This window comes from Anastrepha ludens, chromosome 5 (assembly GCF_028408465.1).
Source record: "Anastrepha ludens isolate Willacy chromosome 5, idAnaLude1.1, whole genome shotgun sequence".
Taxonomy (NCBI): Eukaryota; Metazoa; Arthropoda; class Insecta; order Diptera; family Tephritidae; genus Anastrepha; species Anastrepha ludens.
In genome coordinates, this window is record NC_071501.1 from 16,818,063 (window position 1) to 17,104,997 (window position 286,935).

At 35.8% G+C, this 286,935-nt stretch overlaps 24 protein-coding genes, 2 long non-coding RNA genes and 1 other non-coding gene across 45 annotated transcripts; 15 read left to right on the plus strand and 12 right to left on the minus strand.

Annotated features, from left to right (window-relative positions):
• Window positions 1-207: 207 nt before the first annotated feature.
• Window positions 208-10,445, plus strand: LOC128864157 (protein yellow). Its single transcript, XM_054103679.1, has 3 exons — window positions 208-570; window positions 9,006-9,411; window positions 9,476-10,445. The coding sequence occupies exons 1-3, from the start codon at window positions 350-352 to the stop codon at window positions 10,175-10,177; spliced, it is 1,329 nt and encodes a 442-aa protein (XP_053959654.1). The 5' UTR covers window positions 208-349; the 3' UTR covers window positions 10,178-10,445.
• Window positions 10,446-12,853: 2,408 nt separating this feature from the next.
• LOC128863011 (anamorsin homolog) lies at window positions 12,854-14,356 on the minus strand. The gene is made up of 4 exons (XM_054101891.1): window positions 14,090-14,356; window positions 13,635-14,015; window positions 13,376-13,503; window positions 12,854-13,312 (listed from the first exon to the last, which is right to left on the minus strand). Exons 1-4 carry the CDS (start codon window positions 14,223-14,225, stop codon window positions 13,199-13,201), a joined length of 759 nt encoding a protein of 252 aa, XP_053957866.1. The 5' UTR covers window positions 14,226-14,356; the 3' UTR covers window positions 12,854-13,198.
• A 4,285-nt stretch (window positions 14,357-18,641) lies between these two features.
• Window positions 18,642-19,438, plus strand: LOC128862967 (60S ribosomal protein L21). Its single transcript, XM_054101822.1, has 2 exons — window positions 18,642-18,736; window positions 18,855-19,438. The coding sequence occupies exon 2, from the start codon at window positions 18,876-18,878 to the stop codon at window positions 19,353-19,355; it is 480 nt and encodes a 159-aa protein (XP_053957797.1). The 5' UTR covers window positions 18,642-18,736; window positions 18,855-18,875; the 3' UTR covers window positions 19,356-19,438.
• A 2,574-nt stretch (window positions 19,439-22,012) lies between these two features.
• Window positions 22,013-25,211, plus strand: LOC128863249 (RNA polymerase I-specific transcription initiation factor RRN3). Its single transcript, XM_054102329.1, has 8 exons — window positions 22,013-22,640; window positions 22,711-23,192; window positions 23,281-23,399; window positions 23,471-23,706; window positions 23,779-23,912; window positions 23,977-24,152; window positions 24,211-24,460; window positions 24,537-25,211. Exons 1-8 carry the CDS (start codon window positions 22,425-22,427, stop codon window positions 24,775-24,777), a joined length of 1,854 nt encoding a protein of 617 aa, XP_053958304.1. The 5' UTR covers window positions 22,013-22,424; the 3' UTR covers window positions 24,778-25,211.
• Window positions 25,078-28,204, minus strand: LOC128863248 (zinc finger protein 91-like). 2 transcript variants are annotated; one of them, XM_054102326.1, is made up of 8 exons: window positions 28,148-28,204; window positions 27,897-27,945; window positions 27,687-27,833; window positions 27,511-27,620; window positions 26,907-27,449; window positions 26,644-26,841; window positions 26,312-26,581; window positions 25,078-25,987 (listed from the first exon to the last, which is right to left on the minus strand). In XM_054102326.1, the coding sequence occupies exons 2-8, from the start codon at window positions 27,909-27,911 to the stop codon at window positions 25,219-25,221; spliced, it is 2,052 nt and encodes a 683-aa protein (XP_053958301.1). In that variant the 5' UTR covers window positions 27,912-27,945; window positions 28,148-28,204; the 3' UTR covers window positions 25,078-25,218. The 2 variants fall into 2 exon arrangements, with proteins under 2 accessions (XP_053958301.1, XP_053958302.1); XM_054102327.1 differs by lacking the exon at window positions 28,148-28,204 and adding an exon at window positions 28,096-28,147.
• Window positions 28,205-29,342: 1,138 nt separating this feature from the next.
• On the plus strand, window positions 29,343-31,025 carry LOC128864072 (deoxynucleotidyltransferase terminal-interacting protein 2). Its single transcript, XM_054103560.1, has 4 exons — window positions 29,343-29,655; window positions 29,711-30,051; window positions 30,543-30,707; window positions 30,769-31,025. Exons 1-4 carry the CDS (start codon window positions 29,460-29,462, stop codon window positions 30,976-30,978), a joined length of 912 nt encoding a protein of 303 aa, XP_053959535.1. The 5' UTR covers window positions 29,343-29,459; the 3' UTR covers window positions 30,979-31,025.
• LOC128865510 (small nucleolar RNA U85) lies at window positions 30,157-30,477 on the plus strand. The gene has a single exon (XR_008454838.1). It is a non-coding gene; the product is annotated as a small nucleolar RNA U85 (small nucleolar RNA).
• Window positions 30,978-32,158, minus strand: LOC128864071 (iron-sulfur protein NUBPL). Its single transcript, XM_054103559.1, has 3 exons — window positions 32,002-32,158; window positions 31,802-31,943; window positions 30,978-31,747 (listed from the first exon to the last, which is right to left on the minus strand). The coding sequence occupies exons 1-3, from the start codon at window positions 32,071-32,073 to the stop codon at window positions 31,035-31,037; spliced, it is 927 nt and encodes a 308-aa protein (XP_053959534.1). The 5' UTR covers window positions 32,074-32,158; the 3' UTR covers window positions 30,978-31,034.
• Window positions 32,159-32,955: 797 nt separating this feature from the next.
• On the plus strand, window positions 32,956-47,964 carry LOC128865402 (sarcolemmal membrane-associated protein). Of its 7 annotated transcripts, none has more exons than XM_054105743.1 (4): window positions 32,956-33,147; window positions 38,339-40,008; window positions 41,860-42,525; window positions 44,341-47,964. In XM_054105743.1, exons 2-4 carry the CDS (start codon window positions 38,341-38,343, stop codon window positions 45,826-45,828), a joined length of 3,822 nt encoding a protein of 1,273 aa, XP_053961718.1. In that variant the 5' UTR covers window positions 32,956-33,147; window positions 38,339-38,340; the 3' UTR covers window positions 45,829-47,964. The 7 variants fall into 7 exon arrangements, with proteins under 7 accessions (XP_053961718.1, XP_053961723.1, XP_053961717.1 ...); XM_054105748.1 differs by lacking the exon at window positions 32,956-33,147 and adding an exon at window positions 33,286-33,371; XM_054105742.1 differs by lacking the exon at window positions 32,956-33,147 and adding an exon at window positions 33,393-33,646.
• On the minus strand, window positions 40,420-51,185 carry LOC128865403 (uncharacterized). 2 transcript variants are annotated; one of them, XR_008454796.1, is made up of 3 exons: window positions 50,999-51,185; window positions 50,526-50,908; window positions 40,420-40,487 (listed from the first exon to the last, which is right to left on the minus strand). It is a non-coding gene; the product is annotated as an uncharacterized LOC128865403 (long non-coding RNA). The 2 variants fall into 2 exon arrangements; XR_008454795.1 differs by lacking the exon at window positions 40,420-40,487 and adding an exon at window positions 47,806-47,891.
• A 3,241-nt stretch (window positions 51,186-54,426) lies between these two features.
• On the plus strand, window positions 54,427-153,052 carry LOC128865271 (serine/threonine-protein kinase GL21140). Of its 3 annotated transcripts, XM_054105429.1 has the most exons (10): window positions 54,427-54,650; window positions 55,271-55,559; window positions 58,459-58,506; window positions 142,871-143,425; window positions 145,861-145,960; window positions 146,043-146,390; window positions 146,532-147,222; window positions 147,305-147,450; window positions 147,511-147,660; window positions 150,457-153,052. In XM_054105429.1, exons 4-10 carry the CDS (start codon window positions 142,872-142,874, stop codon window positions 150,724-150,726), a joined length of 2,259 nt encoding a protein of 752 aa, XP_053961404.1. In that variant the 5' UTR covers window positions 54,427-54,650; window positions 55,271-55,559; window positions 58,459-58,506; window position 142,871; the 3' UTR covers window positions 150,727-153,052. The 3 variants fall into 3 exon arrangements, with proteins under 3 accessions (XP_053961404.1, XP_053961401.1, XP_053961402.1); XM_054105426.1 differs by lacking the exon at window positions 58,459-58,506 and having other exon boundaries at window positions 54,428-54,650; XM_054105427.1 differs by lacking the exon at window positions 58,459-58,506 and having other exon boundaries at window positions 54,428-54,611.
• Window positions 153,053-157,646: 4,594 nt separating this feature from the next.
• Window positions 157,647-167,862, plus strand: LOC128865110 (vacuolar protein sorting-associated protein 41 homolog). 2 transcript variants are annotated; one of them, XM_054105089.1, is made up of 15 exons: window positions 157,647-157,823; window positions 157,894-158,019; window positions 158,076-158,249; window positions 158,311-158,431; window positions 158,529-158,727; window positions 158,791-158,945; window positions 159,010-159,196; window positions 159,276-159,416; window positions 162,724-162,792; window positions 162,867-163,268; window positions 163,336-163,522; window positions 163,595-163,828; window positions 164,572-164,698; window positions 164,917-165,020; window positions 166,651-167,862. In XM_054105089.1, the coding sequence occupies exons 1-15, from the start codon at window positions 157,794-157,796 to the stop codon at window positions 166,963-166,965; spliced, it is 2,571 nt and encodes an 856-aa protein (XP_053961064.1). In that variant the 5' UTR covers window positions 157,647-157,793; the 3' UTR covers window positions 166,966-167,862. The 2 variants fall into 2 exon arrangements, with proteins under 2 accessions (XP_053961064.1, XP_053961066.1); XM_054105091.1 differs by having other exon boundaries at window positions 157,897-158,019.
• LOC128865113 (beta-1,3-galactosyltransferase 6) lies at window positions 160,793-162,516 on the minus strand. Of its 2 annotated transcripts, none has more exons than XM_054105093.1 (2): window positions 162,423-162,516; window positions 160,793-162,363 (listed from the first exon to the last, which is right to left on the minus strand). In XM_054105093.1, the coding sequence occupies exon 2, from the start codon at window positions 162,142-162,144 to the stop codon at window positions 160,975-160,977; it is 1,170 nt and encodes a 389-aa protein (XP_053961068.1). In that variant the 5' UTR covers window positions 162,145-162,363; window positions 162,423-162,516; the 3' UTR covers window positions 160,793-160,974. The 2 variants fall into 2 exon arrangements, with proteins under 2 accessions (XP_053961068.1, XP_053961069.1); XM_054105094.1 differs by having other exon boundaries at window positions 160,793-162,377.
• Window positions 167,863-168,246: 384 nt separating the features above from the next.
• Window positions 168,247-169,866, minus strand: LOC128865114 (60S ribosomal protein L5). The gene is made up of 4 exons (XM_054105095.1): window positions 169,756-169,866; window positions 169,316-169,579; window positions 168,795-169,232; window positions 168,247-168,542 (listed from the first exon to the last, which is right to left on the minus strand). Exons 1-4 carry the CDS (start codon window positions 169,756-169,758, stop codon window positions 168,351-168,353), a joined length of 897 nt encoding a protein of 298 aa, XP_053961070.1. The 5' UTR covers window positions 169,759-169,866; the 3' UTR covers window positions 168,247-168,350.
• Window positions 169,867-170,729: 863 nt separating this feature from the next.
• LOC128865112 (protein-associating with the carboxyl-terminal domain of ezrin) lies at window positions 170,730-173,943 on the plus strand. Its single transcript, XM_054105092.1, has 4 exons — window positions 170,730-171,144; window positions 171,205-171,390; window positions 171,486-173,078; window positions 173,137-173,943. The coding sequence occupies exons 1-4, from the start codon at window positions 170,941-170,943 to the stop codon at window positions 173,509-173,511; spliced, it is 2,358 nt and encodes a 785-aa protein (XP_053961067.1). The 5' UTR covers window positions 170,730-170,940; the 3' UTR covers window positions 173,512-173,943.
• Window positions 173,944-188,491: 14,548 nt separating this feature from the next.
• Window positions 188,492-198,659, minus strand: LOC128862818 (CCR4-NOT transcription complex subunit 3). 2 transcript variants are annotated; one of them, XM_054101575.1, is made up of 12 exons: window positions 197,681-198,659; window positions 195,348-195,445; window positions 194,135-194,269; window positions 193,681-194,016; window positions 193,315-193,438; window positions 192,244-192,593; window positions 192,103-192,175; window positions 191,631-192,041; window positions 190,917-191,084; window positions 189,939-190,834; window positions 189,653-189,862; window positions 188,492-189,437 (listed from the first exon to the last, which is right to left on the minus strand). In XM_054101575.1, the coding sequence occupies exons 1-12, from the start codon at window positions 197,703-197,705 to the stop codon at window positions 189,339-189,341; spliced, it is 2,925 nt and encodes a 974-aa protein (XP_053957550.1). In that variant the 5' UTR covers window positions 197,706-198,659; the 3' UTR covers window positions 188,492-189,338. The 2 variants fall into 2 exon arrangements, with proteins under 2 accessions (XP_053957550.1, XP_053957549.1); XM_054101574.1 differs by having other exon boundaries at window positions 192,244-192,620.
• A 604-nt stretch (window positions 198,660-199,263) lies between these two features.
• LOC128863341 (splicing factor 45) lies at window positions 199,264-201,192 on the plus strand. The gene is made up of 4 exons (XM_054102460.1): window positions 199,264-199,506; window positions 199,581-200,414; window positions 200,474-200,648; window positions 200,730-201,192. The coding sequence occupies exons 1-4, from the start codon at window positions 199,372-199,374 to the stop codon at window positions 200,822-200,824; spliced, it is 1,239 nt and encodes a 412-aa protein (XP_053958435.1). The 5' UTR covers window positions 199,264-199,371; the 3' UTR covers window positions 200,825-201,192.
• On the minus strand, window positions 201,045-202,433 carry LOC128863342 (2-oxoglutarate and iron-dependent oxygenase domain-containing protein 3-like). The gene is made up of 5 exons (XM_054102461.1): window positions 202,275-202,433; window positions 201,749-202,208; window positions 201,535-201,687; window positions 201,243-201,448; window positions 201,045-201,133 (listed from the first exon to the last, which is right to left on the minus strand). Exons 1-5 carry the CDS (start codon window positions 202,382-202,384, stop codon window positions 201,055-201,057), a joined length of 1,008 nt encoding a protein of 335 aa, XP_053958436.1. The 5' UTR covers window positions 202,385-202,433; the 3' UTR covers window positions 201,045-201,054.
• A 211-nt stretch (window positions 202,434-202,644) lies between these two features.
• LOC128863340 (probable cytosolic Fe-S cluster assembly factor GJ13047) lies at window positions 202,645-204,793 on the plus strand. The gene is made up of 6 exons (XM_054102459.1): window positions 202,645-202,893; window positions 202,950-203,042; window positions 203,106-203,787; window positions 203,869-204,082; window positions 204,144-204,301; window positions 204,366-204,793. Exons 1-6 carry the CDS (start codon window positions 202,831-202,833, stop codon window positions 204,602-204,604), a joined length of 1,449 nt encoding a protein of 482 aa, XP_053958434.1. The 5' UTR covers window positions 202,645-202,830; the 3' UTR covers window positions 204,605-204,793.
• A 5,112-nt stretch (window positions 204,794-209,905) lies between these two features.
• On the plus strand, window positions 209,906-219,318 carry LOC128863072 (transmembrane protein 53). 6 transcript variants are annotated; one of them, XM_054101984.1, is made up of 5 exons: window positions 209,906-209,963; window positions 210,771-211,410; window positions 217,391-217,754; window positions 218,241-218,381; window positions 218,460-219,318. In XM_054101984.1, the coding sequence occupies exons 2-5, from the start codon at window positions 210,923-210,925 to the stop codon at window positions 218,712-218,714; spliced, it is 1,248 nt and encodes a 415-aa protein (XP_053957959.1). In that variant the 5' UTR covers window positions 209,906-209,963; window positions 210,771-210,922; the 3' UTR covers window positions 218,715-219,318. The 6 variants fall into 6 exon arrangements, with proteins under 6 accessions (XP_053957959.1, XP_053957956.1, XP_053957957.1 ...); XM_054101981.1 differs by having other exon boundaries at window positions 209,913-210,074; XM_054101982.1 differs by having other exon boundaries at window positions 209,913-210,074; window positions 210,774-211,410.
• A 4,920-nt stretch (window positions 219,319-224,238) lies between these two features.
• Window positions 224,239-224,986, plus strand: LOC128864155 (PHD finger-like domain-containing protein 5A). Its single transcript, XM_054103676.1, has 4 exons — window positions 224,239-224,374; window positions 224,435-224,625; window positions 224,687-224,772; window positions 224,832-224,986. Exons 1-4 carry the CDS (start codon window positions 224,323-224,325, stop codon window positions 224,836-224,838), a joined length of 336 nt encoding a protein of 111 aa, XP_053959651.1. The 5' UTR covers window positions 224,239-224,322; the 3' UTR covers window positions 224,839-224,986.
• Window positions 224,948-226,046, minus strand: LOC128864154 (coatomer subunit epsilon). Its single transcript, XM_054103675.1, has one exon. It carries the CDS (start codon window positions 225,945-225,947, stop codon window positions 225,027-225,029), a length of 921 nt encoding a protein of 306 aa, XP_053959650.1. The 5' UTR covers window positions 225,948-226,046; the 3' UTR covers window positions 224,948-225,026.
• Window positions 226,047-228,188: 2,142 nt separating this feature from the next.
• LOC128863797 (kynurenine formamidase) lies at window positions 228,189-230,131 on the minus strand. The gene is made up of 4 exons (XM_054103147.1): window positions 229,890-230,131; window positions 229,703-229,828; window positions 228,728-228,941; window positions 228,189-228,651 (listed from the first exon to the last, which is right to left on the minus strand). The coding sequence occupies exons 1-4, from the start codon at window positions 230,032-230,034 to the stop codon at window positions 228,189-228,191; spliced, it is 948 nt and encodes a 315-aa protein (XP_053959122.1). The 5' UTR covers window positions 230,035-230,131.
• Window positions 230,132-234,233: 4,102 nt separating this feature from the next.
• On the minus strand, window positions 234,234-247,918 carry LOC128862910 (daxx-like protein). The gene is made up of 5 exons (XM_054101735.1): window positions 247,452-247,918; window positions 239,640-242,147; window positions 237,358-237,586; window positions 237,033-237,213; window positions 234,234-236,970 (listed from the first exon to the last, which is right to left on the minus strand). Exons 1-5 carry the CDS (start codon window positions 247,491-247,493, stop codon window positions 235,941-235,943), a joined length of 3,990 nt encoding a protein of 1,329 aa, XP_053957710.1. The 5' UTR covers window positions 247,494-247,918; the 3' UTR covers window positions 234,234-235,940.
• A 516-nt stretch (window positions 247,919-248,434) lies between these two features.
• On the plus strand, window positions 248,435-249,466 carry LOC128864561 (uncharacterized). The gene is made up of 2 exons (XM_054104284.1): window positions 248,435-249,099; window positions 249,378-249,466. The coding sequence occupies exons 1-2, from the start codon at window positions 248,522-248,524 to the stop codon at window positions 249,385-249,387; spliced, it is 588 nt and encodes a 195-aa protein (XP_053960259.1). The 5' UTR covers window positions 248,435-248,521; the 3' UTR covers window positions 249,388-249,466.
• A 212-nt stretch (window positions 249,467-249,678) lies between these two features.
• On the plus strand, window positions 249,679-251,117 carry LOC128864496 (uncharacterized). The gene has a single exon (XM_054104188.1). The coding sequence runs from the start codon at window positions 250,248-250,250 to the stop codon at window positions 251,100-251,102; it is 855 nt and encodes a 284-aa protein (XP_053960163.1). The 5' UTR covers window positions 249,679-250,247; the 3' UTR covers window positions 251,103-251,117.
• Window positions 251,118-251,329: 212 nt separating this feature from the next.
• On the minus strand, window positions 251,330-273,465 carry LOC128864497 (uncharacterized). Its single transcript, XR_008454698.1, has 3 exons — window positions 273,218-273,465; window positions 251,644-251,753; window positions 251,330-251,556 (listed from the first exon to the last, which is right to left on the minus strand). It is a non-coding gene; the product is annotated as an uncharacterized LOC128864497 (long non-coding RNA).
• Between the last annotated feature and the right edge of the window lie 13,470 nt (window positions 273,466-286,935).

Genomic DNA, 286,935 nt, shown 5'->3' on the forward strand with positions numbered 1-286,935 from the left:
CAGCCAAGCGAAGCCAAGCAACATGTTTACAGACTCATGCGACATTGTTGCAGAGGCAAACAAGCAACACAACACAAGTACTCGTACATTGCCAAAGCACCAGCAGACAAACTGTTTTGTGTTACTAACAAGTTCAACTTCGTTTGGATTCTTTTGCAATAGCCGCCTGCCTGCTGCCAGAGCCAACATCAAACGGATCAATTAAAAAGCTAAAGTCAAGCTTAAACTGAGCGCAGTGTTAACGCAGCGCGAGTGAAGGCAACAACGTAAACGTTTCAAACGATTGAATTAATTTAGCGAGTATTTTGTACACTCCGCGGAAATATAAACTGAAACGCTACTTTCAAAAATGAAGTGTCTCGTTTTTTCAATCCTGCTCTGTGCGGGCACGATTTTCTGCAGTGCTGTAGCCAAGCTAGAAGAAAGATTTTCATGGAAGCAATTGGAGTTTGAATGGCCAAGTGAGCAAGCTGAAAAAGAAGCCATAAGTACCGGTCACTATGTGCCCGAGAATAATTTGCCGTTGGGTTTAGAGCGTTGGAATAACAAATTATTTGTCACTGTGCCAAGGTAAAGTGCTGAACAGTGAAACTGCATTAAAGAATAAAAAAAAAATTACAAATAAATGTGAAATTAATGACGCATTGAGTGGTGGCGGAAAAGTAAATGCGCTTTAGAGTGAATAATGGAAAAAAAGTTTGAATTCGAAGGAATGAAATTAATGAATTAGAATGAATTTCGGCAAACACCACAAACAAAAACCAGTTTTAGTTATTCTTACAAAACAAATTTGAAGTGATATTTCGTTGATAGCATTTAAATAAATTTTGTTTTCGATTTTGTGGGTGACTTGTGGGTGCATTTGAAAAGTTAATAAAAATAATAATCTAAAATTTTTCTTAAACACACGCAGCTTTCACATTTTTCAAAAGTTTACGCATTTTAGAGGCATCCCCCAGACTCATTTTATTACGCGTAATTATTCATAATTATTCCATTAGAGTCAAAACATTGGAGTCACACATCACTAATAGGAGGAGAAGCTTTGCTAAATACCCAAAAATGGTGTAAACGCCAATTACACTCATTTTTATATATAATTATTCATATGCAAGTATGGGCAATTCACTATTTAAAATATGTATTTATTTAATTAATTCAGAAAAAGTGAGCTCAACCAGAAATATATGTAAGCCAAACTAGTTTCTTTACTACCGGTTTTTGCTATAGGTTTATTTTGTCAAGTTCATGATAAGTTCAGCAGTGAGAACTACACTGAATAAATAAGTATGTATACACGCATATACATACCTACATATGCATAGGTATTTATGGAAGTATTGTGCAAGTATTTACAAATGTCAACGGTTTGGTGCTGCACCCAAATGTTAAAAAAATTGTGTTGGAGTGAAGGAAATTTTAATATTTTCGGGCACAAAAATTCATTTAAAGTAGACTTAAAATTAAATAGGAAAATTTGCGCGCTCCAATTTACTTTAGTTTATGCATCAACATCTTCCTATAACTGGATATTGATTTCAACTTGCGCAAGTTAAGCCGCCCTGTACAGCAGAGTTCCATTTAATTGCATTTCACGCACTTTTTCTAAGCATTGGCACTTATTAAAAACCACTAAAACAACGCTGCAGTAGCTGGCATAGGCTGCTAGTTCTTTTGTGTTTAACTATAGGACTGCCAATACACAGCCGGTTACAGGCTACGGTAAAATATAGGGTCAGGAGGAACACACCCACCGGCTGGCCTTTCGAAATTTCACTCTTGATTTCTTTTTTTATTTTTATACACTTTTTAACAGTTTCATAGTTTTAAATAATGACTAATACTAGAAATCTTGTAATATTTTTATGAAAAATAATAGGTGATTGCATATTTTATGCGAAATATAAGTGTAAGCCAAATAGTAAAACAAAAAGCTGGGTTGGTGTACATCGTACAAAAAATCTTTGGTAATCCTAAAGTTAATGTTCATTGCCCTGCCGAGATAGACACACACTTTTTGTGACCCAGTTTTTCTATTACTTCACGCATTCACTTACGAAAGTTAATTTTCAAAAAGCCTACAACTTCAACTGCTGTCAAAGCAGCAAGCCAGGGTGAAGATCAGCTACAAAATATTACTAAAAATTCATTAAGGTGAAATGGTTAAAGTACCACTCTGGCACTCCCCAAGTAGCACTAAAGCGCCGTTTTGATACGCTTATGAGACCTTTAACAGGCAGATATCTACAACCAGCCAAAGCTGTTGATGTAATGGAGAAGATTAATGAGATTTAAGTTGGCGCACTTCATTGCTTTGTGTGAAAGAGCAGCCTCTTGCTGAAAGATGTATGGGTTCAAACCGAGTACACTATCAATCCAGGGTTTCACTACTGTCTCTAAAGCCTCGATATATGCAATAGAATTCACTGGAAATTCTTGAGGCAAAGAAATGTAGTGGCTCGAAGATTCCAGCTATATTAGTGGCTGGCAGCTTCGCGTGCATGGTAGCAGGAACCTCTATAGGATAGGAATATAGCCATCTGTTATTCTGATCATTTCTGCGGTTGGTCTTTTGGTCTTGGACAAATTTTTTTTCGTCAGGCGCATCAGGCTGTTTAGTTTTGTTTAGAAGGTGCTTTCATCGTATAACTCCCTGTTCTCTCGTTTGCTTCAACAAAAAGTGATCTTCATGGACAACCCTCAGTAACATAAAGCTCCCTCGCAAGGGCCCTCTTTGAATTTGAAAGGTTCTCGTCAATGAGCGCTTGCATTTGTTGCATAAATTCCGCAGATCGGGCAGTGTCAGAATTTTCCTAGTGTTCCTTACGTTTTGCAACAGATTCTACAACACCGCCTAATGCTTCTAATACACTACGCACCTTCTGTCCGAATGTTCGGGTGTACTTAAGAAAATTAAAGATTTCTAAATCGATGCTAATTGCACATAGAGTGACGATAACTGCATGCCTTTTCATTTCTTGAGTTAAGTTGTAGTTCTTCATGTCTTGTATGAAAAAGAGCTAAAAGAAAAAATAAATTATAGCTACATACATATATGCATGTCCTCCACTACCGTGTGCACCCTGTAATTATATATATTATATATATCGATTAGATCGCGAAAACTAAAAATCAAAGAGCAGATCAAAATCATTATATTGCTGAAATATATTCTCAGCCTTACAGAAATACATACAGCAATGGTAATATAAATAGCACATTTAGACTTTGAAAGCAAAGAGTCGAATATGTTTTTAAATAATTTTTTTTTACTGGGAAAAAAGCAACATAAAAAATAAAAAACTTATTTACTTCCACTTTAAAACAAAAAAAAAGGTCAAAACAAATTTCAGTTCTGATTTAATTTACGAGAACGTTGATAACTCACAAAACCTCGTGGACACTTAAATAGCACATCCTAAAAAATTCCAAATAAAAGCAAAAATAGTAAACAAATCAGATAGTTAAGAAATAATATTGTTTTTTTTTCAGATTAGTATTTTGTACTTTATCCACCGTTTTTGATTACTTCTTCAAGCCGTCGCTCCATGCTTTCTACGAGCTTGTGGCATCTTTCCTTTGGAATCGAGTACCAAACCTCCTCAACTGCGGCCCACAAATCATTAAAATTTTAAAAAATTTTTTTAGCGATTTTGACCTTAACGTCGTTCCGCAAATTTTCTATTGGATTGAGATCAGGGCTCTGCGCCGGCCCATCCAGTACTATAATTTTTTCTCTTCTGAGTCATTGCTTCACTATCTTTGCAGTATGCTTTGGATCATTGTCCTGCTTTCCATGTCCCATTTTTAGTAATTACTGAAACAATATTAAAGTTTTACTCTCCGCTGCACAAATTAAAATGTGCTATTTTTGTGTCCACTTCAAAACAGCAATAAGCATAAATAAAATACGACGCAAAAAATTACATCGAAAAAAACGGTAAACTCCTCGCGCAAATGTAAGCTTAATAACGGTAACAAATGTAAACAAACAAATTTATTTGATCAAAGCAGAGTTCGTACTAAAAACTTAACTTAACATACATATATAAGGTTCACATTTGTGCTATTTATCTGTCCATGGCTGTACATACAAGTGTGTCACTTAATTCTAAAACTATTATACCATTTACTCACTCTTTTAATTGTCAATTAAGAAATAATCGTTTTTCCCTCTAACAATAAAGGTATAATAGTGAATACTCAAAGTGGAGTAAGCACTGAAGGTCTCAATCGACATAATAAATCGATTAGTCAAATTATTTGTTTTTTTTATAGCTCTACGTTGTTAATTAATAAATTATGTACCTTAAGCTTGAGTTGAAGCAATAAATTGTAGTAATGCGTTAAATATTTCAGAGAAAGCAACAACTTTAACAACAACAGCTTACAAATTTATTTTTATAAAACATTAACATCGAAAATTTCGTTTAAATAGGCATCTATCACTCAGACGCCACTATTTATTACATGTTGCCAATAACAACGTTCGTATTTCCCCTCAAATTTGCACCAAACACCGTTTATTGCAATATTTGTTGCTTGACTATGTATGTATTTCAAGTGCTTACACTAGTAAATAATAGCCAAACGCTTACGCAGGCATTACACACCTCGTTAGTAAGCCTGAGCGACTCAGACACCCTTTTGCTCAATGCTGCTCATTTCTGTCAATTCATTGTTGCTTTGTTATTTGTTGCTCAATCCGTGTCTGTCATGGCTGCTGATTTTATGCATCACACACACACACCTAAGCGCATATGTGTGTTTGTGTGAACTACAGTAAATTTCAATGCTGAGCCGATGAACAAATACGATTAAACCGCTTTATTCTGTTTTCTTAAAATTATGTCAACGTCATTGTTACTACCGCATTGATAATTTCTAATTTTCATGAAAAAACAGAAAATTTATTGTACTTGTGACCCACTTCACCTTTGTCGCTATTTGGCCAACTTTCCTTTTCTTGTATTTGTGTTAAAGGAACGATTACAACATTCCCCTGCCAACTTATTGTCTAACTTGATTTTCGTGGTTTTGTTGTGCGCATCGTGCAATTTAATTGCAACAGTCCAGCTGTAATTATGCAAAGTAGGTATTGCCAATGCTTTCGCAAACGATTCTTTCAATCAATGGCATATTGAAGCAGCCTTTATATTTTCTATTTTTTAGCTGTTCTTCTTGCTTGCAAATAAAATTGTTAATTATTCGATTGGCAGCTCTCAATTTGAAAGACAACTCAATTGCCGCGATTGGCAAGAACAGCCGATTTGTGGTTAATTTGTAGTGACTTTGAGTTTTTTGTGCACAGTTGCCCAAGTACTGATTGGAAACGTGATTTATTTGCGTAAAAAAGTGTACACATATATTTCGTTTGATTTTTTTTGTGTGTGCTAAATGAAGATAGATTTAACTAACCGCAAATAAAAACGTGTGTTAATTTTTTGTTGAACGACAGTAATTGATTTGTGTAGAAAAAATGTATCTGTGTAAAATGTTTCTCGATATTATTATTTTTTTTCAATACTTAAAACCGCGGTGTTATTAACAATTCAGTTCAATTAAGGGAATATAATGTCAAAAAATATAAAACTTCAATCGAATGCAGGTTTATGCGCCCACTTGACTGGAATAGCACCACTTGCAAAATGACTAGTTAGAGATGTATGCAGAACAAAATTCTTCCTTTACTATAAAAGTATAATACAAACACCGAGGATGCACGCAATGAGAATAAGTCGAATATCGATTCAATCAACCATTGGCATAGAGAATCTTAAAAATCCAGCATCCTCAGCATTACTTCAAAGTTTGCTCGTGAAATCAATCGAAAGGCAAACTATATTCAAAATAACAAAGTAATTAAATAGTAAGTTATTGAATAACTGGATTTAAATCTGAATTTGAATCAGAAAAAAAAATACGTTATAAACATTAAACAGGTGGCAGCAATAGGGTTGATTTTTTTCTAATTATTTGTTCTCTAAATTACCAAGCTTTGTTTAAGTTACTCCAAATTGTCAATATTTGTTGATTTTGATATTCTAGAGACCAAAACTAAATGCAAAATGCACTGCTTTTGTTGTTTTTGCTCTACTGCTGCTGCCTGTTTAAGTGTCTGTGTGCCTTGATGTGTTCGCTAATCAACGTTCGGTTAACCATTTTTATCTACCTTATCTACCCTTTGAACTCATTCATTCAGATGTATGTGAATATACACACAGATGTGGCTGAGGGTACAGAAAAATTTGAAGATTCGCTCAAGCAATCCAGTTCAAATTTCATAGGTGCAGAAGCAGCAGCAGCATGCGTAGCGCGATGGCCGCTTTGCCCCAAGCATTCTAAAATGTTCTTTAATACAACAACAAACTATTTCACGCACACGCTTTTTCTCAAAGCAAATCGCGTTCATTCGTAAAACAAGCCCAACCACATCTTCCGTCACGCACCTTAGCCGTACATAAACCTATTTTTCTGGGTAGTGACAAAAATATTTGGTGAATCGTGCATTTTTGTCGTAACGGGTGCCCGCAGGTTCATATTTATATAATACCCATATAAGTATGTAAATATGTATTCTAAGTGCGGTACAGTCGTTGCGAATGGTCATTTGTTTTACATGCTGGGAGCCAAGATAAAAAAACCGCAATTCGCTTACAAAAGTTCGCCCCTTCGACATTTTGTGCTATTGACCATTTGAATCTACTTATATTTCTATTTGTTCTCTTTTAGTAGATAAATATTTAATTAAAATATATCTTTTCATATGAGATTAACGAATTAATAAAAAATGCACGAAATAAATAATGTAACCGTGAAGTCAGAAATTTACTTTGAAACAAGAGTGGTTCGGTTTTTTTCTTTTTTCATGTTGGTATCTATTTTTACATACAAGTATAAGAAAAATATTTTGCTTATGACAACGAATGCGAACTCTTACGCATTTTTAGCGAATCGTGACATTTTTTTCTATGTCCAGCACAGCTTCGCTGTGTCACTCAATACATTCTGAGCACATGAAAATAAAAAAATTTTGCTATGTAAATATTTGGTATTTTTGAGATGCTTCAGAAAGAAATTTTTAAATCTTACTCTTAGTTTTACATTCATAAAATATATAAAAGCTATAAAGAAACAAATTTGTTTTTCGGGCTCAGCGTTCCACTAAGGAACAAACTTTTAGCAAAAACAATGCATTTTCCTATTTCTAACCACTTCTTATATGGAGCTGTATCACTGTGCATCGTTTACTCTTTGTGTATACGAGCAAAAACTTTGGTGCTCGTCTCTATAACGCGTCGCAATGATTTGCCTCTCCTCTTCTCTTTGTACTTTTTACTTCAGAATTTACTCGATTCGTTGTGAACCGAGGATGATAGATTACCATTGGCCAATCTGCTATGGTGAAAAATATCTTCTGAATTCTTTTCACCATGACTGTGAACATGAGGTGAATTACAACTTGTGAAAAATATATCCTAAATATATCCACGACAAGAAGACTTCATACATTTTTTTTATCACATGAAATATGTAAGTATCCCTTACTAGCGGGGTGAAAAGACGAAATCCATTAAAAGCGGATTGAAATTTGAATTAAGTACTCGAAAAAATGTTATTTAACATTTTATTAACATTCTCTGTTCTCATTTCATTAACATTCTGTGACGCTATGTTAAAAAAATCGCCACAATTTTCGGTCTCCTTAGTCACTCTGTGCTTGGCGTAAATACAAAGATTTAACAAATTTCAAATCGTGATAGTTTTCAATTAAAGAAAACGTTACGTTGGTACAAGTAAATCATCTTCACTTTATTAGGAAATGATTTAGGCTGAGATTCGCAATAACGTCTATTGGGCAATTGTGGCAATGTCTTTGTTAATGAAACTTGGTGGAGATGTTAGGGAGGTGTTAAGTAACAATCTTTATAGTTTCAAATTATTCGGGAAATAATAATTTCGTTATTATTTGCCTTCAAAGTGCCCTCGGGAGCTTCACTATAATTTGGCACATTACACTATATATTTTTTAGCACTTCACTAAAATTCACTAAGTATACACTCACACGCGTGTTTTTACATATTTTTATCCTTATATTCGAATTATTTTCATTAAAATTAAATGCAAATGCATTTGTCCATACAATCACTTTCCAATTTTAAACGCGAATAAGAAGAAGATTGGAATGACAACAGTATGGTGTTGCCGGATGCCTGCAAATGAAAACAAAAATATAAACAAAAATTAAGGATTTCAGTTTAGTGTTAATGATGGGGATGGGGGTTATTGTGCCTCTTTATTACACACACGCATATGACGTTTTAATTTTGGGTTCAATGGTTTTAACACGGAAAGGAGTTCTACGCAAAAATACTGTGGATTACGTAGCCGGAGTTGGACTGATAAGGGTTATTTTTTTGAAGCTCAGCCGAAGGCCGCCCATGTGGAAAAAATTCTATGCAAAAATTCTACAAATTTACTAAAATATTTCTCAATTTTAAATTACAGCAAAAAATACTGCAATTTTACAATCAACCCTCCACTGAACATCTCTGCATACGAACTTCGTTTTTATTTCAGGTGTATGGCAACACCAACTTTTCGATAAATTATAGAACTTTAACATTAAATTACTTAAAAACTGTAAGCTTCCGGCTGGTGCGGTTTTCAGTTTTAAGATGGGGATACACCCCCCCCCCCCCCCCCCCCTTCCTCCCTTTCAACCTTTTTTCAAAGCAATAGACATTATACTAAATATTTCCCTCGATTTACTCTAAATTTAAATCAAATTAAGTTAGAACTGATATTAAAACTAAACTTCTTCTTTTGAAGCATCGTCCGGTGTAACTTAAGCTTATAAGCTGCTACAATAATAACCACAGCATTTCTCTATTTATTTTTATTATTATTTATTTTTCGTTTTTTTTTTAACTACTTACCTTCGACTTTAATTAAAATAGAAAGCCTACATACAAAAATTAACACGGTTTTCCTATCTTTCCAGATGGAAGGCCGGTGTTGCTGCCTCCCTCAATTATATAGATCTTAACTCAGCCGATAAATCTCCGAAACTACGCCCTTACCCCAGCTGGGCCACTAATACACTACCCATCGATGTTCAGCCACAAGAAGGTAAAACACCAGCTGGTGGTCGTTTGGATGCAGACAAGGCGTTACCAACCGAAACCGAATTAAAGGATAATGCTACCATTATTTCCACTTTCCGCATACAAGTTGACGTCTGCGATCGCCTATGGGTGTTGGATACCGGACTTGCAGATATTTTGGGTAGTCCCAAGCAAATCACACCGAATGCTATCGTTATATTCGACTTGAAAACCGATCAGCTAGTGCGACGTTTCGCCATTCCAAAAGAGCAAACAAAAGAGGATACTTTCTTCGCCAATATTGTAAGCTCACATTTTCAAAATCAAGTCTAAATAAACATCCAACTCTGCTATTTTTCTCTTTTAGGTGATTGATTCTGATCGTAACGATTGCAATAATGCCTACGCATATATACCCGACTTGGGTGCTTATGGTCTCATAGTTTATTCATTACGCGACAATCACTCGTACCGCGTCAAACACAATTTCTTCCATTTCGATCCATTGCAAGGTGATTTCAATGTTGGTGGCGTCAATTTCCAATGGACCGATGGCATATTCGGTCTCGCTATTGGTCCTACGAACCCTGACCAGACTAAAGATATATATTTCCATGCTTTGGCCAGCACCAAGGAGTTTAAGGTTTCAAATCGTGTATTACAAAATGAAACTCATGTAACAAGTCCTGCAGCTTATTACGATTTCAAATTTGTTGGCGATCGTGGCATGAATGGACAATCAACTGCGGAAGTGTACGACAAAGAGACTGGTGTTCTATTCTATACTCAAGTAAATAAGGACGCTATTGCCTGTTGGAATGTGAATCGTCCATATGATTCGGAATCGCAGGGCCTTATCGATTCCGATTCACATACGCTTGTGTTCCCCAACGATATGAAAATCGACAATGATGGTACAATATGGGTGCTCTCAGACAAGATGCCTTTATATTTATACAAAGAATTGGATCCAGCAGCAGTAAACTATCGCATTCTAAGCGGCAACAATCGTGAGCTGATCAAGGGCACGCCATGTGAAGTGCCAGAGGAGTCAAAGCGATATCTCTGAATATCCATTCGTTGGAAAGAAGTAATGCAGGAAAAACTATCCATCGTCGTATGGATGATACTTTCACTGTTGCAGCTGAACACATTAACATTTAAGTACACATTTGTGTAATACAAACATTAAAATGCACATTTCAATGCACAATAGATTTTAAGTTATTTTTATATGCAAATACTTTTGCATCTACTATTTTTCATTTTAAAAATGTTTATATACACGAATTAAGATTTCATGCAGCAATAAAAATTTATTATATTTTAAAAAGGAAGTTTGATTGCAAGTTTTTGTTGTTGTAGTAGATATATTGCCTAAAACAGTGACACTCCTCATTACGGACACCTTTTATAACCGGACAACTTCAACGGTCAGACAATTAGGAACATATGGGTTGAGCACCTGAAGACCTGCAACTTCACCACTGGTGTGAGTAAGCTCTGGTCCACCGTAAGGTCTCTGTCGAAACCCGACGAAGCAAAACGACAGGGTGGCCATCACATTTAACGGTCGCAATTTCGACTGTTAACAATCCTAAAATTTTGGGTATAACCTTTGACAGTTTGCCCTCCTTCTCTGCGCACACAACCGCAATTGCCACTAAAGTCCAAAATCTCAACAAGGTCCTCAAATCGCTTGCCGGCAGCACTTGGGGCAAAGACAAAGAATTGTTGCTGTCGACATTTAAGGCAATTGGCCGGCCGGTTCTAAACTATGCTCCGCCTATCTGGTCGCCGGGAACCAGTGATACGCATTGGATAAAGCTCCAGACATGCCCAAACACTGCCATGCGGACAGCGACGGGTTGCCTCCTGATGTCCTCTTCTCAACACCTTCACTACGAGGCACAGATGCTCCCTGTAATGGAGCACAATAAACTGCAATTCTTACGGTGCTACCGCAGGTTTCACCCTTGCAGACACCTGCCAGAGCCGCCTCTCAGGCACGCCAGGAGACAACTCCTCAATTACCCCAACGAAATCCAGGACAAAACTAACAGACATTTACTGGACCATACAGTGTTTAGACAGACAATAAACGACATTCATCGGGAGACCGTCACCACCTTCCTAAGCTCCCGACCACCGAATACCGTAAACGGAATCCAACCACCACCTACAGCAGATGAAGAGCTCCAGCTTCCTCGTGAGACACGTGTAACACTGGCACAATTACGTGCTGGATATTGTAGCAGGTTAAGCTCCTCCATACTAAACATATGTCCAGCACGTAAAGGCACCCCGCACAACACGTTTCCACGACAGTCGGTTCTACGTTACCGAAACGACCCGGATTTATATCTGGCCAAGGACTGTCACTCCAGCAGCATTCCCCGTGTGTAAATATGGGGAATGTTTATGCTGCTACAACAACAATAACAACACTAATCACCTTTTTACGTGCCCCTTAAAACCCACTCATCTAACACCCCTCTTCCTCTGGATCCAACCTGTCGAGACAGCAAGTTTCCTGGGCCTCCCGTTAGATGAGTTGGACGAAAACTACCGGTGATTTACACTACACTGACAGGGCTTGTATTACTGCTACAACAACAACAACGTTCAGATAAGTTTCATGCACACAGATTATTCAAAAATTTGTCCATACAAATATTATCCCAACATCCCGGACACTCTCATAACTGGACTCGCGCACTATATTTCAAACCATTTTGGTCAAAAGCGAAAAATTAAAAAAAATCCCAAGCAAGCAGAAGATATTCTTGATTTTGAATAACGCAGTTTCTCATCCAAGGGAACTAAACTTAATTAATAGAATGTTTGTTTTTTGTTTTATCCAAACAAAACGGCCATAAGGCAAGGTTAGGTTAGGTTGAAGCGGTTGATCGGTGGGGCACACTCAGGCTCATAGCCCATTGTGATGTCGCGCGACTTGTCCCTATTTCTCCTAAAACCAGTGTGTGCTTTTTTGACTTTTTTTAAAGGAGGTTAATTTTAAAATACTTCTATTTAAAATTGGCACTTAAAATTCAACCTCAGAGCTGTCAAAATCTATTAATGTAAAGTGTTTTTCAATAAGGGCGGGTAGATGTTGAAATGGAATAAAATGGCGTTTGCTGTGTGGCACGTAGCGCCATCCTGCTGGAACCACATGTCGTCTAGGTCCATATGGTTCAATATGGGCCATAAGAAATTGGAAGGGCCACCACGTCTACCGAAAAAGGGGCGCAATGCGCCCAACGTTTGCGTTAATTAACACTCATTTTGATAATAAAGTTTTATCATTTGAACGTGCTGTTTCCATCGTGTAACTTGCCATGATGATTTGGCATAAACAACTGAATAACAAACAAAAGATTTGACAGATGTCACCAAAACAAAATGGCTGCCATAGGGCGCCAAAATCGACCCGCGCCAATCGAAAAACCCTTTACTTAAAGCTGTGTATTTCTTCAAAACCTCTCGGGGTAAAGTGGAACCAACAACAATCCAAAAGCAAGGTTTTCGGAAATCGATGAGAGTCGTCCAGATTTTAATCCCGTAGTTGGCATTCCACTAACAATATTCGCAATATTTCAGAAAGTATTCGATTTGGCGACGGTCGTCGAACGGTTTTCTCCTTATTAATAAAAATGTCTGCACTGACAATAAAGAAATTCAATTTAAACAGCCAAGCGATAGTCTAGACATCCATACATAAATGAAGAATACGAAACTGATATTTATGTTAAAAATTCTGTCTCAATAATGAAGAAACAGAAAGTCATTTATTTTATGCAATCACAGTATATGCCCACTAAGGATCATAATATCCTCTAATACCAATGCGACAATAATATAAAGCGTTACTATTGCAATACTAGCGCATGCATTTATTAAAAACACAGATCTATGTATATGAACAAGAAGGCATCATTTTTGACCGAATTCATTTTCTCAACTTATTTCCTTATTTCTCAGCATACAAATATCGTAGTATGTAAATTTAGAAATTTGGAGTCTGCCATACGATTATAAATACTTTTTAATTTAAGTTTATTGCAGTATAAAGCGTGTGATGGGCACTTTATATATCATCGTTAAGTAAATTGCCAGCCAATTCAACTTTCTCGCCAGGTTTAAAGGCAGGCATACCCAAATAAGGGCATGTTGAGCAGCGAAACGCATCTCCCAAATAGCACTAAAAATATTTTTATTATTTCAAGTTGAATAACACAATTTATGAAAATAACTATTAACTTACACTACCGCAACTAGATTTTGCATTGGCAGTATCTGCCTTAGCCTTCTGCTCTGCTTCGGATTCCAGTTCCTCAGCCAAACCGCAAGAGCAATTTTTGCAAGCCTTTCGCTTACCGGTTGTGCCGCAAACTTTAGACAGAAAAAAGAAACATTTATGTATTTATGTAATTGGAAAAACCATTCATGCTTCAAGTTTAAATTTGTTGTTGTTGTAGCAGCTATAATTACTATATTTGTTTGTATAATCCATCTATACACACCTCTCAAGCTTTCCGGATCTGGCTTCTTCTTGTCTTCTTCATCCAGTAGATCATCTTCATCAATCAGCTCCTCATCACCATCACCATTTACTTTCCATACGGATGCCGTTTGACCATCTTTCTTGGCGAATGACAGTTTTATCGCCGAACCAGTTTCGTAATTCGGTTTCTGACATGTCAAAGTGCCACCTTCCTTATTGATGGTAACGTTAATGAAACCAGATAGTTTTAGCTCTTGTTGAAATATTTCTGGTGTACCGAAAATACTGGCCAAATGCAGCTTTCCGTTGGGCTTCAAAAGACGCAAGAGTTTATCAAACGCATCTGTCAACTGTGCGTTTTCAACCACAATTAGATCAAATGTAGATTCGCCGTAAGTGGCTAAGTATATAAGATTTCATAAGAGATGATTTGCAAAAAAAAACCGAGTCATTTGCCGGAACGAAAGTACTTACCAAAAGTCAAGCGATTGATATTCTCCAAAACAACCTCCCCTCCAGTTGCTTCCTTCAACTTCTCTGTACTAGCTTGAACGAGCGCTGATTGTGCCCATATATAAAGAGTTTTCGCTGCACCTTTGAATTCTGCCATTATTGATGTTTTCAAGTCTAATTTAATTTCTTATTGCCAATAGTAACAATATGCTACCAAAATTTGTACGTCCTCTCAAGATTTTTGTCTCACAAACAGTTTGCTGTCTTATATGATCAGCTGCAGAATATGACAGCTCAGACAGCAAATATTGAGCTGTTAGGAGATGCCACTATTTCGCAAAGTTCTCGAATATCATTTCGAACTTCCGGTTTGGTTTGACTTGAAGTTCTTTTTCACTAGAGCCAGTTTTTAAGCAAGGATGAATACAAGTTCTGACGTTTGAGATTTCCACGACAGTCGGTTCTACGTAACCGAAACGACCCGGATTTATATCCGGCCAAGGACTGTTACTCCAGCAGTATTCCCCGTATGTATGGGGAATGTTTATGCTGTTACAACAACAACAACAAGTTCTGACACCCGAAACAAATTGTGAGAGTAACTTTTGCAGCTAGGACATAGAAGACTAGGCAACACAATTGCACGCGCTAATTTCACACGTATTCTTACACGCATACAATGAGTTTTTCAGATATGACCAACAGAATCTCAGTTTTTGCCGGCTTCAATTTGATGGGCACGCTTAAACTCAGCTTCAAAATTTATTGCACTTAAATTAGCACTGGAGAAACCGGGTCATATTAGGTTTGTCTTATATAAGTTGATTTAAAAAACAAAATATTTTACTTTTACAGTCGAACTTCCATATAGTGAATTCGCACGGGACCTGAAAATCACTTCACTATATAGAAACTTCATTATAAAGAAACATTGATTTTTTATGTAATTTTATTTAAAATAATCAGTGAGTTTGGTTTGAATTACAGCCTTCCATTTTTCATTTTCAATAAAAGCTTCCAAATCATGTAGAGAGTTGAAAACATTAATCGGCACGTCACTCCTCATTTCCACAAAGGTTCTAATTACGCTAATGGATGAAGCAGCTTGTATCAACGTAGGTAATGCCTCCTCAGTTTCTGCCAATTTTTCAACGGTCAAATCGTGTTCATCGTTATCTGAAATAATATTTACATATTAAATTTTTGTTTGACTATAAAAAGATAAATGCTTACCAGGTTCAGCTGGAGCTCCGCGACTTTCAAAAATGCTGTTGAGAATATCTTCTTCGGATGGGTTGTCCGAAGTCTGCACACCATTATCAACATTTACGTAGTCATCAAACGAAGCTTCGATATTTGCTACTTTTTTAAATGAAGACTGTAAAGAAGCCAAATCTGATATTGAAAGAAGGTCCTCTTCAGCCCAATGCTCAAATGGAATCTGCATAGCATCTTTTGAAAATCCAGCCTTTTTAAAACAGTTGGCAATTGTTTCTGGTTTAACATAGACATTCCATACATTGCTAAGATTTCGAACTGCTTGCAGCAAGTCTATGACCATAACAGAATTTCCCTCATCCACTTGAGTCAATATATTCGTTAAAATTCGTTTTCTGTAATGTTGTTTCATATTGGAGAGAATGCCTTGATCCATTGGTTGCAGTAACGAAGTCATGTTGGGAGGAAAATAAGCGAGATGAATGTTTCTCAACTTGTCTCTTACATCTTTAGGGTGGGCAGTGCAGTTATCAACAAAAAACAACACCTTTCTGTTTTGATCACAAAATTTTTTGTCGAGTTTTACAATCCATTTCGTAAAAATCTCACTGGTCATCCATGCTTTTTTGTTAAACTCATAATCGACACCTAAAGATTTTATTCCCTTGAAGCACCTCGGATTTTTGGCCTTTCCGATTACCAGCAATTTTAGCTTTTCTGATCCAGTCATATTGCTTCCCACCAGGACAGTTATTCTCTCCTTGCTTTGCTTCCCACCAAAGCATTTTTCATTTTTGAATGCCAGTGTTTTAGTTGGCAAGCATTTGAAAAACAAAGCAGTCTCGTCGGCATTAAAAATGTCGTTAATGTTGTAATTTTCAATTAATTTCGGTAAGACGTTCGTTACCCATTCATCACGGTTCTCTATGTTGGCGTCAGCACTTTCCCCACATAATGTCTTTTGAATAACGCCATGCCGACTTTTGAACTTGTCTAACCAACCTGTACTTGCCTCAAATTCGTGGTGTCCTAGTGCTTCCGCAAAATCTTTGGCCTTTTGCTTCAATAATGGTCCACATAAAGGGAGATTCTTACCACGTGCAACGAGTAACCATTTCAGCATTGCTTCGTCAATATCCTCAAAATGACAAGGTCGAAGTCTTTTGCGTTTGGTATTTACTGCCAAATCCTCCGCATTTTTTAAAATCACTTTCTTATTTTTTAAAATATTTGATAAAGTGCTGGGAAGAGCTCCGAATTCATTGGCAATATCTTCTTTTTTTTCTTTCCTTCATTAACTTTGTTAATCATTAATAACTTTTTTTCAAGCGAAATGCTGCTTCGATGCGTCATGAATAAAACTGTAATAGCTCAGCTTTTTCTGTTTTAATTTTGGGATTCCCCTCATTACAGTTTGTCCACATCTAACTGTAATTTTTTGCAACAGAAAACTTTTGAAAAAATTCACTATTCGCTTGAATTTCCAGCTGTAAAATTTGTTCATTATATAGAAAACTTCACTATATAGAAATTCATTATAAGGAGACAAAAATACACCGAAAGTAGAACGAAAAAGCAGTGTCTTCGAAACCAGTTCATTATAAGGAGAGCTTCATTATATGGAAGTTCACTGTAGAGAAGTTCGACTGTACTACTAATATTTTTATCAGACCTAATGGATTTATACCTACATGGCTGTAATTATTTTTTAAAACCGCACATAATGGAAGTTAGGAGGATGGTTCTATATCTAGAAGTCCACGCAAGTGGGAAAAGTTACTGATCGCCATTCACTTGGGAGTGGCCAGGACGAGTCTTTTATATACATATGGTTCAAGCAGCTCTCAACTTCCGTGACTAGCCCAAGTATCCTCTTGGGAGCTTCCGAACACCCGTTCGGGAGTGAGCCAACATGAGAAGGTGAAGTATCCCAGGATAGCTGGTTGTGCGCTGGGCTTGGACCCGCCACAAAAAAAAAAAATTAAAAAGCTATTTTATAACCTTAAAAGTCCATCCATTGAAGAAGTAAGTTCACTAACTAAGAAGTAAAAGCAAGTTCCTTATTTTAGAAAACTAAGAATCTTCTCCGAATAACAGTACTTGGTCAAATATAAATATAGAACCAGCTTTCATAGGAGTTTTTTCTCTGCCAAAAAATTGTGGTTGTTTTTTAAATATTTTGAAAGTGGAAGTTCATAAACGGAAACGGGAAGTTAATCTTTTTCCGGTGCCGGAAAGAGAAAGGAGAAGTTACACTCTCAATATTCATCAGGAATACATCGAAAGGTAGGATTTGAAATACTCGAATGGTAGTCGCTGCACATCGCAGTAACACAGCATAGTCGAAAACAACAACCACGCTAAAATCACTTTGATTTGATGGCTAAAAGTGCCATCTTTTACTTTCAGATAATTTGTAGAGCCTAAACACCAAATAAAAGCTTTTCTCTTATGTTTTTATCAGTGTTGCCTCCAAATTTTTGATTATAAGCAAATCTTTAGTGCAAAAGAATTCAATTTTACGGTTATTTGTAACAACTATTACATCAGGACGCACGCCACAAATAGGAGGAGCTCGGTCATACACCTAACAGAAGTGTACGCGTCAATTATTTATTTATTCTCAGTCTGCATTTCCCACCTTCCTCTGAATTATCCTATAATAAATACGTTTAACTTTTAAAATATATGATTTCACATGTTTTATTCCAAATTCACATTGTTTCCAATGATAGGGAATATGTCAAAGTATTTAAAAAATGTAGTTGATCCAAAAGCAACACCTGAAGATGTTGTAAAACTGCAGAGGATAGAATGCCTCCTCTTTAAAAAAATAAATAATTGGCGCGTACACTTCTGTTAGGTGTTTGGCCGAGCTCCTTCTCCTATTTGTGGTGTGCGTGTCCTGATGTTGTTCCACAAATGGAGGGACCTACAGTTTCAAGCCGACTCCGAACGGTAGATATTTTTATGAGGAGCTTTTTCATGGCAGAAATACACTCGGAGGTTTGCCATTGCCTGTCGAGGGGCGACCGCTATTAGAAAAATGTTTTTTATTAATTTTGCTTTCACCGAGATTCGAACCAACGACCTCTCTGTGAATTCCGAATGGTAATCACGCACCAACCCATTCGGCTACGGCGGCCGCCTCCTCTTTATTATTATTTTTTTCTGGTGTGGCCAACAACCTTCTTTGAATAATTTCTTTATTCGCATATTTACTTTTTGTTTCGATTTGATAGTTTTTTCGACTACTTTTTACATACAATTTTGATAATAAAGAAATATTGCCACCTTTTATCAATCATCAGGACCACTGCATCGAACACACTCATATTTAATCGACTGCTTGTCAAAAATTCGAGCTGTCAAAATTGACATGTCGCTAGCCTGACAGCTCCCTTTCTTTCTCGACTCCATCTTGGACCGCGTGGACATATTTTCCAATAGGTTAGTGAATTTTAGTGAAAAAGTGCTCAAATAATACAAATTTTGTACTAAAAAAGTGCGAAAGCACCTATACTAAAAGTCAAAAAAGAATGTGTACTAAGATTTATGAATTTTTCAGGCAACCAAGACAAGCTTAAATATGACTAACTCAAAGGGTTATCGCCGCGGCACTCGGGACATGTTCTCGCGTCCCTTCCGCAAGCATGGTACCATTCCCCTATCCACATACATGCGTGTCTTCAAAATCGGCGATATTGTTGACATCAAAGGTCATGGTGCAGTGCAAAAGGGTATGCCATACAAAGCTTACCACGGCAAAACTGGCCGCATTTTCAATGTTACTCCACACGCCGTTGGTGTCATTGTAAACAAACGTGTGCGCGGTAAGATCCTACCCAAGCGTATCAATGTACGCATTGAACATGTGCATCACTCAAAGTGCCGTGAGGATTTCCTGCGTCGCGTTAAGGAGAACGAACTTAAACTGAAGGAGGCCAAGGCTAAGGGTGTATATGTAAACCTGAAACGTCAACCTGCGCCGCCAAAGAAGGCGCACTTCGTCAAGCAAATTGAAGAGCCTATTCAATTGGCACCAATTCCATACGAATTCATTGCCTAAGCGAAGTTATTTTGATGTATTTAAACGCTGTTTTTTAGAAAGTATGTGAAAAAAATAAATAGAAAAATCTAATTCTATGTAAATTACAGTTTGTTGCGTTAATGCGAATGTGTAGGGATATAAATTTATTTGAAGGTCGGAGTGCCCAGCAGAATGCATTTTTACAAAATTGAATTTATCATGATTTAACAAAAAAAAGTTATGTATATGTAGTATGGACGGATATTAGCGGAACATTTCTATACTTTTTTCAAGTAACCCCAGGATTCACTTTGGACATAACTTTTTTAGCATGAGTAAAAATTCAATCACTAAAACATGCCATGGAATTTAACAATTTAAATATTTTTTACTAATGAAGCCAAATGATTCACAAACTTTTTATAGAGTAATTTTGAAACCAAAATTAAATTTTTTTAGCTTTATTTGAAAACAAAATTGTTAAACGAGAAAAGCTGAGCAAATTGATCGAGTTGATTTATTTTTAAATACTAATGATACAGTTTTCAATTGAAGTCAATTTACACCATATTTTAGAAGTAAATTTAAACAAGTTTCTTGAAAATTTAAATACTTTAATGGCATTAAAATTTAGTAATACCAAGTTTTTACTTTCAATTCGATATTTAAACATTTTCAGGAACCCGGGATTTGCTAGTATAAATCCGGCACCTGAAATCCACAGGGATCTCGGGTTGGCGTCCTTAGTATAGACAAGGTAGACGAGTTCCTAGTATGAAAAAGGGGGTATAATAGCATTAGAGATCCAACGGATATCCGGTTTGCCAAAATTTACAATTCTACCGGATAATAACACACTATACGTAGTTTCTCAAACTGTTTTAAGTAAAAAAAATCTTAGTAGATGTCTAGGATAATCTTTTTAGCTGTTAGATAGCAGTTACATCTTGAATGTATGTCTAAGGGTACTTTGTTGTTGTTGTTGTTGTTGTTGTAACAGCACAAACATCCCCATACATATATGGGGAATGATGCTGAAGTGATAGCCCTTGGCCGGATATAAATCCGGCTCGCTCCGGTAAAGTAGAACCGTTTAAAATGATTTCTCATTGCAGTCGCGCTTGAGGAGGACAAAAAATTATTACATATATGATTCAAAATTCATTAATTCAGATAGAAACAAAACATTACCCATTACTTGCCTTTTTCTCTCTCCAATTTTTAAATCTAATTTCAATTATATTTCGGAATTGGCGATTTGATTCTCATTGACGGCATGACTAAGAGCTGTGTTAGCCAAGACTTTGACTTAACTTAGCTTTCGTAGAATCTTGGTGAATGTTATCATAGATAATATTGTTATGCTTTCTTTCAACGGCCCGTAATTCTCTCTCCAATTCGCAATTTGCTCTCTCACTTGTGATTCTCTCAAATTAAATAATTCACTATACAAAACTTTTAGAACGAATTACTTCATTTGTAATTAATTCAGTCTCAATTACCTTGCGAACTTAGAACAAATCCTTGTCTTCCGAAATTTGTATCAGAAACAAGTCGAAATTTGCTATCAAAGTGAAAAGACGAGAAAGCAAATTGAACAACCGTTCAATAATAACCAAACAAATTAAATATTAATAATGGAAGCAGAAACAGAATTTATGAAAACATTTATTATGTTGTTGTTGTTGTTGTAGCAGCATAAACATTCCCCATACTTACATACGGAGAATGCTGCTGGAGTGACAGTCCTTGGCCGGATATAAATCCCGGTCGTTTCGGTAACGCAAAACTGACTGTCGTGGAAACGAAAATTTATTATGTCGAGGCGGTTGCTAACACTTCAAGAATTGTGAAGGAGCTCAAGTGCCTTCTAAGGAACTGTTCCACCTCCATGAAGAAGTGACAACTTATTGAGACAACTCTGAAATATGCATTTTGAGCCTCTCAGTTCATCAGCCTCTCTTTCTGGCGTCGAAAACTGTTCATCTCGTCATTTGGAAAATCATTGAGTGCCGAATTAGAACTGTTCGGTGGATGACCCACTAATTCGATGTTTTGGTTAGTTAAAAAACCTTTTGTTTTGTCAGAACCTACAATTTTGCTCTTTTTTGTCACCAATTGCACTAAAGAGTAAACTTTCACCTATTTCCAAAAAACAAACTTCGCCATTACTTCACTCATGGATGTTGTTGTTGTTGTTGTATCAGCTTATTAAACCCTATTAGTGCAAGGTAGTCACCGGTCATCTTCGTCTAGCTCATCTAACGGTAGGCCCAGGAAACGTGTTATTTCGAAAGATTGGGTCCAGAGGGAAAGAGTTGTTAGATGAGTAGGTTCGATGGGGCATGTGGTAAGTATCGTGCGGAGTACCTTCACATACTGGACATATGTATGCCGAATAGGTAGGAAATCAGTCTGCTACAGTATCCAGAATGTAATTTAGCCTTGTCAAGTGCACCGTACCTTACCCTTCTTTATTTATGGTAAAATGTTCCAACTGTATTCTCAAAAAAAAAATTCGGAAATATTGGCACTTAGTTAAATATATTGGTAGTAATTTTTGTAAAATTTTACTATTCACACTACTTAGTAGATAATTACCGAAAATTCGGGTACTCAGTGGTGAAACAAATACGCGTAACTAATAACTTTGACTTCACTAATGCTGTCAAGAGTCCTATAATCAAAGTTAAGCAACACTGTTTTTGACATTTACACAATACGGTGAAATTTTAGCAACGTGCTTTTTAATTTTTCTCGCACACGTCTGCAGATTATTTAAATTACGGCTTAAACGTCGGAAAGCCAATTAATTTGGTTTTGATTTACTTTTGAGACATGTTAGAAAACTTTAAAACAAAAATAACGAAGTTTAGTGAAGGCGAATTAATACAAGTGAAACGAGGAAGTAAAAACATTGCGAACGCTGGCATTACAACAAAGTGCGCACCTACCTGTGAAGGTTAATTACTTTTTGGCGATCCCTTCATAAGTTTAATACCCTTATAGGATCATCATACAACCATATCCTATACTAAATACTACAGTGATTGCCTGTTGTTGTGAAAACATATTTTTCATTTATAAACAACATTAAATTGTGCAATAATGTCGGTGTACAGCATGAAAACGGGACTGTCGTCCATTCTCAAGGCGTATTCGCCAACGGAACGAGAAAAGGCTAAAAATATTGCCATCAATAAAGTGCGTTTCGAGATGCCTAAGTTAAAGGGAATTTTGGATGCGGTAGAAGCAGTCAATGAGCACAATAACTTTCAGCCGTTAAACGAATTCGTGGCATATTTAAGAGAAGCTGAATTAAGTGTAAGATTTGTTAAAAATAAATATTACATAAAACAAATATGATTTTACTAATAGTGTGATACCATTACAGGATAACGATTTTTTGCGTTTGATGTCAGATGCACACAAACTAATAAATGATCTCAGTCCAAAATTTACAAATTTAGTTGAGGCGCTCATCTCGCTTCCATGGACTAAAAGACAGCCACCTGCATTACAAGCTTATGCGGAATTTTACATTGATATTATGGTTGCACACAATAAATATGTGCAATTCGGCATACCCAAATTGATTTCGCTCTGGATACCAGCTGATGGAGATGCTGCGCTCTGGCCGAATGGTTCGCCTATTGAAGATCTAAACACCGAATTAGAGGCTGTGCATAGATTGTTAGATCGAATTTTAACTGCAATACCAATGAGCTTTGAAATTGTGCTAGAAGCTATCGAAAGTAAGTTTCCATATTTCAAGAAAGCAACGCATGTGATCGCTGGCTACATACATAGTGTGCTCTGGCTAATTGAATATAAGCCTATTTTCACGGAATTCGTGGTGCAGTTGGTATTACAAAAGTAGGTTTCATATTTCATTAATGGAATTTCCCATTGAGGGAAATATCTATATGTACATATGCACGTTAAGATAATTTTCTTTTGGCAGGTTGGTTTTGCTGGATGTGAATGCACCACGTAGTGAAATTGAAGAAACCGACTACGATGATGAAGAGTTGGAAGAAAATGAAAATGCAGAAATTTTCGAAATGGACGACTGTCCAAAAGGTTAGGAAAAATTAATTAAATAAATATTAGAATGCAAAGTTTTTTTTTTTTATTTTCGTTAACCACAAAAGATGATGACGTGCAGCCCATGAAGCATCCAATCGCGCATACCATCGATATTTGTATGGAGAAAATGTTTAACTTTTTAAATACAAAAAATCCAAATTTACTCAATGCAAGCGCTGAACAAAAACTACAACTGAACAAATTTTGGAAAATACTTCTTTCGGCATTTGACAATGTGATATTACCCTCGCACAACACACATCATGTGCAGTTTCTCTTATTTTACTATTGTAGCTTTAAGGTGAGCTTTGTTATCACAAAAATTAATTACCTAGAATAAAAATGCTAACGTTCATTTGTTTCTTTACTACAGAATACCATCGCAGAAGCTTTTCTCACCTCTCTATGGGACAAAATTAAAAATCCAAATATTTCTGCAGTTATACGACAGGCTGCTGTGGGATACATAGCGAGCTTTTTGGCGCGCGCAAAATTTGTGCATCTCCCGTAAGAAATTTAATATATTTTATAAAATTTAAATTTCTACATATTATATTTTAAAAATTTGCAGCATTCTTAAACACTACTTGAAAGAGCTCTGCAATTGGGCGCATCAATATATACAAAGCTGTGATCAATATCGTCAGAATGGTTCACTGAAAGCAAATATCGTATTCTTCTCGTTGTGCCAAGCCGTGTTCTATGTAATTGCTTTTCGTAGTCGTGATCTAACGGTTGATAGAAAAAGTATGCTGACTTGAAAATAAATTGTCAATATTATTCACTTATCTTTGGTGCATTTCAGGCTTACTTTTCTTACAATCTCTACAATTGTCAGCTATAGTCACATGTAACTTTAATCCGTTGCGCGTTTGCTTGCCTCCCGTGGCTACTGCATTCGCAGGTGTCACGCGTGCCTATCAGCTAGCCTATTGCCATGCGATTTTGGAGCGAAATGCAAGGCGTAAATTAGCGACAGTATATGCAAACGACGTGGCGACGCCAGAAGAAACACTCGACACTTTCTTTCCCTTCGATCCGTATTTGTTGAAATTGTGAGTTGAATTGTGGGCTGGTCTTAAATGAGACGATATCATCTAATTCTATCTAAATTTAATTTTTACTGCTTAGGTCCGAGAAGCGCATAACACTGCATTATCTACAATATCAGGCTAGTGAAGCTGAGGAAGCGTCAGTTGTGGCGGGGCATAGATCACCGCGTCGTCAACGCAAACGTGGCGACTCTGAGATGCTTGATGATGTCGATGATTTCATAGTAGCCGATAAACGGCAAAGAAATATAGAATTAGCACGCAGTCAAGAGCGAGAAGCTCAATTCACCTACGGACTGTCGCCAGGATTTCATATGTAAATAGAGCTGAATTAACTGTATTCAAAGTTATAAGTTGCAACTTATTTTAAGCGTTTAATTAATATTTTATGATTCGAAATGTCACTCATTTGTATAAATTATTTTTACACATAAAAAGTGTATATATGTAGGGTAGTATTTGAGTATGAAATGTGTCAAGTTAGTTGTTTTAATTAATACAGCCGCTTAAAATTTAATTTTAGTTGCAATATACAAAAATGTTACGTTAATTACAGTTAATACATACCTATATACATATAAGATTATATATTTAAATATATTAAATATATCGGAACGAAATAAGTTCGTTGAGGAAATATATTTTATTTTCCCTTTGATGTAATGTATGAAAATTAAATTATTTGTGTAATTAAATTAGCTGTATGAGTATTACAATGAAATCAAAATATAACTCGCACTGAAGAAGAAACATGCTTTGTTTTAGCCGGTTATTTCCTTTTTATTTGTAGCTACATATTTTTGCAGCCCATGCACAACTTTTAAGTGCGCAATTCTTTGGCCTGAAGTACGAAATTTCAACTCGCAGTATTCACAGTGAAACGGTTGAATACCAGTATGCAGTCTTAAATGCAGGTTTAGTGTCTTCTTAGCCAAATAAGTTTTCCCACAAACGATGCAGACGTGTTTTTGGCGTTCCGCTGCATGCACTAATTGGTGCTCCTTAAGCGTACTACTCAAACTGAAGCACTTACCGCATGTGGGGCATTCATGCAGCCGCTCCCCGGTATGTACCAGTAAGTGACGCTTTAAATCGCACAATTTACTAAACTGACTCAAACAGATGTGGCATTTATGCCGGGGTTTGCCAAGTATTTTCCTAGTTGATTGCAATTTGGGAACGTCTTTCTGTGCGCCCTTGTGACGATTGGACGATATTACATTGCAGCGGACCACTTTAATGGCTACTTTTGACGCCAGCTCTGTGACAATCACTAATGCATTTATTACCCTTGGGCTGCATGTTGTCTGCTCCTCCTTCACTCGGTGCTCTTTGGTGCCAGTGTTCAATAAACGTTTGAAGTGGGCAAGCATGTGAGCATTACAATGCGACTGCTGTTTGAAAAATCGTGCACAATATGCACACTTGTAGCAGCGGATCACCGCTGAGGTGGCGCCAAGACGCGTACGCCTATAAACTGCGTGGTAGATGCGACGATGGTTGCCCAGCACGGAAGAATTCGAAAAAAGTCTGCACGAAAGTAATATTTAAATAGGAAATTAGAAATAGAATTCGCCATTCCCATGGCAGCCGGGTGGTTCTGCGTTACCGGAATTACTCGTCTATTTCCCGACCAAGGGCTACCGCCCCAGTAAACTAACCCTGTCTAGTGTACCGTATCCCACCAGAATTCGTTGTTGTTGTTGTTGCAGCATAAACATTCCCCATACTTACATACATACGGGGAATGCTGCTAGAGTGACAGTCCTTGGCCGGATATAAATTCGGGTCGTTTCGGTAACGTAGAACCGACTGTCGTGGAAACAACCAAAAATCCTCAAAATTTTGCTTTACCTGCCACACGTGAAGCATTTCCATTTAGCAGAGATACGCCGAGCTTTTACATCCCCTTCGAAATTTATTACAATCGAGGTATTTTCGGTGTTATTCATCAATTCCTTCGATTTTGTATAAACTTCGATTGGGGCTGGTAGTAGTTGTTGCACAAAATGCAGGTCTTCATCCGCGCTCGCATGCTTGTGTGACGAAAGCGCTGTGCTAGAGTTGAACGTAGCTCCACAGATTTCGCATTTATATTTAATTATATAGGCATTAGCGTGTGTTCTATAAGAAAAGTACTTATAATTATAGCTGTAGCTGTCATTGAACGATTTTCAGCAAAATACCTCGTATGTTTATCCAACAACCGCAACGAACTAAACGCTTGACAACAAACTGCGCAGGGATAATGTTTGGAGAATATGCCTATCTGCTCGTCTAAACGATGTATTTTCACATGATCGTGCAGCTTTGATTTGGTGCTAAAGGCGCTTTGGCAAAATGCACACTTGTAAGGTTTTTCTCGTGTGTGCACTCGGTGGTGTCTTATAAAAAATAATACATAATTACTAAACGAAAATCATATAATAATTTTAAGTTAAGAGCAAACCTAATGAAATCGTAAGTTTTTCGAAATTTTTTCGAGCAAAACCCGCACACATATAGAGCACATCCATTAGACTGTACAATACACTGCGCGCGTAAGTAGCGCTCTGTTTCCTGCGTGCTCAAACGATCTCTTAGTTGAACGACATTCATGCAAGGTTCGTCGACGTTCTGATGCAAACGCACTTCAGCCAAGTTAGTGGAGTTGGTTGTTGCAGCTTCTGTGTTTGGGGATGCTGCATTTTCTGTAGGTTCCCCAATAGGCGCTTCTAATGCTTGCATTTCATTTTGAAATGCTTTCAACTGCTCCAAAACATTTTGCGTCAGCGTCAAATCATCTTCCACTTCTGCATGGCAGGCATTAAAACTGTTTTTAGTTTTAACGTCGTCTCCGTGTACAGTATTTATATGTCTACTAAGTTTTTGTTTACTCCTATATGTAGATGTACACCGCTCGCAGGCATAAGCATTGTTCTCTGTTTTTCCTGCAACTTTTGGCGAATGCTGCTTTTTATCATGCGAACGCAAATTACCTTTTTGGCTAAAACTTTTTGGAGAAAATCTATGAACGTATTTGCTTTAAATGATTAATTAGCAATTTAATTTACCTGAGCGGACATTTAGCACATTTATAACTTTTGCCATTGATCTTATGTTGTTCCGTATAATGGCGTTGTAGTGAAGAGTTCTGCGTAAATCGTTTGAGGCATTCCGAGCACTGAGTATTCGAAGGAAATTCATTTACTAATTATTACTTCTTGAATAAACAAAACTTAGTACATACCTTAAAGGGCTTCTCAGACAAATGCACTACTTCATGACGAAGAAGTAGGCAGGGCTTTTTAAATCTTTTACCACATTTAACGCAAACATAACGACCAGCCTTTTTGTTGGACGAGCATTCAAAGGTACCAACAACTGTTTTGCTTTCCTATGGAAAATAAGTTTTAAGTTCAGCCAGTGTGCAATGAAAGACTTCAAAATTCAAACTTACAGTCCCAGAATCCATTTGTTCCGTTATCTTCTACATTTAAGTATGTAATCTACGTAAAATAAAAATTTGCTGATTATCAATGGGTTCTATACATAAAATATTGCGCCAAATATTCGAGAGTGCACGCAATGTTCGGACAAGTTAAAATGAACATATTTTGAGAATATTTAAATTCGATAAATTTATGAAATTTACAAACCAAATTCGTTTTGTAAACACAGAATTCATTATAAAATACTAGAAAATATTACCTTACACAAAAATATAATCAGTTTGCGTTGCCAATGATGCTCACATTTGAAATTATCGATAATTAAACGACTCGTTTTTGTAATACGTTCACTTTAAGTAGATGATCTATAAATCCACCAAATTAATCTACCCGTTCACATATGGCAAATTACCTGCAAAATTGACAATCAGCTGTCAATACTGCTTTGAGAGGTTTTTCTTCATAGAAATTATTTTGATTTATTTTATTATCTGTTTATTATTATCAGCCAATCGCGCAATCAAATTAGCTATCCTCCTTGTATTTTCTGTATATTGTTAATAATAATTAAAGAAACCAAAAACACCGAAATATTCCACCAAAATAATTTCTATGAAGAAAAATCTTTTATAGCAGTACTGACAGCTGATTGCCAATTTTGCAGGTAATCTGCCATATGTGAACTGGTAGATTACTTTGGTGGATTTATAGGTGATTGATGCATATAGGAACGTATTATTAAGAACGAAAAAGTAGATCATCTATTTATATGTGAACGTATGATTATTTTTGAATTTTCAAGGTTCGAAGGTATAAAGAAAACTAAAACAAACTTTAAAATCTGTACAAATTTCACATTTCTCTGATACACAGCTATTTTTAATTTTTTTTTTATTTTTGTACTTTATAAGTTAAATATTGGGATATCTTATTCGTTCCCAGCAAAAACCTTTGAATCTGAATTTTAAATTTTTAAGGTTCCAAAGTATAAAGATTAAAAAAAATAGTCAAAACGTAGTTTTATTGGAAAAAATTGTCAAAAATTGGGCTGACCAAATGCACCATGTAACTCGTAGCATGGCGGACATATGTATGCCGAATATCATATTCAAAAAATGGAATGAGATTTTATAAATAAAAATTAAATAAATTAAAAAATATCGATGGTTACGATAACATAATCGGTAGTTTTAAATCTCTATTAGTGCTACCAGATGAGAGAGACACCCCTAGATTTTGAGGTTTTTAAATACCTAGGCTATATGTATATAGGAGGCAAATATTAAGGGAAAAGTTTTAGAGGAAAAACGCACTGGATGAAATTCAAAAAGAATTTTTGGGTCAAATTCGTCAAATGATTTATTAGGAGCAGCTTTTTAATGTCAAAAATACGCTCGCAAAGTGTGCAAAAGGGGGAAACGGCATGTCCTTGGGGTAAACTGCTGTAATAACCTGGCAACACTGATGCCTATTGCAAAATGAAGAAAAAGTTCTGAAGAAGTACACGCGTGTTTTGAGTTGACGTTCCAACTGATTTTTTAATGTAGCAAATTTAGCGAAAAAATACAAAAATGTCTTTATTTGTTTTGGACATTGCGGGTGACACAGATTTACTAGAGCGTGAGTCTCACGGCATAGCAACTGTAGAGAGCAAATCACAATGGCGTACTTTGGAAGAAAACGTCAAGCAAGTATACCCTGATGGTATAGAAGCCTCCGCAAATTTAGAAGAAAACGACGAGAATGAAGAAAACGAGGATTACTTTGGTGAGCAAATTGTTACATTTCATTTAAGTACATTTAATACCCAAGTGCTTTATAGGTTTGCCACCACCTAACGTGGACATCTCGCAAATTATTCGGGAGGAACTGCCGAAATTAATAACACCAAAAACCAAACTGGAAGAAGAACTAGATAAACTAACAGAAAAGATAAATGCAACCATTTTGCAAATGAAGGAGCATCCCATAAAAATCCCTGAAAGAGGTTGTTCTACAATGGATTTTTCAGACTATAATCCAGCAACTGGCAAATTTGATGTCGAACATCAAGTGAAAATCGATGTTGAGAAGGAAATGGCAAAATCACAATTGGCGAATGGTTTTGGTAGACTTAAGGAGCATCCATTCCTCACTAAAAAGAAACAACGCGCAATCCACCGGGTAACACATAATTAAGCCTTTTGTTTAAATTAGCTTAAATCTAATATGATGACATATTCGACATCTTAAGTCGCAACAATACGGTTGCGATCGTTACCATTAGTCGTTGCTTGAAGAAGATTGCATGACGAAAGACTCGAGCATAATTGCATTGCAAGACAACAGTTTCGCCCGTTGTAATCTTAGCAGTTGTGTCAGAGCTTGTGGCAACTGCTGTAAGGCCAGCGGGACAGTAATGTTCACAATATAGACTGTCAACGTCAATTTAGTTCAATGACGGAGATTTAATTTGGAACGCACAGTTTTATCTTATTTTTTTATTTTTATTTATTATCTTTGAAACGTAATGTCTTGCTGATAAAGAATGAAATCTTCCTAGATGACTAGTCGTACATATTGAAGACCTCTTTAGTAACCTGAATCATTGAAATATTTGTATTAGGTTAAGTAAAATTAGAATTATTCAAGAAATATTTTTTATTTCCTCTAAGGTTGAATGTTCGAAAACAAAAGGTCCAGGATGGTATAACTTGCCTGCTACAGAGAAAACAGAGGACGTTGAAAATGAACTTAAAATTTTACAAATGCGCTCTGTGCTAGATCCTAAACACTTTTACAAGAAGAACGATCTGAAAGTTCTGCCCAAATACTTCCAAGTAGATCACATTGTCATAATGTCTTAAAAACAAATAATAATTGAGTCATTGACTATTTCAGATTGGTACTGTGCAACATTCGCCTTTAGATTACTATAGCGAGCGCGGTACGCGTCACAAAAAGCGTTCACTGGTTGATGATTTAATGGAGGATGAGGTTACGCAAAATTATACAAAACGAAAGTTCAAAGAGGTGATTGCACGACGAGAGAAGTATGCGCATCGCAAAGCTATGCAAAAAATGAAGAAACAAAAGAAACACAAATCTTAATATATGTACATAATTTTTTAGTTTAATAAATAACGTAACCAAAAATATTAAGTACTTTATTTCGTTCCCTGCTCTGACGCTCCATTTAATTCTAATGATCTTGCTACAAATTTCGCTAATTGCCGATAGCTTTTACCATATTCGGTTTCGGCATATTTAACTACTGAAGGAACTCCTTCATCACAGCATTCGTTAATATTTCCATCCAATGGGATGGACACCAATATTTTCGTATCCATTTGTTTTGCAAAGGTATCAGTTGCATTTTTGAAAATCTTTAGTCGCGTTTGGCAATTTTCGCAAAAAGCGTGACCCATGTTTTCCACTAAACCAATTGTCGATACCCCCAACTTCCGATACATTTGAGCTCCACGTAGCGTTACTTCAAGCGCTGCCTTTTGTGGCGTACTAACCAATAAAACACCTGCAATCGGTACATTTTGGGCAAGCGAAAGATGTACATCTCCAGTACCAGGCGGCGTATCAACAATAAGGATATCAATTGGTGCCCACACAGCACCTTTTAATAGCCGTTGTATTGCAGACATGACTAGAGGCCCGCGCCATATTATTGCATCCGTATGTTTGGCAAGCAATCCCATTGACAGGCATTTCACACCGTAATTAACTGGTGGTATCATTAAGTTTTGTTCATCAATTAGCGGCTCTTCGTGTATATTCATCATTAAAGGAATAGATGGCCCGAATATATCTGCATCCAATAAACCAACTCGCTTACCCATATTTGCAAGGCTAACGGCAAGGTTTACTTAAAATATAATCATATATGAACGAATGAATTACTTTCTTAGGTGTTACATACCTGCTACTGTGGATTTACCTACACCACCTTTGCCAGAGGCTACCATCACAATGTTCGTTACCCCAGGTAGAGGCGCTCGTTTAGGCAGTCCACGCGCCATCAACTCCTTCTGCTTTGGAGTCAGCTCTGTGGCTAATGAACGCTAAAGATTATATGCCATGTAACAACTTCAATATTACATTTAATTAGTATTTTTATACCTTACAAAAATGTAGCAACTGTGTCCTGAGCATTTTCCGGAGGATACGATTTGAACCGAAAGATGTAAACATTAATCAGCTGATGGCAAACCCGCGTTTGACTCGATATGGAACAAGCAACACAGACATTGCATACATATCTTTAACCATGAATAATTGCAACATATTTACATGTATAAATGCCACATAAGATGGAAAAATTTAAAAATTTTAAATTAAATAAAATATAAAACACTCATTATCGCCTGGTCGGACTAAGAAAATGTTATAATTATTATTATTTCTCCGCGAACGAAAGCTCGCCGCAAATGTCTAACTCGCTCCTCATGGTATGCTATGGGTATTCAATCGAAATCGAATTTACAAAAAAAAAAAAAAAACATTTACTAATTCAGAGGTTTGTCTTTGTCAGAGAATTGCCCTTGCCCGAAAAGTTGCAATTTAACCCACATCTTTGTTAACTGTTTAACTGTTACACATGTCAAATGTTGTTGGTTATGGTAGATGTCGTTGTATTTTTTTTTTTCTGTTTAAAATCGTTGAATATACAACACCGTTCGACAAAAGTTAATTTTTCGTTGCCGACAGGAGCTAGGCCTGAATGAAAATAATTTGGAAATATATTTGCATACAAAGTTTTTGTAAATAATTTCGCAATTTCAATACATTCAACGTCCTACATATCCCAAAAAATTCAATAGCAATTTGAATAAAATATAACATAAAAATATGTTATTGGTTTTTTTTCAATTATCCAGAGCTCAGAATTTATAGGGTCAAACTCTATTTCTTCATACCTTTTAATACAGCTGAAATGCATTTTAAATAAAGTTGTAAATTGACCTGTAACTTTTGAGTATACACTGGTATCGCACTTGAAATCGTAATATTTTAATAGCTGGCATAAAATTTCTGTTTTCTGTATGTAGACAGTGTGGCAGCACTTTGTTACGAATATCAATCAATTTCTTCTCTTCTGCACGAAACGACTGAAAAATTCCTGTGAATATTATAAGAATTAAAAAATACGAATAAATAGGATAATTTTGCGTTTTAAATGCGAAACATTCAATAAACGTTATTCAGTTACAAAATTTAATTTGTTTCTAATTAATTGCGAACAAAGATTTGCAAACGAATTGTGAGGTGAGTGTGTGTTCGTGTAGTATATGTTCGTTGGTGTTGTAGCAGTGGCAGTAGCAGCCAGCAGTGGCTATGTAGCCGAGGCAGGCACAAAAAACAGGCATATAGAAATCGACGGGTGTGAGAAGCAAGAAACGGGTGCGTAGAGTAAAATAATAAGCACAAGGAATGGACGAATATAAAGTGAAATACGAGATTATCAAGTTTAAAAAGCGAGCGGGAATAAAGTAAGAGAAATACAATCGATCAAACGAATAGGAAAAAACATAGGCAAATGAAAATATCTTTGAAACCAGGAAGACAATTTTAAACAGTAAATATAGCAGTAAAGTGGCAAGTGTTTGTGCGCAAGTTGGTTAAGAAAGGCAACCAAGGATCAAATTTAAGCCCTGACAAAACAGTTAGTGAGAAAACAGTGACAACTGAAATAGTTATCCATAACAACGTTTGTGTCACAAGTGCAATTAAATTCAATTAAGCAATTTAAAATTAAATTAATCTGGTATGCAGTGAATTTTTGTATATTTGAGTTGATATGAGAGTACATAAAGTTACATGCCTTGTCAAGACGAAGAGTGAGTCTTATTGCCCTCTAAGCTACCACCCAGTTTATTGGTTATTACACTTCAGTATATGTGTTTCCATCGACATATAACTTCTGCCTCTTGTACGTAATAAGGAATTTCTACATTGTCATTCTGTGTAGCAGACAAAAAGACACTACGCGTCAATCAGCCAGTCAACGACAACGTAGTGATTACTCGGTCACATTGGCTTGTGGAGCCATTAATAATTATAGCCAGCAATCGCATTGTGTCAGTGTAATCGACTCTAACGAAAGACACGGGTGGAGTGTAACAACGAACACAACAACCTTATTGACAGTGCAACAGAAGCGCAAGTGGCTGCATAAAAGCGACTATGTAGCTGTTTTGCGGGTATGGAACTGGTCAGTGTATGAGCATAGCTTGTTTGTCGCTTCAGAATGTATAATACATTGCACGCTGTATGAGGGTATAACTAACTCGCTCATTATTTCTTGCACAAAGCATGGTTATAGTGTAATGTGGAGGAGCTACAATTATGTAAAGAAAAACTTCTTTGGTATTTTATAAACCTATTTACAATCTTGTTACTATGAATTTGACCAGCGATCCCACCTATCCCATTGGTATTAATGTAACTTTCTTTCTGTATACAATGGAAGTTAGCAACTTATTGATACTGCATATTAATGTCTTTAATTTGTTGTTCCTTTTTTGGTGCCTACGTTGCTGCTATTTGTTTTCTGGTTTTTAAAATGCACAGTTATGGGCGATTTGACACACATTAAGGTGGAGTGCCAATTATAGAGTGTGTGTCTGGTTTCTATTATTATTTGATTTTTCGTTTATTTTTCTACGGGCTTTCTCTATTTTTATACACAATCATATCTTTTTTTTTTAACCTGCCTATATAAATTTAAATGAATGCATTAAATAAGAAGTTGTTTACACATGATTCTATTGTATCGAAAACCCATGTATCGATTTAATTTTTTATATGCTACATGGCTGCTCGGTTTGTATGAATAACTTAGCAACCTTTCAAAAATTATAAAAATAACCCGCACTTTTTAAGTGTTTGGCATATGCTAACACTCCAATATTCTTGCATACGTACACCGTACATATTCTTCTATTTTTAAAGAGAAATATTTCCCAATTTACATGTTGCAATGGTCTGGGTGGAAAATTGAATTAGAAGAAAGTGCATATTTTGTGTTGAAAGTGAGATTATTCTGGTCCTCCCAAAATTTTTGGTAATTGCTTTTATAATTCTGTACTTGGATATTTACATACGCACTGCTTTGTTTACATTACGCGGCCATACAGCAAATTTGAGTTTGTGCGTGTTTATCATGTACATACATACATATTTACACAATTATAAAGACCGCGTTCATACAGGGCAACTTTTGTTGCTCCAACTTTATGAATTCTCTTTTGGTGTTGCCCGTCGTGTTCACATACCGCAACTCCTTTGCTTACAAGTAGTTGTTAGTCTACAGCCAACAACAACATTGAGAAGAACGAGAACACGAAGTGCGTTGACAGAGCACGGCAAGTGGGTGTCCCTCTCCTTTTTTCGTTACCCCTCTTCCATAAAAGTTGCCATGTTTGAACGCGGTTTTCGATTTGGGTATACACCCATTTTCAAAATATAGGGTGGGCCATGTAAAATTTGCTTTTTGAATCCGCTATAAAAAAAACTAATTAATATTTTTTCTAACTTTTTTTTTTTATTTTGAAGATTGAACATTGTCATTTATGAATGAAAAATAATATCTTCAAATGACTGCCACGACGGGCTTTACAGCAGGCCATTCGATCAACCCAATTTTTAAGTACATTTTCGATTGTTTGGGCTCCAATTTCATGAACGGCAACTTCGATTTCGTGTTTTAAAGCATCAATCATCTCTGCATGGACTATTTTTTGTGGGGAGCATTTGTCCTTAACGGCTCCCCACAAAAAATAGTCCAACGGGCTTAAATCACAGCTCCGAGGCGGCCAATGGATATCGGAATTTCGGCTAATTAATCGGTTTTCAAAAACGGTAGCCAAAAGTTCGAGTGTAACTTTGGCAGTGTGACATGTTGCACCGTCCAGTTGAAACCAAATGTCGTCCATGTCATCCTCTTCTATTTTTGGGTACAAAAACTCGTTGAGCATGTCACGGCAACGCTAGTCATTTACTGTAACCGCGGAAGAAGAAGAAGACTCACCACTTTGGAAATAGGTTTTCAATATTTTCCAATTATGTTCAAGCGTATAGCGTCCAATTTCGTAAATGTCAAACCTTTAAGTAAATTATGAACACATTTGACATGTCATTTGTGTTACCATTCTCAAAACAATAGGTGGTTCAAAAAGCAAACGCTATATGGCCCACGCTGAGAAGGAGCGTGATGATTTATTAAGTTTTACCAATTTTGTGGTATTTAATTTTTTTTATATTTTTAAAAGTTCTAAATTGTATACAAAAATCTAGCAAACTTCAAAAAAATACATCAAAATAACTAATATGGAATATATAGCAAAATTCTGGGTAAGCAGTTAGCCTATTCAATTAAAGCTAGTATAACAAATTGCAACTTTCAAGTAGCGAGTTTGAAATCACTCGTGTCGATTTTTATATCGATTGCCACAAAAAAAAAAATTGAAGCTTTGAAATTTTTTAAAGATTCTGAAGAAAATTTTGATGAAGATTTTTTTTTCTACTTTATTTGCTTATTCTATTTCGAATGTTAGCGAATTGCACTACAATTTTATAATATAAACATAGAAAAAAATTAATTACAAAAAAAGGTTAGAATTGGTTGTCGTTGTTGTAACAGCTTACTTAGAATTGGTAATCCGTCGCGCTCCTATTATTTTGTAAAAGGTGTAGTTTCCGGGCATATGTAATGTGAAACTATTTTATACCACGAAAAAACAATTGATAGAAAGAGCTTTTTCTAATAGCGGTCGCTCTTCGACAAGCAATAATAAACCTTCTAGTGTATTTCTGCCATGAAAACGCTCCAAAATATATATTAGGGCGGGTCGATTTAAAAATCACTCATTGCTCTGTGAAAATCGTATTCTAGGGATCAAAATAAGAAACTTTGCCGAAGGAACCATACCTCTAAAACGAGTTCTGATGTCCTCCAATTTAAAAATATCACCATTTTTAGCCTTTACATGAAAAAATCAGCTAAATGTCTATGTTTTTTCTTTATTTTTATTTATTTATAATAATATTTATTATTTATTTATAATAGTATCTATTTTTTCTCTTAAGAAATTTATTTAGTCAGAACATGCATACATATGTAAATGAAAAAATTAATTTAAGTGAGCTATAGAAAAGAAACTAAAAAGTTCGACCCAAATTGGGGGACATCAGAATTCGTTTTAGAGGTATTGTTCCTTCAGCAAAGTTTCTTATTTTGATCCCTAGAATATAATTTTCACAGAGCAATGGGCGATTTTTTTGCCTCCCCACAAATTAACCCGGCCTACTGTATATACATTTTATTCCATATAATGGCACTCTTTGTCAGGTTGATGGGCTCGATGGATTTAAAATAACCTCAATATCAGATGAGCACAGTACAATCGTCCATATAAACATAATTTGCTTCAAGGGTGTGCTACAGTTATTCGGTCGTGGGTTTTTGATTGTAATTATACACATATTTTGTAAATTTGCAGGCATTCTAAAACCAGTAAAGTAAATAATAAATTTCTAATTTCTGATACAAGGTGGCACTGAGTATGGGTAATTTTAATTGTATGAGTACATAAATGCATTCATTTTCATGCATTTAAGCATACATTTTTACTTGAGTTAAGAACTCTGATTACGTACAAGCCTTGTTACGCCATTTAACTGTTTTATCAAGTAGGTAACGTAGGTACTACTTCTATTAACCTTTTGGGGACGAGTGTCGGCATATAGCCGCCCAAGCCGTTTTACCGTTGCCTACGCGTGTCGGCATTTAGTCGCCCAAATTAGTTCGTAGCTGTAAGGCTGGCGACGTTTGTCGTTCTGAGCGATAAGATATGCATAGATATACTAAAGGAGTAATGTTTTCATTCAAAGACATTAGAGGCCATTAGCGATGAAGTCTTATCTTCCTTATAATGTAAACTTACCATGTGAGACGACGGTAGACTCAGAACGAATTTCAGTTCTTCGATTTAGTCTCTCAGGATCTCGGCCAGAGACCAATCAAACTTCGTTTTGTTGTTTTTTTTTTCAATTTGTTTGTTTATAATTATTTTTTGATTTTATGAAACATTTTTCTTGTGTTAAATAAAACCTTAGCTTTTCAACGTATTTATTTTCTTTACTGCGCACGTCCTCAGCGACGCTCGCCCGTCGAGCGGCTCCGTTCCCAAATAAGCTTTTCGATAATTTAAGAATATTATATTATAAATAATTGAATGTGTGCTTTTGGGAATATACATACGTAAGAAATATTTTCTGCACTGCATAATTCCTTATCACATCGATTCATGCAAACCAGCACGCACTGCTATCAAACTTTTTTTTTTGTTTTTTTTTTTTTGCAGAAAGTATTAATTTATACAAAAATATATAAACATTAACATAAACAACTTGCTGAGTATCTTTTTTTTCCTCTCATTTTATAATTTCTCTGCAGGTATGGTTTTAGCCAGCAACGAATGGCTTAACAGTTGCGAAGATGAGCAAAAGACGACGTCAGGTAATTCACAACCAGCGACAAGTACAACTGCTACAACACCCGCAACAGAAATTCACGAGGGTGCCGGCCCAACGACAGAGGTCACCAGCACGACTAACACCACAACTACAGCGAATCCAAATACACCACCAACATTAACAACGGCGCTCATTGCCAGCGCATATAACGAAATTATGTCTGAAAATAGGGAAACACATCATCCACAGCAGCAGCAGCAGCAGCAACAACAACAGCCATCGCAAAATAAAAAAAACAGTATCAACGACGCCTTAGTAGCGCCAGTTAGTCTGAACGATGTAAATACACCGACCGCTCAAGAAATTGTTAATAATAATAGCGAAGTGTTGAACTGTGATACTTCAAATGTAACTTCAAATTCTAATGCAAATAACACGAATGCCAATAGCAATATTAATGACAGCATTAGTGATAATAGTGGAGGTGTTGGCGATGCTGGTATGAATGCAAATATCGGCATCAGTAACAATGCTAATAATACCAATTTGTACTCCAATCCGAATTCAAACGCGAGCACACTACAGTCCGCCATTGTACGCCAATCGAAAGGGTCCACTGTCACCATCGGCACAGCACAGCCGGGCGGACTCATGCCACTCAGAGGCCCCATAACGGCGCAAGCTCTGAGCACCGCACTGCAGTCGGCTATGAATCTTAGCAATAATACCAAAGCCACAAGTGGACCAGTGGTGGGCAATCTGCAAAATAATTTTCTCGGCACGCTGGACCTGGATATGGGTGCAGCAAATATTGTTTCACTGCAACATACCGTAAAAGAGATAAGTTCGTCTATATGCAGTGCGTTTGTTGAGGCACAATCAAATATAACCAATAACGCCAGCAATCCGGTGCAGAATGTAGGTACCAGCGGCAACATTAGTATGAACATGGAAGCTACGGAAAATAATGGTCAGGCGAAAATTGTACTGCTCTGCGAAGCAAACTCACATCCGTTCCAGACACGCACCATATTTCTAATGCCGAATATCGAATGCAAAGTTGGACGTTTGATTGCGAAGAGTAAAGCCTCTGAATCGAATGCGATATTCGATTGTAAGGTATTATCACGCAATCACGCAGTACTGTGGTACACAGATGATGGAAAATTCTGGGTGAAAGATACAAAATCATCAAATGGTACTTTCATTAATGAAAATAAACTGGGCACTGAAGCTGCAGAGCTCCATTTCGGTGATATTGTTAAATTTGGTGTCGATGTGCTGGAGAATTCGCGCAAAGAAGTTCACGGCTGTATTATAGCTTTCGTAAAGCTGTACTTGCCCGATGGTCGTGAGGCCATATCAATCGATACGACCACCCAACGCTCACAGTACTCAGGCGAAGGTCGTATCAGCTACGAGGAGATGCATCGCTTGAACTTGTACATGCAAGAGGTGTCACAGAGAGAGAAAGCGCTTAAGTCGAAACTTTTTAATATACAAAATGTTTTGGATGCAACGCGCAAAAATTCAGCGCTTTGCTGGCAATCCTTAATTGCCGAGGATCAGTTGCTGCATCGCATCAATTCATTGGAGAAAAAATTGCAGATAATGGAGAAGAATGTGCCAGAGAGCGTACTGCGAAATGAGGTAAATAAATATTGATGGGGATTTTAGAGAGTTATGCTAGGATTGCTAGGGTTGATAGAAAAGATTTTTTTTAATAGCGTTCGCCCCACGACAGGCAAAGGTAAGCCTCCAAGTGTATTTTTGGCATGAGAAAGCTCCGCCGTTTGGAGAAGGTAGTAAACTGTAGGCCCCTCTATTTGTGGGAAAACATCAAGCTGCAAACCACAAATAGCAGGAGGAGCTCAGCCAAACACCCAGTGATGGGTGTAAGCACCAATGGTGGTCTTTAGGGTATTTTCAGGAATTCTTTTTTCCAATAAAAAAATGAAAAACGATATTTAAATTTCTTAGGCTTTTTATTTAACTTCTTTTAGATAAAAAAATAAAACAAAAATGTTTTTTTTTTTTTTAATTTTAAGAATTTTAAAAATTACGCTGAAATTGACATTCATGAAAAATTAGACCTGGATGGTGTTGTCCATTTTTGCTCTTCTATTTATCTGAAACAAACAAAAACCAAAATAATTATTAATCAGTATGACTGCAGCTATGTCCCTATGTACTAGAATAAAAAATAATACAAATTACAAAATGGCGCGGTTTTTTTGAATTTGACACTCTAAAATCGGGGTTTTCTTAGTTTTTAATTAAAAGAAAATTGAAATAATAATATGATTCTAGTACAGGCGATAGCCATTGATATTGTGAACAAGATAACAAAAACAAATTTCAGATGCTTCGGTTCAATAGTTTTTTTTTTTGTTTTTTGACAACACCAGGCCGAAAAAGGTAGTTTTGAGGTAATTGAGTTTAGAGTTTTGAGAGTGGCCGCGTGACGAATCTGACTCTACCTGCTAAAACGGCTGTGGAATCGAAAATACTGGGAATATTCTTCCAAAAATTTTACAGTATATTCTTAAAAGCCTATACTTTCAAAATATAAAAAATCTATTTTTCGAAAATTCTAGACCACCGGAACCCACTTAGTCGAATTAAGGGCGAAATGAGCTATAATTTTTAGCTTAAGTCTTGTAAAAAAAGCTTTTGATTTACATTTTTCAATCTTTAAACCATCCTTTAACTTAAAAAGTTTGAATAAAATTAAAAAAAAAGAAGTGCAATAAAACAACTAAACTAACTTAACAACTTAACTCTACGTTAGGCACCCGGGTCTGGCTAGAAGCCTTTTTCGACTTTGGATATGAATTTAACATGTTTCTCTTGTAGCTGAAGACTTGAGCTTCCACTTAGCTTCCTAAAATTTAATTTTCTCACGATTTATGGATATAACCATTTAAAAAGGATTCTTGAACAAGACGGGAAAAAGGCCAGACCCGGGTGACCAACCGAAGGTTTTAAAAAAGATGTCCAACGAAGGGTTAACGAGGTCTTGTTCATAGCATTTATTTTTATATAATAAATTAAGTTACTCAAGGAGAAGACAAGTTTTTAAAAGCGCTTAAGTAGAAAAGAAATTAGATGGCGCTGTTTATTCATACAAAATATTTCTAGAGGTGTGAAGGCAAAAGGATAAAAAGTTATTTGTTTTTTAAGTAAATATGAAAAAAAAGTGAAATAAGAAATTTATTTGATTGTGTATGTCGCTACCAATTGACTCAGCGTCATTAACAAGCGGTGCACCCAAATAGGCGCGGCCACCTCTGATTGCCCCGAAATAGGGAAATTTCAAATTATAATAGTATATCAGGAACTTGCAAATCAGTACTGATTGATAACGGCTTTGATATATATGGATTCAGTTAACATTTAATTAGTTACCAACAAATTGATTGAAAACGTTTTGTAATTGTGTTCACTACAAATTTAACTGCTGAATAAAATCCCTAATTGAATTATTTCTTCTTTTCAAAGGTATTAAAATTGCTCGAAGATAAAAACTCATATCAACTTACAGCCAAAGAAGCCTTACGCAAAGTCTACCAGGAGCGCTGCGACGCACTGCAAATGCTCTCGAAAATGGAATTGGCCTATGCCAATTCGGATGGTGAATGCAAGATATTGCGTGATCAAATAATGAATACGAAACAGTCACTACAGGATGTGAATACACGTTTGCAGCGGCTCGAAACAGATTACAATGAATATAAAGAGGAAGCCGAACGTAAGCAACAGGAGATAAAAGAACAAGAAGAACTGCGGATTGCAGAAATGATGGAGAAATTGCAACTGCGTGAATTGGAATGCGACGATTTGCGTCGTCGTGTATCCGAATTCATGCTGCAGCGTGCTGAACTGGTGGATGAAGAGGAAAAACAGCTGCAGTTGCAGGCCATTGAGAAGCTAGACGCAGTTATAGGCGATATGGATTTGGGAGAGGATGACGACGATGACGACGACGACGATGACGAAGATGATAATAGTGATGTGAAAGGTGATGAAGGTGACGGCGAACATAAGGAGGATGGAAACGAGAAGGATGGTGGTAAAAAAGCATTGCGAAAGTCAGCGGTGGCGAAAGGTCTCGAGGCAATGAATGGCGTGGAAGCGAAAATCATGAATAGCAGCAACGAAAAAGAGGTAAATTCAACAGAAGTAACTTAGAATAGAAACTTAGTAAAGCTACCAATTATTATTAGATAAAATACTTTACGTATATATGATAGGTACCAGTTCCACTAAGAGCTTGAATGCAATATTTGCACATAACCTTGTCCTAAAACGTTGCTACGTTGCTCTCCGCTACCAACCGCCATAATTAAGTGGATTGTACGTGACTACTATTCGGTTGGTCCCTGAAAAAAAAAGCATTTCTTTGTAATAGCGGTTAACACCGAGTGCATTTCTGTTATAGAAAGGGGTTATAAAATTTTGTACCGCTTGAAATCGGTGCATATCTGAAGATCCTTCTTTGGGTAGGAAAACACTAACACGCATACCATAAACTGGAAAAGCGCACCTAAACCCTCACAAAAGAAATAAGCATATCTTTTAAAAGAGCAATATGTGATATGTACATATATGTAACACATGGGCTAAAAAGTCCCGGCCTTAGTAAAGAAAACACATTTTTTTGTTGTTCAAAATCAGCTTTACTCATCAACGTAATTTCCATCAATAACAGCACAGTTATTCCAGCGCTGCTCTAACATTTCAATACCACTTTTGTAGAACGATTTATCTTTTGCCTCAAAAAGGCCTCAGTTTCAGCGATAACCGCTTCATTCGAGCGAAATTTCTTACCGGCGAGCATTTTTCTTTAGGTCTGCGGAAAGCCAGTAGTCGCTGAAAGCCAAATCTGGCGAGTACGGTGGGAGCATTGGAAGTTCAATTCATGTAGTTTTGCCATAGTTTTGAATCATCAGCACGTTCTTGTCTTTGGACAACAGTGGACAAACGCGGCACCCACTTTGAACAGAGCTTTCTCATAGTCAAATGCTCATGCCATATTAAGCCCTATAATTCTTTTAATATCTTTATGATGTCAGCTAATACCCGCAACTTCACTTTTCGATCATTCAAAACGGTTTTGTGGATTTTTTTGATGTTTTCTGGTGTTACCACCTCAATTTCACCTCCACTGGTCCACTGCGTTGTGCATCATCGGTGTCTCTACGCACATGTTTGAAACCAGCAAACCATCGTTTGTTTCTGAGGGAGCGGAGTTCCCATAACACTTCAAGCCATTATTTCGCTTGGTTTTTTTTCCACCAAGAAGCAGTGAAAAATTAAGCACGAAATTCTTTTTGATCCATTGTTTTTTAAATAACAAAAGTAGATTCGCTCTTATCCCAATAACTCACGAACTAATGAATAGAATATCATGAAGCTTTAACAGCTGGCTTTTTAAGGTTAGTACTAACTGAAAAAGAGGTGAATGCAATAAAATTAGTTGGGTGGCCGCCGTAGCCGAGTGGGTTGGTGCGTGACTACCATTCGGAATTCAGGGTGAATGCAGGTTCAAATCTCGGTGAAAGAACAAAAAAAAAAACTAATAGCGGTCGCCCCTTGGCAGACAATGGCAAACCTCCAAGTGTATTTCTGCCATGGAAAAGCTCCTCATAAAAAATATCTGCCGTTCGGATTCGGCTTGAAACTGTAGGTCCTTCCATTTGTGGAACAACTTCAAGACGCACACCACAAATAGGAGGAGCAGCACGGCCAAACACCAAATTATATATATATATGTATAATCTTTGTGTTAGGAGCGGGACTTTTCTGCCCATGTATTAAGAGTGCACGTGCGAAAGATCCAATTAGTAAAAAAGTCACAAATAGTTTATAAGCGACTCCATGTAATCCACAGTCAGGCTAGTTCTCGTAGATTATTTTCGTAATAGTATTACAAATTCTATACATTTATGTAAATGAATGCTTTCTTTAACTGTATTTTAGGTGTTAAACATTTCATCCAAATCGGAGGTTGCGCAAAAGAAGTGCAAGCAAAAAGGCAGCGCCAAAGAATCGACAATTCTCAAATGGCTGCAAAATTCCGATCTGAATCAAAAGGAAGGTTCCATCGATATTTTCAAAGCCATTTGTAATGAGTCCGATTCGAGTGATGAACCAGATCTTCCAGCGATTGAAAACGATGCTGTGAACGTGGACAGTGAAAGTGGTATTGACACCAATACAACTTCAGCCGAGGAGATCAAATTGAAATGCAAGAAATCGAAGAACAAATTACAAAGCGTACAGGCCATACTATGTCAATTAGTAGAGACAGAAATGGCAAAAGAGTGCTATAAATCATCTGTTGCTGTTGAGCACAACGATGAAGAAAATGAGGCTTTAAAGTTGTCCGGAAATGAAGAGGGGCATGCTTCGACGAATGACGATCAAAGGTTGGTTCTACTCAAGCGCAGTGTAGCCATGCTGAGTGAAGCATACAAAGAGCTCTGCGATAGTTTGAATGAGAAAGAGTTACATAAGTCATTTACGGCGGACGTGAAAGAGAAGTCGCCGCAACTCACATCAACTGCTCAGACGCAATTCGAAAACTATGCACCACTCAATACTAGCGGCGGCAGTGCAGTAAAAAGGCTGAGCACACAGGATACACTGAAGCCGCTTGCAGAGGCTGTTGAAGATGAGGTGCCTGAATTCGACTTGCGTGAGAGTAATCTGCAACCGCAGCACAAAATTGACGAAGAATGCACCACTGCAGTGACTACGCCATCCACAATCGTTTCGCCCGGCGACATAGTAGACAAAGCAATGAGCATCAGCGAAGAAGTGTTCGCATATCAGCAACAGATAAAAGAGCTGAACCAGAAGCTTGAACAAGTGGAGTGTGATGCGCAAAATACACTCGAAATCATGCAAATTGAATGCGACACTTTCAAAGAGAAAGTGACGCAACTAACCAAAGTAGTTCAAAAAGAGTGCGAGGAGAAACAAGAGCTTGAGAAACTGCTCGAAGCGCGTTCCAGTATGGAGAAAGTACATATGCCGATAGAACAAAGCACGGAACAACGGTTGGATGCGGCAACGGCAATCAAAATGCCACTAAGTGGAGCCGCAGTACCTGAGGCTAGCGCTAACGACAAGGCGTCGGAATTGCATGATTGCAGCGGCGATGAGTTGCGGGCCGCTGATAAGGAAAATTCTACTAGCGGCAAATTGGATGCAGATTTCGAAGCGCAATTGCATGACGACTTGGTGGCCATAAATAGTAATGCACTGGAGCGCGAGGAGGAGCTGATCGTGTACAAAGAACGATTGGAGAAGACGCAAAACGACAATCTGCAGTTGCGCAACGAGATAGCGACTTTGCTACTGAAATCGGGCACACAGGCTCAAACGCATATGGTCAAGCAATTGCTAGCATATGGCACAGTAGTGGTGGCCATTATTGTTTACTTTATCACAATGTATTTCTAAGTGCTGCTGTTTGCCGTTGTTATGTATGTGAAGCGAAAGTAAGCGAATTCGAACGCGGAACGGATAGATAAACATATAAAATACATCCAAATAAAGTGGGAGCATGTTAAAGCTAAATTAGGGAATTAGAACAAAGCGAACGAATACAAAGTAGGAAAATGCTGTGAGCACTTGCAGCAATTTTGCGATTAAAAGAGCAGCAGCACAGTATACATAAGATGGTTACAGAAAAAATTTACGTCCAATGCTGGTGCATTTTTGTGCGGGTAATCGCAACGAGATCAGCAGACTGTCGTAGCAAATGCGGTCAAGCATTAAAGGCATTTCACCACATTGAGCCAACAATGAGCTGTGTCGTCCATTATGCTTCGAAATGTTGAATTTTCCCAAGCGGTAACATTTCTCGATAGCCAAGTTCAAGGCAGCTTCAAGGTTCTCTAAATTCTTTCTTGCCAAGTATTCGTTCGACCTATACTACGCCACACACACACACACCTACACGAAAAATCAACAATACATACGTGGAAGAAATTAGTTTCATTACGAAAAAATGTAGATATTAGCAAACTCTTAGTTTGTACAAATATTTAAATTGCCACGAGAAATACTTATTACTAAGATAAACGAAAAAAGCATATACGCATATACAAACAAAACACCAATTCAAACTACAAGCTAATTAAAAAAATAAATTATAAATAATCTGAAAAATGTATAGCTTTAATGATAACTGAGAAGCAAACAAAAAGCATAGCTAAACGCCAAGAAATTATATGTACGTATGTATATTTACATGCATCTGTGTGTAATTCTGTGAAAAAAGAAAATATGTGTGCTAAAACAAAAAAATTGTATCAAATTGTGTGCATGTGTGCATTTACATAAATTAAGTGTGGCGATAATTTCCAAAAACAAAAAACAAAAACACATCTAATTGAAACATACAAATCTAAGCCTCACACACTCATCTTTGCTGCTTGCTGGGCTGTTACCTAATTGCTATTGCATTCATCGTGCGTTGCAATTAAGCGAATGTTGCATTTTTTTAAACTTAATTTAAATTATTGCATACTTAGACTCACAAAAACAAAATATACATATATACAAATAAAAATAGCAAACACGCGTACACTTTATAGGAACACGTATTATAAAAGCTATTATGAAATCGTAACACAATCACAAACTATATATATATATTCTTATTCTATACCTTTATGGCGCTTGTTCAACATTTACATTCAAACTTACGTAATCTTACAAAACAAAACAAAACAAACTTATTATTACTGTCGTGGCCGGCAAAGTAAACTCCCGTACGAAGGGGAAGTGTGCGCAAATTATGACAATGTTTGATACATTTGTGTGCGTATATTATTTCAAAGTTGTTGCTACAATCGGCCACCCCTATAACTACGCATAATACCTATGATTACACTTAATTTTATTTTCGACAAAGCGTGGATTGAAATACAAAAATAATAACTGAAATGTATTTCTATTTTTGTTCTGCTTTTCTTTATTTGCTAATTTAATCTGAATCGAAAATGAATTAAAATTGTTAGAAATAATTTTCGAAGTCGAACGCCCGCCCGTGCAGTACAATTATAATTCCTTGCGCATTAAAATTCATATTTTCAAAACAGAAGTTATTTTTGTAATTTGCTATATTTTCTGTTGAGATAATACACATAAAACATGATCTGTTCTTATTTAAAAATTTTAGACTGTCCCACATGCATCCGCAAGGTGTGCATGTGCAGCAGTGCAGTTGTTTTTTTTTTCTTGTTTTCAAAATCACAACTTGTGTGCTCTACATTAATGATGATTATTATTATATACTGCTATTATCATTACTATTATTTAAATTGTTAGTTTTTAGTTGAAATTATTATTATCATAATTTGTAACATCATAATTTTATAAAAAAAAAATTTATGAAATATATATGAAAAACAAGCGAAATATAATATTTATGTAAAATTATTTGAAATTTGTTGTGCAAATTATCTAGTATATTTATATATGTATGCTATTTAATGCGAACACAGCCAACCACGCATCTGAAATAAAACGAAATACGAACCATAGAAGTTAAAGAAATCACGAATAAAAAATTATGAAAATTCTTGTATATCAAGAACGTGTTCTTTATGCTAAATTATACCACATATTATTAGGTCTGTTCATGAAGCAAATAATGTGTAACAGTTTTGGTGTTCATGTACGCAAAAATCTTGCAAAGGAGGGGAAAGTGAGAGAGCAAAATAACAACAATTAATTCTGAGGGGAAGTTGCAAATTTTTACTGGATACATTTTTGTTTGTAAGAATTTGCAAGTGAAAAAAACGGCTGATCGCAAAGTAAAAATAAAGACAAATTAAAAAAAAAAAATTTGCAATTTTCCCCGCCAACAATTTGATCAGCTGTTCGTAAAACTTGCACATTGTTACTGGTTTTTCGTTCATGCACTTTTTTTTTGATACTTTTCTCGATGAGAGCAAATTTTCTAAAATTACGTTACTGGATAATTTTTATATGAACAGACCTAAAGGGTTTTCCAATAAGAGGTGTTATTTTGATATTCAAAGAAGAATGCTATTTTTTATAATAATATAAATGATCGGATGTTTATTTCATTATAAAGAGGAAGGTATGCCGTTAATAGTGGAAAATAACATCAGGCAAATGACCACCACGACCACGCTTACAGGACAATATCCTTTTCAAGAAATTTCCCATAACCGAATTGCAAAGTGGCTGCCCTATGTCCTCGATAGCCTCACAAATTCCATCTCTGAGGTCTTGATTTAACCCTGGGCTGTTGGCGTAGACCTTCTCTTTCACATTGCCTCAAATAAAAAAGTCACAAGGTGTTAAATCTCAAGATCTCGGTGGCCAATTGTGATCACCTCTTCGAGAGATAATACGATCCGGAAACTTTTCCCGTAAAAGATCAATGGTTTCGTTGCTTGTGTGGCACATAGCGCCGTCTCTTGCTCAGGGTGTGGCCAATCTTTTCCAATTGGCTACAGGGAAGTTCCAATAATTATTCCGGTTAACTGCAGATTTGACTGCGGACCTAATTCCTCAGGTTGACAGCCATCATAGAGGTTCTAGAATAACACCGTTTTCGACTGAAAAACAGGTAAATCTTGCAATCTTCAAGCTAATTTAATTCTAAATTCTGCCTTTATATTACAAGGCTCTAGCCGCACTGCGATTTTTTAGCAATTGATGTTATCAACGACCCGCAGGTGAGCAATGGGGAATGGTCATGAGCCAGTCGTCCGTAGGCCGAAGCATACATACATAGTGTAATAGATGTAATTAACCGTTCCATGTTTTGCGCAAGGGTGACGCAAGTGGAGCGGCAAGCGTCAAAAGAAATTTTTGATTGAGTTGCATGGCGGTGGCGCGGCTCCTAAAGCAATATATGTTCATACATGTGTACAAAGAATTTACTAACTTTTAACGATTCGGCAATTGTTATTTTTGTCTACAGTATTTGCCATTTGCACTAGCGATTTTGCTATTCACAAACTTGTGTTAACTCGAAAAGCATTTGTTTTATTCACTTCAAACTTTCATTAAGATATTTAAGATAAATTTTCATATTAAGATATTATACTTTAAGAAAACGCAAAAAAAATCGATTTTTTTTTAATTCTGACTACCCCTAACCCCTTAATACTCTACGTACACATGCACACATGCACATATTTTGCTTTAAGATACCAAAAAACCTGCTCCACTTCAGTATTTAGATGGTATTACATAAATACAGTTGGCCCGCGTAACCTTTGCTCAGTTACGTTCTAGATATTGTAGCAGATTAAACGCCTACCTATGCAGCCAGGGAGAGCTGTTGATGTAATGGGATTTAGGTTTGCGCACTACCCCAGGCTGTCGAAGAAACGAGTAACCAGTGCCAAAGCTGGACTTTTACAGAGAAAGTGCTCAATAGCCTCCTTCTTGAAAAGTTCTCACAGCTTCTGCAGAGGGGGTTAAATGATAAACCTACCTTCTCCGCATGTGTGCCAATAGTCCTATGACCCGTAAACAGAACTATGAACGAACTAATACAGCGATACTAATCACCTATTCACATGCCCTCTTAAGCCCGCTCATCTAACACAGCTCTCACTCTGGACCCAAACCACTAAAAGAGCATATTTCCTGGGTCTACCGTTAGGTGAGATAGACGATGATGATTGGTGGCTAAATCGTACCGGAAGGGCTTGATGAACTGCAACAACAATGAATTGGAGTAGATGGATCATTTGAAACACCTCCTAAAATGATAATGTGACTGCAAAAGAGTTCTAACAAAAACAATATAAAAGCTCATATTTAGTAGCATGAACGTAGTGAAAGGTTACTCCTTTTCATGTTCATGACAGGCGGATATGTCTCGGATCTATTATATTCGGCCAAGGACCATCACTTCACATACATATTTCTTTAAATTGTTATGAGTGATGTTACAAATAAAAAAAAGGTGGGAATTATTAATTATTTGAAAAATATATGTAACTGTAATTACTAATAGTCTATCGTTACGCTCACCAGTTCAAGGGCCCGCTATAAAACGATTTAGCTCAAAAATGCCACACCAGTTCAACAGGCGTGGGAGGTAGACGTCTGTGTCGATATTTATATGGAATGTGCGCATAATTGCATTTTAAGTAGCTTACCATTCGCTAAATTTGCTAGACATCATGACGTTTTCCGCAACCTCGCTGCACTTGCTCCTCACACTGTTATTTTTAATACCGTTTTTTGCCGTTACGGTGTCAGACAAATTGGCAGCCTTTCAAACGGCATGTCCCATGCAACTGGCATACATTCTTTTTTTTTTTGTATTTCATGCCTTTACACGATTTCTCTATCAATTTCTATTTGATTTGTCTCTGTTTTCTTTGAGTAAACACAGGAAATGCTATAAATGATTATGGCGATTCGAGTGGACGGACACAGCTTCTGGCCATTGTGATAACTCAAATATGTACATTCATACATACGTACATACATATAAAAATTCACAGTACAACAGAAATTTAGCGGGCATTGCAATAATCTATGAATAAAATATTAAGTGTATATAAAAAATGCACTCGAAAACTAAAATACTTTATAAGTAATTCATATTTGAATGCATAACACGTACAATTGGATTTTAGTAGTCTCCTCATTGTATTGCTGCGGTTGTTCAAAGTCTATCCTTGATCAGTATTTTTTTTTTTTTTTTGTTACAATAAATACAATAAAGTAGCAGAAATCACTATGAAAGCAGCAATCACCTTTTAAAGTGAAAATATTATTATGGTGTGGCCAATATCAGCCCATTAGCCAGCTCTCAGCGAATTTGATAGAAGTGACCGTTGGGCTCGGTTTGTTTACGAAAAAACTAAGAATGTGCTTGTGATATACAAAAAAAAAAAAAAAATGAAGGGGTTAGGGTAGTCAGAATCTTCAAATTTTTTGTTTTGGATTTTCTTGAAGTATAATATTATATCTTAAAAATAATGTGTAAAAATTTGAAGTGAATCCGACAAATACTTTTCGAGTTATTCAACAATTAACAAAGGGCGCTCGGGCAAAATTAAACAAAAACAAAAACTTTACATAAGTTTTTCTCAAAACTATGTTTTTTGAACTTGTGATCATTGTAACTTAAAAACCAATATTTTAATAAAATTTACACTGCTTTTGAAAAAGGATTTTGAAGGATTTTTTTTTCAAAATTTCGATTTTTTTGCCGGTTTTTTTCTCGAAAATCTGAAAAATATTTCCTGAGGCCGCCATAATGTTAATTTTGTAAAAAAGCTTCGACAAGGCACAAAATTATCTATTAATAAAACTAATTTTTCTTGTCCAATTGATTTTAAATGAATCCCCAAGGACTTGTGATGATCACCGCAAGGGACTTCTGGAGAAACCGGCTCCACACAAACTGCGATAACTTTTACAATTATTAATTTTTTTTTGAAATTTTACTAAAGTCAAGTCGAAATATGATGTATTAATGCTGTTTTTATTTATGTAAAATAAAGCAATTGATCATAATTTTTTCGGGCCTCTGACTACCCTTACCCCTTAACACAATGTCACTTCGTTGCCGTCGGTACAACTACTAATTGGACTGTTGTTGTGTGAATGCGTATGAAATTCCCGTGACATGACAACCGAAGTACCCCTCACAATTTCGTTTTCCACCATAGCTATTGGTCAAACCTAGTAATCTATCATCCTTGGCTGTGCATATGTATTTGAGTCTGCGTCTGATCTTGCACACTGCTTTTAAACTCCAAAATATATATGTAAGTTACCCACTCATCTACCATCCCTTTCCCACTGGGCAAACCCTGTCGAAACGTTATGTATGGTTGAAATCGCCTGTTTCCTGAGATAGACGACGACTGAGATTTCACTGTCCTTTCAGAATTTTGTGAACTTTTACAACAACAATGAAAATAAGTTTTTGGCTTTAGGCTGAGACCTGCAAGTAGTTTTAAGCCGGTTTAATTAAATTTACCTACAATATTGGAATTACGCAAATTAAATATACAGTGAAACCTCCCACAAACCCCACTCACGGTTCCACAATTTTCGTCCGCTTATGGGGAGTGTCCGCTTATGGGGGTTGAAAAAAACTCTAAGTTAAAATTACTATCCCACCTCTTTAAACAATTTTTTATGTTTTTTTATGGTACGTTCAGTTTTTTTCATATTTATTGAAAAATATATATGTATGTATGTACATTTTTATATTGGGAACAATGAATATATTTACACATTTGAATATACATACATATTTCATTGAACATGTTTATATTTTAGGCTTCAAAAATTCATATACCGTAGTCTGTCGTAGATTTTCCTGTTTATGTTTCAGAAAAAGGTTTTCAAGATGACATTCTAAAGTCTTGGCGTATCAATTTTTGAGCCATCCGCGTTTAAGAACTTTTTCTTTTCGTTGACGTTATCACCGCCCATCCATATTCTTTTAATATCTTCCTTTTGTATCACGAGAGTGCCAGCTTGGGTTTTTCCAATATTGAACCTTTAAAAGCAAAACAAAAGGAAACCTGTTGAAAAGATATTAAAAAAAACAATTTTGTGTAGTACTAACCTCTTTTCTAGAGCACAAACAGATAAATTTTCCTTATACACAATTAAAACGTCCATTTTTTTCCTTAATGGAAAGCATTTTCTTTTTCTGTGACATTTTCACTATTGAAACAATTAACACAATATAAAAGTTTTGCAAAATACAAATCAAATTATTCAAAAATTTCTGTTCTTTTCATGCTAAAAGCTACACATTGTTATACATAGATCCCGTTACACGTTCACATGTTTCAGCATGTAGATTCGTGTGTTTAGTTTAGTTATGTATTCTTTTTTTATTTCAACTATTGTCTATCTACTATCTTTGTTGTCCGCGGATTAGAGTATCGCGTCCGCTTATGAGAGGTCTTTATTGTTTTCTTTACACATTTGTTCAGTGATATATTTTGCTTGTCCGTTACCGAGAGGTCCGCGTCCGCTTTCGAGAGGTGATTAGAACAAAAAAAATGAGAAAAAGTGTCCACGTCCGGTTATTAGAGTGTCCGGTTATTAGAGTGGAATTCGTTCTATAAACACAACATAAAGCTTGGTCCCTCAGTTTTTGTCCGGTTATGGGGAGTGTCCGCTTATTGGAGGTGTCCGCAAGGGGAGGTTTCACTGTATATGGTTTAGTACTATCACTCCAATAAGATTTACCAATAATTATGGGGAAAGCGATTATGCTATTTTGATAACAAAAACAATTTCCTAAAATTGCGGGAGGAAAATTTAAAAAATTCTACATTTCAATTATTTTCACAGGTGTCACCCTGTCACCCTGCTGGCAATACAAATTTTATTTTTAAATCACCTTGTTGCTAGAAATTATAGCAGAAATCATTTTGAATTGGAAATTATTGTGCGATCACAATAACAGATGCATTCTAAGGCTACGAAAAATGTTAAATTTAATGTTCGTCAATAGAAAAATATATAATTAAACGTATTATCGCGCAAACATTTTTAGAAGCATGCGTGGCAATATATGAAAACGAAAACTATATTTCTTTGTAAATATATCAAAAACTGATAGTATTTAAGTATTTCATATAGTTTACTTTATTTTATTTTTATAAGTATTTTTGAAAACGTTATTAAGGACATAATGGTATTCAAAGGGGTTAGGGTACGTAAATTGTAAATTTAGTTTTTGGTAAAAAACTCGTTCTTAGGACAATGCATTACTTTGATAAAAAAGTTTGACAGCTAATATAAAATAGTTGTTCACAATAGAAGAATGGGTTATTGTTTTAAGTTGATTTTGTGCAAGATTAAATTTGGATATAACTGACCGGTACGGAGTTATCGCAAGATTAAAGTTTCTTTCAACGTTACTTTTTACTTGAAGTAATTTGGAAAAAAAAACAAAGATATTCTGTAGCAACCCTGTTTTGCTAGGGTATGTGAATATAATCCACAAATGTATTCAATTTTTCTTTTATTGATCTCTTCTTCTTTTCCAACGGCAAATACTTTCTACGTAGCTCTGTCATTAGTTCGATTGTGAGCTGTCAGTTTAGTTTTTTCTCTGATGTATATGAGTGCTTTTTACGGCTGATTAGAAAATTAATTCTTAAATTTGTGAATTTTATGTTACAATAACCAAGGAGTGCAATAAATCATTATGCGGTGTATTCTGGTTGTTGACTAAAATTTAGAAAAAAATCAACGTAAATATACCAACTTTATACAGTGGGTTTATCAATAGCGTACGTATATGGGCGTGTGAACAGCCAACCTGCCTTCGGTTTTGTGGGGTGCATGTGTGTGTGTTAAGCTCTACTAACTTTTGTTAAAGCAGTAAATTTAATGCAATGCAGTAATTTCGGATGTGTTGCAATATATTTGAAAAGTAAAAATTCAAAGCCAATGAATTGTGTGCTGTGTTAAAAGACCAATAAAAAGCTGTTCCAATACAGATGCGAAAATTCGCATATGCAATAGGAATGTATAGATGGGGGGATAGGAAGAACAGAAAAACCGACAAAAGGTTTGAACGAAAAAAGTTATAAGACAAATGAGGGGGTAAATAGTGGTAGTAACTGACGAATAAATACTTCTCTTGTTGAAGGGTTGCCAAGTCAACGTGGCTGGAATGAATATAATCGACTGCTATTATCTTTAATTTAATTAAAATTTTTTATGTGTTCGTTTCCTTAAAGAATAACAAGTTCACGCCTCACTGCGGAGAAGTGAATTAATGGACTTTCTTCTATCTTTACACATCACACATCAAATATTTTAATTTTTCTGATACATTACATTTCCTCTTTGCGAAAAGTTTAAAATCCTTTTTATACTCATATTCATAATTATTTTGTGTATTTAGTGATTTCAAGTGTGGAAATGTAAAGATACATCGATATCCTTATTGGCCTATAAAAAAAAAAACAAAAAAAAAATAAATAAATTCAACGGAAAAAAATTGTTGCTCTTTTAGCTGAGCATAGAAAACTATTGTCATTAACATTCGTTGAATTGGCGATAAAATAGAAAAAATATAAAAACAAAGGGTTAGCAACGACAGCAAAAACAACGACAACGGCGACAACTACCATCTTTCTGCTTCCGAACGATATCAATTTCCGCTGACGTCGGTGAAAAGAATAATCAATGAGGTGAGTAAAAATTTTTAAGTTTGGTGGTTCAAAAACACACTTGCAAGTTCAAAGGCATAAGTAAATAATAACGTCCCCTAGCAAATTAGAAAACTGAAGTATAGTTTCGATAGAGTTTTTAGCCTGATAGGCATAAGGCGCTTTATTTCACGCAGGTGTATAAACAGTTTTTTTTGTTTGGTTGTACAAATATAAATAACATAAATATGTTTTAAACTGATAAAAAGTTGGATTGGAGGAGTTTACAATTTGGAGAGTTTTAATTTTTTAGTGTTTTTCTTTTTTGCGCTCCTGCAACCATCAAACTCCTCTCTCGTAAAAATATACCGATAAGCAACGCCTAGTCTCTACTTAAGGGGTTATACGCAGTTATGAAGCAAATAAAAGACGGGTTGTCAAGGATTTATCCTGAAGAAACTTCAGAATATTTTAATTTGAAAATTTTTGGCGGTTATAAAAGCATCCTTCAAGAACGTAACAAAATTTTTTATTTATGAAAATGTTGATTATAGAGCGCGCTGCAGGCGATTTCTGGAACCTCCTTTAAAAAAAGACGATTTACGGTGTACATCGTAACTCAGGATTGGATTATCTGAAATCAAAAAACCAAACAAATTTTGTTAATATATTAGATTATCTAGTAATTAATCGTTCGGCTAATCAAAATAGTGAATTTTCACAAAATGGCAGCTTTTAAAAGAAATGATTTCGATTTTTACGTTAAAATTTGGCCGTAAATTGATTATAAAATAGAAAATAAGTATCAGATTTACAAAAGGATCGATTAATTACTAGAAAATGTATCTTTAAAGATTGAGTTAAAACGGTTGACCAATCAAACAAGCCGTTTTCGAGATATCGTGTACACCGACTTGAAAAATGCCGTTTTGAAAAAAACACGTTTAAAGTTTCAATACCTACCTTAAAACGTGCCGAGGCATCTCTACATATTTAGGTATAACTCCGAAAGTATTGCTTAGATCTACTTCAAATTTCGTGCGTATACTTTTGAATATATGTACATTACAAAAATGCAATAAAAAAAATCGATTCTTTTGAAAGTCATAACTGCGTATAACCCCTTAATAGATTTTGAATTATATATTAAATTAATAATAATAGAAGGAGGAGCTCGGCCAAACACCCAAAACGGGTGTACGCGCCAATTATATAATAAAAATGTATAGGTTTTCCAACAAAATGTATAATATGAACAATTCTTATTTAATGAAAATAAAGGGGAATGATGGAGAACGAGAAATATGTAGGTGTAAAGTTAAAACGCAAATCATTGCCACGCAAAACAACAGATTGCTAGGAATAACATTCCGTTAAATTCATGTTCCATTGGAGCAGGTGGGGAAGTAAGGCATTCATGCAAAGAAAAAGGAAAATGCTCCTAAGTTGGAGTGAGCTGTCTATAGAGATAAAGGAATGTTAAATCGATCAACCGATCTTTAATAGGCTTTGAATCGACGAAATATAAAAAAAGAAATTTTATTATCCTATGCAGATTTCATACGGAAGAGCTATACGATGAGAGTTGAGTATGTTGAACTGTTAAGACTATTTAACATCTTGAAAACCTCCTACGATAAAATATAAAAAAAAAATTTTATGTAACAAAGCATTGTTTTAACACATTCCCGCCGGCGACCGAATTTGTTGTTCTCGGCATCTGGCGGCTCTGTAACTCCAAGATTGTTTCATTGGACGGCGCTTTTGTAACCGTAATTGCATATCGCTCAGTGAGAGCTGTCGACTATGCCTGCGTTAGATTAAACTATTTCTCTCCTTTCTGCTGAGAAAACCGTTACCAGAAAATCGCCCGATGAGATAATTGCGTCTTTACCACCACAAGCCGTCCAATGGGGCAGGCCTCAATGTACCACTTAAAAATAAATCTATAAATGTCATATAAAACGACACACAATATTGTGCGCGAGGATATACACTAAGGATTTTTTAAATAAAACCAGCTTTCCTTATTATATCTTTATAAATTCAACTTCGGTATTATATTTAGCAAACGTTTCCTGTTAAACCAAAAAGCTAACCGCATCCCTCACTTTGTGTTCTAGTTTGGTTGTTCTTAATATAAAAATCTACTTGTATTTGCTTAACCCAAATAAAGCCAACAAATACATTTATTTTAAGCATTCTCTGGCTTTAATTAAGTAAAAATTTCAAACGCTGTTGGCGGTTAACGCCGTCGCTTATTGGCTATTTTTTTTTTTTTTTTTGTTTTTTCTTTTGTGTGTGTTTTTTTTTATCATTTAACAGAAAAACCGGAATTTTTATAATGCAACATTAAATTTCAAAATTTGTGTATTCTTCACACATATACATACATACATGCATATGTATATGCATACAGACACATAGACTATATAAATTTTAACTGACTTTTTAAGTAGCACATACGCGTAAAGAATTAAGATTTTGCAATGCTCGTAAAATAATGATGATACGCCGGACAAAAGTATCTTTATGGTTACTTCGTTTCGAAGCCTTTCACTTCGTATGACCAAATAAAAAATAAGTTAAGAAAATTTACTTACCTGTGAACATTAACAAACTTGTACCCTTCACTTCCTTCCCCATTAGCATTCAAATTTAAATTCCCATTTTCTTGTTATACAAATGTAAGTATGTTTGTGTGTGTGCTTGGTATCAGTCTCATAGCATTAATGAATATATTAATTGTTGTTGTACGTAGAAAGTCATATTCGCCTTTGCATTCTTTGCTGTTTTTAACACATTTCTGCCGAAGCCATGCGTCGAGTTTATAAGCGTGTGATGATTAGTGTTGCCAGAATTTCTTATGGCAACCGGCTAAGCGGCAAAACAAATGAGCGGGTAACATATTTTTATAAAAATGTAAATATTTTCTTTTCAGGAATCATCAAAAATAGCATAACCTAACTAAGGATGACAGATTTACCAGGTTTGGCCAATAACTATGGGGAACAACAAAATTTTGAGGGGAACCTCGGCGCTCACGTCAGGGGGAAATCATGTACTCCATAGATGCCTACTTAATTTATATCGCATATACATATGTACAATCAAATGAATCGCTATACTCAACATGGCTGTGGTCATTAGCACATCTGTGTTATTCTACCAACAATTATAGAATACAAGTTTACACTGATTAAAGTTAACAAATGAGCGTAACTTTGCCGGGATGTAGTTCTTGTTGGGGTGTGTGAGAGCGCTCAGGAGAGAGTGTCGAAGTAGCGAAGACCTTTTTAAACAAATATAAAAAGTTAGGTTAGGTTAATACAATATAAACAACGGCAAATATAGACTATAGAAGTCATGGATTATTAGAAGCGTAGAAGCGAAATTAAAAGCATTTTACATACTTTTGGGTTTTGTTTTTAGAAATTGTATATTTGTATAATATGTGGGGATAGTGCAAGAGCGAATTAGTTGTTTTTTTCACTACAGCTAACAAATCGACTGCCCGCTAAAGCCAATTTTTTCCGACTAAACGAAATTGCAACTGGCTAGATCCAGCCAGAAAGCGGCTAAATCGGCAACACTGGTGATGACTCACAGCAAGCTCGTGTAAGAATACAATCGCGTTTAAATTGATATATTAAATTGTATGTGCAAGCAAACTGATACTCGCCAATAAATATGTGCGCAAGTATATGAGTAAGTGAACGCTTGTGTGGGTTGTGCCATGCACGAGTATCAGTTTCCATTTATCTATTCCTATTGAATTCACATTTCGCAAAATTTATTTTTATATTTTTTTTTTGGTTACGTTGGTGTCATAATTTTACCGATTATGAAGTAGTTTTTGTTTTTTAATCGTAAAAATAGTTCTTTATTATTTTATCTACATCCATATTTACGAAGATTATTTCTGCAAAATTCGATAATGCTGCCGTATGCAAATATTGTTTCTGAATGGGAAAACCTTAGTAAATTTTCGCGCATTTCTGATTTGCGCACTATCTTTGGGTTGATAAGAAATTTCATTGATAAAATTTTATTTTGCATGTATTTGGTTTTTATTACGAAGCTTTGTCTATAAGCAAGCAAGAAAGTGTTTTTCAAAGAAGCGGCCGCATTTTTTTTTTTCAATTTATATTTTACTGTTGAAATTCAATAGTTTTTTGAAACCAAAATTGCGTTTAAATGCTTTAAAGCCCACAAACAACTTAATTGAATTCTCTTGAATAAAACTCTAAAAATTGTTTGTTAACGTTAAATAAATTCTTTCAGTGGTCACCCTATACTCGATGACATAACGTAATGCATAACTGCTCTCAATAATAATATTCTCTCCTCCCGCGTAAGTTTATAATTATAATTTTATTCGCGCCACTGAACTTTTTAATAAACTTTCTCCTTGAACACTGGCATCTCTCTATAAGTTTAAAGACTCAGAGATACATATGTATTGAAAAAAATGGCCTACAAACTTACGCATGAATTCAATGCGTAAGCAACAGCTTCATAATTGGCAGCTTTTAATAGGCAATTTAAACGTATAATAAATGAGTAGAATATACCACCGGGTGTGTATGCATACACAAACACTAATAGCGTCTACAAGAAAAAAAATTCAAAAACTCGAGAAGCCAAATAATTATAGATATAAAGATAAATCATCAAAAATGAAAACGAAAGTTCAATCGAAATCACAAAAAATACGAAAATAAATATAACTATCAGCGCGGGTGGGGATGAGTGACCACATGCCAAATACACAGTGAAATACGTAATTTGAAGAAAAAAAATAACAACAACAAATACATGTAAACTCGTGCAGCGAAATTCGTATCACGCCAGCATCGCCAGACTCAACACAACCGCCCACCAATCGACGCCATCGTCGCAATCGCCGCCACCGGCCTTTCTCATCAGGGCAGTGCCACACGTAGATTTGGCAATTTGCCGGCAAATAAACACTAAGGCGAACACTGGCTAGCTGACTAGAGCGATGTGGGCTTTTTGAGGCGCGCGCGAGACGCAGCGTACTATCTATATATGCATGTATACACTCTATTAAAAAAAAACGGAACTTTTTATAAATGAAAATAACCATAAAATATTTTTTCCCCCGGTAGTCTGGAGCTCGAAAATTTATGGTATTTTCAGTCATTTTTTTTTTTTTTTCAATAACAAAACTTCTTTTACTTACAAGAAAAATTTTTTTTTTTTAATTTTAAAAATTAAAAAAATGGCGCAAAAGTTAACCTCCCGAAAAATTATTTTATTTAACTTCTTTTACATACAAAAATAAAAAAAAAAATTCTTTTTAAGTTTTAAAATTTTGAAAATGGCGTAAAAGTTGAACCTCCCGAAAAATTGGACCTGGACGGTGTTGTCCATTTTGGCTCTTCTATTAATTTGAAACACAAAAACCCAAAAATGTATTAATCAGCATGACTACAGCTATGCCCCTATGTACTAGAATAAAAAAAAAATTAACAAAATGGCGCGTTTTTGAGTTTGACACTCTAAAAATCGTTTTTTTTTTCGGTTGTTTAATCAAAAAAATACGAAATAATTGAAATAATAATATGATTCTAGTACGGGCGATAGCTATTGAAATTGTGAACAACATATTAAAATTTCAGACGCTTCGGTTGAATAGTTTTTTTTTGTTTTGACAACACCAGACCCAAAAAAAGTAGTTTCGAGATAAATAAGTTTAAAGTTTGAGGTACTGGAGCGCGCGGACCGCTCTCTACCTAGATAATGGGCTGTAGAAGCTATAATATTGGGCATTTCCGCATGAAAATTTCACAGTATATTTTTAAGATACTTTCGAAATATCGAAAAAACAAAAAATCGATTTTTTGAAATTTCTAGACCACCGGGTCCCAAGCAAGAAATGTACATATTCGTGTCTACCTCGATTTTTCGAATTTTGCACGCTTTTCTAGTTATTAAATATACTACATAAATGTCCTTTCTAGGAATCTCGTTGGTGAGTCAACTTAAGTTGGCGGTCACAGTGGCTTGAATCGTTTGCATAGATTCAAGATTCATGGTGCTTCCCTTTCATTGCCAAATGCAGTTTCAGGCAAAAATAATAGTCGCATCGTGTCAAATGTGTTGAATGCGGCGAATAATAATTTGTCTTTCTGTCAAGAATGCACTTTTGACGGATGAGAAACTGCTTTATAGTGCAATAGTAGCAGGTGGCAATTTCGCATGAGTTGATCTTACGAGCACCTAAAGACTCGGAGAAAATGTCTCACAGAGTTTTTTGATGAATCTCAAATTCCATTGGTTCAATGGTTTTCACAGACGATTTCTTATTATTTTTAATGAAATCGCATAAATTTCCGATTTTCTCTGGAGCTAATCCACTCTATAGATTATCTGGTTTTTAATAGAGTATCTGCACTTCTTTTGAAATCGTTTGTGACACTGGGAAATATTAAATTTGGGAACATTTGATGCGTTTCTTTAGAAGATTGGTTCGTTTTTTTGAAATTTCTTTTCCAAGCGCATTTCAAAACATACTAAAAAAGATGACTTAATAACTAAAGTCATTTACTTATGCATCTAAATATCATACCGGTTTCACAATGCGGCAATGCTGGACCAGTGTATCGAGAATACAAACAACAAACACATCTCTTGAACTTACTACCAACTAAAACGCCATCATTACCGAAGATGTGCATGAGTTCTGCTACCTCGGTAGCCAAATCACGACAGATGGTGGCAGCTCGTATTTGCAAAGCACGAACTGTGTTTTATAAGCTTAGCAGACTGTCACTAAGCATGTCACTAAAAAACAAAACTTAAAATCTTCAGTACCAGCGTAAAATCGATCCACCTATGTATATGGTTCTGAGATTTGGCTTGTGTGTGGCCGTCTTCAAACGTTTGTCAAGAAATGTCTCAGAATTATAAGCCGTATCTTTTGGCCCAGAACAATTTTCAAACGGACCTTCTGCTTACTAAAAGCTGTCAAATAAATTCCGCAATAAAAAGACGAAAATGGCATTGAATTGGACATATCTCCCGTAGATATACGAAAATGTTGCCAAAATGGCTTTTCAATGGAATCCGCAAGGAAGCCGGCGCAGAGGTAGGCACGTCAAATTTGGGTGCCCACAATCCACCATCACCTGGAATCGAACAGACACAGATTGGAGAACATTTGTTTCCACTCTATGTTCCGGCGTAATATGCATTATGATGTTTTTCTTGAGGGGTTAGGGGTAGTCAGAGGCTCGAAAAAATTATGATTTCTAATAATTTTTTTTTGCTAGTCAATTGCTTTATTTTACAAAAATAAAAACATAGCATTAATACATCATATTTCGACTTGACTTTAGCAAATTTTCAAAAAAAAAAAAATTAATGATTGTAAAAGTTATTGCTGTTTGCGTGGAGCCGGTTTCCCTTGAGGTGATCATCACAAGTCCTTGGAGATTCATCTAAAACCAATCGGACAAGAGAAATTAGTTTTATTAGTAGATAATCTTGTGCCTAATCGAAGCTTTGTTCTTTTTTTTTTCAAAATTAACAATGGGCGGCCTCAGAAAATATTTTTCAGATTTTCGAGAAAAAAACCTCAATTAACTGTTTAAAAAAATCCAAATTTTTGAAAAAAAAATCCTTCGATCAGCACGAGCTTTTCGTGTTTTTCAAATAAAATTTATATTGAAATCTACGAAGCGGTTTTTAAGTTACAGTGATAACCAGTTCAAAAAACTCAGTTTTGAGAAAAACGTATTCAAAGTTTTGCTATCGATTTATGTAGAGTTATACGCCCTTTGTTAATTGTTGGATAACTCGAAAAGTATTTGTCGGACTCACTTCAAATTTTCACACAATATTTTTAAAGATACTTTAAGAAAATGCAAAAAAAATCCAATTTTTTGAAATTTCTGACTACCCCTAACCCATTAAATAGTTAGTTTATTTTCAATTGAGAATATCTTCTAAATGTATGATTTATCAAGGAATAAAAAAAAAAACAAAAAAAAAATAATAATATCGAATTCAAACATTTATCTCATAACTTTTGTTTTTGATTTTATGAAAATTTCGTTGGTTTTTTTGTGGAATAGGGTGTGTACATGCCTATCTCACATATTTATTGCATACATGCACATACATCCATATATACTTAAGTATGTATGTACATACGAGTATATATTTCCTTTTGTGAGTTAAATCATCCTAAGCGTAATGACACAAACGCTGAGAAATGCGCATGTAGCAACAACAAAACGTATCGTACACAGCATTAAGACGATCACTATTATCAGCCAGATACGGATCAGATGGCTTGGCTGGCAGATGAGCAGTTGGATGTTTGAGTGTGCGCTGCCGGTTCACTGGCTTGGTTTTTGCCTTATTAGTTTTTTCGTCAGTGTTGGCGTGTCTGCCTGACCGCCTACACACTTTTTAAATACAAATGTATGTATGAATGTATACATATACATATAAATACAGGCTTATTTTCACATGCACACAAGCCTGCTTGTAATTAATCATTAAAACGCTGTGCTGTAATATAATTTAAATGAATACTCGCTTCATTCATAGTTGTGAGTTCAAGCTTACTAGTAGTTCATAGTATTATAAACTTTGCAAAGTGTTGAATTTCTCGTGTGTGCCGCTTTATTTTTTTCGTACATACTTTTTCCATTACGTATACGCCACACTGTCCTAATTTGTATATCGCGTGCCTTTTATGCCCAATGTATGAAGTTAAAAAACATATTTGCATATTTATGAATTCGTTTGTTTTTTGTTTTTGATTTTTGGTCGCACCGTTTGCTATGGTAAAGCCATTTTTTATTTGCCCTCATGGTTGTTCTCTTAATTGCCTAATATTTTCCAGTGCCCAATATTAGTTTTATTTCGGTCTTACGTTGGTTTTGTGGTTACATAAAAATCGGCATGTATGGGGAAAATATAATAGAGTAACTTTCAAAAAATGTGTAGTTATTTCAATTGAATGGTGGCTTTCTTTATAAATTGCGCAATCTTAAGACAAACTCATTTCATTCCGTTCATAGTGGTTCACCGCAGAAAAAAGTATTATACCGCATTTCTTCTAATTCTCGAAATAGTTCATTCATCAAATTCATGCAGCGATTTAAGTTAAATCTCTTCTCTAGTCTTTTAAATGGTGTACCCGGAGTTGTCTTCTTAGCTGAATTGAATGACCAAAAGTCAAATGTGACTAAATTAGGTGCATCCGATTTCTTTAGAACCAGCATTAGCGTTGGGCGACTAAAGCTTTTGTGATTCCGAGTCAATTCCCTGACTCTAATTTTTTAGAAACTACCATAATCTCATCCTTTTTTTTAATTTTATCGCTTTTGTCCCTTTTGCTATTCAACATTTTAGATTTATATGAATGAATATGCACAGACTGCCTAAAACAAACTGGTGCCAATGGAATTTGCAGGTTCTCTAGTTAAAAAAATAAAACCGCCAATCAAGTGCTGGCATCGTGCTCAGCACTGATACATAAGCGGTATAAACACCTTCCATGGTGAGAAGATTTTAGAGGTATGACCAATATCAGACCGTTAACCGGCTCTCAGTGAATTTGAAAGCATCAGCTGATTGGCTGACGCAACATGGGCCATGATAGCGATTTCTTTACGCAAAAACTGAGATTGTGTTGGTGATAAACGAAAAATATCAACACAGTCCCCGCTCATGTTGCTTCGTTGTTATTGAACAACGACTGATTGGACGAGTGTCTGAATACATGTATGTGAAATGATCGTGCGGAATTCGGCTGGCGAATCATCCCCTTGACATGGCAGCCGAAGTTCCCCTAAAAATTTTGTCTTTCAACATAGTTATTGGTCAAACCTAGTAATCTATCATCCTTGCCGTGACATGCATCCGAAGTTGCTCGCATAATTTTTGTTTTTCACAATAGCTGATGGTGAAACCTGGTACTCAGTCATCCTTGTACACCCGCCTAAACATATTTTAGCAGACGAGGCAATAAGTCTCTATAAAATAAGACAAATATTAAAATTTATTGACGAAGTTGGGCTCGGAGAACTATTCTAAATCTATGATGTACCCCTTCAAATCTTTCAGGTCGCAATGCTAAATCCCCTCAACAAGAATAATAATAACGCCGATAACCTAGCGGACAATTTTTTGAGCAAAAGGGGAAGACTTCTTTATTGAAATCGTATGTTTGAATTTTTTAAAACGAAAAAAAGAAATATTTCGCTTCAAATAAATTCTTATTATAAAATTGTATGAAAGCTGAATCGAGTTTTCTAAGTCGAAAAGTAGTCGATGTCGAAGCGACCTCATGATACTCTGCTGCGATAAAATTTTATTCAGCAAATCGGTGTTTTCTTTCAAATAATCAATTTTTATTTCAATTTTAATCAGCTTTATTTCAAATTATGGTTAGTGAACAAGACGGACTTGAGCGTTTTGACTTGTAAGGGGGAGGTTTTTCGGTCGTCCAGACACTTTTAAATGCATCGTTTGAAGCGCGGATGTCTCTGGTAGAGCAGAAGCATATTCAATGAGAACCCCGAATTCTGTGAAGCGTACGCCATTTTCAAAAAGATATTTGCAACACTGAACCCAACGTTAGTCAGGTAACTTGCCTTCTCTGCTGCATACCAAAATTCTTTCATCTTCGGAAGTGCAAAGTGGGTTATGGAGGTTAGGATTTGTCCCATTGAACGATGGAGGTCTACAATACCCCTAGTAGAGAGTGCTTACATACTAATTTTTAATTACAATTCATAGAACAATAATAATTTTCTTTTAATGAATAAACCAAAATTAAGAGGTTCAGCGTCGTCAAATTGTGGCTAATTCAGAATAGCTGTAGCAAAAGAACCGGTATCTTCTTATCTTTGCTATTAACGATAAAATTCACGTCGAATATAAATTTATATAAAAGTTAAATATTATTTTTTAATTAACTTTTCACTTGTGTAAAGCAAATTATTTTACACTAGTGGCGCTAACCTCCTCATTTGCTGTTAAAAATCGCCGAGGCCAGTTGCGAGTATAATATATAATATTGCATTTTAAATCTTTAAAATCTTTAATGCAATTTTTCCCTTAAATTATAAACAAATAATTTTAGGTTTTATTTATTGCTTTAATTTCTGCTTTTGTTTATTTTGTCCGTTTTTTTCTTTGCAACGAGTTTGTCATTATACTCTCTTCTCTTGTCATTATACTGCCATGCACTTAATGTGACGGTATGTCAAGCGTGTAGCTCATCAACTTCAGCTTCAACGCCCTCGCAGCCGCAACGACCATATATTGAGATCAGATTTCAAATGCCAGTCTTGTGGCTGGAGCTGTCGCCAACGTCATTTGCTGTTTTCAAAAGCTTTGTTGCAATATGGTTTATAATTAGCAGCAACTGTTATTTTGCCGTTATATTGTCATTGTCGGTGGGCTGTGGTGACCCTGTTGTGCAAATGAGTTATTTCGCCTATGACAGTCACATCATCACATAAGCTCGCCATCACCATGATCTCCATGCTAACGACTCTCAACTTTCATCCTCGTCGTTGTGGGAGGCGTTTCAGTTGAAAAGGAAAAATCAGAAAATAAAATCATAATAAATATGCAATGTCAGTGTTTTTAATGTAGCAGCTGCTTCTTATGTCGTTGCCTTCACGATTCTCACGATGGGCGGGCAACGTTGGTGCTTCATAAGAATATATGAATGTTTTTTTTTCTAATCCATCGACAAAACGCTGACAGCTTTTAAAATGAAGCTAACACATTCATGCAAACTTCAAAATGATCTTGGATGCTGAACGACTTGAGTACAAGCCTACCTACCTACTTCTTCCATTATAATACCCACCTTAAAATGTAATGAGTGAAATGAAGAGTTTTGGCATCGATCTTTTTTCGTCGTATTTCTTGAAGAAAAATAACTTCCGCTGTGAAATAAATGAACGGTTGTTAATATTTGGCTACTGATTTGAAGGTAATTTCGCTCATCTGACAACATTCTCTTTCACTCGCCTTTTTAATCATTACTTTTATTATTACTTTTATTGGTGAATTGCGGTCACCTTAACCATATAAAAAAAAAACATATGCTTCCAATTTAATTTGCTTTCCTTCGTTTTACACTCTTTGCCAAAACGACTAAAATGCAAAAGGTAGAAGTGAAGCAAAGCGGTTAACCTTCGAAGTAGAAGAGTAGAAAGTTAAATCATACTTTGCAAATTTTCCATTGTCATAAAATAGTTTTTTAGTTCCATTGTCGATTTCATAATTTGCTATTAATGTAGCCAAGGGATCAGTGTACCAAAAATGAAGAGTGTTCGGTCAATCTTTGTGACTTCCGACAGAGGTTATTAATAGAAAGTTTTCTATCCAATTGATTAATAAAATTGGGGCAAATTGTAAGACCAGGGACATAAAAGGCGCCCTTTTCGGATAGTCGAATTAGTATATACAATGTTGATACTTAAATAAATATATAAAGCGAGTTTAAGTAAATTTGATTTTCAAAATATATCTGGACAAGGTTGCCATCTAATATTTTAATTGAAACAAACTGATAAATAAGGTATTGGATATCGTAAAATACTACCATATGACGGTTTAGGTTAGGCTAGTAAGCAACCTTAACTAAGACATGACATTCGATGAGTCTAAGGCCCATTGTGATACCTGCATTTGAATTCCATCTTCTAACTAAGTTGCTTCAACCACTTGGATCTTTTTAAAAAGGTAACTAGTCCCTCCAGTGAGACATTTTGCAAATTTCCCAGGTCTTCAAAGAAATAATCACCGATATATTTCGTACGGCTTCTTTGAATTGCAAAACATTCACGCGAGAGGTGTTGTACCGACTCAATTTTTTCTTCATCTCCACAACTGCTGCAGAAGCATTGTGAGGTTTGTACGATTATGTAAAACACTTTTTGGTATTTCTTCGATTTAATAACATTGGCCGCCAAAAAACCTTTTTTTCCTATTTTTCTCTTTTTAATACATTAATTCTGAGGTTAGGCATCTAGGAGTACCAAATTATCCACATTTAGCTTTAAGAGTTTGTTTTTGTCTGTTTTACGTCGATACGCTTAGTACGAGAAAGTCCATTCAAACATAAAATTAATAAAGAATAAAATATAATATAAATTAATAAAGATAAATTACTAAAAAAATAATTTTTTTTATTACTTTATGTTTTTATGATATTTTTAATCATTATTTTTAAATTAAGAAAACTTTCATTGAAATTTATATTAATATTATGAAAAAATCGGTAATTTTTTTCTTTTAAATTATTTAATTTTTTTCCTTCTCTTAAAGGGTGGTTCAGTTTCAAGGGCCGGTGTTGATTTGGAATAAAATACAATTTTTTTAGGAAATTATTGTCATTTCTCTGGTCCAAATTTTCGATGGCACTGAGGCATAATTGAGGTTCTATGACGTTAATGTGCCGATTTATCTCCTCCTTTAGCTCTTGAATTGTTGCTGGCTTTTCGACGTAAACATTTTCTTTCAAATAACCCCAAAGAAGGAAGTCCAACGGTATCGTTGACGTTTAGGTGTGGTTCACATTCAACATGGGCCCTTGAAATTTAACCACTCTTTAGATAAACCATAATTTGACATTCAAAAGCCAGATCTAAAAATCGTGTCGACCCAAGGCCTTTAAATTGTCAAATTTAAATAAAATTTCAAACAAATACATTCAGTGTTTATATAATCTACCTGCCTAACTTTGAAAAAGTGGTTTGGATAAAACGCATTTAAAGTTTTACGATCAGCTCCTTTCAGATCAGTAAGATATCTGCGCAGATATGGAATTGCAAAATAATGACGAAGCTGTCGCGGGCTGGGTAAGCAGCCTTTTTCTCTTTCCGCTCACCATTATCATTTTATTAGCTTTAAATTTCAACAGAATGCAATTGTATGCAATTGCTTTGACGTAAACAACAATAACATTTGATAGCGATCCGCCATTGGTAGGTATAATAGAAATACCATGGCAATACTAATGAAGGAGAAAACGAATGCAAAAAGAATCGCTATACAGAGTGCAGAATATACATATAACTATAACAAGCAAATTGTTAGTAAAGCATAGAAAGGGGAGTTAATTGAAAGGTAGGAACGCTCGCCAGTCGACGAGCAATAGGTGCATATACATATATATTTATCAGAAGCAGGCCATTTCGATAGTGAAAAGTGAAAGTGTGATGGAATTTAATACGTAGAAAAAAACACGAAACAGAGCAGCAGTGCAAAAGGCTTGCAATTTGTTGCTATTAAAATTAGTGAATATTCATAATGGAACATAATACAAAATCATAATAATAACAACAACACACATTAGCAAATAAGTTGCGTGTGCACACGTATTTGCGCAAACTCGTCCATTTCAGGTGTCATGCGCATTCATATATGTACATACATACACACATCCACATGTACCCAAGCAGAGTCTGCGTGTATTGTAGATATTACTCGTACACTCGCTCATACGGACATCGCTTTACTGCTGCGCCGGCACTCGTCAGTCAATGCGCAACGAACAGCTTGTAAAAGGTAAACACAAACAGCTGTTTGGCAAGCTCAAACCGTTAGCAATTTAAGCAGTATACATATATACATATTTTCACATTCATACATACTTACATATGTATATGTAAATATCTGCGCATCATGTTGCAAATTAGTGAAATACACGAACAATGTTGCCTGCCGCCATGCCAACGCCGCCAATACAGATCAGTGCACTGCAATGGAATGCAGTCTGTGAGCGAAGCGGCAAGGCACACAAAAAAAAAATCCAATAAAAAAATAATGACTTGAAAACACGTCACGCAATGTATACGAGAATAGCCACGAATAAGTAAAAATAACACACAATATGTATTAAAAGTGACGTGAAGTCATTTCTGTTGTTTTTGCTTTGTGTGTTTTTGTATGCTAAAGCTACGTGATGCTTGCAACAACAACGCTGATGATTTCGTCGCACAATTATTGCCACTTGCTTGAGCAGGCCGGCTAGCCCGAAAATCACCATACGCGGCGTAGCAATTGCACTCACTGCCCATCCCCTATATTGCGCTGGCTGTTATGCATGCACAAACATATGCATATACACATGTATATGTGAATGCATGGATAGGTAAATATGTGGATATACATGCGTATAAATGCACGTATGTATATGCATGCAGGCGTGTACAATTCACTTTGACTGTTGTGCGATACATAAACAACAAAAAAAAGCAAAAATAAAAGCAAAGAAATGACGACGCATTCGATCCGAACAGCCCACGTCTGTTTTCTTATATGTTTGTTTTTGTATTTTCGTGAGTTGTTGACTCTTTGGAACACCTTTTCAGGTTTCGTCATACAAACGATTTTCAGATTTTTTATTTTGAGTTCCTTGATGAGTGCATGCGTTTAATTCATTTCTTGCTTTATTTTCCTTGTACCACGCCACGGGCAAAGTATTACTCATCCATCCACATCTACAAGTATGTACAAGACAAAACAGTAGTTGGCACGCAAACATAATCAAAGGCAATGGCAATTCAATTGCATGAAATGGCAAAAACAAAAAACAACAACTTTAATGTACGAATTGTAAAGCGCATGTGTTTGACAAGTGGTTTGACTTGCAAGCTATTACATAAATGTCATTCTATGACACATTGATTGTGCTTTTTTCATTTAAGTATACATATGTACGCACACATCTATAATGTCCAAAAATACTTAAAATTATTTCGTGCGATTTGGTTTATTGTTTATTACTTAGAATGCGCCAAAAAAGGAATAATTCAAGTAAAATTTGTAATATCGGAATGAAACCGAAACGCTTATTTGAAGTTGAAATGTGAGCTGTGTAATATGAAGTGCATATTCAGGGAATTTTTGATCAAGAACGAAACTAATACAATCCCAACAGCCATCGAATTCACCTGATATAGCTCCCTGTGATTTGTTTTTTGTTTATATATATTTTTTGTTTGATCGAGTCAAAAAACCACAATATTGGAAAAATTGAGGACGGCTCTGTTGGCTATACCGAAAGTAGATTTTCCAGTAATGTTTCGAGTGTTGGGGAAAAGCTGAGTGCTGGAAAAAGCGCGTTGCAGTTGACGGGGAGTACTTTGAAGACGATAATATCAGTTTTGTTGAATAAACTTCTATTTTGAATTTTCTGAATTTATATTCCGGGAACTTTTTGATCAAGGCGGTATACCCCAAAGTTAAAGTTTCTTCTAATCAGTTACTGCTCATAGATACAGGTATGCATTTTCTACATAATATACAGGAATGGCGTTATTTCTGTTTATGAAGGACTCAGAAAGTCCTTTGGACTCCTCGCCATTCAATTCCCAAACTCATCACTGGTCACTGGACGATCGGCATACATGCGGAAAAGCTAGGGTTACCATTTAACCCCCATTGCAGAAGCTGTGGGGACCTTTCAGAGAAGGAGACTGTAGAGCAGTTTCTCTGTAAATGTCCGGGTTTGGCAGCTAGATTGTGAACCGTGAAAATGATTTCAAAGGCATAACGTAATCATTTTCACTGCTCACTTCACCCTAGATGTCTTCAAATAATTGTATCGGCATAGAAAAAAATTGGAAATTGGTACATTATCTGCATGTGGCGGGTGCCCTCTAGCCTATTTCAAGTCTAATAATTTTTTACTGTAACGCCAGCCAATCAAACAGCAGATGTATCAGTTATCAAGCGTCTTCGTAGATCACTGTCTCAAATTTCCATAGCCCATTTTACAAACAATATGACGTGCACACGGTTTGTATTCGTCCACAATTTTTGATTTAAAATAAGATGAATAAGCTCTTTTTATATGCGTAACTCAGTTCACAGCAGCCATGGCATGAAAGAAAAAATAAAAAATGTTGCATACCTTCAGGAGAACTGGGGAATTATTTGCTAATTTATAAGTAGTTTCTGTAGATGTTTTACGTTCTTGTTATTGTAGATTTTGTCTGAGAAGACCTCTCGTGAAATTTGCCGGGAAATCATTTTCTAGCACATTTTAACCCTTTAGCGACCTCACAAATGCATTGGTTTTCAAACGTCTTCAAAAAAATGACCAAAAATACCTTATTTTGAGGAAGGTAATGCGCTAAATTTTTCCCACTTTTTTTGAAAAGCATACCATAAAGTAAAAATTAACCTTAAAAGAGTTGTAAAATAAATTTGATCTGGAAATGCAAAAGGCTTCAGGGGTTTTATTACTTTGATCCTAAATTGGTTTCATTCCGCCCCAGACAATGATCCCAAAATATTTGCAAAGCAGTCAGTATTAGATTGGCAGCCGACGTAGCCGAATGGGTTGGTGCGTGACTACCATTCGAATTTCGGGGAAACACCAAAATTAAGAAAAAGTTTTTTCTAATAGCGGTTGCACCTCGGCAGGCAATAGCAAACCTCCGAATGTATTTCTGCCATGAAAAAGGTCGTTATAAAAAAATATCTGCTCTGATGTTCGGAGTCAGCATGATACTGTAGGCCTCTCCATTTGTGGGACAACATTAAGATGCACACCACAAAGAGGAGGAGGAGCTCGGCCAACACCTAAAACGGGTGTACCCGCCAATTAAAAAAAAAAAAATTCAGTAATAGACTAGCTAGACTTCTTAACGAGGTACATATGCATCACAAAACATCAAAATACATTTAGGTCATTTAAACAGCTTCGGCGCAATGAGAAATAGCGAAATGCATCGATGAAACGACAAACGTACTATATAAATTTGGTATAAATGATGAATGCAACTAAACAATACAAAGCAAGTACTATTTTGAAAATGAGCAGTGCCACGCCCACTTTTTTAAATGTGTGTATCTCGATAAAGAATTAATAAAAGGCGCTCAAACGGCTTAAATATTATGCTACTAAGATTAAGTCTATATTCAAAAGTCAGGGTATAACAAAAACTATAAGTAGAGAAAGAACAAAAAAATATTTGAAGTGTTGCAGATGCATGCTTATTAGTACTAATGCTCTTACGATATCTCAGCGCAAAATAAATTTTTGTTGTTGGCTTTATAAATAAATTTTTGATTTCTTTTTTGTTTTCATTCTCCTTTCTTAAATTTTTTGAAATGATATTGTTAATAAATATAAATAAAAAATAATAAATAGTAAGTAATAAATAATAATAAATAATAATATTAAATAATAATAATATTATATTTATTTATTATAACAATTTATTTTATTTTTGTTTTATTTTTTATTTTCATTTATTTTTAATACGTGTTTTCCTTTATTGCTCAATTCTTTTTTTTTGTATCTTAATTGTACTTTATTTTGTGTTGTATTATATTCTGTTTTTCTGTAATTCGTATGCATATATATTAATATGTGTTCATGTGCATATATCATATATATATACATACATACATACTCGTTATAAGTATTCAAGAGCTTTCTCAGGCTTTTGAACAAAACTGTTTAATGCCCATTTTTTCATATACACAAACACACGTAGTAACTGCTGTTGCTATGCTTTAACTCTCACGATGACTAGAACTACTACCGTTATAGTCATTGTCTTTTCTTCACTAAAGAAACAAAAAATTAATAAACGAGTACGAGCATGAGTATAATGAATAACAATACGAGTATAAGTATGTCAAATGAGAGATTTTTACGAACACTAGTATTTTTATTACTACGTTTACATCAGTTAGCGACTTAAAACTTTCACACTTAAATAGCTTCATACTTATTATGTCATATGTTACGCTGTTAAGCTATGGAGTTAAAACACAATACAATAATTGAATCAACTGACATGCAATGAGCCTTATAATTGGTGTGGGAACAGGGTTGTAATCGAAACATGCAAAAACAACTTTCGCATTTTTTGATCATTTCTCCTACCGCGGCTAGATTCCTCTCTCTCAAATATTCGCATCAATTACGGTGCTTTGAAATATTTAGCGAAAACTTGATTTTATGCATTCTAATTATGCTAACTGTGACATAAATGTTCTTATGTGTTCAATCGACGAAGTTTGGCCTTAAGCTTACAAAAAAAGAAATGCTATCTAGGCTTAAAAAATAATGCGAAATCTGCATCTAAAATTCATATGATTTCAGGTTGATATCGAATTTGACATGACACGCTGTTCCCAATTTTTGTGGCAAGCGGTCCCCCATTCTCTATTATTTATAATCTTTTCACCCTTTCGATTGGCTTAAAAAATGACCGAAAATCACCCAAATACAGAGTCTCAAAAATATTCGAACCAATATTGAACAAGCAATCTAATCTGTTGAGATGCGAAGAAAGCTTACTGGGACAACGAGTGCTTGGTGAAAAACTAATATATTAGCGGGAGAAAATTTGATAGTGGATTGCAAAAATGAGATTTTTTGACGAAGTTTGCAAACTCCATAGCATGTTGCTATCCACATTTCCCCTACTTAAATTCATTTCATAAATATAAATCACAAGAAATATAAATGATGCACAAGTATAACATTTGCGTGCCTGCCAGCTATGTGTGAGTTCAATGCTTTTTGAAGCAGTTACCTGACCAAAGTAAGTAAGTACTCACCTCTTAAGTACTCTTCCATACATTTGCTTATGCAGCATAAAGCATAACAGTGCCGGAACTTAAAAAGACAGCAGAAAATAGCACAACAAAATAACATTCAACTTAGCAGCGAAATGGTCAAATAGAAAAGAATACAACAACAACATTAGATGTGCAATCAGTAGAAAGTGCACTCGTCGACTTTCTTAACACATTCACATACTTGTATGTACGTACAAGTATGTATGTAGAAGTGTATATGAGCTACCTTTACTTAACGCCTATTTCTTTTGCCGGCTTCTTTTCACCAAGTAAATGTAAGCCAAGTATTGGCAGCGCCAAATCGACTAAAAATCTTAGCGTCACAATCGTGCACTCGAAACTAGACTCAGAGTACAAAAGAAATAAATGCGACTAAAAAATCATTACACTCTGAAAACGACGTATAGAAGAAGTATAGAGTCAATCATTCATGCTCTTCCCCTTTCGGTTAATATAGACGAAACTCAATGTATGAATGAATGAGAGTGCAAATTACTCTAGGGAACAGCTTAAAATTTCAATGAACTTTGACGCTAAAATCATGTTAACAATCCAACCATCCAGCAGCAGTGAAGAAATATTTGCTAAGTTATAAGCAAAAAAGCTAAAATAAAGAATACGAGTATTGTAAAAGCAACGCACAAAAACCGGTCACTGACTGTTGTATTTGCGAAAAGGGCGTTTCCCGCAGGGGTAGCGCATTGGTTGTGCTTGGCAAAGCAAAATTAAAGACAAAAGCAAAATCAATAAATTGCAGTCGGTAATGGGTAATATTTAGTCGTTGCTGAAATTATAAATCAAGGCAAGCTAAAAAAGTTACATTTATGAACCTTTGGCAGTAAAAAGCGGAAATAGATGAAATGCAAAATTGCCAACTCTGATAAGTTAAATGATTGTAAAGAAATTAATGTCAGCAAAATTCTAAGTAATTTTCGCCGCGTCTGTGAATATTGTAAACTAATAAAATGTACAAATATTGAAAATTATTTTTTTAATACCAAGGCACGTGCTAGGTACAGCCTGCGACATGGGAAAGCACGTCAATATTCTCACCAGCTAACTATTTTTTTTTTGTGCTTGTTTTCAATGTTCATTCGTTTTTTTTTGTTTATAAAAGTGCTACTTGTCTCACAAAAACCATATATAAATTCAAGTTTCAAACTTTAAATAAAACTTAGAAAATTTTCACAAACGCAAACGTTTATCGCAATTACAATTTTTTTAATTAGATTTAAGGAAAAAATTCTGTTATGGAGTTTTAAAGTTGTTTAAATTATGTTATAATAAAGTGCAATTTTGAAGTCGCTAAAAAGTCCCGTTATTTTTATACTTTTTCCCTTGACGATGTTGTGCATTTCCCCATGTAACAAATGCTCGACATTTGGAAAGCAAAACAATTTCATAATTCCGTGATTGAAAACAGCACTACCCCCTAGTGGTAAAAAAACTGGAACAGCTTATATCAATAATTTTCTTTTAAGGCCAGTTTTTACCATGAAGAAAATGTTCAAAGCGCTTGAAAAAATCAAAGTTGGTAATTAATGCCTGGTCTGAACTTTACTGCGAAGGCGATAAAACCGCCCATCCAAACTACATATCTTAGCTTCTCGCCAGTCGCTTAAGTTGTGTGGGGCCCGTCGTTGTCTTGATCGAATTAGCGATCGATTCCATTCGCTAATTCAACCACTTCTGCTAGATCGTTTGCTTCAATCTGGTCAGTTGGTGTTTTTTTTAGCTACATGAGAATTCTCGACATCTATAGCTATTGTTTACCAGCTGAGAATGGCAAACTGTGTTGACATTTCTGTTCAGTAATGCTTGGCGAGTAATCTTGAATCGTTTAACGCGGGATCAACGCTTCCAAATTGTGGAAATTTACTTTGAAAAAAATAAATCTGTTCGCGAAGTTCATAGAGCTCTGGCGGCATCATCGGTCCTTATATCTCTCGAAATGAGGAAGGAACTGATGTTACCATGAATGGCTAGCGCTAGTGAGCCATGCTGACTGAATTTTTTTTCCAAAAATTAATCAGCGAAACATCGACGACATTCGGTTCCAACAAGACGGACCAACTTTCCACACAGCGCGTTTAACATTCGATTTATTGCAATATTCAAGCCACCATTGACGCCATACGGCCGGATTTATTGGAAAAAGTAGTCGAAAATTGGACCTATCGAATGGAAATATGCCGGATATCATATTCGAAAAATAAATTCGATCAAATTATCTACCAGATTATAAGAAAAAAAAATCGATCCAAAAAGAGGTTGTCTGTAAAGTCGGTTTACTGACGATAGTTTAACGTGATAACGTCATAAGAAAATACTGATTGAATGGTTGCATTTTTCAAAAGAAAACATAACATAACATAACATAACATAACATGTAATAACATAACACAACATAACATAACATAACAACATAACATAACATAACATAACATAACATAACATAACATTACATAACATAACATAACTTAACAAATTACCCCGTATTAAAGCACTTATCAACAGCTTTCATTTGATACCCATCTTGTACATACACAACCAAAGGTTACCCGTGTCCACGTTTTGACCTATATCTCGAGACCCCAGTCACGGAGCGGCATGAAAAATACTCTGTACTAAAGCATTCACCAACAGCTTTCATTTGATACCCATATTGTACATACACGTCCGAAGGTTACCCGGGTCCACGTTTTGACCTATATCTTGAGACCCTATCTACCAATAGGTATTCAAACTATACGGAAATCATCTTCAATACCTACTTAACAATGTGTGTAAGTTTGGTTTAATTCGGTTCAAAGACACGGCGGGTCCACGTTTTGGCATATATTTCGAGACCCTAGTCATCAATAGGTATGAAAATTACCCCGTATTAAAGCACTTATCAACAGCTTTTATTTGATATCCATATTGAACAAACACATTCTAGGGTCCACGTTTTGGTCTCTATCTCGAGACCCTAGTCACGGAGCGGATGGAAATACTCTGAACTAAAGCATTCACCAACAGCTTCCATTAGATACCCATATTGTACATACACATCCGAAGGTTACCCGGGTCCACGTTTTGACCTATATCTCGAGACCCTGTCTACCAATAGGTATCCAAACTATACGGAAACCATCTTCAATACCTCCTTAACAATGTGTGTAAGTTTGGTTTAATTCGGTTCAAAGACACGGCGGGTCCACGTTTTGGCATATATTTCCAGACCCTAGTCATCAATAGGTATGAAAATTACCCCGTATTAAAGCACTTATCAACAGCTTTCATTTGATACCCATATTGTACATACACAACCAAAGGTTACCCGGGTCCACGTTTTGACCTATATCTCGAGACCCCAGTCACGGAGCGGCATGAAAAATAGTCTGTACTAAAGCATTCACCAACAGCTTCAATTTGATATCCATATTGTACAAACACATTCTAGGGTCCACGTTTTGGTCTCTATCTCGAGACCCTAGTCACGGAGCGGCATGAAAAATACTCTGGACTAAAGCATTCACCAACAGCTTCCATTTGATACCCATATTGTACATACACATCCGAAGGTTAGCCGGGTCCACGTTTTGACCTATATCTCGAGCCCTATTTCCAAAATAAAATATAATCCATGTTACTCGTGGAGGATGTAGCTTTCGAATGGTGAAAGAATTTTTAAAATCGGTCCAGTAGTTTTTGAGCCTCTTCATTACAAACAAACAAAGTTTTCCTCTTTATAATATTAGTATAGACAACATATCTTATAAGGTATATGGTAAATATTACCATAAATTTTTTCCTTCATATATACAATAATAAAAAAATTAATAATAATAACATTAAAACAACAGGTATTATTAACAAACTTGGTTTTATTTTAAATTCTTCAAGTGAATCAAATTAATAATAATCAATAAGAAGGCATATGCAAATACAAATACGTGAATTTATATATGTACATATGCGCATATACATACATATATACGCTCACTTAAGTAGGAGATAGCAAGATGTCGAACGTTGCCGTTCGTTTGCTTTGTTTGCTTTGTCGTTCGTTCCGTGCTTTCGCTTGCAGTTCATTCAATGCAATGAGCAAGGTAACGACAAATGAGCAAGGTAACGGCAATGAGCAAGGTAACTACATATGAGCAAGGTAACACTAATGAGCAAGGTAACGACACATTTTTTCGTGCGTGCAGCCTGTTAAATCGAATTATAAGACGTTATCACGTCAAAATGTTTCTGTTTTGCATTATCATTTTAAGTTATCAAAATCTTAAAAAAACACCCGATATAATAAAGCTCCAAATTAAGTATATGGTTCAATGGGAAGAAGTTATAGTAGAAGATTACCTTACAATCCCACCAAACACTTAGAAAAACCTTTATGGGCATCGATTCGGGTGTGGTGTAAGCCCGTCCAGCGCAATTTCGGTCAAATTCGATATGTTTTAGCAAATAATCGCGGTAGTCAATTCGGTCCAAAGCGTTCTTTGGAGACAATGGGGGCAAGACCCACTGATCCTGCTTTTTTGGGTAAAATAAAAAGAGCTCTCATATCAGTTCGAGTCGACAATTCAATGATTTTATTAATATTTTCGGTGATTCGGCCTATGATGTCTCAGCTTCGGCATTCATATTACTAGGGTGGATGGCCAAGGCGAAAACTTAGCGCCCTTTGAAGGTTAGTGACCACTGCAATTCAGGCTCCACCTGATGGATTTGAATGAAATGTATAAGGCAAAAAAAAACTAGCACCTATCGAAGGATTTTTGTTTTGTTGAAAACATCGTCTTTTTTTTAATAATTTGGTTTGATTATGAGTTTTCGTTTCAAAAGTCAGGTGTAAACTTTTAGAAATCGTCATTCTGTAAATTTCAGTTAATTTTAATTAAATAGTCAAAAAAGGGTTAATTGTCAAAAAAAAAAGAAAAAAGGTAAACTAGTTTTCCTAGTTTCATTGATTTTAGATGAAGCAGTGCTACTTGAGGAGTGCCAGACTGGCATTTCAATTATTTTACCTACCTACAGAGTTTCGAAGTATTATTTTTTTTTAAATTTATTCTAGTCAAGCTAAAACTTTATACAAACTCAGTTTTATTAACTTATAAAATGAATTCAGTTGCTATCCAAACAAACAAAAAATATATAAACTACTATTTCTTCATAGCTCTGACGTCGCCTTACATGCAGATTAATTCAAACTCAGAGAGTATTCACTCTGAGAGAGCTGTCAGTCATTTTCGAATTTTTTAAAATATAGGCATAGATATCTACATACACACATATTTAGAGGTTGCTGTAAGTACTGGCGCTTTAGGCAAGACGTCCAGCTGTGTACATCAAAAGTAGCTATTTTTTGGAAGTAAGTAAGCAAATAAGTACCTATAAAGAAGTATGTGTACAAAATTATCTACGCAAGTGCATACACACAAGCACACACACAGTTGTCGCCACTGATAAACTTTGCCACTGAGCCGATTATTATTTTTGGAAGTCTGATATTAAATGCACTTGTTTACAAATATTTTTTACGCGTCGGAAATTCGTTAAGCAGTACTTATCGTTTTGGTAGGAATTTTCCTAATAACTCTATCAATTAGTTTTACTAAGTGTGATAAGCTCCCTTCTATTATAATAAAAAACTACTAATTGAGTAAGATTATGATTTTTATCTACATTATTGCATTTTTTCTTCCATTTTAGTCACATGCAGCAGTAATAAATAGATGAGATTTATCAATTTTCCCATTACACCAACAATCGAATAGTTTCGAAGAGCACACACGACAGCATAAAACACCTGTGCATCTGTGTATGTCTGCTAGGCAAAAACCAATTTGAACACATTGTTTACCACCCCTCATGTCTTGGCTACCGTTTCTGTGTTGACTTACCGCAAATAATACTCTCTTTGGGTTGTAAAGAAAAATATAAAAAAAAAGTTTTTGTTTTTCCCGGTTGCAAGAAAAAATTTCGAGTGCTAAACGTTTTCATTTTCTTTGTTTGTGTTGACATTTAACCAAAAAATGTTGGCAGATGTTTAAGTGGGGAAAACTCACCACATCACACTCCACCGGTACAGCAGCAGCTTCTGTGACAGTGTCTACACCCACAGACTTACAGCTGCAGTCAAAATAATAGTAGTATACCAGAAAGAAGAATAAAACAACAAATAAAAGTAAATTCAATTTGTTTAAGATTTTGTTTCATAATTAGAAAAATTTTTTATCTAACTTATAAAGCGTGCCAGCTCTTGACCATTGCTTCTTGTAAGGGATGAGGACACCCGACAACATGAAAGTGTGACGATTACAAATAATTTGTTTGGCGAATCTTTTAGGCGTAGTACTTTTTCACATTCATTCACAGGTAATGAACTTCAAAACATGTTTTAAAAATATAAAGAAAAATTAAATCATGCCCCATGGGACATTTTTTTCACGATATTCCTTTTGTCCTATCATAAAAGGCCCCTCAATTTTATTCTGAAATAAGTAAAAAAATACCTTTTTTTCTAAAATTTGATAAATTATTTACGAAGTGTTTTTCAAAAAAAAAGAAGAAAAAAATACACAAATAGAAGTTCGTACAAATTGTTTTGCTAAAAAGTTGTGCAGCTTGTGAAGATGTGCAGCAATTTTTAAGACAATCGGTTGAAAGCTGTGGTTTCGACAAAAAAAAGCAAAATAAGATAAAAAGCTTTTGCACTTTCCTGTTGCGTTGTCTCCAACTAGTTATAATTTTTCTAATTATTTAGATATTTTTATCGGAAGCATCTGAAGATATTCTTATGCCAATGTAGCTTAAAATTAAATAGAAACAAATCTGGTATTTTTGAAAATTTCAGGGTGACTTTTTTCTTTAAATGCATCTAAATCTGACGAATGCCTCGAAGTGTATTAAAAACTAATTTCACTTTTTTGTTTTGAATTTTTGTCTATGAAAGTAAGTTGTTATTTTGACATATTTGTTTTTAAATACAGAAAATAATACGATAAGAAACTTAAAAATTAATGTTTTCTAAATCTGACGGATGGCCAAGTGTACGAAAAATTAATTTCAAAATTAAAATTTGTTTATTTCATGAAAGTTTGTGAAAATGATTTCATTTTAATAGTCGTAAATCAATTGAAAATCCGTTAAATATCTATTCAAATGTTAAAGAAATATTTTTTATTAAAAAAAAAAAAAACATGAATACCTAAAAACTTAACCCCTTGTACGGTTCCGAATTTTGTGAAGTTTTGTAAAACTAGTAGCCCCAAAAATTTGTTGTTTGTTTTTGCGCAAATTTTTTTGAACATTTTTCAACCAATTTTACTTTTAAAAAGTCGTAAATCTTCTGTAAATCATTTAAGTAAGTCCATTCAATTGTCTCGGAAATATTTTATAAAATTGTATTATATAATATGTAAATCATTAAATCAAAATTTTACGACCTGTACCGTTTAGAAATTTGAAAAATTTTAGAAAAATGTTTAACCCTGAAATAGAAGAAGCTGTAGAAGACTTGAGGTGAATGGAGGAAGATTGTTGTGGCCTTTTGCTCCCTCGCGAAAGCATAAGAAATTTTATATAGTCAGCCTTAAATTTCCGAGAAATTTTGTCACATATCTAGAAAAAAAAATAGTGGCATTAATTCCTTGAAAGAAAAAATAATAATTAAAATAAGAAAATTATATTTTTATAGTTACTTCGTTCTATTCGAACATTTTTTCCGCGTTAGTATTTAACAGCATCAGGGTTATTAGAAATTACCCCAACACAACGCTTGTGAGTGAGGTTATGTAAGTGAGGTTATTAATTTTTCTAATAGTACGGCGGTGAATCAAGCACCCTGTACTGCCTGTTAAATTTGAATATTATTTGTTCATTTAAACCTTGTCACCATGCGGGCAGTGGCGAAACCCTAATTCCATTAATCTCAATTCGCTCCTGAACTTTCCGCATATGCTTCCGCTCATCGCCTGTAAAATTGGCGTTTAGTGTCCATATTACACCAAAAACAATCGAAAAAACCGATAGAAAGCGACACCTTCATTGCTGTCATTACTATTTTTTTCCCGCAACTGTACTTACATTTGTACCAAGGCCAAAATCTACGGGAATGTCTGTATGCATTATAATCTACAAATTGTTCACAATCGTGCAGATGCGCTAACCAGACAGTTACACAGTGCAGGCAGTCCCACAGCCAGACGGGATCAAGAAATTGTCATACCTATTCGCTTATCTCCTAGAGGATTACTTGATAGATACTCACTTGGACCCATTGCTTTGTCTTCATGCGGCTTTTGTTTGGCAGAGGAAGTATCAGCAAGCGCGCTACAATGTAATAAATATGTATGTATTAAATGAAAAGCTCCACTAGACAGGCGATAGATGGGGGAGTATGTATTAGCACCATAGCTGTCATGTGGAAACGAAATAAAAATATAAAGAGGCAGAAAAAAATGCATAGTCAGTCAACGGCAGACATTCAGTGTTGTCAGTGAAAATATTACCAATGCCGTTGTGTAGTTGTCGCATGGAATGCCGCATTCGCTGCACTCTCAGCATCATTTGATGATTGTGCGTACAACGGGAGCGCGCATCGGCAGGGACCGGTAGCTTCTTCAAAGCAATTCATTTTCGGTAAATGCTGAGCTTTTCTGTGTGAAACCTATATGTAAGTGGCATGCCGGCTACATGAGATGTCTGAATGTAATGTTGATAGCATGTAACACACACACGCACACTTAAGCTTACATACATTGAATACCCTGCGAGGAAATTAATTAGTACCGTACTGGTGTCTAGTGAATGTAGAACTTTTACTAGCTAACGTTTTTTTCTATTACATTTAAGCCACTGATAAATTACGGTGCCCTAAGAGTTTCAATTGTTTCCCGCCGCTGTATTGCCTTTTCGGTGCCTATCTACTTAACTGAGGCGGATGCCACTATACTCGTAAGGCTTTTAGGGTATTAAAATTACTCTTATATTTTGAAACAAAAAAATAAAAACAAAGTTGGTCGAAGTTTCCAACATTTATTTTTGAAGTGTTGATTTAGTATCAAAAAAAAAAATATTTTTTTTATCAAATAGATACATTTTTTTCATGATTTTTTACATGATCATTTTTCAAATGATTTTTTTTAAATGTAGGAAATTTTCTAGACAAATCGCAATATTTAATATTTTTTGTAAATTTTTTTATTTTTATTTCTTTAATATTTTTAAACGTTCTTTGGCACTTCAAAAAATTCCAATTTTAATTTTTATTATTCTTAAGAAGCCCTTAGATTAGATTTCTAATTCTTCTATTAAAATAAAAAAGCCAACTGGATTTCTAATACATCACATAAAACAAATATTGTGTGTAACCTGCCTAGTACGTGTACAATTACCCAAAATTTTAATGACTATGAGCGCGTTCACTTTTTTCCTTTCCGATTATCGTAAAATAGCCGTCTTGGCAGATGTCGCACATTTTAGCTTCAATTCAGGCGGGAAAAAATTCATTGTAAAATTTTAAGAAAATTCAATATGTTTTAAGTTAACAGATGTCCACTAACCTCAAAAATTCGCACATTTTATTTTTTAGCTTTAATTTAGAGTTTTTGTTTTAAGTGCAGAAGTGTGATAATTAAAAAGTTATATTTACGAATAAATTTACGAATTTTTGATAAAAGCTACTAAAAACGTATTTTTTAACTTTTTTGAAGTATACATTTAATAAAAAAGAATACAAAATTTAAATATTTTTCGATAATAGGTACTACATCAACGATTGCGTATAGGAATAGGTTTTTATTTGACAATAAATGTTACAACTTCTATAAAAAGTAGAGCTCCAGATATGGGTATTCAGCATTACAAGTTGCTCAACATTCGCTCAAAACTCGTTCATTACTCAACTGCTTGAATGTTTGTTCGAAATTTTCGAGCTTCTGAACAATTTGAGCAGCTAAACAAGAAATTGTCAATTTTATTAATTAGCATTTCTTTAGTTTTCCAACGGCTGTATATAAATAATTTATAAAACTTTAAAAAGTGATGGCAAAAAGTCAAAGTAATCAAAAGAATCGCTAGAATTAACTTAAAAAATTGCTGGCAAAAAGTAAAAATAATCAAATAAATAGGGGGAATACCCCCGAATTACTCGAAAATGCTGGATATACTCGAGCTCATGCCTGAAAGTTTTCGAAGTAATGAGCAATCGAACAGTGTCGTTTGCCCGGGCTGTTCGAATATGTGCGAACAAAATCGAGTGGACATTCTAAACGGTTACAACGACGTGACATCGCTCTTTATTTTTATATTATTTCCCTCAAATACATACAGTGGTGGTCACGATTTTAGCACACTATAATGCACTAACATTCATTTTGCGTTTATTGCTTATATTCAAATAATCAAGCGGCAATATTTATCCCTGGCGGGTCTTTGTAGAAAGGAGAAAGAGAGGCCTTATAATCAGAACCTTGATTTTTTCTCCTTACTTATTAAAACTGGTTTAAATACAAGCAACCTATAATAATGGAGGACACGAATTTAGCACACATATGGATACTTCGCATTTATTTTCAAAAAAAGACACATTAGTGAAAGAAAAACTTAATATTTAGTTGGATATCCACCACTCTTGAGAACAGCATCGCATTGGCGTGGTAGACTTTCCACTAGGGCAGCACATCTCGTCTGGGGTATTCCATACCAAGCAGTCTTAATCTCCGACCACAAATCGTTCAAATTCCTCGGTTTCACGGCTCGAATATGCTTCTCGACATCATTCCATAAATTCTCAATCGGATTGAGATCCGGTGATTGAGCTGGCCACTTCAAAACACTAATTTTGTGATCCTCCAAGCAACTCTTCACCAATCGTTAAGAGTGCTTAGGATCATTGTCATGCATGAAACGCCATATTAAGGGCACATTTTCCACCGCATAAGGAATCATGACATCAGTTAGTATGTTTTTGTAAACATATTGATCCATAAGCGAATCTAATTTGTGTATGGGTCCAACACCTCGCCAGGAAAATGATGCCCAAACCATGACGCTTCCACCACCATGCTTCACCGTTTTTAATGTGTAGCGAGGATCATGTTCCATATTTTACGGTCTCCAAATATATTGTTTCCCGTCAGATCCGAGACGACAGAACTTCGATTCATCGCTCCATAAAATATTTTTCCAGAAATTTATTGGTTTATGGATATATTCCCTTGCAAAGTTCAGCCGGGCCTACAAATTTTTTTTTTGACACCAAAGGTTTTTGTTGAGCTATGCACCCACGCAACCCGTTTTCATTTAAACGCCTTCTAATGGTTTTGGAAGAAACATTTATTCCATATTCCGATAAAAATTGCGATTTTATGGCATTAGAACTCTTAAAAGGGTCTGTTCGCGAGGCTTTGCATATTAGTAAACCCTCCCTAGCTGTTGTCTTTCGGCGTCGTGGGCGTTGTTTTACCTTCTAAAATGTCTTATGGCGCTTAATATGAGCAAGAGCATTATAAATCATTTTGCGTGAACACCTTAGCCCGACTTCAGACACAGAGCTCCCAGAAGAATTCATACGTTGAATTACTTCCCGCTGCGCTTCGGAGCACCAAGAACCTTTCGCCATGTCTAACATATTTTTTTTTCACATTAATTACAATGAACATAATAGCTAAAATATAAAAACTTGCCATAAAGTTCAAATACTTAGAAAAAATTGAGTGGGGCGAATTATTTATTGATATGTGCTAACTTCGTGTCCAGCTCAAACAAGCAGCTCTTGCACTCAACTGAATTTTAAGAAAAAAATTGCAAAACAAATGCTACGGATTATAACGGTTCTTGTTATTTTAATTGTAAACAACACCCAGAGAAAAATATTCGTAGTGAATTGTCGAAAAGCAAAGAGGAAAGTGGGACAGTGTCAAGGTTGTGTATAGTGTGCTAAAATCGTGACCACCACTGTATCTCATTTTACATATCCGAATAGCTCAGACCTTCCACGATTTCGCATCAAAGCATTTTGCAGACCATTGTATTAATCAAGTTCGTTGCTTAAGTCTTTGCGGAAAGTATACGTAATGATGGTTTTACATACTATGTATATATGTATGTGCATGTGCATAGAAAATAATAACAATTGAGAGCACTTTTTGCTAACAGAGAGCTCATACAGCTGTGATAAAGATTTAACAATAACAATAATGTTGAGCGGGTCGTACCGTTAGCAGAAAATGTGAGTGTAAAGTTTTTTATGTTGTTTTTTTCTATGAATAGTGTTCGTACCATCATCAGTGATTTCGTAAAAGTGCAAGAAAATTGAGTTCATACTATCATTGATCTCTTATAGTTGCAGGAAAATTGAGTTAATTATTGAACGTATTGGCGAATTTCAATAATTTTTAGTGATAAACAATATTTTATAACAATAAAGTGCACCAATTTATTTTGTAAATCTCATGAAAGTAAATGAAAATTGCAAATAATCCGACAATTTTTTTAGTAGAAGGAAATCTAAAATTATTTCAGAATCCCGCAAAGAGCAAACCATTGATTGTAATCATTAATATTGCATTAATTTGACCTACAACATGCAGATTTATATTACAATATAATTTCCCATATGTTTAAGAAACGAAATATCAGATGAATTTTGTCTATTAACCAAAAAACTGGTTGAAAGTTCTTCTGTAAAATAAACTCCAAATGTATGTACATGTCAAAGCCAAAGCTTTCCAAAATGTATTTACAAAATTAAATGTATTTGTTAGATTTGTTTAGCTAGGTCAGATTATTCCTGCAGGGTATTCAACTCAACTCTGGTCTGCTTCAGCAACTGGCTGCATTTTATTTCCTTCTTATATTCTGTTTCATTTGAACTTTTTTAATATTTTTTTCTTTTTATTTAATTCTTTCCTTGTGAGTAGCAATGACGGACTTTATTTGTCAGTTATGGTTGCTGCTGTGACATGCTTATCGTCATCTTTCTTATTTATACTTTTTTCACTACATACATATTTTCCTTGGCATTCTTTTTTCCCCATAAAATACCAGCTATTATGTGTATGCATGTATGTGTGTATACATTTTTTTAATGCAAGACACACTTCAAAAGTTAGAATGCGCTTGGAATTTGAAATTAACTCTCTTTCACATGCACTGGTACTTCTGGTACAATTGTCTGGATCCCGTTCCCTTTCTAACCTACATATGTATGTATAATACATAAATATATACGAATATATGAACTGCATGCGCTGGCTTACCATATTCCCTGCGGACTTACCTGAGGGTGCAGCGTTCAGTTCAGTTATGCTATGCAAATGAAATGTCATTCCATCTGACACTCTTATGTCACATACGCACATGCATACACTCGTATGTGTGAATATATTTTAAAATTCTAATGGGCATGTTTCCAGCATATTCTTCTGCTTTTTTTTTACTTCAAACCACCTTGGCTATCTAAGCCAATTTAAATAAATACACCTGTCGTTTTTGCTTGTTTTTAGCAAGCCAGTGGAATTTGAAGTTTCTGTGTGAATCCGAATCCCTCTCTATTTGGCAAATGACCTTTTTGAACAGATTTTCTGGCTTATTTGTCAAAGCCGGTGTCATTTAATCATCTGCGGTACTCGTGCAGTATTCTAGGAAGACTTTCTATCGAACCGATATTTTTTTTCGATTTCAAAATTAACATTGCTTGCCTTTACGGCGAGATTTTCTTGAAGTTGACCGAATCGTTCAACAGTAATTTAATACTCTTTTAGAATGCAGTACAATTTTAATTAGGTCGAAGTAGGTTATCTTTTCTAAGATTTCTTCGTTTATTAATTTTTATTTTCTTTTCAACTCTGTTTCCTTGCTGTTTTATAAATGCCTAAAAAAATAGTTAAACTTACTTTCTATGCACAATAAATTGCATGCAATGGATAATAAAGGGGCTTTCAAAAGTACGCGTAGATGACAGTAGTGAATAATCCCTAGATGGCGCCTTTTTCATGTCATCTTTGATATTTGTCAAGTAGACAGTTGTATAATTTTACAGGATACAATTTTACAACGCGTTAAAATTATTGAAACTTTATTATGAAAATGGTCGATCTTTAAAAACAACACATCACCAAACTCAAAAATTTTTTGTGGATATAATCGTTCGAAAAGTTGACAATTCAAAGGTTGGTGAAAAAATTTTAAGAAACTGATTCTGTCTATGATAGAAAAACCACTGGCAGATCAAAAACTGGATGTTCTGTTGAGAATATTGTTGCTGTAGCGCAAATGATTGCTGAATAACCTTAAAAATCGATATCTCGATGTTCACAACAATTAGACATTCATGAAACGGCTTGAAAATTTTAATTATGGTAAGACAGTCTGTAGACATACTCATCGTAGATATTTTAGTGATGCCATTTTTCACATATAATGGTAATATAAATTTTTACTCATTTTATTGTACAATAAAACAACATCTAGGCGCGTCTTTTGAAAGACCCTTTATAAAAAATTGCTATTTGTCCTGGCGAAAAGTAAACAATTTTTTTTATGGCTGGATATACCTCTTTCGTTAGATATCTATGTTAATATTATAGAGGGATTATAAGTATTTAAATTCATTTTTTTGAAAACTGTTTTCTTTGATCAGCAGTTTCAAGAATTTTTCCATATTTTATATTCGAAAAAATTCATAGTTCAAATTCCAAACGTTAGATAGGCCACACTCTAATATATATAATTATATATATGATTTTAGACTATGAGCGCAAGCAAAGAGCGGGATGGACCAAACTGCGATAGTGTACACTCGTATATTGAAAGCGCGCCATTGATCGCAGTAGATACATATATATATTTGCACAATTTTATTTTTGCATTAATCAAATGCAGCTCCCATGCATGTATGGGGTGCAGCATTGGAAATTTGCCTACTTAATCTCGAAGCTCCGACACAAACTGCGAATTTAGTGCAAAATCATGCGCTGCATTCATTCGAGAAATAGAACTTCAATACAGAGTTTAAAATCGCTTCGAAATAACATTTAACGCATTTGCACTACAGGAAGGTCTATTAATTTCTTTACAATTTCCATATATCCTGTGAAATTTTCTATCTTTTGAGATGATATGTTCCACAAAAAGCTGTAATTTTCTTAAAGGTCTTCTCAATTTGATGGTCCTTAGGATTTGTTTTCGTTTGAGGAACACATATTCCTTTTGGTTTGGTTTCTGACTCTTTTTGCGCTACTTAATCCAGCTTTCACTCAACCTTGATACAAATTTATAAAAAATATAAAAATTTGTAAAAAAAAAATTAAAAAATATGAAATATAAAAAATTGTTATTTTTTTAATATATAAATTCTCGCTTTCTTAATTTAACCCTTAAAAACATAAATTTATTTATATTTGGATAAATATAAAAATTATACGAATTTAAAAAATTTATACAAACTCCACGGATTTATAAAAATATATTAAAATTTGTGAAGAAAAAACATTTTAAGAACATAAGCATTTTTTTGACGCATGAATTTTCGCTATTTTTAGTTTAACCCTTAGGATCATAAATTTATTTATATTTAGGTTAGGCTAGGTTATGGTGGTAGTCGGTCCGTATGACCAACTCACTTAGACCTTACAGGTCCGTTGTGATACCACTGTGCGACACGGGAACCTTGATTCTTTATTTTCATGAAACCGTTTTGAGGCTCTTATGAAGCGCAGGATTGGTCTAGTCCCCGCGCCAGATAGTTCTGCAAGAGAATTGAAAAAGTATTTACCTAGACAACCTGCTCTGGTTTTAGCTAAAGCTGGACAATTGAAAAGGCAGTGCTCAACTGTTTCTTGCTCTTACTCATCTCTACAACTTCCACAATATTCATGGCTAGTCTCAAGGAATGCCTGCCAAATAGGCAGTGGCCAGTGACACAAGCCACGACCTATATAAAAATTTGTAACACGTAAGAATTCTCGCTATTTTTAGTTTAAGAATTTAATAGAATAAATTTATTTGCTTCATCTATTTGCTGAACAACACTAATCTCAACTGTAAATACCGTGAAAAAATTTGCCCAAATCACATTCACATTCACTGTCACTGTCGCAAGAAATTCTAGCAAAATGTGAATGCCTTTATGAGTTTGATACTAAACGATTTTCAATAGAAATTAACTCTATTTAAAGCAATGACATTTTTTACCGCCTGCTATGCATCATCACAAATCAGCATAAAAAGCAGAAAAGCAGAGCACTTACGAGTACTTTACCCAGTCAATGCGTTGACAAAAGGCGACCGCCGCAGTTAGCGACGAATGCTCTCGTACTTACAATATTTGTATTATAATGTATGGAAGTATGACAATAATGGGTGTTAACGAACTCAAGTTCAATTACCATCAGACAAGGCAATGCCACCGCTGACTAACTACCCTCCGTAGACGTTGACTAAAAGTCAGATATTGAGCTGAGTTAGGTATCCTTTACACAAAAAAAAAAAAACAAATTGTTGATACAGTTGTGCGATTGTACTAAAAGTACTAGTAAGTAGTAGTCTCTCCAATAATGTCATTATGTTGATATGTGAAGTGTGTGTGAATTTTGTTGAAATGTGAAAATTACTCAAGTATAAATTTGAAAGCTTCTCAGCATTAATTCGATTTGGTCAAGCATGCAGTGCATTTCTGCGAATAATAACTAACATATGTATGTAAATTTTTATGCAAATTTATTTGCAGGTTTATTTTTGAATGGATCGATTTTGGTGCAGTTCAATTCATTTTGCCCAAAACACTAACCTAATTCGGAAAAACAACATTAATTCGTTTGCCTACATTTTTAGAATCTACAATGAATGGCTTAAAATGGACATATTTAGTGTAGCGCCATCGATTCTCGTTCACAGGCCAAAGCAAATGATATGCAAATACTCGCATAGAGTTGTATCAATTTTTAGTAAGTCGTTATTTCAATATACCCTGAAGTGTATCAGAAACATCAAGACTAGCGCTGAACTAGTCCATTTTGGACCGGTACTGCACCGCGCTCGATACACATCGATTACTTTCCACTGTTGGTCGGCCGTAGTATTTCCCACATTTTGTATAAAATTTAGATATATTTCCAATAAGTCGCCTGCATGAAAATCCACCATTGGATTAGTGAACTCTGCTTAAATTTAGAGCCACAACAAGTTCGCGTTTTCTTCTCTATTTTATAAGAGAAACTGATACATTTTACACATCAATGTTGTTGAAATGAAATTTTGAATGCTCTGTTCAATTTTTCGGTACTTCTAAATTTGAAAAAATTATGTCTAGAAAAAACAAAGCTTAAGTTAAGTTGCGAATATGCCATTGCGGAAATAGTCGATAAGATGGTGCATTTCCGAGGAAAGCTAGTTTTTATTTTTATTATATTTTTTATGACGAAAAACTACATGATTATTGTATTCTTAATCGTCGATTATGAGGGGGAATGCGGCCTTGGTAGTCTAGCGTTAGTGCACTAACCTGCCATCCCAGAGGTTGTGGGTTCGAATCCCAAAAAAAAAAACACATTGCATCAGTAGCGCCAGCAAGAGGAAGCGGTAATAGCGCAGACACACCAAATTTAGCGAAGTCCTCAACCATCTGTACAATCCTTCTGGCAGAAAAATGTAAAACATAGATGGCGCTCCAAGCAGTAAGGCGTTGTCCTTAAACAACGACAGGTGGGCATTCCCACTAACTAGGCTAATCACCTACCCTGTCGGAAATCAAATAGATTAACGAAACCAACGCAAAACAAGTCTTGTCGAGGCCCTATGCTTCCGAGAGGAATGAACAAGGAAAAAAAGTGCTAAAGTCAATGTTATCCACTTTATTCTATCGTTGGCTGCTTATTTACCCTACGTCCAGGTAAGATTGTTGCTGAATAATTCCTCGTGAAGGCTGCGTCTCCAGGATCTTTGGGGTTGTCCTCTGTGCTTGTAACCTTAAGGGATCCACTCTAAGGCTATCGCTGGTATTTTTTAAGTGGAGTTGGTGTGGTTTTCTAAGAGTATGTCCGATCAAGGCCCACTTCCTCTTACGGATTTCAATATTGATTACAATCTAATTGCTTTCTGATTGCATCGTCTGTGAAAATCAATGTTTGATATGCAGTTTTCCAGCCACCAAGCGCGTATTATTGTACGGAGACATCGATTTACAAAAGTTTGCAGTTTGGATGCTATTTCCTGTGATGTTAGCCAGAACTCACAGCAGTACAATGAAACATATTTCACATTTGAGTTAAGACATAAACTCAACAACAGCCACATAAAGTTCAACTATTCGAGTCAAACCAGCAACTTAATTTACTAAAACCAAAAGTCGTAAACTCTCGAAGCCACGCTTATAAGAGCGATTTCTTCCCACTACTTTTTAGCTCTCACACTGCTATACTCTGTAAAATTATTAAAAACAAAACAAAGAAATAATAAGTCAAACATCTGTTAGATGTTTGACCGAGCTCCTCCTCGTATTTGTGGTGTGCGTCTTAATACTGTTCCACAAATTTAGGGATCTACAGTTTCAAGCCGATCCCGAACGGCAAATGTTCTTTTATGACCACTGGAGAACGACCGAACATCGATTTTTAAGACATAGTCGAACATTACTAAGGACACAAAATCTTGTCGGCATTTTCACCCCGCTGGCGGCATCATCTATAGTTGTCGGGCAAAGTTCAGCCTTTTTTTTTACCGAAACCGACCTGAACTTCTATGGCCGAGGCCGAAGTTAGGCCGTTTTATACTCATCTATGATGAAAAGATTTTTAAAATTGGTCTATAGAGCTGACCGTTATTCGGCTCTAAGCAAATTTGACAGAATCGGCTGATGGGCTGACGTCACCTGGGATGTGTTTAAGAAAATTTAGCTTCTGTTAGTAATATACGAATGCCATGTAATGTGCATTGGCTGTGTTGATTTTTTGTGACGGGCAAAATTCCCCTCAACTCTTTTTTTTCACCATAGCTATCAAGCAAACCTTGATCCACATCACCTTCTTCTTCTTATTCTCCTAGGGATAAATGGGGTAGGGGGATGCTCTTAGCTAAGCAGCTACAGTTGCCCGACTGTGCTGAAGTCCACCTAATATGTCCACATTCGTGCAGTCTGAGCAACGTGTGGAGCCTTAGGTTATAGCTGGAAGAGAAAATGCTTTAGAGGGACCACTCCGACAAAGTCGATTTAAGACGTCACTAAAGTCCATAGCCCGTCTAGTAAAAACAGACTTGCCAATGAAATGTGGCACTGCTCCACACCTCCACCTCTTCCTCGGTAATTTATGCAATTAGAAAGAATTCACAAAACGTTTACTTTGGTCTAATCATTTTATGGCTCTGTGTCGAGTTTTAATACAGGGTGTACATAGGTACATATACGCCTACGTGTATGTGTGCAACCGTTATTTTGTTAGCTACACAATGATTACTTAGTACAAAAATAGAAATGCGAACTATGCAAATGTTTGTGCGACTCGTGGATATTTAGCGCTATTTTATTGACGTAGTCACAGTGTCAGCGGAATTTTTCACCTATTTGCTAATTTTTGGAAAACTACACGAATAATTAGATATAGCACAGACAGTATATAAATACATACATACAAACGTCAATATTTACGTCAATTACACAGTGTGATATGTCTGTGAGAACAATGAAACAACTTTTGCACCAGTGGCAATTTGGTCATAGAAGACTTTAAGAAATATATCATAATTTGACAGAGAAAAATATGTATGTTTTGCCTAAGTTGATAGACTTCCGTAAAAACGAACCTGTCGCTACTGCAGAGTTAACGGAGCGAATTCTATCGCCCACATTGCTGAAGGGCCTAAGATGAATACGAAGAAATGTCTAATTTAGTAAGCAAGTGAGAATTTATTGGTGGCTCAGTAAAGCCGACATTCCACATCCTACATTCCACTAGTCTGGATTCCAGGTCAATAAAAACACTCTGTAGTCTCCACGAGATGATCAAAGGAGAGTTTTATGTACAGTTATTATACCGACCGCAGCCGAATGGTTAGTGCGTGACTACCACTCGGTAATGGCCGGCTGTGAAACCCGTGAATGAAACACCAAAATTATGGAGAAAAGTTTTTTCTAAAAACCTTGGATATGGTGGGCCAGAAAATTTCAGTTCGATTTCGGCAAAACAACCGACATTTGTTAAAATTACACCGTCTTGAGTAGTTCTAGCTCTGCACGTGTTTTCGATTTTTTACAGTTTTAAAAATGGATTTGAATTTTCAACGAGTTTGTATTAAATTTTGCGTTAAAAATAGATTAATGGCGCGAAAACCATTACAAGTTGCATTAATGTTTCAGAAGAGATGGTGAGATCGAGGATGACGAACGTAGTGGCAAGCCCGACATCGAAAACTGATGAAAGCATCAATAAAATAAAAGAAAAGTTGATCTTCTTCTACTTAATTGGCCGAGTTTAAAAAAGCGCGCCAGTCGTTTCTTTCTCATGCTAGCCGGCGCCAATTGGACACACCAAGTGAATCCAAGAACTTCTCCACCTTATCCTTCCAACGCAGAGGAGGCCTTCCTCTCCTCTGCTACCACCAGGTGGTACCGCATCGAATACTTTCAGAGTCGGAACGTTTGTATCCATTCGGACGACATGACCCAACCAACGTAGCCGCTGGAATTTTATTCGTTGAGCTATGTCTATGTCGTGATAAAGCTCAAACAGCTCTGGCATGATGAAAACCTTGTATTGTGACCCTTGTTCGTCGAGAGAGGAATTGCCAATCAATTGCCTACTTAGTCCAAAGTAGCACTTGTTGGCAAGAGAGATTCTACGTTGGATTTCCAGGCTGGCATTATTGTCGGTGTTAATGCTGGCTCCCATATATCAGAGAGCAAGCAAAGGACTTGAATATTGCTTATGGATCCGTTCAGGACATTTTAGTTAATGATTTGGGTTTGTGCCGTATTGCTGCAAAGTTGGTCCCGAAGGACCTGAATTTCATGCAAAATAGAAACCGCGTTGATATCGTCAAATAAATGATTTTCTAGTTTGAGTCCGCTCCAATATTCGTCAAACGTTTCATTACTGGAGACGAGACGTTATTTTGTGAGTACGGCAGGCAATCCAGACATCAGTTGAGTGATTGGAGAGCTTCGAATAAACCAAGGTAAAAAAAGCTTCGTTTTCAGTCATAGAAGAAAGGATTACTCACGGCTTTTATGCACAACCGATTGTACACCATGAATTTTTTCCATAAGGCCAGACAGCTAAAAAGAACTATTATTTGGGTATTCTGAGACGTTTCCGTGAAACAATTCGGCAAAAAGAGAGGATTTGTGGAAAAACAACTCAAATTTGCACCATTTTAACGCATCGTTGCAAGGTGTCATTATTATCCCTACATTTTTAACCAAGAACGTAACGAATGCCATCCAACAGCCATCGAATTCACAAGTCCCTGCGATGTTTTCTTGTTTCATCGAGTCAAAGGTAGAATTTTTGAAGATTTTAAATAGTTGCAATAAACTATTTTTCTTCTTGGAAAAATTTACGCTGTTTTTCTACTTGGTAAGCCTTAAAAAAACGAACACTGGTGTCCGGTTAGGCGTTTAAACTACAGTATATTTCATAAGGCCGTCGTAGCCAAATGGGTTGGTGCGCGACTACCATTCGGAATTCACAGAGAGAACGCCGGTTCGAATCTTAGGGAAAACACCAAAATTAAGAAAAACATTTTCTAATAGCAGTCGCCCCTCGGCAGGTAAGGGCAAACCTCCGAGTGTATTTCTGCCATGAAAAATATCTGCCGTTCTGAGTCGGCTTAAAACTGTAGGTCGCTCCATTTGTGGAACAACATCAAGGCGCACACCACAAATAGGAGGAGGAGCTCGGACAAACACCCAAAAAGGGTGTACGCGCCAATTATATATATATATATATTTCATAAGGCAAATTTAATAACTAAATCAATTACAATTTGGAAATGTGAATACATGCAAACAGGTCACTATTGATTAGTAAATAATCAACGAAAATTGGATTGAAAAAAATACCAGACATACATATTACACATTATACATTACTATACATCATACATATATAAGTACATCTGTAATTATAATTAGGCAAGGTCGAATCAATAATAACACAGACGCACTAAAGCGTAAAATTGAACGCGACCTTAATTTTCGACAGAAATTTTCGCCTGCAAGGACGCGTGTTTGTATCACTTTCACGACCTTCTCATGCTGACGCGGCATTACGACAGTAATTGTGGGTTTTCTTTTTTGTCCTTTTCATGTCCTTAATTAATTATTAAATCACCTACGTTTAGTTTGGAATATTATAACTATTTACATTTCGTTCTCACATAAAGTGATTTATTACTTAGCCTTTTCCTCTTTTTTTTTTGTATGAGTGCGTATAATTAAATGTGGAAAAAGTAGATTAGGTCAACTTTGTATATGTGTGCGTGTGTGTTTTTTTACCTAAAGTAGATTAGAACAAACACATAAATTATTTCGCTGATTGGATTTTATTTTTGTTTGCCATCGCTTTGTTATTATTCGTCTGTTATTACTCGGCTGCGATACGTGATCGCATTACGGAGCATAGCAATTGGTAAAAGTGAGTGAGTTAATGTTAAATGGAAGAATAATTGGCAGCAACTCATTTCATGAATTTTAGTTACCATCTCACGGTGCGCTGTTTTATGTAAATCACAAAGTTTGTTTTGGTATTTTGTTGGAGAAAGTTTGAGACTTAATAAACGCTTTATTCAAATTACAATGCGGGTATTTTCAAGTGGTGCTTGCTTAAGAGCTCGAGAGCTTAAAATGATAATGCAAAATAAAAACATTGTTAGAATAATTTTATTTTATTATAATCTGGTAAATCATTTTTTGGCATTTATTTTTTGGATATGATATCCGGCAGCCAAAAAAGCATATAATGCTAATCTAAAATTGCTCAGATCTAAAATATTATCGTATGAGCAAAAATTAAGAATATATAAAACGCTGATACGACCTGTGCTTACATATGGCTGTGAACTATGGACGCTGAAAGCTAACGAGACAAAACAGCTACGAGACAAAACTGCTTTGAAAATAGAGTGCTCCGAAAGATCTATGATCCGCTTAGACTGGCAGTTGGCACTTATCGCATTAGGCACAATGCCGAACTGGAAGACATAGTTAAGAAGGGAAACCGGCTTAGGAGGCCGAAATTTTTGTGTTTTTCGTGAATTTTTTTAACAAGGAAGGAATAATCAGAAATTGTTTAAACTAGGAGGGCATTTTATTAATATTTTTAAGTAGACTTTTAAATTTTTTTCAAGCTATTTCCGCTGGAAATAGTGGCGTTAGAGCGTGCTGTTCATGAACGATCGCCATCCGAGTATCTGGCTGATGGGCATTTCTGAAGTTGTAATTTTTATCTGTAATCAACAACAATTTTTTTTTTATTCGCAACATGTTTTCTAAGAATATGAACCTAATTTGGATAAAATATTATTGGAAATTTCTTGTTTTTGAGGCGCTTGAACACAATGTCATTTTTTCATACCATATCTTATTTTCATCTATTTTGCTTAAAAAAATATTTTGTATGATAATATAATCCAATAATTAGCTTCATATAAATTAATAATTGAATAAAGAACACTCCCCAAAAAGTTCATAATGATTGGTCAATAACTTTTTGAGCTAGACTGCCCACCAGTTGAAAAAAGTCGTTTCAAGAAAAACGCCGTTCTAATTACCGCGCGCTACGGGCGCCCGAACCGACGGGCGGTCACTTAAGTGCTCATAGAATCGGGAATAATGCGAATTTCCTTTTAAAATTTTTACCACATATTCTTGAATAGTTATACTAACAATTTATGCAATAAAAAAATTTCGATTTTTTGATCAGTCTAAACTGGTTTCCCCCCTTAAGAAAGAAACTATAATAAGATTTATTAAGTCTCAACGACTTAAATGGCCGGGATATGTGACTAGAATGCCAAGGGAGCGATCAACAAGAAAGGCACTAGATCTTCGCCCAATTGGAGAAAGAAAAAGGGGACGCCCGAGGAAAAGGTGGTTAGAAGATGTGGAAGCTGAGATCGAGATGGCTGGCAAGAAGCTGTGAAGGATGGTTCACCAAGGACTGTGACGCTAAGAAGAAGAAGAATATCCGGCATATGTCCACCGCAGGTACGACCAATTTTTGATTATTTTTCCAATAAATCTGGCCGTATGGCGTCAATGATGCATTGAATATTGCATTCATCGAAAAATAAACAACAAAAATTTAGCTTTAAAGAGCTAATCTTTACAAAATAAGTTATTTTTCGCCTAAATAAAGTTGGTAAATATTCAAAAAACAATTCGATCTTTTGTGTAAGGTCAATTAAACGCTTGGTGGCTGGAGTTGGATTCCTTTTATGGCTCAAACTTTTGAAGTTATCAGTATTTGAGCGTCCGTTGCTCCAGGCCGGGTTTCCACACCTTCTCGACAGCTAGGCGTTTTTCTGTAAGCTATAATTTTTTAAATTATAAATTTGTATATCTTTTTACGTGATTACTTAAAATCTACTGGACCAATGGTTTCGAAATTTTGCACTGTTTTTTGAACCTTTACATATTGAACCTTTACGTATCGCAGGCGATGGAACAATGAGCTTTACGTCGAATGTAAACAAACGCTCCGACTTTGAAAGTATTCGACGTGGCACCAGCTGACGGTAGCAGAGGAAGAGGTAGGTCTCATCTGCATTAGAAAGATTAGGCGGAGAAGGACTTGGGCTCACTTGGTGGGTCCAACTGGCAGCGATTAGCACGTGAAAGAAACGACTGGCGCGCTTTGTTAAACTCGATTATCACGCCAATCAAGAAGAAGAAGAAAGTTAGGTTAGGTTGTCCTGGTTGACTTGCAGTCAAGCGTAGACCGGTTCGGTCCATAGCCATGCCAAATGGAGTTCATTAGTTATGCGTTTTGAAATAGTCCACCCTCATGGTGCTTGTTTCTATCCCACATTTAAAAAGAAGAAGAAGAACGGAAATAAATACAAACAACAAATTTTCACATTTGGCGAAATGTAACCATAAAAAAATTAAAAGAAATATGTAGATAAATAAACAAAAATTATAAAAGTATATTAAAAAAGCAAAAAAAAAATAATTCCATTATAACACATATAAATTGTGGAACAAAAAATAATTCATTCCCTTCAAAATTCCAAAATATTTACCCGTCTTCGATTGGAATCTGAAGCAAATAAATTAAAATCCAATTGCTAAATGGAGCACCCTGTATGGATTTGTACTGAAGATAGTTTTTGTTCTTAAAATAAAATATCTGTGCACTCATAAGAATGCAAAAAACGCAATCAAAAACGAAAATAATAATAATGCCAGCACTTGTTTGCCAACGCACATTGCCAAGCACTAAAAAATGTAGTACAATCAAGCCATGTAGCAATGCATAGTTGCGCTCAAGTAACAATGGATGCTGGCCGGCTGGCTGCTTCCTCTCGTTCGCATCTTTGCATTCTTTGCGCACTAAATGCTTCCTTACTTATGTGTGTGTGCATATGCATTTACAAACAAATGCATTTTTGTGCATACATGCACATATATATGTAGTGGTATGCTTTGATATTTGATGTGCACTTATACTTACATTTGTACATTTGAAAATGGCGTTAAAAATATCGAAAATATGCGAAAAGTTCAAGGATTTTCCCTCTCCACACATTTCTAATGCAGACATTTGTCACGCGATAGTTGGGGGGAAAAAGTGCAGTAAGTGGTAATTAAATATAAAACAAAGTAATTACAGTATTTGCTTGAAAAATTATATATGCGTTGCAAATTGTTAGAAATTTTCAACCTTTTTTGTGAAGTGTTAAGGTCATAAACAGAGAGATGTAATGTGGAGGGTGGGCACGTTGGACAACCTTGCATGCAAGCTTGATGTGGTTGTTGTGGTGGTATTTCCTAGCACTTTTTTGCAAATTCGTCTATTGCAACGTTTTTTTGCTCTAAACTTTTTCTTCACTTTTTATGGTTTCATATCAACACACGCAATAGTTTTTAGTATAAGCTTTTACCTTATTCATAAATTTAATGGTATTTTATTTATTCCATTGACTGCACTTTTTCTAATACTTACTTTTTCTTCAGTCATGCGTGTCATTAACGGCATTGAAGTCAACTGCCGGCCAAAGGTTTTTATTTCTAACGCGTCTCTATATATGAATGTACGCACCTCCTCCCCTTACGTTGGTGAAATGTAATTACTTATTTACGGCCTATGCTTGGCAATAACTTTTTGCTGCAATCGGAGTGATTAAGATTTAACAATCTGCGCATCTGAGCAAGTGCTTACTTTTTTTATAAAGCAATTGCAACTTCGGCTAATGGCATAAAAATTCCATCAGTAGATGATCGATTGTTGATTACTCATATTTATTGTCTACTTACACACGTGTTGTTTACATATACATATGCAGCCCGCGAAAAAAATATAGCACCTCATTCTGAATAGTTTTAACTATAATATTTTTATTATTTTAATTATATTCGTATTTTTTAATTTTCATTATTTTTTTTATAAAAGTATAACTCATTGCCCACCAAAAAACTACATAAATCCGAATTTCAAAAATTGGAAAAAGGGCAAAAATTCCTATCAAAATTTCAAACCAAAAACTTGGGTCCGCAGTTTCGTAGCCCATTAAATTTTAGAGTACAAATTATAATTTTGAGGTTTTGAGAACATCCCATTGATTTTTTATAATTTTTTTCTCGAGAATTTTGAGCCACTTGAAGCTGCACTTTATTGAATTAAAATTTAATATGCTATCAAATTGCTTACACGAATTTTTTTTAATTCGAATTAAAAATTTTGAAATCTTAATGAAAATTTGTCGAATTTTTATAAATCCTGCATAATGTTTGAAACATTCTCATGGAAGTGAAGAAGAGATTAAGCAACACGGACTGAAACGAACTAACCTCACAGCTCCACCTTTTACAGATTATTTTAAAAGCTTCTGTTAAAAGAGAAATGTTAGGAAGAGAAACACGATTTTCACTGTTAGAACAAATCTGTCTTACCGAATTTCTTACACTAACTGTTTTAACATTTCTCATTTCATAGTTTGACAACTCAGTTTTTATTGTGCCGGGCCATTTGTCAGGAAGGGAACGCGATTTTCACTGTTAGAACAATTATGTCTTACAGAACTTCATGCCCTCACTGTTTTAATACCAACTCTCATTTCATAGTTTGGCAACTTAGTTTTTATTGTACCGCTCTATTTGCATGCGCAAATACAACGAACCGATTTGCTTGACGCCATTTTGAAAATGAAATATTAAGAGAGTAAGGTGCGTACATAAGAAAACGGGCGGGTGCAAAAGAGAAATGCAACAGCTGTTAAGACACATTTAGTAGAAGGTGTAGATGAGCGGTCACAGAAAAAGATATAACGCCATATAACACGATACAACAACGGAAGGTTCAGACTGTAACTGTTCGAACATACCATGTCGTTTGCTACAAGAACGTCATTACTCCAAAAATTAAGAATTCGATAAAAACGGCTTCAGAGTTTTCAATTTACTGTGACTCCTAAATAAAAGTAAAGAACATATTTTCGGCTAATGAAATACTATTAACAGATGTCGCTTTGAATTTTTTTATGCAGTATAAAAAAAGAGCTGACGGATTTTTTGCATTTTTAAATTTTCTTAATTTATTTTATTTTTTGTTTCTTTATTTTGTATTTCATTAATTTTTTTTTTTTTGGATTATGACTCTTTTGCAGCAAATAGACGATATATATGTATATATTTATATATAATTAAAAAATAAAATAAAATATGCATCAACAGAGATTATTATCGATGTCGCCAATTAAATTGCACACCAGACTGTTGCTGAAGTGAATAAGAATTTACAACACAACGACGAAACCATTAAAAACGTCAATTGTTTTGTTTTTTTATTTTCTGCTTTGAATATATGCGATTTACTTTTTATGTTCGAAGAAATCAACGAAAAAGCGAAAATGCATATCGTCAACTAATTTATTGGTAAAATACAAGGAAAAAGCATATCCAGGACTGGAGTGAATCGAAAGCCTAAAGCAAGTTTCCAAGTTTTTTTTCTTTTGGTCTGAAGCATGTTTTTGCATAAATGCATTTAAATGCGAGTCTCGTTTGGGACAAACCCTAAAGTAAAACAAAAAAAAAAACTAATTGTGCCACTGTCTGTGGTGTCAAGAGTGCATGAGTATATTAATGCTAGCGGCTAAAATAACCACCACAATCAACGCTGCCGGCAATGCAGCCACTCAAATTACTTGTTTAAGAAAAGAAGGCTTATTCTACTGCTTCGAATAAAAGCACTTACTTGTCTTGTCGTATGCCCAGCGACAACGGATTGAGCACAATTTATATAGGAAATAAATGTCTTGCCACCCATCACCGTTTGTCACGGTACGTGAAGAACAATAACAACAACTAAACAATAAGCAGTTGTGATCATCGGTCGCCTTCTGCACTTGAAAGTCGTACTCATATTGCGGTGCTGTCTTGTAGAGGGAGTTTGTCTGGTGGGGTGATCAAAAATTTAACGGTTTTTAAAACATTGGTTTTTGGTTTTTTTAATAATAATAAAGATGGGCAAGAGAGAAAGCCAGTGCTACTGACACCAAACATGAGTTATGCTTGGTACGCGGTGCACTAGCTCAGAGAGATTACACGATTTTTGGGTCTTAACTTCTTACGTTTCTGAAAGAGGAAAAAATCATGTTTTCAAATAAAGTTTGCTTTTGTAGAACAATTTTTCGAATTTTTAGTTAAGATTTTTTCATAATTCTATTATAAATTACATTGAAAAAAATTTTTACTGATCATTATAGTCGTTTTAATTCAAGAATAATGTTTAATATTAGCATACAAACGTAAAATAAAAAAAAAAATCTAGTACAAAAGTGAATATTTTTAATAATTTTATGTTTTTTGTTTATGTTTGTATGGGCTTTCTTATATAAAGCACCTAAGCTAAGAATGAATAATTGAATGATTTTTGATGCCTAGCATCTGAATTAATACATTTAAATAGAGAATCGGAGAAAATAGATTGTTTTTGTCGCTCTACGTTACCACTCAGTAGATGGGGGAGCACAACTAAAAAGCGTAGAATAATATATTGGGTGGTACATATGTATATGGGAAGTAGTACAGCTAAATAACGAGATTGCCCCTGTAAAACATTTTATATTAATTTCTTAAAGTTCATACAATACAATACACAACCCTCCTCTATCCCTACAACGTTGCATGCTAATCTTAACTTGTTTGAAACAATATTGAAAATCTTCTGCTGCTTCAGGACGCCAACCGCTTTCTCTTTGACAACTTCAACAAGAAAAAAAAAATCTAAAAAAACTCAACAGTTCAAATGTAACATTTAATCAACAACTTGTGAAAGAAGTGTAGATAAAACGGTTAAAAAAAATCCGACCGATCACCTTAATGTGTAAGCATCTTCGTGTGTAGAAAGGTGCACAGCTAATGCGAAAGCCTAATCATGACTTTTGTGTTGTGGTATTGAAATTGTCTTCCGTGCATTGCTGCAGACTGCTGCGACAATCAGCGGCGAGTCAGCCAAGCGAAGTAAAGCATTTCGATATAACCTGCATATGCTTCGGGGCATCACCCACACTGCGAAAGTTCACATACTTACACACTCACGGGTAGCATTCAGCTGCTGGCGGCATATCGTACCATATGCATATATCTGTGTGTCTATAACATTTTTCTGTACATTCGTAATGCACTTACAGCCGTACATTCTCGCTTATGTTTTAGATAAAATGTATGTATGTAATATGTATGTTCGTATGTACATAAGTTTGCCTACACTTGAATGATTTTGCCTCACAAGAATATCTATGTTCGCTATGCTTACTATGCACTCATGTGTGTGTTTTGTGTTTTATACATACTTTTACATACACATATGCATATCTAAACATTCGCTGAGTTATTTCTCCCCCAATCGAAAATTAATCAGCTCTATGTTGTTTACTGCCGCATTGCGGTTTAGAAGTTAAATCGTATGCGAAACCTGTGGGCTCTTTCTTCTTACGTTTGCTTACCAACTATCACTTTTGCAGTTTTGCCGGTTTCGTCTATTTACCTTTATTTGTTGTTGTTGGCACTGACTGTTATTTGTTATTTATTTTCGCTTCTTCACCTTGATTTTGAGGCTCATTTTCTAAGGTAATTTTCTACAGCTACATTTTCATTGCCGGCAAGCGTTGTGATTGTGCGCTCAACGGAACAATGAATTTTATTTGTCACAAGTTCAAGAAAAAAAAAAAGAAGCATAAATAAAAACAAAAAATCAGTAGCTAATCAGTTAAGCACGAAAGGTTTTGTTGCAGTAAAAGTACTCGTGCCAATCTTGGAGTTTTTTGTATCGCTTTTTCTTGTTTTTTGTTGCCAATTAAAATATTGATTAATCAATTCAAGTCGAAATTCATTTCTGAACTTCATGAGGAATGAGTTAACTTTACACTTCATTGGTGAGAAGTGACAAACCGCTTTGTTATCACATTAAAATAAAGGTATAAAGGTATATATATATTTTATTTATTTATTTTGTAATTTAAATTATTTTTTCATACTACACCAACTAACATATAAAGCAATGTTTCGAACTTTGTATTAAATTTATAAAAACTCAGTAAATTTGCATGAAGATTTCAAACTTTTGACTCAGAATTTTTAGAAAAATTTCAAGTATGCAATTTTATAGCTGATTTAATTTTGGTATAATAAATTGCAAGTTTCAAGTAGATAAGAAATCACACTGATTTTTGGGAACTTTCGGGAACTCGGATGCATTCTTAAGGATTTTCTGGATTTAACGCCTACTCCACATATTTTTTATATGGAAGAAAACTCTAACCCTGCGAGCAGTTTAACTATAAATATTATATATATATATAATTGGCGCGTACACCCTTTTTGGGTGTTTGGACGAGCTCCTCCTCCAATTTGTGGTTTGCGTCTTGATATCGCCCCACAAATAGAGTTACCAACAGTTTTATGACACCACCAAATGCCCGATGGTTTTTACAAGAAGAAAGAAAATACACTCGAAAGTCACCATTATCTGACGAGGAACGAGCGCTATTAAAAAAATCGTTTATATCATGTTCACAGCGGCTTTCAAACCCCTGATCGAAAGTGAGTCACGCATAAAGCTATTCGGATCTGATGGCCCATATAATAGCCACAGAAAAATGTTAGAAGCAATAATTATTGGCGGCCGCCGTAGCCGAATGGGTTGGTGCGTGATTTCCATTCGGAATTCACAGAGAGAACGTAGGTTCGAGTCTCGGTGAAAGCAGAACTAATAAAAACATTTTTCTAAAAGCGGTCGCCCCTCGGCAGGCAATGGCAAACCTCCGAGTGTATTTCTGCTATGAAGAAGCTTCTCATAAAAATATCTGCCGTTCGGAGTCGGCTTGAAACTGTAGGTCCCTCCATTTGTGGAACAACATCAAGACGCACACCACAAATAGGAGGAGGAGCTCGGCCAAACACCCAAAAAGGGTGTACGCGCCAATTATATACAATATATATATAATATTTATAGTTAAACTGCTCGCAGGGTCGATTTCTAACCCATTTCTGCTGGTGGAAGTTAAACTTAATACTCTCTCTAAAGTAGCAAAACACTTTAAGCCGCTTTTTTTTAATATCGTGTAAAGTAAATCTAATCATTTCGATCTTTCTGCCTAGAGTCTAATTTTCATTCCAGAATTTTTATATGAACTCTCTTTTCACTGTTTAGAAATTGATAAAATCCTCTCTCTCAATAAATGTTTGACGATGGTAAGACTTTAAATTTTTTTACTTTAATCCTCAGAAGGATTCATTTAAACTCCAAAAAGGACTTGATAATTTAACTCAATGGTTAAAAGATTGGAGAATAAAATCCAATGAGACAAAATCAGTTCAAGTAACTTTACACTCAATCGAAGCATTTGCTCTCCCGTGAAGCTCAATAATGTAATCATACCCGAAAATAATGTTACGAAATATCTTGATGGAAAACACATATTTTCACTAAACGTAGAGCACTTGTAATCGAACTCCGAAATCTATACTCGTTACATAATCGAAATTCTCATATTTCTCTCAAGCTCTTACTCTACTCAGCCATCTTAAAACCAATATAGGCCTATGGCTTACAACTCTGGGACACTGCAGCTAACTCAATCATCGAAATACGCCAAAGAGTCTACTCAAAACCCCTAAGAATGACTACAAACGCATCAAATACATCGTGATCCCAAATTTCTCACAATAGCTGAATAAATAAAAAAGTTTGTCACGTCATACAGTATGCGACTCTAATCGCACCCAAACCCTTTAATTGCAGGAATTACTTTTATTCTGATCTCCTTTAACAGACTGAAGAGGAAGTCAACAACGGATTTATTGTGCTAATAAGCAAAAATCTTGAAATGGTTGCTCCACTGGGTGCTTTCCATAATTTCCATGTGTAGTATGATGTCCCAGTTTTAAGTATAAATATTGCTGAATGTAAAAAACAAAAAATTGCATAAATAAATGGACTCAAAAAACAAAAGAATCTATTAAATTGTTTCGGTATCTGAACAGTTTTGATTTGAGTCTCTAAGTTTTACAAGCTCCTTCTTCAATAAACATGTATGTACATATGTATATATATATATAACTGTATTCTGTATAATAACAGTTATTCTGTATAATAACAGTTATTCTGTATAATATCAGTTATTCAACGATTTTTTTTACCTTGCCTGAAATGGTTTCTAAAACTAATTTTAGTTGATATATATTTGTTTACGTCCTGTTATATTAAAAACTGCAAACAAATCGTTCTTATATAGCAAATATCGGTTTTTCTAATATAAACCACATTTGAAATATGTGCTAAACTATGCGAAATACCACGGGAGACTATATTATAACAGACAAAGAAAGATCATACGGGGCAAATGAGAATTCAAGTGAGAGAGTTCTTGAGCAATTTGAGAGTTATGAGAAATTTGAGATCAGACGAGATTATTTAACTTTACAGCTGAAATCAATTTGAAATTAACCATTACCTCGCTCATTATCTTATAAAGGCGTTTTTTCTCTTATTTTATAAAGCCGTTTGAGTTCAAATTCAAAGCACAAATATGTGCACACGGAATTTTCGTGCAGTTCAATGAAAAGCACAAATGTGTGCACACGGGAAGTAATGTGTTAATATTAGAAACCCTTTGATTAAAACCATTTCGCATACGAGTCTTGCTAAAATTTTAATTAATGTACAAATTTTCTGCGCTAAAACGAAAACTCCAAACAGTTCAATACTTTTACAAAATTACAAATGAAAACTGGATTTGTTTGTGCTCGCAGTTTTAATGAATTTTATTTGAGTGAACATTAAAAATTGCAACATTTTCTTTTAAAGTATGCATTTATTACCATCGTAAGCATTTATATATGTATGTATGTAATAGTCTAAGTGTATTGGTTCAGTCGATTTTTGCCGAGTTGAGCTGAGCTCATCACGAACTTTGGCATTTCACAGAATGAACGAACGAACGAACATCAAACAAAGTTGCAGTAGCAACAAACAGCAGTAGCGACATCATTTGCTTTTTGGATTTTGTCATGCGTTTTTATGTATGTTTCTTGTATATTTTCTTAAGAATATACATTTGTGTGTGCAGTTTATATTCAGCAGACATACAGACATACTGACAGTTTCCCACATTTTTATACTGCTGAAGGTTGTTTGCTGCATATCACTTGTCGTTTCCGTCAATCGTTGGCTGCAAGCGTGCCGCCCACTCTAACAGGTTTGTCATCTTGCAGTGTGTGTTTTTGCATCGGTTGTGTGGATATTTGGGTGCGGTATTGGCAAAAATTGCTAAATTCAACTTGCATAACCATTTTAATGACTTCCGCAGATTTTTAGTAATAATAAAATATAATTTAATATTTGTTATGTTTATAGCTGTCATTTTAATATTAAAAAAAAATGTTGAAACATTAGAAAAATATATTTTTTTACTATTAAATAGGGCCTGAAACCGGTTCCCCCGATTGCTCTTCTTGAACTTCGCCAATAATCTTTAATTGTCATGAAGAAGTCATCGTTGCGATTTAAAATACGTATTTCTTTTAAAGATATTTATAGTATTTTCACAGCTTCAATTAAGTGAAAAAATTAATGTTAAGGATTTATTGCTTGGTTCATAAGTTACTGTACGGGAAGAAATTTCTATCTAGAAAATTTTCGAGCAAAATTATTTATTTAAAGAGATATAATAAGGAAAATTAATCAAAACGGATTGCGAAATCAGTTTTAGGAACATCTGAGCTAAAACAGCGTCTTATCCAGTAAATTTTGAGGGGACAGATACCTGTAAAATTTCGAAAAAATATTGTTTGTTTTTTCATAAAATGTTAATATAATCCTTTAAGAATATGTCAAAAAAATTTAGAACGTAAATTTAAGTATTTCTTATAAATATTATAGATCGTCAACCGTGACGACTATATTCTTTGCGTTCGAGCGCTGGGAGAGGTATAGTTATGTATTCAAACTTTAGACGCGTTTTTCCCAAAACTATATTTTTCGACGTTCTCGATAACTCGAAAAGTTATTGACCGTTCTCCCTGAAATTTCGCACACATCTTTTTTATGATATTACTTTCTATGTGAATTTACAATTCGAAAATTTTTCGAAAAAATAATTTTTTCGATGCAAAAATAGTAGGAAAATTCGCCTCAAAATTCATTTTTTTAAGCATTTTATTCCGCGAATTTTTTTCCATTTTTGTTTAATTCATATAGAAATTATGACATTAATAAACAAAAAAATTGTTTGGTTTGTTGTATTCAGTTCACTCACGCCGATGGTACAATGCCCGCCGATTGAATAAAAAAGAGTTTATATTATTTTAATGTATAAATAAACTGTATGCCAATTTTGAAAAAAATATATTGACTTCTTCATTTTAATTAATTTTAATGAAAATCAGGGAAAATATGGCCGTTTGCAGGTACCTGTTCCCTTAAACCAGAACATTTATTTTCGTGTAATAAATTCGCATTCTGAAAACTAATCAAATTAGAAAAAATTCAAAAATCAGAAACATCTTTGTCACCCAGTGCCAGTGCCACCAGAGAACGTAAATACGTGAATTTATATATTTACGTTCTCTGGTGCCACCTATCTGAAAACTTCAAACTACGTGCAGCAATAATCATCCAATATTGTTTTTTAATAACCTTTTTACTAAATATAAAAATTGCTTTTAAGTGCTAGAAATCTTTATTTTCAGCTATTCTTTATATACACGGTGGCACAATATTAATCATCCAATTTTATTTTCATTACCTTTTTTACTAATATAAATAAAAAGAAATTATTTTGGTTGTTTAGTTTGCAAGTGCCAAATATGATTGATGTACGATACCATTTGCAAAAATTATAAATCTTCCGATAGAGTGACTAGTTTTGCGCCACCTTATATATACTCCCGTACTGTCTACTGCAGTAGTAGGGACACATAAACCGATATATAGCATTTTGATTTTTATATAACATAAATTTATTTACACAATATATAAAATATTTAATTGTCTTTTTTTTCATTGCAGGTAAATTGGATAACAAAACTTTAACACATAATATTGAAGTCGGTGTTACGGTAACGTATCTTGATTTTTAATGGGTCATAATGAGTGTTTATCTCGTACTTATCTCATTTCGAGTAGCTTGAACGATTTAAAGAAGGTCGGGAAGTTTTAAAAATTATGGTCATGCTATGACGGTCTTTCAAGATAAGTTGTGAACAAAGAAAACGATTAAGAGAGCCAACATATTTTAATTGTGTATCATGGAAATGGACCAAAAGGTAGATAGGTAGAAGTGACTGTCGATCTCTAAACCAACACACTTAGACCGCTGCCGATCCTTTGTGATGCCACATTAGCAGTTTATCTGCTTCTCCTCGTTAAACCATTTTGTTTTAAGTGCAAACCCACTGATCTGGCTGACACTTATATCCCTAAGGTCATCAGTATAATTGAAGAACAATGAGCCAAGGTATTTAAGCCTAGTCGCATGTCACGCGAGACATTGAGAAAGTAGATGTCTGACAGACTCTTTCTCATTCTCATTCTTGCAGCTTCTGGAATAGTCAACATGAGGTTCGTTCAATCTTTGAGCATGTCGACCTAGAAAACAGTGGCGTGTGTTCAAAGCAAATAATATAGAGACGTTTTTCTTGGACAGAAATTTGAGCCTGAAATACGCTACAATGATTTGGAAGACGACCCCAAACGCTTACTTTTTGCTTCTTACAGTAGACACCAAAGTCAACTCCTATCGTCAAACCTTGAGCCATCAGTAAAGGAACGTGGACAGAAAGGCAGAAAGGGCCGAAAACTTTATACTGTTTTCTATTGTGTTTTTATGAAACGCTTTTTCTTGCGAGTTCGTTGTGTTTGTTGAGAATGTAGTAAAGATGGAAGGTGGCGCTTGTAGCACGACAATGAATCGACTCATCGTTCAACTTAACTTTGGTCGTTTTGATCGAAATTGGCATTCCATCTATCCGTATTTTTCTTTTTGTACTTTTTCTATTTGGAAAATTACATGTGGCATTGATGACATTCGAAGCCGTTCGCGTTATACTGGCATAGAAGACATTCAAAGGTCGACGACCACCGTGACTCCTTGAAAAAGAGTTAAATAAGCCGTTTGATATTCTTATCGACAGTGCATCCGAAGGGAACTACAAGTACAGCTTCGCCAAATTCTATTTAAGTTTCCTTAATTTTCAAGCGGTCCGGCAACTTTTACGACATACCTTTTAAAGAGGTTTGTTTTTTACGTTTTCATAGTTTCTAGAAGTTCTGCGGCAGATAACAAACATTTTATAATAAAAAAATGTGTTTGAGGATTCTTCCGAATTAAAAAAAAAATAATTTTATTTAAACTTGTAGATGCTAGTAAATGTGTAAAATTAACTTGCATAATCCATTAAGACTTTTAAATTTTAAGTTCAGCTCCGCCTAACATAAACCTTTCTACATCATTTCCACATGGGCTTCATTTCAAATCAATTGGCAAAAATTCCTACCGTTTTTCGTGCTACTTTCACATTTCTTAAAGACATATCTACATGCAATAAGTACATATACACATACATATATACTTACTTAGCTAAATTTGTATGTACATAGTTGAAAAAGTATACTGGCATTCTTGCATTCCATTTAAAAGCATAAGCAGCAAATTGTTGCTGTGCCCTTACCAAGCAAAAGCTCAACTAAGTATGACGATGCCAAATTTCTTTGCACTTTCTTCGTATTCACTTCACTTTTTCCTTTCGTCTTTCCAAACAAAAAGTATTGCATATCCATTAAACGTTGTAGAATAAGATTCTTCTTTGTTTTACTCATATCGATTTGCTGCAAGCAACAAATTTTTAAGCAGAAACTTTCATGCAAATGACTGCCCTCGAAGACCTTGTGGCAAGGCAAGAACATACTTATATTAGTTAGATTTTATCATTGCCGCCACTTTATGTTTTCATATAATTTCGTACAAAATCCCATTGTTTATTAGCTCGGTTCTATCGACAATTTTACTATAAATTGCCATATGCATTAAGCTATGCACGAACTCGAAGAAATCGTGATTTTGTATCGTTAAGATCTAAGTGGCATGTAATTTATGTGAGCCGCTGTGTTGTGTAGTGAAATATTATAATATGTAGTAATGTGAGCGCTGTAGCAAATATTTTCCACAAATAAGCATAAGAGCAGTTAACCAATCAATTCATGAAAAGAACGGACGCTAGTTTTCCTAGCTCACTCACTTCAAAACAGCTCTGCTGACTGATATCACAAAGTTTTACACTTCTTTAACTTATAATTTCTTATAAAAGATTGGCACAGTTTTTGTTTTATCTTCTGTGAAATCGTGACGTTCGCCGAAATATCTATAATAAAATCTACTTTTCAAGAGCTAGGAAGGTCGTAAAAAAGTAGTGTAACGACTTTTTCTTTAAATTCTTTAATGCCACATAAACGCACGTCAACATTTCACCTTGTAATTGATTCATAATTTGAAGCCGTTGCAGGATTTGAGAAGGCCGCAAAGAAGGGTCACTACAGAAAAAAATCCTTTATCCAATTCTTCAACGCTACGTGGGCACATGCCATTATTTTACCTCACGATATTTATTGCTTTTAATAATGAAAACCAATTTTCTTAATTGAGCCATAATTTATCGCCGTTTGAAGAGGTTGAAAAGAGGGTATCTAGAGAAATAATTTATAACCGGTGAAAAATTAAAAAAAAGACTGCAAAAAACAGGGGCACTTTGATGGATTTGAGGAGGTTGAAAAAAGGTATCTAGAGAAATACTTTATAACCGGTGAAAAATTAAAAAAAAGACTGCAAAAAACAGGGGCACTGCAGAAAAAAAGTCACTATCCAATACTATAACGCCACGTGTGCACATAGCATTTTTTACCTTGTGATATTATTTGATTTTGATAACGAAAACAAATTCTGTTAATTGATCCATAATTTATAGCCGTGGAAGAATTTAAGAAGGTTTTACAAAAAGAGTCTCTAGAGAAAAAAACGTCACTATCCAATTAACACCACATGCACACTCGACATTATTTCACTTTGTAATTGATCCATATTTTGCAACCGATGAAAGATTTGAGAAAGTCGCTAAAAACAGAACTATGGCATGACATTATTTTGCCTCATATTTTTTTATTGCTTTTAATGATGAAAACAATTCTGTTGATTGATCCATAATTTATAGGCATTGAAGGACTTGAAATGGTTGCAGAAAAGGGTCACTAAAGGAAAAAGGCCACTCACTATCCAATTCTTTAACGATACGTGTGCACATGGTATTATTTGACCTTGCAATTGATCCATAATTTATAGAGAGTGGAAAACAAAGGTCACAAAACACAGGGTCACGATAGTAAAAATGCCACTATCCAATTCTTTAATGGCAGCTATACACATGGCATTATTTTATCTCACGATATTGATTGATATTTAATAATAATAACAAATTCTCTTAATTGAGCCATAATTTATAGCCGTTGAAGGATTTGAAAAGGTCGTAAAAAGAGGGTTCAAGTAACACGATATGTACACATGGCATTATTTCACCTCAGTTTTAGAAACATGACCATTATATCAAAAAACAAAAAGAGTGTCAAAAGTGTATCGTTTAAGGTTGCAAATGTTCCCAATAAAAAAATACTAAGAGCAAGGCTTATTTCAAAAACTTTCAAACTGAAAAAATATACTCCCACATTGCAAAAATATAAAAACAATATTTTGAAAATCAAAAGTGGCAAAAGTCGCATGAATTTCGAAAAAATATCAATTGTGGTAACTTATAAAAAAAAAAATTTATCAAGTGGACTTTTATCCTACAATGATAACAGTATCCTCTAACATATCTGTCTTGTTAACGTAGACTTCATAAAAATGTTTGACTTGATGTAAGTAAAAACCTCCCAAAGGCTCACATCACATAAACGAAGCGGCTGATTGGTAGAACTTTCTTACCAGCCTAGACGACAATATCCCTGAGTACTACGTTTGGATGTAGTTAAAACAAACGTTAGCAAAAAGCTTTAAAGGTCGCTCTAAAACCACCATTCCACCATCATGATGACCATAATGGACATAGAAGAGTTGACTTGTGCATGTAGGCGCTGAGTAATCACGGTTGAAATGTAATAATTTTCGATTATGACGTATGAGATCTGGGTTCCAGGACATTGGAACATAGAGAGAAATGTGATTACTAATTAGCTACCAAGAAGGGGACTGAATTGGGCTCAGAGAACTCCTATCCGGTCATCGGCATCCTCCTGACTGTTATTAAAAGGAAATTATACAACTTATTTCTCACGAAAGCCCAGAAAAGATGGAGCTCCATTTCTTCATGTGCTATTTCGAAAATCCTGTGACCCCAGTACAATAGACGGTAGACTCCGAAATCCAATGACTCGTAGCGTTCATTCACTAGATTTACCATTTAACCCCCATTGCAGAAGCTGTGAGGACCTTTCAAAGAAGAAGACTATATAGCACTTTCTCTGTAAATGTCTGGGCTTGGCAGCTTGACGATTGAGGTCACTGGGTGCTTCTTTCTTCGACAGCCTGGGGCAGTGCGCCAACCTAAATCCCATTAATCTTCTCCATTACATCAACAACTCTGGCTGGCTGTAAATATCTGCCTGTTGGAGGGTCTCATAATGGTGTTATAACGGTGTTTTAGTGCTACTTGGGGAGTGCCAGAGTGGTACTCCAATCATTTCATCTACCTATCTACCTACATATGTATACTCTCACTGTACTAAGATTCCATCAAATATATCTAGTAATTGAATAAATTTTTATTATCTCTATTTTTAAGTTCAATATTGCGGATTTACTTCGATGATCCTGCACAGCATTTCAGTTTTTATGATGTTTTGTACTACGAGATTCTCACCTAAAATGACCCAATTATAAAATTCTCAATTGTCACTAACCACTCCAAGATATCGTTGGATTTCATTACTGGTAGAATCCCTGTTAGTGAATCTGATTTTATTGTGTATGTATAAGTAGTATATTGTCAACTCATTCTAACTATTGTAAATTAAGCGTAATCTTCGCTGAAGTCTCAAACCAACGGCAGATTTATTATTATTTCATCACTAAGTGTTTTCTCCAGAACATAGTCGTCGACTAATTACCCGCAATAAATTTTGCGTAAAATTGAAGCAGCTCATTTTATCTGTATTTCGTATACTATTTTTGAAAATACAAACCGCAATGAGTTTTTTCATGTACCAAATATAAATTCTGTTTTAAATTTAAGAGGCGAATAAGGCTTTAGAAGAGTTGTGAGCATCTGTGGGAAGGTTTATGAGTCTGCTTCGGCAGGGTAGAGCTGAGGTCAGCATATACCGCGAAAACGCAATTATGCTCAAGTTTGGTTCATTTATTCATCATTTTATTGGTGCAAAAATTATAAGTCCGTTTTTGGAAGTTGTTTTGTTACTAATGCAATTTAAATTTAATAAATATTCAGTTGACCCAAAGTAAAACCGCGATTCCTATTTAATAAGTATCAGAATTTGATTTAGCAATGATTTCAGGGAGGGGAGGGGGGCGATTGATTCCATGTTGAAAAACTCCACTTGAATGAAATTGAAAAAAAAAAACGAACTACCCGCAAACTTTTTTTTAAATTTTCATACATGCAGAAGACACATTTGATATTCAACACCACAGCACAGAAATTCATTCCCCATGTCTGCATTCTGTATTAAGCATTCTACTCAATTTTCCAGCGCCAGTCCCACAATCATTTTTACTTCACTTTCAATCACGAATCATGAATATATAACTTGATGAAGAAATCAATATTGAAATTCACATGTGCACGCATATAAATAAAAGTCAAACTGACACTGAAATGTCACAAGTTCAAGTCGCTTCCAACAATACTCGTAAATGTGTGTATACCCTGTCTTGAGTGAAGATGGTCAATTGAGTAGAGAAATAAGGGCACGCAAGCCTAAGGAATCCAAAGAAGTAACAGAGTATAAAAGAACAATACAAAAATCAAAGTCTACCATATTTTTACCGCGTACGTAAAGTGGCCAGCTGTGTTGCAACGGATATACAAATGTGCATATGTATGGTACATACCTTCAGACATTCTAAAACAAAAGGAAATACGCAAACCCTTTGCGATTATCTCTGTTAAATAAATAGTTTACCAAGTGGCCATACAACTTGACTTGGTTGGTAATCAGTGTAATAGACTTGTACAGGCCGACAAGTATCACTGCCCTTGAAATATATAAATAATACATACAAGCTAGTGGCGAATTTGTCTTGAGGCCATCAATCAATTTTCGCTTCAAGTAACTTTTCAGTTAACGAGGGCAAGAAAATGCGATATCGCAAATACAGAAAATGTAGTTGGAGCGCTGATGATCAAATCGTACGGTTGACAAGGTAATTTCAGTAAATTTGATTGTGTTGTTATTGCGAGTAGAAATTTAAATATTCTATGTTGCGTCATTTGATGTTTTTTATTTTTGTTTTCAATTAAATTTCATATAATACATTTTTACTTTATATCATTTAAGGGAGTTTAATTAACAAATTTTAACAATGTTTGGTGTTTTCGTTTTTGTTTTTTTTTTTCCTTTTTTTCTTGCTTTTTTTGCTTTTGATTTGTTTTTTACTGAAAAGTTGACGTCACATCTGAGAAACTTAAACTAACGATTAAAGTGGGCGACGTAAATTTTGAACCAAGAGCCTGACTTGCTCCTTTTCGAAGGTTTTCGACATACTGCACGAGAATGTGATTTCAGAATAGCCCCACTACGTCAGGCTAATCAAGATATTCTGACTAGGAAGTGCAAAAATTACTATATTTGAATATATTTGAGGTTATATCACTCATTTGCAGCAGGCGTTTCATAACTTTTTTAGATAATCATGCAGAAATCGCCACCAGTTGTTTTTTATGCCAATTCCTGGAGGTATCTGTTAACACAGTTTCATTAGACAAAAATGTTAGTTGGAAATTTTTAGCGGCGTTTTTCTCGAGTTTTTAATTTTTTGTATTATATTATGGCGTTATTTCATTAAACCTGCTGATGGCTTCTTCTTGATTGGCGCGTTAACCGCTTACGCAATTTTGGCCGAGCTCAACAAAGCGTGCCAGTCGTTTCTTTCTTGTGCCGACTGGCGCCAGTTTGGCACACCAAGTGAAGCCAAGTCCTTCTTCGCCTGATTTTTCTAACGCAGAGGAGGCTTTTCTCTTCCTCTGCTACCACCAGTTGGTACCGCATAGAATACGTTCAGAGCCGGAACGTTTGCATACATTCGGCCGGCACTTTATTCGCTGAGCTGTGTCTATGTCGCCGTAAAGCTCAAGCACTCATTGTTCCTGTGTGATTTATCAAACCAAAATTAAAGGAAAAGAGTTGTCAAAAATTATATTCTTTTGGAAGCACTTAATGAAACATTTCTTGCCTCAGTTCATAATAGAATACTCGCTACGGTGTTGAAAATAATAGCACATCGATTGCGAAAGCTTTGACTATTTATTTATTTTTTATTTTATTATTATTTTTTGAGCTATGTTGTGTTAAAAATAATAGCAATGCAACATATTGCGATGTTTTGACTATTTTTTTTTTATTTATTTATTTTATTTTTTTTTTGAGCTATGTACTATATGTATGCTTGTGTTGAAAATAATAACTTTTTTGTATATTTTTTTTTTATACCTTGTATATTATTACAACAGAAACTATATACGCAACTCTAAAGTTTCAAACTTTGTACAAAACTTTAAAAAATTCGGGAAATTTTCGTCAAAATTTCAGACTTTTTAGCCAAGACTTTTAGAAAAAAAATTTTTTTTTGTGTAAAAACCGCAGTGGGACAAGTTGGGACAAGTTGATTTTTCCATATTGAATTATTACGAAGTGTGATTTTCTAGTAATTTTTTTAAGCAAAAAAAGCAATTTTCAATTTTGAAAAATAGCATGAAAAGCATGAAAATGGATCATACGGTGACTTCATGTCGCTTAAGTTCCCTATTCATGGCGTTCCAACAACATTTACCCTTACTTTTACTTCTAATACTCAGTGGAGATACCGAAATCATCGGACTATCGAAATAAAAATTGTTTAAGAAATTTGAGGTTGTTTCAGAGTTGACGATTTCTATCATCTGGATTACAGCTATCCTGCGGTAATTTATTTTCAAATTACTCCATCTCTCCTAATGAAAAAAGTTTTTGCGAATGATTTCGGAAAAAAAAACAATGATTGGTTCGGCGTCTAACTGACTTTAATTACTTTATTTTAACTAATTTCTGTGTGCAGGTTTTAAAACACCGTTGAATTAAAAATAAGAAAAGTTACACAAGAGATAATTATACGCATACGTGCCATACGTTGTATTAACTTTTCATAAAAAACAAGCAAACCACAGCAACTCAGATAATTGAAAAAAGTTTTCACTGAGAGAAGGAGAGAGAGATCATAGAATGCAAAAGCCGCATGTTTCGAAGGCGTACCTAATCATTTAGTTTTTAGCTTTCGTTTTCTTGTGTTTCTGCTTTGTTTTGCTATTCTTTGAGTATTTTAATTTTCTAGTGATTTTTGTAAATAGTAATTTATTCTTCAAAACACACACAACTTTTAATGAAAAATCTGAATACAATTATCTCCAAACTACAGTGTGTCCAAACTGAATTTCATAGATCGACCAAAAATCATGAGTTAACAAGCGCAAATTCATAGGTGCTACAGCTCTGAGTGTTATACTAAAGTTAAAATCATGGCGATTGCTTAGTTTCCGTCAGATATGTGGGTTTGAATAGAAGGGAGAACTTAATCTGCGTGAAATTATAATAGATGTCGGTATCCACATACAGCCAGCCACTTCAACCTAACCTAACACATTTTCATCGAACAAGTGAATATCATATTTCACTAAATGTCTACGCATTAGATGATATCAGTACTCTTGTATAACTCGACAAGCTGATGATTTGCGCTTTTGCGATACACCTCGCTCCTACGAACTGGGTTGAAATAGTTCAAATACTCCAAAGGCAGCCCAATTAGTATTTTCATAGTGCAAAGCATCCAAATGGGCTGTCTTACCAATTTAATGAGGGGTTAACTGCGTAATTGCATGCTGTATCCAAATCAAAATCTTCGAATACTACTACACGTAGAACTTTCTACGACTTGCTCGAATAAATCACTTCTCTAGTCATAAGCCCTTAAATTCGTTGCACTGCATAGCCACACCCAAACAAACACCTGGCGGTACCCCATTCTAACGTGGCACATAGTTTTTGTACCAATTTGCATTAAATGTGCCACCGCCATTCATGCCACATGCCATGTGTATGCCACACGCGCCATATGTATGCACGCATACGAATGTAAATAGAGGGCCGGAAAAGAAATAGGTCAAATAAAACTATTTTAATATATGGAAGAAAAGAAATGAAACTAAACAAAAATGCTGGAAGGAAGAGTGCAGGTTGGTAGCGGTAGCGGCAGCTTTCCTACGAAACGCAAAGGTATCCAGAATAGAAGAGAATATCAATGAATTCTAGAGAAAAACTTTAGCCTAAATAATTTGATCGGCATCGTGCTGATATGAAACAACTGTGCATTGAAGTCTACAGGGCGTAAATTTAATTTTTGGAATGTTGTACAAATTCTGATTTTTTATGTAGAACTGGCTGGTGTCTGCGGCTTCGCTGGCGTATAAAATGAAATACATTTAAAGGGTTAGCGCTAGTCAGAGGCCCGAAAAAATTATGATTTTCAATAATTTTTTTTGTTAGTCAGTGGCTTTATTTAACAAAAATAAAAACATAACATTAATACATCATATTTCCACTTGACTTTAGCAAAATGTAAAAAAAAAAAAAATAATAATAATAATTGTAAAAGTTATCGCTGTTTGTGTGGATCCTGTTTCTCCAGACGTCCCTTGCGGTGATCATCACAAGTCCTGGGAGATTCATCTCAAATCAATCGAAGAAGATAAATTAGTTTTATTAATAGATAAACTTGTGCCTTATAGAAGCTTTTTTTTTCAAAATTTTCAACAATATGGCGCCCTAAGGAAATATTTTTCAGATTTTCGAGAAAAAAAACCGACAACTAATTGTTTAAAAAAATCGAAATTTTCGGAAAAAAAATCCTTCGATCAGGCACGAGTTTTTTATGTTTTTCAAAAGCAGTATACATTTTATTTAAATCTACTAAGCTGTTTTTAAGTTACAAAAAAAGGTAAAAAAACATAGCTTTGAGAAAAACGCATTTAAAGTTTTGCTATCGATTTATGTACGAATTATTTAATTACTTACACTGTGTCATCTATTGGGCCATATAATAGTTCATCAGCCGTCGAAGCAGCTTCCAAAATATCGATTTGCTGTTGTCTACGTAGCATGCTACCTTCTCGAATTTTTTGAAAATTCTGACTACCCCTTACTAAAACCATTACCAACATTAAAGTTTTGCAACAGAGAAATGCACAATGTTTGTTTTCAGTTTTTTTATTCTAAAGAATGCATGTCCATGTAATTTTTAAAGTGCTTACTTGTACGCAATATTTTTAGTTTGGAAACAAAGAACGTTTTATTCTCCGTGGGAAAAGCAGTCAGTGTCCAGATCAATCAGAGAATTGGAAAAAATATTTACCTAGAAAACCTGCTCTGATTTTAGCTAAGGCCGGCCAGTTGCAAAGGAAGTGCTCAACTCTTTCTTCTTCCTCCTCATCTCTACATCATCATCATCATAACATCACATTTCGGGGTGAAACATTGCTTCCGTTACAATTCGCCTCCACGTCTCTCGGGCATCAACTTTTCGTTTGACATTAGATATGCCCATAGCTCCAAAGTCGCCTTCAATGTAATCGCTCCATCGCTTTCTCAGCCGGCCTCTTCTTCTGTCGCCTTGTGTTTAATTCATCAGCACTGCCAGTCAGATGTTTAGGAATAAGACGATCAGATTTCTCATAAGGCATTCCGCAATAGCCGAAGACTTAGTGCGTGACTACCATTCGGGAGTGCGTAGGTGCGAATATCCGTGCATGAAACAATAAAATGATAGACAATGTTTTTCCTCACCCCTCGGCAGGGGGTGTGTATTTCTGCCATGAAAAAGTTCCTTATAAAAAACATTTTCCGCTCGGAGTTAGATTAAAACTGTAGGTCCCTCTATTTGTGGAACAACATCAATACGCATGCCACAAATAGGAGGCGTAGCTCGGCCAAACATCTAACAGAAGTGCGCGCGCCACTTATTTGTTTATTTTATTTTTAATTGATTTTTTTTTTGTTTTTTTTTTTTTTAAGATACGACTAAGCATTGTAGTTTTTGTTTTAATGGCATAAAATAAAACATACACCATGATTTTTGCGGTTTCTTGCTGGACAGTCGGAGGATCAACTGTCGCGGGAACGTCGCATCTGCCTTAGCATTGCAGTTTTCTTGTTGGGAAGCATATTTACACACACACACACATACCTAAAATGTCAACGAGCATGTGAAATTCCATTTAAAGGCATCACTTATTCATCGACCAAAATTTGCATAAAAAATTAAAAAACCAAAAAACTAAAAACGTGCACACCCATATCAAATATTTTGAATTTATTGCGTTAATAAATCAATTACATACGGCGAATGCAAAAGTGCGCACTTACTCATACGCTTACAAACACAAACACAAAACGTATGTACTTTCAAATATTTTGGCGGTTATTTTGGGTACCCTCCAGGTCCACGGTCAGTAATGTGGCGCTGCCACAACAGTGCTTTGACTTCGGCCAATAGAGTCTTGCGTATTCGCCAAGCATAGTAAGTTTCAATGAAAACGTGCGAAACGTGATTTTAAGGCAGGAAAAGAAAACAATAAAAACAATCATACAAAAAAGGAGCTAAGTAAATATGTATGCAGTGTTCGACAGTTTTTGTGCTAGTTAGGCAAGCACTGCGGCAGCCAAATATATGCGGCATCCTGCCTTTAACTAAGAGGAGCGAAAAATGTGGAGTTTGATTAAAATGCCATAGGAAAGTTTAAGTAATTCTGAGTTGAAATGTGTGAATGTGCAATGCACGTATGCGCGTGTTTTTTTTTATTCGCATAATCTATTGCAAGTGCATTGACGCTGCTATAGAAGTGTGTGCTAAAATATTAATACGGGGGTCGTTTCAAAAGTCCGTGCAATAATAAAAACTACTTAAACCATCTTAATTTTTCGACATAGTCTCCTTTTTGGCTTATACACTTCTTCCAACGCTCTTCTAGTTTGTTTATCCCTTCCGAATGATAGGATTTGTTCAATTCTGGAAAATAGCCATTCGTTTCTGCAATCACCTCCTCGTTTGAATAAAATCTTTTTCCCGCCAGCCATTTCTTCAAATTGGGGAGCAAATAATAGTCCGAGAGAGGCAAGAGATCCGAGAGAGCCAAGTGTGCAGAACAGGGGAGATGTGAAATAAATTGGAACCCTATATTCATAATTTTTGTGACCACAACTGCTGAGGCGTGAGTTGGTGCATTGTCGTAATGGAAAAGGAAAATCTTTCGACTTCCTCGATTCAAACGATTGTCAAACACAATGAAATAGACTGATCTGGCTGAAACCAAATGTGTGTTCTTCCGAGGGATGCTACTAACTTAACATAACCTCGATACGTGCCAGTAGTGCCATCTCTCTGACTTTGCACGGACTTTTCCAACGAGCCTCCTATCAATGTAGAAATGCAAGAAAGCGCAACGTGGATGAAATGTGTTTTTTTTCCTTTCTTTTTTTTTTTGATAAAAGTAAGCAAAAGCTGCTTCAGCTTGTTAGCGTAACTGCACTAAAGCATTATTCATGAGTCATAAACCACGCCAAAATTTAAACCTGATTTCTGACCATGCAAACAGTTAATTTATAGCGTGAAAATTGTGGGAGGTTGTGATGATGTGAAGCTTGGTTAATAAAATTTCGAGTAGAAAAGTACAGTAAATGAAACTGTTATAAAGCGCATACCCATGAAGCAAGAATTAAAGGTGATGCAAGATGTCTAACCTGTGTCGGTCATCTTGAGCTACTTAAGAAATCCGCGATGTTCTCTTGGAAAAGCTACTTTTTATTTCAGAGCAAATTCTAAAAAAAAGTGCTCAAAAGCATAAAAATTAAAACCTTTGCTAGAAAAGTTAGCAGGCAATATATATACAATATAATATGGTTTTTGTTATGTTATGAACTACAGGGTCCGGCTCTCAAAGTTTAACCAGTTAAAAAGGCCAAACGTTTAGTTTGAAAAATTACTGTTATTCAATTCAAAGTAAAAAATGTGTGAAAATAATACAAAATTAAGAATCAATTTACCTTTTGTTCGATGTGTCCACCTTTTTTTGCCTATATGGCCTTGAGACGGTCCAGAAACGAATCGCAAGCAGCCCGAATGTGACTTGAAGGTGTTTTGTCCCACTCGCGTACAATGGCTTTTTTCAGCACCTCGAGACTGGTGAATCTTTTAGATCGGACCTTGCTCTCCAAAATGGCCCAAAGAGAATAATCCAACGGATTCGCGTCTGGTGAATTTGAGAGCCATTGCGTGGACGTTATTAAGTTCAAAACGTTGTTTTTTTATTCTCGGTGCACTCGAGCTTTATGAGACGGTGCCGGTACCTGTTGAAACGTCCATGGTCTGCCACCAAAATGTTTGTCTGGCCACGGCCTCAAAGCAACCTCCAGAATCCTTTGCCGATAATATTTCGAATTTGTCTTGACGCCAGGCTCGCCCATCTACGGTTAGAGCGGCCCAAACCATTACCTGAGGCGGTTGCTGCCTCCTGGTGACCAATCGATGACTCAAACTCTCGTATGACGGTTGGTCAAATAAACTCTATCGTTTTGGGAGTTTACGAATCGCTCAATTTGAAACATTTTCTCGTCAGAAAACACAATGTTCGGAAATTTACCGCTTTCGGCCAAGCGAAGCTACCCCTTCGCTCTCTCAAGTCTGACTTGTTCCTGCTTTGGTGTGAGATCATGCTCCTTTTGGAACTTGTAAGGCTTGATTTTGAGATAATTTTTCAGTATGCGGCGGATGCTGCGGTCAGATAATTTCAGTTCTTTCGCCATTTGATTGGCACTTCGTCAGGGATTTCGCTTTTTGAACCATTTCACGTGACGTTGCAGTCTTTTGATGACCACCTCCATGGCGTTTCGCGATGCTACCAGAATCATTGTAACGAGTAATGGTGCGATAAACAAGAACTGTATTTACTTTAAGGGGCTCGAGCTCACGAACAATCGCTGGTTGTGATTTTCCAGTCAAATATAATGCAATCACACTATTACGTTTGAAATCCATTACTGATTTTCTTTTTTCGCGTTTACTCTCGCCAAAATGCTTCCGCGCGCTTGTAAACAATACTCTGGACTGTCATTTAGCCAAGTAACAGACAGCTGATGCCCGTGCAACAGCTGCGCGAGCAGTCTGGCGTTGGTTACACTTCGAGTGCCAGACCGTGTATATTTTTATAAGAAAGAACTGCTATGAACTATATTTTTCCAAATAAAAAAAATTAATTAATAGTTGAAACTTTGCAATATGTCGCGCTCCTATTATTTTGGCCGTAACTGTACATTGGAGAACGCATTTCAAAATGTTCCTTTATTTATTTATTTTAGTTATTTATTTATTTAATTATTATTTATTTATTATAAAATAATTAATTTATTTATTATTTGTTTATTTATTTATTATTTATTTATTTATTTATTATTTATTTATTTATTATTTATTGATTTATTTATTATTTATTTTTTATTTATTTTTTATTTATTTATTAATAAATCAAAAATAATGGTCTATTTATAAGTTCGTGCGGTTTTACAACAGATGGCGTAACTTGATTATTATTCCATCGATCCACATTTCCAAACATTCATTGGAGAGCTACTGTCGTAAGGCACAAACGTCAGTATAAGTTTTTTATTTGAAGCGTAAACAACAATATTTTTACCACACTTGAAAATGTCGAATTTCGTGCCAAATAATGTGTTTTTGCGGGGAATTCTTCTTCATTATTTTAATATGAAGAAAAAAGCAGCCGAAAGTCATCGTATCTTGGTGGAAGTTTATGGTGAGCATGCTCTATCTGAGCGAACGTGCCAGAAGTGGTTTGCACGCTTTAAAAGTGGTGATTTTGGCTTGGAAGACGAAGAACGCGAGGGTGCGCCGCCAAAGTTCATGGATACCGAATTGGAGGAATTGCTCGATCAAGATCCGGCTCAAACGCAAGAAGAGGTTGCAAAAACTTTGGGAGTTGATCAATCAACCATTTCCAAACGTTTAAAAGCCATGGGAATGATCCGAAAGGTAGGCCATTGGGTGCCGTATGAATTGAAGCCAAGAGACGTTGAACGCCGTTTTATGGCATGCGAACAACTGCTTCAACGGCACAAAAGAAAAGGTTTTTTGCATCGAATTGTGACTGGCGATGAAAAGTGGGTCCATTACGACAATCCAAAACGTCGGGCAACGTATGGATACCCTGGCCATGCTTCAACATCGACGTCGGCGCAGAATATTCATGGCCTGAAGGTTATGCTGTGTATCTGGTGGGACCAGCTGGGTGTTGTGTATTATGAGCTACTGAAACCGAATGAAACGATTACGGGGGATGTCTACCGACGACAATTGATGCGTTTTAGCCGAGCACTGCGAGAAAAACGGCCGCAATACGCCGATAGACACGACAAAGTTATTTTGCAACATGACAATGCTCGGCCACATGTTGCACAAGTGGTCAAAACATACTTAGAAACGCTCAAATGGGATGTCCTACCCCACCCGCTGTATAGTCCAGACCTTGCGCCATCCGATTACTATCTCTTCCGATCGATGCAACATGGCCTGGCTGACCAGCACTTCCGTAATTACGATGAAGTCAAAAAATGGATCGATTCGTGGATTGCGGCAAAACCGACCGAATTTTTCACAAAGGGAATCCGTGAATTGCCAGAAAGATGGGAAAAAGTAGTAGTAAGCGATGGACAATATTTTGAATATTAAATTTGTAACCATTTTACGTCAATAAAGTTTCAAATTTCGAAAAAACCCTATTAATTGAAAAATTATACAAGTTTTCTATCACATTTTTTAAAATAAACCAGCTAAATAGCCCACCCTTTATATGCATTTAACCAGTTAGTTTCCCTCCACAAAGCTTTCAATTTTCTAAATGGCTTAAATTCGCCACCTTTTGGCGGAAACGTCCATAATACCATTATTCCAATCCATTTTTCGCTTGCTAAAATTAAATTTTCGCTTCAAGCCTAAAAAATTGTGTGCATCAACTTAATGCCTGGCTCATATATACTCGTACATATACTGTGTGTATATTTATAGTGAAGGAAAAAAAATCATTCGCTAGCCTCAAAAACTCTTCCCCACTGCTTTCATACCCACTTGCGGTTAGTAGCCAAGCGCTAACTAAAGTGTGAAAAAATCACCGTTGCTTAAAGAAAATTCTCACCTATCTCCCTTCGCTTACGGTTGGTGAACAAGCCCTGGGTGCGTCTTTTCCACTAAAAAATTGGGTGAAATTTCTAAGTTGCCACAAACCTGGAGGGCTGATTATCCGGAGCATCGTGACTTTCCGAGAGGTACCCCCGTTTGCTGGAATGAATGTGGTCGGATGTGGTGGTGGTGATGGCGGCTACTACTATTTGCTATATACTTTGTGTTTATTTTCTTTTACTTTAGTTTTCATTCTTAACTCATCCTCTTGCTGCATTTTTTCGAATCCGCCATTTTAAGGTGCGACCACCGAACAGAAAGCCATTGGTTGGCTAGTAAATGTTATTAAAGTGCAAATTAGCACACTATGGCAAACTCATGCAATGCGTTTAGAGAGTGAGAGGCACTTCGAAAAGTGTGTGTAAGGATGTATGTATTCTTTGGGTGCGCAAGCCATTTAATGCTGGTTTTTTTATTTTCGTTCAGTTCGTTGGTCTAATTTTGTAGCAGTGCCACCAAAGTCACCCAGCAGACTTATACGCCTAAAAAGGTGTGTCGTTCGCAAAATCATTTGTGAACATTAACATGTCAGAGTAGGCTAAGGATGCCCCGGAGTCTAGTAACTAGTGCGAAAATGGCGTCATGTAATTTCGCGTTTATTAAAGTAACAACCGGCACTCAAACCGGCTCAAACTGTGCATGTACATAATATACTATAGGCGTATATGTGTTAGTGTGGTTCATTTTAGAAGTCGAGTATTTTTTTAGAATAATTGTCTGGGACAGATAGTCTTTATAAAAAGCTTTTTTTTTTTTAGAGAACTACTACCCCATCGGAAGATTTGTACTTTTTGCAAATAACCTCGTACGTCAATCATATTTGACACTTGTGAACCACGCAGCTGCGGTATACAAACAGAAAGCAACAGAGCGCTTGAGGGTTAAAGATTTGCAGAAATCAAAATCATTTTTTTTATTTAGTAAAAAATTTATTCAAAAACAAAATTTGATAATTAATTTTAACTTTAATAACTAATTTTTTGGTATAATTACGTGCTTTTAACGGAAAATAGAGAAAATGAAATGAATGAATTAGTTGAAGAATCAGATCTAAAACTGGTAGAGGAAAAATTTCGAGACTTAGTTTTATACAATACAAAAGTCATAACATGCAGTCATATGAATTCGTTAGTATTTTTAATATTTTATCATTATTATTATTATTTTTTTGTTTTTTAATATTTATGCCATTTTTTTTTTAATATTCATGCCTTTAGTTTGAAGTTTGAGTTATGCAGTTTTTTAAATGTGTTTCGAGGCAAAACATCATGAACTTCTCCTAATTATAATCCCTTCTATTTACAAAAACAAAAAAAAAAGTCGTAACCCTCAGATGTTTATCTGTTTCTCGATATAGAAACCGTAAAAAAATTGAGCCAAGTCAAAAATATGTCGCTCAGAAAGGACATCGGTGTGTATTTCTCATATAAGTGAAAAATTTACCTAAAAAAATATATGTAAAAAATAATTTTAGAAAATGGAGAGCAAAAATGTATTAAATTTGATGTGATGATATAATTCCACAAAATAGCCATACGAGGTGTGTTCAAAAAATATCATGAATTTTGTGTTTTTTTCAAAAATTATTTGTTTATTCATTAATATCTATTTTGTCTCCTTCAAAGTAATCTCCATGAGATATTATGCTCTTGTACCAACGTTTTTTCCAATCTTCGAAGCACTTCAAAAAATCATTTTTTTATCTGGTTCAGCTCCTCCTTCGATGCCGTCTTTATCTCGTCTATCGTAGCGTAGCGTCGTCCTTTCATGAGCCTCTTCAGTTTCGGGAACAAGTAAAAAGTCACAGGGGGCCAGATCTGCGGAACACGGTGGCTGTGGCATTATTAGTGTGTTGTTTTTGGCCAAAAAGTCACGCACAAGCAACGATGTATGAGCAGGGGCGTTATCGTGATGCAAAAGCCTATTTTTGTTCTTCCACAAAGCCGGGCGTTTCTGGCGGATTGCTTCACGCAAATTGCGTATAAGTTGTAGGTAATATTCCTTGTTGACCGTTTTACCCTGTGTCAAGAACGCATGATGCACAACGCCCCTGAAATCGAAGAAAACGGTAAGCAAAACTTTTGATTGAGCTTTGGTTTCCACGTCATAACCATAAACTCGCGATTCGTCACCAGTTATGACCCCCTGGAGCAAATTTGGGTCGTCGCGGACAGAGTCCAATATCTCATTAGCAATGTTCATGCGATACTACAATACTTTTGGTCGAAATTGAGCAGATTTGGGACGAATTTCGCGGAATTTCGCCAATCGATATGTCTACCAATACCATTTTTTTCACTTCATCAATTTTTTCGTTGAAGTGTTCGGGCGTCCGGCACGCTTTTCATCGTTCACATCTTCTCGGCTGTCTGAGAATATTTTGTACCACCGATAAACGTTGCTTTGGTCCAAAGTGGCTTCTCCGTATGACACAGTCAACATTTGGAATGCATCCGCGCACTTAATTTCGTTTTTCACACAAAATTTTAATACAGGTTCTTTGAGACATCTTTTTGAATAGATAAAAATCGAAGACGAGCCTAAACACGTGCAAGCAAAGTAGCTGTCAACAATTAACTTAACATTCAAAATGGCCGAACTCGTCGGCATGGTTGAGAGACATGAGTACCAACATATCGCCACAAAAAAACCGAAATTCGAATATACGTAGCCTGCGAAAATTCAAAATTCGCGATACTTTTTGAACACACTTCGTATACCAACCCAATAAAATTGTTTGCGAGGTTTATAGAGCACTGGCGGGGCATAATCGGTCCTTATTTCTTTCGAAGGAGCTGCCGTTGCGGTAAATGGCGAGTGCTATCGAGCCATGCTGACTGAATTTTTGTCTCCATTACATTTTACATTAAGGGGTTGGGGGGAGGGAGTCAGAGGCACGAAAAAATTATGATTTTCAATAATGTTTTTTTTTGCTAGTCAGTTGTTTTATTTTACAAAAATAAAAGCATAGCATTAATAAACCATGTTTCGACTTGACTTTAGCAAAATTGCAGTTGAGAAAAACCTATTTTTGTCATCTCGTACGTGTTTAATGGTCTAGTTAAAGATGATGAAGCAAAATTTCTGCTACCACAAAATGTGGAGCACCCTAATGCACATGCGCACATGCATATGTATGTAGATGCTTATTAACAAACATATGTATGTACATATTTCCTAAAGCAAACACTCATCAACGCTTTTCTCTTCGCCAGTCTTATGTAAGGCAATCTAAAGGTACCTCTTTCTAGCCGTAGTTACATGTTCTTTTTTCCTGCACAAAGCCACCATACACGTATACTCGTAAAACTAGGAGTGCGTTAATATTCCATTAGGCTGATTATCATCGGCGTGGAATACTGACACATTACACCAAAATTGTTGCCTTTGAATGTCCTTAGAGAGTTTGTTGAACTTAAATGAGGTCAGTTAAAATTTCATACTATGGACTTGAATTAAAAATTGCGTTGGGAAATGTGAAAATAGCTAATTTTGTATGCAAAATGGATACTCAGCATGTAAATTTTGCAAAAACTTTAATTTGCGTAACGCGACGGCTGTACATACATACATTTGACGCCCTGTGCTGCTTCTCAAAACTTACTTCTCGTAGAAACTTTAATAAACTAAACGCAAACTTATGGGAGTCTATTGAGGCTATAGAAATAATATTTGTAACAAACATAGTGCATAGTGCTTCGAAGTTTCTACTGCCATATTGCGCTATTTGTGCTCTTTCTGCAAGCACCTCTAGTAAGTAAATGCCGAATTCCAGTATTTCGTTGTCGCCTGTCTTAAAATCTATGTTGATATTCCTAAAGAATGTTTAAAATATGAAAAGGTGTAAATGCTAATTGGAAACTGTTTATCGTTACTCGCTAACAAGGTTGAAACATTTTTACCAGAGTTTAAAATTGCATTAATATTTTTGTGATAACAGATGTTTTGCTTTGAGAAAGAAGCAACTACAGTAACAGCAGAAGCATTACTTTGCCGCACGAACAGTACACGGTTGCTTTGACTGTGAACAAAACGAATAGAAGCACTGCACACGACAGGTCTGCAACACAGTTCGGTTGCTGTAGATAGCATTTTGAAAAGAAAATAGCAGAAACAATCGACAAGCTACATTTTGTCAAATAAGTGCCGGGAATTGTTCAATAAAACGCAAAATAATTGTTTAATCATCAAAATTTATTCTGTCATCTTCAAAATAGGCTCCATTCGAAGCAATACGCATATGCCAACTATCAGTCCAGTCATCAAAGCACCATTTATACGCGTTTGAAGAGATCTTCAGCTCCTTCAGTGAATACTCCTTAATGGTCTCTATCGACTCAAAGCGGCGTTCGCGGAGTGGCATTTTAAGTTTTGGGAAAAGGAAATTGTCACGGGGCTAAGTCCGGTGGTTGTTCAATGATATTTGTCGAGTTTTTGGTCAAAAAAGTGTTCACAATGTGAGCCTTGTGAGACGGTGCGTTATCATGGCGCAAGATCCATTAGTTTTCTTTCCACAAATTGTCCCGTTTCCTACGCACGTTTTCTCTCAAACGTCGCATAACTTCCAAATAATAGGACTATGAATAAGTTCGTGCGGTTTTTTTTCGAAATTTGAAACTTTATTGACGTAAAATGGTTACAAATTTAATATTCAAAATATTGTCCATCGCTTACTACTACTTTTTCCCATCTTTCTGGCAATTCACGGATTCCCTTTGTGAAAAATTCGGTCGGTTTTGCCGCAATCCACGAATCGATCCATTTTTTGACTTCATCGTAATTACGGAAGTGCTGGTCAGCCAGGCCATGTTGCATCGATCGGAAGAGATAGTAATCGGATGGCGCAAGGTCTGGACTATACAGCGGGTGGAGTAGGACATCCCATTTGAGCGTTTCTAAGTATGTTTTGACCACTTGTGCAACATGTGGCCGAGCATTGTCATGTTGCAAAATAACTTTGTCGTGTCTATCGGCGTATTGCGGCCGTTTTTCTCGCAGTGCTCGGCTCAAACGCATCAATTGTCGTCGGTAGACATCCCCCGTAATCGTTTCATTCGGTTTCAGTAGCTCATAATACACAACACCCAGCTGGTCCCACCAGATACACAGCATAACCTTCAGGCCATGAATATTCTGCGCCGACGTCGATGTTGAAGCATGGCCAGGGTATCCATACGTTGCCCGACGTTTTGGATTGTCGTAATGGACCCACTTTTCATCGCCAGTCACAATTCGATGCAAAAAACCCTTTCTTTTGTGCCGTTGAAGCAGTTGTTCGCATGCCATAAAACGGCGTTCAACGTCTCTTGGCTTCAATTCATACGGCACCCAATGGCCTACCTTTCGGATCATTCCCATGGCTTTTAAACGTTTGGAAATGGTTGATTGATCAACTCCCAAAGTTTTTGCAACCTCTTCTTGCGTTTGAGCCGGATCTTGATCGAGCAATTCCTCCAATTCGGTATCCATGAACTTTGGCGGCGCACCCTCGCGTTCTTCGTCTTCCAAGCCAAAATCACCACTTTTAAAGCGTGCAAACCACTTCTGGCACGTTCGCTCAGATAGAGCATGCTCACCATAAACTTCCACCAAGATACGATGACTTTCGGCTGCTTTTTTCTTCATATTAAAATAATGAAGAAGAATTCCCCGCAAAAACACATTATTTGGCACGAAATTCGACATTTTCAAGTGTGGTAAAAATATTGTTGTTTACGCTTCAAATAAAAAACTTATACTGACGTTTGTGCCTTACGACAGTAGCTCTCCAATGAATGTTTGGAAATGTGGATCGATGGAATAATAATCAAGTTACGCCATCTGTTGTAAAACCGCACGAACTTATAAATAGACCTATTAATATATTTTTTGCCGCTTTTAAGTCATTTTATAATTTATAAGTTGATCCCCATACAAGCACAGCAACAGCAAATCTTAAACCCTGGTTTTAAACACGGAATTTTAACAGAAACGGCTCACTGACGTTGAAAATATTAAATTCCTGGTTTTTAAAAGAATCGTTGTTTTCTGCCACGAAAAATATTAGATTCCTGGTTTTTAATACGGAATTTTAGCAGAAACTGTTTACAGACGTTGAAAATGTTAAGTTCCTGGTTTTTAACACTTAATATTAACAGAAACGTTGTTTACAGCCATGAAAAATGTTATAGTCAATGTTAGTAAACAGAGGAATATTGAATTAATTTCTTATACAGTACCAGTTATACTAATAAGTTTTTATAATTATATTTTATTTTTGTTATCCACCAGTCGGAACACTCATAACCATATAACCCAATGCGCATACCCAATTAAATCGACGTTTTTCATCCAGCATCGTTTTTATTGCACATAATTTATTATGTGTGACTTTTCCAGCTTACATACTTATATGTATAAGTACGAGTACTATTACACAAGCCCCACCAATTTCCACACTTATGTATGTACAATACTCGTATGTAAATACAGTGTTGCTGTAAATATTTTATGACCGCGCAATAAAATTGATTGCACACATTCACATAGTCATTCGATTTTTATAACTTGATTACAGTGATTAACTGCAGGCATAATAATTTAGGAATGAAATGGATTCCATTATTTGCTGCTAGTTTAATAACGAAAGTATTTTGCTTAGGGGCATGTGCACAAGTATGTCGTCATAGGCAGTAGAACTTTTGCTTGCGGAAACTTTCAACAAACCGAAACCTCCATAATCACACAAAAGTCCAATAACCAAACTTTACCTTGCATTTTTAGAGCAAATTCCACACCGATAACCGGACGATCTCTTGACCGGACGCGGACACATGTTCTCTTATTTTTATGTTTTTATCACCTCTCGTATGCGAAGTCGATTCTCTCGATAACGGACAAGCAAAATATGTTATAGTGATGAGAAAAAATCTGGAAAAACCAATAAAGGCTGCTGATAAGAGACTCTTATCCGCGGAAAAAGAAACTCACTGATTGAAAGAAGATAATTAGAATAACTAAAACGAATAGCCGAAATCTACCTCCAAATGTACAGGTGATATTCTTTTAACGCGGTTTACTGGGTCAGAAAAATCACCGCGAGTGTTAAATGAATTTCGGGCTCAGTCACTTTTTCTAACAGCAGTCGAAGTAGTCGCGACGAAAGTTGAACAGTTGAAAAGGAGCTACTGCGCTCGTCCTCATTTTCAGCTCCATTGTTGTTCAAGAGATCAACTGTACAAATGTACATAGAAACTTCTGTTAACAGAAGTTTGTGTTAAACATGTCAGCGCGTTTTTATAAGTTTGTCTTTCAATTATGTTCTCTCTCTTAGGCGTACAAAAATTGTGTAACCTTGAGTGTCGGGTTGCGAGATGTTTCACTGTATGCCATGTACATATATCGAGTATACCTGGGAGAAAATTCCCCCATTAAACAAATCCTAACTCCCATAAGCACCTCTGGACCGCCGAAGAAGAAAGAATTTCGCAATGCTGCAGAGAAAGAAAGCCATCTGGCGAACGCTGGGTTGGGTGTTTCAAATATATTTTGAAAAATGGCGCACGATTTACAGAATTCGGGCTTCTCATTGAAAATGCTTCTGCCCTACCAGGGACATCTGCGCTAGTCTAGCAAGTCTTTTTGGCGTTTTATAAATATCTGGGCGATGGACAAACACCCACTTACAAGTCAAAATGCCAAAATGCTGTCTGCCTTGTTAACTAAATATAATTTAAAACAAAACTGATTAAAATTCTATGATTAATTGAAAGAAAACGCCGATTTGTTGAATAAAATTTAATCGCAGCAGAAGTACCATGCGGGCGTTTCGATATCGACTACTGTTAACGAAGTCAATTCAACTTTCATAAAATTTTATAATAAGAATTTATTTGAAGTGAAATATTTCTTTTTTCGTTTTGAAACATTAATTACTAAATTCAATTTTTTTCATTTATTTTTGTTCATACGATTTCAATAAAAAAAGTCTTCCCTTTGATATCTGCGTTGTCTGTTGTAAGTTTTATGACGCCATAAAATATCATGTGAAAGAAAAGAGAAATTTTCAATTAATATACTTAAATGTGGAAGTGATAAGTCAAAGCTTGCCAAAATGTATGCGTACCGTTATAATGAATATGTATCTATAATAAGGCACCCTATGGCATCGGAGTGCATATTAGAGTCAAATTATAACTGCTTTTCTTAATTAATGTGTCAAAGATCCATTAGTTGCACTTAGAGTATTAAGTGAAAGTGCATACTACACAGGTAATTACAAATATATATATATATGTGTATAACTATGTGCAACAGTAAAACGAGCACTATTACTTCTTTGTTTGTAGCCAAATTGTCTGCCCAGCCGACAGTATGTCTGCAGGTGCAATTCGCCTCCATTATTCGTTTTTCGCTCATTAGATTTTGAACGCATACACCATTGCACATAAACATTAATATTTTTTTCTATGTATATAGATTAGCTTCTATAGGGTTTTTTGTGCAGGTTTTTATTTTTGGACTTTGGCAACTTGCTTCCGGGGGCAGCCGGTTTTGCAGATGACAGCTGATTTGTGCTCGGTATCTTTTACTATTTCACGATGAATATACTTACGCCAGAAGGCTTAATTTTAATTATACAATTTATTTGGAAAACCGTAGTTCGGTGCCGGATTTCGGCATATCAGAAGTCATTACTGAGATGCCATTACATCCACAAAAACTTAATGTTTGGTATGCTTTACGGGCTGGTGGAAACATTGACCCATATTTTTTCTTAAGTGATGGTGGTCATAATGTTACAGTCAATGACAAGCGCTATAGATTCATGATTACTGCCTTTTTCGTCCCTAGTTGAAGGGCGTTAATAAGCAGGCGTTTCTTTTGACTTGATCCTCTCATTGAGCCAGTTTGCGATGCTCTCGTAAGAAGTGAACCGCTCTTCAATAAGGGCTGACTGAATTGATCGAAATAGATGGTAATCCGAAGGTGCAATGTCTGGGGAATACGGCGGGTGGGGCAAGATTTCTGAATTCAGTCCCTCTAAGTATTTCTGGGCTTATTTAGCAACGTTTAGCCTAGCGTTGTCATGCAGCAAAATCAGTCCCATTCCGGCCGCTTTTCTTTGAGTGATGGTTTCAAATGGTTTAAGGAGTTCATAATAGATTACACTCTTCTGATCCCACCAGATGCTCAACATAACCTTTAAAGTATGAATATTTTTTTTCGCCTCCAACATTTTCGACGCTTAGGGTTATCATAATAGATCCATTTTTCATCACCAGTGACGATGCGATGCAGAAAACATTTTCTTTTCTCCCGTTCAAGAAGCATCTCACACGTCACCAAACGTCTCTCGATATCCATCTCCTTCAATTGATATGGCACCCAGTTACCTGTTCTCTGGACCATTCCCATCGCGTGCAAACGTTTACCGACGGTTGATCTGTTAGCATCCAACTCTTTAAACATATCATCAAGGGTTCAACATGCGTCTTCATCCAATAAATGTTGTATCTGTGAACACGAAAATAGTATCAACAGCGACATCTATTTTACGAGGACCAAAACTTATTCCCATACCCAATATCTTTTTAATGAATTATTTCTCACGATGTTTACATTGCATCCAGAAATTCAAAAGTGACGTTAATCTTCAAACAAAGTTCTTTATCATTTTTTGTATGAAGAAGCCAGTTGCGTATTTTATTTAAATTCAAAATTCTGTGTAATTGAATAATAACCCTTTATCTTTACTTTAATACAATAAAGCAATATTCATTCGAACTTAGAATGAGTAAACAATTCAAAAAAGTGATTGTAAAGAATTGCATAAAATCAAATTTAAAAAAAATTAGCTCATCAAAGTGACTGTGCAATACCTAAGCGATTTGTGTTAATTTAGTATATAATTATTATTGAAACGAATCTTATACAACTTAGTTACTTTTTTTGCAATAAAGAATTTGTATTATGATTCCGCTCACCTAATTTAAAGTCTCTAAACAAATTTAAAGTTGATCTATCCTATTATTGTGTATAAACACTAGTCAACAACTTTCTGTTAATACGAACATTACGAAATAGGTAGTAGCTCAATTTGTCGAAAAGATAAAATGAAGTTAGTTTTCTCAAAATTTATCGCTTTTATAGCCTTTGAATCAGAACGGTTTCTCAAAATTGTTCAAATTTATGGCCGCTGGCTAAAGGTTTTTAAAATTTTTGGCACATAATTTAAAAAAAAAAAGAAAGGTGCTGGAGTAAATTCAATGGCATTTGAAAGAAGAGTGCGGGCACTGTGCGATTCACACAATTTTCTAAAACTAATCATCAGTCGCATGAAACAGTAATCATTCATGGCATTGGCATACAACTCTTGCCATTCCATTTATGAGAAAAAATCAAAACGCGTACCACAAAACTCCATTTAAAATACATATATATACTGTCAGCTTCAAAAGAAAGTGTACCCCACATATTGATAAGTTTTCTCTATTTCTTTAATTTTTTTGTAATTTCAATTATTTTTTTATAAAACCATATAAAACAAAATTTCGAACTTTATATAAAATTAGGAAAAAAAATTCGGCGAATTTCCATTAAAATTACAAACCTTTTTATCAGAATTTCTGGATAAATTTCGAGTATGCAGTTTTATAGATCATTGAACTTTGGTATAATAAAGTGTAAGTTTCAAAAATTGCGTTGATTTTTTACAATTTTTTCTGCTGACGGTGTTGGGTGTTTTCTTCCATATAAAAAACTGTAGCCGTTAACTGGAGAAAATTACAGTCCATACTTAGTGTCAAGTCGAATGCGGCCGGTCTGGATGGAATTCATCCAAAATTTATAAAATGCCTGTTACCAAAGATCTTAAAATATCTTACCTATGCTCTGAATACCGTCTTAACCACGTCAATCTTTCCCAACTCTTGGAAGAAAGCCAAAATCATACCTATTAAGAAAGCGAATGGAGACTACCGCCCGATTGCAATACTGCCGTTCTTATCCAAAGTTCTTGAGCGTATTATGCATCGCCAAATAAACACGTTTTTGAATAGCAACGCCTTGGTGAACACATTGCAGTCGGGGTTTAGATGTAGTAGGAGCTGCACCACAGCACTCCTAAAAGTGTCTGATGATATAAGGCTCAACATTGACAAAAGGCATGTGACCTTTCTAACTCTACTTGACCATTCAAAGGCATTTGACTCCGTAGACCATAAGCTCTTAATTCTGAAGCTTAAAAACTTATTTAGCTTTTCAACGTCGGCCTTGACTCTTATAGAAACGTATCTTAGTGACCGATTACAAGCCGTATGTAGTGATAATACCATGTCAAACTTTCTCCCTGTAACCAGAGGTGTACCTCAGGGCTCTATCCTTGGCCCTCTTTTATTTGTCTTGTACATTAACGATTTGTTCGGTGTGATTAAATATAGTGATGTGTGATTAAATATGCTGATGACGTTCAATTATATGTTAGTTGTCCCATTAGCTGCATTGATATTTGCATAAGCAATATGAATTCTTACTTGAGCCTCACAAGCAAGTGGGCTTCTGAAAATGGGTTAATTCTTAATCCTGATAAGTCCCAATGCATCGTTATTTACAAAAAATATATCAAGCTCGATGGCTATACACAAGTCAAACTAAATGGCGCTGAGATTAAATATGTGGACAATGTTAAAAATCTAGGGGTTACATTTAATAGAACTTTGACATGGAGCAACCACATTTTTACTGTCATAGGCAAAGTTTATGGTATGCTCCGAAATTTATGGACAACTCAATATTTTACACCAGTAAACACTCGACTGCTACTAGCTAAAACGTATTTGTTACCAACGTTACTGTATGGTTGCGAGTTATATACTCCTTGTGATAGTGTGTGTCGTAGTAAGCTTAATGTTTTGTATAACAACATTGCTATGCTATGACCATATTTCAGTATTTGCGAAAAAAATTGCTTCCGTATCCCTTAACGACTTGCTTAGGTTTAAATGTTTAGTTTTACTCCACAAGATCATAAACACTCAAAAACCCAGATACCTCAAAGATCGACTTATGCCTTCAAAGTCCTGCCGCTCGTTAAACATAGTCCCGATGAAATACAGTTGTTTGGTGACTGAACGTCAATACTTTGTGTTCTCTGTCCGTCTTTGGAATACCTTACCTTACAAAATTAAACGTATAAAAGAAAGCTCGTGTTTCAAAAATAAATTGCTTCGCTATCTTGCCGAAAATTGCTGAATGTACTTTAAATCTCTTCCCATTAATCCCTACTCCTGCTACCACTATTTTTTACCTTACTTTCCTTTTAATACTTTCTCCAACTTATACTTCTTTACTACTATCTGTAATTTTAATTTTAATTTTGATTTTACTGTTAATCCTTTTATGTCAACTATTCTTAAGGTCAATCATTGTAAAAATAACCTATGGTTGTATGTTTTGACTTTAATAATAAATAAAATAAATAAATAAATGCATAAGATCGTGACCAAAAAAAATTATAAAAAATGAGTGTGATTTTTAATCTACTTAAAACTTGCACTTACCTCCAAAGATTGAATTGCATACTTGAAAATTTTCCAAAAATTCTGAGTCAAAAGTTTGAAATTTTGATGAAAGTTTGTCGAATTTTTACAAATTTTATACAAAGCTTGAAACCTTGCTTTATATGATAGTTGATGTAGTATGAACTATATTTTTTATAAAAAATTATTGAAATTACAAAATAAATACATAAATAGTCCAAACTTGTCAATATGTGGTGGACACATTATTTTGACGTTGACTGTATATGTATTATGTATTATAGTACATATAGTTTGCTCTTTTAATAAAAGTACTCATATATGTATATATATATACATATAAACAGATATATAAAAATATGCAAAAGGCATTGAAATATAACTTTGTTATCTAATTATTTCAAATTTTTGTTTCCGTGATTTTCCTCCGCAAACTAATTACCTGTTTGTATTTAGTTAAAAGTACTTCTGTTTCACTTCACTTATTTAGCTTATGCATTACATACATACACACCTTCACAAATATGTTAATTAACTTTTTTTTCTCTTATTTGTAATAGTAAAAATTTGTAGGTAAAACAAAGTTCTAGAAAAATAAATAAATTATGCATAAAATTGCAAATTGTAGCTGTGTAATTTCTATTATTATGAGGAGAATAAAATAATTAAAGTACTAATAAGAGGTTTTCCATTTAATTTTCCGTGCATTTCCATGTGTTTGCAAGTTTTTAATTATTTGTTTTTATGTACCCCCTGTACAACGATTGTGTCTTATAAGGGCTTGTTCGAGGCACGTAATAAGAGCGGCGGTTTTGCTACACTTATAAACGTTTGCAACCCTTTTACATACAAATACTAAGCAGATACTTTTGAGATGCTCGGCACTTATTTTGCATAAATAAATGAAGGGGCATACGTAAATATAAATAACCGAGTTTTCTATATATATTTTTCTTGATAATTTCGATGTTAATTTGTCGAGCCATCGTCTTTCAAAAACCTCTCCATCTTTAAATCGATTAATCAATTCTAAAAGCAGATATACTCTTACGAGAAAATCAGTCACCGTCTTAAGGTTTGATATTATTTAATGAATCGTGGACGCCGTTTTATTACCGAGTTCAAAGCAAACGTTTAATATTGCCTCTTTGTTTGAAAATAATTTTTCGATCGTTAGTTCAAAAGTATTACCACATTAGACGCAAATTTTGGCACGGCGTCACACACCAAAAAGATCTAAACGATTAAAATATGAAGCAAATCCGGGAACTTTTGGGACAAAAATTTACTATACAGGGTGAAGTCCAAAATAAACAAGACTGGTGTCATAACATTTTTTTTGAGTTAGTGCGTTGGAAGTTACATCCCTAACTGACTTCCAGTCAAAGCTTGGTGACATTCGGTTTAGTGGAAGCGAAGTTGTCGCGCCTAAAGGGTCAGTATGTTTGTGTCATCGGTACAAAAATGAGTTTTGAACAAAGAACTAATATCAAATTTTGTTTTAAAATCGGCAAAACCTTTACCGAAACATTTGAATTGATGAAAAAAGTTTATGGCGATGATTGTCTATCCCGTGCCAGAGTTCATGTGTGGCTTACACGTTTTAGAGATGGTTGTGAGGACATAAATGACAATGAACATATGGGCCGCCCAAAATCAGTAATATCCGAAAACTCTATCGACATTTTTCGTAAATTTATCAAAAATGAACCGAAATCATCGTTGAAATTCATGTAATCTGAGTTGAATATATCCAAAACATCGATTTATCGCATTTCAACTGATCATTTGGGACCAAAAATAACTGAGGACCAAAAATTTCTCAGAATTCAACGTTCGAAAGACCTCATAAAAGACGAGAACTTCCTGTACAACATTGTAACTGGTGATGAAATGTGGTGTTTCCAACATGGACCTGAAACTAGGCGTTAAAGTACCGAATGGAAGGTCCAAGACGAGCCGTCACCCGGCGTTTGGAGAAGTCAAAAATCAAGTCGATGCTCATTGGTTTTTACTATTCCAAGGGAATTGGCCACAAAGAGCTTATACCAACGGGCCAAACCATCAATGCAATTTTCTATCTTGGAAGCGTTTGTTGCATCGCATTCGTCGAATTCGCCATAAATACCGCGAAGGAGGAAGCTTCGATCCACTCTTGTGACTGATTTTTGGACTGAAAATCTCATTTTAACTATCAATCACTCACCGTATTCGCCTGATATGGCTCCCTGTGACTTCTACCTATTCGGAAAATTGCATTTGGCTATGAAAGGAAAACGTTTTGTGTCCGTAGAGTGTCCAAACAGTGTATCGAAGCCAGATGGGACTATTTTGAATAAATAAGTTCGATGTTATCAGAACAAAGCTCCTGTCGTTTCTATTTTAGCTCAGTTTCGTTTATTTTGGACTTCACCTTGTAGTTTGCTTAAGTCGGCATGGACGGTTATTGCGTGTGTTCTCTGCATGAAATTTGCATAGATTAGCGTACCTTAATCTTAATATCTTCGGGCAGCAGAAAAATTCTCCATTAATTTTGTACATTCCATTTGTATGACTAGGTTTCAAGGTTAAAATTCCATCTTCTCGAGCTTATTAAAATTAATTTTCAGCTAATGTGTTTTTCGCGATTTTAAGTGCATGTATTCCGCTACCAAGCATATACTTATTTTAAAAGAATTCAAGAAGCTAGCAGAAATAATATGAGCAAACACGTATGCCCATACTTACGGCATGTCTACAATTAACACAGTGGAAATTACAAAATCTACTTTGCAATTTAAAACTAAAATTACACCACTTTTGCAATTATATGCGCACATATACCTATAGAATGAAAACATATGTATGTGCGTGTAATAAACCGTAATTAAAGCTAGTATTGTGCTGTTTTCCATCAAAGGAAAATCGAAAAATAACTAATTTTGCTATTTTTCCTGTTGTTGTTTTTATTTCCAGAATGGAAGTTCAAACGGTGAACAATCACCTAAATAACTCCCTCATATCACCGCCAGCCTTGTCACAGTCACAACAAGCTCAATTAAATAACAGTATCATTGCTCTGAGCCGCAGCAACAGTCCGGCCAGCTCGAATTCGGAAATCGAAAAAGAGCTGCAAGATTTGGATTTGAATAGTTCACTGAATAGTGGCAGTGTTAGTTTGGGTGCCGAACTAAATTGTAAATCAAATGGTTCGCTGAGCGGTGCGTCTACTACAAGCTCGACGACAGGCCTCACAACCTCAGTGACCACAGCAGCAGCAGCGGCGGCGGCAGCGACTACAGCGACATCATCTACTGAAGCATTAATAAATGGCAATGGTACTGATGCAACAAATGCTGGTAATAGCTCTACAACAGCCGGCGCCACAGCAAGTAATGCATTGGCACAGGTGAAGAAGCGCATTTCCAGCAGCCGAACACCAACACGCAAAGCGAGGCGAATAAAATTCTATCGCAATGGCGATCGATTCTATACGGGTATTACCATTCCAGTCTCAAATGAACGTTATAGGTGAGTTAAATGCATGCGGTTTTTTTTTATATTCTTTTCATTAGTCGGTAACTCGTTAAGCTTTTCTTAGTGTGAATGTTCCTTTGCTTTTCTTTATCTGTTCAATGAAAATTAAACTTGTAAATCAGTTAGTATTGTATTTACAAAAATTATTTTTTTGTGGTTGGTGTTGTATGTAATACTGGGAAAAAAATGTAAAAAAAGTAGCATCTCGCGAAAAAGTGAGAACCCTAAAAGCTCTGAATAGTTGATAAGACCGTGCGACAAAAAAATCCTTTTTTTGGTACACAAAAATTTCATACGTGAAACTATTGATTTTATATAAAGGGTGATCAATTTAGAGGTATCGGATTTTAAATTAAAATAAAACAACGAAAATTGAAATTGTTTGGGCGGTCAATATTTATTATTTTCTTGTAGAACCATTCATGACATTTATTTTTCAAAGAAAATCTCTTTCAAAGGTTGGCCGCAACTGGGTTGTAATGCGGCCATCCGTAAACATCAATTTTGAATGACTTGCTGGAAGACTTCGGTCGGTATGTCATAAATAACTTTAATAATGTTGGCTTCCAATACCTCAATCGAAGCTAGTTTATCCACAAAGCATTTAAACTTTACATATCCTATAAATAAAACTCCAAAGATGTGATATCATTCGATCTTGATGGTCAATCCACTGGTCCGAGAAGAGAGATAAATTGCTCACCGAAACGACGACGCAGTAAATCCATTGTTTCACGGGCTGTATGACAAGTAGCGCCGTCTTGTTGGAACCAAATGTTGTGGTGATCACGACCTTTAATTTTAAAAGTCGTTTATCGCCTTCAATTTTAGAAGTCGTGATAGCATTCGCCATTTACTGTTACATTGGCGCCAGCCTCGCGTTTGAAAAAATATGGGCCGATGATTCCTCCATCCCATAGGACGCACCAAACTGTTGTTATCAATGGATGTAATGGCTGTTCTTGAATGGCTTCGGGTTGCCTTTCAGTCCAATTATGGCAATTTTGGCCAAAAATAGGCCTCATCGCTGAACACCAAAAGTTGGCCTAAGTACGCGCTGAACATTTTTCACAGAGTGTCGATTTTCGTAATATGTACAATTGTACGACTTGTAAGTCTTTCCATGAAGTAAAAATTCCTTTAAATACTTATCCTCTCCCTATGATATTAACATGGATATGAAACGATTTTATGCGATTTTTACGAAACCATTTTGTATGCTTTATTTCATAGGGCAAAGGTTTAACTCTTTTTTTTTATGCTTCTATAAAAGAGCAAGAAAAACGAAGTTAAAAAGTGCACACAATTTGGTTTAAATCCGAATATATTCTCCTTCATTTGATATCTATACATACATTAATATCATAAAGTGGAAATTTTTGGAAATTCACTTCTTTGCAATCTTAAAGTTCTTTAAAAATTAAACTTTTACTGTCGCACGGTGTTTCTCTAAGACGTTGTTTACAACATCACCCCAATTCAGGAGTATTTTTCCCGATTTCAAAGCTATTGATTACCTTGGAATAAAGCCAGATGGATATAGAGCTAGGATTGACCTCGCAAGGACAAACGGATAACAAATTCCGACTCAGCAACCTCAAAAACATATAAGAAATATTTTCTTTTTTAAGTTGTCCATTAAATATTCTGTGTTTGGATAACGACTCAGCAACTCCAGTAATGTATATATAATTTTTTTTTTTAATTTTTTCGATGAATATTCTAGTTTTGTCCTTGAAAAAAAAAAGTTTAAGTTTTTAGGTAGTTAAAGGATGATTTCCCCTCTTAAAGGGGTCTGGAAATTTGATACTCCCCGGAATGTATTTCCGTTGTTTAGAACTACAATAAAAAATGCCAAATCGAATTTGAATGCAAGTCATTTTTTATGTTTAAAGTTTTTCTGAATTTTTCACAAAGACGCCCCTATTCAAGGGCGTGTTTTGATATAATAAAAAAAAATGTTGAAATTCTCTTCCAAATCATTTACGAGCATTTTAAGAAAAAAAAATTAATAAAATCCGTTTATAATGGCCTTCTCTCGAGTTTGTGAACAAAATTTGTTGAAAAATCTCCATTGTGCGACGGCTCTGGCAGCCAGTGCTTTAGATTTAAATGTAGCAATTATTTATAATTTTTTCTCTTTAAATAAATAAATAAAAATAAATAATTACGACATTATCACACCTGACCAAACCTTGTTCTCAGACCTCAGTAAGTCGTTAAAATTTTATTCGGAAATCAGCAATTTTACAAACATAAAACACAGAACAGAAATGAACAACAACGACTAAAAATTTAAAGGGGTTGGTCTGAAAACCCCTACAATTTGTTAGTTGAGTTCCAATGCGAACTTTTAAACATAAAATTTAGAATAAATCACTAATTTGAGCTATAAATGAAGTCATGGCAATTTTTAAATCTTCCTGCAGATCATTTGAGAGCCTTTTTGAAGACTTAACACGATTATTAGAGGAAAATGTAAAAATTCCAGGAGCTGTGCGTACAATTTATACCATGTGTGGCAAGAAGGTGAGTGACCAATTCAATAGCAACAACGTCCATTTCCTTTCGCTGTGTATTAACTTAATTGAATTTATTCAATCATTACTAGATCTCCACTTTGGACGAACTCGAAGACGGCCAAAGCTATATTTGTTCCTGTAATAACGAGAATTTCAAAAAAATCGAATACAACACCACCTCACAACCATTAGCCAACTTGACACTCTCCAACAAGACAAACAATCGTTTGTCCAAAGCTTATCGTCCATCGTCGCCGCTTAAGAATGGTACCGGCACGTACAATAGCGGTGGTGGCGGTGTAGCTGGGGGTGGCGCTGGCGGTAATGGTGTAAATGTCACCACTAATGGCAGTCCAGTACTGAAACTAAATGAACGCGATAGCGTCGTACATCCCCGTATTGTGACGCTGATAAGAAATGGCACCAAACCACGGACAGTAAGTGACGTTTGCAGTTTTGCAGTTTTGTAATTTGTAATATTTATTTTGCATTTCATTTAATGCAATTACATAGAAATGTGTTTTATTTACATTCATTATATCTTCTGCTTCATCATCATTTCATTTTTCTTTTGATAGATTATGCGCCTTCTGCTGAATAAACGCAATAGTCCCAGCTTTGATCATGTACTAACCGCCATCACACAAGTGGTACGCCTTGATACCGGTTATGTACGCAAAGTGTTTACGCTCTCCGGCAGTCCGGTTGTACAACTTGCCGATTTCTTCGGTCCCGATGACATTTTCTTCGCCTATGGCACAGAACGCGTTAACAATCCAGATGATTTTAAGCTCGAACCTGACGAACACAAAGCCATACAAGCGATACGGAAATCGCTACGTACCGCAGGAACTACTTACAAGGGCCCCAAACCGAAAATGCCAGTAAAGAGTAAAAATCTGAATAGCGCCAAGCATCAACAAAATCATCAACAAGAACCATGTGATCAGATTGTTGATGAAGATTTGGCGGCGCTAAATGAGAGCGGCATTGATGCAAGTGAACTGCCGGGAGTAATACGTGAGCGTTACGCGTTAGGACAAATTATAGGCGATGGTAATTTTGCTGTTGTACTGAAGATCAAAGATCGGCAGAATGGTTTGCCATATGCGTTGAAAATCATCGATAAAAGCAAATGTAAAGGCAAAGAGCACTATATCGATGCAGAAGTGCGTGTAATGAAGAAGTTACAACATCCACATATTATTTCATTAATCTTGGATGTCGATCAGCTGTCGAATATGTACTTGGTGCTGGAGTACGTGAGTGGTGAGTGATGATCACAATTTTCTATTGTTTTGAGAGACAATTGTTACATGAAATTTGTATTTTCATCCTAATATTTTTGCAGGTGGCGATCTTTTCGATGCTATTACGCGTGTAACACGTTTTTCTGAAAATCAGTCACGCGTGATGATCAAGCATTTGGCCTCAGCCATGGCCTATTTACATTCCATGAGCATTGTGCATCGTGACATTAAACCTGAGAATCTATTGGTAAATTTTTGTTTATAGAATCTGCCTTAAATGTAATAAAAATGTATCTACGTTCTACAGGTTGAGTTGGACGCCAATGGTAGTGTAACCGAACTAAAATTAGCTGATTTTGGTTTGGCCTGTGAAGTGACTGAACCATTGTATGCAGTGTGCGGCACCCCAACTTATGTGGCACCGGAGATACTATTGGAAACAGGCTACGGATTGAAGGTAAAATAAAATTTAAGTTTTATTTTAAGTTTATGTATTTCATTATGAAAGTACAGTGGCATTAATCCCAGTGGTTCAAATGACTGCTGTACTAAAAATAAAAAAAATTATAATTGACGCGTAAACTTATGTTAATATAGATATTTGGCCACGCTCCTCCTCCTATTTGTGATGTGTGTCTTGATGTTGTGCCACAAATGGAGAGGCCTACAGTTTTAAGCCGACTCCGAATGGCAAATGGTTTTTTATGAGAAGCTTTTGCATGACAGAAATACACTCGTAGGTTTGGCATTGCCTCCTGAGGGGCAACCGCTATTAGAAAAACACTTTTTCTACAATTTTGCTGTTTCATGCACCTACGCACTCTGGAATGGTAGTCCCACACCAACCCATTCATCTACGGCGGCCGCCAATGATTGCTATACTAATCCAGCTATACTTGAGATATGTTCAGTTTAAGGGTATCGGACAATTGCGTCTTTTTACCATAGACCAGCGACTTCAGAAAACCCCTTTTTTCATTTTCAATGACTGCTGTACTAAACCAACTATATTTGAGCAATGGCCTGAGCTATGTTTAGTTTGAGGGTATCGGCCAATTGCGATTTATTAGCAATGACCAGCTACTTCAGAAAACCCTTTTTCCCCTTTGGCGAGGAAGGGAGACCAAAGTCATCCCAGGGTCATCTCACACGCCTTTCGACTATCTCGTAAATAGTGAAGTTATCAAAAAACACGTGAACGCGATAAACATCCTTTGTCGTAAAATTCACTTCAATGATATTTATTCTGTGACCTGTAGAAGTATGAAGTTTTGACTAATACTAATTTTATTGGAAAAAAGCAGTTTCGAGCAATTCAGCCAAAAAAATTGAACTGTTTTAAATGAACTATAAATATCAAGAACCTGCAATTTTATGCCACCTCCGAACAACAGATGGTTTTTCATGGCAGAAATATTTTCGAAGATTTTCCATTGCCTACGGAGTATCGGGACAACCGCTATTAGAAAAAAATATATTTTCTATTATTTGTTTTTCATATCTCCAGTGGGTTTCGAACCGGGGCTTAACCAAATGGTATTCAGTCACAAATCCATTCGGCTGCAGCCAGGGCCATATTCTCTATTAATACAACAAAGACGATTAACCGATTGAAATACATTGTAAAAACTAATTTAATAAAATACGCATTAAAAGTGTACCGTAATAATTTGGAATGGTTCGGATGTATCGTGGCAGTTCAAAAACGTTTACCATCTCGGGCTAAAAATCATTCAATTTACATATTGCGTTCTATGTTACCGAAACGACCCGGATATATATCCAGCCAAGAGCTACCACTCCAGCAGCATTCCCCACTCTTGTATGGGGAATGTTTATACTGTTACAACAATAACAACAATATTCGTGTGATATATTAAGATGGACAAACAAAAATTATTATTTATGCTACCCCGTCCATTTGTTATATGAGCAAAACCGATCCAACCAGACAAAGTAAACATACTGTAAGATGCTTATAGACAATCACACTATCAGAGCTGCCAACAGGCTATGAACTCAGTCAAGTAAAATGGCATGGCCAGAATGGAACATGGGCCGCACAAACCGACTGTTGAAACTGAACAGGAAGAACATGAGAAATCTTCTAGGTAGTAGATTAGAAGCACCCTACCCATTTGCAGAAGTTGCACCCAACGACTATTGCAGAAGTTGTAACGACATTGAAGAAGAAGAGACTATAGAACACTTTCTATGCGGATGCATGGCTCTGGATAGAAGAAGGTTCAACATTTTAGGAAAAAGTTCCCTGAATAACTTGGCAGAAGTAGCCAATATAAAAATAACAAGCCTTGTTAGATGTATTAAAGCCACAGGTTGGTTGAATGAGGACAATGTAGAGTGAGGAGAGGGGACAGTCCTGGTGGTATCACAAGACGCCTACAACAGGCCTAAGTGTGTCAACTGAAAAGCACTATACCTACCTACCTACCCTGAGCCGAAGGCCCTTGTAGCCAGCGCTTTTCTTTAGTGGATTAATAATTTTTTATAATTAGTTCTGAATAAATAAATAAATAAAAATATTTTTTACCAACGTTTTGAAAATTACCATCGAATTCACTTAAAAAAAATTCATAAAATGCCGATATTATGATAGAATATTTCATCTCCTCTTTCAATTTCCCTCCCGAAAAATTAGACCCTACGCTTTATAAAAAAAATTAACTATGATATTTTTATAGTGACTCTGAAAACATCCCAAAATTAAAAAAAGGTTCTATGTAAGAGAAAAAGTAATTAAATTTCAACAAACAATTTTTTAAATAACTTAAAAACGTAATAGATTCAAGAAAAAAATGTTGTTTTGGGTTTTTTAATATATGTAGATATACATTTAGGCGGCCGTTGCCGAATAGTTTAGTGCGCGACTACCATTCGGAATTCACAGATAGAATGTAGGTTGGAATCTCGGTGAAACACCAAAATTAAGAAAAAGTTTTTCTAATTGCGGTCGCCCCTCGGCAGGCAATGGTAAACCTCCGAGTGTATTTCTACCATGAAAAAGCTCCTCATAAAAAAATACCTGCGATTCGGAGTCGGCTTGAAACTGTAGGTCCCTCCATTTGCGGAACAACATCAAGACGCACACCACAAATAGGAGGAGGAGCTCGTAAAGGAGTGTACGCACCAATTATATACATATATATATACGTATACATTTAGATTTTATATGCATATGCCTTTTATCCACCGCAGCAGTATTAAAAAAACATTGAATTTCACTTTTTTACAGATCGATGTCTGGGCAGCTGGTATTATACTATACATCCTGCTTTGCGGTTTTCCACCCTTTGTGTCGCCCGACAATCAACAAGAGCCACTATTCGATGCCATCATTACGGGAGTCTATGAATTCCCTGATCCCTATTGGTCTGATATTGGCGATGGTGTACGCGACCTCATTGCAAACATGCTGCAATCGGATCCCGATGTACGTTTCACTAGCGAAGATATACTGGATCACTACTGGACTCTGGGTGAATGTATTGACTATAGTAGTTGAATTTGCTGCCTAGGTGGTGTGGTTGGTTGAAAACAGGGAGGGAAAACAGAAACAACAAAAGCAAGAGCAACAAGATCACATTGTAGGGATATAGCTAGTTTAGGTAGCTGCGCTTGTTTGTTTGTTTGTCGACGTAAACACATAGGTTTAGTATTTGGGGATGTAGTATTAGTACTGTGTATTTAATGGCTTATTGAAAAACTATAATTTACGAAAATTTATTTATATGCGAAAACAAAAACTAAAAAAACGAAATTATTGATGAGTTTTGTAAGCGCTGAAAAATGTTATTGTGGATAATTTTTTTTTGTTTTAACTATTCAACACAGTTAGCAGCGACTTAGCTAAAAAACATGCATATATAAAATATAGGCTTACGTACATATAAACACACATGTGCATATGCATATACAAACATATGTATGCTTAAGTATTTTATTAAACTGTAGTATTTATAATTTATTGCTTCTTTATATGGCAAACCTTAAACTTAAAACACATCTACGAAAAATTTGGCAAACTTATTTAGTGCACCGTTAGAAAAAGTAAATCCACAGTTGGTAATAATATTAAACGAAAAAATAAATTCAACCGCCTATGAAAGGGAAAATCAACGGAAATGTCACAACATGTATAAAATTGTACGAATTCGAACACTAACACAAAAAAACAAAAAAAGGAAAACGCTTTCGAAAGAGAAAAAACACCAAGCAATCAACTGATACTATTCGTATATATTTTTTATATAAATACTTTGCACTTTCAATTTTATTGGTTATTTTATGTTGCAGCATTTATCTGTTATTGTCTCCCAACTGATATTTTCCTACAGATTAATCTATTTTATCCACTTTATGTATTATTTTCTATCAAAACTTTTACTACTTTTAATACTATTGCGATAAGGATAGCTGTAAAATATTTTTTATGTTTTATGTCATTCTATTTTTAGTTTTCATTTTAAATGCAAAACGAAAAATCAAAACGATGCCCCTTAAAATGCTATTTAACTACTTATTAGAGTTTTGTATGCATATTTTATTAAATAATTTTTAAATAATAATTTAAAACAAAATTATTGTATTATTGTTTTATATTTTAAATTGATATTCTCCGGTAACTAAAGTAATTTTGCTTTGCTTCAGCGAATTGTTCGCCAAATGTATAAATTAGTGAATTATTTTTAAATCTAATACAAACAGCTAACATTTTTAATGTATACATTGTGATCATGTGCTGTTTTATCATTATAAAAACAATTTTAATGATTCTACATTTGTCATATTTTATGTTTATATTTGATTTCGTCGTTTAAAAACTGCAAGAAGAAAACGTGAATTTCAAAACAAAAAACATATTATTCGTAACTCCTTATAGTGAATTCAGAAACGCATTAATACAAAAAAAAAAAAAGATATAACTTATTTCTAATCAATAAGGGATAATAATATCAACTATGCAAAACCACAGGAAGCTGCTAATTGTCGACTAAGTTGCGCAAAGTGAACACTTTCATTAGCTATTGCTTAAAAACAAAATGGGCTGATGATTAAGAGGTATTAGTGCGTTTTCGAATTCCCTCATATTATTAATTGTTTTTAAATAAAAATTTTTATTCTTTTATAAACAACTGTAATTGTTACCGTAACAGCTTAAAGCATTCTCCATTAAGATTAGTGGAATTCTGCTGGAGTGATCTGGTCGATCTGTTCATTGACCTAATATTAATCCGGCACGTTCCGGTAAAGCAGACCATATTTTCATGGAAGTTGTCTTTTTATTTTGTATGTATATATTTTTAGTAAAAAAATTGTTTTTGTTTTGACTCTTTTATTGTTTTTATCTCTTCTTTATATAGTCCAAAAAAATATGTGTTTCGAAAATTTAAAGAAAATTTATGTTATCTCTCAAAATAAATATTTTAAATAGTGTCACACAAGAAGTCCATTTATTCTTATATTCATACGCGTATTGTACGTTTGTACGTGAATACTTTATATACATACATACTTAAGTAGTACATACATTTCCCAATATTAGTACTTGAAAAAAATTATATTAGCAAACACAACAACAACAAAAAACAACATACATATATAAATATAAATCACAAGCAACATAAAAAAAAAACAATTAAAAATGTTTGATCAAAACGACGTAATACATATTTATAAATGTTTATTGTATTTTGAAAAATGAAATTTTACATATATAAAATATATAGAGAGACACGAAGGAATTCTAGATATGACGAAGCAAAATTATTAGAAAGTGCTAAAAACTATCGAAAATCAAAAATAAAGGAAACAAAAAAATATAACAAAAAGTGTTTGATTTTCGTACAACTGTAAAATCGATCAAAATTAATGGGGGCATATAACACATGGGGCTGCTGCAGTAGCCGAATGGGTTTGTGCGGGACTACCATTCCGAATTCACAGAGAGAACGTAGGTTCGAATCTCTGTGAAACACCAAAATTAAGAAAAACATTTTTCTAATAGTGGTCGCCCCTCGGCAGGCAATGGCAAACCTCTGAGTGCATTTCTGCCATGAAAAAACTCCTCATATATATAACACGGGCTGAAAAGTCGCGGGCCAAAGATGGTACTAGTTTTATTTCATTCACCTCTTTTTCAGTTAGTACTAACCTTAAAACGACAGTTGTTAAAATTTCATGATATTCTATTAAAAAATACCGCTCAAGTTCAGCACTGGCTTCAAAAGTGTTATGGGAACTCCGCTCCATCAGAAACAACAAAAAACGATGGTTTGCTGACTTGAAAGGTGGTCCTAGAGACACCGATGATGCACAACGCACTGGACGTCCAAATGAGGTGGTAACACCAGAAAAATCTAGAAAACCACAAAATCATTTTGAATAATCGAAAAGTGAAGCTGAGTATATATATACATATAAAGCTGAGTTAGCTGGCATCGTCAAGATATCAAAAGAACCTGTTGGCTTTATATTGCATGAGCATTTGCATATGAGAAAGCTCTGTTCAAAGTGAGTGCCGCGTTTGCTCACTGTTGAGCAAAAACAAGAACGGGTTGATAATTCGAAACAATGGCAAAACTGCATGAATTGAACTTCGAACACATCCACCGTATTTGCATCTAAAAAAAACTCTCGCCAAAAATTCGAGTCTAAGGCCTTTTTTGAAGCAAAAGATAAATCGTTCTACAAAAGTGGCATTGAAATGTTAGAGCGACGCTGGAATGATTGCGTTGTTCTTATTGGTTTCTGAATAAATCTAATTTGGAACTAAACAAAAAACCTGTTTTCTTTTCAACCCATGTGTTAAAAATGAAGATATATGAAGTAAATCAATGAGATACATGCCATGTTGTATGAGTTTTTTTGGCATAAAATTTAATTGCTACGTCATAAGGTATGTACTATTACGGCAAATTGATTTTTAATATATATTTTTTTATTAAAATGGCGGGATAAAAATCCACAAAACTCCAGGGTATTCCACAGTTTGTGAGATGAAACTGTATTTTGATATAAACTACCGTTATTGCGGCAACTTCTAGTTTTTTTATGATTTCTACTGTCTTATTTTTTAATGGTTTTACACTTCTCTTAGTGTATTTCGTTTTCATTTGTTAATTAAATTCCGTTTGATTTTGTGAATATTTTTATGTTGTCTTGGAAGTATGTATATTAATGTCAGCGGAATTTTTTTGTTATTTTATTTTTTTAATTTGTTATAGGTTCTTCCGATAGATTGGCTTGTAAATAAATGTAGTTGTTTATTTTGATTATACCCGATAAGTCTACGCGACCTTCTAATCGGGGAGCAATTTTGTGACTCGGCAAATAGATTGAATTTCTATTGGTAAACCTTCTACAAGAACGGCTAATTGATAACATTTGAATTGATTAGCTCTTGATTACGCTGATTTTTAATTGAAATATCGTTCCCGTTTTGTATTATGTGCAGACCTTTCATTTACTATTAATGTTTCATCTTCAATGCTATCATATCGTTTTGTTTACCAGTCTATAGCAAAAGTGTTCAGTGCACTTCAAAATAAAAGAATTTACTATATGTATTGTTGAGTATTGAATCAAGAGATAAATAAAGCATTCGCATCCACTGACGAGCCAAGGATGATAGATTACTAGGTTTGTCCAATCTGCTGTGATGAGAAACAAAATTGTTTCGTATATCACCAACACAATCTTAGCTTTTTTGCAAACAAACCGCTGTCATGACCACAGTGATGTCAGCCAATCAGCTGATTCATTCAAATTCGCAGAGAGCCGGTTAACGGGTTGATCTTGGCCAAGGTGGATTTATTAAGGTGACAGCATTCACCCAGCTGAATTTTTCACCGTAGGTATGGATTACGTCAAAATGATATGCTTTGTTTGTATGTATTGGTATGTTTACGTTCGTATGTTTACATTTGCTTGCTGATTTTGACGTGATGGTTGCACCAAACGCAACAACAAATACATGTAGGGTTTTACTTATATGTGTTTGCTGTCACCTGTAATAAATTCGCCTTGATCTTGGCTATGCCTTCTGAATTCTTCCCACCATGCCTCTGCCTCTTTCAATAATAAGTCGGCGAACTATATTCATACCTATCATTCTAGTACTCTAGTACCATAGTGAAATATAACTTATTCATTCATACTTTGGTCTAATGCGAATTCATACAAGGTGGTAGCAGTAGTACAAAAATAGTTTACATCCATTTTGTTTTCACATTATGATGGTTTGAAAGTTAAAATCCATCTGATTACTTTCCACACATTTCCTGAATCTTGCAGGAATCTAAATCAGAATGTGGGAAAAAACCACTTTAACGTTCAAATCACCCAAATAAAAGAAAAATCAGCGGTTCTAGGGATACCACCTTATCGTAATTCGCCTGGCTCGGTTTTGTGATTGAGGTTTTTTGTTGCTTGGGGAATCCTCAGTGCAGAACTGCAATCATAGTTTTTATAATTTAATTCAAATTTATAATTTAGAAATAAAAATGTTTGAAGAGTACTAAAACTAAGAATTACTTATACTCATATAAATAAAAAAATCATATTTTTGTATATAGGTATGCTTGAAACGATGTATCGCGATATAAGCTGTAAGCTCTTGCAGAAAGTCATTTATAGAAAAACACCAAGAGGCATACCACTTAGCGCATATTACCAGGTAGATACCTATGAAATGAGACTTTTTTTCATTTTCAAACGTTTATTAATAAAACATGGTACAATTTTAATCTTCAAAATAATAGCCATCACTAGCGACACATTTTTCCCATCTCTCAGGCAATTTGTGGATGCCGCGCCAAAAAAATTGGTCGTCTTTGGCCGCAAACCAATCATCGAGCCATTTTTTGGCTTCTTCGTGAGAATTGAAGCGCTGCTCGGAAAGGGCGAGGCCCATCGATGCAAACAAATGATAATCGGAAGGCGCCAAGTCTGGTGAGTAAGCCGCATGCACCAGCGGTTTCCAATCGTACATCTCCACCAATTCTCGAGTCGCTCTTGTTCGATGTGGCGGTGCATTGTCATCAAGAAAAATTACTTTGTAACGGCGATCGGCATATTCTGGGCGTTTTCGGTGCATAGCGCTGTTCAAATTGGCCAATTGTCGTTGGTAGCGTGCATCGTCAACTGTTTCATCTGGTTCTAATAGCTCGTACCAAATAATACCACGTTGATCCCAGAAAACACACAGCATTGCCTTGCGGCCGAAGCGATTTGGTGTGGCCGGTGTTTTTGGTTTGTCGTCGGGCGATCGTTTACGCTTGGGATTGGAGAAGTACACCCATTTTTCACCACCCGTAACGATTCGATGCAAAAAAGACTTCCTTTTGAACCTGGCGAGCAGCATTTCACAAGTGGTTTTTCGGTTCTCTTGCTGCCTTTCAGTCAGTTCATGCGGCACCCATCTTCCGACCTTTAAAATCATGCCCATGTCTTTCAAACGTTTGGAAATAGTTTTTTGGGTCACTCCCAACTGCTCTGCCATCATTTCTTGTGTTTGACCATCATCTTCATTCAACAACGCTTTCAATTCGGCGTCGTCAAACTTTTTCGGTGGCCGGCCACGGTCCTCGTTCTCCACGCTAAAATCACCACTGCGGAATTTTCCAAACCACCTGAAGCACTGTGCTCTACTTAGAGCATGTCCACCATAAGCTTCTATAAGCATTTGATGAGCTTGAGAAGCGTTTTTCTTCAATTGATAACAGAAAATCAACGATGTCCGCAAATCGTAGTTGGAAGGCACGAAATTCGACATTTTTAAGAGCGACAAAAATGTTGTATGAAATGTAACAAACAATGAACTGAATATTGTTGACAAATGACAGACGAAAAAAACAAGACATTGGGAAGGTTTAAAAATACTCCTAGCGACATCTATAGACTAATAGCTGAAAGTCTCATTTCAAAGGTATCTACCTGGTACATGCATATACAAATAACGCTCATATAAAAAATGCATTGTAATAAGAGCGTAAATGCTATAAAGGAAAGCTAGAAGAGCTAGAAAAGCCAACCTCATTTTCATTCCTTCAACCTGGGAGAGCACAAAGTACAAGGACAAGAAAACTCGGTTTCTTAGGGGCAATGAACCTCAATGAACGAATGGCCAAAGAAAATTGTCCTCTTGAACTATAAAACCAAAGGAAAGTCACAAACAAAAAGTTATATTGTAAATGCACGAAAATTTTCGAAGACTTCTTTAAAAAAGAATATCTAAAAACCCAGCGTGAATAGTTATCGTGTAAACTGGCTTACAAACTTACAGTCCTAAAAAATATGAACTATGCTTACAGCTGTAAAACACTTTGTGCAGATTGTGTTGGGTATAAAAAAATCTCACATACGGAATCTTTTTGCAGGGCGAAAGTTGCTGCAACACTGTTCAATGTTTTATGGAACAGCTGACCGAGCAATATCTTGTAAATTTTGTTTTGTTCTAGCAGACAAGTGCAGTTTTACATTTAGTATTAAATAGAAAATGAAATAGAGTAAGGGCTCTTAAAATAAATAAAAATAATATACATTTAAAACATTGATCTCCGCATCTTCACCATGGCTGAGCAAGAGCATGTTAACAACAGCGTAAGTGATAACAAGAGACAAAACAAAAAATCATTTCAACTATAAACAGCTGCTCATAAAAATATTTTAGCAGGATACAGAAACTGAAAGTACGGAGGATGAAATTGAACCAAAATTTAAATACCAACGCATTGCTAACGATCTACGGAAGATTCTCAACTCAGATGTTGTGACTTGCAGTGCTGTTCATCCAAAGGTTTGATTTTTCATAATATGAGTTGGATTTCCAATACGATTAAATCTTTCTCTTAGTTTTTAATGTTCGGCACATTCTTGGGTCGTGTCTACATATTCGACCATCAAGGCAATTCGGTGACTTCACATCTTTCAGATGGACCAAACGATTTTTCACATACTGTCGCTGTCAATCATATAGATGTGGACTCGAAGGCAGAATATGTGGCCACCTGCTCTGACGACGGCAAGGTGAATGCGAGCTTATTATTCAAAAACATTTCCGTAAAAAAATCAGTAAATCATTTTTTAGGTAAATATAACCGGCCTATTCAGTGATGAAAATAATCAGAACTTAAACTTGGGGAAATCGATAAAGGCTGTTGCTCTAGATCCCGATCCAAAGACAAGTGCCGGTAAACGATTTGTTGTAGGTAAGAATTGGTATAAATGTGTATAGTGATAATTATGTAAATATAATTACTATTTGATCCACTAGTATTACTGCTTTGAATAATATTTGCTTTACAGGCGACGATAAGCTCACGCTATACGAAAAAAATTTTCTAAAAAAGCTAAAAACAACAGTGCTATCTAGCGCCGAGGGATATGTGCTATCAGTATGCTGGAATGGTCCCTTTGTGGCATGGGCGAGTTACCTAGGAGTACGTGTCTATGATCTAAATGAAAAGTGTTCACTAGGTCTTATGAAGTGGGAAGAGCCAGCCAAGTAGGATATTTAAATACTGAATTTGTATATATATTTAGATACTAAAATTTCTTATTTTTTTAGTGCGCGTTTAGAAAATTTCCGATGTAATTTTCGTTGGTCAAATGCAACGACGTTGCTCATAGGTTGGGTAGATACAATACGAATCTGTGTGATACGTAGACGAAATTCCATTGAAGTAGCTTCACGAGAGCTACCAGGATATATAGTTGATCCCAGTATACAATTTTTTTTTTCAGTTCTATGATCATATAAATAAAATGCACATACATTTCATTACAGTATCCACATTTCAAACTACCTTTTACGTTTCCGGCCTGGCGCCACTCACATCCAATCAATTGGTCGTATTGGGTTGTCCAAAGGAGAAAGATGCAGAACGTAAGTCATTAAGACCTGTTCTCTGTGTTATGGAATATAAGTTGAATACCAGCGAAGAGATTTGCACAGACAGTCTGTCATTGCGTGGGTAAGCATAAATTACGAAATTCCAAAAAAAAATTAACAATATGAATATTTACAATGTGAATTTTTTTTCTGTTTGTTAGATATCAGGAATATACCGTCAATGATTACAGTTTGGGCTGCATTATTGAGGAAAATCGTTACTTTATTGTTGCACCAAAGGATATAGTTGTCGCTAGTCTATACGAAACGGATGATAGAGTCAAATGGCTGGTCGATCATCGGTAAGTTTACAGTTTAGTTACTGCTAGGGAGAATATTTGTTGTTTTTTAGTAAATACTGAAATGTCATCTAAAGTTACCAAACAAAAGCACTATGGTATTAGGGCCGGAACAATCGGGTGAACATTCTAACTCAAATAATATTTTTTTATTGCATGGTTGGCGTAATCAGAAGCAAAGCAACAAAATTGTTTACAAAATTAAAAATTTAATTAACGACACGCATTTATATCCGCATATCTGCAGTATGCGATTATATGGCCCAGAAAATTCCAACAATAATAACCAAACCGTAGTCATTGTATAACCTTTTGTACTTGTTCTATGTTCTTGAAGAGTTTTTCCCGACAGTACGGTATATTTTCCCGAAACCTCCCAGGTCTGCCAATATTCCAACAGTCTTTAAAAATATATAGAAAATATTTTATGCTTTTAAGTGGTTAGGGGTAGTCGGAGGCCCGAAAAAATGATGATTTTCAATATTTTTTTTTTTGCTAGTCAATTGCTTTATTTTACAAAAATAAAAACATAGCATTTATACATCATGTTTCGAATTGACTTTAGCAAAATTAAAAAAAAAAATGTATGTAATTGTAAAAGTTAAATTGTAAAGTTTTTTTTCCAAAATTAACAATATGGCGGCTTCAGGAAATATTTTTCAGATTTTCGAGAAAAAAACAGACCATTGTTTTAAAAAAATCGAAATTTTTGAAGAAAAATAAAATCCTTCGATCAAGCAAAAGTTTTTTATGTTTTTCAAAAGCAGTATACATTTTATTGAAATCCACCAAGCGGTTTTTAAGTTACAGTGATCACCAGTTCAAAAAACATAGTTTTAGAAAAAACGCATTTAAAGTTTTGCTATCGATTTATGTAGAGCCCAGGGGCCCTTTGTTAATGGTTGAATAACTGGAAAAGTATTTGTCAGATTCTCTTAAAATTTTTACACAATATTTTTAAGATATTATACTTTAAGAAAATGCAAAAAAAACAATTTTTTTAAATTTCTGACTATCCGTAACCCCTTAAAACAAAAACTTGGATTCGAGTCCCGGAAATTTTGATTCTTGACAAGTATTATGCCAAAAGTGGGCTCCTTGCGAGCTTTGAAACAAAATTTCTATAATTTCTTAACTTCGTTAATACGATTATCAATTCTTCTTAAATGGTAATTTGAATAACTCTGACTTCAAAACGGATAAAAGAAAAATTGATAGTAATCACTTAACCACCCGATATCTTCTTTACCTGCACAAGGGGCGAATAAAGATAAATTGGACCTATTGTAATGTGTTTACTATTTCACAAGTCAATGAAACTTTGTTTAGCTAAAGCATGTCGATAAATTTTTTGGGTACTTCTAAAAATCTGTTAAACTTCATATTATTTACTATTGTTTCTGTTTGTCTTTATTCATTCATAATATTTAGTAAATAATTTTTATTAAATAATCACTAGAGACACGGGTTTTCTTAATAATGTATGCACTTTTATATATTGTGCTTTTAAGTGCGTATTTGAAAATTAATGCTAATACTATTCGCTTATATTTATTACTGCTTATTTTACGACGGTATCACAGCATTTCTCGGCCGGCTTCGTCCAATCGTAGAAATATGGCCGTATAAGTTTGCTTTGTTCGTCCTCCTTTTCATCTTCCTTTCCGCCTTTTACACACACACTACCGTCATCAATTTGCTGCATTTCCTCCACATCAAGCTTGTGCAATACTATATGATAACGTCGACATTTACGTGGTTTATACTGTGTGTCAAAACGTGGATCGTGACGTCGATAGACGAAGCGCAGTGGTGCAAGCCATAAACCCATCGAAACATCCTCATTCGCGTAAGCGGACAATAGTTGTGTATTTGTTGCAATATGTAGGCAGATTTTATGTGAAATGACATATCCACCACCCATGGCATATGTTACATAATGCGTAGATAAATGGTAATTTGGATCACCCCATTTTCCCTTCGTTTTCACATTCGCCCTACCGAGAAAGTAACCCCAATATAGAGCTGGCAAAGGGTGTCCATTATACTCTTTGCTCTTACGCACTAATTTACGGTCATATGACACGAGTTCATTAAGCAAAATGTCCAACTTCACATATGTATCGTCATCTGATTTAAGTAGATAACTGAATTCATAGTGATTTGTAAGCACTTCTATGGAGTGCAGCATCTTTTCAGTTAAATTTTCGAAGTTATCTCGTAAACGCGGCAAAAGCAGCATATCACCATACAGGCTCTGCTCTCTGTCCAACTCTGCACGCAATCCGGCTGGCATTCCGTCCGTGCCAACGGCAAAAAAATGTTTTACTCTTAAAAGTCGTCGTGTTGATTCTGCATTATTTAGGTTGTTATCGAACCAATTAAGATATGCAGTCAAACGATTCGATTGATCTGATACACTCTCCATTTGCAAATGACCACTCTCTGTATATTTCGGTAGATAAATCAAATCTTCAGGATAGTAAGGCATTTCCAGTGGTTGACCAAGACGCAACCATGTTTGTCGAATTTTTTGTCGCCGATTAACATTTTGTGGTGCCGTTGCCACCAATATCATTAGAAAGATATCCGGATGCGGCTCCATTCTACTTATACCGCTTTTATGTGTCAAACACTTTTCGACGTTATTCAGCATACTGCTGAGAAAGCAGCCGAAGAAAAAAGCTACCATTGCGGTAAAAAGTGTTATTAAGTTATTCATGCGCCTCATTCTATAAGAATGCACAGTTCTGGTACTCCTTATTTCAGTTTCACGCTCCGCTTGGCGTGTTTGAAACGAACGAGCAGATGGACGAATAATTGTGAAGCTGTAACCCTACTGCAGCACCCTAGTAAACTTTGTGGATTGGTCGAATGCATATGTAGCTGTGTGTGTATAGCGCGCCTCTACATGCTGCCTGCCAGCGATGAGCATGTATTTCGTTTTCAACTGCAATTCAGAAACTTTTAACTTCAATAAGTAAACTTTTGTTTTTATTTACTGCTCACCTTCACAGATAATTAATTATTAATTTGTTTTTTATAAAGCCGCGGTGCCAAGTTTCACTTGTTACCGATTTTTCATCTGTTTTATTGACAAAAGACAAAACAGTGGTGCCACTTTGCAGGTTTTACGTGCCTGCGCCAAAATTGAACTTCCGTTACCCGTTTCGAAAAAGGGGGAACATTGTTTGAGGAAATTAAAAAATAATTGCTAGCTTTTTAATGTAGAAATAAAATGGTCTAATTAACACCAACAGTTTTCATTTCATAAATAAATTTCAATAAATTCATTAATTATTTTTTATAGCAAATTTGAAGAAGCCATGGAAGTTATATCAACACACGGCGGAAGTTGGTCGTTACTGTCTGTGGCCAAGTATGCATCCCTATTATGCTCTCTTTTTTTTTTTTTTTAACTTTTGACTGCAAAATACAATATTTTCTCCACAGATTGTATATAAATCACCTGCTCGCTATGAAGCAATACGATGACGCTGCTAAATTATGCCTACGCGTTTTAGGGAATAAAAAATCACTTTGGGAGGAGGAAGTTTTCAAATTTGTCAAGTGCCAGCAATTGCGCTCGGTTAGCGCTTATCTACCTACCTCTGACGACTGTAAACTTGATCCTCACGTATACGAAATAGTGCTGTATGAGTATTTGAAATTCGACGCCAAAGGATTTCTAAATCTCATCAAGGAATGGCCATCCCATTTGTACAATTGCAAGGCGGTCATCAATGCAATACACGATAATTTTCGCAAACAGAATGCGAATGAATTATTGGAGGCGCTGGCAATACTCTATTTGCATCAGCGCGACTATGAAAGTGCATTGAGAATGTACTTAAAGTGAGTTGTTAAAAAATAAAAATAAAAATAAAAATGTTTAAAGCAATTTAATTTTATTTAACTGTAGATTGCAAAACGCAGATGTATTCGAAATGATACGTCGTTATAATCTGTATGATGCGATACATAAAATGATCATACCACTCATACAGCTGGATCGGGAGCGTGCCTTTAAGATTTTATTCGAAAAAAATAAAATTCCACCAGAAATTGTTGTACAGCAATTAGAGCAAAATCAAGAGTATTTATATTGGGTGAGAATGCGCGAATAAACTTACGTACATATATAAAAATTTGTATAGCTAAAAAATGATTTGTTTCTACAGTATTTGGATGCTTTGGACAAGGTGAATAAAAGCGGTAAATATCATTGGAAATTAGTGAATTTATATGCAAAATATGAGCCTGAAAAATTGCTACCATTTTTGAAACGATCCAATCACTATCCAATGCAAGAGGCATTGGATATATGTAAACGCGAACTATTTTATCCCGAAATGGTTTATTTGTTGGGACAGATGGGCAATACTATAGAGGCATTAAACATAATTATTGAAAAGGTAAGTATAACTCATAATACCGTTCATTTGCTGGAAGATTATCACAACTCCAGAAATCGAAAATTCGAGAAAAACGGCGTACGGCACACTAGGCAGGGCTGGTTTATTGGAGCAGCAGCCCTTGATAGGGGAAAAACCCGAGTCATTCCGGTAACGTAGAACCGGCTGCCATGGGAATGAGAAAAACTGCGTCGAAAGTTTTTAGTTTACTATGCCTCCCTATGTAAAGGCTTCAAAGTAAAGGCACATTTTCAACTAATAAGATACTTTTAATAGATATCGACATGCATTTTATACATCATAATAGAAGAGCAGATGGTCGTAGCCGTTCCCACTAAAGTCGGTTTAACGTGACAGGAACGACTCGAATTTATATTCAGCCAAGAACTGTCACTTCAACAGCATTCCCCGTATATGTATGGGGAATGTTTATGCTGTTACAACAACACCAACAACAACAGGTGTTCAGTCGTCGTTCAGTCAACGCGCCCACGATAGTCGGTTCTGCGTATCCGGAACGACTCGAATTTATATTCGGTCAAGGACTTCAGCAGCGTTACCCGTACATTTAGGGGGAATGCTTATACTGCTACAACAACAACAACAACAAGTGGTCAGTACAATTCACTTAACGAAACAATTGTTTTGGATTAGAACACTTTTCCAGCAAATGACCAATATATACATACATACATATGCGCTTGTTTACGCTCTTATAACCTAACTTAATGAAATTGTTTTAGATAAAAGACATTGAAATGGCTATTGAGTTCTGCAAGGAACGTAATGATTCGGATTTGTGGAATATATTGATCGACGAGTCAGTCAAGGAGCCCGCCATTGTGCTTAAACTGTTAGACGGCATAGTAGGTAAGTAATTTAATTTGAGTGGCATCAAACAAATCCGCCAATTAGTGTATTCAAACGATCCGGATAACTACTGAATTTTGCTTAGTTGTAGAGACCGTCCGTCTATCTGTATACGTACATGTATATAAATTAAGCCTTCAATCTTTCATATCGTAATAAATATTATTAGTACGTGCTATTGAAGGCAGACTCTAATGTTATTTGTAATATTTTCACAGATTATGTCGATCCTGTCGCAGTGGTTGAAAAAATCAAACTTGGCCAGAAAATTCCAGGCTTACGCGATGCTGTCGTCAAACTTTTGTGGGACTATCGCTTACAGGTAGGTCCGGATGTTTTGCATTAAGAAAGAAAGGTAATGAAAACAATACAAATATAGGTATATTATTAAATATATGTATTTTTTTCATTTAATTGAACTTTATTTTAAATTATAAAGCACCAAAACTCATATATTTGCTTAAAGAAAAATAGAAAAAAACCATATTCGGACTCTTTTGCACTGATTTGTGTTATAAACATTATCACGATATTGCTTTGTTAAAATGTAACGGTATTTGCCCCGTTAGTTTTTTTTTTTTTTGCTTGTTGCTAGCTCGTTGTCAATCTTTCATTGCTGTATTTTTGCATTGTTGTTTGACCTGTGAAGTGATTAACTTGATTTTAAATTCAATAAAATAAAAAATCTTTAAAAATGAGAAAAACGCCAAAAGACATTGAAAACAATGTAATAAATTCATGGCGTAAAATTGCTGAAAAGTTAAATTTAAGTAAATCTACGGTAAATGATGTAATAAAACGATGTAATGTAGCTTGCAATAATAACCAGAGGGTCGACCAAGACTGCTTTCTGATGGTGATGCCCGGCAGATGGAGCGTTTGCTGCACGATAAGACCATCAAGACACCAAAAAATGCAAAAAAAAAATATTGGCAAGGATGTCAGTTGCTGGACGGCCAGACGCGCATTAAAGAGAATTGGTTTAGTAGCCAGTGTGAAAAAGAAGAAGTCAGCACTTTCCGATAGAAATGTGAAAAGATGCCTTCATTTCTGTAAGACCCACAAAAAGTGGACGGTAGATGACTGGAAACGTGTTATTTGGAGCGACGAAACGAAAGTGAACAGATACCAGTCTGATGGAAAAGAATATTATTGGCATAGGCCGCATGACCGCATCCAAAAGTACCATGTGAAGGAAACGATGAAACATGGTGGCGGCAGCTTTATGGTGTGGGGATGTTTTACCTGGTGGAACATTGGACCTTTGGTGAGAATCCATGGTATAATGAAGAAGGAGGATTATTTGAATATTTTCCACACAAATTTACCGGGTTTGTTGACGAGAGTGCTTATCCAGCCGAAGAAGTTGTTTTTCAACAAGACGGGGATCCGAAGCACACGGCTAAAATAGTTTCCACCTGGCTACAAAACCAAACTTTTAGGACAATGGAATGGCCTGCACAGAGTCCAGATCTGAATCCCATAGAAAACTTATGGGCTATTGTTAAGAGGGGAGCATATGAAAACTCTCCAAAAAATGTTGACGAGCTTTGGGAGAGAATAAAACATGTATGGCGAGCTCTTGACCATGATATCATCCAAAAGTTGGTAGAGAGTATGCCAAAACGTATTGAAAGCGTAATTAAAAATAAAAGCATTTGGACGAAATATTGAATTGGCAACATTAATTGATTTTCAGCAAATCCCGCAATCAGTGCAAAAGTGTCCGAATAATGGAATTGTTGTTTTTTTCTATTTTTCTTGAAGCAAATATATGAGTTTTTGTGCTTTATACTTTAAAATAATATTCAATTAAATGAAAAAAATACATATATTTAATAATATATGTACCTATATTTGTATTGTTTTCATTACCTTTTTCTTAATGCAAAAGATCCCCGGACAGTTTTGCTTTCCACTGTATATTGCAAGGTATTTATTTATAATTTTAGGTGGAAATTCGCAAAAGCGCGCAAAAGCTTCAACTAGAATTCTACTACGATCAGCATGCCAGAGTGGTAAACACACAAAATCGAGGTCGGTATATTTCCTCTTCCGAGCGGTGCTTGAAATGCAATCGCTCTGTACTCAGTATGAACGAAAACATTGCTCCTCTTAATGATATTGTCGTATTCTTATGTGGTCATGTTTATCATACTAACTGTGTACCTGGTGGCATCGGCAATGAACACTGTGAATTTTGCAATCCTAGCGATTTCAATCAAGAAGACGACTTCGCACTGCTTTTGCAATATAGTAGAAAGTAATAATTTTCAATAACTCGATGACTTTGAGCTGTTGTCTTGTAAGCGACTTTATCTTCATCCATACGAGGTCTGTTAGAAAAGTATCCGACTTTGTTTTTTTATTTCTAACACCTGACAAATTTGAATTACGCGCGCTTGCATAAGCAGACCTGTAACCTTCCTGCACTTGTGTGAATTTTTTCCCGTCTGTCGCTAGCGTCAGTTGCTCTCGTCAAGCAGTGTGAACGTAACATGGTATTTAGTGATCTCGTCCGTTTGATACTTTTCTAACAGACCTCGTATGTAATGAATTCAATCATAAAACCAAAATTTTTGTATATTCATGAAGGCCTTAAATTACGCCCCAAAACGACGTAAATTTTTTCCAAATAAATTTTTTTTTAAGAATATTCCAAAGATTGCAATTAATAATGCATATTGAATTAATATTTATTATAATGTGCAATTCATACAAAATTAAGAAATTCGGCATGCGCAAATATATGAAAATTGCGATGCTTGCGATCCTGGTGATAAATTCAAATCGTTAGTTTATTTTATTAAATGTCGCTCGATATTCGTTCAACATCAACAGTTCAAAGTCTCAAATTAAGATAAAAGACTACTTACCATATTTGTGTTTGTAGATATTATTTATAAAATTAAATTCGTAAGGCAACTCCCACTTAGAAAGTTAGAAGTAAATCTATGCATTAAACTTTCATTTTCTGCACAATGTACATTGTATTGTTAGCTAATTAGACGTAAGCAATTTTACAGGTTCTCCGGCTTTTTTTCATTTGAGCTCACTTGTGTAAGGCTCCCACGAGTAAACAACATTTTCCTTGACATTTTTTCGCTTTCATGTACTATTACATACTCTTATTTAATTATTAAACACTAAATCGTATGATAATAAAGCTTTTTATATGTATAATTCATTGATTTATTTTCAAATTTACTAAGGGGTTGGGTCGGCTTTCACTTTGGGGAAGTTTAATTTACACCCATGTAAACGACTGTTAAAACGTTTCCACGAGTGGATTTATATCCCACCAAGGACTGCCTAGCCATATTCCCGTATTTGTATGGCGAATATCTATACTACTACAACAACCACTATTGTCAAAACTTCGTTCCCACGACAGTCGGTTCTTCGCTACCGCAGCGACCCGAATTTATATTCGGTGTATTCCCCGTGTATGTATGTCAATTGTTTATGTTGCTATAACAAGAACTGTCGAGACTTTTCAGCATAATCATTTCCACTACCTCTTGCTGTCAACTAAATAAAAAATAAGATTTTTTACTGTAAATAAAGTCCTATTTTATTATCTTTATAATAATAAAGTTTCAGAGAAAAATCAATTTGAAAATTTCTCCCTCACACGTCCGTTTAAGGTCATTTAAGCCTCCGACTCGGACTTCAGCTTGACGATGTAGGCAGCCTTGTGTTCGGCAACCTTAGTCTTGCGCTGTTCATTCGTGAGTTTCTTAGCATTCCACCGTTTCTTCACGCCGCCGCTCTTAGTTTCCTTCTTCTTGTGGGTAGGATCGGCGCGAATGGCTTGGTGGGCTTTCTTGTAGATAGTTTCAAGCTGTAAAATATATGTATGAATTAGTTTTATATTGCACCCCTACTTTCATAGACATAATTGTGGTGCATTTGAAAAATGTACGACCATAACAGGAAATTTATCACATAAAAAGGAGTGATAAATTGCGAACACAGGTCCTAAGCAATTTATGTGGTCCACTTTTGGCACAGCCGGCGTCGTGGGTAACAAGACACAGCGGTAATTTTTAAAATGGACATACCAATATTTGCAATACACTAAACGAATACTCACATCGTCAGCACGGATTCCTAATTTGATGTAACGGCTGAATTGGCGCTTGAAGCTCTCCTCATCATTCTCCTCAAGAGTGCGCATGTAATCGGCAACATGTTGACCGAAAATGTGAGCACGGTGCACATCAGCATTGAAGCTCTTGGCCTCTGCACTATAGCCGGGGAAGCGCTTCACCGAGTGTGGGATGTTTAAACCACCATCGACAGCACCCTTCATGGCACCGAATACACGAGCACCAGTGGTTGTACGTGCAAGACCAACATCCAAGTAGCAACGGAAAGCGCCTGGACCTTCATCGACAGGTTCAACGTTGTACTCTTCACCGGTAACTTCAGTGCAACCACCATAAAGGGTATCCAGACCCAATTTGTTGAGAATGCGACGAGCTACTAACAAACCAGTGCAGTATGCGGCAGCGTAATTGGTCAAACCGACCTAAAAACAAAGTATTATTAATAAACAACAAAGTAACATAACCTCAATTATTGGGAATGCTCCTCATGCTTTATATTACTTACCTTAATGCCATACTTGGGCAGTTCATGGGAATAGGCAGCGCATACAACACGATCACCTTCGATTCTGGCATAGGCGATTTGTACAGTGATATCCTTGTTGGACAGACGTACAATCAAACGGTATTTGGGAGTGTTGTACTTATTCTTGTCTTGGAAGATGAGACGTTTCCTGGCATAGTAATCAGTTTTACCCTCACGACGCCTGCGGAATTTGACCTGGTAGCGCTTGAAGTACTGCTTGTTCTTGACTACTTTGACGAAACCCTGCGGAATTGCACAAAAACACAAGACATTAGTTTAGCCTTACATAGCTTTTTGGGTGATACTGAATCACAAAATTTCAGAGGCATCGATGCGTTATATTAAAAAAAATTACTTTATTGCTTTTCACTGAAATATCGCGGCTTCATACATAGCTGAATTTCGATTTATCAACTCACCATTTTTACGAAAGTTTTAATTTAATTTACACCGACGTGAAATACGCGATGTCTTCACACGTAGGTGAAAGAAAAAAGAAAGGGATGACAATATTCAATATCACCAATTGCGTTGACAGAACGGAAGCCAAATTACCATTTCAAAACGCAGCCAACTTTGCTGACAGTTGGCAAGGTTGCAATCAAACAAGTCAGTTTTGCTGCAAATTATGTATCTATCGTTTTTTTTCATTTTTTATTTGATTTTTACTCCTTGTTGTTTATGTAAGAATATAAATCATTTCGCATACTTATTTAAGAAATGATTGAACCGACGTGGAACCGACTGCCTTGCACATTGCTCGGTTCTAATACATTTTAAATTGTATATAGATATATATATGTATAGAATTAGCGCTTAAACTCGTTTTGGGTGTTTTAACTCGATTTCGAACGGCCGACCTTTTTTTTACGAGGAGCTTTTTCATAGCAGAAATTCACTCGGAGATTTGCTATTGCCTGCTATTTGAAAAAACTTGTTCTTCGGAGATTCGAGCTCACATTCTCCAAATGCCGAATGGTAGTCACGCACCTACTTATTCGACTATGACTACCGCCTTACTAAATACAAATGTAATATTAATGTAATAATAATATTAATCTCTCTTAATTGGCGTTTACTCCGGACAGTTTTGCAAAGACAATAGCAATGCATTCCCCCTTTTTTACTAATGCATACATAATTTGAAGACAGTAAATTTGGCAAAAGATATGACGTAATTCGGCAATGTTTCGTTTTTGCTTATATGGTATTTATATTTTTTTGAAGTCAAATGTACTCAAATTTGTGAAAATTTCATTTTGGATAATTATTATTGAAAAAGTGCTGTTAGAAACACAAACACATATTGAATGTTTCAGACAGTTAAATGCATCCGTTCCTTTTTATCAGCTGTGTTATCGAGTCTCGTTTTAATATGCTCAACACAAATTTGACACAAATACTGCAAAACGTCAAACAATTGAAATGTAAAGTTGTCATATTGTATGTAGAAAGTTTGTAAATCCAATTGTATACCGATAAGATTTAGCGAAAAATGTAAAAATAAAGTAAATGTGTTAACCAAAAGCACAATCTCTATAAAAATAATACGAATTGGTCGAACGTTTCCGCGCCGAGACAGCGTTATTTACACATCACGCGTAATGGGAAACGACAGTAGCAGATTAAAGGGATTAGTAATTGATAAAAACTCTGTGGAGGCAAATGATTTTTGGACGCTTTACAATGCAGAATCGCCAACCACATCTAATGAAGACGGAAAGCAGCTACTTTCCGTTTTTCAAGGTGAACCGGTAGTAAGTGGACAACTGTGGGTGATACAGGGGCCTTTGGAACGGGCTATCAAGGTGAGGAATAAACAGAAAATAAGTAAAAATAAACTCATAATAAATTGCAAATTCCCGTAGAATTTAAAAATTTATCGCCATCCGTACATATTGAAATATGTAACCACATGGGAACAAGGTGGCCAAAAACATTTAGCAACAGAACGTGTACGCCCTTTGACTACTATTTTATCAACACAAACCAATCTACAGGCTTGCCTTGGTTTACGAACTATTCTATGCAGCTTGATATTCTTGGTAGAGAAGGTAAGTGAGATTTTCTAGTGTGGTATTTAATGCATCATAACCAACCACTTCCTAGACATGAATGCTTTTAATTTGAATTTCGAATTTTATTACAGGCTCTGGGACGTCATCTCAACATTTGTATCTCATCAATTTACACCACAGACGATGGCAGTTGGCGTTTAGCCGGCTTTGAATATGTATGGAAACACAAAGAGATCACAAAGTCTTTACTTGATTTGGTGAAAACATATCGATATGCTGCTGCAATTGACCCTAGTGAGTGTAAGGATAATAATAGCGATGCCATTGAACAGTACGCCTTCGCAACGCTCTGCGAAGAGGTATTGAATAAGTGCAGCAAAAAGGAGACCACTGAAACCCCACATGCACAAGAATTTCGCGAGTATTGTGCCACCCACCTAAAGCATAGTAACGCACAGTTACGACCACGTCTTTCGGCAGTACTATTACACCCATATTTTAATCACGAATTCGTACTTATACATTCCTTCCTGTTTGAATTGCCTCTAAAAAGTGTACAATCGAAGCAGGATTTTTTCACTGGTCTTATCGATCGATTACGCTATTTCAATGAAGAAGTTGTAGGTGCGCAATTAGCTGCCGATCTGCTCTCACGTATGGTCTTACTTGATCCCACAGCGCAGCTATGCGTTACACCCTATGTGCTTAAAACAAAAACTGATCACTCGGCGGCATTGTTCTCAAACCAGACGTACGTGCGCTACGTTATGCCACATATAAAGAAAATGTTTCGACTTAGAGATGCGCAAATACGATTAATATTGTTGGAATACTTCATGGAATTCATACGACTTCTTTCGAAGGATGAGTTATTGGAGTGCATACTGCCTTATTTGCTGGAGGGTATGAATGACACAAATGATGTGCTAGTGGCGAAAACACTTCGTTGTATGGCTGACCTAGTCCCGATATTAGGCGCGTCCACAGTAATTGGTGGAAATCGCACACGTATCTTTTCTGATGGTCGGCCGCAGGCAGCCGTATCCGATGCTACAACACATTGGGTTGAACCGCGTTCGATTACGCCTGTGATGGGTAATAATATAGACTACATGGTATCAGATAGTCCATTGCCCGACCACGTAGATTTAAGTGGCAGCTTTATTTCATTGCCTCAAATGGAAACAAATGAGCAGTTGGGTATGCCGCCCCGTTTAAGTCCAGACGGAGGTGAAGATGATAAAAGTGTTGCAATAGAGGACGACGCAGTAGCATCAGAACTCACTCAACAAGAAATAAGTGGTCGAAATATTATCGAAACGGTAGTGGAACCGGAAATCGTAAATAATAGCGATTCCGCAGCAATAACAGCTCAAAGTGTCGATGAATATTTCAATACAAGTACAAATGAGTTGTCAGCTGATGCTTCAGCAAATATTATAAATTTTAAAGAACCAGCCGTTAATGGCTTCCACAGTAGTGAGGTTGATGAAATAGAAGAATGGTCCGATTGGGAATCTGATGAACTTCTAAAGCGAAATAATACCACGACAGCCGATTTATCACCTGCATCAAATAACGGCTCCAAAATGTCGTTGATCACAAATACAGATAATGTAGCTTCTCACACTCCTACCACACTGCCTGTATTTAGTGCTGAAGTTACAACTCTACAAACAAAAACCACACCTACCGTCGAAAACTCGAAAGATCGGCTTGTAAAGGTAACTAAGCGTATGACATAGTAATTAGTTGCTTAAATTTTTCTTGCCTATTTTGCAGGCGTCTGGTAAAGAGACTCCAGCAGCAGCTGGTGCACATTATACGCGCACTCTGAAAATCAATGATGACCTCAACGCCTTTGATATCGTCGTTCAAAAGACAGCGACGCCCCAAACTGACGGTAGTACTGAGTTTGATTACTTTAAAGACATGGAACCAATTATTGAACCGAGTAGTAACAAAACGCCAGTAGCAGGGATTTTAGCAAACAATTCGCCATCAAATACAACGAATTTGCCAAAAAAAGATGATTATGATGAAATAGTAATCGATAATAGCCGATTTGCGGCAATGACTATTAATGCAGACGACAACTCTGCTAGCGGTGATGGCTGGGGCGTGGACGATGATGTCGCGGATACGTGGAAAGAATAGTACGTTGCTGTTGTGCCAAAAACAGTAGTCAATGTAATCAACTTAGTACCACTACCGTTGACGACGAAGTCGACAATTTACGGCGAAGTTACCAATGGCCCTATACTTTGCTAAAATTATTCTAATGTTACTTTTATATTTAGACAAAATATGAAGGCGTTTGTAAAATGTGCATTGATCATCGTTTGCTCTCCAAATTACTTCCTTTGTCTAGAATTTTACATTCACTATTATGTTTTAGAGTTTACAGGGAAGTTACTTAGAAAATATACACACATACACCAACAGTGATTAATTCATTCTTGTAGATACATAAATACATTTTAATGCAGAAAATCAAAAAAGTCAAAAATAAGAATATTGTGTAACTGACTCCACACATTAAAAAAAGCATTAACAAAAGTAGTAAATTGGTATTTTACCCAGAATAATCGTGACATGTGTTTTTTTTTCTCCCTGGTCCAGTAATTTTATTCGTCACTTATATGCAATAAAACAGATTGCTTAAAATGGAATCTTTATTTCATTAATTGAATTTAATTACACATCTTTTTTGATGAGTTATATCATTATTCTTTTAAATATTTTTTTTTAATAATAATTAGGTTAGGTTAGCCTGGTTGGCAATAAGTCACGCATAGACCTTTTGGTCCCTATCCCTAGCGATACCAGATGGAGACCGACCTCTATGAATACTGAAAGTAGACATCATGTAGGATGTCAGCGCTTTTGGCGAATCTAAACAGAGCTGGAAGATCCGCTTTTGAGACGCCCTCCAGACCCTCAAGCAATGGGTATTCCAGGCAATTTAAACGCGTTTTTAATAATGCCGAACAGACGCACAGAAGGGGTTCTAAATTTCCTCAACATCCTCTCTGCATTTTCTGCATTTGTCCGTGTTAGCGATCCCTATCTTGTACGCATGTGCAGCCAATAGATTATGACCTGTCAGCATACCTATGATAGTTCTGCAGTCAGTTTTTTGTAGTTAGTTCTACATATAATATTGCTGTGTTGCATGTGATCAAATTAGTCTACCTAGCTTCCACTAGTTTTTTCATGTAGTCGTCCATTTCCTTGTACCATATAGAGTATTTAGCGGTTTTTGTATGTCGTTCTCTTGTTCAAATGGTAGTCTAACAGCACTTTTTGCTATCTCATCTACTATTTCATTTCCCATAATTGCTTTGTGACCAGGAACCCAATAGATATGCAGCCTACTGTTTGCGGCTAGCCTTTCTATGGCCTCGCCGCTCCGTTGAACAGTTTTGGACTTAATACAATATGAGCTTATTGTTTTTATTGCTGCTTGACTGTCCACGTATATATTATGGTAATTGTTGAGTTCTTTCTGCTTCTTGTGTAGGCTAGCTCCGCTCCCTAGTTTTGAGCAGTAAATGCCCGCTCCCACTCCGTCTAAAGTTGTAGAGCCGTCCTTATAGATGTGAAAAATCCTATGGCCAGGCTTCATACCTTTGTGCCATCCCTCCTTTTCAATTGTAGTACGAAACCCTCTCTCCCAATTAAAGTACAGCGTCATGTAGTCTGTGCAACCTAAGCTCCGCTTTCCAATTGAGCTGTGAATACTTCGACAGCCACTAACCTCCTCGCGGATTTCGCTGCCAGGTTTTCCGCCATAAAATCAATAGGTGGTATGCTGAGTATCATTTCCAGTGCCGCCGTTCGAGTGGTTTTCATCGCTCCTATTACGCACAGAGCAGCGAGTCGCTGAATCCTTTCCAGTGGCATTAAGTATGTCAGTTTTCTTGTCGCAGTCCACTATACTAAGGCCCCATACAGCAATATCGGGCCAACTACTGCCGTGTAGCACCAATGCATCAGAGAGGGTGATAGACTCCAAGTAACGCCCAGCACTCTCTTACATGCGTACAGCGCATTGCTGGCCTTTTCACCCTTTCTTCAATATTGTGCTTCCACAGCAATTTACTGTCTAGTATTACTCCGAGGTACCTCGCATGATCTTTGAGAAGTTGTTCGTTGTTGCCTAGCTTCGGGAGTTTCCACGCCGGGGCCTTGTACTTCCTGATAAAAAGTACCATGTCCGTTTTTTCAGCGTTTATCCCCAGCCCTGCGCGAGATGTCCCTTGGTGTACCGTTTTAAGTGTGTTATTCATTACATTACTGATGGTGTCCAGGTACTTTCCCGTAACTACTATAGCTATGTCATCTGCATATGCCACTAGCTTTGGTGCCCCTCCGCCATATTTCTTGAACAGTTCATTTGCTCAAAGTAACCATAATAGTACCCCACCTTGCGGAGTGCCTCTGCATGCATATTTGGTGACGCTCGTATCGCTCCATTCCGCTCTTATCTTCCTGCTAGCTAATAGTTGCCTTATCCATAGATAAACCGCGGGTTGCACATTAAGTGACTCTATGCTATTAAAAATAGCATCTTTCGTCACGCTGTTAAAGGCCCCTGATACATCTAGAAATACTCCTTAATAATATATTAATTTATTTAACTTTTTTTTACCTGCTGCATTACCACTTTGAAAATGATTATCGTTTAATTACCTGAACTTTAGACTTAATGTCAGTTCAATAAATTTATAAAAATAGATATGATATAATATCATGGTGAAAAAAAAATTCAGCAGATGTGGCCAATATCACACCGCTAACTACCTCTCAGCGAATTTTAAAGAATCGGCTGATTGGCTGACGTAACCGGGGTCATAATAGCGGTTTGTTCACGAAAAAACTGAGATTGCGTTAGAGAAATACGAATCAATCAATGACAACACTCCGATACAGTCTAAACAACGACTGATTGGACGAGTGTGTGATTATATGTGAAATAAGCCGGCAGAACTCTACTGCCGAATACCCGATGACATGGCAGCCGAAGTCACACATTCAATTTCGTGTTTCACTTTAACTGAAGGCCAAACTTAATAATCTATCAGCCTTGTAATAATATTAGCCACTTAAATCGTATTCCCAACTTCTTCAAAGCTTACCCTGTCTAGCAACTGAATACGCCATGGGACGCCTCTGTCTATGCTTCTATAAATTTGCTGAGTGAATGTAGGCATCAAACAGAGAGGAGTTCCATAGCACGAAACCCAAGAATGATAGAATTATCCACCGTGCACGACATTTACATATATACACGATGCAGAGAATTAAGAAGGTGTGTCCAACATTACACCGTGCACCGGCTCTCAGCGGTTTTGGAAGGAAAAGTTGATTTGCTGACGTAATGGGGGATGTAAGAGCGGTTTGTGTACAACTTCAGCCGACAGAAACTGAGATCGTGTTGGTAATGTAAGAAAAACTCAACACAACCATTTCTAATATTATTTTGTTGCCGTCTGAACAACGTCTGATTGAAAGAGCTTATGCTAGATTACGTGTGAAATGATTTAGCAGAGTTCTGTTAGCGAATCCCGTATGACGTAGCAGACGTGGTTAGTGCCACAATTTTGCTTGAGTTTGCCAAGCCTTGTAATCTATCATACTTGCCTACATAAGGGGTTCGGGGTAGTCAGAATTAAAAAAAAATTGAATTTTGTTTTTGCATTTCCTTAAAGTATTAAAAATATTGTGTGAAAATTTGAAGTAAATCCGAAGTAAATCCTTTTTGAGTTATTCAATAATTAACAAAGGCCACTCGGGGAAAAACTAACAAAAACTTTAAATGGCTTTTTCGCAAAACTATGTTTTTTGAACTGGTGATCTTACTTACTTACTTACTTAGGTGGCCATAACAACCCGTTACCGAGTTACGGCCTTACTAGCTCTCTCCAGGCGCCTCTGCTCCGCGCGCGCCTTCTCCAATTCTGTACACCAAGCGAGCATAGGGTTTCCTCCACCTGGTCTTTCCACCTTGAACTGGTGATCACTGTAACTTAAAAACCGCTTGGTAGATTTCAATAAAATGGATACTGCTTTTGAAAAACATAAAAAACTCGTGCCTGATCGAAGGATTTTTTTTCAAAATTTCGATTTTTTTTTAACAATTAACTGGCGGTTTTTTTCTTGAAAATCGGAAATATTTCCTGAGTCCGCTTTTTTAATTTTGAGAAAAAAGCTTCGATCAGTGCCAAAATTATCTATTAATAAACTAGTTTCTCTTGTCCGATTGATTTTAGATGAATATCCAAGGACTTGTGATGATCACCGCAAGGGACTTCTGGAGAAACGGGCTCCACACAAACAGCGATAACTTTTACAATTATTAATTTTTTTGTTTTTTTTTTTTTGAAATTTTGCTAAAGTCAAGTCGAAACATGATGTATTAAGGCTATGTTTTTGTTTTTGTAAAATAAAGCAACTGATTAGCAAAAAAAAATTATTAGAAATCATAATTTTTTTGAACCTCTGACTACCCCCAACCACATAATCTAAAAAAAAATACATATTTTTAGATAATTAAGTAGAAATGACCACAAACTCTTTTGCTGGAAGGACGCTTTAGCTCGAAAAATAAAAAAAGGCATCTTTCTGCAAATTAGCGATAGATAGTTAATTATTAAACTGCTACATTAATAAACATTTCTAACGAAAGTGCGACTTACCAAAATTAGCTCCGCTTGAATATTTTCAAATTGATTCCCCACTCAATCATAGGGGAGCATAAGTTTACATACATACACACATTCTACCGTTTAACATTGAAAACATTGTACGAATGAATTTGATACCAATGCTCAAGACGCTCACACTTGCACATGGGCGGAAAAGTCCCGGGACTAACACATAGATGACACTAGTTTTATTTCATTCACCTCTTTTTCAGTTAGTACTAACCTTAAACCGACAGCTGTTAAAATTTCATGATGTTCTATTCATTAGTTTGTGAGTTATTTTGCTAAGGGTGACGCTACTTCTGTTATTTTCAAAACAATGGATCAAAAGAATTTTCGTGTTTCAAGTGTACCCTGTTTCTTGATGGGGAAAAATATGGTTCAAGCAAAGCAATGACTTGAAAAGTGTTATGAGGACACCACTCCATCAGAAACAACAATAGAACGATGGTTTGCTAACTTCAAAAGCGGTCGTAGAGACACCGATGAAGCACAACGCAGTGGACGTCCAAATAAAGCAGTAACACCAGAAAACATCAACAAAATCCACAGAATCGTTTTTAATGATGCAAAACAATAGTGAAACTACATGAATTCGCCAGATTTTTCTCCCAGCGACTACAGGCCGTTCGCAGACCTAAAAAAATGCTCGCCGATAAGAAATTTCGCTCGAATGAAGAGTTTATCGCTGAAACTGATGCCTATGTGGAGGCAAAAGATAAATCGTTCTACAAAAGTGGCATTGAAATATTAGAGTGGCGCTGGAATGATTGCGTTGTTCTTGATAGGAGTTACGTTGATGAATAAAGCTAATTTTGAACAAAAAACGTGTTTTCTTTGTTACGCGCGTGTTTTCTCTTGGCTTATGCCATTTAGTAAAACACTTCTCAATATTGTTTTCTGTCAAATACTTTAGTATATTTCATAAATATGATACTTTTAAATAATTTGTCATTTTATATTTTAGTTTCCAAAATGTTTCGTGTTGCACTTTTAAAAGTTTAATAATTTTTACATTTTTTTTGGGTGATTTCGTTTAAACGATTTTCAAAATGCTTATATTTTCTTTTTTTACTTGTTGGAAATTTTAGCTATACGCTTTTAATGTTGTGCTACTTTTGCTTTTATTTTGTTTCTTCATTCGTTTGATGTAAATTTACGGGTTTTTTCATGCTAAAAATTTGTTTAAATGTAACTGGGTTTTTATCATTTTCATTTCATGCGCGCCACTACAAACTGTATGCAATACTTTGACATGAAAAAATATTGTCATACGCATACGATATTATTTAGCTTCGTTAAATACGGTTACATTTTTACATGATGAAATATTTATTTATGTATGCATGCGTGTGTGTGTGTGTTTACTACACAGTTGTTTCTGTTTCTTTTTGTTTTATTAATTTTTTACATAAATGTAAATGTAATTATTATAACTTTGAAGATGTTCATGTATGTAAGAGACACACACAGTGTCCGAACGCACAATAACAATGTTTGTGTAAGGAGTGAGTTGCCAGCAACAGCCTCATTAAATGTTTTATGTTTTTTACATACGTGCGTTTTCTTAGTGCAAATTGTAAGTGTGTTTCTGATGTGCATACATACTAATGGTAGGGATGCAACTGCGCGCATGCGCTTATGTTAGTTTCCTCTTTTTTCTAAATCTAAATCAGCAGCAAATTGTCAGGTGCTCGAGTGTTATATATGTATGTAAAATTGTAGGTCCTTTCCGATCAAAATTTGTTTAAATGTTCTCGTAATTGATGTAAATTTATATTAAATTGATAGTTTACTGGTTTGTATTCATAATAATATTGAAAGTAACATCCTAATACCAAGTAAAATTTACAGCAATTCTATTTTCGTGTTAAATTATAAATTACAGTGAAAATGTCGCTTATGAACGTGAAGTGTTATTTTCAGTGCAAAAATTATTATATTGTAATAGTTCGATTGTGTTAAGCTTTTAGCTGTTAGTTGCTTTTACTAATTAGCGATATGAAGCAGCTGTAGACACATTCAGTGTCAGGAAATTATCAAACCCTTTTCGTTATCTGTTAACTACTGGGTGAAGAATATATCACCATTTACTGCAAGAGGGTCATAATACAAAGAAAATAATATTTTGTTGTAGATAAATATGCAGAAATGACTACAAGCCTTGCTTTGATGCTGTATAAAAAATTCATGGCGATACAAATTGATGCTCATATGTATTGTTACTTTCATTTGAGGCGGCATAGTGAATTGAACACTTTGAAGACGTTTTTCTCGAATTTTTTGTTATTTGGATTATGACACTCGTGCAATAAACGAGTGATATGTCCACTCATCAAAAATGCATACCTCAGTTCCTTTTTACGATTCTCTGGCGAGCAAAACCAAGTTTCGTTTCCAAGTTTTTGCTGTTTTTTTCTACAGGCACGCTCTAGTTACCTGTTTTTGTTGGCTAACTATTTAAACTAAACACGAATCAGAGTGTGTACTTTTCGCTCTTTTTTGCAATTCGCTCACGATTAATAAAATGGGTCCTTTTTTAAGTGTTTGCTTTTCCTCACTGGGCTGCTGTATTTTTGTTTTTTTAATTTTTGATTAAATATTCAAACTAATCAAATAAGCCAGGCAAAATATGTATGATCGTGAGTGTTGGTGCCATCCGGCTGTTAGTAAAAACATATATAAATGGCACCGTATAATTATACCTAAAAAACAAACATTAAAATGCATTGGATATTATTTTTGTATTTTATATATAATACGATTATATACGCTAAGACGGCTTTCCATTTCTAAGAAAATATAAGGTTGTTCTGAGTTCTCATCGGTCCCAAGCTAAATTTGCAAACTACCATTTTCTTGAGTTCAATTGAACCCGTGGAGCAATCGCCGCAGAGGAAGGTTGTCTAACAAACTAAGAAGGATAATTAAGGCGTAGATGAAAAAGACAAGCAAAACATGGAGTGAAGTTGAAATACTGGCGCAAAGTCGGGACCAGCGGCAAAAATTTGTTGAGGTCCTATGTTTCATATAGGAATAAAAGTATCAAATATCTATACATATATATATATTATCTTTAAAACTGAAGCTTATCTGACAATACAGGCAGCACCATTGAATTTAGAAGACCTCAACTAAGTGGGATCAACTACCAAAAACATTTTTCAAATTTTGAATTTTCATATAACTCACTGACTTCTGATTAAACACCAATTATTTAGGCAGCAAATCAGTAAGAATAAATAAAAGCATAAATATTTGCTTCTTTTTTCCTTAAACAGTATTTTAAACATACTATAAATAAAAAAATTGGCCGTTTTACTCTTTTCGTTTTCTTAATCTTGACAAATACCAATTTGCTAGTTATAAAACTGCAATTTAGTTCAATTATTTTCAAGTCTGCTTCACTTTAAACCTAAGCACAAATGTCAAAGGGCACATCAACTAACCTATAAATATATCAACCCAAGAGTTTTACGAGCTTTTGAACGTTCCCACGGCAGGCGGTTCTACATTACTAGAACCCAGATTTTGCCCCAGTTGCATGTCCCGTACAACAATGGAAAATGTTAATGCTGCTACAACAACGACAACAAGCTTTTGAGAGAACGAAAATGTGATAGTGGTTAGTTGCGAAAACGGTATGAAATTCAAAGAGCCTGTAACCCTTAGTAAGCAGAATCTTATATGAATAATATTTCTAAGTTAAAGATTATTATGTACAAAATCGGTATATTATTTCTTTACTAGCCTCAAACGGAGTCATTTTCTATCTTTGTCAATATTTCGGTTGTAAGAAAGGTAGGCGTATTTGTTGTCCGATTTCATTCACTTAAAGGGCACGGTCAAGCAATAGCGTAGGAACGTTAGGAAACTTCGAGTAAATTTCTGTTATGGAAAATTTTTTCATATGGTAACTTGGAGGCAATAAGGACCGATAACGGGAGAATTTATCTAAGACTATTCAATTTGATTGATATTTTGGTAAATCTCAATATACCCTATGTTGTGGTATTAAAACTGCCGGATCGGCGAAAAAGTGGTCTCCTAGAGACTTGAAAGCCTTGAGGTGCTGGACATCTACACAGAAGATATGACCAATAATCTAATGCGTGGATAGTATCTCCGCACGAGTATGCAGCATTTCTAAAATATTGTAAAAAATTCAAGAAGCGGTTCTCTGAAATCTGAAATACATCCTTCAAAGGAAATGTATCCTTCACTCATACAGCCATTTACTTTTATTATGGCTGCCATTTAATTATATTGCTATAGGCAGACATATAAAGCATGTACACGAAAAAACTATTCGATTGTGTTTACTCGTTAGTTGCGTAAAACTACTCCAACTACTAAAATATGAATACACATATTTATAGTGTTTGTTGCCATAATTAATTGACGTATCACTTCTCGTTCGTAACTTCTGCGTATTCTGCAAAATGTGTTCGGTTGAGTGTGAGCTTGCAGAGAAAATTGTGCGCGAAAAGCAAGAAAATGATCATTTGTCGCACAATGCCATAGCAAAACCTTAAATAGTCCGAAAAGTACGGGAACTTATATACCTGTACTAAAAAATTTAATGAAACCTTTTCGGTTTAAGGAAGGCCTGAAAGTGGATGAAAAGAAGTGGTGCCATTAATTTGAAAAAAACTTGCCTTTCACTTCGAGATGCTGCGAAACAGGACAATATGTCCGAAATGTTACTTAAAAAATGGCGCAAAAGTGAAGGTTTGCGATCATATAAATAGATTGTAGCACACAATCCAAACGAAAACCAATTAAGAGTACTAAAGTACGTACATGAAGATTATACAGACAAGGCATCCATAAACATACGTCAAAGCAGACTTAAAGCTGTTTTTACTGCAACGAAGAGAGGAGGAGTTCCTAAAGGAGTTACGCTAAAAATGTTAGACAAGTTGCCTAAAAAATATTTGGTTTCGCAAGCCATCTGCCAGTGTGGTATGAAAAGCATCACGACCATTAGTACAGGCACTATAAATCAAGAAATTTATATGAAGGAGTGTTTGCAAAAACGTAAATAAAAGAACATACAGACTCAGTTCTGTTCTGGCCCGGTTTAGCATTGTGTCATTATAGCCGTCTTGCCATGAACTGGCATGAAAACCACGGGGTAAATATTGTTCAAAAGGACCACAACTCACCAAACTATCCACTGAAAAATATTGGGCAATTGTTGAAAGAAAATTGCCAAAAACAAAAAAAAAAAAAATTTGGTTTAAACTGCTGTTGTTGAATTGGCAAAGAGCGGCAGATACCGTAACAAAAATTAATGTTCATAGCCTAATGAGAGAAGTCAGAAGTCTAAATTGCGCCATTTTGTTTAAAACAAAGAGAATCGAGTTTTGAGTTTAACTTAGTACGCTTAATAAAGAAGAAAATAAGATAAAAGTTGTTTTGACAGCTCATACATAATAGATGTTATAAAGATTTTATTACTACCAATATTTATCGTGTTTGTTTCATCGTTTAATTTAAAAATTGTCGCTGTATTTACGTGGTATTCATTCTTGTCCATAAGTCAAAATAAATAAAATGAAAAAAATCTCAGGTAAACTGTGGCTTATGGGGTATCATCAGAGATTTTCGCAGAGAATTGAGTAGAATTAGCACAGTTTTACTCTAAACTAATGGTTACTTATTTTCTAAATAAGTCAATTTTCGATTAACTTTCTTGCATTTTATTTATTTAAATTTTTTTATAACAGCGACGATCTATTTAAATTTTTTTTTTTTTTTTTTTTTGGTGTTTGCATCACCAATTATGTGATTAATAAGTGATTGTTTTTTCATTTCTTCAACCCTGCAACTCAATCGGTCAGCCGAAAGCACTCAAAGCCATGAATATTAACATTAGGAGCCAGTCCGTTACTTTGACTCTTTGACGCGCCGAAGAGTTTAATTTTCTACAGCAAGCTCGAAGAATGAGACTAGTTAATGGAAAAGTGGAATTAACTTATGAAAATAATATGAACAGGTTATCAACCTTAGTCAAATTCACGTAAGACCTGCTGTTGTTGTAGCAGTAACTTTGCCCTGTCAGTGTAGTATAATCACCGTTCGTCTTCGTCTAACTCATCTAACGGTAGGCCCAGGAAACTTGCTGTTTCGACAGATTGGTTCCAGAGGGAGAGGGGTGTAAGATGAGTGGATGTGATGGGGCATGTGAAAAGGTGGTTAGTGTCGTGCGGGGTGGCTTTACATGCCGGACATATGTTTAATATATCGGGGTCGATTCTGGATAGGTAGGAGTTTAACCTGTTACAGTATTCAGAACGTAATGTGCCAAAGGTACGTGGGACTCTCGGGGAAGTTGGAGCTCTTCGTCTGCTGCAATGGGGAGTGGCTGGACTCCGATGACGTGAGACCTGTTCGCCAGTTAAGCTGCGATTGTGTTAAACTGAATTGCTCAAGCAGCCGCGTTAGCCAACTTGCGGATGGGTCGTTTTAGGTATTTTAGTATTTTTAAAATAAAAAAAGTTTAAATTTCGATTTCAGCATTTAAATTGACTCAGCAGTGGTGCCTAGTGAAAAAACACGAAATACAGTTTTTCACCGGATATATAAGTATACTTCTTTACATATAAAGGGTCTTTCCAAAGACGCGTCTAAATATTGTTTTTAAATGAAACATGTAAGACTTTAGATTCTTTCAGGTTTCACGAATTTTATTCAAAATACGGCCCTTAACAATTATATGTGAAAAATTACATTTAAATATCCACCCTAAGCACATCTACAGGCTGTCATATGAGAATTAAAATATTCAAGCCAATTCATGAATACCAAATTGTTAAGAACGTCCTAAAAGCAGAAATATTCTCAACAGAACGTCCAGTTTTTGATCTGCCACTCCTTTTTCTATCCACGGCAGAATCAGTTTCTTGACATTTTTTTACCAACCTTTGAATTATCGACTCGTTCGGACGATTATTTCCATCAGAAAAATTTGGCCAATGCCACAAAAACCTAACCTAACTTCTATCGTGTAATCAAGTGTTAAATATCAACGATGACATAAAAGGGGTACTCTCTAGGAATTATGCATTAAAGACATCTAGGCGTCACTTTTAAAAGACTTTATATAACTTTAAAAAAAAACAACGCCTCTGAACTTTTATGAAATTTGAAGGCAAACCTTTTGCTTACTTCACATAAATTTAACCTTTTCGACCTCGATTACTTTTTCTTTGACTTGAAACTTTTTTATTTGTAATTATGTTTATATTTATTCTGGAGGTGTCTACATAAAATTCCAAGTCATCATACTCATCTGTTTGGGAGCTATGGAAAATTACTTGTGATCAAATTTTGGCATTAGTGGTATAAAATTTGCTCGAAACAGTATTTCCTTTCATGAATATTAAATTTAATGCTTGTTAAAAACTATTTCATTTAAACATTTCTAATTTTCGTTATAATTATTTGGGGAAAATGTACATTTAAAAACGTTTTGCTGCATACTGAAAAGTGATCCGCCAACACTTTTGCAGGTTTTTGAGAAATATATTATTTTGCTAAATGTCTCATAACTGAGTTATTATTTTTCATACGAGCACTCTGTACAGACACATATGACTACTGTTATCGTTACGATTCATGAACGATAAACAAAAGAACGCATCTGGTAAGCCTACAACATGCGAAATTGCTCTCAGGCCATAGATGACTAGATGTGAAACTCTTTTTCCCGAGAGAGCGCTGAAAAATGTGCATTTTTTATAACATTTTCCAATATTGCCACACCGGTAGAAACATGAATTGGGTATTTTTGAACCAAAGGTCTGGAATTTTTAGTTTCCACACCATCATTGAGGTTAGTATTTAGTGTGCGGTTGCCCAAGAACCTTATATCACTCGTAAACAGCTACATATACTAAAAATAAGCACAATCCGTATGAAATATGTACATAAATAAGCAAAAAATTTTAAAATTTATATGTAAATGAAATTATTTAAAACTGAAATACAAAAGTAATTTAATAATAATAAAGTAATGAACGCGAAAAACATAAGTTATAATTAAAAACATGACTTATTGCGATTTTTTAATATAACACAGAAATTGGGTAACAAAAAAAAATTCTCAAACAACGAATAGAATAAGTTAAAGCAGATTACCTTTAATTTTTGTAAAATATCTCAAACACAAATTCGGTTCCCTTACTTACGCTTTTCAACCATAGAATATTTACGTATATACAAATTTACATAAACCAACACACAGTTTTCAATAAAATTACATTATGTACATAAGACTAATTAAAAGTAGAAGTCGAAAGGGATATAACGAGCTTTGGATTCTACAAACTCCCTTCAATTATTACATTTCAATTGAATTAATTTTAAGACAAATAATTATAAACATTTCAACGCGTCATTTCTCCACTAAGAAAAAAGGAACTGTTTTCGTCAACTATTTTTGGCGCGTTTCTTCTGGTAGCCAGCCATTTCGCCTATCAGCTGTTCAAAATCCCATAATGTGTGAGTGCTACCAAGTTTTGAAACGTCCTCATGGGCGCGCTCTCTCTCAAAATGAATAAGTTTCACATCTAGTTATCTATGCTCAGGCAATGTTGGGGTCGAATGGGTTGAACTGATATTTTTGTATTTTCTTTAAAATACCTTTAAATTACTATCAATCCTGGTCTGAACCTGGTAATTTAGTGGTTTTTGAAGGCTTTACAATGTATTTTATCAAAAATTTAGAGATACAAATATAATTGCTTTATCTTGTTAGACAATACTATGCGCCTTGATGCACGAACAATAAGTTTTCGAACAAAAAAGCTCCGTTAAAATTTGCAACTGCGCATAATACAGGATGCTGCTTAAACATTTTTGCTTTTTTTATGATCTGTGTAAATCTTTTACTCTCCAATTACGTTTCGCTGCCTCCAAAAGTGTCTCCATAAATTGTGTACTCATTTTCTCAATTCAGAGTAATCGTAATACTGTCAAATTTTATAGTTAATTATTTTTCTTTTCCAAATTTCCTTTTTTGTTAGTAAATCGTTAATTAATAACTACAAACTGATGTGAATCTTCTTTTGTGTTGTTCATTGGTTAATTTTAACTCTTTAATAGTGTGGATTTAAACTTGAAAACCGAAATTAATTTAGATTAGTAAAATTAAATGAAATGGGCTTGAAAAATAAAACGAAAAAAAAAAAAAACGATGAATAAAGAAGTGATACAAAACAGAGTTGAGCATTTAGTAAACCTTTTTTATAATTTTTCAAGTAACGGTCCAATATTCTTTCAAACTATTATAAATACGTTTTGTTTAGTAGCCTGTGTGCGTCATTTGTCAAATTTTTGCAAAAAATTTTAAGAGCTGAACAAGCTGAACGTTTGGTTTCACCGAATTACCCACCATCAATGGTACCGCTACTAACATCATAATGATAAAATTTTCGATAAAAAAAATAACTACGCCCCGAAAAATATGCATCATTCTACAACAGGTTAATGGTTTATAATTTTATATAGAGAAAATATTAGTTTCACATTTCGCATCAAGGAGCGGGTTTTCACCGGGGGATCGATTAGATTTATCAGCCACACTACCCGCCTAATTATACATCACGAAGCGGATACACTTTTACGCAAGTCTTATAATGGATAACCTTATTTTTTTTACTTTCGAATTAGTTTTTCATTTGTATGATTGAAAAGAGTTTTATTTTAAATTGTTCAAAATAATTTTACACACTTCTGCAGTATTGCTGAACGGAATCGATTCACCTAAGCTGAACTCGCACTCAAAAATTAACTCTTCTACTATTTTTATTGGACCAAAAACGTTCACTATTGAATTCGAGTCGCCAGATAAGGCACTGTGCCCGATGAAATAGCGCTTTTTGATACACCGCATTTTGTTGACTATAGAAAGCAACTACTTTTCTGTTCTCGGAGCTTGAATAACGACATTTTATCATAAACCCCTGAATAGGATATGTAAATGCCTTAATTATCATTCAATAAATTCTTCATGATTTGAACAAGAAACAAAACCGTAAACTAAAAGGAACATGATGTTGCATGAGCTAAAAACAAAATATTAAATAAGACAATGATTTTTTGTAATAATATTTTAAATTTTTATTTTAAAAATTAGCTTAAATCCTCTATTCAAAAGATTTAAATTTTCCTTTTTTGTATTTTTTTTTTCTTTTTTGTATTTACTTTTCATTTGATGATTTTTGTTCTTCAAAGTTATTTGTTATCATATTCTTTTAACTTCACCTCTTTTTACCATTTTTTTATTTATTTTTTCTTGTAAAACATTTTCATCTTTTATAAAGTATTATATGCATAGTAGTTGGGGTTTTTCCATTTTTCGTTAATTGCAAAGTGTATGGCTTTATGTTCAATGAATGAATACAAAACGGAAAAACGGGAAACTAAAAAAGTAGACCTAGAGAAATTAGGTAATTGTAGTTGGGCGACATATAATGCGCCCAAATAAAGTTTGTATAATTTGTGTGAAGGGGGCTAGGGGCAAGGAAGGAAATCAAGCAACGTTAATTTATGGGATCATTTAATTGATGTACTATGTATAATCGTGTAAAGAGGTATGTGTATGGAGTTAGCATAATCATTTCTGTGACTCCTGTTTCTTTTGGATTTATATGTCTGGTTTTGACGTTTGCATTTAGCATGTGCTGCTGCAGTAGCGGCAGAAACCTTGGCGACATATGCCAGCCGCAGATGCTTCCAGCGTTTTATGTTCCTTTTTAAGCCTCGCTTTAATATAAACTACTACTGATTAAAGCGCTATGCTAATTTTGTTGTTTTTGTTTTTTTGTAGGATCCAGAGCAGTTTCAAATATTTTCAAATTAGAATTCTTAGCAGTTTTGGAATTTTTCAATAAATTTTTATGCACTATTTATATATGATGTATGATTGTATGTTGTAGATTTGATTTTTTTCGCTTTCTTTTCTCGTTTTAACGCATTTTGAGAACTCATAAACAGAAAAAAAGTGAACATAGCAAATTAAAAAAGGAACAACATACAAAAAAAATTGAGCAGGTATTGCAAACGTAGTAGTTCTTGTTACAGTTGGTTCTTTGAAGAATTTGTTGTTGGTTTTCATATTTTTGTTGCTGTTGTTATAGCTGTTGTAAGAGGTGGTAATGATGTTTTTTATTGTTGCTGTTGTTGGCTGATGTAGCTTAGAAGTTATTCAAATGTTTTTTATAACAAAAGTTCTTTTTACATTGGCTGCAACGCACAGCGATCAGATCAATTCAGCTCCTTGTCTTCTAAGTACTTGTATTCAAAAGTGAATCCCTCCTTTTTGCGTTGACTCCATTTCTCGTAATCAAAATAGATGTACGTACCCTAGAAAAAGAAACAAAAGATAACAACTTATTACCCTTTACAATATTCAAAAACTAACGCAGTCGAAACTCAATAAAACGATGAAAAATATTTCAGATAGCATAATAAAGTAAGTAATATTTTTTCTTTGCTTTGTATGTTGAACAAAATGTTGCAATACATTTCCGACATACTCGAGCTTCGGCAGCAGATTACCTTGCTAGCAGAATACACACCTGTTCGTAATCATCATTAATAATTTTTGGTTCCTCATGCCTTTGGAACCACATCATGTACTTTGTGTGAAATCGCCAGCTTTGCTTTTTCAATGCTTTCGCTGCTAAATATTGCGCCTTCGAACCTTCCATATAATAGAAAACAAAGAAGAGCGTTTCGGTTGAGAGTCGTTGATAAAATTCAACGGTATCGTAGAGTGGAAGCTGTTGCTGTTTAGCGCGCAGGAAAGAATACGGAGTTTTTAGGTACAAACAAAAAAGTTTCATTACATTCATTCATATTAACCTGAGGATAGTGCAGTGGTGTCGGCACTGGCGTTCGCGGCAGGTATATATTTAATCTCTCCGAATCGGCTGGCGTCGGGAGATGATAGTAAGCGGCTTCCATCATTTTGAATTGCAATTGGTGATCTTTATGCAAAGGCAATGTACCCAATGGTGCAACGCCCAATAAAGGCGTTATATGCGCTTCATTTGTGGGTTGCTGATGTGGTTTGCTACCTACAGGTGCATTAACACCACTATTACTAGCTCCAGGCTGCCCCACAGCTGCGTTCGTTAAACCAGCTAGCCCACTGGGAACTGCACTGCCGACTGGGCCCGCACCCGCCGTTGTCGGCCCATTGGTTGCTGCGGCTGCTGCAGCAAAGGCGACTGCTGCTGCTGCCAAACCTCCCGCCAGTTGTTGTTGCTGTTGCTGATTGGCAGTTGTTTCGGTTGAAAAATGCTGCAAGACCTGTTGTGATTGCTGCGCTTGCTGCTGCTGTCTATTGTCAATTTGTTGACCAGGTCCTTGCGTCAATGAATTTGTGTCGATTACCGATCGGTTAATAGCTTCTTGAGCCATCGTCTTTAATGAAATTGCATCCACAGCGTTGTTGTTGTTGTTAATGTTGGCCGTAGACACAGGCAAGCCATTCATATGCTTCGGCGAAAGTAAGCCCGGTGAAGCGCGTGTGCTATTATTGGCTACACCAATAACTTGTTGTTGCTGTTGTTGCGGTGTTCCAATTACTTGCGAGATACCATTCGGGGAAATGCAATTTGCCAGATTATTGCTGCCAACGTTATTCACCACTACTCCGGCTGCGACGGCGGCTGCTGCTGCGACAGCTGCACTTCCTTGTTGAACCGCGTTCGCTAAACTATTGGATGGGTTGCTGTTGGAAGTGTTGCTATGCGCTGTACAAATGCAATAAAAGAGAGGAACATATATTTTTAAATTACGTGAATAAGGTAAGCAGTTTCAAATGCAAAGACAAACCGTTTTGTAAATGTGAGGAATTCGTTTGAAGATTGGATAACTGTTGCTGTTGTTGCTGCTGCTGTTGTTGTTGCTGGTGCTGCACATTGGAGCCTACTATGGACGCTACCGTTGGAGCCGCCATCGCATATGATGTCGCCGGGTGCACAGGTCCATTTTCAAGATGTGCTAAAACAATTGATATATTTATTATTTATTTATCTCGCATAATATAAATTTCATAAAAAAAAAAAAAAAAATAATTGGCGCGTACACTTCTGTTAGGTGTTTGGCCGAGCTCCTCCTCCTATTTGTGGTGTGCGTCTTGATGTTGTTCCACAAATGGACGGACCTACAGTTTCAAGCCGACTCCGAACGGCAGATATTTTTATGAGGAGCTTTTTCATGGCAGAAATACACTCGGAGGTTTGCCATTGCCTGCCGAGGGGCGACCGCTATTAGAAAAATGTTTTTATTAATTTTGCTTTCACCGAGATTCGAACCAACGACCTCTCAGTGAATTCCGAATGGTAATCACGCACCAACCCATTCGGCTACGGCGGTTCATAAGTGAAACTAAATTCGCCCGTAAGATGTTAATATACAGCAAAAACATAAAAAATATTCACGAAACAATAGTGCGCATTTCCAATATGATTTTTAAAGTAACATCGACCAAATTTACGTTAAGGTAACCTAAGACCCTTTTTCTGCTTATCGCCCCACAACACTTACATGTGTTATTTTTCGCTACAGCCGCAAATGCAATCGTTGGCGTCGCTTGAATCACAGATTGGCCTTGAATGTTGTTACTGTTGCTGCTACCGTTATTAGTCGCAACAGTGGCGGCTACCGTAGTCGCACCCCCTACTACTGTCGCTACGTTTGTTGTGTTTAAACTAGGCGCCGGCGCATGCTGTTGCAACGCAGGACTGTGGCCAGCAGCCATTGCTGCGGCTGCTGCAACAGTGGCTGCTAATGTGGGCGGAACACCACCTATGCTATTTGCCGTTGTTGTTGTTGATGAAGGCGTGGTTTGACCAGCCATGGCTGCTGCAACCACTGCTGCAGCCGTAGGTTGTTGTTGCTGCTGCTGCTGTTGATGATTCTTGTTGGGTGTCGAACTAATCGCTTTATTTGAAGACGCTATTAATAAAAAGGCAACATGAGTAAAACAAATTTGAAGTGTAAAGTTGGTGTAACAAACTTTCTGATATCGAACCGCTAGAAGATTTTCCGCTGCTATTGGCTGCGCGTACTGCCGTAGGTTTAACAGGTTGCTGTAAAAGTGATAAATAAAAGTATATTAGCCACAAATAAATTACTACATTAAATACCGATTACTTACTTTTACTTTGCTACTAGAATTACTCTCATTTTTGTTCCTTTTATCGCTGGCTGCCGTGTCTATATTACTGTTCGCCGACGCTGTCGCTGCCGCCGCCGCTGCTGCCTCAGCTGCATAATTCATATTGTTGCTGATATTACTTTGCTGCTGCTGTTGTTGTTGCGCCGTCGACGCATTACTTGTAGCTGTTAACGTCGCAGTTGATGCTGTCGTCGCTGCCGCCGCACACAGTTGTTGTACTTGTTGCTGTGAGCCCGCTACTGGTGGTGGTGATTGCACAGGACTGCCACCCGATGTTATGCTGCTCGGCGAACCGCTCGTCTCGTTGCTGTTGTTGCTGTCTGTAGTGGCTGATGATGGAATACCAAGTGAAACACCTTTAGTATAAAATTCATTAACACCACAAATCCGTCATTCATTCAACATCATTCAGACAACATTTGTTGTTGATGTAGAACACGATCCACAGCGTTTCAAACAAATTTATCGAAATCGTGTGGTTTCGATGTTTTGTGTATTGTATTTTTATTTAAAAATTTTTTATTTTTTAAATTTATTTTAAGGATAATACGACATACAGTTATTCGTTACGTATTGTTGTTGTGATATAACAATGCACACACAAATTGACGCAAAACGGTTGCATTGCCAAAAGGTATTGTGTGGTTGTTGTGAGTTGTTAGATGGCCGATGGATGACGTTGTTGTTCAACAAATCAAATCATTTCATTCAACACATTTTACGGGATTTTAGTTTTTGTGGATATTGTGGTTTTAATCACATTGAGAACATATTTATGTTAAGCCGTTGATGTGGATGATATTCAGTTTAAAATATGAAAATAAAGGCAGAAACATACATATATAAAATAAGTATACGTCTGCACATAACCTTTACGAGTGTAAATATGTATAAAAATTATATTCATAAGAAAGCCTAATGCATATGCACACACAATCTTTGTTTTTTGTATGTACGAAAACATGATTGGCACAACTGTGTAATTACTTACACCACTTAGTATTTATTTTCATATTCATTCACACTCAATCTCAGCCGCACACAACTCACCTGTGCCAGATAATTCAACATCGTCCAGGCCAATAATGTCATCATAAAGAAATTCATTCTCTTCGAAATTCGGCTCTTGTGAGGATTCAATGTAATATTCAACATCATCCTTGATTTTATTCACCTATTGGGGTATATAAAAGACAGGAAATTAGTTTTCTACATGGAATGACACTTATATTTGCAAAGATGCATTTTTTTCAGCGTTTTTTGTTGTTGTAACATCACAAATATTCCCCATAAATGATTGAGGAATACTGGTGGTGGTTGTTTGTCTCCATATAATCTTCTTATGTTGTTGCACAATAGTTTATCATTTTGATATCAAAAAAATAGTTGTCCCAAATCGTTTATTTGCCAATTTACCTGTTCCGCTTCAACACCATCATTGTCGAGTAATCTTAACAGTGTTTCCAGCTTCATAACATGGAATTTATTACGATCCAACTTAACACGAAACTCATCCATTCGATCCTGTTTGTCGCGATCAAGGCGTTTCTTTTTAGCCGCCAATAACGATTCAATCTCACTTTCGTATTGATCTATTTGCAATTGCAACGAACTTATTGACGATGTTAGCCAGTTACGAGTCTCATCTTTAATACGTTGAGCTGGATCCATTTTTTGTGCAGCGCCAAGACCTTCTTTCGAGTACGCTTTCGTTTTCGTTTCACGTTCTACGATCTTGAAACGTTCCATTTGCTATAAATATGGGTGACAAATCAGTTTGCGTTACCAGTTTAAGAAAACTTTCAAAAAATAATTTTGAAATGCTGTACAAATTTTGTACGACGACAATAGATAGTTCACTTGTACTTACTGTTTCAATGAGACGCCTATTTTCCAGCAGCTGGCTTTTATCTTTGATCTCCCCGGATGCAATCCATGATTTAATTTGATCCCGAAGCCTTTGTAGCTTTTTGATTTCCTTTTTAAGATCTGCTTCATATTTTTCCTGAAAGTTCGACAATTTTAAACACAAAAAATTATTGCATACAATTAAGTATAAAGAAATGTTGTTGTAGCAGCTTACTAAACCCTGTCAATGCAATGTAGTCAGCGATCATCATCGTCTAACTCATCTAGCGGTAGACCAAAAAACGTGCTATTCCGACAGGTTGGGTCCAGAGAGAGAGGGGTGTTAGGCGAGTAGATTTGATGGGGCATGTTAAAAGGTGGTTAGGATCGTGCGGAGTGCCTACCCATGCTGGACATATTTTGGGTATGTCGGGGTCGATTCTGGATAGATAGGAGTTTAGTCTGCTACAGTATCCAGAAATTAATTGTGCCAAACTTACGCGAGTATAGCGGGGTAACTGAAGCTCTTCATCATATAAAGAAATAGTCCGGTTTGGTATGATATACACATATATAGGTATTCTACCTTCGTCTTTGCTGAATAAATCAATACTATTTCAGCAAAGTCGAACAGAAGCAGATCGAAACTAATTATGTACAGTTGCCCAACTGGGAGTTAGATTGGAAATCGATACATATTTTTCAAAATCCTTTGTGATTTATGACGTTTAGGCTAAGGAAATAATTTGCTATAGCACAGACTTTTATGAAATCCAAAACTTCAATTCAAGTAAGGCAGGTCACCTGCTATAAAGTGAATGTAAGCTTCTGGATAAATTCGTGTACTTTTTTTTGGATTGGCGCGTGCACCCTTTCTGGGTGTTTGGCCGAGCTCCTCACCCTATTTGTGGTGCGCGTGTTGATATTGTTCCACAAATGGAGGGACCTACACTTTTAAGCCGACTCCGAATGGCAGATATTTTTTATGAGGAGTTTTTTTCAGAAATACACTTGGAGGTTTGCCATTGCCTGCCGCTATTAGAAAAAAAACTTTTTCTTAAATTTGGTGTTTCACCGAGATTCGAACCTACGTTCTCTTTGAACTCCGAATGGCAGTCACGCACCAACGCATTCGGCTATGGCGGCCGCCTACCATCGTATTAATTCATGTATAAGTGGATGTAGCAAATTGTAAATAAAAGCAGCTACGGAAAAGTTAATATGACTTTACATACCTTCTGATTACTGTTTGTAGCATTATGCACTTTTTTCCATATATCCTCGAATGTTTCCACTCCTTCCGCAACCTTTTTCAGACATCTGTCTATTTCACCTGTAAAAAAAGTAAACTAATTTTATATATTTTTTCTATTAGAAAAATATATACAAATTAAACTGCAAGGCAATGTGCTGCATTGACATGTATTTGTTTATGTGGGTAAGTATGTACCTATAACTGTCATACACCCAACAAAGGATGTACCCGCCAATTACTTATATAAGTAGGCATAGTTTATACGCATGCAAAAACTGTTGGTACTAATGTTGCACAAAAATTTTATTACATAGCATGACGCAAAGCTTCAATAGATTTTAGTGCGTACAATTTTTTCGCTACAATATCGTTTAAACTGCAAATTGAACATAAATGTCAGGGGATGGGCAAAAAAAAAAAACACTGCACGAGTACGCGCGTAAGATGGGTAGTTTCTTATTCGCGTTTGGTTTTGTGTGCCACGGGTGGTTTCAGGGTGGCTAGTGGGTGGCGTGATTAGTCTCACAGAGGTAAACACATTTTTTGCGAGTGACTATGGATATCCAGTTGACCATCTGCTCGCAGTTACTTGATTATTTGCTTAAAATTGCAGAGTTGATTGGTACTCACCGATTTCGGAAAATGTGTTGTGATAGATGGATAGATATATCTTTTTACACACAACAATTTTAATGCTTTATTTTTATTTTTCAAAAGCAATTAAAGGGTCATGACAAAGGGCGGAGTGGCAAATATTTATTTATCTATACTTCAAAAAACCAAATAATAATTTTAATTTAATTACTTTTTTTATTTTTTTACTCGTAACAAAAAAAAAATGTTTCCGCCTGTTAAAAAGGAACTCCTTGCAGTGCAAATCGCGCATTTGCATTAAGTGTTATTTATTCGACGGCACGCGTGGATAAATACTCGTATAAGGGATGGATGTAAATGTATGGTTTATATGTAGTTGTAATGTCATGTTATTACACTGACCTATTTTTTTAATTATAATAGATGCATGGACTTAATGACTTGTTCGATTATAACTTAGCTGCTTCCAAAATATTCTGCGGGTTGTTTGAAATGTAGTAAGCAAAGACGTATTACTTTTCTCTTATCTGCTCGTAATTTAATCAAGCAGCCTTCATACTTATAAAATAATAAAGAAAATGACAAAAAAAAAACACCTTCCATTTCAAAACAACAAACGGATGATGGACAAACAAACCTGTGTGAGCAATGGAAAAAATTAAAAAACTATCAATATATGCACAAATATAAACAATATAAATCTATATTCAGTAGGCCTTCCTTCAAAAATTTAACCTAAATCCATGACCACCATTTACAAATGCTCAAATTGTATCATTTACTCTTTACTTAAATCGTCAAATCTTAAAACTTTCACGACATCATTTTATGATGTTGTTGTTGTGTCAACGTGTCAACTGAGACGTTCCCACAATAGCCGGTTTTGCGTGACCGGAACTACTCTGATTTATATACGCCAAGGTCAATCCCTTTAGCAGAATTTCCCAAAAATTTATAGGAAATGTTTATGCTGTTACAACAACAACAACAACTGAAGTGTTTGACAAGAGTGGGTTCTACGTGACGGAATCACCTGCATTTGTATCCCGCCAAGGTCAGCCACTTCAGCTGAATTCTCCAAAAAATATACGGCTTGTTGTTGTTGTAACAGCTTAAACATTCCCCATATATGTTTGGAAAACTCTACTGAAGTAACAGTGCGAATCTTCGATTATAAAAAAATCATCTCATTAAATTGCTAACTTATCAACATGACCGCATAGACTCGAATTCATTACGTCAGACCTGACACGGCTTCTATTTCTCAGCATATCTTAGTTTAATGCTGTGATTTTATCGTTAAAATTATAATACAAGTTTTTGCAAACTCTTTCGAACTTAGATTTACCTTAAAAGATTATAACAGCATCTCTTAAAAATGGTCAAGTAAACGTGGGTACATGGAAAATGTGTATTATGACAGGTTCTTCTATTTTCAGGCATGAAAAACATTATTAATATTCCCAATGCCTGTATGTGACATTCTACATAATTATTATCCTAAAAATTGTATGCGCTCTCTATTTCAATATTCATAAGATGAGAAATTGAAAACAGTTTTTCAAACTTATGCAAACAGTCCCTAAGTATAAGGTATTATTGAAAATGTTCTGAGGTGCAGTAATAAAACAAGCATATTAATCTCATTATAATGAAAATGAGAAGATACTCATATTGTGATGCTTCTAAAGCCTAACCGATATTGATCATTGGGCTCACCTTGCAACTTTCTCGTCGCAGCCATGGCTATGTGTGATTTTGTACTCGCCGACGCAAATGCTCAGACATAGTCCAGATGAACCGAAATTTTTGATAAGTTATGGATGAACTTCACAGTAATATGAGCGAAGTGTACACTAATTTTGCTGGCTAAACCTTGATCTTCAGACGCGACGTTGGTTTACAATTTCACGAGTGTTTATGTTGTTTTGTAGTTAGCCAGTTTTAACAAGTTTTGATGCTGCACTTGATGCTTTTTTGGAATGAAATTGATCGCTGGTGAATATGATGAATATAAAGATCAGCTAGTCTTAATACCACACCAAACATACAACGAAAGTTCTGCAAATGCTACAGTTTGCTAATCGTCCTCAGCATGTGGATTAACAGCTTATAAATGTATGAGTAAATGTTTCACCTAACGTACGATGCTTCAATAGGGATAGAGGCTTTGACAGATTGATTGGCAGCAGTAGTTGAAACGAGAGAATACCGTCGCTCCCCCTTTTTCAGATTCGCGTTCCAATAGCACTAGCGCAAATTCAATACCGTTAATAAGTGTTTTACACTTACGCACGTTGTAGGCTAACTTAGTATGGTTTGCAATGGTTTATTTCCCAAACTCTTGCGAATGATAATTTCTTTTCCGCTGGCGGAAAACGCAACAGCAAGAGCAACGCAAAAGGGAAAACGAAACTTTTTCCTACTCGTCGCCTTCGCAATTTTTTCGTTTCTGCTTTTAAGACTTGCTTCTTCAACTTTTTTTTGCTTTTTCTGTTGATCCAGTTTTAAGCTGTTTTTACACAATTTTCAGTTAGTGTGTTTGCCAATTCGTTTTTCGTTTGTCTGGAAATGCTTTTGGTGCCGGAATTTTAGGTAAATGTAAGGAATAATTAAATTTTTGACGCGATTTTTCTGCTCGCTGGCGCTGTCAATTGTTTCGATTTTTCTTCTTCTTCCAGTGCTTTTTGTCTAATTTCCAAGATGGCGACTTCTCGCCTTTTTTTCGTACGCAGGGTTGAGTCCATGAAGGTAGAATAATTTAAGATTTTTTTTAAATAATTTATCCCGAATCGATCCATTTCATTTTTTGACATTCACCAACATTTGTGGTTGGCCAACTTAACATTAATTTCTTGCTGTACTTAAGGTTTTATACGCTCCAGTGAGTAAATAAATTCAATTGAAGTTTTCAAAACATTTATGGAGGCCAAATCATTTGGGGCCAGTTGTTGAGTGCTGGTTCAACTGTGGTGAATTTTTAAATTGAGCTTAATCGCACGAAATTGAAAATAGTTAGGACCAGTTTTTCAATGTTAGTTAAACTATGTTTTCAATTTTCTATGGACAAACTCATAAAAATTCACCGCAGTTAAACTAGCACTGAAATCTGGACCTCAGTCAAAATTTCATTTTCAAATTCAGTAATAGTCTTAATTATAACTTCCTTCAAGTTTTGATATTATTAATATACCTAATATTTAGACTATTTATTTATTATAAACTATTCTCAAATTCATATATAGTTTAAATTTTTTTCGTACAAATGCAACCGTACTCTAGTTCCCGAATATCAGTATTTACGCTATAAATGTATTTACGAAATGTCAACTTTGGCAAAGAGGACGTGAATTTTGTATCAGATATCAGTCTAGTATTTTTCTGTGTTATTTTTAATTAAACGCACTAAAATGGATTTGTACGATGATATTGATACAAAACCTCGAGCTAGCCAAATCGATGGTTGGTCATCAGGTATTAAAATGCTTCAAACACAGTTGGCAATTAAGAAAGCACAGGGACCAAAAGAGCCGCCTAAGAAACCGGTAAGCCTCGCAGTTTCACGAATGAATCAACAAAATGATATATCTCTGTGTCTTTTAATTTTTAAATTGAGCAGTTAATGACACCAGTTGTAAATTTGCGTGCTAAAAAGGCTGCAGCTGAAGCGGAATCTATCACTGTGCCGAAAATAGATGCACCAATAATGACTCCCAAGACAGTTATTACAGCCAAACCATTGGAACCAGTAATACAAAGTGTCAAATCGGACGATTGTTGGGATTTTGTTGATGAATATGATCCAATGTGGCCGAACGAGTATGAAAAGTTAAAGGATAAAAATCAAAATAAAGAAAAGGAGCATAAAAGTGGGAGCGGTGGTGGAGGTGGTGGTAGAGGCAGCGAAAGGAAGCGAGGCCGCGGTCGAAATAGTACACGCGATTCATCACCACCAGTTAAATTTTCTGGCTTTGGACAACGTCAGTCTGAGGAAGAAAATTATAGCCCGCCTCCACAAGGTTCAGTGTCAAGTAAAGGTGGTGCTGCAATTGCGCCACCACCTTCTCTTCAAGAGATTTCCATAAATAATGAAAATGGTGACGGATCATCAAATGTAACCATACCCTACTCCGCAAGCTCCGTCGCTGCAAAGATTATGGCAAAGTATGGTTTTAAAGATGGTCAGGGGTTGGGCAAACAGGAGCAGGGTATGTCCATGGCCTTACAGGTGGAGAAGACTTCAAAGCGTGGTGGTCGCATAATACATGAAAAAGATGTATTCTTGCCGCCACCACCAGCACCTAACAGTCCACCTGTAAGCATGGCCCCACCGGCGGCACCAGCGCCAGCAACACCGGGTCTAACGCTAGCGCAAGCTGTTGCCGAAGTACCAGCAACCGAGCCTAGCATCACAGAAATAATGAAAGAACCCAGTAAAGTGGTTTTATTAAGGGTAAGTTTAGGATTTCATAGGATTCATGATAAATTAATTTTGATTTACTTTGATGATAGAATATGGTGGGTCCAGGAGATGTAGATGAAGATTTAGAACCTGAGGTGAAAGATGAATGCAACACCAAATACGGCGAAGTAGCAAGTGTTATAATACACGAGGCTTTCGGCACAACACCTGAAGAAGCTGTTAAAATATTTGTGGAGTTTAAACGCATTGAAAGTGCTATTAAAGGTAAATACCATAAACTTTTTTTATAAAATACCTTTCTAACTGAAACACGCTTACGAAATATATTTATAATCCGTTTTGCAGCGGTTGTTGATTTGAATGGGCGTTTCTTCGGTGGACGTCAAGTGCGTGCTGGTTTCTACAATTTTGATAAATTCAAAAGTTTTCAATTACATTAAAATGATTAGTTTTATTTATTAGCATTTAATCGTAAAGATCTTTAACAAATATTTTTACTTAAATGAAATAACTATTAACATATTTAATACTGAGCTTTTTCGTTCGACTGCAGTAAAATACGACTGCTGCACGGATGGCATAAGTTCAGCACATTTGTGCACTACACAGCCGTATATTTTCATATGCGAACTTCTCTAAGTAATAGTTCTAAGAAGTGTGGAAATTGGCTTTATAAATTGTTTTTTCTAATTTGCGGATCAGCTATCGCCTGATCAGGGTCACATGTAAATGAAATAGTAATCGCGTATCTAAAATTAAAAAAAAATACATACTAAATATACTAAATAAAAAAGTATATAAAACTCAATGACACAAAATTGACGTTTCTTTAACTATTTGGTTTGTAATAAAAAATACCTTTCTCCTTCGGTGACTTGTTCCACGTGATGCCGATTTTCCGCGCCTGAAGTGAATGCACTCACTCGTGCTTTTTTAGGTTCAATAGCTGACTTGGTAAGATTTCCGCCAACGCCGTCAATGAAAATGAATCTGCCACCTTTGTAGTCTTTTTGATATGTGTTTAAATAGAGTAATGATGTATAGTGAAACGATTCGTATGTATCCTGGAGGTATATATAATATATTTATGTTTAATCTATTGCTCGTGGTTTACTCCTTGTTAATTTGATATTTACGTTATCCCGCTTACCTTATCAACGTGTTCGTGCCAGTATTCGTCATTCATTGTGTGAGCGGTAGCATTTGTTAAACGTGAAAAAAATGTGGGATCAGTTAGATAAAAACTATCGGGATGAATTCCGAATTGCTCTGCTATAGCATTTTTGATTTTGTTTTTAACAGTCTAAAAAGGAATCGTTATTCAATGAAGCCATTTAAAATCTTATTGCCCACAATCTACTCACATTATATACCGCTAAGTGATGTTCACGCAATTCTGCCACTACTTTCGGCACACGGTACGCATTTACAAATTGTTCCTTATATGACAGTGCACCAGTGTGTAAATTCAGAATAGATGCGCCTCCAGACGAACCCGCCATGGATAATATGGTGCGCGCTAAATTCAAAAGGGTTTCAGCTTCAATTTCTTCAACCAAATGATCGCTAATGAAGCGCCCACATTTCTTCGGCACACAATTCGGAAAACGACGTATTTCTGCTTTGTAGTCTTTTGAACATTCAAATTTCTGTGCACGTAATGGCAGTTTCTCATTAACTAAGGCAAATTTAGTTTCTTTACTTTGATTTTGTTGAGCATAGAAATAAACAACAATCATTACAGAGGTAGCGATCACAGCACGAGTCCACAAACGATGTGTCGAAGCGGCAGTGGCATGTTGTAACTCCGTGCTTATAGTTGCTCTAAATTAATATGAAGTGAAAAATCAATAAACAGGTTTTATCACTGTGTCCTAAATTGAAACTTACAGTTTACTTTGCGGCTTTGAAGTGTTTTCTAATGTCGCATTGTTAATGTTTTGAGTACCCTTCTCCTTATTTCTATAACTTCTCTGCCTTAAAGGTCCGGTCGAAATCATTTCCGCAATTTAGTGTGTTCTCAAGCGGTAAAAAAAGATAAAGTAGTTTATATATAAGTATGTATGTATGTACATATGCATATGGAGTATAAAAGAGTGCTTCTAAAACTTTCAAGGTAACAGTTTGAGCGCTATGCCGAATAGATTTTAAGAACTGCAGAAGTTTACTAAAATTATATTGTCCATAATTAATTAAATATTGTATTCTGTATATATATAATTTTTGCGCTTAGTTGAAAAAAAACTTCCCTAATGATTCTTATTCTAAAATTAAAAAAATTGACCTATGTGGTTTGCTGGAGCTTAAAATGGTTCTGGCTACCCTGCCTGTCATATGGGAAACAGCTGGTGATAATAGACAGACTATTTATTGATAGATTTATATTTACAAATCCGGTGTCTTCAGAATTTATTAGCAAACAAACCTAAGTTAGCATATTTGGAAAATGTCACGATTCAGCGGAGCTCTGCAGTTAACTGACTTGGACGATTTCATTACTCCGTCACAGGTAGGAATTTTAATCGAAATATTTAAATACCAGACATTTAGAAATTCAATTAACAGGAGTGCATCAAACCCATCCCCATAGAGAAGAGTAAATCGAAGACAGGTGCTAAGATTACCATACTTGAAGATGGTTATTATGAAGAGACTTCGGTATACAAAATAACTTAAAAAAAAATGTATTGCAATAACAAAAAAACGCGTTTAACCCCACAGGCAGGAAAGCAGAAACTCCAAAAAGTTGAAATTACACTTCAAGATTGTCTCGCTTGTTCTGGTTGTATCACATCAGCAGAAGGAGTTCTTATCACACAACAAAGTCAAGAAGAATTACTAAAAGTACTTCGTGAAAATGTTGCGTTAAAAAGTCAGTCCGCCAGCGACGGTTTACGTACAATTGTTGTAACTATTTCACCACAGCCAGTCATCAGTTTAGCGCACCGTTACGACTTGAAACCAGAGGAAGCTGCAAAGCATTTAAGTGGCTATTTTAGATCACTTGGAGCCGATTATGTACTTAATACAAAAGTGGCTGATGACCTCGCATTACTCGAGTGTCGTAATGAGTTTGTAGAACGTTTCCGTGAAGCTACAAGTGGTGATGCGGCTACCACACCCTCTTTACCGATGCTTTCTTCTTCATGCCCCGGGTGGGTTTGTTATGCGGAGAAGACGCATGGGAACTTTATTTTGCCTTACATCGCCACAACTCGTTCCCCACAGCAAATAATGGGAGTACTGGTGAAACAATGGCTGGCACAAAAAATAGGCGTACCATCCGAACGTATCTATCATGTGACGGTAATGCCATGTTATGACAAAAAGTTGGAAGCCTCACGTGAAGACTTTTATAGCGAAGCAAATAACTCACGTGATGTGGATTGTGTGATTACGGCAAGTAAGTGAAAATTAAATATTCGTAAGATATTATATGTAATAATATATATTTTAAATATTTTTTATTTTTAACCACAAAAAGTTGAAATAGAGCAAATGCTTGCGGCTGATGATAAACCATTGCACATATTTCCGCCATCCGATATCGATTCGCCATGGAGTGCACATAGCCAGGAGACTTCTATGTGGGCGCATGAATTCTCCACTTCAGGCGGATATGCAGACCACGTATTTAAATACGCTGCTAAGGAACTGTTTGAAGAAGATGTGGAACAATTGGTGTATAGAAATCTAAGGTATGATAGAAAATGACTTTAAAATGTAATATTAAATTCTATAGGATTATAACCCATTTAGGAATCCAGATTTCCGCGAAATAACGCTGGAGCGTGAGGGTCAAAGCGTACTTAAATTTGCTATAGCTAACGGTTTTCGTAACATACAAAATTTGGTACAGAAGCTGAAACGCGGAAAGGCTTCATATCACTTTGTGGAAGTTATGGCTTGTCCATCTGGTAGGATTTTTTTAATTATATTTAAACATTAGGGATGTGAATACTATTTTGTTTTTAATTTTAGGTTGTATTAATGGAGGCGCACAAGTGCGACCACCAACTGGTGTTCCAATACATGAACTGAACCAACAATTGGAAGAGCTTTACAAACAATTGCCAAAATCGATTCCCGAAAATGAGGATACCAAACAGATTTATAAAAAATTATTTCACGGTGCGCATACTGATAAAGCAAAATCCTTGCTGCATACCAACTATCATGCGGTGGAGAAAATGAACACAGCGCTTAATATTAAGTGGTAAATGATATCTGAATTTACACGAAGTTGTTATATATAATGGCGTATAATTCAAAATTCCGCTTTAATTTGTAAATAAAATAACAAACATTTGCAAATACTTACATAAATATATGTACATATGAAAATCAGGACAAAATTCATTATCTGGAAATAAATAAAAATACAATGTTGCTTGCTTGGTCTTGTTGTTATGTAATATTCTATATTTTTGCATAAAAATTCTTCATTTAAAATTCAGATAATATTGATCAAATGAATCGCTACTGAATTGTGAAATACCTAATTTGAAAGTAAATCCTTTAAATGATTGGGAGAAATAACTCTTTGTTGTTGTTGTTGTTGTAGCAGTAATTCAAGCCTCGTCAGTGTAGGGTATTTCACCGGTCGTCTTCATCAGGCTCATCTAAAGGTAGGCTCAGGAAATATGGAGCTTGTTCGAGCTTAAATCACAACCGCAGTGTTGCATGATTTGTGAAAGTATGTATCACGTTCGATGTAAAATTTTGGCAACATTATGAAAAGCATCACGTTCGAAGTGTCAAAAATTCGGCAAATGTTTCGATAGGTTGTGTCTAGAGGAAGAGGGGTGTTAGATGAGTAGGTTTCAAGGGGATGAGAAAAGGTGGTTAGTGTTGTGCGGGGTGCCTTCACGGACATAACGCTTTCTTTGCAGTCCCTTATAAAATGTAACGTGTTGCATCCACGGAAGGCTTTTCTCAAAACCCGGAATATTATTACAGAAAAAAGAAACTACCTCTCAGGCAAATATTTAGAGAAAGTGCTTTTTTATCTCAGTTACGGAGGAGGATTTTTTTGCTTCATAGTTACGCTAAATGTAAAATTAGTAATTTTTGCATATTTTTGTTTAATAATATATGATAAATATAATATTAATAATAAAAAACAAATATTGTTTGATTTTTACAATTAAAATTTGTTATTCGATACGTTTTACCGATATTTATTCAGTACTTGATGCTTTGTTTCGATACCAGAAACAAGAAAAAGTGTCTATACCAAAATTGTATCGAATGATCACTGCCATAAAATACTCCAGTTCAAATCATTTGAGCGATGCTTGCTTTATTATTATTGATTATTTTGACTTTGTTGTCGCCACTTTTTTTAGTTTCACAAATAATTCAGTGCTAATGCCGTTGGAAAGCTAAAAAGATATTGACAATTTATAATTTAAGTGCCGTCATTCAGCACGAGGTAGACAGTTAAAAGTAGAACTCTCCATTTTGTTTGCACATATTTGAGCAGCCCGGGCGTATGAGCAACGATAGTACATGCACAACGGTTCGACGCTCATTTGAGCGATTCGTGTTTTGATTATTTACATTTTCATCAGAACTCTTCTTTCAGTTTTATAAATTATTCAAACACAGTGCTAACTTCATTGGAAAGCTAAAGAAATATTGACAAATAAAATTGAAAATGTTTGTTCAGCTAATCAAGTTGTTCCCTCGAAATTTTCCAACAATTATTTGAGCAATGAGCAAAATTCGAGCGAGTATAGAGCTTTCCCGCACAGCTCGATATCCAGGTATATAGAGCTCTAGTTAAAAGTATAAAAACTTATCAAGAAAGGCACATTAGACAAGTAGCAGCAGTATAGCAAAAACAACTAAAGAAACAACAACTAATGTATTTTATTTTGCTTTTGGTTCCTAGAACGTCAAAATTTTTAAACAAAGATTGACAGCTTAGACTAGTTTAATCAAAATTTGAAAATTTAGAGACCAAATAAATACAATAGAAACAAATCAAAAGATAAGATAGAGCCAAGGTGTATTCATTAAAGCTGGTGGCACTAGAGCAACAACAATGTTCTGTACGTTTGATTGTCATGGCAAAGTAGAAAAGAAAAATGATTTCGCCTTATTTCATTCTGAGCCGACAGCCACATGGACACGGCTAAAGAAAAAAAAAACAAATCAGCTGATTTACTGATACCATCTTTAATAGATTCGCCTTGGATAGATCCATTGTCTTACCTTGGCGGCCATGATTTCGTTTTCTAAGTTTGCCTGCATTATAAGGCCTTTCATGTCATGTAAAAACAAAGCAATAATAATAAATATAAAAAATCAATTTAAAATTTAAAAAATTTACATGATATTGATTTTGTACATATGTATGCCCTTTCCAAACGAACAAGAAACATGGCCTGCAGTTATATGGGAAGCACAAATTTCATTACATTTGACACAAAAAATGAAGAAAATCATCACATCAAATATTCAAGCCGTTTGTTTTATTTCCCAAAGGATACTTACATTTTATATGTATGTACAAATAACCAAAAATTTTGTTGGTACAGTGTACTATCACCTAACGAACACCTCCCAGAAGCAGACACTTTTTTAGTAACACAAAATCGTTAGGGATTTAAAATTAAATTTTTCTCTCTTGAAAGGACAACACTCTTATAACTGGATGCTTTTTCCCCCCACTAAAGTCATTTTAGTTCCCTGATAAGAGTTAAAATACCAATATTGAAATGGTAAATGTTTCTCAAAAACCGTTAGCTAACTCTTCTGAAGATGAACTAAAAAATGAGATGTACTACAAGTTAACTTGTCTTTAGATAACTTAAGTTAACTTGTCAGCGATCTCAAACGCGTTGAATTGCTTACTGATCTTCTAATACACCTCCAAGGTATTGAAATTAAAGGAAAAACTCGCCAAGCTAAAATTTGTGACTTTTTAAAATATATTTGAATACCTTAGGCACATATATATTTTCACATGGTTCCTAGGAAGAATATAGGGTCTCATAACATGCGCAACAAAATTTATTATTAACTTTTTTACACTTGTCCCATAAGCGAACACCTTCACCCTGTACTTGAATATAAACGCACTGGTCATATTAGTAACTGATTAGGTTCCTTGTAACCGTGGAGCATCCATTCTTTGGAGTGGAGATCAGGCAAAAGAATTTTTGTGCTCAACTTTAAATTATTTGCACAATTACAAAAATCACTTTACATGGACTTTAAATTTAAGGACTAAAATCTGAATATTATCATGTTTTTATCTGAATTTTATACGCATTTACTGCATAGAAGAATTATTGATTTCGAATTTAATTGACTAAAACAGCAAAATGGAAGTGACAGTGTGAGACTAAACATCAAAAATGCTAATAGTTAAAAGTTAAACCAATTTGTACAAAGAGAGAATTTGAGAGAGAATAATTTTGTTAAATAATATTATAATGCCTTCATCCAAGAACGGTTGTAAGTACTGTAAGGTTCGTTTCAGGGGTTATATACAGTAGAATTTTCAAAAAAAATTTAAATTTTATTTTCTTAATGTTAAGAATATTAGTTTTTTGTTATAATATTTAGTAATTTAATGTTATAATATAATATTTAAGAATACACACAGAAAATTTAATATCGTTCCGGTGAATATTATCGAAGTTACACGCAAATTTGAAAAGGCGTTTCAGAGTGCTTGAAAGTATAAGGCAAACTTTAAACGCGTTTTTCTCAAAATGGTGTTTTCAAAGTCGGTGATCAACATTACTCGCAAACGGCTTAACCGATAAGACACAAAATTTAACACGAGCTTCTTAAATATATTTTTTAGTAATTAATTGATAATTTTTTCTCAACGATAAATATTTTTTCTTTATAAATAATTTAAAGCCGAAATTTTGGTCAAAAATCGATTTTTTTTTTTTTTGAGAAACTACCATTTTGTCAAAAGCCGAAATTTTGGTCAAAAATCGATTTTTTTTTTTGAGAAACTACCATTTTGTCAAAAAAATTTGTTTTGCTTATTCCTTTGATTAATTACTAGATTTAACATTACTTTAACGAAATCTTTTTGGCTTTTTAATTTAAGAAGATCCAGTTCTAAGATATAGTGGTCACCGCAAAACGTCGTTTTTGAGAGAAGCTCCCGGAGATCAGCTGTAGCTCCTCTCCAAATAAATATTTTTACTAATACTAAGTCTTAGAATAAAGTTAAAAGCTAACATAATATGTGTACAAATTTTTAGATCAATAAGTTTAAAAGTTTTCTCACAAAAAGTTCTGTAAAAATCGCTTTTTTCTGCCTTCTAAACGTATATAACCCCTTTGTGCGGTAGATACCTTCTACGGAAAGGCGCATATAAAAAATTCGCTTTAGAAAAGACTTTACTTGCCTTGAAAAAGTAGGCATACGTTCCGTAATTTTCTAAAATCGCATAAAACCAAAACAGTGAGTTAAAATTAACTTAAAACCGCATAAAAAAGTTTACAGAAATTAAAAGAAATGAAAGAAATGAAAGAAATGACTTCGAATGTCTGAAAGAAATCCGTATGAAAGCTTAAAATAAATAAGTAAAATTCATATAAATAAATAAACAATAATAAAAGTAGTCCTACTTAATTCATTTTATTTCATTGAAAAGTCATTTAGTTTTACATTTTTTAATCTCCATCGCTATCTGATAACGGTTTTCGTATAAAATACAAACCCCACAACTTCAAAATCGCATTAAAATAATCCACATAAAACGAGACCTTACAGTACTGCGAATGCCATGGAAATGTCAGATAATGCATTTTCGGCGCATGTGCGTTATTTTCATGTACGAGTACTTTTAATTCAGAGAACGTTACATTACCGTTCTCTGTTTAACTACACAGATAGAGATTTTGAAAAATATTAGTGGAGTAATGGTTGTTGTTCTAATTGCCGTTATGCCCATATGGTTGGGGTTTCAATACTCTTAGTGCATTTAAACGCCGCAATTGTACTGCTACAAAAGCCACATACATACACACACATAAAACATCTAAAATATATTCCTAAGCGCGTACTTTGGATTTTCTGAATTTTTAACAGGTGTAATATATTTAATTAAATGTATATATGCATGGTGTATATAAACTTTGAAGTATCATTTTTACTTGGTTTAAAACACGTGTCATTAGACCAACGCCTCCTTATCTATGGGTACTACTCCAAGTGGTATTCTTAAGGCAAGCTGTCATTCCTAGTATACTATTTTTAAACAAAAAAAAAAATTGAATCAAAGTGTTATATACATATGTGTGTACATGTGCGTGTGTGCATGAATATTTTTATAACTCGTATTCCGAGAAACGATTTCCACAACGTAAACTTACAACCCTAATGCGTGCTCAAAGTAATGAAAAGTGTGAGTGTAAAGATTTTCAGTGGAGCTCTGAGTATGTTGGAATGAAACAATAATTGTCGGCTTTCTAACGGGCGATGAATGAAAAAAGGCAAAGAAAAATGACAGTAAGAAGGTCAAGAATTTTCACATACACTTGCGGGACGACAGCGTGTGCAGCGGTTTAGTGAATATTTCATATCCTTGCGGCGAAAAAGTAAAGTTTCAATAGTAGTGAATTTCATATAGAAAAATTTAAAATAAAAGTTAAGCGCAACTAAATGCTTAAAAATGTAAAATATAAAACGATACGGAAATTAAAAGAACGGTATATGTACTAATTAGGAAAAGTGCATGCTGTATCCCCTAAAAGTAGACTTGGGGAAACTCATCGACATTGCGGAAAATCGAAATTACATACCTGAAAATCGAATGATTGCCTAATATTTGTTTTTCCATAGCAAACAACGTTAGATTTGATGCGAGTGTGAAAACAGTTTGAATTTTGTTGATATTTTTTGGGTTAAAAAAAAAGTGGTCAACAAATTAAATAGATGTAATTTTTTCTACGGCTGAAATGATCAGAAATTAATTTATAGATTTATTTTAACTCGTTTATCGAAAGAAATGGAAGTAATCTAAGCTTTAATAAATTTTTAATATTAATTTTGTAAAAAATGTTAATTTAAGTATCAGCAATGAAGATTCGATTTAGAAGTAATTTCTAGCGAAAACAGATGTTGGGTTCCCTTAACTATTGATCCGAAAATAAAATATAAAAATTAATTCTTAAGCTGTTTACAAAGCTCGTAGATACTCACTTTATACCTCTTTTATAACAATTCTACAAAAATTAAAACTATTTTGTACTTAACACCATATTTTTATGTAGCTGCGTGTTTGCATAAAATCATACTTTTTTTGAAGCAACCCAAACAGTGAATGAGAAATTAACTTCATGTTCAATAATAAAAATTCCAACTATTCGTTTAAAAAATGTAATGTCATTATTTACATTTTTCAGCAGTCATTGTTAAAGAAATAATCAATTTTCAAATAAAAGTGTGTACCGAAAGACGACTGCTACCCAACAGAAAATCAAGTGACTAACATAACACAGAAGCTAAAGGAATTTCAAAACGCCAGCGAAGAAATTGCTAGACAACCAACTGAAATATGTCTGCAACGAATTCCTTCAATCATCCATATGGTGTGCCGGCCGCCGCCGCGGTTACTGCCGCATCAACATCCACAACGACACCACCCACTGAAGGTGCCAAACAGAAAGGCGGTGCATCAACTATGCGTCGGTTGGATTCGGCTGCGCCCAACAAACGCAATATGCCCGCTAATCAATACAATTCCCAAAAGCAACAGCAGCAGCAGCAACGTGACACCAACGCTTCGCCGAAACGTCAATTGCAGATTGCCCAACGCCAGCAACAACAGCAACAATACGGCGACGCCTTGCAGAACGAGGATAGTTTGGAATATTTCATTAAGTTTCCGACAATGAATTATCGTAACGATGCAATGGATACTGGGGATTCTGATTTTGTATTCGTATACAATGATTCAAATGTTCCTATAGTTATGTTACTCGGTTGGGCTGGATGTCAAGACCGCTATTTAATGAAATATTCAAAAATTTATGAAGATCGCGGGTGAGTTAAGCAATCACATAATATTAATCCATTTAAATGTATTTTAGTAAATTGACAATGTGATGGATTATTACTGCATGATGCATGAAAAAAATGAGTTTAAGTAGAAACCCATGGAAACCTTTCCAGAGGTCGCCTTGACGTCTTGGAGGTTGACTGAAGTCGGTTTGGCCTGAGCAGAGGGGTACTTTGTCGTGCACCGCTCGTGGTACTTGGCTCGACGATCGTGTCCTGGCTGGAGGCCAGGAGATCATCCTCAGAAAGCGTGCCCAGCACACTCAGTTTTTTCTTTTACTCCATCTTCTTTATCTTTCCTTGTTTTAAATTCCATTTGCTTTTTGGTCCCACGAGTAGGCACGGAAGGGGTGATCTGCCACGGAAATAAAAATATAAAAATGGCATATTGTGGTAAGACACTTAATACAACCGACCTTGCCTGGGCATCGGAGGGAACCGTTAAAGACTGGTTATTTAGGCACTACCAGCCATGCAGCTCTCAGCACGGGTACCTCAACACCTTAGCTTTAAGAGCTGACAAGGTTATACCGCCTTGTCACCGGTCGTCAGAGCATCGTTAGCGAGAAGAGGGAGTACCAATTCCAGGACATCAAATGTTGGACAGTGGGTAGAGGTTGCCATTTGAAGAGGCATGACTGTATTGTTCGCATCACTTTCCCATTTAACCCCCCAATACCAATCAATGTCAGCTACTTTTTGTGAGAAGCATTTTTAAAGCAGAAGTGCGCTTAGAGATTTGCCATTGGCTTCCGAGCGGAGGCAACTGTTTCCAACATTTTGATGCTTCATATTCGAAGCGATCACTGTTCGAAAAAAAATTTCTTCCTTTTGTTTTTACGTTCGAATCAGTAATTGTTGTATCAGCTAAGTTTCAACCAAAACAAACTGGTTTAATTGTGCTAACTGCGTGACTCTCCGAGCCAATGAGTTGAATTAGTTAGCCTTGGTTGTACCAGACTTTCCTTCCTCCATGTACATACATATGCAGGTGACAGACGGCCTCCAAGTATGATTTTAATTTCTCTCTTGTATTGAGGGGAAACCGACCTGTGTTGGGTATCGCCAATCGCAGCGAGTTGTTTGTTCAAACAGTTCAAATTTAGGGGCACTGCGATTACAATCAGCCAGAAATCGCCTCAACTGCAACGCGTTGTGCTCCTTTGTGCAGAGCTTTTTATAAGGTGCTTGCTAGTTTATGTTTTCCAGCTAAACCAAGTGTAATCACTCAATTTTGCAGACTTAATATCAGCTAAAAAAATTCACCACAGTAAAAAACCGAACCTCAGACATAAAATCTTAGCCATTGACAATTTGGAGCGCAGAATTTTGATATGAATATCTGAAAGTTTATCAATACCGTTATTTACGATGGAAATGAAATTTGTTCTATGTATGGCAAAGAGAAGATTTTCAAACATCACTCCAAAACTTCACGGTCTTTTAGGACCATTTACCCACACCGTAACTTATCCAAACACAGCTTTCTCAAGAAACCTGCAATGGTGCTGGGTTGGGCTGAGGATATGTGCCTTTCTCGAATAGCATCGACTATTATATCAAATTCTTGACCTAATCATACAAAAAAATGCGAAAGATTGTTGAGATCCGTATCCCTTGTTATTTACCATATTTTAGGTATCATCGTGCGTATGTCTCGATAATATGGTATAGCAGCCATTAGATATTTGCATTATGACAAAACCAGCACATTTCGCTGGAATGGCTGCCGTGAAAATTTCGACAAAATTCGCAGAAATATATTAAAATATTGAACGTGCCCAGTAGTTCGGGGAATTTATCTGTAAAGCTTTTCCATCTGACCCGGGCAATTGCTTTTACAGTGTCCCACGTTATATTGGCTGCCACAAGTTCGCGGAGTGTTGATCTTCTCCAAGTGTTTTTTGGGCTAGCGCCACTTTTCTTATGCTATCACATGGCTTTCATTTTCTTTTCTTGATTTGCGTAGTTATAGGCTTCCCGCCATCAAAGCCATCATTGTTAGCAAACGGGTTACGGGTTACTATAACCCACAAACGAGCTTGGCAGGCTGAGAGAGGCTGCAGATGGACAAAACTGATGTTACCTGCCATGTCCGACCGACTGTCGCAGTTCCTCCTGTCACTAAGCAGAGGGGACTGCAGGCAGCTGGTTGGACTGATGACGGCCCACTTTCTATGGAAAAGGTGGGCATCTCAGAGAGTGCACTCTGCCCAGCATGTGGAGAGGAGGATGAGACGGCGGCCACTTTCTGTGCGTCTGCCTAGACTTCACTCGAATCTGGCTTGAGGTCTTCGGCACCGATTTTTTAAGAAGCGACCACCTCGGCTCCTTGCCACCACGAGATCTACTCAGATTTCTTTGGAGGTCGAGTAGATTTAAAGAAAATTAAAAAGGGAATCCGAGTGCAGTACAATGGACTTGATTGTGTTTGAGTGCTGTACTTGCTAGTCTGTCCCGACAAAAAAACAAAAGCAAAAACAAAAATAGGTTCTCCGTTGGCTAAGTTACAGAGTTCTTTATTTCTTATTGGGTTTGGCCAGAATATTCTGCGAATGATTTTTAGGCATTTGTTGGTGAACACTTGTAGTTTGTTACTAATCTTATTCGATATTAGCCAAATTTCACTACCATACATTACGGTGAATTCTACATATGCTTCAAATATGCGTAGCTTAGCTTTTCCGGAGATTTGTGAAATTCGTGTAGATGGATTTGCGAATTATCTATGAACCTGCTTGATTGAATAATTCTCCATGACTAAACCGCAATTATTTCTAAAGTCAGTTGTCAAAAATTAGTATTCTACAGACCATTTTTGGTAGATTTCGAACTTTTCAAAACTTTTCAATACTCATATTTTTAACAATCTACTAATAATAGGTATTAACCCGTCACACAACAATTGTTGGACAACACAGCAAATGTTGGAACATTTAAGATAGCCTCATTTACATGATTATCGTATTATTATATACAATATTTATTATATGTGTATGACGTTTTATTCTATTCAAAATTACACAATCGATTTTCTGAAGTTTGAGTCAGAATATTTATACATATTTTCCCAAGTAATTAAGCGCACGTGCACATACGCTTGCATCGTTAGCTCACTTTACATGTTGGTAATAATTATTACAATTTATTAAGTCCGCAAAATATAAACGAGGTTGTCAAAATAAGGGGACTTTGTATTTTTATTGAAAAAAAGTTAATTTTTTTAGCAAATTCTATCCTCTAATTTGATCAATGCAAATCCATGTTGAGTCCAAACGGAACATTCTCTATTCATATACCCTCAAGGGAAGAGTGCGCGGGATGCAGCATTTGAAGACAAGGTTTGGTGAACCTGTTCGAAGATAGTTCAAAAATGCAAGAAAAGATTGGTAGAGTAGTATTCTATTCCCCATCTAGCTCAAGCTCAGAATATCGAACCATTGCAGTGTATTCCAAGGCCACGTAGTCACCTTCAAAGCGACACTCGATTGGCTGCTCACTGGTAAATATAACGACTTTCAAGGACAACTGACGGAGCAACCATATATTGTATATATATATATATATATATATATATGTATATAATTGGCGCGTACACTCTTCTTGGGTGTTTGGCCGAGCTCCTCCTCCTATTTGTGGTGTGCGTCTTGATGTTGTTCCACAAATGAAGGGACCTACAGTTTCAAGCCGACTCCGAACGGCAGATATTTTTATGAGGAGGAGGGGCGACCGCTATTAGAAAAATGTTTTTCTTAATTTTGGTGTTTCACCGAGATTCGAACCAACGTTCTCTTTGTGAATTCCGAATGGTAGTCACGCACCAACCCATTCGGCTACGGCGACCGCCATATCAGCGGGGCAACCATATCAAAATCTATTTGTAACTCCTTTAAAGTAATACTCCCCAAATATACTCCTGTAAGCGCTTTTTTCAATTCTCGCAGCGTTCCTCTATTTTTTTAATTTTAGCACGGCCTAAAGCTTTTCCAGCAATGCAGTCTCTATCTTTTCAATCGTGGCAAATCTTCGCCCTTTCATGGAGACTCTTAGTTTAGGGAACAAGAAATCCGGGGCTGAGGCACAATTCCGGTATATGTTTCTAACATTTACGAGGTGTGATAATTAAGTTCCCACTTTTTAGTAGCATCGCTAAAAGGAGTTACAAATCGATCGGCGAAGATAATAAACAGTACAGTTTGGTACTAACTGGAGATGAAGCCTGGGAATTTCAGTATGATCCCGATACACATAAAAAAAGTCAGCAGCGGGCGGAAAGATAGATCTACGAAAGATAGATCTTGCACTACGCTAACTAGGGTTTTGGCGAGAAAATGCATTCCAACATTGGTGCCCCACCCATGGCTCCATTATCGCCAGCTGTGACTTTTTCGTATTTTCCAAAATGATGTCGCACGCCAAGGCAACTCATCATGTTGGTGTACAGGAGGTGAAAGAAACTGTATCCAAGTTCTGTAACCCGTTCAGCTTGGGTTAACTTCGGAGGATTATAAAGGATCCTTACAAGCAAAGGAGGGATCGATTGTAGAGTTAGAGAAAAACTATTGCGAATGTCTTCCTTAATTACAATAACTTGTGATTAATTGACAAATTCATGGAACTTAATTGCCAGACGGCATGCGCACCAACAAAACGAAAACAAAAATTAAAAACCGAATGCAAGTAGACGAGAAAAAATTAAATGTCACCTTTTTTTGAACAAACCTTGTATGTATATTCATTTAGAAGGTTTTCCCAATAATTATACATGGTCCGGCACTCGAAATGTAACCAACTTCAGACCGCTCGCGCAGCTGATGCACGGGCATCAGAAGTATTTTGCCGAGAGTAAACGCTAAAAAAGAAAAACAGGAATGGATTTCAAGCGCAATAGTGTGAATATCAAATGAATATCAAAGTCAAGCCTTACAAGATCCAAAAGGCGCATGATCCCATACCCACACCAAAGAGAGCGAAGGAGTTTCTTCGCTTGGCCGAAAGCGGTCAATTTCCGTGCATTGTGTTTTCAGACGAGAAAGTTTTTCAAATTGAGCAATTCGTAAACCCCCAAAACGATAGGGATTATTTGTCCGACCGTTCATACGAGAATTTGAGTCATCGATTGGCCACCAGGAGGCAGCACCCGCCACAGGTAATGGGTTGAGCCGCTTTAACCGGCGCTCTCCTATCGTTTTCATCGAGCCTAGTGTCCGAAGTAAAAGATTCACCAGTCTCGAGGCGTTAGAAAAAGCCATTGTTCGCGGGTGGGCCGAAATACCTGCAAGCCACATTCGGGCTTGCGACTCATTTCTGAACCGTCTCAAGGCCACAATCAAGGCAAAAGGGGGTCATATCGAGCAAAAGCAAATTGATTCTTAGTTTTCTATTACTTTCACACATTTTTTACTTTGAATTGAATAAAAGAAATTTTCCAAACTAAATTTATGGCCTTTTAATTGGTTACACTTTGAGTGCCGGACCGTTTGAGTACAAGATTACCCTTCCCAAAATGATGTGACGTCAATACAGAAAATATACAAGGCGACACAAAATTATTCATCTAATTTGGTTTATGAATAACTTTTTTACTAAATAAAAAGAAATGATGTTGAGTGATGGAAATCTTTATTTTGACCTTTATGCGCTCCATTGGTTGTTTGTTTGTATTCTGCAACTGTCTAGTTCACAAGTGTCAAATATGATTGACAGACGACACCATTTGGAAAAATTACAGATCTTTCGATAGGGTGATTCATTTTGCGCCACTTTGTACAATCGCTTGTTTGTAAGTAATTAGTAAGCCAAGAATATAGAGTAAATACATACAACTGCACACGTTTGTTTTTCTCACTCAACGGCACTCAACTGTCAAATTAGCCAAAAATAAAGTAGCGATTTTCTAATCGTTATGGTTTCCAATTGTACTTAACTCACAAAAATTTTCTTGCCTTGTTTTGTCTTCTTTCAGTTTAATAACCGTTCGCTATACAGCTCCAGTGGATACACTTTTCTGGAAACGTACTGCAATGGTGCCCATTGGCGAAAAAATATTAAAACTAATGTACGACATGAATTTCGATTCACACCCGGTTATTGTGCACATTTTTTCAAACGGCGGTGCGTACCTGTATCAACACATATCGTTAGCAATGCGTAAGCATAGGACTCCTATTCAAATACGCGGCATGATTTTTGACTCCGCTCCTGGTGAGCGTCGTGTTTTGGGCTTATATCGTGCCGTTGGAGCAATTTATGGCAAAGAGAGAAAGAAGTGTCACAGTATTACGGCTCTAATTATAACTTTAACCTTGAGCATTATGTGGTTTGTTGAGGTGAGTATATTTAGAAATATGTGTATAAACAAGAATAAAGGGTGACCAAATAAAAACGGTAGGAAAATAAATTTAAATAAAACGGTATGAGGTATAAAATTATGTTAGGGTCACAGAAAATGGTTAAGAGGTTTCAAGCCGCATGATCGTGGCGGCTAATTAATGAACGTTGTCCTAAAACCGAGTCTCGTACGAGAAGATGATGGGAGTATCTTAAAAATTTTCACGTGACCTGTCTGAAAACGGTTACGTAATCTAGGGCTCAAAATAAAGTTTACGTGAACGATAAGTTTAGATATTTTTGCCTCCCGAAAGTGTTATTCTAATGATAAAAATATTCAAGAAACTTTTATTGTAACTGAATTTGTCTCGAATTCGTACGAAAATGCCCTGATGCGCATATCATTATTTCATATCATTAGGCTATACTTTACAAACATTGTAAACTGAAAAAAATTAATGCAATTAAATAAATTATATTTCCAGGAAACTTTTGCCGCTTTTAAAAGCCTCTTTTTCAAATCTGAACCGGTACAAACAAATCCATTTAGTGATTTGAAAAATGAAGCAACTCAATTTCCACAACTGTTTGTGTATTCGAAGGGAGACGTAGTTATACCCTATCAGGTGGGTATTTTGTGAAGCAAAAACCCTTTATGCTATAAATTATTAATTTTTTTCTTTTACTTACCTCCAATTTTACAGGACATTGAAAAGTTCATTAAAGTCCGTCAAGAACGTGGAGTGGATGTATCAGCTGCATGTTTCGAAGATGCCGAACATGTGAAGATCTATACAAAATATCCATCACAATACATTCACTGCGTATGTTCATTCATAAATAATTGTTTATCGCGGCCTTACAAAGGTGCAAGTGGCTTGGAAACGGCCACTGAAAGCGGCTCACCTACCAGTTCGGTACATTCGGTGCTGGGTGCTAATCCGTCTAAGTATGATTAAAGTAAAGGGTATTTGAACCGTTGTCAATAACGTACATATTTACCTACTTACATATACATATATGTGTGCGTAGATATGTATGCATGCATAAATAATTTATTTGGAGCGTCTGTAGTGATCAACGTGTTATCTTGTGGCGAATTTGTTCGAGAGTAGCATCTAAATTAATATAATGTGGTGGTGTGCGTGTGAGCCGCTTTCAACTTTTGCAATATTTAAACATTGTAAGTGCACAATATTAAATAAATAATCTGCGTTAGTTTAATTTTACTTCGAGGTCCTATTTAAAAAAAAACATATACTATTTGAGTAGACTATTTTGTTATAATTGCTTCATTCTACATATGCTTTATTAAGAAAGTGAAGTTTGAGTTTACGTAAACGTCGAAAATGTGATGTGATAGTGTCAGCTTAAAATAAATACGAATATGGAGAAATCGTAATAGACACATTTTAGGAAAGGATTTTAGATCGTTTTAATCAAAAGTATGTGAGAATGAAATATTTTCCTACTTAAAATAAATACTTACATACTCGTACATGCATATTAAATGATTGGAAATGATATGGCTTTAAGTAGTGAACGAATTTAAATAAATGTCGATTCTTGAGAAATTAGTTTTATTTTTGTATTTGTTGTAATAACAGTAGACGTATCAAAACTTCGCTCGCTGTTGGGGAAAAACTTACAAAAAAAAAAAACACCAGTCTAACGGTTAGACGCGATAGAAGTGAAACCTTCCGTAAAACAAACTGAGAGAGAATAAGACGAAAGCAGCATTAGGAGCAAGATAATTATAGGTTCATTATAATATTGCTATAAAGTTCATATTTTATTTTCTTCATTTTATTATTATTCATCCTCAATGTTTTCAATTTCAACAAATGATACGAGTGGCTTATGATAGCTAAAATATGATACAAATGCTTTGGTTTCGATGTTGTCAACATGTCTTTGAAATACCGCGTCAATGGTTGTTTTTGATCGTGTTGTCGATTCAGTGCGATTGTTACACATTTTTAAATTGAATGTTGTATTGAGAACGTCAATTAAAGGAACCGCTGTGTCCAATGCAAAATTTACGTTAAAATCGCCACTTAAAATCATTGGAACTTTATTGTAATCTTTTCTAAGTATCCGCGATACCTCTGGGGTATACTTTATTAAATCACTGTAGACAGTTATAATTTTGAGGTTGTAAAAGACTTCGTGTATTTAGGAACCAGCATTAACACCGATAACAATGTCAGCCTTGAAATCCAACGTAGAATCTCTCTTGCCAACAAGTGCTACTTTGGACTAAGTAGGCAATTGAGCAGTAAAGTCCTCTCTCGACGAACAAAACTAACACTCTACAAGACTCTCATCATGCCCGTCCTAACGTATGGCGCAGAAGCTTGGACGATGACAACATCCGATGAAGCGACGCTTGGAGTGTTCGAGAGAAAGATTCTGCGTAAGATTTTTGGACCTTTGCACGTTGGCAATGGCGAATATCGTAGACGATGGAACGATGAGCTGTATGAGCTTTACGACGACATAGACATAGCGCAGCGAATAAAGATCCAGCGGCTTCGTTGGCTGGGTCATGTCGTCCGAATGGATACAAACGCTCCGGCTTTGAAAGTATTCGATGCGGTACCAGCTGGTGGTAGCAGAGGAAGAGGGCGGCCTCCTCTGCGTTGGAAAGATCAGGTGGAGAAGGACTTGGCTTCACTTGGTGTGTCCAATTGGCGCCGGTTAGCACGAGAGAGAAACGACTGGCGCGCTTTGTTAATCTCGGCCAAAATCGCGTAAGCGGTTATCGCACCAATTAAGAAGAAGAAGAATGAATTCCGTGATGCTATTTATTGATTTTTTTTTCTGTCGATATCCACGACACTTTTCTGCATTATTTTTCGGCATAATTGCGGTAAATATTTAAAAATGAAAATATTTACGAATATAAAAATACACACGCGGTTGCTATTATGAGCGTCCCCAGCAAAACCTGCGTGACCGAAACTCTAACACAATTACATTTTTTTGAATGTTACAAACACATATGCACGCAGGTTTTGCTGGGGCGTGACCGAAACTCTAACACAATTACACATATGCACTCGTATTTGTTTGAAAATCGACTTTTTTTTTGGTTCTCCGTCACCTTTGGAAAATGTGTAAACAGTAAGCAAACTTTATTCATATATTTTTCCTCATTTTTGCATCAGTAAAATTAAACAAACGCCGTAGCCGAATGGGTTGGTGCGTGACTACTATTCAGAATTCACAGAGAGAACGTCAGTTCGAATCTCGGTGAAAACACCAAAATTAAGGAAAACTATTTTTCTAATAGCGCTCACCCCTCAGCAGGCAATGGCAAAACACCGAGTGTATTTCTGCCATGAAAAAAAGCTCCTCATAAACATATCATAAAATAAAAAAATAAAATAACTGTATAAAAAAAATTTTTTTCTTGTGATTCGAACCAAGGATTTTGGATCGGAAGCTCACATTGCTAGCCGCTCGGTTATCGCGCCATGCTGTCGGCGCTGGCCTAAAAGTTATTTAGTTCGTCGCTACGTGTATATGTAATATTCGTAGCCAAGAGTGTCGCTTTTTTCGTTTCACTTTTTCTCAAATCACTCCCAACGATTCTAAAGAAGTTTTCACTTCAAAAATAACAAAGAGTGTTCGAGGTTAAAGAAGTAAGCTGCTCTGGTCGACCTGTCACTGAAAGAGTGAATAGCGCTACTCGTATCCGGTGCAAACAGTCTTGCATCATTGCATATCGTATATATATATATAATTGGCGCGTACACCCTTTTGGGGTGTTTGGCCGAGCTCCTCCTCCTATTTGTGGTGTGCGTCTTGATGTTGTTCCACAAATGGGGTGACCTACAGTTTCAAGCCGACTCCGGATGGCAGATATTTTCATGAGGAGCTTTTTTCATGGCAAAAATACACTCGGAGGTTTGCCATTGCCTGCCGAGGGGCGACCGCTATTAGAAAAATGTTTTTTTTTTTTCTTAATTTTGGTGTTTCACCGAGATTCGAACCGACGTTCTCTCTGTGAATACTCGTATTAAATTTACCAACAAAATGCTGTTGTTGTAGTTGAGGTGGTTGAGTATTTATACTAAATATAAGTTTACCGATATTGGTTATATGAAACACTTTTTATACAGTTTCAATTAACTTTTATTCCTCCTATTACTAGGAGTTGCCGAGTTGTGATGTTACAAGTTGCGGAGAAGTGATCTTAAAAGCAAATTCAATAAATCAGCTAACCAAATCAACGAAACAATATTATTTTTAATTTTCTATACTGCACCTACTCTTGCTTAATGCTACCCTATCTTCCGTCGTCGCTACGCTGTTATCATTGCTGCAGCCAACGCCTCCGCTTCTGCCGCAGGTGTTTGTTGCAATTCAATATTTGAGCAGCAGACTTATGTTCAGCATCTCCTTTGAGAAAGGAATGTTTGGGCAGCTGCGCTTTTTGTTGATGCAGCACAAAAACAGGTGCGGTTTCTATCACTTTAAATTTAGTTGGAAAACCAAGTGTTAGCTTCCTATGGAATTTGCAAGCTTTCGTGGATGAACACGTAGCCGGTGTTAACTTATATAGTCTTAATTAGCGATTAGCACCGGCTTATTACTACTGTCATCGTGTGATGCCCTTTTTTTCCTTGTGGTTGATAATTTATAGTGAGAAATAACACTGCCTACTTTTTGGCGCTTATTTCCGTTTCCTGGCTAGTGCTTGTGCGTACTATAAAGTGCTATCCATTCCGGCGTCGGATTTATTAGTATTGCCTTGCGGTAATTTGTGCCGTTGCGGCGGCCTTGGAATCGTGAGATTTTTCGAAGGAAAATTTTAGGAAATGTCTCTGAGACTCAATAGATTTTCCCCTCGCCGTTTAATAATTTATTTCTTATAATATATTTAATGAGTTAAAATGTGTAAACACGAAATAAATTCTTATTGTAAGTGAACTCTAAACATAATTATTTAATATTGTTTTCCTCAAATTTTTTTTTACACGATTTTTTTTCTACACAAATTTTTTGGGAACGTATCTATCGTGTAAAAAGAGAATTATAATACGTTCACATATAAGTAGGTGATCTACTTTTTTGTGCTTAACTCCCAATCCGTAATTGAAAAGCGAGATTTCCCATACAAAATTTCCCTCCCAAAATCTGAGATTATAAAATAATTCTAGATAATAACCATACTTTTTGACATACTCCCTGTGTTTTCTGTGTAATAGATCATTATTTTTACGAGTGTAAAGAAAAACGTCAAGGTAAAAACTAAATAAAATGGATGTCGGTAAAGAAAGCAGGTTTGTAGACATAATTCTAATCAAATGTTTGTTAGGTATTATTAACTATGAATTCATATAACAGAAAAAAGCGTGTGTCCATAAACGTCATTTACCGATTTCCTCCAACTGTTTATTATTAGCAGCCAATAGCGCAATTAAATTAGCTATTCCTTCTCCTTGTCTTTTTTCATATCGTTCATGATAATTAAACAAACCAAAAACACCGAAATATTCCACCAAAAACATTTCTATGAAGAAAAAACCATTCACAACAGTATTGACAACTGATTGTCAATTTTGCATATGCAATTATATAATTTTGTCAGACCATATGCAACGGATTGCGAGTATGCCTAACAAAATCAAGGAAAAAATTGAGGAATAGAATTGAAATTGAATTCTCTAGTGAGCCAAGTCACTTTTTGAAGCATTTAAAAAATAATAGACGCAAACACACGTTCGACGTTTGGGAGCGACATCCATAAAGAACGACACCTAATTTCTCGTTTCCACGACAATCGATTCTACGTTACCGAAACGACCCGGATTATTATCCGGCCAAGGACTGTCACTCCAGCAGCATTCTCCGTATGTAAGTATGGCGAATGTTTATGCTGCTACAACAACAACAACACCTAATTTCTAATGCAAAATGCTGCGAAACGGAAGGATGTCAACCCATAAAAGATTGGCATTGATGCCAGAAAAGCCATTTGGTTTGCTGAGCATTACTGGAATGAAATAGTACATTACGAGCAACTACTGTATATATAAACCCCTGTCAACAATTGTACTATGTACAGAATGCAGAGGTGTGGCCAACATCAGACCGTTAACCCTCCCAGCGAGTATGAAGGAATTAACTGATTTGCTGACGTAACTTGCAAAAAAAAAAACCATTTCTTTCTATATTACGCCAGCTCAACAATTGAATCAGCGAAATTTTCTGAAAGCCGTAAAAAGCAGATCCGTGCATTACGAAGATTTATAATGATGAAATAATTTCACTACTCCAGAAAGGACAAATAATCATCTATCAAAATAGCTAATTTTCGTTTTAATAAAGTTTATTAAAAATATAGGTAATTTTACTCAAATTTAAGATCATAACATAGTATAAAATCTGTTATTCGTTTGTAGGTCACAATAAAGGAACACTCACTAATGTTTCTCTAATTCTAAGCGTTCCATTTATTAACGTTTTGAATAGGTTGACATGACATCTTCCATTCCATGTTCTGCGACCGGCGGGTGGTAAACAAATAGTTTTTTATTAAAAACCAAGAAAAATTAAATGGCAAAGCATCATCCAGACTTAATTTTTTGTCGCAAACAACCGGGAGTTGGTAAGTGTTTGTAAACACTGGGTTAGCATCTTCATTGAATGAAACATTCGCATTTTACAGCTATAGGACGTTTGTGCGAAAAATGTGATGGCAAATGTGTTATTTGTGATTCTTATGTACGACCATGCACGCTAGTCAGGATCTGTGACGAGTGCAATTATGGATCTTATCAAGGTCGTTGTGTTATCTGCGGTGGACCAGGAGTTTCAGATGCTTACTATTGCAAGGAATGCACGATACAGGAAAAAGATGTAAGTGTTCATGTGTTTAGTAGAAAGCTTTATTATACCTCAAATTTTTGTTTCTTTGTAGCGAGATGGTTGTCCGAAAATTGTGAACCTTGGCAGTTCCAAAACGGATCTTTTCTACGAAAGAAAAAAATATGGATTCAAGCAAAAGTATGCACAATTTATTACAATATCGTTTGTCGGTTATTTATATATTTTAATAATTTCAGCTATTAATCCTAATATGAAAAACTCATCAATATTCTACTTTAATCATCTTAATGTGACTGAGGAAAACCCACATTGTACCAATATATCTAACAAACTGAGCATATTTATACATGGATTTCGATCTAATTACTTTTATTTAAAATGTAAATATGTTTGAATATAGCAGGAAATATAATTTATAAATCTTAACAAAATTATGCTTGTACAGCTTCGCCTCCGTCCAATGAATATTGTAAACAAAGTTTGTCAAATTCATTTGATTTCTTCTCCAAATCGGAAACAAATTCACTCTTTGGATGAAATTGTTTCAATTGTTCCCAATAGCGAGCAATCGTTTCTTGCGACTTTCCACTTAAATGTGCCAATACCATCATATTAATGAGTGTATCGTAATCATTGTGTTTTTTAGTTAAAGCGTCACGCAAAACAGCCTCTGCCTCTTCATATCGTTCCAAACCTAAATGAACCACGGCCTGTCCATTCAACAGCAACGGTGTCGGATTATGTTTTTCACAAAATTCTTGAAAAATATGGAATGCATCTTGCATCTGTTCGGTACCAAGACTTAGCGCAAGCCATGCTTGAGCCAATTGTGTCAAAGTAGCGTCATCCGAAATTTCTTGCATTTTAGATACCACTTGCTTTGCTAAATCAATGCGATTTAACCGCAACAGGCACTGTACGCCTAAAGCCATTGATTCCAGATTCTTGGAGCCATGTATGATTTTTAAAGCATTTTCAAATTGTCCATCATAGCAGTAGACAATGGCTGTGGCAATGTGCCAAATATTAGTTTCGTCCTCCTCGGTGGCAACTTTGTCAGTTAACTTGTCAAGTATGTTTTCAATTTTAGATGGTTGTTCGAACGCTTCGTTCACGTAGCGCAATGCTACCAAGGCTGTGTTATTGTTCTCTTTTATATCGGTCACGATGAGGCGACCCGAGTCGATAGCCAAGTATGAGAGATACATATACGAGAGGAGTTCCGTAGTAGCTGTACCTTGTTCAGGCAACACAAAATTGATGGAACCCATAAAGTTGCCGATGTAGTACTCATTGCGCGCATAAAATAGCGTTGAGTTAGTATCTTCCTCGTTCTGCAGTGATTTACTCATTTTGTTGGTAAAAATTTATATTTTATTAATGTTTAATTTAATTTGCAGCTTTCCTCCAAATGACGTGTAACAAAAACAATGTCAATATGTTGTCAACTCTTGATCTTATTCTCACACGCCATTCACAATTACATAATAATTATTATTCATGTGGTTCACCCTGCGTTTGTGTGGTTTCTTAGGCACAGAATATATTCTTAAATTTTATTCAATTAATTAATTAAATTAATATTAGATACAAATTAAGTTGATTATGTTTGTAAATATGGTTACAAATTTTTGCATTCACATGTACGTATCTATAATAAGCAGTCCCTTAAAAGTTTCTATCCATATACATATGTAGAGTATGCTTAAAACGCACACAAGACGAATCTAGGTGAAGCCGTTGGAGCAACAACAGCATTTGTTGTATTATTGTATTTTGTTTTCGTAATTTTGTAGTTTGAATGTCAAAATTCCCATCAGAATGTAAGCAAACAAACAAAGTAACAACAACAACAAAACAGATATATCTTTAACATTTAAAATTCAGCCGAAAAATTGAAAGGAAAAGGAAACAAATCAGCTCTTTAATTAATTCGGCTCATACCTGCGAGCACATTTTTATGCACAGTGGTTCACAACTATTTTGAGTGTTCATTTATTTCAAAGAAAATGTTTTAAAATTATTTAAGCTACATTTTCAAAATAACTTAAATGTGCATACAGAGATACGTGTATTTGAAATATAAACACCAACTAATAAATTCGAAGTAATTTTAATTTAAGAATATTTACAACAAAAACAAAAACGTTAAACGAGCTCAGAGTATATATTGTGTGTTTATGTAAACTTCAAAATTTATTGCAAATTTTGCGAAGATTTTCGCTAACTAATACTTTATCATTGGCGGCCGCCGTAGCCGAATGGGTGGTGCGTGATTACCATTCGGAATTCATAGAGAGAACGTTGGTTCGAATCTCGGTGAAACACCAAAATTAAGAAAAACATTTTTCTAATAGCGGTCGCCCCTCGGCAGGCAATGGCAAACCTCCGAGTGTATTTCTGCCACGAAAAAGCACCTCATAAAAAGATCAACCGTTCGGAGTCGGCTTGAAACTGTAGGTACCCCATTTGTGGAACAACATCAAGACGCACGCCACAAATAGGAGGAGGAGCTCGGCCAAACACCCAAAAAGGTGTACGCGCCAATTATATATAATATATATTCTAGTGTACATATAGTTGGGTATTTCTTGATTTTCCTTAATACCCATCTTTCGTCATCTGTAAACATTTTATTTGGGTCCTCGCGACCTTTATTAACCACTCTAATTTCACATACAAAGCGTTGTATCATGTAAGGACGGTAGATTACCAGTTCAAGGTAAAAACATTTTTGATGGTGTGGCCAATAACGGACCAGCAAATTTGACAGAACCAGCGGATTGGCTTACGTAGTAGGAGTTATGATCGGTTTGTTTACGAAAAAACTAAGAATGTGTTAGTGATACAAAAAAAAAAAAATTAACACAATAGGTCTCTTCTTTTCGCCAAGCGTTAGCAAGTGGCGAATAGATGAAGCACATGGTATAAATGAACATAACGGCAACGCAGAAATAGAGATGCCTTAAATTACATGTGTTTGTACGACAGCGAATTATACTCGTACCAGTGTTAAAAGCTATAACCATACTCGCTAGCGCTGAATCTTGCTCAATACCTTTATTGTTGCTTTTGCATGCACTTTTTTCGTTAAGTTAATCGAGCATAGACATAGCGAACGGGGAAATGGCGAATATAAGAGGCCTAACATCACTTCGTTGCCGTCTGAACAACGACTAATTAGACGAGTGTGTGAACACATGCAGCCGAAGTTCCCCTCACAATTTGATTTTTCACAATGATTATTGGCCAATCAGTAGATAGTAATCTATTATCCCTGTTACGAGGTTTGGCCGATCTGCTATAGTGAAAAATAAAATTGTGCGAGCACCTTCGGCAGTCACATCATCGCGTACTCGGCAGCTGTGAGCCACTGTACGTAAATTAAAGCCTCACACATTAAAAAAAACGAATTTTTTAATTCAAATTGTTTCCTTACATGATTGCAGCTTTCTCTTATTGTCGTTGCATATTCAGAGAAAACTCAATAGCTTTCACTAAGATCAAACTAATTTTTTCCGGTGCCCACTGCGGTATAATTATAATAAATTTTAAATTATATTAATTTTTAATTGATTAAAAATTTTATTAAATTATATTAAATTTTTCAATAAGTAACTATTTATCAGTGAACCTTTGACAGGCACTTCTTCTATAATATCAAAGTGATCGTAACCCTTCAATATATTAAATTCCGTTTGAAGTCCAGCATTTGCTAATTTTCTTGCATATGCTAAAGATTGACCTTTGAATGTTTCACTGTCATTCTCCGCCACTATAACGTAAATGCCTAGTTTCAATTGTTTTGCAAATTCTACGAAGTGCGTGTCCAATTCCCAGCTGATTGGCGACATAGCTTCCGCACTAATTGAATTTAAATTCAAAATGTTCTGGGGATTGACGCTCGGTAAACTCCAGCATTCTCGTAAATCAAAAATTCCGCTGATCAGAAAAAATGACGTTATACGATCAGCGTAAGGCAAACTTAGTAAACGTTTATTAAATAAAAGAGTCGACAAGTAGGCCCCCGCTGAGTGACCACTAATTGAGATTTTACTGGAATGAGACATTTATTTGTTAACACCTAAGTATATATGTATATATTCAAAGAAGAAATAAATCTTCTACATACCTTGCTTGGGTATCCTTTGCATATGTAAACAACCACTCATAAAAATTATTTATTTGCTCGTTAATCGCTTTAAGTGTAACAGTGGGGCACAAATTATAATCAACGTTAATTACACGAAACCCTTGCTCAACCAGCGGCTCCACGAACGAACCGGATGTGTGTCTATCCAATTCCTGCCAGTATCCGCCATGTATGTAAATAAAAATGGGTGTGCCTGCAGAAATTAAATACATACATAGATATATACGAGTAGTTGTTATTGATTCATTTATGGGGTTAGGGGTAGTCAGAATTTTCAAAAAATTTGATTTTTTTTGCATTTTCTTAAAGTATAATATCTTAAAAATATTGTGAGAAAATTTTAAGTGAATCCGATAAATACTTTTCTAGTTATTCAACAAAGGGCGCTCGGGCGCTTCGGAGCAAAACTTTAAATGCGTTTTTCTCAAAACTATGTTTTTTGAACTGGTGATCACTGTAACTTAAAAACCGCTTGGTAAATTTCAATAAAGTTTATACTGCTTTTGAAAACCATAAAAACTTGTGCCTGATCGAAGGCTTTTTTTTTCAAAAAGTTCGATTTTTTTTAAACAATTAATTGTCGTTTTTTTCTCGAAAATCTGAAAAATAATTCCTGAGGCCGCCATATTGTTAACTTTGAAAAAAAAAAAATCTTCGATCAGACTCAAGATTATCTATTAATAAAACTAATTTCTCTTGTCCGCTTGATTTTAAATGAATTTCCAAGGACTTGCGATGATCACCGCAAGGGACTTCTGTAGAAACGGACTCGAACACAAACAGCGATAACTTTTACAATTATTAATTTTTTTGTTAAAATGTTGCTAAAGTCAAGTCGAAACATGATGTATTAATGTTAGGTTTTTATTTTTGTACAATGTTTTAAAAACCATAATTTTTTCGGGCCTCTGACTACCCCTAACCCCTTATTACACTAATTAATTTATATCTCACCATTCTCCTTATCTTTATAGTAAATGTCTACCACTTGATTATCAGAATCATCGGCACCGACGGTATTGTTCTTTCTATAAGTGACGCGCTGCCGAACGCTATATTTTTCACGTGCCTTTTTTGTTTCTAAAAAAGCATTCAAAATTGTTGTCGGTTAGTGTGAGAAGTTTAAACAAAATTAACTCACGTTCCGTAGTGATTTTCAAAAACTGTTCTATTACTGCTTTGTCAGGTTGTGCTGCATCTGAAAAACGTTTGGAATTCTTCGTAGGCGAATATTCCTTATTCAGGTCAATGTCATCACCAACTCTGCTTGCATTTGTAGTGTACATTTTAATTGTAGAAAAGTGCTTCTCCTAACTTAGACTACTTCGTACAAATGATAATATAAAATGATTCAAGCAGTGATCAGCTACTGATCGCCCTTAAGTTGATGAAGCCGTACACACGCTTTGGTTTTTCGTTTAAATGTATGATATGTATGCATACACAATGTTTCATATGTCGGACAATTATTGCCTTGAATTGTATGCGAGTTAGAGAGATAAGAAAGATCTTTGCTTATAAAAACATAAATAGTCATACATACATACATAAATATAAAAAAAAATTAACACAGTTCAGTTGATCTCGTTGGCGTTTTTAGATATGTAGATAGATATGAAAGGGAAGGTATGCACTTCGACCAGAAGATTGTGACATATATTCTTCACAAAACATTATCTAGACCCATATCTCTTATTCAATTTAACCCTCTAGTGCCCAAATTTTATTTTTGAATGAAAAAAATTGCTTTGGGTGGGGATTATGGTAAAATTATAGGTTCTTTATCAAGAAAGTGAAATTTTGTTCCTTGATCCGATTATATAGGGATAAAACCTTACCCCGCCTGCAGGCGGCTTTGGGAAAGAACGCCAAAAAAAAATCTAAATGAAAAACTTGCAAATTCAGTGTATTACGTACTTTTATTGAACAAAACAGAAAGTTTTTAACAGAAATCAATACAAAACAAACAGTCAGTCTTATTTCAAATAGTTTTAGAAAAATGTCTACAAAAGAAAGGCATGCTTTTGGGCATAAATAGGCAGTTGGTGCAAGTTATTTATGGTGAAAATTGTGAAAGCAGTCCTTTTGCTGGGAAAAACAAAGATTCAGATTCCATTTTCGGCACACGATTTGAGTTTCGGAGGTGCAGCCAGGATATTCGCACCTATTTTTACCGGTGCGTGATAAAAACTTTGCAAAATGTCCAACTCCGTCGTAGCGAACGTCGTCAGGAGGTAAGTAAGCTTTTCTTCCAGTAAATTCTACTTGAGGAGTTTGTCATGGACGACCTGGAGCTCTTGGTATTGAAGAATATTGTTGTTTGCGTAGTACGTATGCCATCTCTGCCTGGAAGTTCGGCAGTTGGTACTGCCTAGTATGCGTGTCAATCTTGTTAATTCTTCTGAACAAAACATAAGCGTTTATCATGGCCATATCAAGCAGGTGATTAAAAAGTCGGTTTGTGTACTTATTGCTCTTTACCGGAATCTTATATCGCCCAATTAGTCCATCCATGAGGTCGGCGCCCCCCATATATGACTATTATATTCACATACTGCATTGGGGCAATCGACATCAACAATTTTTTTTTCTGAGCGGACGAACCGCGACACCTTATTTATAACATTTGTTTCATTCTGAAAGGGCTTTTCGCCTGCGTAACTCGATGCGAGTCACACTATTTTATTTTCCTTCCAAACTGATAAAGAAATGTCAACTCCTACAGCAGATCCACAAAATTCAGTTGAATATCCACGGGGTTGTTTCCTGAGATCAAGATCTGTCGGAAGTTTGCAATTCGGAATTCGATTTGAACGAATAGTTCCCAGCGAATGTATTCCGCGTGATTTTAGATAAACCAAAAGTGGCAGTGACGTGTAATAGTTGTCGAAATATGTTATATGGTTTTTAAAATCTGGAATATTACGGGACAATCGGACCACCACATTCGCTGATGCCCCAAGATCTGGTGTATCAGTCAGAACAGCATTGTCTCCTGCGCCGCAATATATTTCGAAGTTATAACAAAATCCGAAGGAGTCACACAAAACGAAGAGTTTTATACCCCATTTATGTGGTTTATCTGGCAGATATTGTCGAAGGAAAGTCCTCATCTTCGGTGCGCACATTTGTTCATCGTCACATAAACGTTGAGTCATCGGAATGGACTGAAACCTGTTATTGAAATGATCAACGAGACATAAATTGACACACACTTCTGATTCCAGCAAAGAATCTGGCAAATTTACCGCCCTGTTAATTACCTCGTCAATTCCAGTGTCGATAGGTAATTCTGCATCGTCCACATCTTCGTCTAAAAGATCTTCCAAATCTTCTTCCACGTCTGTATCATCGTCGATTTCCAATAAATCCAAAAATGTTGCAATATCTTTATCATTGAGGGATGATAATTTACACTTTTGTCGTTGATCCATTTCTAAAAAACCAAAACTTTAAGCTTAGCCCCCCTCTAAAAATATCAAAATTTCAAACTTACCACATAATGTTATTTATTCCGAGTTATCCCAGGACCGCCTCTAGACGGGCTGTCTTCAAAGGTTTATAAAATACAGGAAACACTTTTTTTTGTTATTATTTTTAACTTTCGTATTTTGAACACAACCAGCAACACTATGATAATTTTTATTATAAGCTAAATACACTTCTAATATTTTTATTTAATTTTTAAAATACACCACTTTTGCAGAATAATAAATTTGACCGCTTTTCACTATTTTCCGACTTCAAATGACTATGACGGCTGATTAAAAAACAAGACGCTGCTGCAAATGCACCAGCAATAATTTTGGGACTTTCCGGAATTAGAAAGAGTTTAAAAAGTAACGAAATGGTATTTTAAAAGGGAATAAGCGTGAAATAAACTTAGGCCGTCTACAGGCGGTCTTGGGTACTAGAGGGTTAATATACTATTAAATTTCTATATGTACTTTTCTATCGACATGCATCGTTGCCTCTTTGTACGAGGCGCAGAACCAATAATAGTCGTTTGATCATAACCCAAAACTGCGTTTGCCATAATTTCTGTGACAAATTTTACAATGCATACGGTGAGAACAAATTCACAGATAAAAGTTCTGTTATTTTAGCTTTTGTTCGTATGCATTCTCTACTCATAAATTATACTCAGTTTTGATCGTTTTCCCCAAATGTCTGAAGTGACTAACAGAAAAAGAAGTCCTCGCGGATCAGTGCAGCCATAAAAGCCGTCCGAGAAAGATTTCGCAGAAATCTCCTTTGAACACAGAAAATTATGTCCAGGAAATTGAATCTATTGACCAGATCCATGTCAAGACTAATTAGAGATGGTCTCCACATGAAAGCCTCCTGTCGCTCAATTGGATATCTTTTGGCAATGCGCTTAAAGAAAATTAGACTCGAGAGATGCCAGCAGCTTCTTCGGTGGCACACCGTCAACTGCCATGAAAATATTATTTTCACAGATGAAAAAATTTTTACTGTTAAAGACGTTTTTAATAAGCAAATCAACAAAATACGAGTATATGCTAAAACTTCTAAAGACGCAAAAAATGTTATTCCAAGGGTTCAGTCTGGTCACCATCCAGCCTCCGTAATGGTTTGGTGGGGAGTGTCTTGTAAACTCGTTACATCTCTTCATTTCTGCGAAAAGGCGTTAAGACCAAAAGGCATGGTGAAGCAGTTGCGCAGCACTCTCTGCAATGGAGAGCGTTGGATCTTCCAGCCAAATTCCACTACACCCCATAAGGCAAAAACCACCGAGCAGTGGCTGAAAACAATATTCCAGGGTTCATAGCCGCAGAAGATTGGGCGTCTGGAAGTCCAGTATAAATCCATTGAACTACAGTTTGTGGTCAGCATTGGAGAACATGGTCTGTCGAAGACCTCACCGAAATTTGGAGAGTCCCAAACAATCTCTGGTTCGAGCAGCGACGCCAATATCCATGAAAACCGTGCGTGCTGCAATAGCTGAATGGCTCGATCGTTTAAAGGCTTGTGAAAAAGCAAATGATGACCATTTTGAATAAAAAATTAAATTTTTTTTAATATTTATAGTACATGATTAAATAAAACTGGCTTCATTAAAAAAGTATTATAATTTCATATCTTTAACGGACTTAACTTGTAATAGACTTAACTTATGGCAGGGCTAAGTAATTGGCGCGTACATCCTGAGTTGAGAGTTTGGCTGAGCACCAAGCGCGGGCTCTACCGAAGGGTACTTCCGCACAACTCTCTTGGTTGCGGCGGCCAAAACAAAGATAAATCATTTTATTCTTTATAAATTCTTAAATTTTATTGCCGTTTAATTTTGAAATAATTACGCATACGATTAGATGTGCTTAGGACTAAAGAGATTTTAAAAAATATATGCATTCTCATTACATATTCATTAAAACTAATATACATATGTTAGATAGTAATTTGTAGAGTTATACGTAGACATAGAGAACACAATTAATTAACACATGTACGCTCCGCACCTGTATTCTCACTGCATGTTATCCTATATGTTTATAATTTATTTATTTTCTTAAATTTCTATATTTAGATTTCCAATTTACAGTTAAATGAAAAATTTTCTCACATAGTATATGATTTAAGGTGTTTCGTTTTTACATTATTGCCCATGGGCATGCATACATATATATTTGTGCATGCAGTCCATTTCATTTGTTTGCTGCTGCATGTTTTATCTATAAATATTTATGTACACACATAACCGGTAGTTAAAATTTTAAGCTACTTGCACTCGATGTACGTAGGGATGTTTGAAATATCAGTAAATAAGTTTAAATGTTTTTTGTAAGTTTATGAAAATACGCAGTAGTTAAAGCTATTTGTATAATAAATCAAATACCGAGTGCTTGCAACATCCCTACTCTTGAGTTTTGTAATCGTAAACCTTTTTTTTTGTTTTTGTTCCCAAGGAATTTATTCATATTTTGCTATTAGCAAATATTTAATGTGAGTGAGGGGAGTAAAAAAATATTCCAGCACTTCTTATAAAATGTTTTTAACAAAAGTATACATTTGTATGGTATATGAATTCTTATCAAGTATATTTACAGTGAAATGTTTACCAGCTAAGTCAGCTTAAACTTCAATTGGCGGAGTTGTTTTCACATAGATAAGAGATGGCTTTTGTAAAAGTTATAAATACAAAGTTAAGAAGTTCAATATTAAAGAAAATATTGCAAACTGTAACTCGTTCCTAACGGGTATTAGTTCCAGAACCATTGCACCGGCCAAAAACTGTACGCGCACAGTGGCATTACAAATCTGCAATTACAACCCTGTGCTGAAATAGTCTTAACAATCCATATTTATACGAAAAACATTTTAAATTCGCAGGAATTTTTCGCGAATCGTACGTTGTACGATTGGAGCATTATAAAGAATTTGTGAATGATTGACGAGAACAAAAACTGATTTGACTTAAGACATTTTTGCCTGCTTTTCAATAAATCAGGGTTATTAAAAAAAAAAACTTTAATATTTTCATTAAACTTTTATTATAATGGAATTAATACATTAAAATCAAGAAATTTAGTGATTCTCTGGTACAGAGTGTCAAGTCGATTTAAGTTGTTTTGTCAAAAGTGCACAGATATTCATAAGGATTGTCTTTATCACGCTTGCCCCAGTCGAGTTAGTCAAGAAATATGAGAAATATATGCAAAACAGTAGAACATTCCCCATACATGTGCGGGGAGTGCTGCTAGAGCGACAGTCCTTGACTGGATATATAGTAAATCCGGGTAGTTCCGGTTACGTAGAACCGAGCGTCGGGGGAACAGTCTTAACCAACACTTTCGACACAAACCAAAAAAAAAACAACAAAACGGCATAAATTCTGAGAGCAGATATGCAAATCCATTGCAAACAATCGTAGTTTATAAACCTGTAAGAACGTGTTTTGTTTGTGTTGTCATTTATACTACCTAAGGATGGCAAAAAGGCAAAACCAACTATAGTAATTCATGACTGTCTACAGTTGCGCCACGATATGCTTGGAAATCTAAGATATCCAGCTTAGACCTGTATATGAAAATTATTTGAGCCATAAAAAAGCGAACGAAATCCATATTGGAGATTAGCATAATAATTTAGTTGTATACTGTAGGTTCACAAAAAATAAAAACAATTTTTTGCAGTCAATTTAGGTAAATTGCTGCAACGCTTGCAGTCACAACTACGATTCCTCATCGGAGATGACAATTTCCGCAACTGTTCGTTGTCGTTTGATTGCTGTTGCAGTTTGCTTTTGTGGTTGCGATTGCGATTGCGGTTGTGTTTCCACCAACGTGGCGTTATGCCGAATAACCTGTTTGGCTGCTATACCAGGTTCGTTACTAGCCACAATATCTACTTTGTTTTTTAAACTTGAGACGGAAACAATTTTGATGGTTGGTGCATGTGTTGTTGACTTAATGCTGCTGCTGCCACTGCTGCTGTTGCTTTGTGTGACACTCTTCATGCGCCCATTCGCTATGGCTGCCGCCGCTTGCTTACTGCCGTCAACTTCCGTTTTTGGGGATGACGTCCGTATATTGGACTGTGCGTATAATTTTGGTGTAGAGCTGGCTAATGGATCTGCAGTCTTTTGTCTCGTTACATTAGTATTTACAGACATTTTCGATTGAGTAGACGTTACTGTTGGCTTTGTGACTGTAGCCACACATAGTGTCCTTTGAGCAACATCTAATTTCACTTTATTTTTCGTTATCGTGCACGTTGTTGTCGTTTCAGTTCCAGTTACAGCTGTCGAATTTTTGCCTTTTGCAGCTTGTTGTTGTTCCGCATCTTTACTGATTAGTTTAGGATCCTTATTTATTTCGTCTGTGGAGCTATTAATTACAATTTCCACATCCGACTCAACATCAGATAGATCACCGTTGGCTAATTTTTCAACATCAGCCTCTAAATCACTGCCATTCACTTGCTCTTCATCATCCTCTTCATCGTCATCTTCATCATCCTCCTCCTCTTCATCATCCACCTCATCATTGTCACCACCGCTTTCATTAGCATTCACAATGTCACCATTTTCCTTTTTATGCTTTCTCTTTCTAATTGCAGCAGCTTTTGCAGCGCTCGCACTAGTGCTGGGCACCCCATCATCTTCATCGTCATCGCCACTCTCGCTCCTTAAGCGCTTCACCACTTTGGCCTGGCGTGCTTCTTTCAACTCTTCCTTGATCATATCCTGTTCGCGCGCAAATCTAAATAGAGGAAATGGAAAGTTGTTAAACGCATTACTATAACTTAGATTCAAAATACTCACTTCTCAATCACATCACTTATACGTGTTCGTTTCTTTTGGTTCTCGCTTAGCTTTGCTTGTAGCGCGGGATCTATGGTGGCTGGATCTTTTTCGTGGGCTGTGAAATGTGTAACGGTCTCGTAAAGATCAGTCTTACGGCGCGACTGCAGCAACTTCCCGACCTTAATGAAGGCGTCATGCGCTTTATAAAAAAAAAAATATAATACAATTAAACTCTTGTTATAAAATAACTATTCACCACACTTGAAAAGATTCTACAAACAATAACTAAAGTATTACGCATGTGACAACACGGCTTACGGCTGCAACACCGACAGGCACTCACCGATGCGCTTCATTTCGAAATTTGCCAAAGCATAGTCATACTGACGATTGCAGTGTTCAAGCATACGCAGCACGTCGAAGTAGTCGGGAAACTCTTTTGTACGGTTAACGTACGCCTGCAGTGTCTTATTGAATTGTGTGTAGGTGGTGCCATTAAAATGTATTGGTTTTTTTACCAAACGATGCGCATTCTTGCTCTCCCCGGTAAGATCACAAATTTTTTCATAAATCTGAAAACAAGACGCTTTAAAGTATCTTTACAGATAAGTTTACTATAAGTTTGAAGATTTTTTTTCCCACATACTTTGCGTTGCCTGAAAATTTCAGTAACAAATTTGGCTTTCAACTGACACTAACCGTTTAAGGTGACACTTTACACATTAAAATCAATACTATATTAACAAAATTTTGATTAGCTCTCTACTGCTCATTTCACTATTTTAAAATTGTCTATGAAATCATGGAATAATATGTGGAAACCAGCATAACATGACGTTGCTAGGAAACTAGGAAACTAAGCATACATCATCAAACAGTTATGAATCCCTGGACGAAACAGATTTTGCATGTGCAGGTTGAAATTGAAGTTTGAATAGGTCGAGCCAAGGAGCACCAAGAGATTTGATGGCTCCGAAAATACACACGCTAAAAAGCCAATTGTATTTAGAGCTCTGGAAAGAGGGTAGATATTCAAAGAGGAAAGGAGAAAAGTACCAGAGAAAGAGATAGGAAAGAATAGAGTCAGAGACAAAGGTAATTAGACTTGTGAGAATTTTCCAGATTCTTTGGCAAATCTGTAAGTATCCTCCAGTTTTGGAGAACGAATATTGCTAATTATCACGACAGCGGAACCCAAAACTCGTGGCTTTACTCTAGCAAAGGCAGGACACTCACACAGAAAGTGCTCAGTGCTATCCGCCTCCTCCAGACAAGACGGGCACATTGGGTGCTCAAGGATTCCCCATGGATTGTGTCCTGTAATAATACCGACTATCAGCCGAACGTCTTTCCTTCCAAGTTTTTGTAGAAAGTTTGACAGTTTTCTATTCGGACATGCAGGTTGATTAAACATTAATTCAAGATGAAAAATTTAATGGGCTGTTCCTTTAACTACAAAACGAACTCGAGCCATTTGAAAGCGAAAGAAAAATTTGCTACAATCGTATGAAAGATCTTGAGAACGAAGTAAGGTGAAGCACTTTTGCACTGATGTGTTAAGAAGCAACCACCTTGGCCCTTGTCACCACAAAATCTAGATTTAAAGAACATTAAAAAGGGAACCCGAGTGCAGTACAATGGACTTAATGTTGTCTGAGTGCTGGACTTTCAAAACGCTGGAAGCATTTCAAAAGGTTGCCAATGTTAACATTAATCTCACGCAAGATAATGCAATCGATTCTGATATTTGCTCACAACAATTAATAATCTGTCCCGTCTTAACGTATGGCGCAGAAGCATGGCCCATGACAACATCCGATGAAGCGACGCTTTGAGTGTTTGAGAGAAAGTTTCTGCGGAAGATTTTTGGATCTTTGCACGTTGGCAATGGCAAAAATCACAGGAGATGGATCGATGAGCTGTATGAGTTTTACGACGACATAGCCATAGCGCAGCGAATAATGATCCAGCAGCTACGTTTGCTCCGGCTCTGAGAGTATTCGATGCGGTACCAGCTGGTGTTAGCAGAGGAAGAGGAAGGCCTCCTCTGCGTTGGAAGGATCAGGTGGAGAAGAACTTGGCTTCACTTGTTGTGTTCAACTGGCGTTGGCTTGCGCGAGAAAGAAACGACTGGCGAGCTTTGTTAAACTCGACCAAAATCGCGTAAGCGGTTATCGCGCCAATTAAGAAGAAGAAGAATGAATAAGATTTAAGTAAGCAGTTAAGTATTAACAAACAGACTTTTTGCCTTCGCCAAGTCACATATAACTGTGATGACCCAATCAAACCAGAAAAAGCTAGTTGCATTTGCTATATAGTGCCGATCTTGCAACTTCAGACAATCATTCGTTTCAGTCCCGTTTATAGCGGAAATGTGAATTCGATGGTGGGCTGTCAAGTGCACTTTAACCATTTAGTCGCTAAGCAAACAAAGGGGTTTTACAATGTTCGCATAATGGCTTTACCCGATAATTGACAGAATTTCGTCAAACAAAATCAACAAACGCTATTTATTGGTTTGAAAAAGTTCGATAAAAGTTTTAATTTCGCTCAAATTTGTTGTCGAATTTTTTAGATAACTCAATACCCGTATTAGCTAAATATGCTTATTCTTAATCGCCATACCTGACAAGCACGTTTTTTGAAACGCTCCACTTGTAGATAGCTTGAATCTTCATCTTCCCAATCGACTTCGGCTGACTCTAGCACCTCTATACGCTTTGTCAGTATATACAGTGCTTTATTCAATTTTTTTATCTGTTCGTCAGTGTGTTTGTTGCCAGTACTACTTATGTCATCGGCCGGCCCTCCACCGCTTGCCCCTTCTTCTCCGCCTCCACCGGTGTCTCTAACTCTTTCTCCAGCGTTCCCACTATTACCACCACCATCACCAGCGCTATCACCTTTCTCATCCTGTGTTACCACCACAGTAGACACCGCTTCTATGTTCTTGCTGCGCACTTTCAATTCGTCAACAATTGTCTTTAGATGCAGGTATACTAAATCCGGTTCCTTCTGTATATTTGCAATAACTGTGCGCAAATTCTTGCTAAAGCCTTTGGAACGTACGAAATCGGGATGCACATTATAATAGTATTTTATTAGTTTCGTCTTCACGAGCTTCTGCATGTCCGCCGACGAGTCCGCTTCTCGACAAACCTTCAACAGCTCCTCATAATCACTTGAAAGCGGTGGTCGCTCATCAGAAGACTTTATTTTTTCATTGGAATTCGAAGAGTTACTTTTCACTGATTGCGTAGTGGCATCTCCATTTACAATTAGATCGGTAGGCTTATTTTTGGCTGATGTTGATGGCGAAGTCGTTGGCGAAATTGTAATAATTTCTGTGACTCTAGACGCACTATGCTTAGTAGGTGACTCTGTTAGATCTATTTTCAGTGGAAAGGCTGATTTATTTAGTGCCGTTTTTTGTGTGCTTACAAATGTAGGTTTGTTAGGGATAGAAACTGACGCTGCTGGTGTCTTTTGCATTGGTAGTGTTTGTGGCTTTGTTGAGTTTTGAACTGCATCTGCTGCTACCTGTGCTGTCGTTTGAGGCTGCGCTTTAGAATTGGCGGAATGCGGCAACAGTTCTAATACTAAGTCGTCATCATTAAACTTGTTTGCAGTTGTTGTGGCACAGGTGCGCTTCAACCATGCCTCATCGTTTTTACGTAGCAACGTCGTCGGTTTGACGCGTCGAACACTCGATAATGCATTCGTGGATAAAGGTGTTGATACGTTTGTGCCTGATGTCGGAGGAACCCCTATTGATGCCAGTTGTGGGGCCGCTGTTATTGCAATCGGCACTACCGCTGCCGTTGAAGCTCTGGGTTTGTTGGCGTAATTGCCCGCACTGTTGCTGTTTGTTTTATTGATCGTTGGGCTGATTTGTGTCGCCAGGCTATTCACATAGGCTATACGCGGCCCGGAATTAGACTGCTGTAGTGCTACTGGTGTGGCCATTGAAGTCGTTGCCGGTGTTGAAGCCATTGACGATGTCGTGAGATTTACACCAACCGCACTGCTGTTGCTACTTTTTGGTGGTAACATAATTTTAAAATTATTATTAATGTTTTTGTTGTTATTATTGATTATACCACTAGTGTTACTATTGCTATTGCTGATATTGGTGCTGCTGGACACTTGGGGTCGGGCGGCTGTTACCGTTGTCGATGGCGGCAAACTGCATGTAGTATGCATTAGTTTTGGGCTGAATAGTTGCTGATCGCTAAATGTTGTTGCCGCACTATGTGGTGGTGTAGCAAGCAGTTGAAGCGGTGGTGTCGCACCTGCCGCCATTGATTGTACTGTTGAGATCAGTGGGAGTAGCGCCGCATTGGATGTGGAAGCTGTTGAAGCGCTGCCAGATCCAATAGCTGTGATAGTGGCAGGTGGTGTGTTTAGCTTGCGTGCATGTGGCTCGAGTTGAAACAATTGCGGCCTTTGCTGTAGTTGCTGTGGTTGCTGCAATTTAGGGGGATTTTGCTGCTGTTTCGATTTCTGCAGCTTTGGCAGCTGTTGTTGCTGTGCTTGCAATTGTTGCGTAGGCAACGCCGCTGTTGTCGATAAACGTTTGCGTAACACCGAGGGCGATGGTTGCAACTGCGGCAATTGTGATAAAAGCGGTAACCCTTGCTGTGGTGGCCTTTGTTGGTTTTGCTTCACTGTAGTCTGCAGTTGATGTTGTTGCTGGTGTTTTTGGTTTAGCTGCTGCGGCATCTGCCTTGGTGGTGTGGGCGTTTGTCTTTCTTTAACATTGCTTATCGAAGAAGCTGCATTCAATTTTAGAAGACTGGGCATCGTTGTTTTGGACAGCATCGAATTTAGTTTGCTAGTTGCAGCCGCTGTTGCCGCTGAAATTTTAGCTGATAACGAATCACTCATGTTAGTCGTGGCATTTGAGCCTGCAGCAGCAGGCGGGTTTGCGTTGTTGCTGGCTGAGCTCGATGAGGTCACATTTATAGGACTGCGGCGTGTGATTGTAATGCCGCTTGGTATAGGACGCGATTTTATTTTTTTGTGCTTGAGTTGATTTGTTGACACGTTTGCGGGACATTGTGTTGTTGTTCCTTTTATTGGAGTTATTGTGGCTGGAATTGAAGGAGCTATGAAGGCTCTTTTTGCTGGCACCTAAAAGAAAAGAATACTTTATATTGATATTAAACCACTTTTTCGTTTAAAATATGCATAATAATTTTTTTTTTTTTTTGTTATACTGATGTATCGTACTCATGCATATGATAAATGCAAGCATTTTTTTATATGGCCAAAGGCCGCAACACCGTCAAGGAAAACATTTACGAAAAAATCAAAGTTATTATTTTTATTTGGCTTTAGTTATTATTTTATTATTTGGTGATAATGCGCCACTAGTAAAAACGTTGCCTCACTTTAATTATCTCTCAACCTTTGTGTATTTGGACCTGCTGGGGCCAAACAGGTCTTTCAAAAGCAACTAAAAAATTACTTTCTATACAACAAATCAAAATAATATTCCTGCTCACAAGGCCGAAGCAGCTAGTGTGCTCTTTTTGAAGTGAAACTTCTTTAGGCGCGTCGGGGGCTCCAAGGCAGATTGAAAATAGGCGAGTGAAACGGTAAGTTCGGAGCGTTACCGAAATCCGTCAAATGGGCGGGGCCAAGGAGCAGCTGCTCCTTCCCACTCTCGCCTATTCGCTCTCTCTGTCGCTCTCTCGCATCACAAGCGCTGAACGATGTGAGGGAGCCACCGAGACACGCCGTCTCTCCCCTTCTCTCTCGAATGCCTTTCTTTCTCTCCCGTTTGCTCTATAGCAAACTACCCACGCCGTGCATCAGCCGTTCAGTAAGTGTGAAGCGAGGTTAGGATATTGCGTTGACCTGTGATTCGCACTGAACGAAGCGATATTCTTAAATTCAGTGTGTGTTGGTGAACAATTAAGTTACAGGCAAAATGAGTCAGAGTGAGACCGATGTGACGCAAACTTGCGCATCAGATGCGACTCATCAACAGATATATTAGTTGTCTCCAATATGCCTGATGAAATACATGGCAATCCAAGGTAAATATATATTAAGTAAATATATCAAATAAATATATCAAAAAATATATCACATAAATGTACGATAAAATACATCACGAATGAGGGATTTTGAATACATAACCTCGTTAACGTGTGGGTTTGAATAGAAAATTTACTAAACTCGTAATTAATACACAGCCCCGGTAAATTGGTTTATCGCGTTCTTTCTGTTGGGCTCCCATGCATGGAACAACCAACTTAGAAGTTTCACTTCTACCGTGCGTGAGTCTGACAGACCCTAGATTTTTGAAGTGAAAACTTCTTTAGAATCGTTGGGAGTGATTTGAGAAAAAGTGAAACGAAAAAAGCGACACTCTTGGCTACGAATATTACATATACACGTAGCGACGAACGAAATAACTTTTAGGCCAGCGCCGACAGCATGGCGCGATAGCCGAGCGGCTAGCAATGTGAGCTTCCGATCCAAAATCCTTGGTTCGAATCACAAGAAAAAAATTTTTTTATACAGTTATTTTATTTTTCTATTTTATGATATGTTTATGAGGAGCTTTTTTTCATGGCAGAAATACACTCGGTGTTTTGCCATTGCCTGCTGAGGGGTGAGCGCTATTAGAAAAATAGTTTTCCTTAATTTTGGTGTTTTCACCGAGATTCGAACTGACGTTCTCTCTGTGAATTCTGAATAGTAGTCACGCACCAACCCATTCGGCTACGGCGTTAGTTTAATTTTACTGATGCAAAAATGAGGAAAAATATATGAATAAAGTTTGCTTACTGTTTACACATTTTCCAAAGGTGACGGAGAACCAAAAAAAAAAGTCGATTTTCAAACAAATACGAGTGCATATGTGTAATTGTATTAGAGTTTCGGTCACGCCCCAGCAAAACCTGCGTGCATATGTGTTTGTAACATTCAAAAAAATGTAATTGTGTTAGAGTTTCGGTCACGCAGGTTTTGCTGGGGACGCTCATAATAGCAACCGCGTGTGTATTTTTATATTCGTAAATATTTTCATTTTTAAATATTTACCGCAATTATGCCGAAAAATAATGCAGAAAAGTGTCGTGGATATCGACAGAAAAAAAAAATCAATAAATAGCATCACGGAATTCATTCACGAAAATTTAATAAAGTATACACCAGAGGTATCGCGGATACTTAGAAAAGATTACAATAAAGTTCCAATGATTTTAAGTGGCGATTTTAACGTAAATTTTGCATTGGACACAGCGGTTCCTTTAATTTACGTTCTCAATACAACATTCAATTTAAAAATGTGTAACAATCGCACTGAATCGACAACACGATCAAAAACAACCATTGACGCGGTATTTCAAAGACATGTTGACAACATCGAAACCAAAGCATTTGTATCATATTTTAGCTAATTATCATAAGCCACTCGTATCATTTGTTGAAATTGAAAACATTGAGGATGAATAATAATAAAATGAAGAAAATAAAATATGAACTTTATAGCAATATTATAATGAACCTATAATTATCTTGCTCCTAATGCTGCTTTCGTCTTATTCTCTCTCAGTTTGTTTTACGGAAGGTTTCACTTCTATCGCGTCTAACCGTTAGACTGGTGTTTTTTTTTTTTTTGTTTTTAAGTTAGTGTAATATTTTATATTATTCTAATAAATAATAATAATAATAGTAAAATAATATTCCTAAATATTTGTTTATTTAGTTTTATAATTATTAATTTCGTTAAAATTCAACTTTAACTTGTATATATTTTTAGCAATTTAATGGTTTCTATGTTGATAATTTAATTGTACTACACTTTTTAATCTTAAATGCTCCAAAATACTTGTATTGTAGTTTTGAATTAATCTCTTATATGTTTTGAATTTTGTTAGACATTAATGAATAAAGAAATAAATAAATAATAAAACTGCATACCAAAAATCTTTCTGGAAATCCCAATTAAAAACCGTAAAATATGGATGGAGAGTTTGTGCATAAAACTTTTAAATTGTATTTATATGGTTTTTATTAGACAGTGAGCTATACTTGTATACAAAAGTAATGAATATTAAAAAATAATAATAATAATGAACATTCAAGCAAAAACAAGCAAAATAATCAAGTTGGGTCAAAATGTTGATTTGCGCGAGGTGTAATTCAAATGTTTTACTCATTCACACATCGCCTACCAAAATCAACAAAAATAAAAGGCGGGAAAACCTGAGTGGAGACTTCTGCTGAGCAAAACAATACCAATGTTTCACTGATTGGAGACATTTTCGAAAACATCGCATGCGCAGCGGAAATACAATCAATCAGCCAACATGGGCAGCGCAGCTATTCGCGCCAAAGACAACAGCCGTGGCACCAAAAATGGTAACGGTAACGAAAGAAAACAATAAAATAAAATATATATTTCATATTACGAAGATTCCCACACAGCTGAACTATATGGCTTCATGCGTTGTAGCGATTGAAAGGTACTAATTGCGTTTTAATTTCTATTTTATTACTTGTGAGTACAATGAGAAGAAGTTGCGATAGTTGGTTGAATATTTGCACTTGCAAACGAGTAAACCAATACATTGGATTTTACCTATTCACACACAGTCAAACATAGTGGTCATATGCGGAATAGCTAAGATAATTGTGACAGAGCGCGGCATATTTGATTCAATCGCGTGAGTTTGTAATGAACAATATAATAAAGCTTAAAATTGTGGCTGTATTAGTTTATTGCATGGCTAAGTAAAGTAATGATACACAGAGCTGAATAATTTATGCGTCCTATTTCTTTGAAATTCTCTCACAAAGATATGCGAATACATCCCATACAAATGTAAATATGTATGTACGGTGTATTCCCTTGTATATTCATAGACACTCTTTATTAGGCTTTGCAGTGCCGCCATAAATCACATACTGATTACTTGATTTGTTTGCATACTTCGCTGGTACGACGTCCATATATAATTTAATTGAAATTATTTTGCATTACCTGCAATTGTAGATTATAAACAAAATTAATAAAAGTTATCAAACCACACATAAGGGAAATTGTGATTCAATACACACAGCATATATATCAAGTAGCTATTTCGTGGAATAAAATACCTAAAGCTCCCACTTGACACTTCGGACAAAAAAAAATTATGAACATCTAATATATCCAAATATCTGAATATCCGAAAAAAAGTTACAAGCGCAAGTTGCAAGTTACCAAACTTTTTTTTTTCAAATGATCCTTTTTTTACACCTGTGATTTCAAACACAATACAATCAGCAGTCCATAATAATTGCTATACTTTTCAAATGTTTCGAACGTGCTCACATTCGGTTCGGTTCTTTGTCTCTTTGAGAGAGAAAACTTTATAATTATCCAACTTAGCTCGATGCTTGCTGAATATTCAAGCGAGCACACCTATTATCGGCAGACATGGTTTGCGTCCAGGAAGCCGTAAATTAAAACATCCTAGTAAACCATTATTGCTATTATCATGAAGCGTATATTTTTTAAAAAATGTTGAATTTACTTTGTTAGAAAATTTTCCGTAAATCAATATGTATTTTTATTCGCAAATACATGTACGTATATTAGAAAGAGAACCTCATAAGTTCCGTCTTAACAATAGAGGTTATTTAATTTGTGTTATTTTGAGTTTACAAAAATTTCCACATGCTTCTTCCCAGGTATGGGAAGAAATGAAAAAGTAAACAATCACAATGTAAACAAAAACTTGTCATTTGTCATAGCCAAATTCGCCGCAAGTGAAGTATCTCACTAATAACAATTGAACACAACATCTATGTCCTATGCAACCCTGGCATTAGTAACATAGCTACAAACCCGCGAATGAGAACGACTACTCCCATTAATCTAACAATACTTTCAAAGGCACTTAACTACTTCGCGGTGCTTACTGGTAGTACGCAATTCGTGTATGTATATGTTTGGCTGGTTGGCCTGTTTCAATAATTGTCTTCGTACGCGCAACTGTCACCTCCTTCATTATTCCAATTGCTTTTCGCGAGCAATCGGGAAGACTGAAGTCTCCATTCTGCACTTCGCTAATATATTTTGTAGAGTTTAATTTGCTTTAAAAACTGACCAAGTAAAAATTCACACACGAACACAATTGTAGTATGTGCTGCTTTCCAATAATTTTTGCAGGCACATTATCGAGTACAAATGGTCAATGATGCCGACGATAGTGTCTACGTTAGTGGTTTTTAGCCGTACAATTAAAGCGCCAACGCGAAACACACTGAAAAAATGCGCCGACGGCAGCAGAGATCAACAGCAGCAGAAGCCACAATCGTCACATTTATTGGTCATAGCAAATATTTATGTATTCAAAGCTCCACACCTTGTCAGTATAACACTGGTACCACTTTTATTTTATTATTTTTATTTACTTTTAATTGCCATTTTACCTCTTCTTCGTCGGATGAGTCGACCACAATCACAGAACTCATTTTTTCACTGCGAATATTCCTCTTTTTTCACATGGGGCTGCCTGGTAATCGCCCTTACTTCTTCTATATTACACCGTTTGCGACGCGCAAAATTTATAAAATTTTACTTATTTCACTCGCGTAATTATTCAAAATTTATGTCTACGTGCTGTACTCGTTACTGAAAATTATGAATCTTGATGAATTATTTACCCCGGCGCACTTTACTTGTACAGCAAACTTTAGCAATATCTATATCCGACGGCGAATAATTGACTACTTGTGCAATAATTCGTATGTCACAAGTTAAATGCGATTTTCGCCGCGTTACCTTCTATTGCATTGTAGTCGTTTTGTTTTCTTCTTGATTTTTTCCCGAAGAAAATGAACAAAATTCGATGTTTTCGATTGGAATAACACATTTTGTGACATTTTAGTGTTGTTGGTCGCCGCAACTGTAACGGATTTTCGCCGTATAATGAGTGTGCGCGCAAACCGTCTCTCACAGAAATGCTTAAAAAAGAGAATTGCTACCCAGGGCGAAAATGGGTGGTTGGCGTATTTACTACTTGAAAGACATGAAGCAGAATGTAATTACACATTTGCATACAACCAAAATGTGTTTGGAGAAAACGCATGGTTGCCTCTACACACTCGAGAAAAAGACGAACGACGTTATCAAGTTTATTGATGAATTTGAAATGTAATGTAGAAGTAAATGAATAAAGAAAAGTTTCCCGTTTCACATTTTAAAAATTGACTATAAAAATATCGTTGTTATTACTTTTTCCGAGAGTTTGCGGACACTTTCTAATATTTTCAAATATCATTATTAAAATTGTTTTTCCAAAAAATCTACTACTTGCCTTCACTTCAGCATGAAGATAGAAGTAAAAAAAAAAAATATCAAAGAACAGCCGTAGAAATATTTGACAATTTTTATTCAATGAATGAAAATTTCGAGTAATAGTTGAAGAGTAGTTGCAACAAATCGTTAAGACAATTAGCAATTCAATTAATAGGTATATTCAAAACAGTAAACTTTAATAATGTGGAAATTGCAATTGATTTTAAGTAGTGGCCTTTGTGTTTGGTTCTTGGCGCTATTCGCGATTTTTCCAAAACAATCTACTATGGAGAAGGCATTGTCAGATCAACGAAAAGCTGTGGCTAATGAGATCGCTTCGTTGAAACTATTGAATCAATCAATTACAACCGCCAATTCAAAACCAGTACGTACTGTACTTGTCACAAGCTGGTTGTCAGGCTCTGACCATTTTGTGAAATATTTCCATCGTGCTCGTGGTTACTATCAGCATTTTGCCCCCTTGTTTGATTCAAGCTACCAAATTATACGCGAACCATCAAAAATTGAGAGCTCAGTGAAATATTTAAAGCGGTTACTTTATTGTGACTACAACGCCACTGACATGTTATTTAAGGTTGCTAAAAAACATTTTACATTTTATTCGTTTTACGGTCATCAACGAAAACTTTGTCGGAAATATCGGTTACATTGTTGGAATAGACATTTTCTATCAGAAGTTTGCAAAATGTATCCGTTTCAAATGATGTCTATTTATAGGATGCGTCTAAAATATGTTGGTGAAATGTTAAATGATACGAGGTAAGTTACTTGTAATAAATGTTTGATTAATTTACTTAGTAAGAACGGAATTTAATAAGGAAATGTCCGTGTTTGAAATTACTATTAGTGTCATATTTCAATTGTTATATATTCACCAATAATTTGCTTATCTCGGGGAATGAATATTTCGGACACAAGGAATATAATATCAGGTCATCTCATACAATAAGAGTTAAAAATATTTTCATATTTGACCATTTTTATAAAAAATCGTTTTTTTTTCAATACAACTTTTTGTTTTGAATATTTGCTTTTAGGCTGCTCTAAAAGTTCAACGGATTCGTGCAACCCTGATCTCCAATTGGATAGCTAGTGCTGCCATTTTTCTTTAAACCAAATCAGTTGAATTGTGGTGTCCATTCCTTTTTTTATTATAAATTAAAGATGAAGCCAATAAATATATTTATTTATGTTTGATTCTTATGAAGTATTTTTTCATATACACCCCTAATATTTGATCAAATATTACATGATGCTGATTTCTCTTCAGACACAATTTCAGTGAAATTTGCTATCCGGCAGCTTTCCCCACTGTTTACATTTGACAGCTGTCTGTGGCACAAAAAGAAAAAGAAAAATGTAAATTTTGCGACGGTGGAGCAGCCGAGTGGAGTTCTGCTGTATTCTGCTGTTTTTGGTTTGCTCTCGAGCTGTTTAGTTTATTGTAGCGGAGTTTTGTATGGGCGTGTAAAACATAACAAAGTATTGGAATTCTTATCAACGCTACATTTAAAATTTGTTTGCGGTAGAAATATTTAACATTCTTAATTAAGCTCGACGGGATGCTTCACCCACGGAACTAAACGCGCGAGTGCTCAGCACTAATAGAGTGGCTCTGGTTTTTTAAGAATCGTGTTAAGTGTTTTGATGCAGTATATACATATTTACGTATATATGTACGAAAGTTAATGGGTGTTAGACCACCAGTGTTGTAAATAAAATCTGTATGAATGCTTTGCGAATGCAAACACATTTTGGATGTTAAAAATTTATTTGAATATTTTGTGCTTAAAGGAGATATTTGTGTTTCAAAGTGTATTCGGTTAAACAACAAACGTATCTCACAGATTTAATTTCCTTGTTTCCGTTGCGTAGCTCTCGCGTAGAGCGTTGTGTCCTAGAAGTCAATGTCCAAAACGACAGATTCAGCAACCATTTCCTTACTTACTGGAGCATCCGTGGATAGCGCCAGCAGGACACGCGCTCAGCAACGTATTAGCCTAACAACAAAGCGGCGAAAAATGTCACGTCGTGCCAATCTGATAGGTATTTGTGGCGTTAGCAGTCTCTGCATATTGCTGCTGATAGCGACAACCCAACATCGACCTGCCTCTATGACCATATCTAACGGCATGGCCGTTGGAGTTGGTGACATATCGGGCGTACAGACAGGTTATGTCGATCGGCATCATGTAGGCACTGCGAGCGTTACATACAATATGACGGCTACAATAGCGGATGTCCTGACGGCGCAACGCACGAAGATTCTCACTGAAATGGAAAACTTCGAATATCCACAAGGACGGTTCGGTGTCGACGCCGAAAAATTATCCGACATGACACCTGAAACAAATGGTACACCGATACGTAGCGTGATTATAACAACTTGGCGTTCAGGCTCTACATTCTTGGGCGACATACTAAATGCCATGCCAGGCAATTACTATCACTACGAACCGTTGCTGTCGTTTGGCATCAATCAAGTGCGCGAGGAGTCCGAAGGGGACGAAGCGTTACGGATGCTTCGACATCTACTCCATTGCAATTATACAAATATGCAGGAGTACCTCGAATATGGCAAACAGCATTCGTATTTGTTTGAGCACAATGAGCGTTTGTGGAGTGTATGCAAAGAGTTTCCACATTTTTGCTGGCAACCAAAATTTCTAACACCCACATGTAAACTCTTTCCGATGCAGAGCATGAAGGTGGTGCGACTACGACTGTCGTTGGCGAAAGCACTGCTTGATGACAATAGGTAAGTTCGTCGAAGATTTGCAGCTCACCTCTTTCTGTTATATTATCGAAGTTAATAAAATGGTAACCGCAAACCGCAGCTAACATTGAGCCATTGAACTTATTTTTTGATTCGAATGCTTTTGTTATGATTTGTGTGCATTACAGATTTTATGTCGAGGCCAATAATGCATTCATAGTAATTCGGATCCCAAAAGCTGTTTTTTTTTATTAAATAATCTAATCTCTTGTTTGCTCTATTCGAATAATAAAGTGTTAACAACCATTATATAGAACACTGTTCTATCGTTCTTGTTATCTTATCAATGTAAAACACTGTTTATTGCATAATAATTTATGAAAGAAAGCTACCAAAGAGTAGGGAAAACACCAGCAGTAACTTTTGAATCTGTGTCCTGGAAACTAGTTCTTTCCTTCCGCTAATACAGCGATGTCTCGGAACTTCTCCGCTCATACTGCCTGCCCAGTGAGAAATCAATTAGTTAACTTTATAACCCAGCCAGTTAATAGTGATTTGTTGTTAAACCTATGTACATACATACGTACATATAATGTTAGTCATGTTGAAGTGACTGCCGCTCCAACAGCGTAGCCCTGGAACTTGTCTCTTCAGACTGACTGGAAATACGTTCATTCCGACTACGAAAGGCAGCAGCCTGGTGGCCAAGAAAACTTTTTTATGTTTTAAATGTACTTGTAAATTATATATATGTGCATATATAGTAAATAAGGTTATAAATACTAAAATAGTAGAATAAAATAATATATAATATTATATATTATACAAGTATATACGAGTATATGCCGCCTGGAGAAAATCTGTGGCTGGAACAAAAATTTATCTTTCACCCATAGAAATGTTATTTAAAAAAATTTTAGTAATTTATTTGAATTACACATTTTTAAAAATTTTTTTTCAAATTTAATTTATTTTAAATTAAAAAAATTTTTTTTTACTAAAATTTTGTTTTTTAATTTTTTTCTTATTTATAAAAAATTTATTAATTTTTGTATATATTATTTATTTATTTTTGTATATATTTTTTTAATTTTGATATATATATATTTTTTAATTTTTATATATATATGTATATATTTTTTAATTTTTTTTAAATATGTTTTTTTAATTTTTTATATATTTTTTCATTTCTTCATATATATTTTTTATGTTTCATTATTTTTTTATCCGTTTAATCTAGCGATATTGAACTCGTTTTATTTAAACGATTTTTTTATTTTCTTTCTTATTTACTTTTTTTTTAATGTTTTTTTTTATTTTTTTTTGTACTTTTTTTAAATTTTTTTTATATATCTATTTTTACTTTAATTTTTTTTTTTTATAATTTTTTAATATATATGATTTTATATTTTTTTATATATTTTTTCTTATTTTTTTATATATATTTTTTATTTTTACTTATTTTTTTATTATTTTATTCGTTTAATCAAACGATATGGAACTTGACATCTCATTGAATCCGCGAAGAGTCCGAGGAATAAGTGCATTGGACTCGAAATTCGTTCTGAATATCTTGATATAAAAAGGGCAAGAGCTTCGTAAAGTTCTCACCGGAAAAAGAATGTTAATGTGTTGCAAAAGAAACGCATAATCTATGACTGAAGTAAATTAAACTCAAAAAATGCGATAGAATCGATGTCTGTCATTCCCACGACAGTCGATTCTATGTTACCGGAACGACCCGGATTTATATCCGGCGAAGGACTGTCACTTTACTATAAAAACTGCAAATCAAATGGAAATTTGAGAAATTATTCAAATAGTTCTGCAAAAACGCTGCGATGTTATAAATAACTGAACTTTAACTGCTACCCTCTTATTAAGAATGTATGTGTGTAGTTTACAATGTATCCTTACATTAATTAAACATACTACTATTGATGTCACTATCAGCGAATTTCCTGACCTACCTCACTACGAGTAAAGTGTATCAAATATTGTCAATAAAGTAACTGTTGTAGCATATCTTTATCATTTGATTCTCATAGTTGTAAATCAAAACAGATGCGCATTGTGTTGTTTACTACGTTATAGTGTTGTCTATCTCATCTAACGGTAGGGCTAAGAAGCATGCTGTTTCTTTGGGAGGGGTATAAAGGGAAAATAGAGTCCGCTGAATGAGAGCGTCGAACCGGCTGTCATGGGAATTATGCTGGCACGATTGTTGTTGCTGTAGCAAATAGAACATTTGCTTTAAGTGAATTTGAAACGATCAGCAGATTTGTTGAGGTAATAACATATTTGCATTAATATTATTGTTGCATTGTTTTTCATTTTTATTGTGAGTCACAAGCGATTTTCCTCTACAATGCCGTTATCTTGTTATTGATACGTTTCAGTTAGTACTGTACTCACGGTTGTCGTAATCTTGAAATCTATCATTCTTGGGGAAAAGCCCATTCGTCAACCAATTAGAACAGTTTTTTTATCAACGAATAGTTGAGTGCAGATTACTGCACTTTATTGACCGTCGGTTTGGATTTCCCTAGACCATCAGCATATTCCGCAACAACCACTGCCACTCTAGAAATTTATGAGAATATTTTTGAAGTCTAAAAACCCAAGCAAAAAAGTCAAATATGTCCTAACTCAAATAAATTATATTCCTTATTGGCACTATAATATCGCTGGTTGTTAGCTGCGACAACTGTAATGTCGACAAATAAAATTGCCTTTAAAAAGAGCATCGACGAAGAATAGAAGAAACAGCAATTAATCAATAAAGTAATTTGATTACTTCACCAGCACTGCTTGGTGTCTCCTTTCGTTTGCTGCGCGGTTTTTTCACCAAGCAATTCTTTCTGTAAACCAAAACGTCAGCTAATGTTCTTACATCGTAAGCACTCCACTATGTAGGAGGCAATGAAGCATAGCGGTAAAAAAAGTGGAGCAAATAATGTGAGACAACCAACTTATTTGACACAATGATGTTCGTAGGTAACTTGGGTCGTGGACATTCAAGTGGGCGGCTACCGGCTTTGAGCAATAGTAGCCAAGCAGTCTATTATTAAAGAAAGTATGTTTATTTCAAGAAGGTAAAAGGTGCATACTTTCATACATACACAGATACAAGCATGCACATTTCTTAGGTTAATGCCTTTGCGCGAATGTAGAAATCCGTTTGGTGTCGTATGTCGGTGTGTATGTAGGTTTTTGTTTGTGTGGCAAGTGGAAAAGATCCAAGTAAATGTATTAAATACATATCCACATACATATTTCTACGTAGTTGGTTGTTTGCTAATAATAGTAACGGCACTAACAGTAATAACCAACATCTTGAGTAAGTAGGTTCTTAAATTACAAGCTGTTGTCTTTGGTTGTTTGTTTAATGTTGGTTGGCCGTTTTGTTTTTCCTTCGCTGCCAGTCGTATGTATGTATAAATGCGTACATAATACATCCATGCATATTTTTTAACTGTATTTAGTGACCCAATTCGCTTCGCACTGTTGTAGAAATTAAAACAGTAACAATGTCTAATAAGGCGCGAAAAATTTTAATGTGAAAATTAACTGTTTCAGTTAAAGCCAACTAGAGCCAGAGGTGAAAAATTTTCAAACTCACCTTATGAGTTACATATATAGTACATGTATATATAATTGGCGCGTACACCCTTTTTGGGTGTTTGGCCGAGCTCCTCCTCGTATTTGTGGTGTGCGTCTTGATGTTGTTCCACAAATGGAGGGCCCTACAGCTTCAAGGCGACTCCGAACGGCAGATAATTTTATGAGGAGCTTTTTCATGGCAGAAATGCACTCGGAGGTTTGCCATTGCCTGCCGAGGGGCGACCGCTATTAGAAAAATAAGTTGCCACAGAATTTAAAATATAAAGAAGAAATATTTAAAATAATGTTGATCCATATATTTATACCTGAGGGCGCTAGAAGTGCACTTGGTTATTATAACATTGTAAACGGTTGTTTCTAACAACCTAGCGGAATCGAGGTAGTTATAGAAATTCATATCACTCATATGCTGTCAGATAATGAGATGTCATAATCCAAAAAACAACATTTTTATAAGTCGAAATTACCAGCAGCTTTTCATGGCGATATCTATTAACAGTACCTCATGATATGAAAATGTGTCTTTAATTTTTCTTAGGAAAGCTTAGTAAATTGAAAATTTTGAAGCCGCTTTTCTCGACTTCTTAATATTTGGGGTTAGACGTTCTTCTTCAATGATTTGCTTTGATTAGTAATAATTTTTTGTTGGCAACATTATGCGTTTGCTTTCATATAAAAAAAAAAAAAATTCATTGAATGGAATTATATGGAAGAAAATGCACAATATCGCTTGTCCTTCTTGTTTTGTTTAGTTTTTATCGTTCATTCATTTTGTTAACTTTTTTTAAATTATTTTTTCTTAATTTTTTTAATTTAATTTTGTATTTTTTGGTTTTTTAATTTTTTTCATATTTTTTTAACCTCTTTTTTTTAATTTTTTTATTTTATTTTAATTTTTTATTTTATTTTAATTTTTTATTTTATTTTTTATATTTCATTTGTTTTTATTTAAGGCCGGCGGGCCAATTAGATGTCCTAAATTCAGTAGTTTTCGCGAAGCGTTGTAGGATGAGAAAAAAAACAATTAGCCAAATGAAGTTTTGGGGATAGTTTAATATATATTTGAACTAAAAAAAAAATTTGTACAATCTCCAACAATTTATTGTAAGCCGAGTTATCAATAGATTCTCAGAGCGCCTTGCCACTGAAGTATCCAACTTCTGTACAAGATACAACTTGCAATTTTCATCTGAAAACAAAAAAAAAAAGATTATTAATTTTGATGTAATTATCTTCGATGTGAACTAAGAAAATTGGGAGAAACACGTAAAATTCGAATTTTTGGGGAAGGTAGAAAAAAAAGTGGTTTTTCAAGGAAAAAAAAAACTCTTCAACTGGGTAAAAAAGTCGCTTAAAAAAAGTTTTTGGATGTTTTTTTTAGTTCACATAGAAGAGAAAACAATACTGAAGATAACGCATTTTGAATGAAATGGATAGCTCGTTTAGTTTTTTTGCAATCGTGTACATAAATTTGGTAATATAAAATCGTGAAAATGAAAAGCCGAGAAAATGCGCTTCAAAGTCAATGGTCAATGGGCGGAGCACTACAACAATAAGCGCACGGTTGCTCGACGCCGCACTACGCTCGGCTCTGTAGCTCTGCAAATACTTGGAATTTAACTCTGAAAATTTGTGTCTCATGTTCTTGAATATCTAAGCTATTGATTTGAGGAAAAAAAAAATCGATTTTTTTGGCCTTTTAATTGGCCCGCCGGCCTTAAATTATTTTTGTAATTTTTTTTTGTCGTGTTTTAATTTTTTATTTTAACTTTTTTAGTTTAACTTGAAGTTAAATTTCATATTATATTTGATTATTATTTTTAAATTATTTTTTTATTCTTTCCTTCATTTTTTTTATTTTTATATTATTTTATAAATTTTTAATTTAATTTTGTATTGTTTGGATTTTTTTTTATTTTTTATTTTTTTAAACTTTTCTTAATTTAAAATTTTTTATTTTATGTTTTTTTTTTATTTTTTTTTGTTTTTTATTTTTAAGCTTACGTCGTTTTCAATTTTTTTATTTTGTAATTTTTTTTTATTTTTATTGTTTTATTAATGTTTTTCTTCAGAAGCATATCTTGAAGTTAAATTTCATATTACTTTAATATTTATCTACTAAGAAGGGACAAGATGGCTTCGACATTTTTAATATTATCGAAATGTCGAGTGTTAACTTATTTTTATAAAATCTAATGAGCGGTTTGTTTTTGGATATTAGTGCACATAACGATTTGTGTTCTTTGAAAAGTTAGGCGACTTATAAGGTAACAACACCAAACAAATTTATGCGATATGCTTTTCAAAGCACGTTCCTTATTTCCTGGGTTCATGAGTATTGATTTCCGTATATTAAGGCACCGCTAAGCTTTTAACTACAAATGCATACATACATACAATACAAAAATTTGTATACACGTATGTACATATGTATATATATGTGTTTATCAGACGCGCAACCAGGGGTTTTGTAAAATTCGTTCAACATTCAAGAAATTAATTAATAATAAGGCAAAAATGCAAAAAGAAAAAAAATATTTTTTTCATTAATAATAAAGGAATTTTTTCATTAATAATAAATATTTTTTCATTCATGAAAAAAAAAAATTAAATCCAAATAACAATGAAACAAATAAAAACATTAAGTCGCATGAAGATAGGAAACAATAACATTTGATTTCCACTCGTCGCTTATTTTCAGCAAATTTTTCTAAGATTCTTTCAACCCGGGAATTAAGTCTCTACTAAAATAAAATATGCCGTTTCCATTAAACCACTCTTTTCATGTCGTACTTCTTAACTCTCACTTGATCAAAGTCAAATATTTTCCTTTTGTTTTCCTTTTCAGAGTCGACAAAAAATTGTTTTTGCTAATAATTTAATTACGTTCTAAGAAAAGCGGTTGCTAATAAAATCCTCTTCTCTTATTTTTTGTTGTAAATTAAAACCTATTTGACCTCGAAAATTTCTGATTCACTTGATTAATGCCCCTCTTGGTTGCGCGCTTAATATGCAATGGCCACGATTTTCGTAGTCAACATTCTCCATAGTTTTTCTTCTTCTTTCTACTAAATGATATAATATATTCCTCCTTTCGTCATGAAACTCATTTACATACAGTTGGAGCTGGACTCAAATTTTGCACTTTTAAGAGTAGCTTGTATTTAACTGAAAATAAAAACAAATTACAGAAGAGAGAACTTAACGTTTAGTTGGAAATCCCTTATTTTCAATGACAGCATCACATCGCTGTGACAAACTCTACTCAAGAGTCGCACATCTCGCCTGGGGTATTGCATTCCAGGCATTTTATATTTGTGTCCACAAACCATTCAAACTGCTGCATTTTACTGCTTCAATCTGCTGTATGTATGTATAAATTCACATATTCTAATTTATTGAAATGAGATAGCGTTATTTTTATATTTTATGTGTGGTTCAACAAGTTCTTTTCTCTCCACATTCATGCATACTATATATGATACGTAAGTAGTTGTACTATTTATTTCTATCGCATGCATTATTTCTTAATATCTAAAAAAAAACACAGTCATACAAAATGAAGATTTATGTCTCTGTTTAGAGGAACACAAAAGCAAATCAAAGTTTACATCTCCCACAACAAAATGTCAAACGAATTTTTTACCTATAGATGGTTTTTTACGCGTATGTACATGTTGTTGTTGTAGCAGCAAAACATTCCCCATACATATACGGTAGTGCTGCTTTAGTGACAGTTCTTTGCCGGATAAATTTGGGTCGTCCTAGTAACTTAAACCGACTGTCGGGAGAGAACGATACGTATGCACATATTTAAACCTGGTGATGTTTAGGACACTCTGTGAACTGAAAAATTGAGTGAAATTCGAATCAAATGTTTTTTTCTTCAAAGTGCGACTATCCTACTGTTTTTTTTTTTATTTTTAAAATTTATTTATACCTAAAATTTACGCTAAATTTAAATTTTTTTGCTATTTTTTTGCTATTTTTTTGCTATTTTTTGTGGGGTTTTATTGAAAATATTTTATTTTTACCGCTTTTAGGGCTGATAAATCCATTTTTGGATTTTCTATTTTTTTTTTGTTTTTGTAAAACTTATGCTAGAAGTTGTTACAAAGATCATTTTATTATTATTGTTGGTTTCAAAATTGAAAATTAAATAAAGGAGTGCTAAGAAGATTGTTTTTTTTAGAGTTAGGAAAAGATTGTTAATTGATAGCACCTTAAGATGATAACTCCATTATTTTTGAGTAACATTTTAACGCAAATGGTTTAAAACTGTTTCATGGTCGATATTTAGCTCCTAGGCGATGCTAGAACTACTAACAGGCTGTCCAAATTCGACATTATCGACATTTTCTTTAACATCAAAACTGAATGGAATCGACGAAACCAAAATTGAATTAATTGGTTGTTACAGTAACGGCACTATATACACCATTCAAATAAACATCATTTCATTTTTGTCTTTATCGAAGAAAAATTTTAAAATGTACCGAATTTTCTCGTTGTTCTCTCTTTCATTGTTAACACCCTGTAACTCACAATTAAATGGAACAAACAAAACACAGCAAAAGAGTGCGAAATGCCACCTTGACAATGAGTATACACTTTAAATTGATTTGATTTGATTTGATTGATTGATACTTTACGAGATATCGATCACTACGGAGATTTACCGAGAAAATAATGGATTTCTTTTACACAAAACGCTCTACTATATAATGGATTAAAATTGTTTAATGAAGTGTCGAACACTATTAAAAGCGGAAGAAATGTTATTGCATGTTTATGTAGAAGATTATAGATTATTGATCGATTATGTCACAGAAAATGTTGTATAAAATAATCTCATACGTAGCATTAAGCAAACCACAAAAAAAATGAACAAATTAATATAAATCAAATTAATATAATTATGAATTGAAAATAGCAAGAAAGCTAAATAAATAAATAAAACAAAATTATTTCAGCCATCAGCTTATCTTACACGTGAGCTTAATACTAATTTAACGATTTTAATTTGGTTATTAATAACCATTTAAAATCAGTTCTCCATATTCCGCACATTTGCGTAGATCGATTGAAAATTAACTTCAGTAAGGTATGTATGTATGTACATATGTATAGTATGTACATTATTTCCGCTTTCCACAAATTACAAGTTAGCCAAAATTCTGAAGCCAAACTGCGTCGAAGAAGTTTTTGTTTTGTGGAGTTAGGCTCCTTGTACATATGTACGTACATACATTTGATAGGATTTTTTTTTGTTTTTAACGAAATTTTGTTATAAAATAGCTTTTCTTCTTCTTAATTGGCGCGATAACCGCTTACGCGATTTTGGCCGAGATTAACAAAGCGCGCCAGTCGTTTCTCTCTCGTGCTAACCGGCGCCAATTGGACACACCAAGTGAAGCCAAGTCCTTCTCCACCTGATCTTTCCAACGCAGAGGAGGCCTTCCTCTTCCTCTGCTACCACCAGCTGGTACCGCATCGAATACTTTCAAAGCCGGAGCGTTTGTATCCATTCGGACGACATGACCCAGCCAACGAAGCCGCTGGATCTTTATTCGCTGCGCTATGTCTATGTCGTCGTAAAGCTCATACAGCTCATCGTTCCATCGTCTACGATATTCGCCGTTGCCAACGTGCAAAGGTCCAAAAATCTTACGCAGAATCTTTCTCTCGAACACTCCAAGCGTCGCTTCATCGGATGTTGTCATCGTCCAAGCTTCTGCGCCATACGTTAGGACGGGCATGATGAGAGTCTTGTAGAGTGTTAGTTTTGTTCGTCGAGAGAGGACTTTACTGCTCAATTGCCTACTTAGTCCAAAGTAGCACTTGTTGGCAAGAGAGATTCTACGTTGGATTTCAAGGCTGACATTGTTATCGGTGTTAATGCTGGTTCCTAAATAGACGAAGTCTTTTACAACCTCAAAATTATAACTGTCAACAGTGACGTGGGTGCCGATACGCGAGTGCGCCGACTGTTTGTTTGAAGACAGTAGGTACTTCGTTTTGTCCTCGTTCACCACCAAACCCATTCGCTTTGCCTCTTTATCCAGTTTGGAGAAGGCAGAACTAACAGCGCGGTTGTTAAGGCCGATGATGTCAATATCATCGGCATACGCCAGCAATTGTACGCTCTTATAAAAAATTGTGCCTGAGCGATTAAGTTCTGCGGCTCGTACGATGCTCTCCAACATCAGGTTAAAGAAGTCACACGACAGCGAGTCACCCTGTCTGAAACCTCGTTTGGTATCAAACGGCTCGGAGAGGTCCTTCCCAATTCTGACGGCGCTGCTGGTGTTGAGCAACGTCATCTTACATAGCCGTATTAGTTTTGCGGGGATACCAAATTCAGACATCGCGGCATACAGGTAACTCCTTTCCGTACTGTCGAATGCAGCTTTGAAGTCGACGAAAAGATGGTGTGTGTCGATTCTCCTTTCATGGGTCTTTTCCAAGATTTGGCGTATTGAGAATATTTGGTCAATGGTGGACTTTCCAGGTCTGAAGCCACACTGATAAGGTCCAATCAGTTGGTTGACGGTGGGCTTCAGCCTTTCACACAATACGCTCGCTAGAACCTTATAGGCGATATTTAGAAGACTAATCCCGCGGTAATTGGCACAAATTGCAGGATCGCCCTTCTTATGGATTGGGCAGAGCACACTTAAATTCCAATCGGCAGGCATGCTTTCATCCGACCATATTTTGCATAGGAGCTGATGCATGCACCTTACCAGCTCCTCGCCGCCATGTTTGAATAGCTCAGCCGGCAGTCCGTCGGCGCCCGCGGCTTTGTTGTTTTTTAGCCGTGATATTGCTATTCTCACCTCGTCATGGTCGGGTAACGGAACGACAATTCCGTCGTCAACGATTGGGGTATCGGGATCTTCACATTCTCTATGACATGCGCAGCTGTCACCGTTTAACAGGTTCGAGAAGTGTTCCCTCCATAATTTAAGTTGCTTTGTACGTCAGTCACCAGATCGCCGTCTTTGTTCTTACAGGAAAACGCCCCGGTCTTGAAACCTTCTGTAAGCCGCCGAACTTTCTGGTAAAATTTTCGGGCGTTGTTCCTGTTGGCCAGCATCTCAAGCTAGTCGCACTCACGTATTTCGGCCTCTCGTTTCTTCTGTCGGATAATACGTCTCTCTTCCTTTTTCAGCTCTCTGTAGCGATCCCACATGGCTCGCGTTGCGCCCGATCGCAGCGTGGCTCTATAGGCGGCATCCTTTCTTTCTGCGGCAGCATGACATTCCTCGTCGTACCAATTGTTTTTTCGGGCTCGCCGGAATCCGATTTCTTCTTCGGCGGCGGTACGTAGTGAACGAGAAATGTTGCTCCATTGCTCGCGCATGCCGGTTTGTTGGGCAGTGCTCTCCGAGAGCAGGAGTGAGAGTCGAGTGGCGAATCTTCTGGCTGTCTGTTGTGATTGCAGCTTTTCGATGTCGAACATTCTTTGCGTAGGTAGATGTACGTTTTTTGCTGCACAGAGGCGGGTGCGCAGCTTGGCTGCAACAAGGTAATGATCCGAGTCGATGTTGGGCCCTCGGATCGTACGTACATCTAATACACTAGAAGCGTGTCTTCCATCTATCACAACATGATCGATCTGGTTTCGCGTTTTTCGATCAGGAGACAGCCAGGTAGCTTGATGTATCTTTTTATGCTGGAATCTGGTGCTGCAGACTACCATGTTTCGGGCCCCGGCGAAGTCGATCAGCCTCTGTCCGTTACCGGATGTTTCGTTGTGCAGGCTGAATTTTCCGACTGTGGGACCAAAAATTCCCTCCTTGCCCACCCTGGCGTTGAAGTCGCCAAGCACGATTTTTATGTCGTGGCGGGGGCAGCGCTCATAGGAACGTTCCAAGCGCTCATAGTAGGAATCTTTGGTCGCATCGTCCTTCTCTTCCGTCGGGGCGTGGGCGCAAATTAGCGAGATGTTAAAAAATCGCGCATTGATGCGGATTATTGCGAGACGCTCGTCCACCGGAGTGAACGACAGTACTTGGCGACGAAGTCTCTCTCCCACAACAAATCCGACACCGAATTTGCGCTCCTTTACATGGCAGCTGTAGTAGACGTCGCAAGGTCCTATGGTTTTCTTTCCTTGCCCCGTCCATCGCATCTCTTGGATGGCAGTGATGTCAGCCTTTACTCTCACGAGGACATCAACCAGCCGGGCAGAGGCACCTTCCCCATTAAGGGACCGGACATTCCAGGTGCATGCCCTCAAATCATATTCCTTATTTCGTTTGCAGGGGTCGTCATCAGTAAAGGCAGTTCTCATCCGAGGCTTTGTAATTCTTTTCATTGGGGGGGATTTTTAAGTGGCGGGTCCCAAACCCAGCGCACAACCAGCTATCCTGGAATGCTTCGCCTTCTCACGTTAGCTCACTCCCGAACGGGTGTTCGGAAGCTACCCAGAGGATACGTGGGCTAATCCTGGCCGTTGTGAGCTGCTTGAACCATATGTAGAAGAATCGTCCTGGCCACTCCCAAGTGAATGGCGATCAGTAACTTTCCCCACTTGCGTGGACTTCTACACATGGAACCATCCTCCTCAGTAACTTTCCCCACTTGCGTGGACTTCTACACATGGAACCATCCTCCATAAAATAGCTTTTACTGTGCCAAAATTTTACTTACATGTAAAAGTAAATAAATAAATATTGTAATAATAATATTTTGTTTTTGTTTTCACAAACATTTGTTATAAAATAGCTTTTAAAATTTTTACTACACGTAAATACTATTTTTGAAGAATAAAAAACAATAAGTAATGTTTTACTTCTCGAACTTCATATGGTTCCAAGCTCCATTTTAGTAAAAAAACAATTCTCTATTTAAGTACCTGAGTCATTTCCGGATTATCTGCATCTGCATCTGCTGGAGTGACAGTCCTTGGGCGGATATATAGTAAATCCGAGTTACGTAGAACGGACTGTCGGGAGAACGTTGTCGGTACCAAATATTCAGATACTCAGGATGCATACTAGAAATTATATTTAAAACTCTCGCCGAAAGCCTCTGATGCTAGTGCTGCGTAAGCTTATTATATAATAATGGTTCTGCTACGTAAACTTTTATAAAATAAAAAATAAAAAAAAAAATAAAATAAAAAACAAAATAAAAAAAAAAAAATAAATAAAAAGAAAAAAACAGAAAAAAAAAAAAAAATAAAAAAAAAAAATAAAAAAAAATAAAATAAAATAAAATAAAAACAAAAATAAAGTGAAATAAAAGTATTTAAAACATTATTATAAAAAAATTATTATCGAAATCCTTACTAAATATTCATAGTCTTACAATACATATCAGACATTATACTTAATGGTTTACATATTTTGAATTTTTACCGCTCCGGAATATAGATTTGAATTATTTTTCACTTCATTTATACGTCCTTCAAACTCACTTATCAAAAGATTTATGAGACCAAAACCCAAGAAACCAGTCTTACGTGGATACATATTTACATATGAACATACGTACATTCATACACTATAATGTTAGTGGTAATTAAAAAATGCTATAAAAATAAAAAAATCATATGTTGCAGTAAATCAAACAGGTATTAAAAAAATAATGCTACATGAATACATACACACATACATATGTATGTACATATGAGTATTTCGCAGAAAAATTTAACACTATTATCAGCACGAATATAAGTATACTTATGTAGGTATGTATGTACACACATATCTAAATACATATGTATATGTACACTTGTGCGCGCATAAATAAGCAACTTCATCTTTTTACAATATTTGCAATTTTTTAAAAAATACCAAAAAAAAAATTCCAAAAATCAAAACGATTTTTGAGTTACGTCAAATTTACACTCTGTTGTACTAAAATTTTATACTAAAATTGTATTAAAAGTTTTCTAAAAATTCTGTTTAAAAAATCGATAATATTGAAATAATTTTTTGTAACTTGTTAAAATCTTATGAATTTTATATACGGTTTTTATTATACAATACATTTAACTTTTGTAAAAAATTACCATAAAAATGTGGCATCAAAAATATTGCGAATATTGTAAAAAGCTGAAATGACTTAATTACATACATATATGAGCACTAGTGTATGTGCATATATAAGCGATTCATATGTCACCAATACTTGTTTAATAGTCGATAACCATTTTAAAGTGCATTTTTATGTGGTTTTTTCTAACAAAAAAATCTAAGCTTGAACAGATGGTAAACGAAGCATTAAAATATGATACTAGACAATTTCTAAGATTTTATTATTGTAGTTTTAAATTTTTCGAATTTAATTACCACATATTTACTGGCTCTGAAATTTTCCTTTTTTTCTATGCAATTGATTTATTATTCATGCAATCCAATCTTTTAGCTGCCAGACAGTGCACAGTTTTTGCTTATATCAGGTTTTATTATGTTATCCACATGTAGGTATGTGTATGTGCAGTATAAAATGAGTCAATGCCATACTAAGGCGAGTTTAAGATAGATCCGTTTCTTTAATCTGATGTTTGAAATTCATTCTTGCTCACAAATACTATTTTGGGCTAACTGAACAGAAAAACAACACCTTGCCATTGTAAGTCTCTCGTCAAGAGATAAAGGTGTGAATATTCGACAACACCCGGCAGTTCTTGGGGTATTCAAGAGTGAGATTCTATGGAAGTGGAAATGGTAGTGAAATGAGTTGTACGAACTTTACAACAACGATATTACATAGTTGTACGAACTTTACAACAACGACATAGACTTAAGTATTTTGAGAAAAATGCTATGTGCTCTCAAGGTAAACTGGGGAGAGCTCCGTTAAGCGCCTGCAACAAAGAATACTTAAAATGATTTGTTGAACATATTTTTGAATAGATGCGATCGATCAGACACTAAATTGCTTGCTGTTCGCGAAATATTTACTCAAGTAATCATTTATTGGTGTAGCTTAAGTAAACCTCTTAAGGCCGGCGGGCCAATTAGATGTCCTAAATTCAGTAGTTTTCGTTGCGTTATAGGATGAGAAAAAAAAAATTAGCCAAATGAAGTTTTGGGGATAGTTTAATATATATTTGAACTAAAAAAAAAATTTGTACAATCTCCAACAATATATTGTAAGCCGAGTTATCAATAGATTCCCAGAGCGCCTGTATCCAACTTCTGTACAAGATACAACTTGCAATTTTCATCTGAAAACAAAAAAAAAAAAGATTATTAATTTTGATGTAATTATCTTCGATGTGAACTAAGAAAATTGGGAGAAACACGTAAAATTCGAATTTTTGGGGAAGGTAGAAAAAAAAAGTGGTTTTTCAAGGAAAAAAAAACTCTTCAACTGGGTAAAAAAGTCGCTTAAAAAAGTTTTTGGATGTTTTTTAGTTAAAGTTGTCTTGTCAAAAGTCCACAGTGCAATTTTGTTACGAAATTTAGGTTCTCTGATTTTATTTCACAAGAAATCAAATAAATTTTTTACAAGAAACCAATGCAAATTTTTCGTTTGCATTTCATAGCGGCGTTCAATATTTTTTTTCCCAGATTGTTTTTTACGCTAAACTGTATATGTTAGTGGTAGTATAAGAGTTTAATCGAAAGATTGTGGTAAACAAGCTGTTAACTGCGGAACAGAAAAAAGGAAATGCAAAACAAATAAAGACATATGTGTACATATTTATGGGGTTACAAGTAATAATCGATTGAGTTGGTGTTTTTGTAGCAGCATAAACATTCCTCATACAAGTACGGGGAACGCTGCTGGAGGGACGGCCCTTGGGCGCATGTAAGCCCGGGTCGTCCTAGTAACGTAGAACTGACTGTTATCGGAATGTCTATCATATTTGACACTTGTGAACTAGACAACTGCAGCATTCGTTCCCACGACAGTCGGTTCTACGTAACCAGAACGACCCAGATTTATATCCGGCCAAGGATTGTCACTTCAGCAGCATTCCCCGTATATGTATGGGGAATGTTTATGCTGCTACAACAACAACAACAACAAGCAGACAAGTAATGGGGCGCCCAAAGCTCTAATTAAAGATTTCTATCACTCAAAATCATTTTTTATTTTTGTTTTATTAAAAAAAATGTATGGCTAATTTTGTGCCACCTTGTATACAAGTTTCGACGAATTGCCATATTCCTTCTTACATATTTCAGAATGAGCATGAATTCGACTTCATTGGGCGGTCAATTCTGCAAGTTTTGCCAGTTAGGAATTGGAAAGGTATTTAGGGACAATCTGAGTTTAAATTATGAAATTATTTCAATGGACCAAAGTGAAGTTCCGCCAAACATAGCTATCTAATCTATATACATACAGACATACACATCTATGTCTATACTACCTCTATTAGCTACAGAAAAATGTATTAAACTGTAAATAAATGAAATTAATTCTGATGATTTGTATTCAACGCTGCTGCCGTTGGATTTTACCTACATAAAAAATAATCTCAAGTACTCATTCATATGTACTAATGTGTGTTTGCCAGTTTATGTGTAGCAAAATCCATGCAAATCACTTTTAAATGTGCATACAAATGAGTTAAAAGCTCGCTGGTTGAGTGTGTTTGCTCAGCGTAAAAGTGAAAGAGAAGTCAATCACTTTCACTGGGTACACATACAAATGTGTATAGATATGTTGTAAATGCCGCACATGTACATATGTATGCACATAAAAACGTACTGGCAAAAAGTAAGGGGCGCACCCAAAGAGCTTTATACTTGTGTATGCACATACAGATATGTATATTTGTATTTGGCGCTGACAACAGCAGAAGTAAGCGACCACTCGTCGAATGTGTTAAACGCTTTCGAACATTAGCCGGTTTTTTCTCTCTGCCGTGGAAGTGGAATAGTTAATGGTTATTGAATAGGCCGATAGGCGGGTAGGTGGCTAGGTACATACTTGTGCATACATACATAGGCGGTTAGACAGGTCGGTGGGTATGTAGATGGGTAGGTAGTTAGGTAGGTAGACCACGCGACACTCAATTGCTAAGTGAATAATAAAAGAATTCAAACTTACAGGCTACTCTACAAGAAAAGGGGTGCGCTGTTGGGGACGCCGTGTCACGATTGTTTTGTGCGCTGTGTGACAGTCATCAGTCATAGTTGGAGCGAAACGGCAAACAAACAAAAAAAAACGTTCAACTGAAAATAACACAAAGTAGAAAAAACGACAACAAAACCAAACAAGTGAATTTGAATGAACAAAAAAATAAAAAAAAAAAAACAATAAAAGAAAAATCGGAAAAGCTAAATAATATAACATCGAAGTAACAATGCATCTAGAAAATCGCATACTCGTACATATTGCATTTCATACATACATACATACACATGTGGATGTATGTTAGGGAAACCAGTCAACTGGTTGCCGGCAGCCAGCAGTCAGCAACATGCCGGCACAGCCGTGGTATGCAGTTCAATGACTCCAACATTTCGTTTCGAATCGGCTTCAATTATTTGTAGCCAAGACTTGCGGTGGCACCTTCCATTAGATTTGTTTGATTTAATTTTTTGGTTTACACCACTAATTTGGTGTGGTTGCGCGCATGCGCATAATGGCTGCATAATGTTTTTTGTTTTTTCGTTTTCCATTACATTGAAACTATGCTGCTGTTGCTTTTGGCGTTTCAGCGCTTTAGCGTTTTGTGGTTTTGCATTAAAGTTGGCTTTTAATTGAATGCACTTATGTATGCCGGTTTTTCTGTAATGACATTTGACACAACTTTTGTTGCCGCTAATAGGTCATAGCCGTCAGCTGATTCAACCAAGCGCCGTACCTTATTATGCAATAATTTTTAAATATTTTCAGCTGCAAATATTAACTGATTTGACTGGCGGATGGCGTATTCCGGCATTAGTTGCATGATAATGGTAGTGATAATAATAAAGTGTTTAAGGCGATTTAAGCAAAAGTTGGTATTAGATTGCCCTAATGCTGTACGAAAAACCAATTTGGATTCATTTTATACGAGTTCTTAGATATTTCACAGAGAAAATTTTGTGCCCACTACTTTGGAGTACATTAATCAAAAACAATCATGCCTGGGACTAGACCCTAGAGCATCTTCAAGGACGGTTCAAAGCCAGCAGATCTGTTAGATAATGCGATTCGACCAAAAATACTCCCCTTAAACCTAAGTTTTGCGAACGATCGTATCATCGATCAATCAGCGTAGCAATGGAAGACACAATTTGTTTGAAGATTCAGAATGAAAGACAATACTTGCCGAAGGCTCATCACAAAATCCGGCGTCGACCGCAATTAAGACGTTTAAGTTGAGAAGCTTAACTAAAGCAAAAATGGCCACACTGTCAATAGAGACATAAAAAAGCTATCCGCCAGCGGAATCAAAGCGCAAAGACATTCTTAGAAATACTGATATGGGTGATCTTACCTCACCCGCAGTACACTACACACGGTATTTCTTTCAACTATCACTTGTTTCAATCAATGGCGCAAGCTCTGGTTGATTTGGAGTTTCACTCTATGTAAAGTAAAAAAAATATATATGTATATTGTTTCATTGATCGTCTCGAAAGATGTGGAATTCGTGCTTTACTCGAAATCTAGGAAAAAGTAGTGGCAAGTACCTACTTCGAAATGCAAATATGTGGTACTTGTATTTTAAATATTTATAGTAAAACCTGTCTTGGATAGACACTCACCGTCAGTCAACTTTTGTTCGTCCAACGTTCGCGGACACTTCCCACTCAAGAGAGGGAAATTTGTTCAGGTGCTTAAGACTTGTTATGGGAAAAAATGTCTGCTCAAGAGAGGTATCCGTTAGGTGAGGTTACACTGTATGTATAATTGGTGCATACATCGCGGTGGCGGCCGCCGTAGCCGAATGGGTTGGTGCGTGATTACCATTCGGAATTCACAGAGAGGTCGTTGGTTCGAATCTCGGTGGAAGCAAAATTAATAAAAACATTTTTTTAATAGCGGTCGCCCCTCGGCAGGCAATGTCAAACCTCCGAGTGTATTTCTGCCATGAAAAAGCTCCTCATAAAAATATCTGCCGTTCAGAGTCGGCTTGAAACTGTAGATCCCTCCATTTGTGGAACAACATCAAGACGCACACCACAAATAGGAGGAGGAGCTCGGCCAAACACCTAACTGAAGTGTACGCGCCAATTATTTATTTATTTTTTTATTTACATCGCTATGTAGGGTGTATGATTGCGCTCCTCTCCCAATTTGTGGTGTGCGTTTGTGAGCAACTTTGTAGATTTAAACTCACACACAAAGTATTCGGCAGTAGCGACCGTAGTAGTGTTTAAAATAACGCCTTAAATTTTAAGGGAAAAACGTCGGGAGCAAACTTGGACATCTAATAGTTTGAATTGCTCTCTGTCACGCCGCAGATGAGCAAACCAAAATAAATATGGGCAAAAATCGATTGATTTGATTTTTATCATATACAGTGGCGGTCAAAATATTAGCAGCCGATATATTGACTTTTGAATATTTATTTATTTTTATTTCATTTATTTTTATTTTTTATTTATTAAAAAAAAATTTTTTTTGTTATTATTTATTTTTTATTTTAATTATTTTTTTTATTTTGTTTTTATTTTTGTATTATTTTTTTATATTTTTTTAATTTTATCTTATTTTTTTATATTTTAGTTTTATTGTTTCTTTTTTTTTATATTTTTTTTTATATTTTTTTTTAATTTTTTGTATTTTGTTTTTATATTTTTTGTTTATTGATTTTTATTTTTTTTAATTTTTATTTTTTTAATTTTTATTTATTATTAATCTTTGTTTCTATCTCCAGGCGTGGAACAATTTTTCTATAAGTACATAATAATAAATTGATGTGACAACTGGAGTTTACTTATTTTTTATTATTTCAAGTAAAAATTAGTCGGCAAAAAATATCTTACCGATATCTCTAGAAAAATAATTTTAATAAATAAGAAATTTAAATTTAATTTAGAGGGATATCATTATGGATGTTAGGCTCGTATTTAGAAGAACAAGAAGATTTATGAAGGAGAGTTTTGAGAACAAAAAATCAATCTCAAAAGATTTATAGATTGCATTGAACTCTAGTAAAGCTCCCTTGGTGAGTGCATATATAAATCTATAATTATGAGGATTATCAAAAGTGAATTTTACATCGAAAATAATAGTCCGCGCATTCATTATGACATCGAGTTCCGTGGAAATAAAAGAATAGAAAAACAATTTAGAATTCTCTTACCGGGATACGCCTATGTTTCAAGTATGTGCGTACTTTTGTGCGCACTAATTTAATAAGCTGGCTAAGACACTTTTCTGTTGCCTTTTACGATCATCCACTACCTTCTCATAGCATTACTACAACTTCCCCTTCACTTTTATAAATCATATCTTGACGGCATCTTACTTTTTTCGTCTTTCTCAAGAATCAAATGAATATGAATGGAATGGAATAATGGCGTGACCTACAAAGCATTGTTGCAACAAAAGATTTGCTACTTTAGATAATCTGTTTGCCACTTTGTGTGTTTGAGTATTTATAACTTGAAAGTAATGCTCATATACTTAACTATACCAATACATATATACGTATACATACACACTTAAAGCTGGCAAGTTTAAGTGCCTTTTTTGCAGCGTCAATTTAGAAGTATTAAATGTTCAGTAAAATTTGAAGTTTAAATTGAGATGCATTTTATTTATTTTTAATAAAAATGCACCTGACGGTGGGTGCAGCCGGTCTTGTGAAGGATGGATTAGTACATTTTTCATAGGGGAATAAATTGTTATATATATTTTTTTGCAGAGATGTCTTGCAATATGATACTTTACGTATGATATGTAAGATAATTTAGATTGTTGTTGTTGCATTAGCAGAAAGCATTCTCCAGAAATACCTACTTGGTGAGTGGTGCTGGGGTGAAAAGATTTCATAGATGAGGCTAATATCTGATCGTTAAACGGCTCTCAGCGATATTGAAGGAATGAGCTGATTGGCCAATCATGAAAGCGGGTTGTTTGTAAAAAAAAGTAAATCCAGCCTCCGCTCACTTACTTCGTTGCCGTCTGACGAAGGACTCTTTGGACGAATGTGTGAATGCATGTGAAATGAGCGGGCTGAATTCTACTGCCGAGTACCCGGTGATGTGGAAGTCGAAATTACTCTCACAATTTTGTTTTTTCACCATAGCGGAGGTCCAAACCTGGCACTCCTATTATCCTTGACAGAATCCATTTTGATTAAAAAGTTTTAAATTTTAATGAAAATTTGAGGAATTTTTATAAATCTTGTATAAAGTTTGAGTCACTTGTTAATATGGCTTTTATTATATGTAGAATGAAATATATTTTTATCAATATTTAATTGAAATAAAACAATAACTTAAAGTAAAAATAAGAAATATTCGGTACTTCCCAATATGTGGGGGTTTTATAATTTAGCAATGGAGTATATAGAAAAAGATTCCCAATAGCTCACTGGACTTAGTTATGTTTTCCTAGCTTAAACAAATTCTGAACAAAACGCTATTTCTAGGTACAATTTTTTCGACGTTTTTCCTTCAATTATCTTCTTCGTTGTCTTTCAATAGATCTAAAGCTCTTGGCTAGTTGCCAGAACTTCAAAGAACTTGGAAAATAGAACACCTTGAATCGGGTGATTCTGGTGGCCAGTCAAAATTTTTGGATATCAATTTAATTGATTATGCGTCGAGCTGTATCGCGAATGTGGCGCGTCACAAAATCCTTTTCAATAACATCCACAATTGACGCTCACGTTAACATTATAGTCGTTCTCAAAAATATAGCTCAATACCGCACCAAACTGTAACTTTATGGTCGTAAATACTGTTGTTGCCAGTCTGGCAGCACAGTCACAGTAAAGCCCGCTATTGCTCAATTGCAATCCTGCAATACGTGTCGATCGCTGATTGGTCGATAGAAAAGCTAAGAAAAGCGGGAGAAGTTTAGCTAAGCGGGGGGAGCCGTGTGCGCCAAGAAAGAGGCATAAAGTGATTAGAGGGCAAAGCGATAGTAACTAATTGTTTAATTCTTTTGTAAAAAGTTGAATTTAATAAAAAAATTCGTTTTAACAGCTGTACTTCAATTGATTCAAGATTTTTAGTGGCATAAACCTGACAATTTATGCTTATTAATGCCTCCATTAAAGGAGCAAATTATTTTATAATATATATACATACATTTCTTAGTATAAATCGTTCAAACGCGTCCAAATGTCATATACATTAGTCGATCTGACAAAGGTTAAAAGGTTGCCTGATGTTTCAACTTCAAATAGCCTAGTCTGTATGAATTTTCTGCTTCTTTAATTAAAATTCTTAGTTCACTTTTCTGCTATGAAATTTTAGAAATTTTTTAATTTGCATTTCACAAGTGGAACAAATCTTAGCAGCAAGTTAAGTCTTATCCAAACCTTTTAATTTTATTTGATCACATCTACGACGGCAACTTTCACTTAATTTTTGAGTACGAATAAATACGAGTAATACTTAATTACCTTTAAAACCATTTTATATTTCGCTCACGTTTTTCGCACAAACTTACTTTGCTTGAAGCGGTTGCTTTAGTGGAGTCCAACAACTTTCTTTTGGACTTGCTTAGTAATTTTGAAAGTTGGAACATTTTTTCTTCTTTATGCAATACAAAAAGGAATTCCATGAAGCTTTATTAATCTCTGTAATAGTCCTTCGATACCATACAAAATTGTATAAACATTTGGTTGTCAAGAAGATTTGTTCTCGTTGGATACCGCATAATTCGACAATTACCAACAAAAAAAGGACTCGTGTCGATTAGTGTAAGAAATGTTGCAAAAATTCAGTAGCCTTCTAAGCACGTCTATGACAACGCAGCATGTGACGAATCTTGGATCTGTGCATATGAGCGGGAAACAAAATAACTCTGCTGCTCACTAATTTGCGCTCATCACCTGGCTTATGCTCCACATATACATCCCCGCGCACGAAAACTGTTCCGTAATTAGGCAACTCAATGTCGCAGAGCGCAAGCGATCTCTTTTTTAACTTACGGAACACAGCAATATTTGATTGCTTTTAGGTGCAGAGAGCAGCAAACACTGTTGCTTTTTTGTATTTACATTAATTTTTGCATTTTGCATTGCGTAAAGGTGAATATTTGTGTTTAGCCGCAATGCAAACCTTAGCAAATAATTTAGGTAATTGATAATCTGACCTGTTGAAACGGCATTGCCTTCGAGAGTACTGAGATCAGTCTTATAATACGTTCACATATAAGTAGATGATCTACTTTTTCGCGCTTAACTCGAAATCCGTAATTAAAAAGCGCGATTTTCCATACAAAATTTCTCTTCCAAAATCTGAGATTATAAAATAATCCTAGATAATAACGATACTTTTTGAAATACAACCCTGTGTTTTCTGTGTTATCGATAATTATTATTACGAATGTAATAGCTCCGGGACACGCTCATGCATGCTGTCCAGCAGCTTATATGTGTGCGTGTTAGGTGCATGACGCTAATATCTAAAATTTTTGATTTTCATCATGCAAAAGTCGACAACAAGTATGTACTCGTACGTGTGTCACCCGACACGCACACATATAAACTGCTGGACAGTGAACGTGTTGCGAAGCTATAAGGGGAAACATCAAAATAAAAACTAAATGAAATGGATGCCGGCAAAGAAAACAGATCTATAAACATAATTCTAATAAAATGTTTGTTAAATATTATTAATTATGGATAAATTTTAAAATTTAATATAGAATTTCGCATGCATATTGCTGTCATAATTTTTTGCAACCTCAGTAAACGTCGCATACGGATTTCCTCCAACTGTTTATTACTAGCCGCCAAATGCGAAATTAAATTAGCTATTCCTTCTCCTTGTATTTTCTTCATATCGTTAATAATAATTAAAGAAACCAAAAACACCGAAATATTCCACCAAAATAATTTCTATGAAGAAAAACCTCTCAAAGCAGTATTGACAGCTGATTGTCAATTTTGCAGGTAATCTGCCATATGTGAACGGTTAGATTAATTTGGGGGATTTATATGTGATTAATGCAAACAAGCAAACAATTAAAGTGAGAACATCAGCGCATGCGCATCTGAGTTTACCATTGCTGTATTCTATGATTTTATCTCTCTGCTCTTCCAACCAAATCGCCATTTTCTCGCAGACAGCTGATGATCGCGCGAGGAAATGCAGCGAAATTTTTCACTATGTACTGAAAACTAAGAATTGATGAAAAATTCAGATTTCATGCTTCCTGACTGACAGTAATAAATTTAGTGGTTTCATTCAAACAACAACAAAGTAATACTCAAAACGACTATAAGATATGTAGGTACATATATAAAAAGAAAACACTTTACATCACTTCAATATTATCACTGAAAGTACATTTCACTTGCCGGCTTTCTACATACTTATAAATATCATACCAATGCGATTAGGCTTCTCAAGAAATGTATTCATTATTCCACAATTTTTCAATCGTTTAACTGCTTTTTTTGGGCATGGCCACAAGTTCATTTCATTTCAACTTCGTACTCGTACGGCTTACTGCAACGCGTTGCCATCATGTGGCGTTGATTGTTGGCCATATTTGCAGTGATTGTTGTTTACTTTGCCATTGCCACACTGCATCTACTTTTTTAATGACTAACAAGCAAGTGTTTTAATGCCATTACAGTTGTTGTTGTTGCACTGCTGCTTACTATACTTTTGTTGCCGGTACATAGACGTTGCCAATTCCAACGGCACCTACTCCGCTGCAGTGTACTCGTATATGTAAATGTGTGTGTGTCGCCTCGCATTGTTGTCAGTACTTTTAATGACGAGTAAAAGTTTTTCTCTCTCTCTACTTTATAAAGTGCATTTAATTGCAACAACAAAAGTAACCATCCTTTTGCAGTTTTAATGCAATAACGAAAATGGAAATTGGGAAAAGCTTTTCTGGCTGCTACTGACTGCTGCTGATGGAGTGCTTACATTTTAATTACAATACTTTCAATAGTTGAGTTGTAGATGTTCAAGTTTTAATTAAACTTAAATTCACGTTTTAATACACCCAATTATTTTCTTTTTTTTTTGTTTGTGCTGAAATGTTTTTGATTAAGTTTCTGAAGGGATTAATTTACTGAAGAGGCGTAATATTATGTATATACACCTATGAACGCGGAAGCTTTTTTATAAATGAATTCACGTCTACTAGTCCGAAAATTTAGAAAATACAGGCTGGTTGAGAATTATTGAAACCGAAGTTTATTAATTAGCGCAGGAATAAAAATTTCATATTTCAAATTTTCATATTTCGAATCTAATTTTTTTAGTCGCCGGGGTAGTTCCTCTAATCTCTTTAAAACCTAAAACCAATTTGAATTGTTCCAAAACTTTAATATCTACAGTGCTGTGATTTTTCAACTCATTAAAGAATTGTTTGCCTAGAATGGTAAATCTTCGTCTGGATAGAGCAGGAGAGTGGCACAGAGGGTGCAGAATCGCCTCTTCCTCTTCTCCACCTAGGCAGCTTCTGCACAAATCATGTGTCTGCGCGTCCATCCTCTGGGCGTATTTGCCTATTAGACAATGCCCCGTTATAATGGAAATCAGTGTGCTAAAACTGTGTTTGTTGTGGCTCAGCAGAGATTTTGGCCGTTTAGCATTGAGAGTCGGACGTAAATCTGCGATTCCGGGCGATTCTGCAGGGAGATTCGTTAAAAACAAGGCAGTTTGCATGTCTGCAAGGGTATACTTATAGCATGGTTGCTGTTATTGTTGTTGCTGCTGCTGTTGTTGTTATTGTTGGTGGTGTTTTAGCAGCATAAACATTTTCCATACGGGAAATACTACTGAAGTGACGGTTATAAATCTGGGTCGTTCCGGTAACGTAGAACCGACTGTGGGAACGACGTATATCATTGTATATGTGCTCGCTAGGCAGTTTGGTGCCGAGTATCGCTACCATCCTACGCGATGTCGCAGTGGCCAAGAACTCATGTTACATTTGGGCGAAATAACTAGGCAATCTCGTTAAAAGATTAGTGGCATTTCATGGCTACCTTGGAGGTTTTCGACTGTTTTGTGAGGGCTATCGCCTATCAGTAAAAATGTAGATATCAACGCCAGGTATCGAATCATATTGTACCAGTGTCCCGACTTTAATTATTGCCATCAGTTCGATCTGAAAGACCTGCAATAGTCGAGGAGCCGAAAATTAAATGGATGGACTCGTCCTGTCTTACAACGTCTCGTTTCCATTCTTCCCTTGAGGGAAGAAAGGGGTCGTAAACGGCGAGAGTGCATTTTCCACCAGTCTGAGAAGCTCTGAAATACTGGTAGGATCTTACTGTGACCGTAGCTAGTGTATGACCACTTTCTCAAAGCTGCGCTGCTGGCGGCATAGTTTGTCTGTAGATCTACTGAAATGATGACTAATGTTGTTTTTGCAACAACATAAAAACAGCCGGATAAAAATCCGGGTTGTTCCGGTTACGTAAAACCGACTGCCGTGGGAACGAAGTTTACTGTTTACGCTTACATTGCGTTTTCGATGGCGTAGTTGACATTGCGAGCCTTTGAAGCTTGTCAGCCCTCGTAATATAATATTACCACCTTTCTCAAAAGCCTTCCACCACAGGCAACAGAAATTTTTACAAACAATTATGGAAGTGTTAAAGGAATCTAATCATTCAGCAAGCTTTCAACGTCCAAAAAGCTCAACAACAACAACATACACCCTTGAGCAAATCTATGATTTTGATTATGCAGATTCAAGTTTGACGACACGTAAAATTTCCGATGCCATAGACATTTCTGATAAACGACTATGCCATATTGACAATATTTTGCAAGGCTTCCGGAAATTTATTTCAGCTGTGATACATAACTATTGACGTATTTTCGGAAAAAGTTTATTGATGTTGAGAGAGAGAGATTACATTGAATAAAAATTTGAATTACATTCAAAAATTCACATTCTCTTATTTTTCCTTTTTACTTCTCATTTTTGTAGCAAATCACGACTCAATTCGTTTAATTGTTGCCTTTGTGGTTTTGAGATGTGCCAGTCATACTAAAATACACTTTGTTGATCCCAGAAAACACACATTACGGCCTTTTATCTGAAGCCATTTTGGCCATGCTGTCGCTGTGACCTCTGCTTCGCATTTTTCGTTTGGGATTCGCGTCCATTTAACTTATATATCCATCTTTACACACATAATTATTATATTTAAGCTGCATATGTAAATATTTTCAGTCCAGCATTTTCTGCACTCGAATTTAGCAAGAAACCAAAAGTTTAACGGCGGCGATGCATTGCATAACTCAGCCGGCACATTCTTATCAACTAAACGGCAACCAGAAAATTACTCATGCGGTAACTGGGACTGGATTATCGAGGCCGCATTCTGTGCACAACGATATCTACAAAATATAAGCAAAACCAAACTAAAAGCACGTATTTGATAAACAAATTTATTTGGCAACCACTACTTGAGGATTTCCTGAGCTACAAATGCCATATTGTTGACGCTAAACTGTCAAAATGAAAGGCAGCTCACTCTGGATATATGAAATATGAAAATTGTAATTCATAATTGCCAAATCTACATTATTTAAAAAAAATATCAACAATTACGAGTATTTGCTTTCGTGTGAATTCTTTCTTTAATAACTCAACCTCAACTTCGAGCTGTCACAGTGCCAAATTTTTATTGCTAAGATCGCAATTTTGCATACATTTTCTCATATTCTTCATTTTACCAACTTCCTGATGTTTTTCAGCGTTTATTTTTTAAGGAAGTTGAGAAGAGGCTTGTAGAAGATGGATACATGGGATACGATGAATGCGATCCAGCAGGGCATTCCAATTCCGTGGGTCGTTTGAAAAGTCCGTGCAAATTTAAAACTACCAAATATCATTTGGGGTAAACCTTTTTGTTTGTTTTATTGGCCTTCTTCGTTCAACGCCTTTCTAGTTTATTGATCCGTTCCGAATAATAGGATTTTTTATGTCTGAAAAATAGCCATTCTTTTCTGCAATCACCTCCTCGTTTGAATAAAATCCCTTTCCCGCCAGCCATTTTTTCAAATTGTTGACAAATAGTAGTTCGGGGAATCCGAGGCAGCTAAGTCTGGAGAATAGGGGGGATGTGAAATGAGTTGGAATCCTATTTCTATTAATTTTACGATCACAATTGCTGAGGCGTGAGCTGGTGCGTTGTCGTTGCGGAAAAGAAAAATCACTCGACTTCCTCGATTCATACAAATGCCAAACACAAAGGCATAGGCCGATCTGGCTGAAACTTGGTTTGTGTTTTTCCAAGAGATGCTACTAACTGAACATAACCTCAATACACCCCAGTATTGCCATCTCTCTGACTTTGAATGAACTTTTCAAATGACCCTCGTAAAGGAGCAAAATGTAATAGAATCTATGAATCCGTTCTTTTTTTGCAAAATATGCCTTGTTTAGCCGTTTACTCAATGTTACAGCATCGACATAGGGAAGACCTGAATCCACGAAATGCATAGTGGATTCATTTTTAAAGTTTTCTACACTTGTCTTTATGTACCGGGGTTCCAACCGGACTCAATTTCAATTTCGTTATTCGTATTTGAATTGGCGACCGACACATGAAGCGGCTATGGTGGTATATATGTATGTATCTTTCACTTAAGAATAGTGACTTAAAAATTTAAAAAATATCAAAAAAATAAAATAATAACAAAAATTTAAAAAAATTACAATAAAAAAAAATATATATATAAAATTAAAAAAATTTAAAAAAAGTAAAACAAAAAAAAAAATTAAATTACAATAATTAAATTAATTTTTTTTTAATATAATACAAAAAAAAAAATAAAAATAACAGAAGAAAAAAATTAAAAAGAAAATAATACAAAAAAACAAAATAATACAAAAAAAAAAAAATTAAAAGAAAAATAAAAAGACCAAAAATTAAAAATGTAAAAAAGTTAAATTAAAAAAAAATTAAAAAATATTAAATAAAAATTACCAAATAAAAAAATTTTAAAAGAAATAAGTAAATAAAAAAATATTTTAAAGAAATAAGTAAAATAAAAAAATAGGTACAAAGTCTAATATGAAACATCAGATGGCGTCTGACAACTCTTGAAGTGCTCAAGGCGAGAAATATACTAGGTTGTTCAATAAGTTTTGCAGTTCGATAAGAGAGGGCATTGCAACTAGTTAAACTTTTTTTTTTTGGTATGTTCGTACACTCTTCATATGGATGTATACGAAGTTTCATTTCAATCTATCAATTCATTCTTTGTTTATAAGCCTTTTAATATCGACATGTCGCAGTATATTCTAAAATGGAAGAAATCAAGTATCGTGCGGTGATTGGAGTTTTATTTTTGGTCACTTTTCGAGTGACTGAAAGAGATTTAGCAGAAGCCCTAGCCATCTCATTGGGCAGTGTAAACAATGCTTTGACTGACGTATAGGGTTTCAGAAAGCTGTTTGCACAATGGGTGCCGCATTCGCTAACAATGGAACAAAAACACATTCGAATGTGACTTTCTCAGCAACATTTCGAAAGGATAGAGTGGGTTTTGTGCATCGATTCATAACTATGGATGAGACTTGGGTGTATAATTCTGATCCTAAAGCAAAACAAGAAGCTAAAGGGTGGTGTGAACCTGGTTCTCCGATTCCGAAACGAGTTCGTGTCCAGAAGTCAGCCAAGAAGGTGTTAGTTTGTTAGGAAGCGAAAGGGATTCTGTTGGTGGATTACATGTAAACTGGCAAAACAATAAATTCTGAATATTATTGTAACTTTTTAGACGAGCTGAAGGAAAAAATTCGTGAAAAAAACGCAGTTTGGAAAAGAAAAACATTTTTTTCATCAGGACGTGTCGCAAGAGCCTTTTGACAATGATTAAAATCCATGAATTCAAGTTAGAATTGTTGTAGCCTCCACCGTATTCAACAGATGTGGTCACTAGCGACTTCTATTTGTTTCTAGACCTACAAAAATGCATTCGTGGAAGGCGTTTTACATCAAATGATTAGGTCATAGCAGCTGTGGAAGCGTATTTTGCAGCCCTTCCACTTCAGTGGTGGAATTCGTAAATTGGAATTTTGTTAGAACAGGTGTATTTACGTTCAGGGAGACTATAAGGAATAGTTAAATGTATTTAAAACCATAAAATTATGTTTTTCTAATCAAACTGCAAAATTATTAAACAAACTTGTAAATAGCAACGTTTCGTATTAGAAAACCCGTTTTCTATCAGTTGATGTTTTATGCCTCGGGTTATGAACCTAAGCACCACCAAATGGTAGTCACGCACGCACCCATTGGTCTGTCGCTGTCAGTCGGAACTTTTCTCACCTAATGAAATTCAAATTGTGTACCGCACAAACATAGTTCGCTTGTTACTTTTAAAAATATTATCAAAAATGGTTTGCATCGTTAGAAATAATACTCATACATAAATAAAGTATAAGAAATGAATGCGATCGAGATTTACTACATTTCAGTTATTTATTGCACAGCCATTTAGGTCAATCTGCCAGCTAGCCCGGCAATGAGAGTGGTTTGGCAATTTTCATGTTGTCGGAAATAGTTTATCAAGCTTAAGACAATTTCGGCAAAAGTGAAAAATAACACTTTGCCACAATAACAAAAACGTTGAGAAATGAAAAGCAATGCCACAGCACAGAAATAATGTTATGAAGCATTTTCGCCTCGACGCCACTTTAGTCTGTCGGCAGCCAGCTACTTTTTACAACTTCAGTTCGGAATGGCTTGCCGCACATTGGTTTGGCTTTTGGTGTTCTTTGCAAGCACCATCGCATACACTTAAGTAAATAAAATTATATATGTACAAATATATATACTGTAAGTATATAGTATCAGTTTTCAGTCACTTTGCCACTTTGCCACTTTCTGTATTTCTCGTCGTTTCATTGCATTCCCTGGTATTATTGTGCGCCGTTTTTCACCCGTACCCATAGAAAGGCAGAATATTAAAATTATGAATTGTACCGAAAAATGTTACATTAAAAGTTATAACGCGAAGAAAACGAAATATGTGAGCTTATTTATACAATAGATAAATACATACATATGTATATATATACATATGTAGGTACCCCTGCTTTTGGACTTTATATGTACCGGCTCGTAAATTTTTCTCTTGGTATTGCTATGAGAGGAAGTTAGGTTGGATTCAAGTCATGGTATGTTCAATATGATACCGTTAACCGGCTCTCAACGAATTTGATAGAATCAGGGGATTGGCTGACGTAGTTCGGGTAATGAATCGGCGTGTTTACGAAAATACTAAGAATGTTCCGCTCACAATTTTATTCTTCGCCATAGTTATGATCATCCTTGGATTCAAGTGGTTAGCTTACGTGCTCTATATATAAAAACGCTTTTGATAGTTCCAATTTGTTGTCATATGCTTTTCTAGGATGTTATACTCTAGGTTATGTAGCTCCATATAAAACCGCACTGCTCTTCGTAGAAATGCTCGCTAAATGGTGCGCAATCAGCTGCTGAGTGCGGTAGTATTGTAAGGTGATATTTAGATACTCTTCTGATGTGGGTGTGACATTTAAGCAGCGTCGTGTGAAAGTCCACACTTTAACGCAGATTTCAGATTGATCATAAGGTGGAAAAGCACATCCATTTATTTTGTATTGTATGGGGGTCATGTGAGCCTAGTTCAGGCTATTCCAGCGATTGGATCAAATAAACATTACAAGTGGCCAACAACGATGTTACATATCTTAAATGTTGAGCACTTCCGCCTGATATGTTTTGTAGTGGTTAGCGAGTATCTCGATAGGTTCGAGAAAAAACCCTGCCATTATGTCGTAAGTCTGACTATCTATTCCAGGGTCACTAAAATTGGCAAGTTTGATTTTCATTGCGGGAAGATTTTTCCGTGGCGGGCCCCAAACCCAGCGCATAACCAGATATTCTGGATTGCTTCGCCTGCTCACATAAGCTCGCTCTTAAACAGATGTTCGGGAGCTAACCAGAGGATACTTGGGCAGAACCCGGAAGTTGTGAACTGCTTGGACCGTATGCAGAAGAATGGTCCTGTTGACAGTTATGATTTTGAGTTTGTAAGAAACTTCGTTTGTCTAGAAACCAACATTGAGACCGATAACAATGTCAGCCATGAAAGCCAACGTAGAATCTCTCCTGCCAACAAGTGCTACTTTGGACTAGGTAGGCAATTGAGTAGTAAAGTTCTCTCTCGACGAACAAAACTAACTAAGGTTCTCTTCATGCTCATCTTAGTGTAAGACGCAAAAGCTTGGACGATTACAATATATGAGGTGTCATTTGGAGTGTTTGAGAGAAAGATTCTGCGGAAGATTTTTGAACCTTTGCTCGTTGGCGACGGCGAGTATCGCAGGCAATGGAGCAATGAGCTGTATGTGCTTTACGACAAAATAGTCAGAGCACAGCGAATAAAGATTCAGCGGGTACGTTTCATGGGTCATGTCGTCCGAATGGATACAAATGCTTCGGCTCTGAAAGTATTCGAGCGAGGAAGAAGAAGACCTCTTCTGCGTTGAAAAAAATCAAGTGGAGAAGGACTTGGCTTCACTTGGTGTGTCCAACTGGCGCAGGTTAGCTCGCGAAAGAAATGACTGGCGCGTTTTGTTAAACTCGGCTAAAACTTCTAAAGACGAAAAAAATGTTGTTCCAAGGGTTCAGTGTGGCCACCATCCAGCCTCTGTGATAAAGGGGTTAAGACCGGGGCAAAAATGTAGCAGGACGATGTCTTAAAAGGCGTGGTAAAGCAGTTGAGCAGTAGGGTATATTCAATAACGCATTATAATGCGCAACGTACTTTTGCAGTGTTGGCAATGCGTTCAGAAATGCAAATATGGCAGTACTGCAAATGCATCGCGTTCGAAAACGCCATTTTTGTATCAAACGTCGCGCATTATTTGCAGGAAAAATTTTTTTTACTGCTAATCTATCAATTGCAACACTTGTCACATTGGCAGTGCTGCCAGCGCTGCAATTACTGCGCATTTATAATGCGTTTCTGAATATACCCATACTCTCTTCAATGGAGAGCGTTGGATCTTCCCGCAAGATTCCGCTCCATCCCATAAGGCAAAAACCACCCAGTAATGGCTAAAAAACAGTATTCCAAGGTTCATAGCCGCAGAATATTGAACGTCTGGGAGTTCATTGGGCTACAGTTAGTGGTCAGAATTGGTGAACTGGGCCTATCGAAGACCTGACAGAAATTTAGAGAGTCTCAAAGGGAAACCGTGCGTGCTGCAACAGCTGAATGGCCTAATCGTTTGAAGGCTTGTGTAAAAGCAAATGGTGATCAATATGAATGAAAATTATTTTTTTTTTTAATATTTACATGATTAAATAAAACTAACTTCATTAAAAAAAGGATTATAATTTCATATCTATAAGGGACTTAACTTGTAACAGAACTTATGGCAGGGCTAACTAATAAAAAAATATTTATTCCTACAATATTTCTGTTTTGCACTATCATTTTAAGTTTTCAAGCTCTTAAAAAAACACTCCATACAAGAACTCTCTTTCGGCTTCTTTAATAGCCAAAGTGTGAAATAAGATTTTTTTCTCGTATTTGCCTTGCACACATTGTTCGTTTACTTTTCTACAGTTATTTTTTTCCATTTTTCTTCCCCATCACAATTAACTTCTTTTAGTTGCACGACAAAGCAGTCAACAAACTGCAGTTGTACTTGCAACATAGACGAATCAACCAAGCAACGTCTTGTGGCATGAATGATTGTGCCGCTCATAAATGTATTGTAAACCGAGCTGACTCTCTTCGCTTTTGTTTGTGTTCATTTTTAATTACTCATTACGCTCTAAATATTAATAACCGCACCGGCAGAATGCCTTTCACACTTCCACCACAGCACAACAAAGAATTTATGTACGTGTACGCTTGATTATTTTATGTTGCATTTTCCACGATTTATTTTATGTTCCATGTGCTTTCTGTGTTGCAAGTGTCACCTCAGTGAATACGGCCGCCGTACATATTTTTACAGTAGATGGTTTCGGTCGACGCTTTTGTTCCGCGCACTAAAATGGAAATAATGAGGCCACTTTTATGCAAGTGACGTTAATACTCCAGAGAGTGCGAGCAGTTGGCAATATGAACTTGCTGGATATGGTCTAATAATTCCACGAAAGAATGAAAAAGCGCCAAACGTTCGGCAGGAATTACTTCTTATACATACGAGGTCAGGTCAAAAAGTTCACTGAATGGAGAGGAAGGATTGTGAAATGATATTTTTTTCCTTGTTCCATTGTACACGGTTCTGTGCTGTTGTTTTTGCACCGTCCCATGAGATGTCGGCATGTACTATGGCGCGCAGCATTGGCCTTCTCCAATTGTTTTTTGGTTGACCGCAACCTCTGCTCTCTTGCGGGTTCTAGTCCAGTACCATTCTCGTGATGCTATCTGGTGGTTTTCTCAATGTGTGGCCTATCCATTGCCACTTTCTGCGTTTGATTTAGCCATTTTGGTACACGTACCAGGGCACGAATAGCACCACTTTCGGATTTTTCGTTAAGTTAATTTACGAGTATATCATAAAAATATTATTTTCCATTGACCTTCAAAACTTGCAGAAATTTCAGCATCATCAACAGCAGTCATCGCCAAATATTTATTATGCACCTTGCGCCCATTTCTCCTGTTTTGCTTGATGGAATTTTTAATTTTGTAGCCACCGTAGCCGTATGCGTTTTTGCCTGACTACCATCCACCTCGTCCCGGAGCATGAAACATTAACGGTAGAAAGCAATTTTCTTCTAAAAGCGATCACCCCGCGACTTAGCGCAGCGAATAAAGATCCAGCGGCTTCGTTGACTGGGTCATGCCGTCCGAAATGGATACGAACACTCTGGCGCTGAAAGTATTCAATGCGGTACGAGCAGGTGGTAGCAGAGGAAGAGGAAGGCCGCCTCTGCGTTAGAAAGATCAGGTGGAGACGGACCTGGTTTCACTTGGTGCGTTCAACTGGCATTGATTAGCACGACAAAAAAACGACTGGTGCGCTTTGTTAAACTAGGCCAAAATCGCCAATCAAGAAGAAGAGCATTCACCCGCGCCAGGCAATGACAAACCTCCGCGGATATTTCTGCCATGAAAAAGCTACACATGGAAAACCATATACTTCTCGGAAGCAACTTAAAATTGGAGATACCTCCATTTGCAGTGCAACATCAATATGTACATATAGCGCAAATTGGAGAAGAAGCTCGACCAAACATCGAACGAAAGTGCGGCATAGTATTCTCCAATAATATTTACATCTTTATCTTTATAATTATAAGTCTTCTTGTCGAAAAACTGTAGTCTGCATCTTCTCAGCTCACTGTGCTACTTTGAAGTCCTGTACCTTTTTTGTGTCTTTACATAGACTTCTGCTTCGACTCAAGTTCATGAAAATGAACTGAAATATCGAGTACAATAGCAATTTCCGATTCGAAAACTTCATTGCTACTGAAATGATGTGAATATTCTTGGCGCCCATTTTGCGTTGAAGTTGTTAGACATACCAAGATGATGATGGAGGATGTTCAAAGTGACAGCAGTTGATCCCCCATCCAATTCGGTGATTTGCTTCCTTTCATCAACACGCAAACTTCCACAGCAAGCTTTTCGGACTTTTCAATAAAGTCTGCGGATGTCGCCTGTTCGCTAATCGTCTTCAATTAGTTCTCTACCTCGCTTGAACAGACTGTGCCACTTATAAATCCATTCTTTGTTTTTTTTTTTTTAAACGCGACTCTCCTTGAGTCTCTCTTCATTAGGAATGCCTTCGGAGTTTTCCATTGATTTCTGAGAGAATTTAATTACGGTACGAAACTTAATTTTTATTATTTAGTTGATATTTTCTTATCGAAGTCAATGGTTCATCCGGCCATTTCTGAAAGGTTAACGAATAACTTTGATAGAAGCTAAGTATTTGTAGTAGTGTGTAGTCGCCACACCACAAGGTACACCCCTTTAAACGCACATTTTGCGAACTTTTTGACCACCCCTTGTATGTATACATACGAGTACGTATGCATAACGGTACGTGATTTTCGTACGAATGGTTATTCAGAGTGATTCAGTCATTCTGTAATTTTGGCTTTCAAAGCTTTTTCGTGCACTAAATCTGGACTCTTAGGCAGGGTCATGCCGCTTCGGACTGGAGTTAGTCGCTTTATGCTTGGAACAAAGTTGGCAAATATTTTAAATATTTCCAAG

What these genes read in the sequence shown, in the direction of transcription:
- LOC128864157 (XM_054103679.1), top strand. Translation starts at nt 350, where the DNA reads ATGAAGTGTCTCGTTTTTTCAATCCTGCTCTGTGCGGGCACGATTTTC. An exon ending in TTATTTGTCACTGTGCCAAG is followed by an intron (nt 571 to 9,005) that starts GTAAAGTGCTGA and finishes CTATCTTTCCAG; the next exon opens with ATGGAAGGCCGGTGTTGCTG. An exon ending in ATACTTTCTTCGCCAATATT is followed by an intron (nt 9,412 to 9,475) that starts GTAAGCTCACAT and finishes TTTCTCTTTTAG; the next exon opens with GTGATTGATTCTGATCGTAA.
- LOC128863011 (XM_054101891.1), bottom strand. Translation starts at nt 14,225, where the DNA reads ATGGCAGAATTCAAAGGTGCAGCGAAAACTCTTTATATATGGGCACAA. An exon ending in TATCAATCGCTTGACTTTTG is followed by an intron (nt 14,016 to 14,089) that starts GTAAGTACTTTC and finishes TTATATACTTAG; the next exon opens with CCACTTACGGCGAATCTACA. An exon ending in CAAAATCTAGTTGCGGTAGT is followed by an intron (nt 13,313 to 13,375) that starts GTAAGTTAATAG and finishes AAATATTTTTAG; the next exon opens with TGCTATTTGGGAGATGCGTT.
- LOC128862967 (XM_054101822.1), top strand. Translation starts at nt 18,876, where the DNA reads ATGACTAACTCAAAGGGTTATCGCCGCGGCACTCGGGACATGTTCTCG.
- LOC128863249 (XM_054102329.1), top strand. Translation starts at nt 22,425, where the DNA reads ATGTCGGTGTACAGCATGAAAACGGGACTGTCGTCCATTCTCAAGGCG. An exon ending in GCAAAATTTGTGCATCTCCC is followed by an intron (nt 23,913 to 23,976) that starts GTAAGAAATTTA and finishes AAAAATTTGCAG; the next exon opens with CATTCTTAAACACTACTTGA. An exon ending in TCTAACGGTTGATAGAAAAA is followed by an intron (nt 24,153 to 24,210) that starts GTATGCTGACTT and finishes GGTGCATTTCAG; the next exon opens with GCTTACTTTTCTTACAATCT.
- LOC128863248 (XM_054102326.1), bottom strand. An exon ending in TGTCTGAGAAGCCCTTTAAG is followed by an intron (nt 27,621 to 27,686) that starts GTATGTACTAAG and finishes TCGAATACTCAG; the next exon opens with TGCTCGGAATGCCTCAAACG. An exon ending in TGTGCTAAATGTCCGCTCAG is followed by an intron (nt 27,450 to 27,510) that starts GTAAATTAAATT and finishes TTCTCCAAAAAG; the next exon opens with TTTTAGCCAAAAAGGTAATT.
- LOC128864072 (XM_054103560.1), top strand. Translation starts at nt 29,460, where the DNA reads ATGTCTTTATTTGTTTTGGACATTGCGGGTGACACAGATTTACTAGAG. An exon ending in AGAAAACGAGGATTACTTTG is followed by an intron (nt 29,656 to 29,710) that starts GTGAGCAAATTG and finishes AGTGCTTTATAG; the next exon opens with GTTTGCCACCACCTAACGTG. An exon ending in TTCTGCCCAAATACTTCCAA is followed by an intron (nt 30,708 to 30,768) that starts GTAGATCACATT and finishes TGACTATTTCAG; the next exon opens with ATTGGTACTGTGCAACATTC.
- LOC128864071 (XM_054103559.1), bottom strand. Translation starts at nt 32,073, where the DNA reads ATGTTTACATCTTTCGGTTCAAATCGTATCCTCCGGAAAATGCTCAGG. An exon ending in AGTTGCTACATTTTTGTAAG is followed by an intron (nt 31,944 to 32,001) that starts GTATAAAAATAC and finishes TATAATCTTTAG; the next exon opens with CGTTCATTAGCCACAGAGCT. An exon ending in AGGTAAATCCACAGTAGCAG is followed by an intron (nt 31,748 to 31,801) that starts GTATGTAACACC and finishes TTATATTTTAAG; the next exon opens with TAAACCTTGCCGTTAGCCTT.
- LOC128865402 (XM_054105741.1), top strand. Translation starts at nt 33,680, where the DNA reads ATGAGAGTACATAAAGTTACATGCCTTGTCAAGACGAAGA. An exon ending in ATGCCTTGTCAAGACGAAGA is followed by an intron (nt 33,720 to 38,338) that starts GTGAGTCTTATT and finishes ATTTCTCTGCAG; the next exon opens with GTATGGTTTTAGCCAGCAAC. An exon ending in AGAGCGTACTGCGAAATGAG is followed by an intron (nt 40,009 to 41,859) that starts GTAAATAAATAT and finishes TTCTTTTCAAAG; the next exon opens with GTATTAAAATTGCTCGAAGA.
- LOC128865271 (XM_054105426.1), top strand. An exon ending in GTCTCAAATGAACGTTATAG is followed by an intron (nt 143,426 to 145,860) that starts GTGAGTTAAATG and finishes ATCTTCCTGCAG; the next exon opens with ATCATTTGAGAGCCTTTTTG. An exon ending in GGTGCTGGAGTACGTGAGTG is followed by an intron (nt 147,223 to 147,304) that starts GTGAGTGATGAT and finishes ATATTTTTGCAG; the next exon opens with GTGGCGATCTTTTCGATGCT.
- LOC128865110 (XM_054105089.1), top strand. Translation starts at nt 157,794, where the DNA reads ATGGCTGAGCAAGAGCATGTTAACAACAGC. An exon ending in AAGAGCATGTTAACAACAGC is followed by an intron (nt 157,824 to 157,893) that starts GTAAGTGATAAC and finishes AAAATATTTTAG; the next exon opens with CAGGATACAGAAACTGAAAG. An exon ending in TAAACATAATTATTGAAAAG is followed by an intron (nt 163,829 to 164,571) that starts GTAAGTATAACT and finishes AAATTGTTTTAG; the next exon opens with ATAAAAGACATTGAAATGGC.
- LOC128865113 (XM_054105093.1), bottom strand. Translation starts at nt 162,144, where the DNA reads ATGAGGCGCATGAATAACTTAATAACACTTTTTACCGCAATGGTAGCT.
- LOC128865114 (XM_054105095.1), bottom strand. An exon ending in TGCCCAAGTATGGCATTAAG is followed by an intron (nt 169,233 to 169,315) that starts GTAAGTAATATA and finishes CTTTGTTTTTAG; the next exon opens with GTCGGTTTGACCAATTACGC. An exon ending in TAGGAATCCGTGCTGACGAT is followed by an intron (nt 168,543 to 168,794) that starts GTGAGTATTCGT and finishes TATATTTTACAG; the next exon opens with CTTGAAACTATCTACAAGAA.
- LOC128865112 (XM_054105092.1), top strand. Translation starts at nt 170,941, where the DNA reads ATGGGAAACGACAGTAGCAGATTAAAGGGATTAGTAATTGATAAAAAC. An exon ending in CTTTGGAACGGGCTATCAAG is followed by an intron (nt 171,145 to 171,204) that starts GTGAGGAATAAA and finishes AAATTCCCGTAG; the next exon opens with AATTTAAAAATTTATCGCCA. An exon ending in TGATATTCTTGGTAGAGAAG is followed by an intron (nt 171,391 to 171,485) that starts GTAAGTGAGATT and finishes ATTTTATTACAG; the next exon opens with GCTCTGGGACGTCATCTCAA.
- LOC128862818 (XM_054101574.1), bottom strand. Translation starts at nt 197,705, where the DNA reads ATGGCTGCGACGAGAAAGTTGCAAG. An exon ending in TGCGACGAGAAAGTTGCAAG is followed by an intron (nt 195,446 to 197,680) that starts GTGAGCCCAATG and finishes CTTTTTTTACAG; the next exon opens with GTGAAATAGACAGATGTCTG. An exon ending in ATAGGCGTCTCATTGAAACA is followed by an intron (nt 194,017 to 194,134) that starts GTAAGTACAAGT and finishes CCATATTTATAG; the next exon opens with CAAATGGAACGTTTCAAGAT.
- LOC128863341 (XM_054102460.1), top strand. Translation starts at nt 199,372, where the DNA reads ATGGATTTGTACGATGATATTGATACAAAACCTCGAGCTAGCCAAATC. An exon ending in AAGAGCCGCCTAAGAAACCG is followed by an intron (nt 199,507 to 199,580) that starts GTAAGCCTCGCA and finishes TAAATTGAGCAG; the next exon opens with TTAATGACACCAGTTGTAAA. An exon ending in GTAAAGTGGTTTTATTAAGG is followed by an intron (nt 200,415 to 200,473) that starts GTAAGTTTAGGA and finishes CTTTGATGATAG; the next exon opens with AATATGGTGGGTCCAGGAGA.
- LOC128863342 (XM_054102461.1), bottom strand. Translation starts at nt 202,384, where the DNA reads ATGATTTCGACCGGACCTTTAAGGCAGAGAAGTTATAGAAATAAGGAG. An exon ending in TCAAAGCCGCAAAGTAAACT is followed by an intron (nt 202,209 to 202,274) that starts GTAAGTTTCAAT and finishes ATATTAATTTAG; the next exon opens with AGCAACTATAAGCACGGAGT. An exon ending in ATCACTTAGCGGTATATAAT is followed by an intron (nt 201,688 to 201,748) that starts GTGAGTAGATTG and finishes ATTCCTTTTTAG; the next exon opens with ACTGTTAAAAACAAAATCAA.
- LOC128863340 (XM_054102459.1), top strand. Translation starts at nt 202,831, where the DNA reads ATGTCACGATTCAGCGGAGCTCTGCAGTTAACTGACTTGGACGATTTC. An exon ending in ATTTCATTACTCCGTCACAG is followed by an intron (nt 202,894 to 202,949) that starts GTAGGAATTTTA and finishes TTCAATTAACAG; the next exon opens with GAGTGCATCAAACCCATCCC. An exon ending in AGTTATGGCTTGTCCATCTG is followed by an intron (nt 204,302 to 204,365) that starts GTAGGATTTTTT and finishes TTTTAATTTTAG; the next exon opens with GTTGTATTAATGGAGGCGCA.
- LOC128863072 (XM_054101984.1), top strand. Translation starts at nt 210,923, where the DNA reads ATGTCTGCAACGAATTCCTTCAATCATCCATATGGTGTGCCGGCCGCC. An exon ending in AAAATTTATGAAGATCGCGG is followed by an intron (nt 211,411 to 217,390) that starts GTGAGTTAAGCA and finishes GTCTTCTTTCAG; the next exon opens with TTTAATAACCGTTCGCTATA. An exon ending in ACGTAGTTATACCCTATCAG is followed by an intron (nt 218,382 to 218,459) that starts GTGGGTATTTTG and finishes CCAATTTTACAG; the next exon opens with GACATTGAAAAGTTCATTAA.
- LOC128864155 (XM_054103676.1), top strand. Translation starts at nt 224,323, where the DNA reads ATGGCAAAGCATCATCCAGACTTAATTTTTTGTCGCAAACAACCGGGA. An exon ending in TCGCAAACAACCGGGAGTTG is followed by an intron (nt 224,375 to 224,434) that starts GTAAGTGTTTGT and finishes CGCATTTTACAG; the next exon opens with CTATAGGACGTTTGTGCGAA. An exon ending in GCACGATACAGGAAAAAGAT is followed by an intron (nt 224,626 to 224,686) that starts GTAAGTGTTCAT and finishes GTTTCTTTGTAG; the next exon opens with CGAGATGGTTGTCCGAAAAT.
- LOC128864154 (XM_054103675.1), bottom strand. Translation starts at nt 225,947, where the DNA reads ATGAGTAAATCACTGCAGAACGAGGAAGATACTAACTCAACGCTATTT.
- LOC128863797 (XM_054103147.1), bottom strand. Translation starts at nt 230,034, where the DNA reads ATGTACACTACAAATGCAAGCAGAGTTGGTGATGACATTGACCTGAAT. An exon ending in TTTGAAAATCACTACGGAAC is followed by an intron (nt 229,829 to 229,889) that starts GTGAGTTAATTT and finishes ATGCTTTTTTAG; the next exon opens with AAACAAAAAAGGCACGTGAA. An exon ending in CTATAAAGATAAGGAGAATG is followed by an intron (nt 228,942 to 229,702) that starts GTGAGATATAAA and finishes TAATTTCTGCAG; the next exon opens with GCACACCCATTTTTATTTAC.
- LOC128862910 (XM_054101735.1), bottom strand. Translation starts at nt 247,493, where the DNA reads ATGAGTTCTGTGATTGTGGTCGACTCATCCGACGAAGAAGAG. An exon ending in TTTCGAAATGAAGCGCATCG is followed by an intron (nt 237,214 to 237,357) that starts GTGAGTGCCTGT and finishes TTTTTTATAAAG; the next exon opens with CGCATGACGCCTTCATTAAG. An exon ending in ATAAGTGATGTGATTGAGAA is followed by an intron (nt 236,971 to 237,032) that starts GTGAGTATTTTG and finishes TCCTCTATTTAG; the next exon opens with ATTTGCGCGCGAACAGGATA.
- LOC128864561 (XM_054104284.1), top strand. Translation starts at nt 248,522, where the DNA reads ATGTGGAAATTGCAATTGATTTTAAGTAGTGGCCTTTGTGTTTGGTTC.
- LOC128864496 (XM_054104188.1), top strand. Translation starts at nt 250,248, where the DNA reads ATGTCCAAAACGACAGATTCAGCAACCATTTCCTTACTTACTGGAGCA.